The sequence below is a fragment of the Gymnogyps californianus genome, chromosome 2, assembly GCF_018139145.2.
Source record: "Gymnogyps californianus isolate 813 chromosome 2, ASM1813914v2, whole genome shotgun sequence".
NCBI lineage: Eukaryota > Metazoa > Chordata > Aves > Accipitriformes > Cathartidae > Gymnogyps > Gymnogyps californianus.
Window position 1 is genome coordinate 5,841,349 of NC_059472.1, and position 288,358 is coordinate 6,129,706.

The 288,358-nt window shown below is 40.8% G+C and overlaps 1 protein-coding gene across 1 annotated transcript; it reads left to right on the forward strand.

Moving 5' to 3' along the window:
* The first annotated feature begins 64,175 nt into the window (after window positions 1-64,175).
* On the forward strand, window positions 64,176-210,488 carry FAM135B (family with sequence similarity 135 member B). Its single transcript, XM_050891994.1, has 19 exons — window positions 64,176-64,252; window positions 94,877-94,956; window positions 131,007-131,146; window positions 138,144-138,214; window positions 140,085-140,258; window positions 150,832-150,958; window positions 183,769-183,922; window positions 186,412-186,461; window positions 189,915-190,070; window positions 192,195-192,268; window positions 195,672-195,826; window positions 196,889-198,962; window positions 200,712-200,878; window positions 202,166-202,257; window positions 204,878-204,975; window positions 205,264-205,415; window positions 206,246-206,356; window positions 208,834-208,947; window positions 210,283-210,488. Exons 1-19 carry the CDS (start codon window positions 64,176-64,178, stop codon window positions 210,486-210,488), a joined length of 4,272 nt encoding a protein of 1,423 aa, XP_050747951.1.
* The last annotated feature ends 77,870 nt before the right edge of the window (window positions 210,489-288,358 follow it).

Here is a 288,358-nt window from a genome sequence, read left to right on the forward strand (position 1 = left end):
AGTTAGCCTTACTGTCTTCCTAACAACAGGGGAGAGAAAAGGAGGCACAAGGGAAAATTTAACTGATTTGTTTTAGAGATCTGTGTTAGGCTAAGTTGATTTACCTCTCTCCAGTATTTAAAGCAAGAAAATAATCTAGACATGACTAAGGTGCATAAACCTAGGTGTCTAGTACCATCTGAGATGTCCTAAGGGATCTGTAATTCCTAAGCAGGGCTGGAAGATATGACATAGGTTCTACCCTTAAAAATGAAAGCTATGACTGAAAACGCAGCCTTTCCCCTAGGTTCTGTCAAATATGGCTGTGACGTGTCCTTTCTTTATAGAATCATATCTACCTATGAAATTCACATGCTTTACATATTGTAACATGACTTATTTCCCTAGTGAACTGGTGCAAGTCATTGATCCCACCATGCAGGACCTCCTCGCATGACTGAGGTCAAACGAAATTTTTTCACCTTTTCTTTTGTTTAGTTGGTTTTTTTGTTTTGTTAGAGCTTTATATCCACTTTGTACTCCCTTGGCACAGTTGAAGATGTGCACTCTGCAGGGTCCAGACAGTGAGGTATAAGAGCCATTGGTTTTAGTGGGCTCTGCATGTCCTTAGGCGTGGATTTTTCCTCAGTGTTGCAGACTAGTGCCGACAAGAGAACTAAGGCGGGCAGATCCTCAGTGGTGTAACACAGCCACGCTGAGCTGAAGCACCTGAAGCCAAAGGGGCCAACTATCTTCTGCTATTCTTATGTGTATTCTTGAAATCAGAGATGCAGCTCTCAAAAAATAGCCCTAATAAGCAAAGTTGGAAAATATAAGCTTGCAAGCTGATTACATGTACGTCAGCAGATACATTTTGCAGTATGCTCCCTGATTTAGCAGAAATAAGATCTGTTTGTGGTTTCAGTGATCTATTCAGAATAACCATGGGTTTTGCTGTTAGCTAGTTAGTTAGTTATGGAGTGGGTGATTTAGATTTGCTCACCAACATTGCTGCAATGAGATCTTCTCCCCCTGCACCCAAAATTACAGTAGGGAATCCCCTGGGCCATGCATGCACCAAATACTATTTTTTAGCTCTTGAGAAAGGGTTCAGAGTAGTGTCTAATTTTACATGCATGACATTTTTAAAGGTTAAAATAGATAACTTGTTTCTTATTTCTTTTTAGAGTGGTAGAAAGGCCCTTTGAGTCAACTATTCCATATAGTCTCTGAGTGGACATCAGAATTGTTGCCTAAAAGGATATTAATTAAAAAATCTATAGGGGGAATGGTTTATATGATGACTAGTTTTATAAGATACATGGAGGCTGGGAAATGGGAAGCTATTCCACGGAAGTCTGACAATGTATGCTGGCTGACACATTTTGCTCCTCAGTTGAGTGGTTCCAGGTTCTCCCATAGTAATGAGATATATAGAAAATACCTTTATATGAACCACATTATGACTCTGCAAATGAACATAGTGTGGAGACACTGTCTTCTAGAATATCTTGAGAAGAGGTGCCACCAGCACATCTCCTACAACTATTTCTCCAGGTCTGATACTTTAATAGGAAACACCACCCAGTGCATCTTCTTGGTGCCTCAAGCTCATAGATTCATATCGTCTGCAGCATCCAGGCTGCAAACAGAGCTCTGGCAGTAGGAAGCAAATCCCTTTAGAAGTTTCCACCAGTGATTTTTCTTTTTCAGTAGGTTTTAGACAGGGTTTCACAATGTCCTGCAAACAGTACCAGCTCTTGAAAGAACTGTCATGGCTTATGAGCATTATGCAGCTTTGCACTGACATTTTTGGATGGAAGTGACATTTGATTGTTGTGACCTTGCTGTGTCTTGTGATGTTCCAGTGCAAAATAAGAGCCTCATGACATGCGTATTTGATAGATGAATGGCAACTGAATGCCTTGATTTCACATGTCTCTCTCAGTTAGGACTCTGCATTTTGATCATGTGGCAGTCCATCCACCTGAGGTCTTTTTCCTTTCTTATTTTCAGATCCCTAGAGAAAGGCAAATTCCAGCTTGTTTGCTTCATGCAATTAGGCATGAAAGTATTGGTGTCCTGGGCTGTATAAGAAGGTTCCTTTCTGAAAGGTTTTTTATCACTGTTTTGTGGTAAGAGGCAGTTCTCTCTCTCACAAGGAACTCACTTATAAGGGGATTTCTCTATGCAAAAAACACCTTTACGCAAGACGACAGTAAAATCCCACTTTTAAGTCCTGTTTTAAAGAAAGAATGCTGACCTTCAGTTTAAAAGAGAAAAAGTTTAAAATTGCATCAAAACAGGAACTTTGAAAATGATTCCCCTCCTCAGCTTTGCTGTTTTGTTCACTTCCTTATAAAAATGCAAGGCACCCCTGAAAAACGAAACTCTGGCCTCCTAGAAGCTGGTGTTTGACCTTTGCAGGGCAGCGAGCTCTTTACCCACAAGTGTAGAATGCAAACATTTCGGATGCATCGCTCCTTCTGTTTTCCCGGAGCCCCACGCCATGCCAAGGAGTGACCTCCATCCTCCCCACCATCACTGTCCCTCTGGAAGGGCTCTGGGGTGAAATACCCGTGCCTGTACATCGAGGGCCATTTGGCCCTGATGGGTGCCGAGGAGATCTGGGTGCTGGGGCAGCTGTTGCGCTGAGCGGTGCCGCCGCCGCCACTGAGTTGGGTAACCATAGCAACAGCATCACCGCCAGCATCCTCCTCCTCCTCACTCGGCTCTCCTCCTCCTCGGCATCATCAGGAGCAGCAGCAGCAGCAGCAGCAGCCCTGGCAGGAGTCAGAGCCCGGCAGCTGAGGCTGCAGCCAGCTGCCTGCCGTCCCTTACCTGCACCGTCACCCAGCCACAGCACCGGCACCAGCCCTGCTGCTCCCCACCGCGGGGGAAAAAAAGGGGAGAGGGAGCTGAGGGAGGTGCACTGCAGAGGGATCCCAGACAACCCAGGTAAGAGCTGTGGGGCTGCTCGCAAACTCCCTGTGATGGATGTGGTGTGTGCCTGGTGTGTGTTTGCGTGCGAGTGTTTGTTGCTAGTTTTCCGGCTCGCTCCTTCCAACAGCAGTGTGATGACAATTCAAGGCAAGCATGTTTTCCGGCTCATGTTTCCCATCTCTGCCATACTGTCCCTCTCCCTCTCCTCCACCCAGATACATAAGGAATAATAAATAATATTCAAAAAGGTTGGTAGGAAATGGGGTGGTCGGGGAACCCAATGTGATCAGAGTGTTGAACGGCTGTGCTTCCAAAATAAAAGTGGACAGCAGCAGCAGAGCAAAGGTTGACATGGTAATTAATAACCCTTAAAAAAAAAAAAAAATCATGCGACAACGCACTTCTGTCTCTGCTCACTCCACAAATAAATCTCTCTCATCATATTCAGCAGAGAGCTGTAAACCAGAGAGGTGTATGAATAGCCAAGACTAGAAACCTCACTGTAGTCCACAACTGGCACATTTACCTTAAGTGCTTTAAAGCCAGACTAAATCGTTGCAGTAACACTACAATCATACCTGTGAATATACGTATACATACATATTTGTCAAAATACTGTTCTTAAACCTTTACACCTTCTAAGAAGAAAAAAAAAAAAATCTTCTTAAAGATTTGGGTGTGATGGCCAGGCAGTAAGAGATGTTCACTTCATCTGTGTGTGAGAAAGCATGTACTGGGTGCATTTAAAAAGGTAGGAAGAATAGGTCTAATCCAAAGGCATATGGGGACAGTCCTTGTCATTTTAAAAACAGAAAAGATCCAAAGCCATGGAGTGTCCTTGTGCAGGCAAATATCTGTGGATGAGTGTGTACATGTCTGAAGAGCATGAAGAGGGAGAGAATAAGAAGTAAGTTTAAGCCAAGCGGTAAGTGTTTGCTATGTAATGACTGCAGAGAGCTTTTTCCACTTCCACGTAACTATTTTTTAAAAATGATTTATTTATTTATTTATTTTGTCAGCAGTAAGGAGAAAGAGAGCTGCTGCTGCTGTCTCTATCTCCTTCTCCAAACCTCTATTCTCCCTGTCTGGTGTCCTGATCTTCCCCTGTCCTCCCCAAATCATCCCTGTCTGTGTGGCTGGAAATGCTGCTGGCTTTAATGATGATAAGCATTTTAAAAGAAGGCTTTTGAGCCTGTGCCATAATATGATGTAGTTATAATTCTGTTTCTTATTTATACTGTGGGGACAGTCTGGGTATGTCCCAATACCAAGTAATATAGTAAAGACTAAAAGGCACCTGTCTTTCATGTTAAACCTGATTTGAAAATCACAGGGCTTTTTGGTCTCAGTCCTGTGTTTTGCTACTTGTCTGCAGATCCTCCTAAAATCAGCAGGAGCTGGAAGGTAATTTGAGATTATAGGTATAGAACAGAAGGCAGAATTAGGCCCACCTTTTCTCTCTGATTATAAACATCCTGCTCCTGCAAGCTACAGGAAAACAAGGAATTTGGGTAGGCAGGACCTCATGCCCAGTTCTTATGCAGAAATGTTGTAAAAATTACTTGGGAATTATGTCCCATCCCAAGGGAACTTGATGGGATGAGAGATAGAAAAAGAAAACACAGGCAAGTATTTGGAATCAGTGCTTTGATTTGCAAAATAATTTCCTTAGGAACCTGACCTTATCATCACAACAGGTCTTCTCTACAAGGGGCTGTTCTATCCATGTTAATAACAGTGCTCACAGGCACTAAGTTTAACTGAAGAGGATGATTTTGGATACATATGTTAATTAAACTGAGGCACTGTAGGGCTACAGTCCTCAGGACACTAGACTAGCCTGGCCACATTACACAGTGTATTTCTGTGTAAGATTTGCTGACTACTTCAAATCTAGAGAATATTTAAATCTTGCAACTTCTCCTTTGTAATAATAGAGAGGGAATAAAACTGCCTGTAAAAATGCCTGTAAAAAGAGCACAAAGCTGATCATGCTTCTGACACTGAGATATCAGTAGTAGAATCAAAATCCTGTTTATACGTGTTGCAGAGATGTAAAGTGCATAGTCAAGGGGCACCTCAGTAAGGCATGGAGCAGTGATCCTCTCATCAGCGCAAGCAAACGACAGAAGGTCAAAGGGCTTCGGGGATTATACATTAACGCCTTGCAAATATTCTTATGTAGTCTTACTTTGCTGCTAGCTGTGGGCAGATGATTACAGGGAAGCCAGAACTCATACATGGACTTTTGATTACTACAGGGCTGCAAAACTTCTCTTAGAAATGGCTCTGAGAAAGGCAAGAAAGGTTGATGTTTTCATGAGCACTGCTTTGCCATAAAAACCCTCTGTGGAGGGCTGTCTGTTTAGGGAAAGTCAAGGCACTGAGCCTGGTATCAGTGTAAATAGCAAGGATGTTCCCCACCTCAGATAACCGATTTTTAATGCTCAGTGCCCCCACCCCCGCACCGCTTTCCTGTGCTCAAACTGGAAAGCTTAGGAGAGATTTTTTTTTTCATTTTGCCTTATGGCTTTTTCTGTTGTACTTTATTTGTTTAGTACTGGAAGAGAACACAGTCTTTCTTTTGCTTTGGGCACGGCTGTAAGAGCTGATCTCTTGATGCCCACTTAGTGTTGTTCACTAGCACTGTTCCAGGGAAAAAAGCTATTTTTGTGTCTAATGATATTGCTAAGCGTCTTTTAAAATCCCGATCCTTATTTTCATTAGTCACCCGCTGTGTCTTTTGGAGCTCAGAACAAAAGAAGATTTATACAATAGTTGCTGTTCAAAAGTCAGTGTTTGCCAACAGGTTGAAACAGGGATTTCTGAAATGCTGCAGCCAGGGCTTTTTTTTTTTTTTTTTTTTAAATAAGGAAGCTGCCGTTCTCCAGATCCTACTTTCTAGTAACCTGAGGCAAGAGATGATTTGATGATGAATGTTGTATCTTGCATTTAGTTTAACAATGCTATTCATTTTATTTTGAGGCTATGTTTAAACTGCTGTTTATTACTCCATTCAATAATCACACTCTGTGGTTTTCCCTGTTGCAATATTGTAATTTTTTTCCCCTTACACTGTATGGTGATTGGCTAGATTTGCTGCTTAATGAGACAGACATGCAACCATGGAAAATAAAAGTTTTCCCTGTAAGTAGGGGGAAGGTGAGATCTTTACATCGAAGCTTGGACACTTCGTATCTGTTTGGTCCCCTTAAGATCAGCAGGAGTTGTGGCCCACCCATACCGGATGAGGAAATAACCTTTTTTTGCCAATACTCATCTTCTTGAGGGGTCAGTCTGGTCTTGGCAGGTTCTCCTCAAGTCTGAATCATACCCAGGCTCATGTAATATGGACCCTTGTGTCCACCTGATGACTACCCTCACGAGCACTTGGAAAGGCTGTAACTGCTTTCTGGTCTATTGGCTTAGGTACCGGAAGTTCTTGGTCTCTTTGTTCAGCATCTCCTGGGGTCCATCAGCTTCCTTGCTCATGGGTTAAAACCTTCCCCCCTCAGCTTGAAGAGACAGACTGTGAGTCTGTGCTTCCCAGCAGCTCAGCATTGAGAAAAGTGTGTCTAAGAGCATGAATAGTGCAGGTGTCTCACTTTGTGTGTATTTCTTCTGATCTTCCCTGTACCCAGTTCCCTTCCTTGCACACTGGCAATGCCTGGCATGCTGCAAAGAAACCAGGGCCTGCAATGTAGCATGACCTTTGCTAACACTGCTCCAGGAGGTAATGGGCCGAAACTACCCGGAGCGGTTGTGGCTGCTGGGCTGATTGGAGTCCTTCTTCAGAAGGTCAACACCATGACATGCCTGATCTCAACTTGTCGGGCGAGTGAGTCAGAAGTTGATTTCTTCCAGTTCTTCCAAATCCAAGAAGATATGATTTTATTCTGTCTCTAATCCTATTATTAGTGCCTGCAACGTTAAGAGCTCTGTTATTCAGCAGTTTTACTTCTTCCCTGTTTCACTGCAGCAGACGGAACATCCTAACAAAGTGTAAAAGGGAGAATATTTTTCTTTTCTACACTCAGATTTTGCTGACACCCATACATTGTCCCAGATCAAAAGAGAATCCCTTGGAGGAGGTGGAGGGGTGCTCTCTCTGGTCCCCCTACAAACCTGCCAGAAATCTGATGCCATTTCTGCTTCTTTCTCAGGTTCAGATGTGCCTTGCTGTGGTTTCTCTGTGTCTGGAGCCCCCACACCTCAGATGTGGCTATGTTTCTGTACTGAAGTAACCCATTTTTATGGCTGTGTCAGGTGAAGAGTGATTCTGGTCCTGCTGGCGTCCACACAGAAATCTAAGTTCATCTTCAGTGGACACGGAGGGATCCACAAAGTTCACTTCTCTTACTGCATGTGAGGCACTGTAGGTAGATGCAATATCCTGACACGTCCTTGATACCTGTTGTGTTTTCTCATCCTTAGGATCGTAGGTGTAAGACAGCCTAAGCAGTAGTTTGACCTTCTGCTGGTATATATATTTACCAAATTCTTGCTTTTGTACTTTCTGATCTGTGTCTAGTAGATAAATTTATCTACATTTGTTCTTATTTGTTCTTAGCTATGTGGTGTTGTCATGGGTAGGTCAGATCTTATGCATCCTATTGGATTTTAAAGCAGGAATTGCAGATATTACTCTTTATACCACAGACCTGTATTGATAATCCATAGCAGTGGTGCTACAATAAGTTGGTGTCCATCTCTTGTATGGAAATTTCAAATTCTGACTTCCTGATAGCAGCGTGGCTTTTAAGGATTCACAGCATGCAGCACAATGACAAGTGGGACTTTCTTAATGTAACTTGGCTTGGTAGGGAGTACTTGTGCTATTAGGACCCCGATGCCACCATTTAGCAGCCTGGGGAGCGGCAGGCTCTTTCTTTGTCCAGCTAGTTGGGCAAACAAATCTCTCCTGTGTTATTACTATCCAGATCTGTGCTATGCTCTGCCAGCACCTTCTAATGTGTAATTTTAGTTCCTAACATGCTGCTAACATTGCATTTATTTCTGAGGCTAGAAAGCAGTGTTCCATTACTTTTTTATGGCCCAAAAAACCATGAGTATTACTTGGAGGATGTGGCTTGAGTGAAATGTTGCTTGTGCCTCTGTCAATTTGTCAGCCCATACTGCCAAAACCACTGTGGCAGTAGGGAAAGCAATTCTATTTTCTGAGAATGATTTCATAAAAAACAGAGCAAAAGGACCGGTATTTCCCTCCACTAAGTCCTCTACAATTGGGTGTTTCAGTATGGATATTTCCATCCCTATTATATAATCTCCTTCTTTCCACTCATAGCCTCTTGTTCTCAGCGGCTGTGACAACCTTATCGTGGGCAGATGATGCTTTTAGATGGTGTAACCTCATGGTCTAGCTAAATAGGCCCTTGGCTTGTGAGTGTCAGCTTTGAGGATGTCTGCACGAAACAACTACTGAAATGATTTTATTTGGAAGAGTCTCCCATTTGTTTTAGAGGTGAAGGGGAAGCATGGGGCAACACACAATTACGGAACATCATGTCCCTTTGTATACCACTTCTCTGGATTTGTGTGATCTAACAAAATTTGGGTTCTTACTCGTATTTTGGCTTCTGCAGAGGATTGAGACTCTGAGCTACAGGTTTTGAGCCTAGGATGTAGGCTTGGTAGCTGCTGATACCTGTAGCAACTGCTTACCCTCTGCGCAATTGAGTACCTGAGTTCAGCAGGTACTGGCTTACATCTGCACAGCTTTTCCGTGCTATTAGGACCCAACTATCCCATGTCTTAAGACATGAGGATCTCTGTGGGACAAGGCAGATGGATTTCATTAGAGCTGAGCAGTGTGTGCTGCTGCAAGTGACTCTTCTTACAGGCGCTTACAGAGTACACTACACTGCATAAATCTATTCTACACCATGCAGCAGCACAGCCCTATTTATTTTCTTTGCCTGCCTGTCTTGGTCTAAAATCTCAGCTGAAAACATCTCTTTTCTGTCCATGTTTCCTCATTGTTTTTTCTCTGTTTCCCTCTCCCTTTGCAGCTGTGTTTAAGCTGAGCTGTGTGAGGGTACAGTTTGCCAGGGTAGATGTTAGAGAAAATAAAGTTGCATTGTGTTATGTTCTAGAGTGCTTTGCTCTACAGCCACCCAGCCCTTTCACCGCTGGAGGCTATAGGATGCTTGCCACTGACCTCAGAAACAGCAGGATTCATCCCCATGCACAAAAGTCTTTTCAGAAGGAAAGATAATGCACAAGGCTCTGAAGAGATTGTTGTTTGAGAAAGGCGTGGAAGCCTGAACCCCATTGGTTGAAAAGCTTTTGTTGGCTGCCATGGATGGATCAAAGTCATGCTGCTCTTTTAGCCTCGGACGTCACGACCACCAGAATGCTCCTTGTCTTTGTGTAGGGAACCAAGCAGCAAAGTCATGGACATTGAGAGGCAGAAGAGGGACAAGGTAGAGAGACGTCATTTCAGCAAGGCTACTCTTTTTTGCAAGAAGTTAACATTTGCAGATTGGCCCAAAACAGAGAGGAACAATAATTCCAGCAGGTTATGCTAAAAGCCCTTAGATATGTTCTGTCTTTTATGGTGGGAAAGGCAGGAATAGATTTTGGATTGCGTCAATTCTTTTGTCTGCAGAGGGAAGAAAGATTGTTGGAGGAAAAAAACCCAACAAAAAAACTAGTGAGGAATGATCAGCAGACTCTTGCTAATTTTTAGCAGCACTGTAAATTAGGCCTTGTTTTCTTTAAGTGACTTGCGTTGGTAGTGGGTGACATTAATTCTTTAGAATCATAGAATCATAGAATCATTTAGGTTGGAAAAGACCTTTAAGATCATCAAGTCCAACCGTTAAACTTGCCGTGCTGAGAAGCTCATCGGTTTAGTGTAGCTAATAATAACACCCTAATCGAGAAACAGAAGGTGGGATAACTCAGCATCAGAAATTGGAATGCAGAAATAGTCGCTGCTAGTTGAACTAAAAATACACAACAGCATAACCCTCTTGCCTACAGCAGCACATGCTGAACACACATTGGGCTCTGGTGGCAGGGGGAATGGCTTTCCTTTGTTTTCAGCAGCTGCTAGATCAGCAGTGCTCTGTGGTGACCTGCATGTGTGACCGCCAAACTCTACCTCAGATGTGCAAGGCCCCTCGTAGCAAGTTAATTAGTATCCTTGGCAAGTTAGTAATTCTCCAGAGCCATAAACAGACTATATAGGTTGAAACAGGCTATGTAGGGTGACTTGGGAAGCCAGTTTGTCCTAGGGTAGGACTAAGTGATCATGGTAGCACGCGATGAGGTGGGAGTGACCCGCAGCAGGGACAGGGATGTAACCATGGCTACTCTGTTCCTCTGCTCCATGCTCCTGCTTGGGGATAAACAGCAGATGTCAACATCCCTGCTGAATTATGAGCCTTGGAGTTATCGCTGTGCAAGGGTTGTTTGTGCTCAAAGAGATTTATCCATTTTTCTCTACAGCCTCCCAGGGCATACCCAGCCTCTCAACTTGGGCTTTACAAGGGTGAAATTTGATTTAGCACGTACATGTTTTTTCTGCTCTGAACTTTGAAGTCTCCATGACAATAAGCTAAGAGTGGCCCAGGTGTAGTGGTGATGTGGGACCCTGAAACAGGTTAGTTAGATTATATTAGGACACATCTAATGCCAGAATCAGCAGTGCAACATGGAGTATCTGCTGCATTGTCAGATGGTAGATCAAAGATGAGGAACACTGTAGATGAAGAAAGGTGCTCAGTGAAAAGAGGGAGTTAACTGACTGTGTTGGGCACAAATGGACATTGTCTCCAGATAAAGGACACAAACACAATATAGTGCTGAAAGAGTGAAGACAAGAAGCAAGGGCTGAAAGTTCTAATCTGAAATTTCTGCATTATGTGTAATAAAACCCTGGCTGTGGTGGGAATCCTTCACTGGTTTGAATACAGAGACAACTGTGGCTGGGATAGGAGTGGGCAAGGATATGACTGTAGCTACTTTGGTCACCACATCTGCAGGCAGGAGGAATACAGGTGGCTGCATCAGCACTCCTGCCTTGCTTCCCCTTCCAAATTCAGGTGTCTGCTTACCATACAAGCCCAGGTGCTTCTCTCAGACCAGAAAGTGACAGTGTATTATATGAAGAAATGTAGCTAACAGAACTGTTTTTAAAAGATTCAACCTAGAGGTAAGCCCTTTCATCAATGCACCTGAGCTTTTCTTCTGCCTATTTTCCTTCTGTGCTATATTATGACCAGTAAATCCGAGGACGTCAATCTCCCTTGTGTCTCATCTGAGACTCTTTGGAGTCATGGGGATCAGCTGTAGACAGGCCAGGCAAAGAACAGAGGTTATTTCTCTTGCAATAGGTGCCTCTTGTGTGGACTTCTCTGGGCTGAGGTTACTCTAGATAAAGGGAGTATCAGGAACGACAAGCTTGCTTGTCTGTCCTTCTTAGCCAGTCTTAGCTTCTTTCTGGGACTGCTATTCTACTTACTATTTGATGAAGTGAACAGCAAAAAGCCATTTTTATTCATAGGTTAGGTTCATAGGATAATTCAGGTTGGAAGGGACCTTTGTTCCAATCACCTGCTCAAATCAGGGTCACCTGTGGGGTCAGACCAGCTTTCTTAGGATTTTAGCCAGTCCAGCTTTTTACCCATCTATAATGAAAAGTGGGTGGCCTGTAAAAGTTTTTGAATTGTCAGGACTAGGGCAGCAGGAGCTTTCAGAGAGAGATTGTTTTGAGAGAGAGAGGAGATCTGACAGCATGTGCAAAGAGCATTTCCATGAGGACTTCTGACCATGGAGATACCCCGAGGAAGCTGGCAGAGACTCTGAGAGGAGAGTGGCATGCAGCGCATGACAGAGGTGAAGATGAACTTATCAAAAGCATCCTTGGGTTGTCAAGGGCAGGTTTATTCCTAGGCATAAATGGCTTCCTCTGGGGACTTGCGGAATACACATTGCCAGGGGGAAAGTGCTGAAGTTTATAGTGAAATGGGTCTGGCTTGCCTTGCTTCTGTACATGGCAGATGACTGCTCTGGGAGATAATGTCTCAGGTCAGTGATTTAATTGTGTCTGATTTGGAGACCTTTTACCATACCTGAGATAACTCAAGGCTTAAAGGATGGCTTTTGGAAGAATCATCTGTTTAGCAGGAATAATCACCTATTACTAAGAAAAGATCACCTTACTTAGTCATTTCCCTCTTATCCCATCTTCCCACCAAAAACTCAGTTTATAAAAGCTTTGCTTTCAGAACTGGTGCCACTGATAATAAGAAGCCTCTCATTGTAAGAACATTTAAAAAAGAATTTGAGGACCAATTACATAAATGTTTCCTCTTTTGTAAAACAGCTTGGGACTTGTAAACATACTAGGTCCACATGTCTCTAAATAATTCATCATGATGAATTATTTAGTTGCGTAAGCTGTGTTTTACGTAAGGAAATGGTTTTCTTAATGTGAAGGAAATGCAGATATTTTAGATAATTTTGAAAGAAGTAGCTGCCGTTTCACTCTTTTCCTTCTGTCTACGTTGCAATTGATTTTTGTCATGAGCGTGTTCTTCAGGAGTGGCTGATACCAGGTCTGTAGCATGTCAAGGTGACTGCCTCAGGAGCAAAGATCACAAAACCTTTCAGCAGAATAAGGCTTATCAGGAGTCGAGGAGTCTACTTCCTATTGTAGATGTACAAAGGGCAGATTTTAGAATCATTGTTTATTTTCCACATGAAATTGGGGATGATGACTTCAACCCATGGGAGAGGAGTAAAGGTGAATGCTGTTACTGATGGAGTCTTTTGTACAATGCTTTCATTTTTGAGCCTCATTTGTGAGATTAACTTGAATTTTGTTCTCTTTTTATATTTGGATAATTCTCTTGCATTTTCTTTTCTCTCCCCTTCCTTTTCCTCCCTCAGCAACAGATGATTTTGAAGACAGCATGAATGAAACAAAATGTTGGCATGGTCTAGCTGGATTTCCTGACAAGATAAACATTAAGTTAAATGTGAGACATATGCCTTAGTGTGTGACTGTAATTTTATAGGTTCTTTTATATGTTATGGTTGGCAACAGAATCCTTGTAGCCTATTCTGGCTAGAAAGAACAGTATTTCTTAGTCTTAAGACAGACACACGATCTAAAATCGGAATATACCACTAGCTATACAGTGTGAGTGGTGGAGTGAATCTTGGATATGAGTAGTTTCCATTCCAATACATTTTATAAATGGAGATGGTTATTCAGCCATGGTGCATTTGTGATAGGGATGATGGTCTCATTATCAGCAGTCCTCTTTTCTGCCTTCATCCCACCTTTGGTGTTGAGCTGTCTGGAGGCAATGCAGCTCCATTTACTCCCACTGTGGAGTACAGACTTGCATTGGGTGAGAATATTTCCTCTGATGGTTTCACGCGTACAAAATTGGAGGGATATCGACTCCAGCTCATCCTGTGAGACATTAGTTTGTGCAGCCAGACTACTGGAGAGAGGATCGCCCCCCTCGATTTTGGGGACCACTCACACAATCTGGGAGCTCTTTGAACTGCAATTAAGTCTGCTCATCCCCCCTCACCTTTTTATGCAAGGATCTCCATGCAGAAATACTGTTGTTAGTTCATGTATGGGAAGATGCAGGCCCACGAGTGTTTGCGTTTTATGTGAGACCTTGGTCATGGGTGGAATGTAATTTACTTTACTTTAGTGATCTGCAGTGGAGTCGACTTCATCCAGAGTAGCCACCAGCTTTCTTTTTGTGGACAGGTCAGAGAAACAGATATTTCTAAGGCACTACACAGACAACTTTTTAAAAATGCCTACTTTAGGATAGAAAGATCATGCTCAAACTTTGTCTCCACTGCCTAAATGGGAACCTGGACAAATAGTTGAGGAACAGCCATTTACACTGTAGATGTCTGTCATTTTACCAAGTGTATCCAATCTTATTTACTGTCAAAATATGGAACAGAGCATGGACATCCTGAGCCTTATCCCTCTTCTCCAGAAGCCCTTGTCACTTGTCTTTAGGTTCCCTAAGACGTGTGGCATAATGATCTTTTTTGCAGGAGGGATCATATGCAGGCCTCCTGCCTTTGTCGTTCCAGTCTGTTCTGATATTTTGCATGGCAAGACCACCTCTCCTCTGATCTGCTATCACTTTCCTCTGTATGATGTCCCACTTTGGACTCCTGGCTGATGGCTGCACTACCACAGTGAAAGAATGGTCAAGCAGCCCCTAGCATTGCTTCACAGTACATATAGTGAAGGATTTTAGTGGTAAGATATAGTCAGGGAATAAAGGGCATGTTTGGCAAAAATGTAGCATGTTTGGGAAGTGCATTTGAGCTTCGAGGATGCAAACCCTATGAGCCAGCTTGGATAACAGAGGCACTATAACTGCCTTAGCCTGGTGCCCAGCTGCACCAGGAGATTACTGGGATCCACCCCTGCTCGGTAGGGTCCTTTAGCCCAAGCAGAGTCATCCTTTCCTTGCCCCTGAGAGAGCTTGTTCAGAGATATTAAGCACATCTCTGCAGTGGTTCAGATAAGCAGTACCCTTTGTTTGGAGGAGTAATTTAGTGCGTTGTGTGGGTGCATTTATGGGAACACACAGCTCCTCTTAAAGAAATATGCATGTTTCTGGTGTTTGCAGATGTTATGGCTGCACATTAAGAGAAAAAAGAAAAAAGACATTTTAGTGAAGGAAATTTCCATTATTCACCAGCAGTTCTTTGCAGACAACACTTTTAGTTGTGAATATCTTATTTGTACCTTAATAGCTTTTTCTGTCTGGGGAGAGAAGAAGGGTTGGAAGTTGATTCCCAAAAGGATGAAGTATGTCTGGTAGTAAGTAAATCAACAACATTGCAAAAAGAATTGCACCTTAAGGCCTTGTTCCTACAACTGCTATTAGAGCAACAATAAGCCATGCTGAGGCTTGGCCCTCATTGCCTTCATCAGGACTCTCACCTGGACTTTGTCTTTTGTTACTCTGGAGCCTAAACTTCTAATGTGGTTGTAGATTTTTCCTGGCTCATTCACAGCAAGTCTTTCTGACTCTGGTTGAAGTCAAGGAGAGCAGTAGTATGGTGTCAGATGAATACCTAAAGCCTGAGGTGTGTAGAATTGAGAAAAAACTGAAAAATTCAGACAGAATTAAGCCCCAGAACCATGCCTGTCTTCCTCCACCCCACGCACAGACCTGTCAACTTGGATGACGTACGTAAGATACAGTCAATGTGCCTCTGTCTCCAGCTCCCCTGGTGCCAAGTGCCACACTTTGCACACCAGCATCTCTCATGGCAGCCTCTCTCCAGCTGAGGGATGTGCCGTGCTAGTCCAGCCTGCGGTGCCCTCACCAGCTGTGTCCGGTGGTGCAGGAGGGAGGCTGAGATGCTTTGCTGCTGCAGATGCTGGCATGTGTGGCTATCGCTGCTGGTGAAAGTTGTGGCCCTTCTCCACCTTATGAGTAGACAGTCCTGCTGCACGACTGCGCTGATGCTGTTAGGGGATCTGATGGGACAAAGAGCACTGATCATCCAGATGTTCCTCTCTGTAGAGCATGCTGCATTTTTGAAACTTATTCCAGAAATTTTCACTCCTTTGTCCTCTTAGGCATTGCTGACAATATGTTGAGAAGACAACTTAAATGCTTGTTTTCTTCTCTCTCCGCCATTGTGCAATGTAGTACACAATCTTGCACAACTGCTGTTCACTTGACCTCTGTGGTTGCTCCAGTAGGATCTGCAGGTCAGGAGGGTGGGTTACCACCAGGAACCTAAACTATTAATTTAAAAATTTTGTCTCTTCCAGTCTGGAGCAATGGAACTGCTGAGACAGAATACAAACTCCTTCCCTCTAATTTTAAGAACAATATTTATCTTGTTTTGTTTATGAATATTTGTCAAGTCTCAGCAAATCTACTGTAAGCCCCAAATCAGTGTTGAATACATCCTTTTTTTCCAGATCATTGATTTAATGATCAACAAAGTAATAAAGATGGTAGAAAATGCAGAATGATTACGCTTAGGCAAGACTTGTGGAAACTTAACAGAGCTGTATGAAGGAAGGTGAAATTCTCTGTTGTTAAATACAAAGTAATGTACAACGGAAAGAAGTAACCTGAATGATTCCTAGCCCTTGCTGGGTTCTAAATAAGTTCTCACCACTTGAGGGGACATCCCTCAGAAAACCATTCTACATGTATGGTTATCTCAGGAAATAAACTCCTCTGTGAGTAAATAGAATATTTGGTGCATAAGAACTGGGATGAAGATTATTTCTGAATATAAGAATTAATCATGGGTTTTTTTCCCCACAGTGACATATTTGCCAATTAAAAAATGTTTTCACTTGAATTAACATCAACCTGTGGGAAGTATTGATCTTCTAAAATTTGTTTTGGGAAAAAGCTGGAAATTAAGTGTTCCGTAATCCTATTGGAAAGTTCAGGGATTGTTTTGTTTTAAAATGCCCTTTTTAATTTCAAATTGCGATTGTTTTAGAAAAAAAAGCTACACAGATTTTAAAAAAACCCAAAACCTCAAAATGAAATGTGCTGATTCACTGAACCACAGTGTTTCAGAGCCATCAAAATATTTTTATTTCTGTCAAAAATGCTATTCTGTGGGAAACATAGGGTTTTCATTTTGAGTCTGAACACAAATACCCACCCACTCACAGTCAGAAAATTACTTGCTATAGGTCCCATGGATGTACTTTCCAAAACATTACAATGTCTTACCAGAAGCATGGCATCTCCTAAAATGGTGCATTTTAATCTGGTCATTGTCTCCTATGGAGTCCACCTCATAAATAGGAGGCTTCAGAAGCAGATGACCAGAATTATAGCGATAGGAAGACTTTTCTATGCTTTGGATTTGAGTAGAATGAATATGTTATTTCAGCTGTGAATGTAGAAAATCTCTCAGCTGAAGGGCCAGGTACTGATGTTCTCAGCTCCTATGAAGTTAATGGAAGAACTTCCCCTTCCTGGATGGGGAAAGGTTTTCACTCCTGGTTTTAGTATCAGCAAGGTAGCTTGTGACACTTGTGACAGCCTGAGTAAAAACCATTGATCACCACCCTCTGAGTGCAGCCTGTTAGCCAATTTCCTACCCATCTCTCAGACCACCCATCCGGTCTGTATCTTGCCAGTTTGTCTCACAGGTACAGTTTGTCTAGTTTGTAGTTTCAGGATTATTTTTACTTGCCATTGAAACTTCTGTCATTGGTCTTGCTATTGCGTATCTGCGTGCCATATTTGTCTCCAGTATTCTGAAGTCAAAAGGTGAACTCTGACATCTGTTTCTTGAGTCATAAACCCCTATTCATATGTAGGGATGTCTGTAGGTTTGGGTTTTTTTCAGTGCTGAAATTGTTAGGTCATAGTGCACATAACACTAGACTTTAGTACATAGAAAGCTATCTGTATTTTGCTTTGCTTTTTAAATGTCGCAGTGCCTTCCTTGTTAAAAGCATTCAGAAAGCCTGGTTTTGGTGCTGCATACTGTGTTATGCAAGATTTAAAAAAAACAAAAACAAACCCAAACCTGTTAATTAACTTTCTCAGCACCTCAGCACTTTCCTTTTTTTTTTTTTTGTTGTTGTAAAAATGAAAATTCCATTTGTTCAAAGCGTAGAAAATAAGAATAGTGAACTCTGTAGCAATGGAGGGGAGGAAATACAACGGCACTGCAGAATGCCGGGCCTCAGTATATACACAGAGAAATAAGATGCTTGTGACAACAGAAAACAAAACTGAAAACAGTTTTTTTTCTCTTCCATCTGCGTGGTGAAGTTGTCCTGTAATAAATTGATTATTAGCAATCTCTTCTTCAGGGCTCAAAGGAGACCCATCTACTTTACCACAGTAGATTAAAACATTCAGTGCCTTTCTCAAGAAAAATCCCCATTGTGCCATAGCAGGATTTAATATTTGCTGTTATCGTGTAGCTGTGATTGTAAAAGGCAGTTGTTAAAAACCACAGTGTTCACGATGGCACGTTTGAAACAGGCAGGCTAAAGGTAGCAAAGCTCCAGTAGGCATTTTTCTTTCTTTTTTTTCTTCCAGCTTAGAAACACCCCTTCACAGCTTGTCCCCTCTCTTTTCCCTCTTTGCCAGCATCTTCTATGACCTCCCCTAGGTCACACGCAAGATGGAGGCAGAGTTATGTAAAATAACTCTCAATATAATGGACTTCTTGTAATGCTTTGGCCCATGTTTATCTTCTTGTCCCCATACCACAGATTGCTGCAGAAACAAGGGAAATCATCTCATAACCACTTCCCTTCAATTGTGTTGTGCCATTACCGGTTCATGCTTATCTGCCCAGGGATAATTCCCCGAGTGGAACAGGTCCTGACTTCAGTGGTGCTTCAGCATGTAACAGAGTTGGCCTGCTCATCTCCAGTTTCATGGACACGTGCTGACCATTGCCTCCTGCTGACTTGCCCTCAGCTCCTCCTCATCTCTGTTGTCCCTGCATGGGAACCCACCACATTTCTGTTTCATCTCAGTGTTAAGCCCAGCAAACCGCCATGCTGACTGCTAGGGCATGGCTCCCAGGTATTTGCTTTCCCTTTTGTTCTTCTCCCCATTAGCCAAGGTAGAGAGCTGTGCTGACCTGTCTCTGGTTTTGGAGGGTAGCTCCTCCCTTTCCTCCCTCCCTTACCCTCAAAATTAAATCTCTTCTCCACTTTTGACCAGTTTGGGAAGGATGATCTTGAGGTGGGTCTATCCTTGTGCTTCTTTGTCTCTTAAGAGATACTCAGCTCCTTCCCTGCTTTGGCTTGGTGTCTCTGCCTCTACGAAGGAGAATGTGAGTTCTGCATCCTGGAAGCTGGTTCACCTCTGAGGATGGAACAGGTCCCTGACAGCAACTGAAGTGATGCAGAAATAAATATCATATTTTTACTGATATCTGTAGCCCCTTCATCTTAGGTGGGCTTGAGATTGCTGTATTTTCTGGTAAAAGAAGCTAGATCATCCATGTTCTTCCTTTCATTCACTGGCTTCCCTCTCCATATCTTCATTCCCTTTCCTTCCAACCTATACCAATCTCTGTTTCTCCAAAATCTCAGCATCTTTCCATAGGAAGGGGTCTTTCTTTCCCATCTCTCTTTCTTCTCCTATAGAGTTCTAACCATCCAGACCCCCTGTACTGGGGAGGGGACCAGTTTTCCCAGGCAGGACCATGTTCTTATCTCTGCTGCCATCTGTCTTCTGGAAGGACCCCATCCTCTTCGAACCCAGGGAAAGAAAAGAAAGAAAATGGCAATCTTTAAAATTGTTCCTCTCTATAAATGGTCGCAACTAATTATGAAGGCTACAGCTACTGTGAGATCAGCTAATAAACTCGTTGAACGGGTCTCTGAAGTCTGTATTAGAAGTGGATGAGTCATAGTTGCACCAGCTGATTGCGAATAAGTGGGTGGGAGGGGAATAGGCCCTGTACTTTGTACTGGTAAGGTATGAATAAAGAGCTATCAGCAGGCCTAGGAAAAGAGCAGGGGTGAGTTTGGACTGACAGCTCTGCAGCAGGGAGATGGAGGCAACCAAGTGCTTGTCAAATAAGTAAAGCCTGAGCTTTTAAGTTAAATCACACCTTGACGGCAACCCGTCCGAACGATGGAAGTGGGAGATCAGCAGAAGATCGGTCAGACTGGGAGGCTATGTGTTTTAGTGCATAGAGTGTAGGATTTAGTTTCTGCGCCTTGGTCTGACTACTTGTATGTAGCTCCTTGAACACCAACATTTGGAATAGGAATGCACTGTGATTTGAGTCAAATCAGAAAACATGTTCAAGTTTCAGTGTCTAAGTTCAACGTGGTAAAACTATCTGCATCCATGGCCTGTTACAGACAGAGACTCCAGATGCAAGAGTCAGTTCTGAACCTGGGCCCGAGCCCAAGATTTGGTGAAATTATGTCAAAGGGTCCTTGCTTGCCCCCAAGATGTTGCAGAAGCTAGGGTGTATTGTGTTTGATTTGCAGCAAAACTCTGCAGCTTTTTTTGAGTGAGGGAAACCCAGAACGAAGTAAACTGGGAAAATTATTTTATACACCCCACTGCAGCAAAACCACCTGCCTTTCCACGTATCGCTGCTCAGTCTAACTGCTGTTTGTGTGTTATAGCACTAGATCAGAAGAGGTTTGTCAGCCATATGAAGCTAAGCCTTGGCCTGTAGTTGCTTTCCGAGACTCAGGGGGAAGTACCTTCTGTGTGGACTACATCGTCTGCAAGCACTGCCCTACTGATGGATGAAGCTTCTTATGGGTCATAAAAGCATGTGTCAGTTTGCCGTGTTCCACTGAAAATGGTTGTGTGATTTATATTTTTGAAAGATAAGTGCAGCCAAAAGGATTTACAAGATTAGTGTTTACAGATGATAATATTCAAGAGTGATGGGGAGCGTGGGGCACAGAGCTCAGAAGATACAGATCTTATGCTTTGTTATTGAATGTAGTCTTAAGCAAGTCAGTTCTGCTTATCTTGGAAAACTCACCCAGCCTAGACCAGGTATGGTGTTTTCTGCTCTCTCCGAGGACATAATGCAGGAGATGATAACCTTTTTGAGCACATCTTGCTTGGGTTTTTGAGATGTCATCTGACCTTTTGAGGTGTGCATATCGGCTTGCTGCTTTCAGCATGTCATAGGATAGACAAAGTGGGATACAGTCTTGTAGGTGGATAGACAGCGGTGGATGGTGAGTCATGAGTTAGGTTTAGCATGGGGCCAGCAATGCATTTCATATTGGGAAAATAAGAAACTATGGACAACTCATGCCTGGAGGATGAAGACAGTATGAGAACGTGGTCTCCTTGCAGTATGAAAAACCAATCCACACTGGCCGATCTAGTTAAAACCCCAACATTCTAGGGCAGGTTAAAACAATTCAGCCAGACACATCATCAATAACCGATTATTTGCAGCTAAAATTAGACCTGGAATTGGCATTTTGTATCTTAATTAAAACAAAGCTATCTTTATCAATAAGCTATGACAACTTTGAGCAGACATTTCCTAGTGAATGTTAATCCCTCAGTCTCTTTTGATTAGTAGATGGGATTACATTAAAATCGATCCTCCTCCTGAGGTCCATTTGTGCGCTCACTCTCAGTATTGAATTACGTAGCTGGCCTCGTGCCAGGCACAGGTCCCCCATTGGGACAGTGAAGTCACAGCCGCAGTGATGCTCATTTGTGTTTTACAGTATGCCATTTATTTATTACAAAAGGCTCAGGAGACTTAACGCCTTGGTGAGATATTATCTTAGGCTTCAGATCTTTGTCAAACCTTATTACTCTCTTTTCAGTTCGGTTTGCACATAACTGGCTTTTGAAGATAGGAGGGGAAAGGGTAAGGAAGAAAAACAATGTCATATTTAAAATCCAGCTCTAGTGAGATTTCCCCAGTTGTACAGGCTGATCTGAGGGAATTGTAGAGTTTCAGCTTGGGACAAAATGTCACTGGAGGAGCTCAGAGAAACAGGCATGAGTTTGGAAGCACATGGATCTTGTAAAAAGATGGGCTCCTCTGGCTCATAATTGAGCTTTGGACAGCAAAGCCCTGAAAGAAGCTCTCCCTAAATTGTGCTGACCTGTTGTAATTGTTCTCTGAGGGTCCCTGTGAAGCTGGTGGGAGTCAATGGCATGGTCCTTAGGGAATTCAGGAGCAGAGAACTCCAGTGTCTTTGTTTTCTGTTTCAATGTTGTCTCTTAGAAATTAAGAGTAATTAAAGCTATGAACAATTCTTCCTAAGGAAATCGAAAAAACTTCACAGAAAGTAACAGAGAAGAGCTGTTGACAGTCTGGAAAGTGTAAGAGCTGGACAGCTTTCCATTTAACTCCCTCCCACCTTTTCCATCTGTAGCTCCTGTCATCAGCCAGCGAGCCAGCCAGGAGATGGTGATAGCTAAATGGTGTGCATTCCCCTAAGGTTCGAGATTACATCTTTCCTTTCCTCTCTGATATCCTTTAATAGTCACCTTTTATAAAGTATGCTGTATTCCTTGACTTGTGCAGTTGTGATGTGGAAGCTATCTTCCAACACCTGACTGGTTCACTTGGAGTTATATGAGCATCTCGTGAGAGTGTGAACTGATCTCTTAACTGAGCTGCTAAGCATAATTCTGAGCCTGCCAAGGCTCAAATGTGAAGTGGAAACATATATATAATTTAGGCAGGAAATATAAAACATTATGGGATTCCTTACACTGTTGTAAACAATACTATCTTTCACTTTGCTTATGTGATTTGGCATTTCTAACAGAATTAATGCTCTGTGATAGCACTAAGAAGGACTCTGTGCCTGAGTGGAATGGAAGTGATGTGGGATGCAAATAACTGATGTTTCTTGAAATGAGGACTATAAGAGACTCCGGATAGCAGATTAATTATGTAGCTTGTTTATTTTTCAATGAAGGTCTCATTACTACGATTGGTGTTGAATGGAGAAGAGGAATCAGTTATTCACTGTCTTGGATCTGTTTATTCTTAGATCTGCAGGTTTGTCTTTGAACACCTAGAGATGTGGTGGTAAGAGTTTCAGAGTAAGAAAGATGGACACAATACCTTGTTATATTTTGTAGCAGTGAATCTCTGGTGAAGAGTCACCTTGAATCCATGTTCAATTTCATTTATTTATTTATTTGTTGTGGTAGCAATACCCAGGGTTCAGGTTAGATAGTTTATCATCTTTGATTGTTCTTCAGCTAATATTTCAGCTGCAACCCCCCCAAGTTGTTCAAATACATTAATTGCTACATAGCATTTTGTGTTTCTCAAAACTATACGAAAATTTGGGAGGTGAGGCGTAGGTGCTAAATATTTATTTTTTTACTGTGATCTTTCCACTCAGGAAAAAGCAACCTAATTAGACTGGTTAAGACACAGAAATGCTAACAACCTTTAGCAAGTGAAGTTGATGATGATAATTCTATCTTGGAACGACAACACGAACATGAACATATGTAGCTTTAAAACAGTCTACTGTCTTTGTAGTGCACTGAGGAAAGAAACTTCCAGTGCAAAACTGAAAAAGAAACATAGGATACCTTCAGTAGTATGAGACTGATTAAAAAAACCCCTGCTGATTGGTTTCTATACTTCAGATGTCTTCTTAAAGCTGTGGGGAACTTGCATAATCCAGTTTCTTCTGTTTTATTTGGGCATCTGCAACGTAAAAAATGGCTTCTTCATGCTGCTGTTTTCCTGCAGAATCAGGGCATTTGCACTCTGTGTCTCCAAAGACGCTGTGGTGTAGGTTTGAGTTGCGCTTTCTTGAGGTGCTGCCTCATCTGACTCTGTTCATAGTCCATTTTATTGCGATAGCTGACCAAAAAATGAGGAATGGTAAATTTTCCTATGTATTTCAGAGTGTTTCTTCAGTCTCATGTGGCCAAATCTCTTTATGCAAAGGATTGTTTTGTTTCATTTCATTTTCCTAGATGTTAGTGGCTTTCTCCCAACACAAAGAAAGCTTGTGCTAAGCAAACCAGTTCTATTTTTTGCCTACCTAACTGCATGCAAGCTGGAAGTTGCTTCTTACTGCAGCAAGCTCCCTACTGTTGTAATGAGCCTTGGAGAGTCTTGGGTTTCCATGTACCCAAGCTCTGTGGCTGCGCTCCACATGCTTGTATTACCATAAGTGAATGTTTAGCCATAATGCTTCAAATGCTGTTTTTCAGCTCAGTGATTTATTTTGGGGATTGGAGAGAGGCTGCAGATCTTTTTGACTCATATTCAGTTTTTCATCCACTATCCTCCTGGATCCTCCTGGAAACTATGCTAGGGTACATGGAAAATAAGGAGATGATTGGTGACAGCCAACATGGCTTCACTAAGGGCAAATCGTGCCTGACAAATTTAGTGGCCTTCTATGACGGGGTTACAGCGTTGGTGGATAAGGGAAGAGCAACTGAGGTCATCTACCTGGACTTGTCCAAAGCATTCAACACTGTCCCGCACAACATTCTTGTCTCTAAATTGGAGAGACCTGGATTTGACGGGTGGACCACTCGATGGATAAGGAATTGGCTGGATGGTTGCACTCAAAGAGTTGCGGTCAATGACTCAATGTCCGGGTGGAGACCAGTGACGAGTAGCGTTCCTCAGCGGTCGGTATTGGGACCGGCGCTGTTTAACATCTTTGTCGGCAACATGAACAGTGGGATTGAGTACACCCTCAGCAAGTTTGCTGATGACACCAAGCTGTGTGGTGTGGTCGACACGCTGGAGGGAAGGGATGCCATCCAGAGGGACCTTGACAGGCTTGAGAGGTGGGCCTGTGCAAACCTCATGAAGTTCAACAAGGCCAAGTGCAAGGTCTTGCACATGTGTCTGGGCAAGCCCAAGCACAAATACAGGCTGGGTGGAGAATGGATTGAGAGCAGCCCTGAGGAGAAGGACTTGGGGATATTACTGGATGAAAAACTGAATATGAGCCAGCAATGTGCGTTGGCAGCTCAGAAAGCCAATTGTATCCTGGGCCGCATCAAAAGAAGCATGGCCAGCAGGTCGAGGGAGGTGATTCTCCCACTCTACTCCGCTCTCGTGAGGCCCCACCTGTGTTCAGCTCTGGGGCCCCCAGCGTAAGAAAGACATGGTCCTGTTGGAGCGGGTCCAGAGGAGGGCCACGAAGATAATCAGAGGGCTGGAGCACCTCCTCTATAAGGATAGGCTGAGAGAGTTGGGGTTGTTCAGCCTGGAGAAGAGAAGGCTCTGGGGAGACCTTTCAGTACTTAAAGGGGGCCTACAGGAAAGATGGGGAGGGACTTTTTACAGGGGCGTGTAGTGATAGGACAAGGGGTAATGGTTTTAAACTGAAAGAGGGTAGATTTAGATTAGAAATTAGGAAGAAATTCTTTACTGTGAGGTTTGTGAAACACTGGAAGGGGTTGCCCAAGGAAATTGTGGATGCCCCATCCCTGGAAGCGTTCAAGGCCAGGTTGGAAGGGGCTTTGAGCAACCTGATCTAGTGGAAGGTATCACTGCCCATGGCAGGGGGTTTGGAACTAGATGATCTTTAATGTTCCTTCCAACCCAAACTATTCTATGACTGCCACAAAATCAAATAAACTAGTAGATCTGTGCATATTTTTGAAAGCAAACTGAGCTGTTGCTTAAATTTGTTTAATTTTAGTAGAAATGTGAAGAAACATGCTTTGGGAGCAATAAATCCAGTGGTGCCAACTCAGTATTTGACAGACAACATGAGGAAATATCAGAAAACAAAGCAGAGTGATTTGGAGCATATTCTGGGCAGAAAAGTCTAACCCCCTGAAGATCTGCTTGCTTGGGTTTAGGCACGGATTTGCACTATTAAACTGCGCTCTCTCTACCCTGGGTGTTATGCCTCCAAAATCAGACTAGACTGCAGGTGGACTTGAGTTGCCGTGCATCCAGGTTGACCTCAGTATCAAGTTATGTCTGGAAAAGCAGATTTTGTTTTCTTAGATGTTGCAAAGAAGCTCGCTGTACAAATCCTCTGTATGGAACCAGTGAGACCAGTTTTTGCACATTGTACTGGAAGAGAACATATAAGGCAAGTCATATTGCCTTTAATTCGGTATTTTTTCATTAGTGGAAGGATGATTTTACTTGATTTCTTGTCTAGAGAGACAACATTTTAGTTGAGCTCTCTGGTTTGACATAAAGAATAGATGAATTTATTTGGGATTTCTCAACCCAGTAGATCACAGTAGATAATTCCCTTATACCTTTTTTACAGTGTCTGAGCTACAGTAATGCTGTTTTTCCTCCATCAGTGATGCAAATCGTTAATGACTCTGTGGTGAGCCAGGCTGATCCCTGCCCAAGTCGCTCCTTGCTGCAGGTCACTGTCCTCTGTTGATCGATGCGGAACGAGGTGGCAGTACTTTGCGGCCAGATAATTGTCAAAGTGACTCTAATGATATTGGTGAATATGAGACAAGGTAAAGAGTTCAGGGCCTGCTTTGAAGCAAAAATGAAGTCTGATTTGCAATATGAGTATATTCACTGCCAGCTATGTGTACGATGAAAATTTAAAGAGTTTCCACTAGTTCTGGGTATTTTAAGCTATTGAAAGTGATCTCCAGACATGGAAGCAGAGAAGCTTTTTCTTCATACCTGCCTTCCCCCTGCAATAATGTTAAAGCACCTGAGATGGACACAGCCAATGATTCCAGTCAATCACTGCGTGCAGATAAGGTGGCTTCTTGAGAAATAAATCTGCTTACCTAGAATGACCTGCTGGTGCCTAAACTAGAAAAATACCACCATGAAAGTTAGTTTCTCAAGAAAGGGACCTTCTGAAGTCAGGACAAGGTGTTTATTGGCTTGAATAAGACCAGCATTTCACCTGCTAGTTTTTCAGAATGAAGCCTTCTCAAGCTTACTGCTGTGCAATCAATAGCTGCTGCAAGAACAGTATCCACAGATGGAGGGTGAACAGCTCTGTAGCAATTTCAGATATGAAATTTTGTTTTTCAGTCTATCTGCATCTAGCAATTTCTTAATTATAGTACCCAGCACTTACAGCTATTTACCTCTTCAAAGCACTGCACAATTATTAACAAATTAATTGGTGCTTCATTGCCCGGTGAAATATCCTGATAGTTATCTGATTATCTGGTCCTCCAGTAAATGAGAATAACCATACTGATTATAAGACTAGGTCATATATGGCAGAAAATGCAAAGAAATTTTTGCTAAGTGGGGACACTGAGACCACCCATTATGAATACTTGCACTGTAAAGTTTATTCAGTGCTGCAGTATAATTCCTGTATTGTGGCAGATGACTTGGGAAGAACAGGAAGAGCAAAGGGAAGTTTGTCCAGTCATGGGAGCAAAGAAGCTTCTTCTGTTCATATGGGAATCCACTGTGGTGGGAGTGTGGCTTAACAGGCAGAGAACTATCATCTTTGCAAGCTCCTCCTGAGAAATGGGAATGGAAATGCTATGGATGAAAGGAATAATGTCTGAAGTATTGCAATTAGAGGGACTATAAGTGGACAGAAAATCTGAGCTGTCTTTTTGGGAAAGGGCAGTTCCATTTCATTGATATTCTTTCTTTGCCTTCTACAAATTCAAGTATTTCCTTCTAAGAAAATATGGTCTAACGTGAGGATTAATTAGACTGTTAACCACATTTATCTCCTTTACACAAGAGATCATTCCCTGATGAGGAGGAAAAAGGGATGTTTTATAACAAGTAATGAAAATATGGCAATTTAGGGAATTAACATAGCATAGTGGCTGATGTAAATGTTTTTCTATTTATAAGACTAAATATGTTCGGCTGTCAGAGCCTTGAGAGTTAAATGCTGGGAATGATGGACCCCTAGTGCCAAGGCTGTACAAACAGGCAAGGGGAAGACTTGCTTGCTGAGGTCAAAGAAGAGATCTAAATGACATGGGAATTGTTCAGTGCCTAATAAAGCTCCAATTTCTGTGCCCCCCTTACAAAGTTTACATGTTTTAAAATGCAGAGGCACCTATTTAAATATATTTATCATATTTAGGCATCTTTAGGGCTTCCTTTGATAACTTTGCTTAGAGTTTTTTGGGATTGAGGTAAGTGTTTAGCCTTTGTGAGCGATAATGGGAGTATTTTAGACTGTTGGCATGAAAAGGCAGCTTCTCTGTCTAATAGCTTGCTTATGCTTCCTTCCTGTGTTGTGTAAAGGATCCATGCTGATTTGGGTTAATAAAATGGGGACATTAGAAATCACCAGTTGCCTTGTGAAGGATGCAACCATATATCTCTTCAAAGACATAGACTTCCTTTATGTCTGTTTGACCTCCGAGGCACTAGGAGAAAGCAATACATTCCTGTTTGAAAATTGCCCTCAATTTTGGACCATCGCTGATGTGTTGTGTGAATCACTGCTTTGAATTACAAAGGTTCCTAAGGCAAGTGGGTTTGGATGGTGCCCTGTCAATTTGATGCTGTGCACACAATTGCGTTCTTCCTGGTGATACAGTCCTGCAGCATGATACTTTTAGACTTCAGCTTCATTTGAATTTCCTCCATTGCTTATTTGTGCTCATCTCAGGATCACATTTCAACATTTTCGGAGCCTCAAAGAAACTGAAGATCCAAAGTTGGCAAAGGAACAAGGGATGAGCCCTCTTCCCTGACAGAAAAATACCTGGAAGTTATGGAAGGTGGAGACTAGCAATTACCTGCTTAGTTTTCATTGCTTTTGAGATTAGGGGTTCTCTGTGTGAGGCTGTGGGTCCTCCTGTTGAGGACTCTTTCTCTCCTTAACCCTTCTTCTTTTGTTCATTACTCTAATTTCTTGATGAGTTTTTTCCCCTTCCTTGGAACATTCATGTTGTTTTTATTTTTAAAACCAGGTTATGCATCTCTTTTTCCAATAGTGTGTCTCTGTTCTCCAGCTTTTAGCTGGAATTTTTTGCTAGAGAGACTGAGTCAATGATTTGGCCACTAGATGCTCTTGCCAGATTTGTTCCTTGCCGTTACAATAAGACTGACAGCATCTGTCTGGTTGGGTTTTTTTGGGTGGGTTTTTTTTTGGTGGTTTTTTTTTTTTTTTTTCCATTTAAAGGAATGAATCTTCCTAGTTGACAAAACCCTCTAGCAAAAAGGATGGTTAACCTGTGAACAATGTTTATGCATATGAAATTATCTCATTCTGAAGATGTAATTAAGATTCTGCTTCGTGGGGTTAGGAATAAAGTCCTCAAGTTTTTAGTTTATTCTAGCACTTTAAAATTTAGCATTTCGAACCTTCTTTTAAAAGATTAGTGCAAAGTTGTTGACTAAATGGTTCAGTACATCCTCTTTACATAACCCTTTTGCTGGGCTGGATTCCAGATTGTCTTGATTTCACATGTTTTATATCTCCTCAAGAGAGATTAGTTCTATGTTAATTATCATATTAGGGTCAGCTAAGTTAACAAATATGATTTGTGATTTATATAACTTTAAAAGCACTTGACCTGATAACTTTTTTGGTGTGATGTTTGAAAACATTCAGGAAAGAAGTTAATAATAATAATAAACCCCAAATATTTTCACATATTAATATAAAGATACAGACTTTAATAAGTGGCTTTGTATTCTGTTGGACCTTGTGTGAGGGGGACTACCAGTACCAATGGGAAGGATGTATTAAGTCTTTACCAAGGCTCAGTGACTACTACTGGAATACTTTATTCTGATTTCAAATAGGTTACTGTAAAAATAAAGGGTTTTAAAAAGAGTTTCAAAACTATTAAACTTCTTGGAAATAATGAGACTTAGAAACAGTCTATTCAGCTGACTGGCTGGAATTCTGATTTTCCTATTTTAGAGTGCACTGGAAACTCTCCAGGCTCCGCCAATTCTATTGGCTGCAATGGGGAGAGTACCTAGGTGCACATGGAGGCACCTAAATTCATATGTCCGAATATGGAGCTGAATCCCATATGAAGAAGTTCTTTAAATATTCTCCATCATTGCATGGTCGTATGTGCTTGATAGTCAGCTCTTTCTCTTTGTCTCCACATTGTTATTGAGTGTGTCTTCCACATTCACTTTCAACACCATTTTGTGTGTATTCCATGTAATCTTAATACCATGGTGTGACCAACAGTCATATGATGACTACTTTGTCCCACCTCTCCCTGTGTCCCATTGTGTTGCTGTTTTTCAGCAGTGTTGGCAATCTGTAGTACCTATGGTTTGCATCATTTTGTCCAAAGACCAGTAACACTTGTCCAAAGACCAGTAACATTCCTGTGACTTTCTGTCTACCAAAGCTTCCTTGATCTGTGACACTTCACTCGGATGTTATAAAGAAAGCAAGTTCCTGAAGTCCTCAGATGACTTGGATGTACCCCATTTGGAGAACCATAGCTTTCCTGGGATGGGGCATCTGTTTTAATATAGATCCTACTCTGTTACATGTAAAGCTCACTACAGATTCAGCATTGCATGTGCACGTTCAGATATTTTTTTGAGAGGCTGATGCATTTTTATAGCTGAAAGCACTTAATGGGAATGCAGATTGTGACCCTTCTTTGAAACTATTGCTGCTCAAACTCATTGTGTGTTGTTACCAGAGACACTGACCCTGGGGGAACCTGCCTTCTTCATAAGGCACTTGCAGTTCCTTGTCTTTTGAAAAATCAAGTTCTGCTCTTTGTCCCTTCGTACCAGAGCTGGTCAGGTTGTATGGATATAAACCAGTGCACAATTAATCCATTCTGTGCTGATCATTCTTGATTAAATTTTACCACATTTAACCTTTAAAATGATCTTCCACTGTTTTATTGAGAATCTGTTTTTGTAAAATTCCTTGCTGTTTGGCTGTGCTGTCAGACAGAAGCTATTTAAAAGCTACAATTGTAACAGAGAATAGCATGAAGATCCCAGTGTAGATCTGTCTCTGAAGTGATAAACTGAGCAGGTCCTAGTTGCTCCCATAAACAGTCATGCTGTGTGCAATGTTTTTTATATATTTCACCAAGGATTAAAGAAGGATACTTGACTGAAGCATTAAAAATTTTGAAAGATTCCCATTGTCTGCCTGTAATCAGTGCTATGCAGAAGAGTTTCAAAAGTATTCAAGGAGAGCTTTCAGGTCTAGAAAAAAAAATCACGAGACTGCAGTACAGATAAATGCAGGTTGGTAGTCATTGTCCAAGCCCTTCAGCCAGGTTTCCACTTTGCCAATTCCAAAGCTGTCCTGTTAAATATGAGCTAAAGAAAACACTTATGGCATGAAGTAGGAATGGTTGGTGGGCATTTGTGGAAAGCGGTTCAGTATCAGCAAGCTGCTGGAGCACAAATTGCCTGGTGTGCTGGAGGAAGAAGAAAATGTTTGGAATAGCATGAGAAAACCACTGTCATCTGAAGTACTTTCCTGGGATGTGTAGCTCTCATGCCTGAGGATTTCATTGTAGCCTTTGAGCCATGTGAGTGCTATTTATTCTGTGGGGTTGGGGGTTTTTTGTTTGTTTTGCTTTTGTTTTTTTCCTTAAGGAGAGTAGAAACATAAAGAAACTAAATGACTCATCCAAAGTCAGCTATAAAATGTGTCACAACACAGAAACAAATTCAGATTTCTTGTATCACAAGGTTGCACAGTGTTCATTGAATCATTCTTCCACCTCGAGGTGAGAGCAGGGTGCCAGGCTATTTTGTATTGAACAAATATCTATGCAAGAGTGGGACTGTGAAATGAAGTTTTGGAAAGGATACAGGGACCACAGCAAACACAGATTTGAAGAGCTGATCATGTTTGCGGTGGATCCAGCCAAGAAACAAACAGTGGAGAGATCCAAGAGCTAACTAGATCAGGTAATTTCATCAAAATGCTTAGTGAATAGAACATTCACTAATGTTTAGTGAATAAAAATGATGCTTATAGTGACTCTCTGTCTCTTGACCAGTTACACTGGCTGAAGCGACTATGAGGAAAACAGAGGCAAAACTCATAGACAGAGGAAAATTCTTTTAGAGTTCATAGGAGTTTTAAGCCTTTATGTAGTTTCCTTTGGTTGGAAATTTGGCTATTTAATTCCTTCTGAGATCTTACAACATCCAAGAGTGCCAGCAGTTACCCCTGGCTATATATGAAAATCCACTCTATACTGACAGGCGATGGGCAGATATTAATTTCATTTCTTCTCAGCTGAGTTATGAAAATGTGATATTTCTGTACATAAACCTTAGAAAGTCCAAATTATACAGAATAGTGAAACATGTATCTTCAGAGACATCAGGCAGCCAACCCCATGCATATACATTTTATTTTCTGTCTAAGAATAGCTGAAACATTTTAGTCTTCAATAGCATCAGGCAACTACACAACACCTTGGAGATCATCTAATGATGATGAAAAACGTAGTTTGTTAGACAGCTCTTCTGATCTGTTTGAACTTTATGGAATAAAAGCTCTTATGTGTGTAAGAGAGGAATTTTTCAGTGGAAAACCACAAAGTGACCTTCCAGAAGCGGCAAAGGGCTGACATAAGTCTCACTGTTCTGCCTGTAACAAATATTTTCTTTTAATGTTCTTTAATTCAGATAGTGACATGAATGCCTATTAACAGCGACTAAACTGAAAAATCAAAAAAAAATTCCAAAGTGAGAAAATTCCTTTGTGATTCTGGAACAGTAATCACAATTGTTGTGAGATTTCTGCTGGTTTTGAGCAGTTCTTGTAAGAGAAAGGCAGTGAATCCAGTTCTGAATAGGCTTGCTGCAGAAGCCCAGGCTTTAGTAGAGATGTACTTTGATTTCTCACTGGTTTTGCTTCTGTAACTTGTTTCAACATTGTTCATCTTTGTCAGGATCATTAAACTTGAGGGTGCCCTTTTTGATTTTGGATTTGAGCCAGCAATTTAAAAGGGTGCTCCCTCAGCGGCAAGTACTAAAGCTTGGTGAAGCGAGAGATGAGACAACAGCATAGTGACTGGCTTCAATTTGAAGCATTTTCAGTGCAAATGACAAAAAAACACTCTTAAAACTGCTGGGTCTGCTTTTCAGTGTTGACATGCACTTGGCATGTTTGTACAAATCTTCATTCACCGTCTCTCTATGCTTCGAATAAGCACTCGGGATATTTTCAGACACTGTGTCAGAGGATGTGCTCAGAAATGGAACAAAACCCTACTATTATCAGGCCTGATGCGGGGATTGCTAGCCATGCTCACAAACAAGGGGAATGTCGTCTTCTAGACATTTAGATTTTCCCATTAGATATCATCCAAGCACCAAGCATGGAAATGATATAAAGATTTGTCCTGCATTCACATTATATAGCTCAATGTGTGTGTATAATTTTGTGCATGTGTCTTTGTGCATGCATGCACATGTGTTGGTAGGCATATGTCTTCTTTCAGTTTGTAATAAACATATTTTGAATAAGCATCAGCCTCAGCCGTGGGGTTTCTTGTCTTCCAGTGTCTGTGGTCTGTTGACTAAGGAAATCCTTCAATGGTAATATATCTTCATATCTTACTCGCAATCTTTAAATACCCAGCTATTCCCTCTCCCTCCTGAGGACTGAAAAAGAAAATACTGTTTCTTATTAAAACGTTTAGTCACCTTTTTTAGTGACAAAACATTCTGGGCTGTTGACAGGCAAAGAGGAATGAAGACAGACTTCACAAAGTACAGCATGTAGATACCTCCCATGTGCCCTTCTTGCTGCAGTAAGTGTAATAATCCACTCACTCCACTCAGCTGGAATTTTATATGTTTCAAAATATAAGAACTTTATATATTTTAGTGTGAAAATCCCTGGGAAGGAGGGACAGGAGTTGCTTCATTCCTTTCAGCTGTTGACTGGGAATAGCAAGATTAAGAATTAAATTATGAATTTACCTAAAACTGAATTACATTGGGTACTTCAAATTCAAGACAGGTCCCTGGTATTTCAGCTCTCATCTTTGCCAGTTAAATGTCTAGACATATATCACCATATTTGTATGCCAGGTTGACACAGTACCTAGTGTCTGGGCTAAACCGGAGCTTTCTTTACTGAAGTCCTGATTGAAGCATCAATAGTGGATTATTGGGTTTGAGGTTGCTAGATCAGATACAGTCTATGGCTGAGTATTGATTTCTCACATCCAAAATAATGCATTGGACAGGAAGAATTCACTTTTTTTTTTTCTCTCCCTTGTTTTCTGACTCATCAAACCAAGAGGCAGCATTTCCTCAGGATGGAGGGAGGATTTTAGCATGGGGAAAGAGGGAAACAACAACTGGTTTCTCATCCTGTGAAGAATCCCGTTCACCCAGGTTGTGCCATATGTATGCAGGCCAACAAACACAGCTCCTAAGGTCAATTTTCATGTGTACCAGAGTTGAGGATGATATCTTTCATATCTTGTTCCTGCAGCTCAGGCTGGGCCATTATTCACATTTTCTGTAGTCTGCTGTCGTGGCTTGTTAGTCTTGGGATTTTGAAGTGGATGACTAGCAATTTTTCTGTCATTTGAAAAATCATGTTCGTATGTAAGGGAATGGTTGAAAGGACTTGAGTCAGTTCCTCTAAAAACTTCAGTTTTGGTGTGGTACCTTTATTGTGTGACACCAGTTTGTCTAGGCTGGATGTGCAGCCTTCTGTTTCTCTTGTCCTGGCATGAAGTCATACATCTTCCTGAGAATATTTCTACCATGGTGGTAAGAAAATTATAAAAGTACTCTGAGCTGAAAGTCAAGAAGGGAAGAAAAATCAGTTTCATAAAGTTTGATCACATCATGGGCTTTTTTTACATATCTTTTTAGTATTTTGGGTTTCTATTCAGTGAAGTGGTTGCTTATTTCAATCTTTCACACAGCAACAGGAAAAAATGGAATAGGACTTAAAAATTGGAATGCTTTTATTAAAAACCCTCCAAAATTAACAACATTTTTCCCAGGCATGGTGTTGACCATGGAAATATTTTCTTTTCTTTCCTTTTTTTGACCTTTTTTGTTGTTTCTCATTAAACCAAACATCTGGTTATTAAATTTTCAGGTGGCAGTTAAACAGTAAAGAAACAATAATAACAGCAGACCCAGCACCTCAGAACAAGGAAATAAAAAGATGCTCCTATATTCCTGTTTGTAGTAATTTTCTTATAAGATTTTTGAGACTTTGTCCATTCCCAGCTTCATATCCTATTCTGACATGCATTGCTCCCATTTGAGCTCAAGAGTAATACTATTGAATAGGTGGCTGCAGATTATAGATCTAAGGGGGGAATCATCCACGTCAGATGACACCCTGTGCATTTTCAGTTTTTGCTTTATCCTTCTCCACTTTTAATAAAAGAAAGAAATTTGTCTTTGTCCTTTTTCTTCTCTAAAAAAAAAATCCCTATTTTTAAATAAATGCTGCCCAACTAGGGTGCAATGTAAGTAATTTACTAAGCAGAAAGTTTTTATATCATAGCTCATGATTATATTAAAAGAGAAGCTTTCACATATCGGCAAGCCACATGATGTGCGCTTTGTGCAAGAAAAGGCAAGTTCAACACTTTGTTCTGCAGTCTACAGCTCTTAGCACTTTAAAGTCCAGTGGTTAGCATTGATAGGAAAGCACCAGTTTGCTTAAAAATCCTGGGGGAAGGTTATTGCTTCCTGACCACGCCACAGATGTTTTCCACTCAGGTAAATGAATAAACATTTTACGGTACAAATCTGAAGTTGCAGAGTGTTCTCCTTAAAGCAGTATCAAAATGCATTGCTGAATGACCTTGGCAGCTGGGGTTACATACAACAAGTAAATTTACATGATGAAATTTTGAAAATTTGTCATGTGCAGGTACACACTAGTTGGAATAGAAATTTATGCACCGTACTGTTCCTCTGCACACCTAGTAGTCTTGTGTATGTTAGAGTTTATGTGATCACACATTTGTTAGGCAGGTAGTTACATGCCTGTTACAATGAACATGAGTGGTTGTGTTTTGAAAATCATATTTTATTTCCTGAGAATAATGGTGATATATTGACTGCACTGAAACAGCTCATTGGTGGACGTGTTTAGAACAAATGCCAGTTCAACTGACCAAATGACTTCGAATTACCAATGGGAGATTTAACAATAAAAGAAAATAGCTTCTATTGTTCCCTCGATTTAGACTATGAAGCTAGACAAAAATCCATTGAAACGTTAATCTCTACCATGACTGCTGCTGGCCAACAGTTGTGTTGATGTCCTCTTAGCAACAGTGAATAGCTCCTAAAACAGCTATATTGGTATTTCAATCTCTTCCTCGCACAAAAATTATACAGAGGGATGGGAGTGAGTTCTGAATTGGTGGGCTGTTTCAAAAAAAGGATGTACCACAATAGAATTTGTTTAATAGCTATTTGAAAAAGCAGATGTGCAGATAGTGTATTGAGCTAAATGAAGTGTTGAAAGGGTTAGGCATTTGCTTGCTTGGCACATGCATACTTCAGTAATAGAAGACTTTCAGGTGGGCTGTATACAGGTGGTTTTCAGTAATTATTAGTTACTTAGATTATTAGTGACTTGCTGATGGTAAAGTACCACTGTGCTTCATTTTAATGTACTTTGTGATGTGGGCATAGGGACTGATTTCCTGACTAGCTGGGCTTCCACAAATTGCAGTTAATGTGAGCTGCAGGTGTTCAGAAGCTCTTTAAAGGAGAGGTGAGCAAAGAGACTTCAGAAAAACTCTGATTTGCCTGCAGTGCTGTTGCAGCTGCAGCCCCCGCGCCTCCCCTCACATTTAGAGTTAAGTAACATCAAAGCTCAAGTACCATCCATGAGATTTTAGGAATTTTAAATCCTCTTTTCAGGTGGTTTGATCACTAGAGACGACTACCCGAAGCAGAAATTAATCTCCCATTTCCCAGGAGAGAGGTTTGCCAGTGTTATAGAGGGTTTTCAGTTTTAGAACGGATCTTTCTTGATTTATTTATATTGTCCTATTTTGTATTTAAAAAAATAAACGTTAGTGACAGTGCAGTTGGAGCCAATGTCTCTTGCACCCTCTCCAAATTCTTTAGCCCCCACCTGAAGACAAATTTTCTCTGACTAATCAAGTTTTTAATTATTTGTACACGTTGGAACACATCCACTGGGCAAAAGCCAGGAGGAACCATCCTAGAATTTCCCCCTGATTACAGGACTGTGAGGACAGTGAGTACCAGGCTCCCTGTTCTGGTTTGGGAAGATGGAGGACATAGAGGTCACTCTGCCTCTTGGGAGTGACCTAGCCGCTGGGATGAAGAGTGACACTGATCTAATTTTCTTCTCTCCTCTTTTTTATGCAATAAGGCTCTTGCTTTTAATAAAACTGCCCTGGAGAAGAGAAAAAAAGTTATACCTAGTATTTTTAAAATATTAATATATGTTTTATATTTATTCCTATATGCATTTAGAGTGGGGAAGGATAGGATGATGAGAGGAACAACATTTTCATTTAGGTTGATCTTTATGTTACCCAGCCAGTAAACTTACATCCTCTTTCAGTCTTCTCATTCATCCTTCTTTAGAATCTTTCTCCTTGTTCATCTCTTTCACAACACAAACATTAGAGAGAACCCAGGAAAAAGGTGCTGATCTTTCTGTTGCAAAGGCCAGCCTATGGATGTTAGCAGTGGAGAAAACAGTAAATTTACAATAAACACATTTACTCTTTGTTTTGATTTCAGAGCTAATGCTCTCCTACAGTTTTAAAACAAATTTCTGCCAAGTAAGGAGATGACAGCTACTAGTCAGTATTTTCAGATTTCACCTTCTCTCAATATTCTTTAAATTAGGCTCAAAATGTAAATGCAGAAAATGATTTAATACTATGGAGAAACTTTTCAGATAGGGCTGACCCTGTCTGATTATTAGTTGCTCCACATATTGCTGCGGTGTATGAGAACAGGTATGCATTTAAGTTTGCAACCCTGACAGTCTTTTTCTCTAGTCTGCCTCATACCAATGTCATCAGGTCTTTCAGTCTCATTTCTTCCACTCCCACTCTTACACCTAACTTTGTAACATGGTTGACATGGGCAATATGAGGCAAGGAATGAGAAGGGTACCTCGGCTTGGGCATCCTCTAATCCATCTCCTTTACATCTTAACCCCCGGACCTCCCAGGCCAAAGACCCCTGTACTTGTTAAACCATCAGCCTACAGTGCTCATCTCCATCCTGGGCTCCCCTCCTCTCTTCCCTCTGCTCTCCGCATGTGTACTGCTTCATTTACCCTACTGCACCCAGGTCTGCAGGATTGAGAAGCACGGAGAGATTTGGGTGGGTCGGTACAAGCTGTGAGTCTCACAGTCGTGAGCAACTCTGTGTAGGTGTTTGCCAGGGGCCTGCTAGGAAAGCTCAGAGAGCTGCAGAACTTCCACCTACTTCCCTCTTGAGATGATAGTACCTACAGCCCGTCTTGTATGTCTGATTGTTCTCAGGTTGTAATCTCGATGTTGCAGAGTCCTGGGGTATAAGGAAAGGACATCAAGGAGGTGGACCTGATAGCCTTTGTGTAACACTTGAAGATTTTTTTCTTACAGTTGACTGCTGAGTTATGCATTGAATTTTTACTCTGAAATATTCTTGCTCCTGAAGAAAGGGCCACAATAGCTCTGTTGATGAGTTTTTCTGCAGTTGATGAGTTTCTCTACAGTTGATGACATTTCTCTACATATGCCAGCAAATATGGCACTTCATGGTACCCTTTCCCCCTTTATCCTTCCTGTTGTAACAACACAGATGTGTAGTCTTAAATGCCCTGATTTAGCTATGCCTCTTGGGAGGGGATCATCCTTATGCTGTAGATTTACAGTCAGCTTAAACAGGCATCATGATTAGATTAAGCAGTCTGTCAGCATGGCACGGCTGCAAAGGACTGCAAAACCTGGTCGTATAATTAAAGACTAATTTGGGTTGGAAGGGACTTCTGGAGATGATCAGGTCCAACCCCTGCCCAAAGCAGGGACACCTCTGAATGTATAGCAGGTTGCACAGGGCCATGTCCTGTTGAGTTTTAAATGTCTCCAGGGATAGATATTCCATCACCTCTCTGGGCAAGTTCCCAGTGTGCAACAACCCACAGAGTGAAAAATATTTCCCTTACTTCTGATCATAATTTCCTTTGCTGCAACATATGCCCATTGTCATCTAAGCTAAATATTTTGGCTGATGTAATCAGTTCTGTCTCGTATATAAGGTGATCCTTGGTTATTTATGCAGATTTCTCAGTGGACAGAGAATATTTTTGTAGAGAAGTTCCTTATTGCAGAAAAAGAGGACAGAACTTTGACGTCAAGGATTTAACCTGCCTTTTGTGTAAATCCTGGGTGCTCTGAGTGACACCTTTGTTAGGCTAAAATTATACCAGACCCATAGCTTCCAGCAGCAGGTGCAGGTCCTTGGCTTTGCCCGTATCAATCAGGATAAGACAGAGGTTAGCGCCATGAAGAATCACTTCGACTGTTGAATGCTCAGTCCTACCAGACCCACCTAATTCCTCATCTGTAAACCAAGAAAGCCCAATAAATTAGCTTGAGGATGTTGATGTTAAAATAGCATATGAACAGAAATACTTAGATAAGCAGAGAGGGAAATAAGTGAGGTATGTCTCTGCAGAGCTGAGTAAGAAGATGAGAAGTCTTTCCTGTGAACGGTCAAGATGGGAGTTCTTAATAGATAAAAGTGAGTGGTTCTGAGGTGTTGCTACAAATCTTGTACATTACGTTGTAGGTTTGGCCCTTCATATGTGTAATTGAGCGTAACTCTGTTGACTTCCCTCCATCTCCAATGCTTCAGACTAGATGAGTGTTTTGTCCTTAGTTTATTTTCATTTTTATTTAGTGCCCATGGCACAGTGATATCACAGTTACTGAGCAGGGAATAGAATATTGTATTGGGTTTGCGTGGTAAGGTTTTGGTAGCAGGGGGGCTACAGGGGTGGCTGCTGTGAGAAGCTGCTAGAAGCTTCCCTATGTCCAACAGAGCCAATGCCAGCCAGCTCCAAGACAGACCCGCCGCTGGCCAAGGCTGAGCCCATCAGCGATGGTGGTAGCGCCTCTGGGATAACGTATTTAAGAAGGGGGAAAAAGAAATTGCTGCCGGAGAGAGGAGTGAGAAGATACGAGAGAAACAACTCCGCAGACACCAAGGTCAGGGAAGAAGGAGGGGAGGAGGTGCTCCAGGCACCGGAGCAGAGATTCCCCTGCAGCCCGTGGTGAAGACCATGGTGAGGCAGGCTGTCCCCCTGCAGCCCATGGAGGTTAACGGTGGAGCAGATATCCACCTGCAGCCCCTGGAGGACCCCACACTGGAGGAGGTGGATGCACCCGAAGGAGGCTGTGACCCCATGGGAAGCCCACGCTGGAGCAGGCTCCTGGCAGGACCTGTGGCCCCGTGGAGAGAGGAGCCCACGCTGAAGCAGGTTTGCTGGCAGGACTTGTGACCCCGCGGGGGACCCATGCTGGAGCAGTCTGTTCCTGAAGGACTGCACCCCGTGGAAGGGACCCACGCTGGAGCAGTTCGTGAAGAACTGTAGCCTGTGGGAAGGACTCACGTTGGAGAAGTTCATGGAGGACTGTCTCCCGTGGGAGGGACCCCATGCTGGAGCAGGGGAAGAGTGTGAGGAGTCCTCCCCCTGAGGAGGAAGGAGCGGCAGAAACAACATGTGATGAACTGACTGCAACCCCCATTCCCTGTCCCCATGTGCCACTGAGGGGGAGGAGGTAGAGCAAATAAGGAGTAAAGTTAAGCCTGGGAAGAAGGGAGGGGTAGGGGGAAGGTGTTTTAAGATTTAGTTTTTATTTTCTCATTATCCTACTCTGATTTGATTGGTAATAAATTCAATAAATTTTCCCCAAGTCGAGTCTGTTTTGCCCATGATGGTAATTGGTGAATGATCTCTCCCTGTCCTTATCTCGACCCACAAGGCTTCCATCTCATTTTCTCCCCCGCTGTCCAGCTGAGGAGGGGGAATGATAGAGAGGCTTTGGTGGGCACCTGGTGTCCAGCCAAGGTCAACCCACCACAAATATGCTGAACAAATATCACAGATCAAGCTCGAGGAAAAAATTGTAATGAAATATTTTCCTGTCAGAAAATGCTGCTTTTATCAAAAAAAGGTAGTAATTTTACAGGAAGGTGTTGATTGTGATGAAATTTTGTTTTGAGGGGGAAAAATAAACAACAGAACTGAAACATCCTGAAACACATCAGCAATGCCAAAATCATCTGTTTAAAAAAAAAAGGATATTAGATATTTCTTATCACTCCAAAACAACAAGAACAACAAATATTCTGTACATCTCAAAAAAGAAAAAGGGGAAGAAGAAAAAAACACCCTCTCCCGAGGTTGTTCCACTGAAAATCTGCCATAAGAGACTTCAAAATTCAGTATTGGTTCTGATTCAAAATCCAACCTTTATCTCTAAAAAATGACCTAGTATTGCTTTGTTTGGATCCATTCTATGAACAATGTGCTCAGGGGGACTGCTCAGGGTCCCCATTCAGCCATGTGCTTGCATCTGTTGCTTTCTCTGCTTCCATCTCTGAATATACAGAGAAATTTGGGCCTGCAGGAAGGATTGAGCAAATGGGTCTCCATCCTGGAGGTTTACTCCATGCTTTGTAATTTCACTGAAGGTCCTCCAAAATAATTTATCATTTATGTATATAGAATCATAGACTGATTTCAGACAACTTCTGTGAGTCACCTGGACAAAACCCCTGCTTAAAGCAGAGTCACCTTCAAAGTTAGGTCAGGTTGCTCAGGGCCTTTTCCAGGTGAACTTTGAGTATCTCCATGAATGGAGATCCCACAGCCTCTCTGGGCACCTGTTCAAATGTTTGATTGAAGTGTATATATATATATAAAAACATATAAACATTTCTGTTATTTGTCAACCTGTTTTTGAACTTCAGAATTAAATAATTCTGTGACTTTCATAATTTTCCTTTAAAACTTTGAAAACTAATTTTTTTTTTTTTTTTTCTGTTTTGCCTTTGTGTAACAGAAGATGAACATTTCTGTATCCAGTTGCAACTGAGATCTGGAATTTCAAGTAGAGAGCCAAATATTTGGAAATAAATCACATCTTCACCATATCCTCTTTTTTGTCTTTGTCCTCTCCCTTCTCTTAATCCAGGATGTCAAATTTATCACTAAAAGAATTAAGTCTTTTGCAGAAAATATCTCCAGGTTAAATGTGTAAATAAAATAAATGGAAAAAAACACACCACAAATTCTTTCAGATTGGAGGGTTATTACAAAGTAAGACAGGTTAATATTTCCCTTTAAGTTTTGGAGTTTGACTGAATGATAAAACAAGCAGAACTTTGCTAAAAACAGTTGAATCCTTCCTATTGGTAAGAAAGGTCTTGGCATCTCTTGGCATCTCATCACAGGTTCTTAACAACTTCGGTAAATATTTAAGGCGTACTGTTTAAAAATTAATACAGAAGCCATCCCTGGTGAAATGAAATAATTGAGCCTCTAGGCACCACGATCATAATAGAGCTAATTAGAATAATATCAGAGAAATGTAGACCAAAGAATAAACTTCTTATACTGGCTCCATAGAACTTTATAATCCATTCGTCTATTTGGGGTCCTTTGATCTTTCCTCACCAAAAGAGACACTGAAAACAACAGGACTGACATTTTACACTGCAATCATCTTCCATGTATTTTTTTCCCTCTTTCGTGCGTATTATCTGCTTTCTGATGGAAATTTCAGGTTCTTTTTTATTGGCTTGGGAATTTGTTCCATTTCACTTCCTTATACAAAAGATAAAACCTCTCCAGAAGTGGAGGATGCAATAGCTGTGGGTGCTGCCTGGATGGGTGCCACAGGTGTCACTTAGTGTCACTGGGAGATGACTTGGGACAAGTTTGCCCCATAATCACCACCTGCACGCACAGACACTCTGCGAGGAGGGTAGGTTGTACCTCGCCATGGAGATGGCACATATACGTGGTGATCACAAATACCTGGCGACTGGAGGGAGTTGCAATGAGTGAGGTACCCAGCCTCACTGAAGCTGGATCTGTCCTCTGATGGCAATATTTTCCCCATCACTCTCAAGTGAGCAGCAGGATATCTTTCCATCTCTTCTCCAAAATGCCCTCGGAGTTGTAGTACGTATTTTGCAGTGCTGGCTGGGGACACGCTTGCCCCGGTGCCCCGCAGAGAGGAGGAGAACCCTGTCCTGCTCTGCCACGGCAGTGCTCCCCGTAGCCCTGTGCCTCCAAGCAATTAATTCATTTAGAGCAGAGAGAGCTCAAACTGGCGGCAGTGTCAGCCTGCATTAACCAAAGGGAGGACGCGTAGCGAGTTGCTACAAGAGTTCTGTTTATCCTTTTGGCCATAAAAATCCCACTGCTGTGAAGGCTTACAATCTACTCTGATACTGAGTTTCCCCCCCCGCCCCCAATTCTTTTTTGATTGCAAAGCCCTGCTGTCTAAGATCACCTTGCCTAAGCAAGAACTGGCTTGCAGTAAATAAAGCAATAAATACTTCATTTCAACAATCCAAGTGACTTGACCCATGATGATTTCTTCTGGCTGCCCTCTGGTATTTTGTGGAGATGTGGGTCTCTGCTCTTCCTGTAGCTGGGAGAGAGTGAAGAGAGTCCCCAGCAGCAGAAAGGACCCTCTGATTTCTGCTTAAATTAAGCAGCTTTTCTTGTGTAAGATGGGTGCAGTTCTCTGGAAAGCTTTTGTCTCTCCCACCACCTGAACTTCCAGTCTCATCTCTTGGCTTTTTTCTACCATGGCAACATTCCCACTGTACAGTCTGTTACATATAGGCTAGGTAGTTGGAAGATAACTGAACGTTTGTTATAGCAAATGAGGCAATAAACGTCTGAGGTTATGGCGGGCAGAAAAGTCAAGGTATTTATCAAATTGCCATGGGAAATAGCTTTGCCAAGCATTAAGTAATAAACTTTCAATTATTTTTATACTCCTACTGCAGAATGCTGCTCAGATCAGATTTGCTTTTGTTGGTTCAAATAAGGTGAGGGGTGAAGTCATTTTGCTCTGTGAGCAGAGATGCATGTCCCTGTGTGTGCTTACGTACTCATAGCTGTGCCTCTACAGTTCTCTGTTACTCTCTTTTTTTTCCCTTTTTTTGGGTTGTTGTTCTTTTTCTTTTGCCTGGGGACTTTCCCCAACGCTGGATTAACTGACCTACATGCTGATATTGAGGATTTTAGGATAATCCACTAAATGGCTCTTAGAAAGGTACTTACCTTTAGATTCAAAAAGATGGTTATAATTTGTTATTGTTGTTATCACTGTAGTATCATCCTCTGCCTGATACGAACTTCCCAGCTGTATACTGGCTTCTCTGTTATCTTCCTTGTGGTATAAAAGAGAAGGATTTTCCGTTCTGCTTACACCTGGTTTGACATGCTAACCATCAAAACACAAGCTGTGTTTAACATTCAACCTGTCCTTGATTTCAGTGAAAGTCAAGTCAAGCCCAGATGAACTTTTCTGTAGAAGCAGAATTTCGGTGTCAGTTGATGAGGAAAAATACCCAAGGAAGAAAATCCTCAAATCCTCAATAGCTAAATGAAACTAAGGCTCTAAAGTAGTTGCTTAAAGCACAAAGAAATATTGGAAAGACAGTGAAAAATTCTTGCAAGCAGCTCACTACTGAGCAAACAAAAAGGTAAAGCAGAGGTAGGAAGTAGTAGGAAATTAGTTGTGAGCAAGCTCAGAAATTCGTTATGCCATTGTATTGTATGCCATCAACAGTGAGTAAACACTTTAAATAGTTCATATTTCTGTCTCTTTAAATAGTTTATATTTCTGTCTTTGTTTCTGAAAATGTAGAGAGTGGGGCACAAGTCATCACAAACACAGAATAGTTTCTGTAATGAAAGAGGCAAATAGACCGGTGTATTCAGCTTGGGGAGGAACTGCCTGGGAGCCAGGGCGTTACTGCAGAGGGCTGGAAGGATCTGTAAGGAGGATGGCTCCTTTCTTTTTCTGACTCTCTTGGTCTCTAAAAATATGTTGCAGGCCTAGAGGGACCTTTAGTTTGGCCGTTTATGAATGTGCTTATGGCATTCTCTGTTCAGCACTTTTCTCCTCATCTGCTCTTAGCAAACATTTCACTGCCTACACGTAGTTGTGGAATAAGGATGATAATGTAAGTTTACTTCCCAGGGGAATATGGAGATGAAGCACTCTTGAAGTTCCCATATGATGGGTTTTGTAGAACTACTAAGTTTTGCCGCTGATGTATTTTCCCTACTATTAGAAATAGTAATGAAATACAGTGTTTTATATTAGAGTCTTTATGCATAAATGTTCATAAGTTTGCTCAGAAGAGGCCATACATGGTCAGTTGCTACTGATATATCCCAGAATCCTTTTAGCCAAGCCCCAAAATTTTCTGAAGCGTGGAAACAAATTTTTCTCCTCCTCAGAGTTTATACTCTCCCCATCTTATTTTTATACAGCGCTGTTGTAATTTTTAAGACCTGCTATATCTGGAATCAGCTCCAGCACCTGGCTGCTTAGCCAGCAGTTCACAAACTAGCCCTGTAAAAGCAGTCTCTTTGAAAACCTGCTTGTTAAAAAGCAGGCTTCCTCGCAAGCTTTCTAGCATACTGAATTCCCACTGAAATCCAATGCGTCCTTTTATACCTCTGAAATAGCTGATGATTTCAGAGGGAGTCTGTGATGTGCTGGTTCTGTAGAATTACAACCTTAACAGCTGTAACATCACTGAAAGCCTTATTCCGGAGAAAGACCATGTCGTAAATGAGGTGTTCAAAGACTGAAAGTTCCACCTGCAGCTTGCTAACTGTGTATGCTGCCAAGAATGACACTCCCCAGGAAAGTCCTACTCTCTCCACATTTATGGTTTTTCTTTTAGAATACTCAAATTTTAGAAAGCTTGAAAATAAATGGCACCGGTAAGGATTTTTGTTGGCTTCTAAAGTGATGAAGTTTCAGATGATGAGGTCCCTGACAGATGAATGACTGTAGTTAGATCTCTGAAGGTTAAGGACACTGTCATACTCATGTCTCCTTTGTCCCTCTATGGGAAGTTTTTGCCCCAACAGCCAAGGACAGTAAGGGTGGGAGGTATCTGAGGTTCACTTCAGAGTTCAGCTTATTAAATGAAATATCGATGAAAGTGGTCTCTTGCTAAAGAAGCATGACGGAAACTCACAGCACACATATCTTCTGCAGCCTGTGCTCCAGCAGACAAACTTCTGGTGGAAGGCTGAGAGTGACAGACAAGGACTGGTTAGAGCATCAGGACTAAAATTGACAAAGCCAAAGCCAGGAATTTAAATGTAGGAGTTGCCAGGCAAAGCATAAGGTGGGAACATATAGCGGTAAATGAGTGTTGACTATTTTTAAGCCTCGTATCTCCACTCTGATCCTTAGGGTGCTTCCTTCAGTCCCCAAACCCTCTCTCTTTACAGCCTTTGCAACCAGCATTTTGGGTTTTGGTGAAAGGACTCCTAGACACAGTATTTGGGGTGTAGTATGCTCTTTACCATATGCTTTAAGCATGTCCAGAAGATGCTTTCTGGACTGGGCCATTTAAGGGACCTCATCAAAAAGATGCATGTTTTGAAGGTGCCCTGTCCTGTTCAGCTGGGACACAGGAACGAAGCTGCTCAGCCCAGCTAAAATTATGTCGGTTGGGCCTTATACAGAATTGCAGGTACCAAGAGAGCTCTGCCAGTAAAAACTCAGATAAGGCACTGGATGGGGTGGAAGAAGGGCAGTGAGAAGACTGGTTCCTGACCTTAATTTTGGCATAGTACGGCTATAAATACCTGAGCCGTTTTGTACTTCTGGATTTTAAACATTTGAGAAATTTGGGCATTTTGTTATGCCTAAAAAACCCCATAAAAATCCAATTGGAGTTTAGTTTCTGTGCAGAAGATTCTGCAGGCACAGCAATCTGGATGGAAGAGAAGTTAAACTATGTTGATTTTTCTTCAAAAGGGGTTGTTTCAGATTTAAAGCAGTGTTTTGTCAAGTTCCAAGGGTTAATTACATATTGTTACTCTGTCTCTATAGGGCTTATTAAAATGGGTCTCCTGTCTCAGCCTGGTGCTCTCAGGACACAAATTACAATCATATCAGAGAAATACAAACCAAAAGGAAGATAATGCAGGTTTTACAAGTTCATATTCAAAACAGATTCCTGCCCTTCTTTTCATCTAAATGTCTAATGACGGATCCATAAAATACTTTAAAAAACAGTGGTTAATTTTTGAACTGTTTTGACCTTTTTCTTAATGCTGCTGTAAGAATTTGACTAAGGAAAGTGTATTGTTTGTTTCAGAGCACAATTTCAAATTTGCATTGAGCTGAAAGGATCAATAATAAATTCCAGCTCAAACTGTGAATCTTCTGATGCTTTTCTAAATGAAATCCAGCATTGTGTCAGGGATATTTTTATCCCTCTGACACTGAAATCATGTTTTTCAGAAGCCTCAGCTGCAGAAAAAATGGCTTATTATACAAGAACAGAAAAGGACAAAGTATTGTAAACTTATAGTGGGAAATATCCTCCCAAGGTATAAGTAGGCAAAAAATCCCCTTGATCTCAGTCAAACTGTACTGATATTCGCTGGCTGAGCACCTGACTATGATGAGAAATATTCCAGATATCATGTTGTTAAGATTCCCTGCTGTTCGATAATTAATGTTCTTTGTACAGTATCAGCCCATAAACCCATTCAGCTTGACAGATTCGAGAGAACACTTTTTGTAATTTTCAGAGTCGTTTGAATCTCCTGATCTTAATGGTGACATGTAGTCATATGCAAACATTTTGAAAATAGCCATTTTACTGCTTTGGATGGGAGTGGGACCTTTTCTGGAGAAAGTTTTAATGATGCCCAAATTTGGAATGTTTCATAAATGAGATGCAGAATTTAAGTTATTTTTTACTTCTACAGACACGGACATTTTTTTTTGGCTTAGCATGTGCATGAAATAAGATTATGTGCAATGAGTAGGTTTCAGTAGAATCACATCTTATGGCTTAGTATATCCTTACTTTGACCATGCAAGTAGAAACAAGCTTCTTTCACTATCCTGAAAAACAAAAAAAAAGCAATTCCCACACAAGTTATTGCAAGTTGTTCTATCTAAAGGAGAGACATCCGGAAAGAGGTGTAAATGTCAAAGTCTACACTGTGCCAGAGGGTGTACAATGTTAAATGTGTTATTTAGCCTGCAAAGATTTTACTTCTACACTACTGAAGCTGCTTTTGAATTTAACAGATATGGTATCAAAGTTCACTTGATGTTTCAGACGCTCAACACCAAATTTGTGTGAGAATCTAGATCACTAAAATAATAGTCTTTTGCGCTCTCTAGTGCACATAGTGTTGCTATTGATAAAGTCTAAGCAGCGACCTCAGATGCAACTTTGGAGTAAGAAGATGGATATAGTGGTTTCTAATTTCTCGTTTTTCTGGTATCCTCAAATAGGTGTTTAACACTCATAGACAGAATACAAAGTATTCTGTTGACGCCAGCATGACCAGAATTTTACCCAACATCATTACTCTTATTCCAATCAGTATATTCCAGGAATCACTGGGCTATTACTCAGTGTGTGATGTTGTCTTTGCTGCCAAGAATTTATCTCAGAAGACACACAGATGGCATGTTTCTGCATATAAACACCAAGTAAAAAGTGCTGGAGCAGCCTAAAACATACTCATCCTGTGAGAATTAGGTCCTGTAAACAGGACTCTGACCCAGCTAACACTGACTCTCCTTTGGAAGATCAGGGTGAGATTCTAGACCAGGTGAAATGTATATCCTGGCCCACATTTGATTTTATTACCTAGCAGCCTGTGTGTTGCTCAGCTGCTATAAAGCATGAAACGCACACTCAGGAAATGCTCTGCCATCTTCTGTCTCTGCTATCAGGACATTATGGAAACACGACTGCATTTTCCTTATGACAGAAGTTGTAAAAAGCTTGGGTCGCCTGTCTTCATCTGCCTCATAGTGATATTTATTCAAATGCAGAAGAACAGAACATTTCACAACTTGCTATTTATGGCCTGATGAAATCATGTGCCTGCCATAGTCGTTGTGTTCTGTCTGTTTTCCTAATTTTCATTGCTGTGTGAGAATTACATTTCATGGATGTCTGGCTGCTAATAGGAGGATGAAATCAGAAATCCCAGATGAATGTTTATTCAATACAACAAGTTCAAGATTGTGATTAAAACTCTGAAGACTTGTTGAGACTTTGCCCCTTGATATCACACTTTTTTTCATATTTTAAGCTTTTTTTTGAGACGGATCTTGTAAGGCACTGAAAAATGATGTTGATGATGGTAACATGAGCTGGAGAAAATAAGCCTTTATATTTTCTTGCCCAGAATGACAGGCCATCACTCCTTGGGAAGAAGTGGCTTGCTGCTTTGTTACTTTGTTCTAACAATAATTCAGATTTCTTTAACCCAGAGGAGCACCAAAGTAAGTGCTCTCCAGCATACATATATTTCATTTCTTTCTGTGAGCTGAAGCAGCTATTTTATAGCATTAAAACTGGAAATTGGTTTGAAACAGACAATATGGCAGTGGAAAATTTATTAGCCAGAAAACGTAATTCCCTATATTGGGAGTTAGGTGAAGGGCGATGGAACTTCTACCTGTGAGTGGACAGGACTTAGTTTCATAGTATAATTCCTGTTGCATCTAGGATCTTTTTTGCTATTATTTAATCTTACCTTTCCTTTCCATGGAGTCATTAGAAATTAGGAAAATATAAAGAAGATGATAAACAAAATTCCATTTAAAACTATTGAGTGTGGCTAGTCTGATATTCATACATGAAGTCCCTACATCAAAGTTTTGGATCCATTTTTAAATCTTGTGTTTTATTTTTCTTTTTCAGGTATACAGTCTGTAGGTCAAAGCTGCATTTAGATGCCTAGCAATAGTTTTTTGTCTGATAAGCATATCACTGAAAATTCTGTTTCCTTTAAGGGGATTGTTTTGAGTTGTTTTGGAGAGCAGTGAAATCTAGCAATTTAAAATTTAGCGTTTCAAATGCATCTTAGATGTCTAAAGATATGTGTGGATGTCTAGTGGTATTTCTGAGAGGCAGGTATCTAGTTCTCGATCAATACCCACTTTTCCAGAAGTGGGATTTCTCATCTGTCTTTAAGAAGTCTACATCAGAGATAAGCACCGAGATTCCCCTGCTAATCTGTGGAGAGAAAGGGTGTGACTCACTTCAGTGTAAAATGGATGTAGAAAAATGGGTCAGAGGAGTCAGTTCTAAAGGTGCCTCTTTGCTAGACAAGCAGTCCATATGTAGAGACAGACAATGTATGTCCCTAAAATAGGTGAGATGATGAATTTCAGTTTGAGAGTGGGATGCATTCCCACATTGAGACACCTACATTTAGTTGTTAATGCACACATTGTGTGCAGAGATCCAAGTGTTGAAGCTTCCATTACAGCCAAGAGAGACGCAGTCACGAGGGGCTGAATTAGTTCAGCTGGGTGACTGTTTCAGGTTAAGTTCAATCACTTTCTAGGCTTTGTTTGTTTGTAGACTGTAGAGGAAAGATTCAGTTGCCTAACCATAAGTGTGTGATGCCATTTCAGAGGCTTTAGGATGCTTCATCTGGTACTTAGCTGCTGCTTCAAAAGGAAACAGGACTCCCCTGCATCGTGGGTAAACTGCCAGCTGTGAATAGATGTCTTATTTTATACCTTAGGGGGTATAAAATGGCACTAGATCTCTATGTTTAGGCATTGGAATTTCTCCGTAGGTGTCTAATTGCTATTGAAAATAGAGCTTTAATAATTTCGTATCTAGTGTCATGGGTGAAAATAGTAGTGGTTTGACATTCTGGCTATGCATTTGAGTCTGCAAGATGTCCAAAATTACCCTTTTCCCAAAGTATCTTATATAGCCATAAACATTTGCAGGGGTCAAAATGAGAGGTAAAAATGCCATTGCTTCTAAGAAGGCAATAAAAAGACCTTGGAGGTCCTCTGTTCTTTGCGTCTTGTTGATTTTCAGATCAAATCTGAAATGTTTGTTCGCATAACAAGCTAGTGTCTAAAATTCAGAGTGAGATGCAAACATGAAGCTAGTTTCAGCCCTGCAGGCCCATCATCACTCGTACTGTAAGTTCTGGAAATAAAATCATGCTTCTGACAAAAGCCATACAGAATTTTTAAATCAGCTAGTCCCTCTATAACAGAGGTAAAATGAGGTCATAAGAAATCCAAGAAATTTGCTGGGTTTCGTTTATATTTTGTTAAGCTGCATATAGCACTGAGTGCACTGTAAGTTCTCCTGACGTTCTACATATTGATTGTATTTCTAACACAAAAATCAAAAACAATGGGGGTTAAGCATTTGTTTGTAGGACACCAGGAATGATTAATCTGTTACCAAGAATTAGGCTATGAAAAACGCGCAGGAACAGAGCAGACATTTGTGCTAAATATGCCTGTTCTGAACAGGGATGTTCACATGACAGGGACTTTTAATTAGATGTTGATGTACCTATTTTTGCTTATAGCTTTATGGTTAACTGCATTCTCTTGACTTCAATTTCATGTGCACCTCACTTTCTTGTTTGGAGGCTGGGAAAAGCCCTCTGCTTGTTTTAATATAGGTGCTTGATCTGTGCCTGACAGTCATGTCACATCTTGCTCTAGAAGCTGTTAGTACTTCTAAGCTAAGTCTCTCATCTTAAGAGATCTTGAATGTTCCCTGTGAGGTATGTAAATAGAAGGAGCTCAAAAATTTAGCAGGGTCAGGATTTGGAGGCTAGTCTTCTGTAGGGAATTCAGTTACTTAGGAAATACTATCAATAATTTTCGAGATGACACTTTATTTCAAACTAGTAAGAAGCAAATGATCTGATAAGTTCCAATGTGCCACTGGAAATCTGAATAGTATTGTCCTTCAGGTTGGCATAAAACTAAAAAATTGTGCTGCGTCTCATCCTTGTTTGCTAAAGATTCCTGCTTTGAATAAGAAGTGTTTAATCCAAAATGCTGTCCCAGTTTCTGCTTGGGCGATGAAATTTCCTCTGCTCGTAGATAACCTCTCTGCTTCTGATTAGGTGTTTTATTCTTACTGAATTCCTGGCCTGGAGTACCTGAAGTTGTTTTGGTTTTGTTTTCAGCTCGGCAGCTTGTTGTGTGATTGTGCAATTGCAGTGTTGTACAAGATATTTGTTGTGATATATATTTTCATAAAGATATTCTTGTTCTGGAATTGCACTGTATTAGTGAAATGGGAGCAAAATAATCAAAATGACACCTTTGCTGGCTGCAAATTGGTCACAGGCAGTACACAGTGTTGGGTGCATCACTTCATTTTGCTGAGATTATCCTACACAATATGAAAAGGTCTAGCAGGAAACACTTTCATTTCATTTTTTTCACCTTTCCATCTGTTTTTTCTGAAACTTTATGAAAATATCCAGCTGGACCAATGGATACCAAGTAGTATGTTCATACAGTGTATTTCTATTGGATGCATATCTAATGTTCTAAAGACATGAGAAAGAGTGGTAGTAAACTTTCTGTCCTTACTGAAATGACAAAGCAGGACTTTAGGGTGGGAAAGCCATGTAGCTGGGACAACTCCTCCATAATTTCCAAATTTGCAATACTTTGTCTTGGGAAGAGTTCCCATGCGATGGTTTCCTAGAATCTTTTCCCATGTTATGTCTATTTGAGGATAAATATTTATATGGGAAGTGTTGGAATTTCTACAAAATTACAATATTCGGTGCGTTCACAGTCTGGTTCTGGCAGCCGATTGAAATTGTGTGTCTGCATTACCTAAAACAACAAAAAATTACATAGAGCTCTGAGATAACCAGCTGTAAGCCATGGCAAACTAGTAAAAGCCGTCATCACTGCTATATTGTAGATAGTCCAGTACCCAAAACACACTTAGTACTGCTATATGGCAGTGATCAAGAACAACAATGAAATGTTCCTTAGTTTTTCTAAGTATTTCTACAATATGGCATACAGTGTCCCTGTGGACACAGAGTTTTGACAAAGGATTTTTAAAAAAAACCAACCAAACAAAAAAAACAGGCAAAAAAATTACCCCTTCTTTATTTTGCTTGTCAGGAACAATAGTCTGACAACAAAATTAGGAAGGACAGTCAAGTGGATCTAAGAGGGAGAACTTCACCGCAGTGTTTTGAAGATGTGATGTCTGTACAGCCTTATCCTCACAAAGTCTCCAGATTTCTGGACCTGATGGGGTTTCTCACATGAATGACCATATGAAATTTCTTCTACAAACTACTTTCTTTCCCTAACTTTCTTCTGTGACTTGCTAGAGATGGGATACTGAACGAAGAGGAACCAAGTATGGGTTTGCTATGTATGTTTCTGTATTGCCTTCATTCTCCAATGACTATACTGGAACTGCTGCCCATAATTTTTATATTTTGCAATGGTGTTGATGTTGTAATGAAAAGACTATAAAGCCTTTGATGTCATTCCTCTCTGACTCAGCTTTTGGAGTGATCATGAAGTTAAAACTCTGCTGCTTCCAGCTTCCAGCTTTGCTATTGGCGTCTTCTGACAGAATTGTCCTGTGCATACTCTTGTCTGTGAAAGAGGAGTTAGGAGAGAGCTTAGACACTTACCTAGACCAAGAAAATACGGAAGAAGCCTTCAACACTTTGCTTATAAGGCACTCAGTTATTGACGGAAGGAGGAAGTTTGTACATAACAGGCCTTTCCATTAGTTGTAAAGATGATCATTTCCCACAAAAGGCCCCAGTGACCATTTGGATCCAAAATCTAATTCCTTCCATTACTTCATTATTAACCCCACTGAAGACCATGAAGGAGGACACTGCTCATAAGATTTCAGGAGTTGGTCTGTGCTTACAACGGCAGAATAACAGCTCTGGTCTCCGGGAGGAGCCAGCCATGAGTGCAGTTAAACTGTTAGAAAGCAGCGTGCCCTCAGAAGCCCCATTTGAAAGGTGAAAGTTTCTCTGTTGCCCACGCCTCAGCAGGCGATTACGACCTGGGTGTAGAGCTGTTAGCCACACAGTTCTGTCTGATTTTGGCAAGAAGCATCTCCTGCTGCCATCTGCTTAGACCTTGGTGAGGGCTACGTCTAAATAGTGGTCTGGGTACCTGCTTTCCTTAAACCAGCCTGTTTGGGCCCTGGTGCCAGTGCAAATTGTGGCAGTATGTAGTTCATTACAGGCTGCAAAACGACTGCGGAAAGAGGGCATTTTCCTGCTGTGCATACCACGCTGCTAACACTAGACTGTTATCTGCATCAGAAATATGCAGTTTATTGCTGGTTTATGTACATCTGCAGCATGCCATGGACATCGAGTCTGCTCACACTTAATCACTGCTAGGAAAGCAGAACTTCAAGAGACAAGGAGGTGGCGTGGCAGGATGGTGGTACTGGTGCCTCAGCAGCTGCCTTTCTAGAAAGCTCCCTGCCTGTGTTGCCCAGGTTTGCTTGGCTGGAAGTATTTGGGCACATGCAAAGAGGATTTCAGGGAAATAGCCCCGAGTTAGATATCCTTATCTTGTTATCTCCTTCCTCTTCAGGCACTGTTTGCTTTGCAACTCAAGTAAGTGTGTTAAGGACAACAACTCCAGTAAGTGCGTTAAAGACAACAACTCAAGTAAGTGTGTTAAGGACAACGCCAAAGCCAACACTTAGATGTTTTGGAGACTCAGTAACTTGTGACATGTAATGGGTTGCCAGTCCCCCAGCTCTCCAGAGAGAAATCCAGCTCCCTGTCCAACTGAACCTCAAGAGTTCAACATCCATCCTGCAAGCCTTTACTCATTTGAGAAGGGTCATTAGCTCCATGAGATGACCGAGCAGCATGCTTGCAGCATGACAGGTTTGTCAGGTAAAGCATGAGGGACAGCTGTTCTGAGGCTGGAATAAAAGCCAAGGCCTCCAGGAAAAATTATAGCCCTTCTGCGAGGCAAACTTTCTAGCCGTGCAAAGCCATCCTTCTGGTGAAGTTTACCAAGATGCTGGCCTGAATTTGAGAAATAAATGTTTTTCCTGTTGTTTTGATAGACTCTGCTAGCCTCGTTTTATTCAGCAGCTGTACCTCAGGCTCTGTTGTGTTGGCTCCATGTCTAGCAGCGGCTCACTTGGCCCTTCCTTTTTTTGTCACAGATCAAGCAATGCCATGACAAGTAAGTCAGCCTTTTCCTCTGTTTGTAAACCACTTAATTTAGCTCTTGCTCTACAGCAAAACCTGGTGCAGTTATTTATATCAACATGGCCCCAAGCACTTAAAACAAGTCAACATTCTGATTATGGCTCTGCATATTTTATTGCCTATGTTTAAATCATGCTGCTCTAAACTGGCACCTGTTCCTCCATTACTGCATTCCAGTTTAATAGTCACTGCCTGTCCAAAGAGCCATCATGATGGAAAAAGGTCTACAGATTCTTTACTTTCTGTAGTAGTCAATGTCCCTTGGAATAAACATTTGTTTCAAAGTTTGTGTGCAATTTGTTAAATAATTTACAGCTGAGGATGGCTATAAAAAAAATATTTTTTTAATTTTTTTTTTTTGTGAGCCTGAAAGTAAAACATCATGCTGTATTAATTTCAGTATTGCAAATATTCCCTCTTCCAGTAGTACCAAGACCCTAGTTCTGCTGATGTTGCTCTGACCGTCTCTCTCTGTCAAGTTCTTTTTACAACATCCTTATCTTCTTCCCACACTGTCTCAGCCTGTGAGTATTTTTGGCGATAATAATCGAACCCACAACTGCTTGTCAGGCTTTCAGTGCTCTGAGCTCTTGTCTTGCCCAGTAGTGTGTGAGAGTGACACTGCTTGCTGTGCTGTTCTCTTGGCCCAGCACTGCAACCACACAATTCAACACCTCCTTACAAGCATCAATAGCTTCACTGATTCCACATGAAACCTTAACGCAGCTGCTGACTATGTTTACTTTGTTAGCAATTTCAGAGAATGTTATTAAATAAAAAGGGCTGTGTTAAGAGTCTTTAACTTGCTCAAAACTTGGATCAAGCGATCAAGACATCAGAGAACCTGACTTGTTAAATATGCAGATCATTTCTTGAACCAGCCGAGTCCTCTCTTTTTTCCTGGGATCCCTTTTCTCCCTTATAACACATCTTCTGAAATCTGAAAAAAGGAAGAGACTCTTCTAAACAGTCCAGATTCATTCCCAGAACTTGCCTGTCCTGAACACTGCAAGAGGCAGAAGTGGTTTTGTAGATCAGTGTCTGATCATAACATGATGCATGTGCATTAAGTAGGGAGAGAATGGAGACTCCATGGCCAACCTTATCTTTGGCATTTCCTATCTTCTAAGCGCTGAACACCTTTCAGCCCAGTGATACTCTGACTGTTGATTCCAGCTAGATGTCTGCATCTGAATCATAAAAGGCAAAATGTTTTAGGGCAAAAAAAGGCAAAATATCATTAAGTTTTGAGGATTTGCTTGTTTTTTTCCTTTATCCTTTTCAAACACATATAAGGCAGTAGTTTCTATAGACACACACACATTCTGCCTCTCTCACCCTTTTCATGTGTGACTCTGCAGACACATTCAAAATCCTGTTGATATCTACAACTTTGCTATGAATGACATTCATCTAACTAGATGTGGACTTGGCTCATATGTCTACACCCAAGCAAGTTACCTTCCGCTCCCTTGGTAGTCAGCACAGAAGTAGGTGTCAATGGTCACAGGAATCTTGTTGAGTGTTTGCTAGATCTCTGTTGACTATAGTGTGACTCTAAACACCTCATACGTATGAAGGCATTCCTAGTTAGTGAGATGAATCTCATGGGCAAATGTCTGTGCTTTAAATTTTTCACAAACAAGGATAATCAGTGCGATTAATGTAAACTATGTGCTTACTTAGAATGTCCTCAGAACATCTGAAGGAGACTATAACTTGTCCAAGTGAAACTCTGTAGTGAATTTGATGAGGCCAAATGCAATATAAGCATTTAAAATCTGACAAGGACAACTGAGTTTACAGCACAGTTAGACAGTGCCATGAAATTTTTCATGACCAGAAATGGAAATGCAGCCAGAACAGTGCCAAAACCCATATAATCCGTTAGCCTTTCACTGTCTTAGCTGTCACTAGTTCATTAGCTGTCACTAGTTAGTAGCATCATGGTGATGTTCAAGTCCCTCTGTTATCTACTTGGATTTTTTGGTGATGTCTCTATTGACATGACAGTTTGAGCTCAAAAGCAGATAGCTCCTTTACTTGTGCATCAGAGAGGATGCATCTCACGCATCTTCTTATATCTCTTTTCCAGCCCTACAGCCTGATGCTGAAATCTTTCCAAGGAGGATCGTGGTCAACTTGCTATCACGTCCAGATGTGGCCTATTCAGAAGACAGACAGAATTGACCTTTAGGTGTTGCTAAAGATTTGAATGAGGTGAAACATCCTGATATTCTCCCAAGGACTTAGTATAGACCTATGTCTATGCAGTTTGGAGATCAGTCAGGTGTGAACTTGAGTAGAACTTAAAAAAAAAAAAAAAATTATTCTGGGGCTCTTTTATGAGTACAGGAAAATGATATATGGTCCATGTCCTAAAGAGCTCTAATTTCCTGTATAAAATCAACAAAAAAGCCCAGACTGAGAATATAGCTCCTTTTATTGGTGAAGGGAGCACAGTCAAATGTGAGAACGATGGATAATTCTGTCTGAGTGTCCTAAATAGGCTTCAAATAACTTGCTGCTTTTTGATGCATTTTGTGTTTCTAAGAATGACAACGGGAATATCAGAAAAAAAGATACAGGTGAACAGTGGGAATAAGACACAAACTGCTGAAGATTGAAGATAATGATGTTCTTAGGAGTTTGGAGTTTTAGCTCTCAGTTGTGCATAAAATTTTAAAACCTCTTTTTCTTTTGAAGGTCACAAAGAAGAAATACAAGTTGGGGAAGGAAGAGGTAGGGAAGGTGTGAAGAAGAGAGTATTATGTAGCAGTGGGAAGCTAGCCCAGGTGAAAGTTTGTATTATCTCCTTTTTCCTTCTGTTTTGCTCTCCCTCCTCTTCTGTCTGAATTTTCCCTGCTGTTTCATTTTGTGCACAATACCAACAGCAGGTTATTATTAACTGGTGTAAGCAGACAGTGATTTGTGCTGAGCTGAACTGAGAACTGGTGTCCTGACAGGCACGTGCTAACAGAGGACAAATCGAGGTTGCTCTTCATTCTTTTTTTCAAGTGATCCGACCTAAATTTGCACAGCTGTGTTCACATTTAATCCTGCCTAATAGCTCAAAGGCTTTATATCTCATAAGAGCAGCCTACTGGCACCTGACATTTATTCTGGCCCTCGTTCAGTTCTGCCCTACAAATCCTCTGGCACAACCTGGTATTTTTTGTTTTTTTCCCTAGTAGATTTATTCCTCCATCTAAATACCCTTGAAACGACCAGTCTATGAAGGGTATAATCTAGACCATTGCTTCTCAGTCTTCTTGGATTTGGTGACCTGTGCAAATTCTCCAGTGTGGATTGGTCCCACAAACAGAATGTGAGAGGAATTGAAGCTGTTGATTTGTTTCCCTAAGTGACTTTCTTTGGATCCCTTAGATACACTCTATTTTCACCCATGACTATGTGGACCATATATTTGAAGCTATTGATCCAGAGTGAAGGTTCTCAACTGTGAGGTGCAAGTGGTTTTACTCATAACACTGATTTTATTGCTGGAGGTTGAATGGGTATCTACACCTTGTGAACTAGGTACCACTGCTACTTTGTGAATTCCAGTGGTGCTGGCAAAAGACAAAGCATGGTGGAATTTGTAATTGCAAAAAAAATTACTTAAAATAAACCAGCTCCTTTCTTATTTGCTCCACTCTGAATACTCTCTGTGTTATGAATAATTTTTTAGAGGATCATTTATTATTTGTCTTCTGTGTCTCTAACTCACAGCATTTTGGCGGTAGCAACCAAGGAATCTTGGGAAAAGTGATTCATGGTATTGCACTCTTTATGAACATATGTCTAATGCATCTGACAAAATTGTGGATATTGATTTTCCTGAGAATATTAAATAGGAACCTTTTTTTTTTAATATTGGAAGATTATTTTCAGGGCTTGTATCCAAACTGAGTTAGCTCTTTAGAGTATAAAAAACAAATTAGTCTTTAACATTTTGAACTAGGCTAAATGCTTATGCAGTGGAAAAAACCCATGTTTAATAGATATGATTGAATAAGACTATGTGCCTTGCATTTGTTTTTACCTGTATCACAAGTCTTTACTTTGGCTTGCATATTGAAGAAAAAATTCAAAAGTTTACAACAGACTGGCAACATAAAAACCTTAGCAAAATAGCTGCAAGGGATTATTGCTATCTTATGCTGTGATACTATCTCATTCTGTAAACTATACTGGGCAATGTTAGGTGGTTGTAAAGATTGGAGATATTACAAAGTAATCCCTGAAACTTCTGTGACTAAACAGAGCATTAGAAGGTTTCTCATGGCTAAGAATAACATGATTTCTGAAGAAGACTTGAGACTGAAGTCTTAAATGGTAATACATATTAAAACAAACAGAAAAATCGCAAACAAGCAGTGACCCAAAGTTGTGGATTTTGTAAGTGCATTTAGGAAAGAAACTAACAAGCCTCCTGGCTGAGTTCTAAATCATAGAATCATAGAATCATTTAGGCTGGAAAAGACCTTTAAGATCACTGAGTCCAACCGTAATTGTGTATGTGCATCATCTATGCAAATTTTATTACACATATTCCTTGTTTTCAACTTCATTACATACTGTTGAGTGAGGCCAAACATTGAGTGAGATGATTTCTGTTTTCCACTGAGTGTAGATATTTTGATTTATCAATCTGTTGAAGTTCTTGAAATTCAGTGTGAGAAACTGGATACTAGGCAGAGCTTTTTTGTTACCGTTAAAGCTGTGGCAAAAGGTGAGTCTTGAGGGATCACATACTTCATTGTCTTTCCGTGACTCAGGATAAATACTTTAGCTTGTTGACTGTGTTATAATAAGATGAAAGGTCTAATTCAGCAAGTTAAAGGGACATAAGCCCATGCTTGAATCACTTTGCTGAATTAAAACCATAATCTTTGGTGGTTTCCCCAGGGTTGACACACGTCTCAGGAAAAAGAAAGTTTTATAATAATTCAAGTAAAAGGTTTACACTCCAGTAATTCTTTAGCCTCAAAACAAACAAAACTGTTTTAGGAAAAAGAAGAGGTATTCTGAATAAAATTCAATGCCACCTCTACCCTAGAATAGTGTAAAAATACATTACTCATGGGAGATCCACGTTCTAGGCCCTGTTATGTCAGCAATTTGTACTGAGAAAGGATAAAATATAAAATATTGTAACTACTTATTTAATAGTTTTGCTAAACAAGCCTTGTCATTTCTTTGTATCTTTAGTATTGTATTTAGATTGAGTCCTTTTAAAAGTGTAAAGGAGGTATCTTGCTGTCACCCAAAGTCTTAGAAGAGAATTACTGGCTTGATTTATTTTAACAAAATGAGGTGTTAACTTTTGAAATCATTGTTTTGTTGAAGACCTCACGTCTCCCATTTTACTGATGCGCTGGCAGAAAAAAATGACAGGTTCTGTAAACTGGAGAACGGTTAATGACAGTGTTGTAGTGAAAGGATTTACTGACAATTGTGCCTGCTTTGACTCAAACAATTAAGGTACGCTCAGAAAAGGTATTGAGATGCAATCCCTGCCATAAGAACTGGGATCCAGTTCAGCTGCATGAAGGTGAACATTGGAGCAATTTAATTAATAAAGAAAAACAACAAAAAAAGAGAGATTTGGTCTAATGAGTGTGCTGCTTCTCCTAATTCTTTAGTCTCAGAGCATATTTGTGTGTTTATCGTCCTCCTTCTACTGTGTTTCTCTGTTCCTTACTTTTAGAATTTTACAGTGGGTGAAGGCATTTGTGGAGAGGAGAATAAGGTTATCTCACTGTGGGTTTATTCTACACACTCAATCAAGGAATTCTTAAGAAATAAATAAATAAACAAATAAAAATGCCCAGCTTGCAACAACCGCCAGCTTCTGAAGAAATTCACAATAAAATAAAAGATGCTTTAAAAGCAGTAAGGACAGTGGTGCTATACTGGAGGTAGTACGTGCTGTGTTTCCTGAGAGGCAGCTTTTTTCTCCTAAATGAATGTTTCTAGGTTTATGAATCATTGCCCTTTATCACAGGGTGCTTTGTTCTTTTGTCCTTGGTGGGTTTTTTTTGTTTTTTTTTTTTTTTGTTGTGGGTTTGGGTTTTTTTTTTTTTTCCCCCTGGCTTTTGTGATGCAGATAGACAAGAATGGTGAAAGCACTAAAAAATGTCTGGTTTATTTGTCACTCAGGTGTAATTGCACAAATGCTAGAAAGTTCATGGACTGTCAGAGTATGCAGTGTCCTGTCCTTATCTCCACCCTGCTCTGTCCTCCTCTCACCTTCCTCTACTCCCTTTGGCTGGGTTGGTGCCGATTGCTGCCTCAGCAGGGAATTGTCAGACTCATTTTTAGCTTCAAGGTGTTTAACATTTGTGTGTGTGTGGTACAGAACCAACTAATCACCTGCTGTCAGAGGGCTCGGTCAGTTGACTGTGTCTCTAAAATATCATTAGCAGAAATACTGTGAGTCAAAAAAGATTGCAGAGAGCAATGGAGGATAAAGATGAATAAAGCTATTGTAGTTTGGCCAGTATCATCTGTTGAACAACCCCTAATCCAGAAGGTATCTCCACTGACAACAATGGAGATGTGGCGAGTAAAATCAAGCCTTCCTTTAAAAATGCAAGACAGACTCTGATCTTCAAACATATACTTTTTCATAGGGCTTTATTTGTACAAAGGATTCTGACTTTCAGTTAGTGTCTCCTTGCTACAAGTCAAATGGCAATCGCAATTGACTGTCTCTTGCTAGGACACCAACTCTAGCTGAAAGGACAAACTGTCAAAGCGGTGACCTGGCTTGTAACATCGGTGCATGTGGGACAGCACAGGACAGCACAACCAGCGACAATGGCAGCACCTTATGAAGCAATTCAGTGCTTTGGAGTGATTAGAATGATCATGGAGACTGCTTTTACAGAAGCATATGACCAAAACACTTCCCAGTGCTTTAATAGCTTCACATTGATATTTACTAGTGTTGTCTTCTGTTCTCTTCTGGAAAATACAAAGAGTTTGACTTAAAACCAGAGATTTTAGAAAAAACAATGTACTAAAGCCTTCCCAAGAATCATGTCTATATTTTTCTTTAAACTGCTTATTAGATAAATTGATAATACTTCAGTACTGGCAACATTCCCTATTGTGTTTACAATGCTGATGTAATGGCATCCTTCACTTCAGTGTGATTTTTACCGACTATTCCTCTATTTATAACCCAAGGTTGTCCCACATAGTGAGCAGTGAGTAAGGGGTGGTCAGAGGTCCTTCACAAGCCCTGGATTTTGAAGGGCTATGGTCAGGTTCCTTTAAGCAGGCACCTGGTACAGCAGGGAAAACTTAGTGAAAAATTACCTTGTCAAGTAATAGCATTTGAGTTTACCTTCACTGCTCCTAAGTCATGGCCTGACACAAGCTAATGCAGAGTTCCTTACCTTGGAGGTTTTCCCGGTTTTGGCTGGGACAGAGTTAACTCTCTTCTTAGTAGCTGGTACAGTGCTGGGTTTTGGATTTAGTGTGAGAATGATGTTGATAACACTCTGATGTTTTAGTTGTTGCTAAGTAGCGCTTGTCTTCAGCCAAGGACTTTTCAGGTTCCCATGCTCTGCCAGCAAGCAGGTGTGCAAGGAGCTGGGAGGGAGCAGAGCCGGGGCAGCTGACCCGAACTAGCCAAAGGGGTATTCCATACCATGGAACGGCATGCCCAGTATATAAACAGGGGAGAGTTGGCCAGGAGGCGCAGATCGCGGCTCGGGAACTAACTGGGCATCGGTCAGCGGGTGGTGAGCAATTGCATTGTGCATCACTGGTTTTTTTTCTTCCCCCCCTTCCTTTTTGTTGTTATATTCCTTTTCATTGCTATTATTATTATTATTTCATTATTACTATTGTTAGTATTATATTTTACTTTAGTTATTAAACTGTTCTTATCTCAACCCATGAGTTTTACTTTTTTTTTTCCTTTCCTCCTCCCCACCCCACTGGGAGGGGGAAGGGGGAAGCGGCTGCGTGGTGCTTAGTTGCTGACTGGGGTTAAACCACGACAGAGGTATATCAGATGGGTAGCTTAGCAATTGTTCTTCTTTTCTTTCTCACAGTTATAGACATATATTACATATATTGCGTACATCTTATGTCCCATTCTTGTCATTCCAAAGTCAACATCTGCAATGTTAGTTTTTGAGGAGGATGAATGAAAAATCAACAACCTTTTAACTCTGGAATGAGCTCTTTTTGAAAAATGGTAGTGCTTGAGAGGATAGCCAGAAAGAAAACATAGTTTAAAATAATTGGTGTAATAAGCTAGTCAGTTGGAAAATTACTAACCAGAAGTGAGCACTGAGACTTATCAGAAAGCTACAGCCTAATGCTTATCTGAGGACTTCATGTATCAAACTCCTTTTCATTCCTGCTTCATTGGAGGAAATGGTCAAATCTTTGAGTGCCATGGAAATTACTGGTTAGCACATATGGAGAAATTCTTCACTTACTTACAATCTGAGCTAGATGTCCCCTTAAAGCCCCGTATGTCTCAGATAGGGGAATTATTAATAGCCCTGACACAGGTCTTCCTCAGAGATTGTACTTGGCTGCTGTCAAATAGCTACCAAAATGATGCTTATGAACATGTTAATTAAACAAATCTGATCTCTGTCTTCTCAATGATGCTAAGACAATTTCCAGACAGCCTGCAGATTGCCAGAAGTAGACTTGCAGGGAGAAAAGCAGGAAAGGGTAAACAGAAAATTCAAAATCTGTCCAAAAGCTGTAAAAGCCCTTGGCTTGCCTCTGCTACAATTAGGGAAATGTTAAGGGTTTACGCTGGTGTATTAAATAGGGCTGGTTTGGAAACTTACTTTCGCAAAGCTTCCTTGAGTAAGGTAAGACCTCCTGAGGTCCCTTCCAACCTGAATTATTCTATGATTCAATGAATGTATGAGAAATTATCTGTAAATGGCTGTAATGCTTCAAAATCTTGATCTGACTGTTGTGGCCTATTAGGTGCTTTGATTGTCAGCATTTTCCTTAGAAGAATCACTTCCATTCATTAATCTTTAAATTATTCATATTCCCTCAGAAGCTTCCCTTCCGGGACTTCAGTTAAGTCATAGGAGGGGTCAAAAGCAAGAGAATTCTGAATTTTGCTCTCATCTATCTAGGGTTTTTGTCTTTTTGGCCTGTGCTTTTACAGAAATGAGCCGTGCTGACCCTGGATATCTGCCATTTGGTAAAACGGGAAGAAAAAAATCAATTTCCCATACAAGAGTAGCAAGAGAGTTAATTAAAATTTGCTTTGAGATTCTTGCACATAATATGTTATTTACTTTTTGCTTCTTATACTTTCCATAATATTACCATTCTGTCCTCAGGCTTAATTAGACTTTTTACCTCTCTTAATTACTGCCTTGGTCTGGCTTTTAGCGAGTCTTCCTGAAGATGGAGCCCAATGATGTTATTGGAAAGATTCCAGTTTATTTCAGTCGATTTCAAGCTTTGCATGAACCCCAAGATGCCGAATAAAATGTAGTAATCCATTCATAGATTTGTTAAGCAAAATACTTCAAATGTTTATAATGCCTGTATATATGTGTTGTTTAGGTGATGACCTGAAAAAATCATGTCTGAGGTCCAGGGAACAGTCGAGTTTTCTGTGGAGCTACACAAATTCCATAATGTTGACCTCTTCCAGAGAGGGTGAGTTGATGTTTCCATTAATTTGCAGCTGATAGCAGAGGTGTAGTTTACAGAAAAGAGTTAAACTGCGAAACAGGTTCTTTTCTGCCAAATGTAGTTATATTTCATGCAATCTCCAGGGCAGGGAAGGATGTCATTGGGCTTTCACTGCTGTCAAAGAAGATCAATGTACATTACTTTCACTATAAAGTCAGACTGACTGACTTGTTTTTGTAATACAATGTTGTAATGCTCCAAATTATTTTAAGCATCTGTTCAGATATAAGTATAATAGCTGCTTTAAATGTTTTGGACTGGTTTTGAGACTCTGTGTTAAACGATAACTGCATTGAACTATAATGAAAACATGTTCATTTTAGGGACATAAACCTAATGACTATATTCTTTTAATGAAATTTACCTGAATCCCACCATTTCAGAAGGGAAAATAAATACTCGTGTTTGTCTAAAGCTCTGGTTCTGGTGGCCACATTGTTTTTTCACGTCCCTGTAAGTTAGAAGAACACGTACAACTTCTGGACTACTTAAACTTTTGTCCCTATTGTTTTGCACCACTCTTCCTAATAGTTTTTATAACAACCTGGTGGCTGTGAAGTGGAGAAGCCTGACCAAGTGTGAGTTATCACTCTGCTTGCGTATTGGACCCCACAGGTGTTTTTCAGTGAGGAAAAGGTAAGATAAAGAAACACTTTTTGAGGAGACCAGAAGACCTAGATGGATCAAAAGAATATACTTCACGGACAACAGTGGGTCTAGTGGAATATTATCTTCTTTCATCTATGAGGACTGATATATACAGAACATTAGATACTCTCTTTCAAGCCTTAGCTTGGCACAGGGGTGGTTCACAGCTGATTTGTCCATCTCGAGCACCATTTCCTGCAAGAACACCATGGAACTGTTTCAGGTATTGGGCTGGATTAGGTAGAGCTGTTTCCATCTGTATACAGGCTTTTTGTTATTTTCTTTTACTGTGATGAACTACGTGGAAAAGACGCTGTGAACTTGAATGAAGGAAACATGGCTCTGTTTTGTTTTAACAGCTGGCATCTGTCATTCTGTTTATGTCTCCAAGTGAATATCCACCAACTTTATGTTAGAAAGCATTCTGACTACACCAAGTACTTGTGTCATATAGAAAAAAAAATCCTCTGTGCTTGAGGTATTTGGTTTATCTGAGTTATAAAAGAAGTCTCCTGTGTATTCTGGTCCTTATGACCTTAGAAAACAGTCCTAGCTATAGATTTTTTTCCTTGGCTTCTGGTGATCAGCGTAATGTCTTTGATCTTCCTCACATTTGAAAATCCACACTCATCTGTGGGTTCAGTGATTTTTTTGGACTTAGACAGTAGGACATTCAGAGGTTAGCCAGGAATCTTCCCACTTCTCATGTTACTGCGTACAAGCTGCCTGTTTTTTGTCATATTGGTCTGCTTTTGCATTCAATAATTTCCGTAAAATGCTTTCTTTGGCTTTGACAGTCAGATCAAATCTCTGGTGTGAGGGTAAACCTAGCACTAACAGAGGTAATATATTCTACTGTCACACTAATGAGTTCCTAATTACCCTTGCTCTTTTCCCCACTGGTGCTTACCTTGCTTTACTGATTAATATTCCAAACACATGGTACTATAGGTTATACTGCATTAATTTGTTTACAGTAATTTTCCTTTCTATGTATCCTGCATAGTATTACATTTGCTTTGCTTCCATGGTTTTAACCTTTGCATTTCCAACAAAATCCTTTATTGTGTCTCATATTTGCTGATTACTATCCGCTGGCTGGCTTCATCTACTCAGCAGCCCCTATCACTGTAGCATGAAAGCGAGAAGAAAAGGAGTAGATGAGCTTGCCAAATTTCATTTTAACTTGGGCACACTTTTTATTTTTTCCCCTGTTGCCATTGTTGATATTCACTATAGACATCTGGGATATCTTGGATTGACATATGGTCTCCCCAGATGAGAGGGTGGTAGAAGTAATAATGATGGGAATTTTCTGTTTAACTAGCGTTTTTCTTCTCTGAGTGCCTTGTAAATTGAGCCAATATCATTCTGTCCTGCTGAAGGCCAGAAAGGTGATTTACGAAAGGTTGTCCCATCAGGATAGCAGCAGAGCTCAAATGAATCTTAATTTCTGTGGGAACACAATATGCTGTGTTTTTTAACAACAAAAGCAGGAAGAACAATGAAGAGTATTAATAGTAATTTGTCACCTACTTTTCCTCTTAATACTTTGGTACAAAAACAAAATAAAAAAACCTAATCAAAACCCTGATTGTGTATCTCCACAGATACATAACAGTCCTGCTACTGTATGCCTAACTGACATAAGATTGAAATTCCGGGGTTAGAGCTCTGTAACTGTGCAGAAATAAGGACAGTATTTTCCAAAACACTTAGTCTTGGCTAACTGTCCTTCTAAAGACAGTACCTTTAGGGAAGGTGCGGCTGGGCCAACAGTGAACCCTTTGGAGAAGAGCACTCCATGCAAATAAAGGAATGAATATATCAACAAGGTTTAGCAAGAGGATCCTGGGAGAATCAGCCCTTCTGGAACCGTTAGGTGATGGTTAATAAACAAACTTGATTAAGGGCGTGATCTGCTGGCCGTAAGCCACAGAGACAAAGTGCTTTAAAATGTTAGGCCTTCAGTAATGATCCTGTTCTGATTGCACTGGAAGCTATTTTGAATTCTCTACGCACAGACAGCCAGTTGCCACCTCTCCCTCCCCACAAGAAATGGAAGCTCCTTAATCTATCTGAATTACACCTTGTGATATTTGAATCATGTTTCTTAACCTGTATGAATGGTTAATATTGAAAAGAGACTCTGATACAAAAGTAATGAGGGCGGGTTTTTTTGTAAATATTTGTTATGGTTATACCTTTCTGTCATATATAACAGGAACAGTCATCAGTAAATTCTGTGTTGCAGGTGGTTGACTTTGGTCAGTTGGTGTTAAATTTATCTTCTTTGAAGCATAAACATAACAGTGTCAGTATTTATAGACATCAAAGGTTAAATGCTGTAGGTGCTGCTATAGGGGAAGAAAGAATGTTTTCTTGGTCAAACCAAAGGATTTGCAATGTTGTTTGATGCCAGAGTTCTAAAGGTTGAGTAATAAGTAATGCAATTTCTGGAAGAAAAAACATTTTTAACTTTTCTGTCCTTAATTCTCTCCATCATGTGCTGCTTAATAACTGGTGACAGATATTTTCTCTAGTGAAATTAGCTAACTGATTCAGATTTTCCTTAATAGAGTAGGAAATAAAATTATCCCTGACTGCCAGAGATCAATTAATTGATTTGTCTGGTTCTGTCAGAAGCAATCCTTCTGCACCTTTTTTTCTCAAAGCTTTTCAAAATCTATTTGACCGAGGAAAAAAACCAACCCCACAACTACTGCGTTCACAGGGTAAGTAACTTTTGGAGTCTGTGAGGGAATAGAGGGCACAAAGAAGGTGAAATAGTGACTTAATAAAGCTAGTATTCTGGCAATGATGTATTATAAAACTAGGATCAAGGTAAGTCATTAGTTACCAGTTACAGGACTGAATCAACTGCTTATCAGTCTTTTCACTCCTCAAATTCCAGGCTGCAATTTGTAAGTGTCTAACACTTACACTGGTAGTTTATGTGTGTAAAGGGTGGCGGTGATTAAAAACGAGTGGAAAAATGAAGGCCAGCTTCTCCTAAAATGAACGCAATGTTGCCCTGGGGTAAAGATCAGTGGTCTCAGAGTTTACAAAACCCTACAAGTATCAGACCAAGTACCAATAGCATTCAGAGCTGCTGAAAACAAGATCTTCTGTCTTAACAGACTAAGCCTTTATGTGGCAAAACATCCCTGTTGCCTACCAGATGGACAACAGTGTTTCGGTGTACTTAGTCATGAAATCATCCCTTCAGAGACAAATAGCAGCAGCTCCTTTCGTCAGCAAACTGGGGTTCGGCAATCAACCAATGCTGTTCTTGTCAGGATGGATATCTGGATAATACACATCGTATTCACAGGTTCAGACCTTATTTCCCAGAGGTCTTTGTCATGGCTTAACCCCAGTCAGCAGCTAAGCACCACGCAGCCGCTCCCTTACTCCCCCCCGGCTCCCAGTGGGATGGGGAGGAGAATCGGGAAAGAAGGTAAAACTCGTGGGTTGAGATAAGAATGGTTTAATAACTAAAGTAAAATATAATACTAACAATAATAACAATGAAGTATAATAATAATAATAGTAATGAAAAGGAATATAACAAAAAAAAAGAAGAGGGAAAAAAAAAGGAAAAAAACCCAAACCAGTGATGCACAATGCAGTTGCTCACCACCCGCTGACCAGTGCCCGAGCAGCGATCCACCCCTCCCAGCCAACTCCCCCCTGTTTATATACTGGGCATGATGTTCCATGGTATGGAATACCCCTTTGGCTAATTCAGGTCAGCTGCCCCGGCTCTGCTCCCTCCCAGCTTCTTGCACACCTGCTTGCTGGCAGAGCATGGGAACCTGAAAAGTCCTTGGCTTAAGATAAGCGCTACTTAGCAACAACTAAAACATCAGAGTGTTATCAACATCATTCTCACACTAAATCCAAAACACAGCACTGTACCAGCTACTAAGAAGAGAATTGACTCTATACCAGCCAAAACCGGGACACAGTGTCAGGATATGGAAAAAAAAAAATCATTTGAAAGTCTAGGACAGAGGCAAATCTTGTTACTTTGTTCATAACAATACGCATTTCTTCAGACTTCCCACCTGTAATGAAATACAAATCACTTTTGGACTGTAAATCTATGTCATTTTGAAAATACTTACCTAGTTCATTTATGATGCATGGATTCTATTTAATATAAATGAAGTAAAAAAAAAAAAGAAAAAAGAAAAAGAAGAGGGCTAATAGACATGCTGAAGTGATGCATTTCTGGAATAATGAATGCTGTCCCTTGGAACAGATGTGTTGACAGAACTGACTTTTTTCTTGGCATGAAGACATATTTCTGTGACTCTTGAATAGACCTTCAATTTAAGGCAGCACCAGATACCTTCCAAAAAAAAAAAAAAAGAAAAAAGAAAAAAAGCTCAAGAGTAAGAAGGCAATGACTGTCTACATGGTCATGCAGTGATAGTTGAGAACCTGCTGCACTGAACGGACAGGATTGAAAGTAGTGTAACGCAAACCTGTACTCATGAAGGTAGCTGAGGTGCTCGTGTTCAGTAAGCTAAACATCAACGTCCCAAAGTGTAGCAAATATCCAACTTCAGGAGAATCATGTAGGATGAGTTATTTTCATGACAGTTGGTGAAGATAATTCTCTCATTTGGTTAGTTAATGTAGCCATCTTTAATTTGCAGGCACCCTGTGTCTACCAAAGAAAGGTGGGATCTCCAGTGCCAGTGGTAGGGGGAAATGATTGAAACTAAATAAAGTGGAGCCTAAGATATGAGACTGTTCTGCAGGTGAAGAGCAGCATCCCAACAAACTCCATTGACCGACGATCAAAATAGTCAGTGGAAAGTAGGATACTCTTGTATCTGGAAATTATCCTCCTTCAAATAAGCAATACTCTGACTTACCTTACCCTAAACACATGAGGAAACTCTTCTGTGTCACTTTACTTATAGAGAACTGAGCTAAAGGCCAGCTCCAACTCATCTAATAGGTTGGCTAACCAAGGCAATATCACAGAATTAGTACAATCTACATTCAGAAATGAGGGGCCTGGATAGATAGTACTCAGGATCCTGAGATAATGTTTCACATGCTAGATGTGGCAGAGAACCTTAGCGTGCCCTCTCTGAAATGCAGTCAGTGTACAGTGACGAAAACCGTGCCTTGCCTGCTGGAGCTTCTTCTTCTGTGACCTACGGTGGTCAGTTCCCTTTGTGTCTTTTCTGCCATTTTTGTGTAATAATTGATGATTGTACAATTAACCAAATGGTGTAAAATCAAGTGACAACATTATGCAGAGAATATGCATATCCATCTGTTGCATATAAGTGTGTCGCACTACAATGGTTCAGTGAGTAGCAGAGAAAGAAAAGGTGAACCTAAGCAAGACACAAGTTAGCAGTTAGACGACAGCTTCTTGTAGAGTATGGCTCGCTATCCTTTGATGAAAGACACACATATATAAAGATACACATATAAAAAAATTATGTATACGCATAACTGGGCTGTCTAGCCCGCAGCTTGGGACTGTCCCTAGGCTGCTTGCTGATAATATCTGTAACAGATATGACTGATATTCCTACTATCTCTGTTTGCATAGGAGATAGATACCCTCTTGCTCTGATGTCCTAATGTCAATTGTTCTGCTCTGCAGAAATGTCATCATGAGGGAATTGCTACAAAACACTGCACATTATTTCCTCAGCTCCACAGGCTACTGTGAGCATGTTGGACACCAGATCACATAGGAAGCTGGTGTTGAAAGCAAAGGATAACTTACTTTCTGTCTTCAGAGTGCTTGGCAGCCTGTGACCAGATTCTAGACAAGGGGTCTTAAGCTCAGGACTGAACATGGTGATCAGCAATTTTTTTTTTTTTTTTTGGTAGCAAAGTAGAACTTTGTGTCAGAAATGGAAAATGCACCTTCATGAAGGATCATCCCTTCTCTGAGACCTGACTGGAGCAGTGCAGTGAACCCCTACAGCACAGGGGATCATCTCCAAGGGTCTTGAGATGCCGTCTTAGAACTGATCCAGCATTTCTGACGAGCACACAATAGTATGTTTGTGTGTGCAAAGAGTATACAGCTAAAATAGAAAACACTCTACTGCTCAAGTTTCTACCCAAGGGGAGAGAATAAAAGGAAAATTATATGACAGACATCAGTCTTTGTGAAAGCACTACTGAAGGTTACTCAGATATTAGTGATGAGTATCATATAAGAATCTCATACAGAATGGGATTTAAAAAAAAAAAATAAAAAGCTTGTCAGCTGCTGTGTTTATGTACATGTTTGTAACTAAAGAAGGCTATAAAATTTTGGATGTTTAGACAAAGCCAATACCATAGCAGAATGGACACTTTGTAGTGATCTTGTCAGCAATGGGTTGTGATAGCCGAATAAAATAATACAAACGTGCATCTCAGAAAATACAGAGGTTCACTGTTCTTCCAGCCTCAGTTTTCAAGACTGCTAAGCACTCAGGAAATCATTTAAAACCATGTGGCATTTTATCTTAATCAGGCTTCCATAGCCTTCTTCAAAACCACTGACATTAATGGGCGTTTCTCCATCGGCTTGTTGGATTGTGTCTTCTCTGATTTAGAGGCTGGCAAGCAATGCACCTCTGTAACTCATGCCTCCAAAGAAGCTTCTTTGTGATACCTAATGTTAAGCAATGACACTTCTAGTCAGATTTCTGTGCCAGAGTTTGTAGCTGAGCCTTTGGCAATATCTGTTTTCGATGCAGGTCCTACCTCTGTTTTTTAAAGCTGTGTTTCCTGGAGTCAGGCAATTAGACAAGAAACTCTTGTACTATTTAAAATTAACCTTTTAATGCTCATGGTTGCTATGAAAACCATGGAAGGTTGTATCCCCAAGCTTCAAAAAATAATTTAATATTTATTAGTTTTAAAAAATCTTTTTAAAATATTAACTCCAGGTTCCATTCACTTGTTAAACAATCCCTTGGTAATCAGTGCTGGAAGAGTGAAAAGGAAGTGTGCTCCTTGCAAGCATTTTTTTTTCCTAAAAGAAACCAGATAAAAAGACAAAGACCCCAAGCTTGGCTAACTTGTATTTGGTTGACCAAAAAAAAAAAACCTTTGTCCCTTAACATCTGGATACTCTCTCCTCTAAGGAAAGCAAATATCACCCCAATCCAAGTGACATTTACATTGCTGCTTTGATGACTTTCTGAGTGAATTATGTCAGAAAGTAGCTTCAATTTCACCTAACATGATTTACATTTATACAGAGCTACACTTCAAATGTTGACTGCAGTTCCTAATTCATAGAGTTACAGATGGACCCGTGCCTGCTGCTGGGAATCGCTCAGCAGTGTGCATGTGCGTGTGTGTAGGGGAAGGGAGTCTAAGCCCTCAGGCTTGTGAAAGGATATATGTGTATGTGCTGCAACATTTTATTACTTAACAAATGAAGTGATACATTTTTAAAACACTGAACTTAACTAGAACAAGCCAGAAACTTGACACCAGCATAGACTGTGTCAGTGCAATTATTCTAAACAAGAGAGGGTGCCAGAAATTACTGAATGAGCACCTCTGGTAATAAAATAATTATGAGATGCTTCAAAAAACCACTGTGTTCTTTGTGTGCAATTTTTAGGGAATGGGAAGTTATTCTCCAGGTTTTCATGTAAGGGTGATTGTGGTGCTTTGCAGCTCTTCTGGCACTTTTCCTCTCTAAAGCACTTTGCAAACAGCAATTAATTGAGGCAGATGAAGTTATCTATGTTCAGAATGTGTTATCACATTGTTACACACTGTGCATATCCCTAGAGGAAGCATGGCATAATCACCAGCAGCAAATCTTGTCTTTAAAAATAGGACAAGCTGTTGGGAGAACAGCTAGACCTGGTCCCTTCCTACAGTTCCTGGTTGCAAGGGAAAAAAAAACAAAATCCTATGAGGATAGTCAAGCTCTGGAATTTGCTGTCCAGATCCAGAGAGGCCGGGGAATCTCCATCTTTGGAAGTTTTCAAGGCTGACTGAACATGGTCCTGAGCAATTTGGTCCAAATCCAATAATTGGTCCTGCTTTGAGCAGGCATTGGGCTGGAGATCGCCCAAGTTCCCTTCCAGCTTGAGTGATTCCCTGACTTTAGGATGAGTGTGACCATAGCCTTCCTCGGCATTGAAACAACCCTGTGCAGCTTCCTTCTGCGTCACTCAGTTTCAGCCCGTGCAGCAGACACTATGTTTTAGTGATTTATCATCAGCACCATGGTCTCCAGTAATTCGTCTAGCTGTTTAGCTTACAGCACAAAATAGGTTTATTTGATTAACATTAAAAAGTGATTTTAGCTGAGAAATGCAGTTTACAAATAAAATTAAGTTCTACTTCTCATCTATATGCAATGCTCCACACCTTAAGTCTTGATGTTATTGCGTCCAGTTCCTCAGCAAATGTGTCACATCCTGAAGGAGCCCAATTTTCAATGCTGCACTTAATGCCACCCGATTCTAAGAATTTATGGGGTTTGTGTCATCAATTCTCCATGATATCATTAAGCACAAATACTCAGAGGGTAAAACAGTTAGACCTGAGTGCATCAATGAAGATCACAGCTGTCTCTACGAGACCCACGAATGAAAAGCAACCACTTATTGTATAAAGCCTATTGATTCAAGTAGAAGCTCACCTCAAAGACATGGTTTTAGCCCATTAAATGAAAACTTTTGCTTTGCTGAACTTAAAACTTAATTAACTTTCTTAAGGGTGATCAAAGCCACTCTGTGATACTCCAGAGGATAATACTTTAAATTCAAGATCTCTGCTTGTAAAAATTTTTTTATTTTATGAACTGGATTCACAAAAATGGGAAAAGTACTGCCCAATTACACACCAAGAGCTTTGAAGAAAATCTTATCATGGTCAATTTTTAATGTTATAGATGATAGAATGAGCTGTCTTCCAGGTTAATGACTAATGAGCATTAAAAGCTGGCTGAATCCCAAAAGTTCCATTTTAGTTTCTTCTTCTCTTTTTAACTGTATTTTTTACCCAAGATTTTAATCTAACATCACACCTTGCATTTTATTTCCTAAGAGAGTGGATCCCATCTGTTTGCTTGACATTCCTCTTGGCTAGCACTCTCTGTATGATATATTTTTATGTTTGCCTTCCAGGAGCGAGCAGAATGCCTTCTCTGTCTGTATCCTTACCTCTTGACTTCTGAATTTTCCTGGTGTGTACAAAGCTTTCCACCTGGGTAGCCAGAGTATCTATATCAAACTGTACTCTGCATAAGTATCATCACCTTTTATCTTTGGATCAGAAATCACTTTACAACCTTTACCGATCCTTCAAAATGTCTTTCTTAAGTCCTAGTTGTTTATATTCTACAGATGGGGAAAAGCTGAGACAACTTTAACAAGACTAGGATCAGAAAGAAAGCTAGGAAGTGAATATATAGAGTCATTGGATTATACTTACTTTTTTTTTCCTGATACCTATGACTAAACAGAGGCCAATTTGCTGAATGTTGTGTAACGTGTACTTTTAAATGAGTTGTTTTAATGACTAGTTATCATTCTAGTGTTCATGACCAAGAAAAATCAGCTGCCATCCCATGTGTGAAAGGTGACTGAAGTAAAGTGAGCACACTCTTTCTCAACACATGACTCAGCCAGTTCTTGTTGTCCTACATGGGCACCAAATGGGAGCAGAACAAGTGGTGAATCTGGCCCATATGGGTTGAGAAGTGATAAGACAACATTTGGAGTTCTCATAAGCTCTCAAATTAATATAACATTTCTGGGCTCTCTAACATGTGTTTGTTTTAAATATCTATGTTGTCCAGAATTTTCCCTCTGATATTGCACATGCCTGGTTTCAACTCTATAATAATGATTGCTGGGAACTGTATGTGAAAAATTTCACATTGCCGTGCAAACTAGGGTTGAAGAAAAAAACCGCATCAGTAATTTCTCTCACTGTTATGTCCCTAACTTAGTGCCCCATGCCCATCATTTTCAGAGAGGAAGCACTGCCTAGTGGCTAGGAGATGTGGTTCAGCGCTATTGCCCTGGCCTATATTTGAAGAAATCCTGTCTCTTGGCAATACTGTCCACGCACTTCAGCACAGTTCTGTAAGGTGCATTTTAATGTAACTGTTCCAAACCCAAATGATCTATGACTGTCATTATTTGTTGGAGTGAGTAATGAGTTCGGGAAATTTCTTGAGGTGGGCTTGAACAGCCTTATAGCTCATCAGTTATTATCTACAAACATGGGAGTAGTAATAATATCTCAGAAGATTGTTCTTAACAGGGTACAATCACAAATGCTTGGACACTGTGATAGTAGAAAACATCATTGTGCATGGGAAAAGTTTGTTCCAGAGTGTCTCTGACTTTTATGTTCCAAATATTTTTGTATTCAGCTTAAAACATCCCAAAATCTAATTTTCAGAATGGAAAACTGTACACCAACTCCGGATCAGATCCTTTTAAGATGGCTTGTGTTGGGAACCCAAAATCATTACTCTTTTTTGACACCTCATCCTTTAGAGTTGCCTTGAGATAATAACTGTTTGTGTAACTGGATAGTTTAATTCTATGGATGCAATCAAACTATATGGTGTGTATACTGCAGACAAGGTGCACTTGAGATGCAATGGAAAAAACAGTTGGCCTTTGTCCTCGCATTAATGGAGTTCAGTATATTGTGTGTCTGGATGGGAAGATCTTTTTTAGCACTTTAATTACTTACTGTGCTTGCTGCAGCAAAAGTACATTAGCAAATGCAGATCAATTTCTGCCATCAATCCATGTCCACTTTGTTACTTCAGAACATTCATTTGTTTGTGGGGATAAGATCTGCCAAGAAAAGGTATTACAAATAAAATGCAGCTGAAAAATGAACTGTTCTTTAGTAATCTCTTGTACCCGTTTGGCTATGCATGATAAATCTTTATAATGGTGTCCTGCAACAAATGAGAAGTCAGTTTATAATGTGACTGTTTGGAGTGATGTCTGCAACCAGCCAACACCAAAAATGCTGAGGAGGCTGTGGATTTTTAATTTATTTTGTGATTTTTTTGCTGACCCATTTAACTTATTCTCTTCGGTTTAGATATTGCCAGGACTCACATGTCCTCCTCACAAGATAAACTTTGTGAGGCAGTGGAGAGAAATAAGTTGATGTAATAGGCCTACTAGATCTTAGGGAAAGTGACTGGGTGTGAAGATTCTCAGATAAGAGCAGCCATGGCTTGTTCAACCACTGGATAAAGAAAGAAGGCTAAGTCCCTTAACAGAAAACATACTGGACTCAAGTTCTTACTTTTGGCAATGGGCACAATACTTAAGCATTCAGATTTTAGTAAATAGATAATTTCATTTAAGCCAGTACGTCAAATTACCAGTTTGGGATGAATAAATCTATTTAGGGCTATGTTCAGATAAAGAAAATACACCTGTGCTCCCCTACCTTATGGAGTTATTGAAAGGCTAAATACTTTGGGAGTTTTTAGAGAATAAAACAGTAGGAAATATTTCAGAGAATGAAGTGGATAGAAGGTCTGTAAGCACTGAAAACTAAGAAAATTTTTTTTTATCTAACCTGAGCTTCTGACAATTTTTGTTCCCTTACTTAAAGCTGTCATATCCATTTCTACACAGGGTTTCTCTGAAAATCCTTGGTCTCTGATACATGCTACAGCTCAAAATTGAATTAAAATTGCATTACGGCTCACAACAGGCAACAGGCTTTCCCATTAGTTTGTGACTTGGTGTTTGCGAAGAGGTATGGATATGTGTGATCTTCTAGCAGATCTCACCAATGATACTCTGCCTTCTGATAACACGAAAAAACTGTTTTTCATTGCCGTGGTAGCACTTGGGATCCAATATTTTGCTTTAAGAACCTTTTTCCAAGTAGAAAAAAGCTATTGGAAAAAGTTGAATGTTGGTGCTGTCTTCCTTCACTTGCCCTGTCTGTGATGATGTGGCATCCCAGTAAGATGGAAAACAATCACGAGTACTGGTAGTCTGTGATGCTAAATATATTGTATGCTATTTCAGATAACAAGCAAATGTTATCTGAAAGTTTCTGGAAATCCCTGCTCCATGGTTTACTTGAGTTCCTGTAGCAGTGCTGTCTCTTTTAACTTTTAACTTCCATGACTTTTCACAAATTCTATAGTCAATAAGATCATCTGGCCTTATGACACTGATTTAAATAATATCCGGTCTCTTTTGGCTCTAGGAACACTTGAATTCTCATCTTAAAGTTGCATTGTACTATTCTTGTAACTACCATTTGAGCTTTTTTTCTGAAAAGTCAGACTGAAGTGTTTTCTACCTCCGCTGTGCTCTGTGATGTAGAACTCAGTGTTTCCCTGTGAGCACCCACTGGGACAGTGACCAATTTTACTGTGTTACATGTCCTAACCGATGAAAATGGCACCTATCTAAACCCATATCAGTCTATTTGTTGAGTTGGTGAGATCTCTCTAAGGATCTAACATTCATGCCTTTTGGACATCTGTCTTTGTTCTTTGTCTTTCACAAGAGAATATTGTATTTCAGTGTGAATAGAGTTTCCTCTTGCAAGGTTTGTTGTCTACAGCCCTATATGCATCATCATATCAAAATTTCTATGTCCTACATGCTGACTCTGCTTTCCTGTGTTAACATTGCCATCATTTTTTATGAACTCTGAGAGAAATTCTGTTATCTCACTCAAACTTTTGTAGCACCTAGATTACTGTCATGGTCTTTCAGCTGATGGCTGAAATTTTACCTTTCTATTGTATCTTCTTGCCAGTAAGAAGTCATTAAAATTTGCTCCTGTTCTCAGCTCCTAATGCTTCCCTCCTTGAAAGCAATGCTGGTTTATTCTTGACCTGTTGCACTGCTTCTTGACTCTGCAGAACTTAGTTGATGGTCTATTTGCTACCTGCAGATAGACACTGTGCTTTTAGGATGGTCCAATCCAAAGATTAGATGGGTGTCAGACGGCATCCTATATTTCACAAGATTCTCTGCTAGCCAAATTAGCAAGGTACAAAATACACTGAATTCAGGCACTGAAAGTCCTGGCAAAGATTAATGATAGTAGGAAAACAGTTAAAGGGAGCCAGTGAGGCTTTAATTCTCTAAGGTAGATGGCCAATTTATTTGGTTGGAGAGAGAAAGAATAAACAGATGAGGATTACTTCATCAACGTCTATCTATACTCTCATGATGCTCCTGATGTGAAGAGAGTATTCTTAAGATTAGATGGTTGCCAGAATTATTATCTAGTTGGAATTAACATTTATTCTACCATAATGAAACACCAAATTTACAGATTGAGGCACCATATGAGATTCTTTTTAGACTTGCCTGTGATAGAGGTTTGAGGAGTCCTGGCTCTCTTTGGAGGATCTCATGTTTGATAGAAGAATTCACATATCTGTCATTGGTATCTTAAATGCTGGCGTGAAGATCCAGATCCACAGAAAGGCTTGAAGCTGATGTTGTTTAGTGTTATTAGACCAAATGTTTAGGTGCTTTGCTTTCCAGACTGGAATTCACAAGTCTAGTTTATCTGATATATAGTGAATGGATGGAACAAGTTAGGTGAGTCGTCGTATTCTGAAATAGGATAAAGGGTTAGAGAAATAAGAATGTATAGCTCCATCACAGCAAATTCACTTATATCAGTGGAGTCCTCAGTTTTTGTTCTTGCTTCTGCGAATGCCTAATATACAATGCTGATCTGAGATCCAATTGATATTTTTATTCAATGAAAACAGGAACAGCCTCAGCAGGAATGAAAACAATACCATATGGATAAGCACAAAAAAGATAAAAGATGCAGATGATCTCAGACATGGGAGGGAACTGGACCTAGCTATCGTTTCACTTAGGTTACAGAAAAACTGCAGAAAAGTGTAGCAGCACTCTCTCCTCTGAAAGGAGTCTGCACAGACCTTGACTGAGCAGATGTGATACTGAACTTCAGCGAAGTGTTCAACACTGTTTCCCACAGCCTCCGCCTAGACAAACTGGCAAGATACAGACCGGATGGGTGGTCTGCGAGATGGGTAGGAAATTGGCTAACAGGCTCCACTCAGAGGGTGGTGATCAATGGTTTTTACTCAGGCTGGCAGCCTGTCACAAGTGGGGTTCCCCAGGGATTCATACTGGACCCCACACTTTAACATCTCCATAAATGACCTGGATGATCGGATTGACAGCACCTTCACCAAGTTTGCTAATGACACCAAGCTGGGTGGTGAGGAGGACACATCAGAAGGGAGAGCCATCTTACAGGGAGACCTGCACAGGCTGGAAGAGTGGGCAAGCAACAACTGTATAAAGTTTAACAAAGACAAGTGCAAAGTCCTGCACCTGGGATGACCTAACCAAAGAGCCCAGTACAGGCTAGGACCTGTGTGGCTGGGGAGCAGCCTTGCTGAAAGGACCTGGGGGTCCTGGTGGACAACAAGCTGAACAGGAGTCAGCAGTGTGTGGCTGCAGTGACAAAGGCAAATCGGATCCTGGGCTGCATCCACAGGGGCATTACTAGCAGAGACCGAAACATGATCATCCCGCTCTACACAGCCCTTGTCAGGCCACACCTGGAGTACTGTGTCCAGTTCTGGTCCCCACAATTCAAGAAAGACATGGACAGACTGGAGAGGGTTCAAAGGAGTGCTGGAGGGCTTTGATCAAAGCAGGGCTGGAGAACCTGCCCTATGGTGGAAGACTGAAGGAGTTAGGTCTTTTCTCCCTGGAGAAGAGCAGGCGCAGGGGGGACCTCATCACAGTATTCTAGTACTTAAAGCGTGGCTACAAAGAGGACAGAGGCTCTCTCTTCATGAGGAGCCACATAGAGAAGACAAAGGGCAATGGGTACAATTTGCACCAGAAGAGGTTTCATCCCTGAATAAGAAAGAAAGTTTTTACAGTGAGAACAATTATTCACTGGAACAACCTCTGCACGGACATGGTAGAGTCCCCATTGCTGGAGGTTTTCAAGATGTGACTGGACAGGGTGCCAGATAATTTAATCTAGGGTGCCAGATAATTTCATCTAGGCTCCCTTTCCCATGCAAGGCTGAACCAGATGATCTTTTGAGGTCCCTTCTATCCTAGGCTATTCTATGACTCTATAAACAGTGTTTGATTTGTGGATCCTGATGGAAGATAAGTGTGGGTTTCACTTCTAGCTGTTTCAGAAATAAGTCCTCCTCATACCAAGAGCAGATTTGCAACCAACTTGGAGACTTCACTGGTGTAAGGCTAAGTGGCTACAAACTCTTGGCATTTCCAGGATTTGGTGGTAGCTCAGGTGGACATGTCATTTGTCTCTGCTGCTGTGTTGTTCAGTACTGCTCTGGTTCTATTTTGTCTTCTGTGAAAAATTTCTCTTGGGAGAAAATTTCTGAAACACAAGGTTTTGTGAATTCTTACATGATTAATATTAATATTTCTAGCATTAGCTCAAAAATGAGGTCAGAGCTTTAGCAGAGGGGACAGATTCATGACGCAGTTGGGAATGAAAACTCTTCACCTCTCTGTACAGATTTTCTGTAAAGGCGAGAGGACTCATATTGACAAAAACATTGTGAAAAGAGGTTGCGATGCAGTTGTTAGTGCTGAATCCATTCTGCAGAAAATGAGATTTCCATCTCTAGACCTGTCAGTCTTCTGCCAGGACCGAGTGTACTTTTAGAAGACAGTATTCATCCTTCTTGGAAGAGGGGGAACAATCTCTTCAGTGCTGCCAACAGTTCAGTGAGAAAAATAGGTAAATTTGGGTAAGATCCCACATTTAGCAATCAGTTTCATTGGTGCGGAGTGAGTGGGTGGAAATAGATGACCCATTTCCTGAGAAAAAGTAGGAAAGAAAATCCGATCCAGAAAGTAAAAATGAGGAAAATAAGGAGAAAGGGAGGAGGAGAAGGATGATTTCCTTGGGGTACAGTGATTTGGTCATCCCCAGTCCTGGTGTGGGAGAAATGCACCTGTGTCTGAAAGTCTGGAGTCTCTTCATCTACTGATTCAAACGGTCAGCTTCTTGATTTATATCTTGAAACCGTGTTTGTAGGAAAAGGAAAGCTGAAGAGTCACTGTTATCCAGTGTATCAGGTGTCTGTGCCCAGGCGCTGGCAGCAGGAGCTGCCGGGTGGCCTCTGTGAGGAGAGGCCAGGGCTGCCTGGTGCCAGACACAGCCGGTTCCAGCCGGTTCCAGCCAGTCCCAGCCAGCTCCAACGACCCCACCGCAGGACACAGCTGAGGGCGCCTGGGGGAAACCAGGTTTCAGCAAGGGCCAAAGGCGGCACAGGCAGAGGAGGAGGAAGGCAAGGAGGGAGCAGCAGCAGAGGGAGCCCGAGGGCGGAGGAGGAGGAGGAGGAGGAGGAGGGCAGGAGGTGCTGCAGGCCCGGAGCAGGGATCCCCTGCAGCCCTGGAGAGAGCCCGCTGGAGCAGAGACCCACCCTGCAGCCCGGGGAGGGCCCCACGCCGCAGCAGGGGGATCTTTCCTGCAGGAGCTGCGGCCGTGGAGAGCCCAGGCGGGAGCAGGTTGTCCCTGAAGGACTGCAGCCCGGGGCAGGGCCCGCGCTGGAGCAGGGAGACGTGTGAGGAGGGAGGAGCGGCCGAGAGGGGCTGGGATGGACGGAGCGCAACCCCCATCCCCATCCTCTGTGCGACTTGGCAGGGGCAAGGAGGTAGAGGAGCTGGGAATGAAGGAGTAAGGTTGAGATTGGGAAAAAGGCGGGGAGAGGAGTCAGGAGTGAAAGACTGTGGCTGGCTAAGCCTCGGAAAAAGGAGTTGGTGGGGGGGGGAAGTGTTTTAGTTTTTCTTTGTCAGCTTCCTACTCTACTTTTAGATATCAGTAAATTAATTTTCCCCAAATTGAGTCTGTTTTGCTTATGATGGTAACTGGTAACTGATCTCCCTGTCTTTATCTTGACCCAAGAGCTTTTTTGTCTTATTTTCTCCCCCTGTTCTGTTGAGGCAGGGGAGTGAGAGAGAGGCTGGGTGGGATCTGGCAGCTGGCCCAGGTCAACCCACAACACCCAGGTCCACCTTCAGGCGTGCATTCTCTGACTGAAGCTGAGTGATGCTGGAAGTCCTGTGGTTTTCCTGCATCTCTAACTGCAAGTTCAGCTGTGATATCTCCTAATTTTTACTGATCAAATTATTTTTATATTGTTCTATTTGGTCTAATAAGGCTGCAGTCTCTCTCTCTTGTCACAAGTGCTTCCTGTTCTGCCTCTAACTGTTCCTTTAGCACTTGATCAGAACTGCCTTCTATAGGTACGCCATGCCTTGTATCATCCAATTTAAACTGTAGAGCAGACATCTGAATCAGGTTACTGTTGCTGTTGTAATCTTTCTTCATTTTGTTTTAATTCTGTTTCCACTTCCTTAATTTTTTGTAGTTGTTCCAACTAGCTTACAGTCTTCGAGACTTCAGTACCTCTATTCTCCAGTTCTTGTATCTGTGCCACCAGTTTCTCTATTTCTTTGTCACAAGCTGTAAATTCTTGATGGTTTTGCTCCTTTTCTAATAAAAACTTATTGTATTCATCCATCTTCTATTTTATTTCTTCTTGCAAAAATTCTACCTCGTATTCTCTAAGCATTCCAAAAGTCTTTGAAGTTACTGTGAGTTCTAACTGTTCTTCCAGTTCCTTAATTTCTTGCATTCCATTAATTTTTCCTTTCTATAGCTTACTTATCCATCAATTGCCACTGGCTTTCAAGTTGTTTTTCAAGAACTGGAATTTGCTTGTTTAGATATACAGGCTCCAATAATTACTTAGCCAAGTCCTGATTACTATGCAGTTGTTCTTCATGTTCTACATCCTATTTTTTCTTTTGAGAGGGCAAGTTCGAATGGTCCTTTCCTGCCTGACATGGAAGCTCTAATTTCTCCTTTGCTAAAAATTCCACTTCCAGTCCTAGAAAGTGTTTATAACAGGAGCCAAGGGGTTGCATTATTTCTTTTACAGTTTTGTGGCATATCACTTTCTTTTTATTGTCTTATGGAGTTGTACAGGATATGTGAAACATCTACAAACTAATGCTCTGTTTGTACAAAAACTGTAAAGTTTTAGCTCCACGTTTGAATCATGAAACACTGAAAAGTGTCCACATTTCCTAGCTGTTGTTGAGTGTTTTTTTCTGATTCTGTACTGAGATCTTTAGCCTTTTAGAATAGGGAATGCTGCCTTTTTTTTGTTTTATTTCTTTATTTGTTACAGGTATGATACAGTCATGTCTTAATCTGTGTTTACATCGCATAGGAGTTGCCCTCATAAATAAGGCTGTCTCTCTGAATTAAGAACCTCATTTTGAGAAGAGCTGAACCATTGCAGCACCGTTCTCTTTAACAGGAGAAAATCGAGTTGTAATAAGTTCTAGAAATCAGGCTCCAAATGAAAACAGGATGAAATTTCTCTCTCAAACCCACCTGAGACATCTTATGAAATGGCTGTCAGAGTTCAAGGAGTGTCTGGACAACGCTCTTAGTCATGACTTCGTTTTAGGTAGTCCTATGAGGAGCAAGGAGTTGGACTCAATCCTTATGGGTTCCTTCCAACTTGAGAGATTCTATGATTCTATGATTCTGTGATTTGAATGCAAAAAATATACTCCCCCCAAAAATACCCAACAAGAACAAATAAAGATTTGTTTCAGCAGAAACCACTGAAACAGTGTCTTTCTACTTCTGAGATAAATTTCTGTTTTCAGACAGGTACCTTAAGAATTCAGCTGGACCCAGATAGAAATGCTGAATTCTCAGAATTTATGATGGGTGGCTGTTCTGAACTTCTCTTTGCTCTGGTACCGATCTGCCGTCACTGGGCTCAGTTTCATGCAGCTCTGCATTGCCCTTGGGAAGTGCACTGTGTGCCATTGTGAGATGCTTCGACCTTGCACCTGCTGATGCACCTAAGCAGAGTGGAGACCTGATGTGTTGGATCACTGATGTGAAGCAGGGACTGTAACACCAAATTGCTATGGGGAGAAGAGGTGGCAGTGAGCGTGAATTCCCTTTGGGCTCCTGTAAATGTCAGGCCTTGGTGGGAGGCACTTTCCAACTGCAGTATGGTAACGTGGCTCCTCTCCTTTCCTTGTTCTACCAGCCAGCCAGCAACGATTGAAATTGAGTCCAGTGCCGGCAGATCAGTACCAGAGCAATGGTTGGCTGGGATCATGGACCAGGAGATCATCCTGAAATTGCAAGAGATACAGGCATAGCCATGGGACAAATCAAGTCTTATGCTGAGACCATGAAACTTGACCTATCTGCATGACTTCCGTCCATCATAAGAAGTGTTCAACTTGTATGAGACTTCCAGATATTTGAACTGACCAATTTAGTGACAGCAGAATTTAGGGATCTGCTGGATGGACTAAGTGTCATAACTTGTCCTGGGATCGTGATTCACAGTGTGTCAGATCACACTGCATCTCCACTTTGCTCATGTCCCCAAACTTCCTTCTTTTGGAAACTAGTTCAGGGTCAATGGCTGGATAATACTCAGGTTCTGTATTCATTTGGGAATAGACAATTACTAGGCTGTGAATGAAGTGAAAATCTCTCCTTCATCTGCTGGGTTAGACATACCCATTATGTCCCCAATCAGTTTGCATCTCTGTTTCAAGGTCACTTTGGCTTTCAATCTTCTGGGAAGTTCAGAGATATGAAAAAATTTGTATAATTTTTAAAGCAGTGGCCTCTGAGGAGCCGTTTCCTGGCTATCATTTCCTATTTCCAGGAGTGGGATACAAAACTTAACAAACTTTAGTGTAAATAACCACATCTCCAAACCTGTTTATCCATTTCAGTCTACAAGCATTACAGAAACACTTTAGAACTCTCATGAGACATCATATTTGTCTTATTCTAGTGAAAAAGATGTAATATAAAAGTTGGAATTAAGAAAGAAAAAGAATGACCTTCAGCAATATTCAGCTCATTTAATATCTATTAAATGATTTAATATCTATTAAATGATTGCTATAGAGTGCCTCTTTTCACCTAGAACAGTTAAGGGTTACTTATCTCTCTGAGATTATCACAGTATAAGGTTTTCCAGGTGCTTCAGTTAGAAGAGCACAAAATCTCTCGATCTCTAGCTGTTCATATAATGTAAGAGCAGATTGAAAAAGGTTACTACTTGACTGTGAGACTAAATTAAGCTATGTTTTCAAAGTTTCTTATTGCCTTTGAGACATGGATATAAGTGCTCATATCCTTATTGGGGTCCTAATTTTTCTGCCTTTTCCTTCCCTCTCTTTTCCAACAATAAAGCATGTTTCTTTCATTTTACTCTGCTGTTCACCATGCTACTGCACACTCCTCTTCACCTCTACTTTACTATGCTGTCTGAAAGGGAAGTAAAAGGCAAATTGCTTTAAGAGTATGGATATGGGACCAAATAAAAGGCAGCATTGCTACCTTGATGAGCATAAAAGGGCAAGCGCCTCTGAGGTGAGCATAAAAGGAGATTTAAAGAGTACTGGTTGGTGTAATTGTCAGAGACCTGCAGGGATGCAAGGGCTGGAGCTTTTATGGCCTGTAGGGTTGCAAGTTTCTGCAGAGAAGAGATGATCTGGTGAAATCTACAAGAAGCTAGAAGTATAAAAATGATCAAGGTTGTGGCTTACCTGGATCCAAATGAATGCCTTGCTTCAAAAGCATCAAGTGCCAAGTGTAGGCTCTGATTGAGTAATGCACTGAAATATGGGAGCTCTCTCCTGTTAACACTAGTGCTCATTTGCCAAAAGTTGTTTATATCTTTTCCACGTTGTATCCAGAGCACTCAGCTCTTGAGAGCTTCCAGCCCTAAATCCTGGACTTAAGACATATCTATCTGCGTTTGATCCTGGGACATGCTGAGCACCTTCAGATGATGCTGAGAACCCTTGCATACTGTTTGCTTGGGTGAGAATGAATCACACCAAGTACCTCTCAGGCCTGCAGAACTGGACAGCATTTGTTGTTAAAATAGGATTTTCTGTCAGAATAAAAAATCCAAAAAGAGGGCTGCCATACATTTAGAATTGATTTCCTCTTATTGAATGCACTACTCCCTTCGTCATGCTTCCTTGTGTCTGCATGTTGCAGCCTCCTTGTAGGTGAGAAGTTTGCTTTCAGTAGACCCACTATGCCTTCTAGCTAGAGACAAGGGCTACTTTACTTACTGTACTGCAAGGAGGGTATGGATTGCCCTCCTCTTACACTATTAATTTTAGACCTACCATCATCAAAAGTTAAAGAGCCTGAGAATAAAACTGGGGTGAGAATAGTAGAAACTTGATGTGATAAACGGCTGTGGAGTCTGGAGCGCCGCAGTCGTGTTTGACTAACCTTCTGTCGTGCCCTGGCACAGCAGCTGTGGGCATCGCGGAAAAAGCTGCCAGAAAGACCTGTCGCCTTGTTCAACGTTTGTGTAAGACTGAGCATTGAGGGCTGAGGAAAGCCTTCCTCTTGCCACCTCCAATGGCTTCCAAAGTGAGGGGAAGGTTCCCTGGGCTGTCCGAGGTGTTCCTCCTGCTGCCAAAAAGGTGGAAAGGAAATGTTGATGGTGGGAATGGTGATGGCTGCTGTGAACAACCACCTACCGCCTACTGGCAGCTCCTGTGCCACATACTCTCACTCCTTTTTTCTGGGGCTCTTCTATACCCTGCCAGGAGCCTGTGGTAGAGCTAGGTCAGAAAGGCGTCTTGAAATAGCATTTAATTGAGAAAATGTCTGGATCGGTGTTTGTAGATGTGTGTAGGTTCTCAGGAAACATCACAGAAATTAAATGTTTTGAAATAAGCTTGTAATTTAGTTTCAAAGTTTACATTTGACTTTTATGGGGTTTTTGATCACTTCAGAATGAAACAGAATAGGAAGGATTTTCCATTTTTTAATTTAATATTACATTTAAAATAAAAAAGAGCTTTATGATAATCCAGCTTGTATTATTTTCTGAGTCAGTTCACTTCCAGCTCCTGTAACAATGGAGTTAGAGATCAAAATGTCCCTGATTGTATGTGATTCTTCGTGGCAGTGGCAAACTCTTTGGTTGCAAAATGAAATATTTTGCCCTTGTATGTAAAGAAAAATATTTTTGTAATTGCAAATGTTGTGTATCTGTGGTGTGTTAACCTTGGCTAAGGGCCAAACTCCCACCCAGCCATTCACTCACTCCTCCTCATCAATAGGACAGGGGGAGAAAATAGGAGGAAGAAGCTCATGGGTTGAGATAAGGACAGGGAGATCACTTACCAGTTACCATCACAGGCAAAATAGACTCAATTTGGGGAAAATTAATTTAATCTATTGCCAATTAAAATACTTTTCAGTAGTAAGAAACAAAGACAAACATTAAAACACCACCTCCTCACCACCCTTTTCCTAGGCCTTTGGCTTGAGCCTGAGGGAAAGGAGGAGCAAGAAAGAAGGTGTCTCCCTTCCTACACACTTTCCCCAGTCCTACCTTCACCCCTTCACTCCCGACTCCTCTCCCCGCGAGGGGCACAGGGGTGGGGATGGGGGTTGCGCTCCGTCCATCCCAGCCCCTCTCGGCCGCTCCTCCCTCCTCACACGTCTCCCTGCTCCAGCGCGGGCCCTGCCCCGGCCTGCAGTCCTTCAGGGACAACCTGCTCCCGCCTGGGCTCTCCACGGCCGCAGCTCCTGCAGGAAAGATCCCCCTGCTGCGGCGTGGGGCCCTCCCCGGGCTGCAGGGTGGGTCTCTGCTCCAGCGGGCTCTCTCCAGGGCTGCAGGGGATCCCTGCTCCGGGCCTGCAGCACCTCCTGCCCTCCTCCTCCTCCTCCTCCTCCTCCTCCTCCTCCGCCCTCGGGCTCCCTCTGCTGCTGCTCCCTCCTTGCCTTCCTCCTCCTCCTCCTCCTCCTCCTCCTCCGCCCTCGGGCTCCCTCTGCTGCTGCTCCCTCCTTGCCTTCCTCCTCCTCTGCCTGTGCCGCCTTTGGCCCTTGCTGAAACCTGGTTTCCCCCAGGCGCCCCCAGCTTGGCTGAGGGGCTGGGCTGTGTCCTGCGGTGGGGCTGTTGGAGCCTGCTGGGACCGGCTGGAACCGGCTGTGTCTGGCACAGGGCAGCCCCAGCCTCTCCTCACAGAGGCCACCTGACAGCTCCTGCTGACAGTGCCTGGGTATGGACACCCAATATAAAAGCTTATAAATAGACTGTATCAGTGATCAATATATGTTTTATAAGCATTGTTCTGTACCGATATGTGTTTTCCCCGTCAACACCATCTACAGCTGCTATGAGCAGTGTGCTGTTACGGTTTGGAGGGTCCCTATGAAGGGAAAATTTGCTGACAAACTGCTTCTGTGCAGATGTTTGTGAATCACTCAAACTGGCTGTTCTTTAGCATAAACGGATCAAACAGTTTGTCTGAAACATTTTGTGGTCATATTGTAGGGCTTCCTCATGCACATGGGTATTGCACAGTGTACTTGCTTATATAGCAATGTGAATCATTTTTCTGATATGCTCCATAGTCTAATTTATCTGCCTGTCTTCGATCTTAGGTGTAAAATGATCACCTTTTCCCATGCGCTCCTGTTTGAATAGCCAAAGAACCCACCAAAATATTTATATACAAAATAGGCAGTAAAGGAACAGGGGATGGATTCATACAGTGCACCGTTGTTTGACTCATGCACTTTACAGATCTGTGAAATATTATGGACTCTGTTAGATATGTAACCTAAAGCATTATCACTACATGCAAGGAAAATCCTCCATTGTTTGATGCAAAGTTACAAAATTTTTTATGGCTATGCCTCTGATTTGTTTCACTGAAGGGGAAGCAGAAATAAACAGTGGCCTGGTTGCCTCCTTTACCCAGGCTTTCTCCCTATACCCTCAAGACAGGTATTGCTTTTCACTTTTCACTTTTTCAGTATGAAGCTAACTGGATGTTTCCTCTGTCCTTCATAAACTTCTGGAATATGTAGCAGGCAGCTCTCAGATGATAACACACTTGAGAATCCTCTTCTGGGGAACATCAGTGCAGGACAGAAAGGTCTGCTAATGTTTCCAGAGAGGGAATGTGTTTTTTCTAGCTGAAAACCCTGAGTTCAAACTTTCCTTACGACCAATGAAGTTACGTCTTGCCTAGAGATCTGAGGTCTCTTCTCATGCTATTTTCATGCAGAAATCTGTCTTTTTCCTTGCCTGTAAGGCTTTTCCTCATTGACTTCCAAAACAGTGTGCTGCCTCGGCTCCCTGGCAACAGTAATTCAACAGAGAAGTTTTGCTGACAGGGGCTGCTGGAGGGCAACTCCAACACTGGTCTGAGGAGCAACAGAAACTCCAGGCTGACTGATCAGGCTCAGCATACAGCTAGTTTGTTTGCAGTGTGTATTAGCTTAAGGGTTGTTTATTAAAATGTAGCCTAACTTGGGATGAAATTTTAAGCCTTGGAGCTGTTCAGGTATAATTCACAGCAGGTGGAAGCTATGCAGTTTTGAACTTGTCTGGCTCCTACGACAGCGTTACTGAGCTAATCTTTTTGATTTCCATGCTGCAGGAATGATCAGGGAGGAGCAGTCTGGTCTGTCAGGGCTCCTGGTGGGAGTGATCTGGTTTGGTAGCGTGATGGATCAATATTATCCAACAAATTGCTTCTCTCAAACTAGTCATCCCTTCTTAACTTGGGCTTTTCAATGCCATTACTAGTCAATGGCAGGGGAAAACAAGTAGGCAGCAACTTGTAGGACTAGATGAGAGCTGAGATGCTCTGGCATTGATCTGAGAGGAGGAAGCAAGGGAAGGATGCAGTCCAAAGTGTCAGTAACAGGGCTGGTGCCAGCCTGCTCCCTTGATGTGTCTCTTGTTTTTGATGTAAATCCTTTAGGATTAGGTACTGCCCTGTGGTATGGTTAGATCACTAGAGATGGCACGATGAGTTATCTGAAGCTAAAACATTTTATTCTCCTAAAATTAAATATTTCTTCTGTGCATTTGAGTGCAATGTAATAATTAACAAAGACAGCAAAAAAAACCCAACCCTCTGCACCCTGCCTGATCATTAAGTGAGCACTTAACATCTGAGAGTGATCTTGGTGCTCCTGAGAGGAGGTCTGACCACTGCAGTGCCAAGAGACTGAAAGGTGTCGGTAGCTCTGCCTCTTGAAGGGGGAGGCAAGGGGAGGCACTGTCACCCAACACATCTGTTAGTGGAGTCAGGCTCCTGAGGGAGGCTTTAACATCAGCATGCTAAGTGAGTCAGTACAGGTCATCAGGGATTAATAAGTGTCCGGGCACAGGAAAACTAAGTGAATGTTCAAATTATCTATTTAATTTTAAAGATGAGCAATTCACGAACGGCCAGTGAAGGTGGTGATGGCAAATTCATTGCTACTAGGGTGATCCATGCAGTCTGTCTCACAAGAGAGAAGGGACTTGGAGTGGTATGCACTGCCTGCGTAAACAACATTGGTCCTGCAAATAAGAAGGATCCATGTCCTATAAATCATTTGGAAATTTACTGAGCTTCCCCTAAAAACAAATTGGCTTTTTCATTCCTGCTTCTGTTAGGGGGTTGTTTCACAGTCTTACTCCTTTGCCAGCTACAACTTCTTAAGTCTAAATTGCATTTATTCATGGGCAGTTTATATGTGGTTGTTCTTGTGCCAATGTTGTACTTTCTTGTACCTCACTCTTCTTCTTCCTTCCTGATGTTTTTCCTCCCAATGTATTTATAGATGGAGAGGGGATCTGATTGCTCTGTGTTTTGCTGAGTTAAGTGTGCCAAGTTCCTTTAGTTCTTTTCTTGATATCAGCTTGCTGTTTTCTGATCTTCCCTTCACAGCACCTGTTCCACATTAGCTGGTGATTTTCTGTGGTCTCCCTACTTTACTGAAGTCTAAATAAGCTTTTCTGCACTGCTCTTGTTTTAAAAAAAATCAAACCACAAACCAGCTGTTTACTCAAAGAGAGGTACTACCTAGCCTAACTCTAATGAGCCAGACTTAACCTAATTGTAGTAAACCAGGAATTGTATTGCAATTTCTCATTTATTTCCTAATTATTCTTTCCTTCAAAATCTACCGTAAAGCCTTATGTATTTCTGGGGCCACACTCAGGGACCCGTAGTGATGTCCATTTCAGCCCCTTTGCAAAATGACTCTTTACCTTCTGCTTATCACCAGCCCTTCTGTACCTTTATGGATTTCTTCGATTTGTTGTAAACCTGTATTACCAAGTGTCCAGTTCACGTGACACTTCTGCCAAGGTTCTCCAGCTTCATCTTCACTAAGCATGCTGACCTCTTTGATTTTGGCACCTTGGCTGTGACCTTTTTGAAAGCTTTTTACTCCTTCCCTTTAGCTTTCCTATCTGTGCTCTTCATAAAAAAAAAGTAAGCAGGGGGGCAAAAAAGCTTATTATTTTTGGAGGCAATATCTCATTTATCATTACTGTCAGCCCCATATCACTATCAGGCAGTCCTTTCCTGCACATATGTAGTGGAGGACCTCCTGTAACTATTTTGGTGGCTTTTGCAATGTTTACCTCAGCCTGATTTTCCAGTTTTAGGTATATATTTTGACCTCCAGGTCCTGTTCCTATTCTTTGTAGTTTTTCTGTTCATGCCTCATATCATTTTGGAGAAATTCACTCAGCTGGGCAGAGATAAAGCCCTTGTCTGTAGGATTTCTTCCCAAGCTTGAAATGCAGACAGCAGCTACTTACAGAAAGAGGGAGAAGCCATGTCTATGCAATTGCCTCCACCCAGACAGCAACTCACCCTCGAGGCTTTGCTGCTGCAGTGTCCACACAGCAAATGTTCCATTCAGGTAAGAACAGGTCATACAGACTCTAGGAGAGCTCAGACCACTAAACTGATCCCTCTTTTGCTGGGGTGGATTGGAAGAGACTGGTGGGGATGACCAGCCTATGAGGCCACTTCCTGATGAGAGTATCTAGAGCCAGCTGGAGATGGTTCGCTTCGTTCTGAGGAAAACCAGAAACACTGTATGGTCAGCTGTACCTGGTGCTTCTCAGCATGATTTATGCCATTTCTAGTTCAGATAGTACCTCACTGTAACAGAATGAGTGGTCTTAGCACGTCAAAACCATTTTCCATCTACCATCCTGTTAGCAGGAACTGAGCACAGTATTCAGTCATACAACAGTGTGGATTTTTGTAGAGGTACTGACAAAAAGAGTGTTTTATTTGTTATTTGCACTCACATTAACATGGTTCTGGTTTACATCTTGGTCTCACTATTACTTGTAGTGGCACAACCAAGAGGTATGTAGGGTGGGGAAACGGAGATATTTATCTATGTTTGCTGCTGAAGAAAACGTATGGGACTCTGCATCTTGCAGTGGCCTGTATTTTGATCAGGAAAACCCTCCTCACAACACACAAACTATTATGAAGTAACATCCAACTTCACAGTGTGGGAGCAGGAACCTTCATTTTTATGTTTTTGCTTAGGCATAAAGTCACTGTTTGGCAATTCCTCCCTGCCTGCAAAGACTCAGAGGAAGCTCTGAGGAGGAAAGGATAATATTTGCCTGTCTTATGATTTAAATATTGATATGTGGCTTAAAAATAGAAAAAAAAACAGGTAATGGGTTTTATTTAGTTTCCTGTATGGAGGTTGTTTATTTTAACTGGACAACAAGAGGTCTGGTGAAACTCAAATGGGGATGCCTTTAGCTTTTTCTGGCCACCCAAGGTGAAGCTGTTCTTTGCTCATATTCTGCTTGTGATATTTATAACCTCCTTTGGAACTGTTGTTAATATTTTGCCTGAAACTTTCATTGAAAAATGACTTGTTCTCAAATATTTTCAGGGAAACTATTCAATTTTAAAAGGAATAAACTGATAAATTGTGAGCATTTCTATTTCTATGTAATTTTTAATTTAATCTTTGGGTTTGAGCCTTTAACACTTTCACTGCCCTGTGTGTTAATTTCCATGAATGTCACTGGGGTGTTGGGAGATTTCGATCTGAGGTCCTCTACATCTCTGTCCTTCTCTGCCATTAATCTAATTGACCAACAGTGTCACTACCTTAAGGTGCAAGGCATTGCAATGCACACAGATGCACAATTGCACAAATCTTGAAACAACAGGATCTTCAGAAGCCTCTTGTGTCTTCTGGGCATAGGACCATTCTCTGAAGTCTTTCTTTAGGAATAATGTATCTAATTCCATGATGGTTTATACTGGAATTGCTTTATGCCGTTGCGTTACCAAGACCAGACCTTTTGGCATCAGGTGCCAAACAATTTGCAATAAATCATGTATTAGTAACTGATTAGTGTCATTCTTTTTATTAAGAATGAAAACATGTTTAGTTGCCTATAAAATATGAGTGGCATTTTTGGCTGCATTCCTTAGTATTGCAGACCTTACTGGTCTCCAGATTCTCTTTACATCTGGACCTTTAACCTTAGCATTTAACCTTAATCTGAGAGTTCCTTACGTTTCTATGACTTTTCTGTGCAGTTTTTGTTTTGAGCAGTTAAACCTGGTGAGTACACAGGAAGATGTCTATTTATGAATATCTCTGACATTCAAATAAATTTGCCAAAATTAAGGGGATGAACAGGGAAAGGTTAAAATAAGATGAAGACCTAGTTCCTTTATGTCATTACACCTAGTCCATTTTGCAAAGGGAATAATAAAGGGTGGAAATCACCTTGTTATGAAGTCACCAGTATTGAGGTATCTTCATGTGGTTTTGATATCCAAGGCTGTATTGTAGTCAGCAGTTCTAGTCTGAACAATGAGTGAAGCCAAGGTCTGCCTGGCATCCTTTCTTAGGAGCTGAATGACTCTAAGTCTACCGAGAGTTTTGACTACATGGTCATTGAAACTGGCACTTTAGGCACCTATGTATAGTCTCCCCAGCTTTAGGTGACTTAATCTGGAGCACCAGCCAAGCCACTGGAAATCAGTTTCCTAAAGAAAGTATTTGGGGCTGCTTGATATGCTTCTGAACATGAGACACATGATGAGGGAAGGCAGACATTATCATAGCGTGGTAGTAGGTAGGCAGTTGGATATTTCCGGAAGGAACTGCAGCCTGTGGAAGGGTCCACATTAGAACAGGGAATGTGTGAGGAGGATGGAGAGGCAGAGAGGGGCTGTTATGGACTGAAAATGCAGAGAAAAGAGGATTGACACCAACATGGTGTTACAGCAGGTCAGTGGGAGATCTGCAAACAGGTGGAGGTATCCTGAGCTACAGTGTAGTGGATTAGGTACTCTACTGTACACTGCCTCTTATTCCTCGTTCATAAAAGTGGTGATGAGGGAAGACTCGGATGAGTTCTCTTCTCTGTTTAGACTGGGCTCCTATTTGCAAACTTTCTAAAGTAACCTGCACCATGTGTAACTTAAGCCGATTAAATTGCTGATGTTTTCTTTTTCTATCTTCCTTCATCTAACATAGTGATCACCTGTGGGATAGCAAATAACTAGAATACAGCTCGTTTAGATATGATTAATGCTAACATTTTCATGATATGGTCACCTCAATTTGGAACAGCAGAATGATAATCACTGTGTATAAATTGAATTTTCCTAGATGTGAGATTAGCACATTTGTTATCTTTCCACAAAAGTTTCCTCTTTCTTTGTTTTGTATTAAATTTTTGTCACTCCTTGTCTGATCTCACTACCTTTTATCGTAGATATTTCTCTATGTCTCTTTTCCCTACAAGAAGCCAAGAGCTTTTCACAATCTTTCCTCATTAGTCACACGTCAGGCCATTGTGTCCACTCTGCCTGCTGTAAAATAGGAGGGCCCTGATTAAAATCAGTATAAACCCACTTTAGTTAAAACCAAAAAGCAGAAGAAAAGACTCAGTATTTCTGAGCGTGCCTGTTCTCTTGAGCACTTCTGTTTGAGTGCGGATGCCCAGGATGTGTTCTCACAGAATTTTAGGGTGGATCAAGTGGTCACCTATCTAATAGCATGTCATTTTTAATTCTTTCTCCCCAGATATTACCAGATAAGAGCTGGACTGAAGATCCCATCCAGGATTCCCCACAGGCTGTTTGTTACGATTGCAGGACAGACAGGTAAGCAGGTCCCAGAGGGATGTGACATGACTGGAGGTGGGGCAGCATGGAGGAGGAGAGTGTGTGCGGGGAACAGGTGAGCCTGGATTTGGATCCAAACCTGGATTTCCCTAAGGATCAGTGGCTGTTCAGCTCTCTGTTCTGGTATGGGTTTGGGCTGAGTTGGGCTTGAGTTTTGGTGCTTGTGTCTATCAGAAAAGCAGAGGAAATTCTCACCATCTTATCTGCAAACAGTCTCTCTTATATGTGGCTGACAATGGAAAGAGTTGGTTTACTATTCTAAGTAATTTCTGGATGAAAATTATTTCAGCGTGTAGTGGGTTGACCTTGGCTGGACACCAGGTGCCCACCAAGCTGATATATCACTCCCCCTCCTCAGCTGGACAGGGGAGAGAAAATACAACGAAAGGCTCATGGGTCAAGATAAGGACAGGGAGATCACTCAGCCATGACCATCATGGGCAAAACAGACTTGACTTGGGGAAATTAATTTAATTTATTACCAATCAAATCAGAGTAGGGTAATGAGAAGTAAAAAACAAATCTTAAAACACCTTCCCCCCACCTCTCCCTTCTTCCCGGGCTCAACTTCACTCCCAATTTCTCTGCCTCCTTCCCCCCTGAGTGGCGCAGGGGGACGGGGAATGGGGGTTGTGGTCAGTTCATCACACGTCATCTCTGCTACTCCTTCCTCACACTCTTCCCCTGCTCCAGTGTGTGGTCCATCCCATGGGAGACAGTCCTCCACAAACTTCTCCAATGTGAGTCCTTCCAACAGGCTGCAGTTCTACATTAACTACTCCAGCGTGGGTCCATTGCACGGGGTGCGGTCCTTTGGGAACAGACTGCTGCAATGTGGGTCCCCCACGGAGTGACAGGTCCTGCCAGGAGCCTGCTCCAGCGTGGGCTTCCCATGGGGTCACAGGCACCTTCAGGCGCATCCACCTGCTCCGGCGTGGGGTCCTCCACGGGCTGCAGGTGGATATCTGCTCCACCATGGACCTCCATGGGCTGCAGGGGGACAGCCTGCCTCACCATGGTCTTTACCATGGGCTGCAGGGGAATCTCTGCTCCGGTGCCTGGAGCACCTCCTCCCCCTCCTTCTTCCCTGACCTTGGTGTCTGCAGAGTTGTTCCTCTCACATATTCTCACTCCTCTCTCCAGCTGCAATTGCTGCTGTGCAGTAACTTTTCCCCCTTCTTAAATACGTTATCCCAGAGGCGCTACCGCTGTCGCTGATGGGCTCGGCCTTGGCCAGCAGTGGGTCCGTCTTGGAGCCGGCTGGCATTGGCTCTGTTGGACATAGGGAAGCTTCTAGCAGCTTCTCACTGCAGCGACCCCTGTAGCCCCCCTGCTACCAAAACCTTGCCACGCAAACCCAATACACAGTGTTAACAACAGCTTTTAGAGAATAACTTATAGAGTCTTTTTGACTCAATATCATGCATAGAGGAAGAAAAAATGTGAGTGAAAGATTAATGAGTTCCTGAGCTTGGATATCACATTTCTTTTTTTTTACTTTTTACACTTGAAAATTTTCCAGTTTAACATTCTTTTGTGGATTAAAGGTTCTTTTTTCTTCAAGTAAAAATGTATTTTTCAATTTGGAAGTCTGGTTCAATTAACTAGGATACATTACAATACAAAATTATTACACAAATTGTATATGTATAAAATGCAAGGAACTATAAAAAAATACGAAGAAATCACCTGAAAAAATATTCCCAAACTCAAAATCTGAATAAAGATATTTCTTTGGGAAATAGATAGATAAATAAATAAATAAATAAATGTAGTGCAGATCTGGAAAACCTCTTAATGTGAAAAATCCCCAAGGAAGAAAGAAAAATATTTTTCATCATGTTCCAGTGTGATTCACCTTTGGCATATACAGAATGCCCTGGAGTTCCTTTGCTCTCTGGAGATGTCCTCAAATTACAGTAGTTTCTGGCATAAGTAGGCTTGACCTAATGAAATAATCACAGTATGAAGATAGCTAGAATTTTACTTTGTAGGGGCAAAAATCCCTCAGCAACAAACAAGAAAAAACCCAAACTACTCCTGTTCTGCATTGAACCAGGGATGGCTATATTATTTAAGGAAGGAACTCAACTATTTTCTATATTTACTTTTTATTCAGATTAGTATTTTCTGCTACCTGATACATCTTCAGTGTCCCATCTTGTTTCACCTCTGCTAGAAACAATTCATGTGAAAGCATGAGCAGGAGAGAAGTGAGGCAGGCAGTGTGGTTACAGGATTAGCAGCTGACTTTCGTACTGTTAATGCAATCCAGACTGGAGTCTAATAGCTTTATAGGGCTAACATCAAGGGAGGGGGTATTTAAGCTGTTAAGGCTTTAAACAGTTTTTCCTTGGCTATCTTTGCAAGTACTTCCTAATTGATTTCATAGATCTGCAAGAGAGCATCGTTTAATGGAACTGAACTTAAAGGCAAACACGCCGTAATGTTCTTTTTGTTCTTATGCCACTGATCTCTCTCAGTATGGTGATAGCTGGGATAGGACTAATTAAATTGCTGTGCATGTTTCAATAAGACACCCCTATTAAAGCAGTATTACAACAAAACAAGGGTGTTGTTATAAAATAGTGAGTAAACTCCTACCACACCAACAAGAATGAATATAAAATAAGTGAGATTCATGAGTTTGGTTTAAAGGAAATATTTTTAATCTTTTCCTTATCAGGTTCATAGGATCTATGAGAACTGAGAATATATTTTGAAAACAATTATGTAAATTTATAAAGTAAAATCTGTGAATATATGCAGTAATAAAATATATAAAATATGTAAATATATAAAATAAATAAGAGGTAGTATTTATCTTCCAGTGCATGTGGCCTTTTATTTTTATTAAATTTTGCAGGATTTACAATAAAACCATGGGAACTGACAGCATTAGCGATGTTTGCTTCCCACTAGATGTTTTCAGCAACAGAGGTCAAAAAAAAAGTAGTTTTCAAGAATTCAGCAGAGGGGAAGCTGAAGCCTGTATCAGGCATTCCCTTGGTGGTTGCCAGCCAAATCTGAACAGCAAGGACTCCATCCGTGGCACAGGACCGACTGGTTGTACAGGAAGCCTTGACAACCTAGTACATGCTCCACTTGTTGGCCGCATCCTGTCTACATCGTGGGAAGAGAATGGGCTACGTGTCCCAGTCGAAGCAAAGGGGAGGAAAAGTCGAAGCAAAGGCTTTGCAAAGTCGAAGCAAAGGCTGCTGGAACCCAGCAGCCCCTGCGGTTTGGTCACGTAGGTCATCAAGGCTGCACATTAGCTTGTATTGAGTCAGGCTGTATGAACATAAATATGCCATGTAGCATATATACATATGCCCACATATATATCTGTTCATAAAAATACATACAATTGATTCATACTCCTAAGCATTTTTAGCAAGGTGGGTTTCCTTAAAGACAAGAGAAGACTGGTGGCTGGTGACTTTTTCAGCAATGAAAAGGAGAGAGGGAACAAGGCTTGTTGTGCAGTCTTCAGTTGCACTCATGCAGGTTTTCAGCCCCCAGGAAATTTAGCTTCCTGTCTTTGAATAGATATCATGACTGATGCAGCCTGCTTTTGGCTTATAAAGAACAAATTATGCTCTCTGCTTGTTCTTCTGCAGCTCATAAGAGCACATTCTTCACTGGTCTCAGCATCAGTTCTGCAGGGCTGAGCTAATGCAGACATATCTTAAAGCTAAACTCTAGAAATGCCTTTCTGAGTGGATTTATGGGCTTTTGCTTCTGGTGCTCTTCGGCAGCACGGCTTGTTAAAGTAGCCGTGTGAGGGTGTCCACCTGCAGCATACACTGGGCTGAATGTGCATGACTCAAGCACGAACAGCTAAAGAAACGGGGAAAGTGAATATGCCATCTCACAGTGAATATGCACATCTGTATAATTAGCTCCTTGGCTGAGTTGGTTTATGATCCACTAAGTGTCTTCTGTAAGTTTTCGGGCTTCCGAAAATTTTGTAAATTTTGGGACAAGGATTCATAGAAGTTATGAATACGCACTCATTCAGTGATTTCCAGGCTATAGATACAAAATGAAAGACTGCAGGAGCTTATCTTAAAAACATATCTTTAAAACATTTTTGTTTTAAAGTTTACCCATAAGCACATAAGATCATTGGTCAAAACACTGGGAGAAATAACACTGGTCGGAAAGAGTTGGGTTTAGCTGTTTTATCTTGATTTCCTGCACCACTTGAAAAAGTGGAGAATGGTGGAGACCAGGAGAACAGTATAGGTGAGGATTACTTAAGGAAGACGGTATGCATGAGGTAAATCTTAGCAGCATTATTGCCTGTGAAGAATATGAGAGAGAATTACATTGTTGAAGATGCCAGCTAAACCAAATCTCAGGAAAAATATAAATTTTAATTTCCTCTGCAGTGTTTTGCAGTAGTCTACACACCACCTGGAGGCATTACTGTTTTGAGAGAGAATTATTCTTGATCAGTGAAAGTTGCAGTCAGGTTTTTTTTATAAGTTCTGTTTTTAGACCCACTATGCTTCATTCTCATGTACTGCAACCATGGATAGCTGCTCGCCTATCAGCTTACCTAGTTGTTTACCTTACAGGCCACGGAAATATTTTTGGTGGGTGAACATTAAGAAAAAAATATTTTGCATGGCATATAGCTAAAGAAATTACTTAGGACTTTGATTTGTGTCCAGATTTCCTTTGTTTCTCCCATCCAGAAGTACTACATTACCAATTTTCAAAACTTTTCAAATAGACAAATATTTTTGAAAACTTGGCCTGAAAATCTAATTGCAAGTAATATAAAGTATTCAAGAAAAATTATTACCTGCCAGGCTAATCTTTATTAGATTGTAGCAGTGTTCCACCTAATTTTAGTCAGTTAAATTGGGTTATTGTGTAAGAGTGCAGAAAGCCAAAGACAGCCAAGGAATGCGGTTCTCTCTTCATCTGTCATCTCATATAAGGCAGGGGAGATAAGATGCAATATTTGTTCCAGGCAAGTCAAGAAAAAGTAGCTGTGACTGCTATTATACATTAACCCTTTTGACGGGTGATGTAGAGATGTTTCATGTACACACAGTTCGATGCTTTCTGATAAATGGAATATCTGACATTAGGTGACAAGAAAAAATTAGCGTGATTTAAATTGTGATGTGCAAAAGGGAAAGTAGGAGAGAGTATCAGAAAATTAAGAACATCATTGCTATAACCTGTGTCTGCATTGTGCTATACAAGTTCATGATCACTCACATTGAATGCCTTTTCCTATAAATTAAATGTTGATCTGTGACTACCTTGCACCTAAGACCTAATTCGAAGGGTTATTTATGTTTCTGATATGCTCCTTAACAAAGAGTTTGTGCCTGTTTTAATAAACAATTAGTGATCCTAATCTCTCTATTAGTATTTGGATATCTCAAAGAAGTTCCTGGTGAAGGAATTCAACTTTGATTATTAAAGAAGAACCTTTTCTTGTAAATGGCTTATTAATGCAGTCAAAACAAGCATTTGCAGTTAGTTGCTCATTAGAGCAAGAAGAAACAGCACCATGACTTGTGGAACAGTATGACATTGCAGTCATTAGTTTCAATAACTTTTTGAAAGATAATTTCTGCCTCCATTAAGTGAAGATAAGCTTACTGCTCTTGAAGCATGAGAAAAGGGGGAGAGATTCATGCTTTAGCAAACACATGGTTTTGTTTTCAAAGCTTATTAAAGTAATCTGAAAATATATATGTATTTTATGTATAAAATAAAGCATACCTGACAAATACAAATTATATTTAGAGGGGACCTTACTGTGAGAGAAGTTATTTTGGGGATGAGTTGTCTTAGAACACCTCATTAGCTGTAACATCATAAGAGATGGTCAGATATTTTAAGAATTGTTAATCTACAATCTAAACAGAACTAATTCCATGATATTCCAAGAGAAAAGAAAAAAAGAAACAGAGAAAAAAGATGAAAAGGAGTAAACCGAAGATATCTCTGACTGACGTGCTACTTCTGTGTGCATGTCTCAGTCCTCTTCCAGTCAAGGCCTTTTATAAATGGCTCAAAGGATGGAAGCTGAAAAGATGTATTTGTGGCTGGGAGATTGTCCATTGCAGACCCTGAACTATGCAGGACACCCTCCCTTCACCCCTCCAGAAGCTAGGGCAGATCACGCAGATGGCAGTGGGGTAGGCCACAATCTTGGAGATGCTGAACAGCATCCCAACCCAAAATTGAGACCTGGTCAGCGCAGAAAGCCATAACTAGGAAGGGCCTGTCAGCACCAGCACATGCCACAAGTCTCTTCCTCTAGGCAGTGAGTCCGAGACACAAAACTTCATCATCAGTGGCCACCTGAAGGTCTGGCAGAAACAGAATCCTGTTGTTCAGATGCAGAGAGTCAACACAGTATTTCTGCTGCTTGAGGCCAAGAATGAACTTCAGCTCTGTGGTTAAATAGGCCATACAGCTTTTTCAGACCTACCACTCCAGTGTGAACTGGGCCTTCACAGAACTCTCTTCTCTTCCAAGTTTACTTACATGTCTTTGATTTCCCCACACAGTGATCCTTGCTGCCTTCAGTCTAATGTAAGGTTCAATCTTGCAAGTCCTTTAAAATCCACCTCTGCTCTAAACATTGAATAGTCATTTACACAAATTCAGTAGGTAAATTGCATCCAGACAACTGTTTCCTCCTGCTCTGCACTGATGAAAAACTATGTGGTGTCCTATTGTGATGTCCCGTACTTTACTCAGGGAATTTTCTTGTCTGAATTAATATTTGGAATAAATATATGGAGTGTCAGCTACACAGTTAGGTGACACAACAAATGAATATTTGCTCACCTAGGTTTCCAAAGCACAGCATTATTTTCAGACGTGAATTCTCTAACTGAACAAGGCTCTTTCTTAGGGAACTGGCAATGAGTTTAGAAACAGAAATAAACATTACAAAAAGCATAGATTCTGTTTGTTTTAACAAAACATTAAGTATTTAAGAAAGCAAAGACAAAACTTTCTACTGATTCTAAGTAGGTCAGGTATTCTGTCATCTCACATTTCAACATGTCTGAGAAATGAACCTTGGTTTATATAGCAATACAGTGATAAGAGACTGCATTTATGTTAGGATCTTTCATACAAGGAAATTAATAAGACTTCTTGCTTTTTATCGTCACTGAATCAATGTATGGGTAGAGAGGTAGTTTTACGTAATTCTTCCCATGAGGCTAATTCAAAATGTCAAAAGGCAAGGTTAAGAAAAAGGATTCATCTCAGAAATGTACAGCTTTAATCAAAAGTCATGCTGAGGGAGAAAACATTCTAAACTTTTTGATCAAGCAATTTAAAAAAATGGTGTCTCCTTTAGAAATTTTTATCCTAAATATAACATCTTCATTTATTCCAAATATAAATATGCTAAACATAATATTTCAAAACCAAAACAAGTCTCTTCAAACATTTAAATAGGAAAATGATGATGCATTGAAAGAGTTTGTGCCTGAAAAATGTTGTCTTTGCACTTTCAAAGTAGGCTTATTTTGGCTCAATTGTAAAAATGGAGGGTCTGCACAAGTATTCCTCTGCTAAAGAATGCGTATTTTCAAGCTTCAGCAACTGAGTTTTCAAGCCTTCTAAAAAGCACATATGCAACTCAGTACATGCAGATAAATGTGGCAGGTTTAACCCTGATTTGTTGCCTTTAGAGCCTAAGTTTTCAGAATTCACTGGTCACTGGTTATTTGTATTGCTTCAGTCTTCTTTTTTGTCTTTTTTTTTTTTTTCCTTCAGCCTGAAACACTAAAGCTTCAGTAGAAAGGTACTTCTGAAACTGGGATGTCAAAATGGGCTAACTAAATAACCTATCACAGCTTAAAATCGGCAATAAGATCTAATATTTCCCATTCACTGAGTGCCAAAAAGGCGAAGTTGCATTAAAAAATGGATAGCTTATGACAAATTATGAAAATGTTGACAATCGACTGTTACAAATGGGCATATAATGATTTTATATAGATCACAGGAGAAAAAACCCACAAAAAGTACCCAGAATTCTATGCAGGAGACAACCATGTTTTGCCAGCAAAGCTCCTTCAAGTCTGTCATCAGAGCCAAAACCAGAATGGGTTTGCCTTAGAAGTTCATGGGAGCTATAAATTCCTGTGAGCTCCAAATACCTGAAAGGATGGTACAGCAGAGTTAGTATTAAGATTGAATAACAGGTATATTGTCTTTCTACAGATATAACAGATAAAACAGAAAGTTTGTCTCGTATGTCTTGAATTCAGTGTGAACTTGCGGCAGTATTGTGTAACTGACAGCTGTAATAACCTCGTATTCCCTCTAGGTAAGATATATCAGAGGGAATACAACATACTGAATAGACGTCTATAAAAATACTAGAAAATTGTGCAGAAGATGCTACTGTGCCTGATATATGTTAGCTAAGAAATAGGCAGACATCACAACTGAGTGTTTTCATAGAATCATAGAATCATAGAATCGTTTGGGTTGGAAAAGACCCTTAAGATCATTGAGTCCAACTGTAAACCTAACTCTGCCAAGTCCACCACTAAACTGTGTCCCTAAATGCCACATCTACCTGTCTTTTAAATACCTTCAGGGATGGTGACTCAACCACTTCCCTGGGCAGCCTGTTCCAGTGCTTGACAACCCTTTTGGTCAAGAAATTTTTCCTAATATCCAATCTAAACCTCCCCTGGTGCAACCCGAGGCCATTTCCTCATCCTATCACTTGCTACTTGGGAGAAGAGACCAACACCACCTCACTACAACCTCCTTTCAGGTAGTTGTAGAGAGCAATAAGGTCTCCCCTCAGCCTCCTTTCCTCCAGGCTAAACAACCCCAGTTCCCTCAGCCACTCCTCATAAGACTTGTTCTCTAGACCCTTCCCCAGCTTCATTGCCCTTCTTTGGACACGCTCCAGCACCTCCATGTCTTTCTTGTAGTGAGGGGCCCAAAACTGCACACAGTATTCAAGGTGCAGCCTCACCAGTGCCGAGTACAGGGGGACAATCACTTCCCTAGTCCTGCTGGCCACACTCTTTCTGATACAAGCCAGGATGCCATTGGCCTTCTTGGCCACCTGGGCACACTGCTGGCTCATCTTCAGCCAGCTGTCGACCAAGACCCCCAGGTCCTTTTCTGCTGGGCAGCTTTCCAGCCACTCTTCCCCAAGCCTGTAGCATTCCACGGGGTTGTTGTGACCCAAGTGCAGGACCCGGCACTTAGCCTTGTTGAATCTCATGCAATTGGCCTCAGCCCATCGATCCAGCCTGTCCAGATCCCTCTGTAGAGCCTTCCTCAAGCAGATCAACACTCCTGCCCAACTTGTTGTTTTCTGCTGTTTTCTGCTGTCATCTTTCTTTTTTTCTAAAAACTGTTTTCTACAGTTTTTAGATAGTTAAACTCCTAACAGAGAGGGCATAGACACCTTTGTTGAAGGCTATGAATCACCAACTAAGGGAGGATCTTCTATGTATCCAAAATGCAGAAGAGAGTGAGGGATTATATGAAGGAACGTGCATCATGGCTGCATGTCTGTAGCCATGTGTTAGAGGGGTTCACCAGTAAGGAGCTGGTTTAGCATGATTACATTCTTGGTCACCTCAGCCTCTTCAGATTTAGCAGGTAATTCTGGGTTGAAGATTTTGCTACCCAATCAAGGTGATAAATATGAAGTCTCATCAGTCATCTGAGCTGAAAGACTTTGGGTTCTAAATTAGTAGGAACTAAATGACTACAATTTCAGGAAGGTGCAACTGTATTTTTGTATGGGGGCCACAAGTATTTCTTTAAAAATACTTATGGATGGTGGATTATGTCCCAGTGTTCTGCTTGGCAAATCATTACAGACATGCCACAGGGAGTGATGGCTTCTTGAGATTATAGGTCGTCTGGATGTCCTAGTGACTGTGGGACGTAGAAGATCATAAAAAATTAGGATTTAAATATCCTGAGATCTATAGGTGAGAGTTGCTATGTAAGAAGTAGATATTCATTAGTTAAAACATATGTATATATTCTTAACAACTACAGGTAATAGTGGTTCTTCCCTGGGGAGGGTATCTTACATGAGTTATATATAAGCGTTCTAACAAACCTTATTTCGCCAAGTTTTCTATACTAGCAGGAAATAGTTGTCTTGTAATGATGTCTTAGGCTGTATTCTAAGGGCAGGCAATAAATCATCTGTAACCTGAGTTATGGCTGTGAGATGGAAGAAGCCCAGGGAACCTGTGACTAATCATCTTATCTAACTGCTGATATCTATGCTGTGAGTGTCTCCACCTAAGCTAATCAACCAGTCTCCCTTTATAGTCAGAGGAGAGAAACAGGTAATTTGAGGGAGTAATTTAACAAATCTATTTTAAGATGAGTTGAATCACACCTATTTCTGTCCGTTTACTATAAAAGAAGTTGCAGGAACTTCTGTACAGAGAGACATTTCCATTGTGTTTGTAGAAGACCTGGCACAAAAAGGCTGTGATTGCAGTTTGTGCCTTCATGTATGTATGCAAATTAGGCAAATAATAATGAAAAGTAGGAAAGGTGACACAGTCAACAGAGAGAGCAAATGGTACCCTTGTCTTTCCCAGCAAATAATCAAAGATGATAGCTTGATTCAGGATTTTGCATAATGCTTCCAAATGGTTTCTCAGGGTAAAAAACAAGAACAAGGAGAAGACACAGTGTGAGAACAACTTTCTTGTTTTTTTCTCTCTGCCACTAACAGAAAAAAAAGCTATGTGATGTAAAAAATGAATTCACATTTTCCTTCCAGAATGGCACGGTGATTTATTAATTGAAAATTAAATTGTGGAAGCGGTGTAGTTTGTTTATTTATATTTTGTAAGACTAAAACTATGATTATATTTTCACCATAAATTTCATAGATAGACCAAGAATATACTGGGAAATAGAAGCCAGGCTTGAATTTTGAGGAACCAGGAGTTGAATTTGAGGTTCAGCAAAGCGTTCTGTGCTATTAACAGTTCTCTAGGACATTACTCTGTGGTCAGTAGCTCTGAAGCTTAACATTATGTATTAGATGTGACCATAAATTAGAAAAATGAGAGAATTTTCTGTGCATTCAAGTGTACATGTGGGCCTTCCAGAAGTATTTGCTTAATTTACTATTCCAGCCAAAGAATGCTGGTTGGTTTAATTTCCCATCAATAACACTGACAGGGACTGCTCTTGTGGCCTACAGATTAAAACAGGGAACATAAACAGCAGGACAAACTGTATGTCCTTGTGTCTGTCTTATCTATAAAACGATGGTACTGCTTCAAAGATGCAAATATATATATAACTTAATAACTTTCCAAATATGTAAGATAAACAACAGGAATCCAAACAGCTAGAGAGATATACCCTCTAACAGGTGATTCAAAATCTTCCATCAGCAGAAAAGCTATGTCCCAGGTAGGATAATGATGTCACAATGAGAGGGAAAGGTTCTGAGGGATTTGTTCATGGATTCTTTCATGTTCAGAAAGGACCATTTTTATAGCTGGTCTGACACCTTCTGAACCTAAACCATAGAACTTTAGCCAGTGTTTTGTGCACAAAGCACAGCTCTGGTGTTTGAACTGTGGCATACCTTTGTAGAAGGAGGTTCAATGTTAATTTTTAAGAGAGAGGGGTGTTTTTTGGGATATTGTTTTTGGGTTTGGTTTGTTGTTTTGGTTTTTTTTTTTCTATTTCCACTTGAGAGAAAGGATTGGCCTGCTTTCTATGAATAATTTTTTATAGTAGAAACAAGTGGAACATCCATTGCCTTTCTAGCAGCTGTAATCAGAGAGATTTGATGTCTCCTTCTCTTGTAGTTTTACTTAGTCTTCATCTTCTTTGTGTTCTCCTTATTGCTGAAAGAAGCTAAAAAAATCAGATACAATCTGTTGGATAGGTCTTTGAGCAACGTAATCTAGTGAAAGATATCCTTGTCCATGGCAAGGGGCTTGGAACTAGGTGAACTTCAAAGGTTCCTTCCAACCCAAACCATCCTATGATTCTATGATTTTAAGTATGAATTGTCATGACCAGCATGAACAAAGAGTATGGGTTTGAATGCAGCAATTTAAATTTTCTTTTTACAGTTGCCTTATATACCCATTAAGTGTGAGAAGACATGAGTAAATAAATTGGTCCATTTAGGCATAAGCACTTTTGCTGGACTGAGATTGCCCTTTAAGTGCTTACATTTAATTTTGGTGTTGAAGTTGTACAGACAGGATGCGTGTGATGGTATAAAACCGTGCCTAGAGTCAAATGGCTTTCTCACTGAAGATGTGTGTACTGCCCTTAAAGAAAGGCCTCATTGTGTAGGTGTTGTCATATCTTTCAATCTCCCATCTGTAGTGGGACCTTTGAAACATGCTGTAGGCAGCCCATCCAGCAGTGCCTAGCAAGCTACTACAGCAACACTGATGATGCACTGATCAGTCCTGGCATTGCACCATATGTCCCAGCGGGAAAACCTCAGTTTTGCTTTAGACTTTGCTTGCCAGCATCAGTTTGCATGGAGAGTGAATCTGGTTTGAACAACATCCTTGAACCATTTGCTGCCTACAAGGCCTGATCTTGCTCTCTGAAAAAACACTTGAGAGGGAGTCATTAGGAAGTCAAGGGAACTAAAGCAAACTGGGGAAGAAGGTAGAGGCCTGAGGAGAATGAGACCTCAGGTTTATATAGCATACTGAAGAATAGGAGAACGATTCAAACCTCCTTCTTCCTTCTTTAGACTTGCATTCCCTGCTGGTGTGACACCACAGAGCCTGCAGATAATGCTGGAACTCAACGCTTCCTTTCCTACAGATTTCTGCATGCAGAAGTAATGTTGTGTGTATGTTTATACATTTACTTAAATACCCTTTTTTGTCTTGGATTTCATGCAAAACTTTCACATCTTTGCCAAAGATTAAAAGCAAAGTGTATCCTGAGCAGGGAACAATTTGCATTGTCTTTTCACCTGCGTGAATGATGAGGAAGCACTTGAAGCGGGATAACAAAACAAATGGCTCAAACAGATGCAAGCTATGTGGGCAAAAAAAATACACATTGTTTTGTGTTTTGTTCTTTTCTGTATTGTCCTGGTTTCAGCTGGGACAGAGTTAACTCTCTTCTTAGTAGCTGGTACAGTGCTGGGTTTTGGATTTAGTGTGAGAATGATGTTGATAACACTCTGATGTTTTAGTTGTTGCTAAGTAGCGCTTATCTTAAGCCAAGGACTTTTCAGTTTCCCATGCTCTGCCAGCAAACAGGTGTGCAAGAAGCTGGGAGGGAGCAGAGCCGGGGCAGCTGGCCTGAACTAGCCCAAGGGGTATTCCATACCATGGAATGTCATGCCCAGTATATAAACTGGGGGGAGCTGGCCAGGAGGCGTGGATTGTGGCTCTGGCATCGGTCAGTGGGTGGTGAGCAATTGCATCGTGCATCGCTTGTCTTTTCTTATTTCTTTTTTGGTGGTGTATTCTTTTTCATTACAATTATTTTTATTCTTAGTAGTGTATTTTTGTTTTTACTTTAGTTATTAAACTGTTCTTATCTCAACCCACGAGTTTTACTTTTTTTTTCCCTTTCCTCCTCCTCACCCCACTGGGAGGGGGAGGGGGAAGCGGCTGCGTGGTGCTGAGTTGCTGACTGGGGTTAAACCATGACATGTATCTAGGGTCATGGAAATTTGGGTCCTTTTTCATGTTCCATGAACAAACAACTTGCTCCACACTACATGAAGCCTCTGAATAAGGCCTGATCTGTCAGAAGCAGACACTTTCTCTGGTGGCTGCTGTAAAATTCTGTGTAGTAAAATGCTGGTTTGTGACTTGAAGCTTAGAAACATTCCTGTTGCCTTAAATAGATCCTGCTCATTTATTAGATAAGCACTTGCTTAAAGGTTTGATAGATTGGGGATGAATGTTAGGAAAACTCCTGATTTCACCTTGATTTTAAATTATATAGCTGGTGGCATAAAAATATATGGTGCAATAGCATGCATTCTATAAAAACTAAGAAAGTTCAAAATGACAGACTTGGCTTTTACAGACAGGTGGTAAAAGCTCACCTTCTACTGCAGATACCATGTAACTTAGTCTTCCCCTTGCATACGTGTGGGGGAAGTCATAATGCATATTAAAAATTTGCTACCACAACCTCCTCCACCGGTAAGGTCATAAACTCCCTGAAATTTCACTGTGTCCATATAAATGTGCCTCCGAGGACTGCATGTAAAGTGGGTAGATCAGTAGAGTAGTTGACTCACTACATCTTTCTGTGTCAGAGTAGAAAGTGATAAAGTCAGTCTCCAGCCACTATGGGCCATAATCTTTTACTCTAGTATTGCAGACTATAACTTTGAGAGATCTGTTTCACAAGAGTATTTTATAAATGCCGTGAATGGTGTTTGGGGAGCAAAAGAAAATGTATTGTGAAAAAAAGCTTAGAACTGAGGGATGGTACTCTGCCTTCTGTTTTTTCTTCTTAAAGAAATGATATTACCCATTACCTAATAGGCATCAGATGTTAGTATCAAAAGCTGATATTTAAACAAAGAAAAAAAAACCACAATAAAAGTAAATTAGAAAAAAAAATCTAGGAAATAAACACAATATCCCTTAAGAGTAAGAATAAAGCTTTCTCATTATGTTAGAAGAAACAGTCATGAAATTGTGTTACTCATATTTAGTTCAGAGAAACTTATTTCAGCATTTGTTGCTCTTACAAAAGAAACTCAGCTGAAAGTATAGTGTAGAGAAGATCCTTGTGTTACTGACATTTCATCTGGTTAAACAAATAAAGAACACAAAAATGAAACTATGGCACATATGGAGAGTAACAAATGTATATGTCCAATACCCCGTGTCCAATGTACTCACTCAAGCCAGTGAATACCAGAAGCAAAACCTCAGGACAGAGCTTAACAGAAACAAAAAACCCTGAGTGTTTGTAGCACTGAGCTATGTTGAAGTTATAAATGTGCCTGTGTGGCATATGATAGCTGGAGGATTTGAGGACCCAGGAGGATTTACTAGTCCTTAAATCCTATGATTGCTGGGCTCTTTTTCCCAGCCCTGATCTTGAGCAATCAGCCTCCCTCTGTTTTAGTTTCCCCATATGTATAATGGGGTTAATTGTATCTGTATCATAAGGGTATTGTGCAACTTAATTACTTAATACAAAGAGCTTTGATATTCTTGGATATGTGACAGTGTAGGAGAGCAGAGAATTACTTATGGTCTAGAAACTTTTTACGGTCGGTTCACATTTTAGAGAGTAATGCAGTGGATCCAAAGAGGGAAATGTTTGACCTACGATTTCTACCACGCACTGCGTAATGAGTTGCAATAATAACAGTAATCTGGGAGTCTGTTAATGTAATTAAAACCACTGACTTTTCTTCTAGGTGGGAGGTTTTTTAATATGGCTTACGTCCTAAATGGAAGTATGCTGCAACATCGTCATAGCTGCTGTACCACATCCAAAATTAGGAGAATAATTCTGCTCATGAAAATATTTATCCCCCACCTGTACACATTAACCTGCCAGAAATAACTAATATGCATTTGGAAAGTCTGCAGCAGTGGACCAGCTTCTGCTTTTCACAATCTGAATACAGCCAGTGGCTCTGTAGTGTCATCAGTCCCACAGTCCTTCACAATGAGAAACAAGGGTTAGTTTGGTGGAAGGTGTTGACCCTAAGCACTCCAGTGTAGGTGGCATAGTAAGGGAGTGGAGGAGTGTCTAGGACCTGTTCTTTTATTATGTGCAAAGGAAAATATAAAACTACTGCTTTTATATGCTCATCAAAACTATTGTCAATTCACCTGAACATTCTCCAACATGGGAGACTCCTCTCAGAGTGTCTGGTGCCTTGCTGTGTGGGATGGACACCTCTGGATCCAGGTCCAGGAGGTGAATCACATGCTGAGCACAGAGCTGAATGCAGAGCTTCCTTGGAGCTCGGGCTGCCACCCCATCACAGGAGACTGCACTAATTCACTTGCTCCATGACCCTCTGTGCCCATCAAAGCTTGGAGCTGAAGGGACACTGTGGATGCACAATTTGTTGTTAATATGAAACAGAGACCAGCTGAGATGGCTGTGCAGTTAAGGGCTATCCAGAGGGAAGAAGATTTAAGCCTCAAACAGCAAAAATCACTTCCCCCACCAGCTTAGCTACATCTCTTCTGCACAGTGCCTGGGTAGCATAATATATGCAGCCAGATACTACCTCAGCGGAAATTTTCTCTTTAACACCTTCTTCACCTTAGGGCTGCTCTTAGGCAGATGACTTCTTCCTGTTTGCTGGGCAATGTTCTTTCACTTTCTGGGAAACGTTCTTTCACTTTCTGGGAAACTTAAGCTTAATGCCTGTCGTGTATATGGAGGAAGATGCATATTTATGTCTTCAGAAGCAACAGAGCAAACCAATTAAAAATGTGGGGAAAAAGAACTACTTCATTTTAAACAGCTCAGATATATTGATTAATGATTTTTGGTATTTGCTCATTAACAGCTACTAGGTCTTGCCACTTCTGTGTACCACTTTCCATCTGCACATCTCAGCATGCCTTATTACTGTGAGTTAACTCAGCTTTAAGGTCAAGTTCTTGTGAGGTAAACAAGCTTATGTCTGTACTGTGAAGCACAAAAACATATTGAAGATCTTTAGCCTAGTTTTGACCTAGTACATTCGGTGACCTAATACAACACCTTCTCTAAACCAACTTACCTCCTGAGAACAGTGTACTTGTGCTGAATGTTTCTTCATCAGCGCATTGTACGTTATTCATTCTGCCTCTTGCTCTGATAGAAGTTTGCTGGCTGTTATCTTAGGTATATTTGCACCATGATCTGTTGTGCAGTTGTTGGTATCATGCCAAATTTTTTCCTGTAATTTCCACCCAAAAAACCCACCCAAAGCCCTGCACAGATGTAGGCCAAAAATTTTGTGTTTTGTCTGCAAGCCATCCCAGGAGCTGGAAAACAGTATAACTGGAGGTCAAGTTTTATCCATGGAAATAATGGAAAGCACTGAGTGAGGTTTTTTAATGCAACTCTTCCTGAACCTCTTCTCTTTCCACTGAATAGTATGCCGTTTTCCAACAGTAATGGTGCGTTGGTGAAGGTGAAGGCCTCATGCAAGTCCAGCCTACTCTTGTGCTGAGAGTACTTCCAGTCATGGTGACTAATATCGTCTCATAATTTCCTGGATTTGTCTGTTTATGTCTATCCATCTGTTATCTCTCATCTTACATTTCACCTAGAAACCTTTTACAAAAGTGAATATCACTTTGCTTTGGATTTAAGTTTTGCATATATGTCTACAGTTTCTACCGTACCCCTGATAGGGTTGAATCGTCTCTTCCATCTCTCTCTGCTGGCCTTGGCATTGGACTTCAACTCCACAATCTCAGGAGGAGGAAAGGGAATTTCTCATATGATCTTAGCAATAATTACAGACTTGAGTAGTCTTAGAGACAGATTGAGTAGCCTAAGATTATAGTGCAAATTTCCTTCATAAGTAACACTGGAAGGACTTCATTCCACACATCCAAAGGATGAATTTTAGGTTACAGTGATTTTCTCCTATTAGGTCTTGATTTCTCTCCACTGATCATAACAAAAATCAACTTAAATTAGTTGCCTACCTTTTCTGGGATTAAAATGAGACATGACAGATCCCATGCTAAAAATTGTATTCAAGCCTAGTGGGTGCAACTGAGTGGTAGTACTGGTACGATGTGGATCTGAGGAGTCTCATCAGTAGGCTCTGTTCTAAGAAGTATGTAGAAGTTAAGATTTGAGTTTTCACCATGTGACCTACTCAGAAATATTAAGGTTTAATTCCCTGCCTTTTCAGTAGTGGGAAGTAGTGTAATAACTCCATTCAACCACTAATAAAGTAGGTATTATATTTGTGGGAGATGAAAAATCTCTTGTACAAAGAACACAATACGGATCTCTGTGTTACTAAACTTAATAATATTTGATTGAAAATACACTCACCACAGCTCAGAGTCTCAAGGTTTAGATTAGAAGAGACTACAAAGGACCTCTGACAGAATCCAAGGAATTACTGTGTGCTTTTGTACTGGTGTTGCACACAGGAAGCAAAACCAGAGTTTTAGACTTCTGTAATGAATTTCTCTTGTTTGTGGATTATAATAGGAAGGCTGGTTTTTTTTTTTGTTGAATTGGGTTTTAGGTTTTAATGAAACCAAATTAAACTGCAAATTGTTGTGTCTTTTGATTTCCAGTAATAGAAGTTTCTACAATATCAGGAAGAGAGGAAGAGAACAGGGAGTCTAGACTGTCACTGAACTGTGACATCTGGCTTCAATTTCCTACTCTCCAACAGGCTTTCACCCAAAGTTAGGCAAGACACTTAGATTCAGATCTTCAAAGTCCCTCAAGGGGGGCTAATTTACATTGGCTTATATTGAATACTCCTGAGGAGACAGGCCCAAGTCATGCTCTGCCCCAGGTTCCCACCTGTAAAAGGGGCATGAACAATATCTACAGTCAGCATTGTGAGGGATAAAGAAGAAGGTGAAGAACTCGCACTGTGAGGATGTGGTGAAGGCCATAAAAATGTTCATGTGATGGATTGCCTCTAAGCCATTCAAACAATGTTGAAGGCTTTCATGTCATATCAAGTAGATTTAATCTAGAATGTCGCTCACTGTTTACATTGCGCAGTGCCTGGTTTTGGCAGCAGTTAGCTACAACAGGAAATTGAGTGACTACACACAATGAAGTAAACTCTTTGAACAACATCATCTGGAGGTAGGTTTTCATCCATTTATTGTTGTCCTTTTTGGGATAAAGAGGAAAACACATTTTAAAATGTCCTTTTTTAAAAAATTATTTTTATTTTTTAGTTTGGGTAGCCAGCTCTTTCCCCAGACTAAAATGAAAGTTATTTGATGTTTTTCATCTTTTTAATCATGAGCCGAGAGGAACCAATGGAAGTTATCAGGAACTTCACCTTCGTTTGCATAATTGCTATGTGGCATGGGAAATTGGCTTATGTGAGGCAGGAATCTGAGGCTCATTAGTGACAAGCATCTTCAGAAGAGAGAGTGCTCCCTGACATAGTGTTCAGTTGCAGAATGTGGGTGGTCTTAGGGGATATATTTCACATTAGCCAGCCAATTAATGAAAACACAAGTGAATTGAACTGAAATTGGTGCTTCCCTGTGTCTGTGAGGTTGCTTGCCTGGTCATCGCAAACAGAAGCCTGATGACTATACTCATACAGCAAAACAAGATCGTGACTACAAACTTGGGGAAGTACGGGAAGAGGTACTTCTATTTCATACAGTGTTATCACCATAGACTAAATACGTGCTTCATAGTCTGAGTTGTGATGTAGAATATAATCATGGATAAAAAGGATAAAAATCCCTCCTTGTTCTTTAAGCATTTAGGTCTATCAGCAGCCTGGGGAAAAGGGGGAATGCAGACACCTGAGGTAGCCAGCCTATTCTTGCACTGAAGTTTGATTACATTCACTTATACTTCTTGATTCAAGTGGCTGATCTTTCTCTAGGGGAAGGGTAAACCATTATGTTGTTGGTGCTTTTGTACAATCAAGAAATTATCAAATTCCATCCTATTTCCCTAAAAGAATTCAAGAAGGAGAAATGCCTCCATAGGGATTAGTCATAGGGCTCACATACTTTGTAATCCACTGAAAAGCTTATTCTCCTCTGACCCAAACCTCACATTGAAGGCACCTGATTTTGATATCACTCCCATCTCTGCAAATATGGTTGAACATAGGCCAAGGGGACCTCAGCAGTACAGAAGGTGGAGTTAAACAAGTGAAAAACTAAAGGATGAGTAACAGATGTGACTGGATGAGTTGATCAAAGTGTCTCTTCTTTTTCACCGCATGATCAGGGACTCCCTGTTGTTGCAAGTTTTGTGACAATCTGAGTACAAGGTAGACCTTAGTATACAACCGCTGCTGAAAGGGAACAGCATGAAGGGAAAAGCCGTCCTCAGCTTGGTAGAGTTCAACCTTACGAAACCCCTTAGTAGACTGTAGCAGAAAAGAAACAAAAACACTCCAGTAGGGATTACTCTTTAAAGCCTGTAGGCTTGAGTTGAAAACCATTTCTGTTTCATATATTTGGAGAGAGTTTCCAGAAATGACCCAATCGTAAATGATTTGACAATGTTCTCAAGCAGGAAAAGCACAGCTGCACCGAAGAAAGAGCTGCCGTTCCAACATGAGCTCTCTTCAGAGGTGCTGACCCAGCTTTAGATGAAATTTTGCTTGAAACTGGTGCACTTATATTTCTTTTCCTGACAGAGTATTTTCTCAAAAAGATGTCAAAGTCCATATTAAAAGTGTGAAGGAAAACTGGTTGAATTTGAGTAATTTCAGCCAGAGAAATGTAGAAATTAAGAAAATGACAACAAGATATTAAAGAAACATTTACCAGCTGTTGATGTTAGTATTCTTTAAATTATTCATTTGATTGTAGAAATTAAGATTCAGTCAGCTGGTCAGCCCTAATTCTGGCTGATTTAGACACAGTTTCTACAGGATTCAAACCTGCAAAGAACCTTCTTGCCTTTATCCTCTGCAGAACTTCAGCTGCAACTAAGAAAAAACAGAGAAAGAATGTTTTCCTTTTTCAAAGAAAAATAGAGCCTAATTGTTTTATTTTGGTGCTAGTTTACTGAACTGACCACTTTTCCAAAAGTCCTGAGCTTCTAACAACCATCTCTGGCTCCAGAAAGGTCTGCTGGATGCATAATGCTTCAGACAATCAGGATACTTTGCCTTTGCCCTTTGGGTATAGAAGAGTATTGGGTGAGGAGATGTGTATTAATGATCCAGCTTTAGGAATATGGAGCCAGGATTTTAATCCGGTCACATGTAATTTACTTAGTACCACAGACCAAATGTCTGATAAAGCTGGAACAGGAGTTTCTAGTTTCAAGTTCAGTGCTGAGGTCATTGGAGCAGGATTAGCATTTGTGCCATGGTTTTATTTTGTCCTTAACTCTCTGTTTTGTGTAATGAATAAGAGAGTAGCACAAACTCTTCACAAAACACTGTTTAAACATCTGTCCTTCTGTGCATGTCTTCTATTTCAAGCTTTTTTTGTTAAGAGGTTTGTCATGGTTTTAACCCCAGCCAGCAACTAAGTACCACACAGCTGCTCGCTCACTCCCCCCACCCAGTGGGATGGAGGAGAGAGTCGGAAAAAAACAACCTCGTGGGTTGAGATAAAGACAGTTTAATAGGACAGAAAGGAAGGAAAATAATGATAATGATGATGATGATGATAATAATAATAATAATAATAATAATAATAAATGACAATAATAATACTAAAAGAATTAGAATATACAAAACAAGTGATGCACAATGCAATTGCTCACCACTCGCCAACCGATGCCCAGTTAGTTCCTGAGCAGTGATCCGCCCCCCCCGTCCAACTCCCCCCAGTTTATATACTGAGCATGACATCATATGGTATGGAATATTCCTTTGGCCAGTTTGGATCAGCTGTCCTGGCTGTGTCCCCTCCCAACATCTTGTGCCCCTCCAGCCTTCTTGCTGGCTGGGCATGAGAAGCTGAAAAATCCTTGACTTTTAGTATAAACACTACTTAGCAACAACTAGAAACATCAGTGTGTTACCAACATTATTCTCACACTAAATCCAAAACACAACACTATACCAGCTACTAGGAAGAAAATTAACTCCACCCCAGCCGAAACCAGGACAAGGTTTCACAATAACTCCCACTGTCACCTTCCAAAGATAAGATTATTCCATCTCTGACCATCGTTACAAGGTTGGCTCACAAATAGGTAGAGAGGCAATGTGATGGAAATTCTTGAAGACCTATCTGTAAAAAGTTGCATCTACTGTTGGTGATTGACATGTTAAGCCTCTGCTGCTGTTTACTTACTCAAGGATAGCTGTCCAGATAGAACTGTGATTTAAAATATAAAGTAGACATGTGGTAGGCAGTGCAAGAAGAAAGTACCTGGCTTCAGTGCATGGAAGAAAGTAAGAGTAGTAACACAGGAAGAGCAATGTGATAGAAAACTACTGAATATCAGTTGTAGTTTCTACAATGTCTGTCCAGAAAGTCTATAATAGCTAAATATTAACTGCTGCATGGAAATGGTTGTCATGCTGTATGGATAAACTCTGCAGTTCTGAATGTCTCTAGCTGCTAAGCTCCTTCAACTCATGACTTGTTGTCTGCACCTCTCCTATAAACAACATAAATTCTAAAAGTCTGACGTCTGAATTCAACCTTTCAGACAGAAAGGGAGAAAAGGAGTATCCAGGATGCTGAAATACCACAAACTTAAACACCATCAAAGGAAATTTTTTTCAAGACAATGAGCCTCTGAAACTCGCTGACACCAAATACTGTTGAATTCGGTAACAGTGGACAAAGATGCATAAGAATAGCCAGATATCTCAATAGAGATGTAAAAAGTAAGGTGAACTGATGGGCTGCATATGGATCCCTCATGAAATTCATCTGCTTGTGGAACAGTAAGGAAGCAACTAGATGTCCAGTACAGTATTCCACATCTTTCCCCAGAAACCATGGAAGTTTGAACAGCTCATGCCCAAGGTGTTTGTTATACAGTAGTGATGATTTAGTCCTGAGAAAACCTATAATCTTCCTTCCTTCCTTTCATCTTTTTTTTTCTTTTTTATTCTCCTTATAATTTATGAAGGTTTTCTACCATTTCTGCTAAAAGGTTCTTGCCAAGCCTATTTTGGATGCTTTCCAATTTCCCCACAGTTTTTCATTCTTTTTGCCTGCGTGAAAAGTTCCCATCAAGTCTTTAAATTCCCTCTATTAATTTTAAATAAGAACAAGCTAACTCTTAGTCTTTTCCCCATGATTCATATCCACGGGCTCTTATATGATTTCCCATAGCTCTCATTTTCAAGGACAGCCATCCTTACAAGGACATGGGCATGTGGAAAAGCCTTATGCAAAATGCACTGTAATTTTTTTCTCCTTCTTAATATCTGGAGAACAATCGTAACCTAAATCACTGTTCCCTGGGTAATGGAAAACTACGTCTCCTTGGTTTCCAACATTTGTAAAAGTATTGAAAAGAGAAGGGACTTTGTTTCTACCAGTTTTGAGTCTTCTTACCCCACTTCATCGGTACTTTTCTGATTACTGCAATATTTGCTAGTTGGGATCTCCAATATTTGTTCTTCTCTCAGACTTTCCTACCACCAAAATCCAGGTGAACAATGCACTTATGTGTTCCTTCTTTTAATTCAAACGTAGCAGCAGAAACGATGGGTTGTTTCCAAAGTTATGTATGTCACTTGAATATCTATTCATTTTATTATTCTTTGCGAAAGAGGTTAAAAGATAAGAAGGGAGCTGTAAGCAGCTGCAGCACAGGCCTGATCTGTCATCTTCTGCGAACTTTGTAAGAAGTTATAATACCTCCAGGAAACGACCCCGTGGACTTCAGTTGAAATCTTGCAAATCATGTGTCCTGAATATTGTCAGCTTACGTCAGGGAGGTGTATTTGTCTCCATGGACTGCACTTGGGATCATTACTTCCAAAATTATTAGGAATGTTGACAGATAAGTTTAGAGGACAAAGAAAAAGATCCAAGGTCTTATTAAATCTTTAGAAAAACTTGTATCATTGTCACTAGTTAAAAAATATATAGGGAAATATCTGCACAATTTATCTATTGTGGAAGACATTAAAGACTTGCATCCCAGGTTCAGCAGTATTTCTCAGCCGAGTTAGATATAACAGCTGAAAGAAGTGTGGTAAGTATTGTAATAAAACTCAGAGCTCAAAATGGCGGCCACAGACTGGTTAAATGAGAGACAAAGCAAAGGAGAAGTTAATGTGTGGGAAACTGAGGCACAGAGATGCCTCATGATTTGCCTAATATCTCTCGAGAAGACAATGGTAGCACGGGAATCCAGATCTCTCGAGTGCTGTCTAAATAGTGTTGGTGTAACCACATACCCCTACAACATGATGTCTAATATAACGGCAATGCATATGTCTGTTTGGTAGTAAATACAGGATTTTCTTCACACTAGATGTGAGTTCGTTCCCAGCTTTGCCATTGATTTTCAGGATTATCTTGAGCAATCTATCATAACTTTGTGCAAGTTTACTCTCTATAGTGTGGTGGTAATAAGACTTTTTTGGCACCTTTATTTGTCTTGGAGAGGTAAAGGCATTTAAAATTTTTAGTATAGGGGAGTTCATATGAGATTTTTTGGATAGATGGGGTTTGGCCCATTTCAGTTTCAAAGTCTCAGACAGGTTTTGTTGAGGAAGGTAGGTAGGATTAGATTCAGAACCCTTTGTCTTATATTGCTTAGTCCATTTAAGAGCTTACTGCGGGACCATGATATGTATGCAAAGTTTATGTCAAATAAAAAGACAGACTGTTCAGAAAGAGATAACAGATCCTTTTCTTGAATGACCCTTAACTCAGACTGAAAGCGATGAATAGCCTTACCAGAAAACAGCCCAAAGAAAGAGAACAGCTAATGATACTCTTGGCACATCACAGACAGAGAGAACATTAATGCAGTTTAATGAAATCCCAGACAGAAAGCCAAATGGCTTGTGCCTGACATGCATTGACAAAGTATGATTGGTCTCTTGCTGATTTATGTGCATGTGTGATCCAGATGAAGCTACAGGATTTCAATTGAGATAATGTGCATAATGAAAAAGCAAAAAAAAGTTTACCGATGTGGTGGCAGAGGTTGATGGAATCTAATTGGAGAAGCAAATGAATAACAAAAAATAATTCTGTTGCGTTTTTGTGCTGAGCTGTATAGACAGTTCAGCAATTAAATCACTAATCAGACAAGCTGGCTGACCTAGGAAAGGAGCAATCTCACGTCTCACCTGGATTGGAAGTTTTAAAATATCTGCTCAAAGAAATGTTTAAAAGATACAAAACATACAGAAGAACATTTTGGGTTAAGCAATATAGTTTGCTTATTTGGAAGCTACTTTATAATGATATTGGTTTTATTTTTAAGAGAAACTCTTTTTCAGCTAATGGAACCGCAATTTTTTTGTGTGTGCATGTGTATTAGTATTTAGGTGATTTTTTTTTCCTTTAGCCTCTTTAATAAGCAGACAAAATTGTCTTTGTACAGTTTTGCTTGAGTATCTAAGTTCCACCTGTCTGCTTCAAGGGTTGTGATGACACTTGTGCTGAAGATATGAGGCCTTGACATAAGTTGCCTGTGGTCTGATTCTGCCAATCTCCATCATGTTGACTGCCTTTCTGGAGGCTGGTTTGTATTTCTTCGCCTTGAGAAACCAGTGCTGTACATCTGTACATGTGAAATGTCTCCAGAACAAAGATTGTGTAGTTATTTGTGGAAAGAATTGAGGTCAGAAGAGGAACATCTGATTTATACCTCATTATCTTGCCCTGGGAACTCAGCGAGTTCTTCCATCTGTTTTGTGGGCAGGTATAGGAGGTATATGTGTTTCTACCCTTTCTCCCACTGTGTACAAATACCAAATCTAGTGGTCAGAATTACAGACCACCTGAGCACTAGGATCGGGTCTCTCCTGAATGAGCAAGGGATCTGATCAGGTCCACTTGAACGTGGAGGAAGAACATAATGTGGAGGGATCACCCTGCGAATGTGGATGTGACAAACCCACCTTGAACGTCACACTAGAAATTGAACCTGCAGCGTGTAGAATGAAAGAGCCTCAGCTGCAGCTGCTGCAGCTGAGGAATCAGGTCTCTTGTATCTAACTTAACGCTGAAGATTGATCATAGAAAGGATATGAAAGACCTCCTGACTGGTACTATACACAAAGAGGAAAAAAAATGTAGGACCTTGAAGCCTTTTTTGTATGTTTACTTTTGTGATCCAGAGTGGGTGTCGTGGTTTAATCCCAGCTAGCAACTAAGCACCATGCAGCTGCTTCCTCCTCCCCGCTCCCAGTGGGATGGAGAGGAGGATCGGAAAAAAAAGGTAAAAACCGTGGGTTGAGATAAGAACAGTTTAATAACTAAAGTAAAATAAAATATAATACTAATTAAGAATAATAGGAATATAATAATAATAATAATTGTAATGAAAAGGAATATAACCAAAAAAAAAGAGAAATAACACCCAAGAAAAGACAAGTGATGCACAATGCAATTGCTCACCACCCGCTGACCGATGCCAGAGCTGCGATCTGCCCCTCCTGGCCAACTCCCCCCTGTTTATATACTGGGCATGACATTCCATGGTATGGAATACCCCTTTGGCTAGTTCAGGTCAGCTGCCCCGGCTCTGCTCCCTCCCAGCTCCTTGCACACCTGCTTGCTGGCAGAGCATGGGAAACTGAAAAGTCCTTGGCTTAAGATAAGCGCTACTTAGCAACAACTAAACCATCAGCGTGTTATCAACATCATTCTCACACTAAATCCAAAACACAGCACTGTACCAGCTACTAGGAAGAGAATTAACTCTATCCCAGCTGAAACCAGGACAGTGGGGTTGAGAAATCTGTGTTTAAATACCTAGATAACTTGCCTGGCTTTTCAGAAACACTAACCAGCAGTGGTGGCTTCTTCCAGTGGGAGTCTGAGGTCCTGCACTCTGAATCCTCAGGCTTTTTATTTTACAGTGGGATCTTAGGGACTATCTCTTACATCTGACAAATTAGATTTATTGTCAGATTTTTTTTTAGACTGTCACAAAACGTTTTACATATTTAATTCTCAGTAATTTACCCTCTGAGTAAAGTGCAACTGGCCATAATGCTGAAGATAAAAGTTTGGTAAATGTATGACCTCCATCCATCACCTTCTTGAACACAGCAGGCATTGCAATAGTACATTAGGAGAGCATTTAGTTCCCAATCCATACCATTGATCAGAGGACTTGAAAGTGTTACAGCCTCGTCTGGGAAATCTTCCATTTCCAGTTTGACTTAAAGTCTGTGACTTTAGCTCAGGACTTTTCTGATTCAGTTGCTGTTGTGTTGATGAGAAGATGCCAGATATGCGATGCAGCACTGAGGGAATAACAGGTGGGTCCTAATGTTATAGCCATGCTTGAAGTGTCTGTAAAGTACATATATTCACATTTTATATATGTATTTCAACTATTACATATCTGGATCTTTAAACATTTGTGGTGTTTCAGCTGTCAAAACATCATGTGAGCAGTGGTGATAAAAGTGGAAGGAAATCTTCCCATTGGTAGCCAGAGGAAAAGTCTAGCTGAAATGAAATCCTGGAAGCGTTCTCTTTCTTCTCTGTGCACCACTCATTTACACAGAGAGGTTGTGGCAGTTATAATGGAAAACAACTACCTGCCTGATGGCTGGAATCAATTAACTTAAAGTATACTATTTCCATTTTCCTTTTTTTTTTTTTTTTTTTAATCTTAGTTTGTGCCAGAACAGTTCTAAACTTCCTGGAAGGTCAGCATGACAGTCTGAAATTGCCACAGTCTTGTGATGCTGAAAAGGCTATTTAGTGTTTGGGGTTTTTTAAAGGCACTTCAACCCCTCATTTGCCATATTTAGGACTGGATTAATTTTTATCCTTCAGTCCTTTCACATTACACAGCAATGCAGAGTGACATTGACACCGGAGACAGTTATAAAACATTTGCCTGAATGGTGTAAATTGACATTTATACAAATGGACATTTATACAAATGCTCATTGGACACGACAGTGAAATCTTTTCTTTTTTGAGCTCATTAGGAGATATATTGTTCTCTAAATGGGCTGGAATCTCTCTTCCAAAATTTAATTTTAGTATCGGATCCTTCTTTGTTCCAGTTCTTCAGTGCTGAAAGCCAGATAATTTTGTGCTAGGGTTGTTTCTTTTCTCTCTTTCACTCGGTACAACAGCACGGGGCACTGAAGGAAAACTCAAAACACTAAGAGCTCTGCTACAGTACGTGTCAGTGGATATTTATTAGACACAGTCACTTTCTGTCCCAAAGTCATCCCTCCTAATGTAGTTGGTGGGAACTGTACTTTGGCTCTTATTATTTCTCCAGCTTGTTATGAATTTCTCCCATATGTTAACACAGACATGTATACATCAACTGTAAGTACTGTGTACCCAAGTCCAGAAAACCAGAGAAAGGCAACCATCTCAGTGTCTGGTTTGGGGGGAATTTTTATAAAGAAGAAATGAAATTTCCAGCTGAAGTTTGCAACAGTTACCACTATTTGATTAGTTGTGGTGGAGACCTATAATTAGCTCTTATTTAAGAAGGCATATGGTCCAACAGACGGTAAAGGAAAAAAAGCAAGTTAGATAAACAGGGCTATTTGCACAAGATTTTCTCGTCTCCTTTGGTTATATTTTGCAGTACGGTGCTTAGGTTCTAGCAAGATGGCATACTGTTCGTTCAAGGAATGCCCACATGTCTTCATTTTCTCTAAAAAATAGCAAAATTAGTATGGCCTGCAAGCATTTAAGAATTTTGGCAATATTAGAAGAAATTAGATGACAAGGAAACTTAGAAATTAGAAAATCCATACCTATTTTGTAGGGACTCTGAACAAGAACCACCTCTCCTTGTGAGGCTAGTGGGAGTTTCAGATGCTGAAGACCAAGAGACAGGACAGCCCAAAGTGTGTGTCTGGATGGGTGAGGGAGGTAGTCATCTACTAGATAGATTTGGGTTATGTTTATGACGGTACCAACCAGGACGATGTGTGCTGTAGAGATCATGCAGATTACAGGTAGGTGGGCTACAGCTAGTTCTGACTGAGATTTTAACAGCAATACTATCTATACCCATTTATTATTGCCTTCCCTGTTCACCTATGTTAATAGACTATGTGATTGCTTCCAGTTCTCTTCAGGGCAAGGACATCTAGCTCAGTTTAAATTGCCTTCTGCTGTGATTTACCAACAGTTGACTTTCCACTGAAGCAGATTAGGAAAGATCACATGAACCGCTGACACAACATGTCTGCGTGGGTAGTAACATAAGGTCTGTGGGTAGGAAGGTTTCAAAACGTTCGCAGCTCTTTCTCAAATGAGTGCGTTGCAATGCCCTTCATCCGTCTGTGCACGAGTGACCCGGGAGAATGAACCCATCTACGTTTAATGGTATCATATGTCTCTGAGGTTTTCTTGTGTGGGAAGCCAAGCATAGAGACTATGATATGCTTCTTGTGGCTCTGAATTAAACTGAAATACAAATGTTTAAGTGTGCACTGTTATTCATAAAGAAATATTTACAGTAAAGCTCTGTTTACAACTGCAGCATCTTGATTTCCCCGCGTTATTGAAGAGCATCTCTTTCATTAAAGCAAAACTTAGCAGAACCCTGCTTTTCCATTTATCTGAACAGCAGCATAATAATACTGCTTTTCTCAGACAGCAAGAGAGATTCAAGAAGTTGCCAGCAATTGAGTAATTATCTTGTTTCCAGTGCTATAGTCGTAAAGGCATTAAAGAGGCTGGATATGAAGTTAGATCTGTTTTCCATATGGATTTTTTCCTGACTGTATAATCACTCCCTGTTCATTTTAGACCTCTCACACAATGCTCAATAAACCGTAGAGAGATAATTCTGGAGAAAGGAGGATGTATACCTGAAGTCATCCTTCTAAAAGGCCATATTCCCTGGAGTGGTAATTTCATATTTAGAATAAAAAATTATGACTTTCTTTGTTCTCTCTCTTGCATGGGGGATAGGAAGTGATGTAGTCTCTCCAGCAACAGAGTGTCAGGACTGAGTTGTCACATTTCCTCCTTCCTTCTTTTGAAAGTAGTAATTAATCTGACTTCTCTGGGCTACTGAATAGAGGACAGAGTCAGGGTAAATCCTATCTCTGCTCTTTCTTTGTCAAACCCAGAAGTTGAAGTATACTAAAAGCAGAAGTAACGGAGGGGTGTAAGTATGATATTTTCCCCTGTAATTCTCAGTAAAGCTGTAGCCAAGTCCTACAAGTTTAACAGAAAAGTTGTATAGGAGAAAATTTGCTGTGAAGGAGGTTTTAATGTGTTTCCTCTGGAGAACACAGTTTTTCACGTTTCATTTTGGTCTCATACTCCTTGTTGTGTAGGGAAATCTAACATTATTTAAAGTTATTCTTAGCAAGGTACTCAATTTTAAAATAAACCAAGGTCCTAATTCCAAGGCTTTCTTCATGCTTCCAGTACCTGTTGGAAACAGAGTTAAAAAGTAATACAAAGTGATGTAATAACGATCACGCTCGCTGTGCATGGTCTCTATAGTACTACAACTGAGAACCTCTTCCTTTCTAACTCTTGTTTTTCCTTCAGAAACTCTCTAAAACACACTGCCTTTTACTCATGGCTTTGCAGGTACCCTCCTAGCATAGGAACATTACCTCATGCAAGAGTTCTGAGTTAGGGGCTATGCAATTAGGCATTTACATGTTTTAAAGCCCTGAAAAAATAAATATGAACAAAACTCCAGCATTTCTCAAAGGTCAGATGATACCAATACTCTTGGGCAAATCTGGGTCTCAGACCGGGATGCCTACCATCCTTGAAAAGGTTTGTTGGTTAACATTTATTCCAGTTTTCTTTGGCAGTTATAGACATCAGGAGGAAGCACAATCGAAGATGTAATTATGGAAAGAATCTAACTGTCGAGCTTGAAGCATGCTAATCACTTACACACCAACCAGATTGCAGAGGGCATAAAACCCAGCCAATCCTATTGCCTTGCAAACAGCAAGGGTTCATATGACTTAGGTGGCTCTGGGGAAATCATTCATCATCAAGTCTCAGCTACACCAAGACATTGCCATTTCAAAGTCTCTCCTTGACAGAAATCAGAGGTTGAGATATGCGCGCGTCATTGTCAGTTGATTCTGCCAAGGTGAGTTCATTGTTTGTTTGTTCCTTGGAAAAGTTATTGACATAGAACAACTGTGAAACTTCTCAAACCATTTTTATAGAGGTTTAAAAAAAAAGTGACTAAAGGATGATTCAAATAAAGGAGATTTAAAGGGAAGAAGGGAGATAATTTAGGCATGGTGAAAGCAGAGGAAGGATGCTGTAAAAGCTCAGTTGGAAAATAAAGAAGGTGGGATATCTGGGGAGGACAATTGGGATAATTGACCAGTGGTGTTTGGGAGAAGGAGTGCTAATCTATCTGGTGTGTGTATTAGGATCTTAGAAGGTCAGGGGAACAGTTCTGACCTGCAGAATGTTATCAACATCTTTGATTACTTTTCCCTAGAAATGTCTTCCTCTCCTCACATGAACAGAAGTCATGTGAGGGTGCTGCTGGGGGAAATAACACAAATGAGAACATCTGAAAATCAGGAAAACTTAGGTCCCTGTCACAGCTTTGCACCAGCTGAGGGATGCTGCCCAGTCTGGCCAGGCAATACTTCCAGTTGATGTACCAGTGGGTCCTTCAAGTAGAAGGACAAGCTATTCTGGCATATCACACCACTTTAAAACACCAAAAGAGTAGCACATTAGTCAACTAAAGTTGATTTAATTATCAACTTTATCAAATTATACCTACTACCAACAGCAAAGCTACGGTTAAGTGAGTTTGACCAGATGTCAGATATCTCTGTAGGGGACTACGGTTTCTGGTGGTGTCCTTCAGGTTCCAGTGCTTTTTCTTGAAGATGTTAAACCAGATTTTCTTATCCATTGCTTACCTCTTTCTACTTTCCTATCCCAACTCTCATTATATGCTCTGAGGCATTATGCAAAACTATTCTTCTATTCTATTCTATTCTGTTCTGTTCTGTTCTGTTCTATTCTATTCTATTCTGCTATATTTTTCTATTCTATGTTTTTCTATTCTATTTTATTCCATTCTTCAGGGGCTTTTGCACATCTGCCACAGACACCTACCACCACCCCACCAGCGCCTTCCTACTGGCAGTGGTCATTAGAACAATAGTTTCTATTCTCACTAAATTAAGCAGAAGATAAGTAACAGATTTGTTTACGGGTCACTTACCCATCAGTTCCTCCCTGGTAAGATTACCTGGACAGATGTTTTCAGGGGCCTCCAGGATCTAAATAGCAAAGCATCTCTCTGATTCTTTAAAGGGATGAATAATTTCTCTGTGATGTGCTACAATAACATTTAGAAATCTCCATCTATAGAAAGTTCCAGATGCAAAGATTAGGCAGACTAGAGTGTATTTGGGGGAGCTTGGTAAATTGGATATGGAGACATGGGAAAGCAGGACATAATATACTGACTGGTCTGTACAGGTAGCCTATGCTAAGTGTTTGAAAGCGTGCACAACTGCAAAGAGCCTTTTTTCCCTTCCTTTCTTTAAAATGCTGTTACTCAATAGTCTGTAAAGCGATTGCTGGGGGTGGTGGTAGGAGGGCAGTATATTTCCTGTGGAAAGAATAGAAAGAGAGAGATGCATCAACAGGCTTTTCTCATTCTCTTAAAAGAATGGTAGTGGAGCACAACTGTCCTGTTTATGCTTGTGATGGTTCTTACAGCCCTGAGAGCTCTTTCACTTTCCAGATAATTTGAAGACCTATTCAACCCAAAGAAGATAAGCAGCAAATGGAATAGCCACTTAGGAAAAGGAGACAGGAAAATAGGATTCCTTCTAGCTTAAGGAACACTGCAAGTGTCACAAATAAATCTCCTAACAAGGAAATTTACTGAGCTAAAGCTCATTACCACAAAATTAGACTTTCCTTGTTGAGTTCACCAAAGCTCAAGCCTTTGAAACTGTGGAATAAAGAGCTAAATGCAGGTCAATACAGTCTTAGCTCCAGCTCTCACCAGGCAGTGAGAGCTCCCAGCAGTTTCCACACACTATGTCTGTCTTCCTTGGACTGCATGTGACTGCTAAGCAGTGCAGGCATAGCTCAGAGCTGTTTGCATAACTGAGGTTATGCTAGAAAGAGATTTGGGAAAGCCTATAGTTTCAAGCTTCTCTCTCACACCATCCTGTGCTTTGTGCCAAAGGACAGAGCTGCTTGTGTGAACATGAGGGTACATCTGCTATGTCTCCTGCCGGCAACCCTCTCTGAACAATGATGTCAGCCGTGGCAAATGCCAACCTTATTGCCACTGGCTGTTAGCAGACAAGTCTGCGGGTTGAGAGAGACGTGAGTGTCAGAAGGCATCCCAGGAACAAGGGGAATTTTGTAGAAGTTCCCAGGATGATGATGTTTTCATGGAGTAGACTAAGGAAGAGTATGTTTGGTGCAGGTGCCACTTCTTGTTAGTGAAAGAAGCTCGAGTACAGTCACAGAGCCTGGTCCCTGTCCATACCTTAAAGCACAGAATACATCAGTGAGTGCTACTGCCTGAAGGGCAATATCTATGGAGATGCTGTCATTCCCCTTTGCTTTGAGAGGCAGGATGCCTGCATTGCTGTCAGCATTACTAAGACGTCTTCATGCTGCCAAGTGCTCCTCTGAGAAAACTCCTGCCACAGCCTTATGTCATACTTTAAGAGAGAAAGAAGCAGGCTGTGGCCATTGAAAGAGGCAGGGATATGCTGTGTTTAGGAGATGGTCAGGTACTCATCTGCTGTAGTTCTCTGCCAGATCTCTGCAAAGGTAGATCTCTCTCCTTAAAACTCAGCAATTTTTGGCCCTGTAGTACCATTTTCACTCACAATGATTTGAGACAACCCTAAGCATTGTAGCATGTCTTTGACTTTGACCTTTCGCACAAGAGAAATGACTCTTTATGCCACCTTGCAAATCTAGCTCCTAAAGCAATTACACACTAGGAGTGGTCTGCGCAGGAGTGTGTTTGAAAAGAAAATGACATTAAACTTTCCATCCTAGAAGAGTACCAGTATATCAATATCCAAATCAAATAACATAAAGCTTCCTTTGTCTGCCAGCTAGGAATAAGAATGCATTATACCTCTAATATGATTTTTGCAGTGTCTCTAATATGATGAGGTTTAAATTAAAATAAATATGACTGCATGCTTTTGAAGAGCTAATCAGGCTGAAACATTCTAGCCTAACTGGTGTAGCATAAGGAAATAAATGTGTATTTATTTAGGCTGCTTGGACTTATGCATAACTACTGTGCAGCATATGTGATGGGAAGACAATAGCAGGGTGAAATACTCAGGCTGTTCCGGGGTGTGCTTGGTAAAAGTCAGTAATAGGAAAATTATTTGAATGTAGTCTGGATGACAGCACTATGGTCCTGCTAATTAATTAGCTCAAGTCTTATTGATCTTATTGGTATTTAATCAACTCTTCTCCTTGCCCCATACGATTTTTTTTTTTTTTTTTTTTTTTTTTTTTTTGGAGAACGTACTTTGTCTGCACTATTCCAGTTCCAGCAGACCGGCGCCACAAAAACTAATCATTATAATGACAAAACTCCATTCACTTGTCTACCGGAGCCTTTAGTACTGTTTTTTTAAAGTCCTTTCTCTTCTTTTATTCCCCCCCACCACCCAAACTTCACCTTGGGAAATCTTTAGTTTTCTGTCAGTCTTCACTCACTGACTTCTGATTGCAAGCTATGTATGATTCTTGCACTGAAAAGCAAAGCAGTAGTTTTAGCACAGCAGAATAGACCTGTCCTGATTTGAAACTCTTGACAAACCAGCAGTCCCTAAGACTTTCTGACCTGGACTTCTATCTTATCACAGCTCATGGACTCAAAACAATTCTGCAAAGGCCCAAATTCCCAGAAGTACCTTCTGAAAAACTGTTCTTTGTAAAAAGCATGTGCCTGCTGGCTTCCTGATGATGATCACAGATCTGTCTCTCTTTGAAGGACTGATACTGGTACACCTTTTTTAAGCACACCTTGTCAGGAGAGTTCCAAAATACCATTTGCTAAAGGACTATGTTTCAAAAGCTCAGATTCCTACAGCACTGAATGCTGGAAAGGGACAAAACACTCTGAGTAAATTTTGCAAGAATTTGTTGCTCAGGGGTTATGGAATTAGAATTAACAGGGGATTCTGATTAACAGCCAAGACACAACTTGAAAGTACCTAACTCTGGTGCCCAGTTGTTTGTTCAATAGTCACACAGTCATCGCAGGCTCCTCTGGAAGGAATTCACCGTAATAATGTTGTTGCCTCCAATGTGGGTTTGTACAGCTAAGCAAGTCACACTGTTTTCTTGTTAGTGAAAGAAGAATTACTCAATAAGCAGTGGACTTCAAGCAAAAATTTGCCTCAATCTAAAGCATGCACTTTTTTTTTTGTCAGATGAATGATGTCTTAAATTCCATAGGCTCCAATGTAACTAAGACAAAATACATGCACTGGAGGCACCTAGAAGTTTGGAAGGACAAATCCCACCTGAGTTTATGTGAAGTTCATTTGTGACAATGTGCTACATCAGCACACAGATGAAGCTGTTGACTGTCTGAATTCAATGTGGAGAAGCTTAGGGTTTTGGTTCTTGGGTTCCTCAGATTAATCCCAATTGTATGGGCCAAATTGGCAGCTCTCACATGGGTCAAGGGCCTGAAAGATTACACAGGACTTTTGGCATCTTGAAAAAATAGCTACTTTTTTTTTTTTTTTTTTTTTTTTTTTAACTTAAGATGCCTCTGAACTTCCAGGCTCTACATTTGAGGTCTGCTATTGGCTATTGTCCCCCCTCCCAGGTAGTAACTTCTGGGAGCACCAGAGATGACAAGAAAACTCCCTCTTCTGAAAGATGCCTGTTGCAGATAAAAGATGAAATTTCACAGGTGAACACTTATGGTCCTCATAGTGCTGGGTAGCAAATCTCCCTAGAAGACATTTGATGCTTTAGCTTTCATTAGAAATAAAGTTAATAGGGTAAGTGCTGTCACAGGGTCAGCTATTCTCATTTTGAAATCCAGCCTACCTGAAGTTTAACATTTATTTTCTTTAAATACCATGTTTGGGAACCTGCAACCCACAATAACAATCTGCTCCATTACCATTAATTATTGAGAATGCAAGTGTTTAATTACAAGTACTAATACAACTGACCTAGATAATCCTGAAGTGAAAACATAGGAGAAAAAATAATCTCCCTGCAGAAATCACACCAGGATTCTGTCTGTGTTTTGTGCAGGTGATTCCAGCCTTTGCTCAGCCTGCGTTCATGAAAACAACGTTTACAGCAGAATATTTCAGATTTTGTACAGAAACGAAGAGATCATTCTTAATGAATCAATGAACTTCAGAGTGCACCTGCTTCTGGATGGCGAAAGGGTGAGTTGTCTTGGGATGCACATAAGAACCAGGAGGGCTGGGATTCCTCTTACCTAACTTTAGGTGTCCAATGAACAGATTATCTCCATTTGAGAAGCTGTCATGGGGTCCCTGTGCTGTCACGGGTCTCATCAATGTAGCTGGTGGAGGTAAAGGCATGATTTGTCTGACCAAATGCCAGCATCTGCATTAGAAGGAGATCAACTGTCCTGTACCCATCATTACGTATGCTGACAAGGGTGCCTGGGGTGATTTGTTTATTTGTAAATGCTGACACTATAAACATCTGCATTAGGTCAGATAGACCCTTTGCACTGTGCCTGTTGTGAAGAGTAGTCTACAGCTTGGCTTTTCAGCAGAATAAGATGTTGACATATACTGGTAAACCAGTATATCAGAAACTCAAGTGTATCAACCGTAATTTGTCATTTGTGCACTAGATCACTCATTCTATATATCCGTGTAGATCAGCCTCACCTGAGAAAACGGGGAATCTGCATCTTACTAGGACCAGTTTCTACTCCCACCATCCATTACTGCTATCTTCTTCTCCTCCTCTCTCCTTGTGACTGGTTTTTGCTACAGCAATGACAATACTGTGACCAAGCTACCCAGTCTCTTTCCACCGCTCAGAGGTCTCCTCGCCCTTCTCCTTAGTGCTCTTGATTGCAGGAGTGCATGGCAGAGTTGCTGGAACTTACCCTCCCTATAGTCCACGTAAACTCCTTTGCTTTCCATCATGTCTCAGCTATAATGGGTTCATGCTGAGATCCTTCTCCCTATTCGGCATCCACTCCTTCAGCCAACATGAGCACCCACACATGGGAAGTACATGATCTGAACCACCCATCTTGTAGGGCACCTTTGGCTTCCTCTTACTGATGTGCAACTAATGTCTGCCAGTGATAACTCCTGTTCCCAGGAGCTACAAGAGAGGAGCAGTCTTAGAGTATGGAGAGGACTGTTTTACTGGACTCTTAAATAGAAAGGGGAGAAATTGTCACAGTAGAATGGCACTCAGGCCTGGCCCAACATGGCATTGCTGTGCTTTGCCAGCACAAGGACTGGTACAAAATATATGGCATTGGTACTTGCTCTCGGTGATAATGAGAGACACATGACATCAACTGTTTTTGCAAAATCAACATGCCATCAAAAATAGGTTCTATAAGTTATGCAGCCAGTGTGAATCAAATGCTGTGTGTTGAGATGCTCATCTGTCCTTCCTTGTATAACTTTGTATTTGAGCATAAAGAGATTTAAAATTTCTGTTTCGTCCTATTTCAACTCATGTATACATGGGTTAAATATAGATCTAAACTAAAACAGCTAGAGAACCTAATTTAAGCTTATTTCACATGCTTCCCTTTCCCTCCCACTTTTTTCTTAGTGTTTTCGTTTGGTTTGGGTTTTTTTTTAACATAGTGTCATCAATTTATTCCTCCCTAGAATTGTTGATTTGTGCTGATATGAAAAATTACTGATTGCAAGTTTATCAATATTCGTTAGGAAAATGTTCCAACATGCTTAATTGAATATTAATTTTATCCTTCCTCAGTGGAACATCTCTGATTAAAAGTCCCTCCCCTCAAATTATAGCAGTTTCCGCTGTGTTGAGCAAGGATGATTTCTGATGATTTTTGCATTAATATTCAAGAAAGCTGTGCACCTCACAAAATGAAAAGAAAAAAGAAAAATCCCACAAGATTCCTCACAGCTAAAACTCATTCTGACTCTTGATGTGACCTGCACATCACACTTGTCTTTTCACAGGAGGTCCCTTGGGAAAAGGACAGCTGTCCAATTCTGTACTTACAGAATGGTTTTGCACAGAGGAAACTCCATTATCTCTGTATGATGAAGTGCTTTGGGTTTTCATGGGTGTAGAATAAGAGGATAAACAGGTCTGTTGGTCCCAGATGAGCTGCTGAAGACACTGTAAAGAATCAAACGCAAAAAATAAAGGTCTGTAAAACTTTTTGCGTGTTGAGCAGATTAGCACAATTCACTTCTGCTTAATGCTCTCAGGCCTCTTTTTTCTGCTTTGATGTCTTGTCCTCCACAACTTTACAAATTTGATATACATATGGGAGAGACCAAAGCGTGTCACTCCACTGGGCACCATGTTCAGAAGAAACCTACTGCATCCACAACTGTTGTTCAGAGACGGTTTTGCATCTCTGTCACATAATCTCGTACGTTGGATGCGATCCTTGCAATGTGGGGTTGGCAAAATACCTAGAGATTTGTTAAGTGTTTTAAATATTATCTCTGTTCATAACTTTTTAACTTATTTAACACACTACAGATGCAAGTCCTTTTTGTGCCAATTATGTGCCATGGTGAGTTTTTGGGGTTGAGGGTGAAGGATCTGTTCACTGCTTTTTCAGTAAATGGAAGTGATGATAAATAGACAAGGAAGTCAGACTGGGTAATGGAAGTATTGAGTTCATATGCTCCATCTAGTTTCTGCTGTCAGAGTTGGAATTATCAAATATTATAACAAGGGAGCAGTATGCTTTCTCCTCATGGTGCTAGGGTAGTTTTGTTGATGAGATAGGTTGCTGAGATAGGCTCAGTACAAAAAAAGCCTACACAAAACCCAACGTGCATGTCCAGATTAGATTATTTGCTACTAGGGTTTTTTTATTATTTTTTTCCCCTCCTCTTGCATAACCCTGGATAAGCTTAAATATGGAAATACATCTATTTTGCCTGGCATTAAATGGAAGAAACCTCAATTATCCACCTAGAAGTGGCACTGAACATACCTTTCACCATATAAATGGTGCTTGAAAACTCTCTGATTTATTAGATGCCTTTTTCTATATTATCCGAGAATGCAGCATTCTTTGAATTCATAGGAAACAATATTGCAGCGCTGAGGCAGCCTTTACTGTTACAAAGAAGTCTAATTTATTTTCATAAGCTTTTGCTTTCATTCTTATTAAAGAAGGAGCTCTGCCTCTTTCATAAAGCAATAAAAAAGGTAACTTGTCTGTCTCCTTGCTTGCTGGCTCCATTCAGGGACAATTTACTAGCAGGGAGAGGACAGAGTGAGGCAAGCTGGGATATCACAGTAGATTAGATTTTGTACTTTCCAGAGAAATTTAAGTGAGATGGGACATCCAGATTATTCAGTCTGACATTCTGGCAAAATGGTTAAATATTATGGAAGTACATCACAAGAACGCTGGAAACTCTTAAAAGCTAAACCAAAGATATAAATGTAAACCTGAAAAATTAGAACTCAAAACTGAAATGATGCACTTGATTCCGGGCTTGTTCCACAGAAATTGGAGTACTTTGCTTTGTATGTACTTTTTATCGTATAAAATACTTTTACTTTTCATATACAAATACATTCTATTGTACAGATTCTAAACAGTGTTTAATAAAATGCATTTTCCTATCAGTGCAGTCATTTGGCAAGAGAGGTAGAGGTTAGAGAACAGCCTGAACTCTGGACAGCACTTTCTGGAAAATGGTATGTGCTCGCAGATGAATACTGGGTCTTTTTGCACAAGCTATGAGGCCCAAGGTGGGAGCACTAGGGGAAATGTAGGCACACCCCAGCAACAGAGAACACGATACTGAATTTGCAGACTTACTTTCCACAAGACACAAGATGATGTTACAAGAAAATGCAGAGTAATATTAAGCTGATGCAAACAATGAAGAATTAATCAAATGAGAAATGACAAAATTAATTTCAGCCTTGTTTGATTTTAGGGAAAAAAAAAAGAAAGAATGAAATGCATGTACTATTTCAAAGAAAGCTTTCAAAATTTCTGTTCAGAACTGTCGTTATTTATTTTATTTTTGACTGGAAACAAGATCAGCATGTGAAATGCAATAATATTTCCCAGAGGGCAGACGTTCTGAATTTCTCTTACTTTTATTTGGGTGTATGGAATATTATAGAACAGAATAATATTCCTTGTTTAGTATGAACGTATTTCCACAAACACAGATCTTTATTTTCTCTTTCATGAGTTGTGATTTTAATCATTAACACAGCTGAGAGGTCAAAGAACTTTGTAAAAAAACACTGGAAGACCCTTCACAGAGTGTCTGGGAGGACACTGCTTGGCTTAGTCAGTCAAACACTAATTATATTCCAGAGAAATTTTTCAGGCTAATTTCTTAAGTAGGTTGGTGTGAAAATTTAAAACTTTTCTTCAGGAGAAAAAAAAAAATTAATAAAAAAAAAATTTATAGTCTATCAAACTTTTGGAAAATTATGCAGTCTGTAAATAATAACTATGGAAAACACTGTAATAGTCCCAGGAGTGCTAAAATAAACAATCAATATTTCATTTAAGGACAATATTATTTCATACAGGAGACTGAGGAATGATAGAAATTTCAGTGCCTCTTCTCCATGAGCTATGGAAAGGCCATTTCAGTTTTTTCCCATGTGAAGGATCTTACGCACCTGTGGTTCTAATAAGTGAAAAAAAGTAAAACACAGGAAAGTCCAGCAGGTATCAAAGCTATATAGTAACTTGTGTCATGTAATTACTGTATGTAATTCTGTTGTGTCTCAACCTGTGCATAAGTCTTTTAATGATATTTGCTCATGAAGGGTCCAGTGATTTTTGAACAACTGTCCAATTTTCACTTGTCTTAATGTGTACATCTCCAATCTACAAAGGAAAACATGTAATCTCTGTAGTGAGAACTGTGATTCGATTTTATGTGGGTTTTTGCACTATTCTGAACAGTCTGATTTCAATACAGCTTTGGGATTAAAAATATCCTATACTTGCACCTTAATGCATGACCTCATGCAGTGATGAATATCTCTAAGTCTCTCAGACATCCGTTCATTGCCTCAAGGTGTTTTGAGCTAGTGTCACTAGCTATTGAACTTGTTTTAAACACAGATTTCAGTGACAGTTGCGGGTGCTCAGCAGTATTAGGCACAGACCCAAAATTTCACTCCCTCTGTTGAGGGATAAGGTTTGCTTTGTCTGAAGCACTGTACTTGAGTTGAATTCAAAAATTCAGACTGTAGCTTCAATGATGATTATTTCCTTTGCAACTGACAGCAACTGTGATTTTTAATGACAACTCATTAAAAAGGAAAAAGTTTTTTTTTCTGAAAGACATACTTCCAGATGTTTTGAGACAAACACAAAAGAGAAAGCACATTTTCAATAAACAGAAGCTGGAATTTTCTCCTCACATCTTTGTGCCTGCAGTCATTCCAGAAGAAATATCATATTATTTCAGAAGGGTTTAAATTTTACATCTTTGATAATTTTGTCAATCAGTCTTTGACTCTCAATTTTCTTGCTTCAACAGAAAAAGGTACACTGTAGATGGAGTTTCACCTTTGGAAAACCTAGCTAAACATGGTTTATGTTATATATTTTATGAATCCTGTCAGAGCAGGCTAGATGCCTCTGACGTTGCCGTCAGTGTATTTTTGGTACAGTCTATTGTTGAGAAGGTGCTAAGCAGCTCAAGAAAGAATGCTTCTTGCTTATTTTAAGCCATCTAAAATTCAAGTGTATCTAGATCAAGATATTCCTCTAGGCTCAACCTATTGTCAATGGAAAGAGACAGGCACAAACAGAAATCAGTTGTCCTTTTCCGATGCGTACCTCAGGGTGGGTCAGCTCACTGTACACATCTGCTTGTTGCTTTCCACTTACAAAAGACACAACCTAGATGTCTCACCTCACTTTTTTGTGGCAAAAATTGGGAAAAAAGAAGTTGCATTTATAATACCCTATCCCCAGTGAACAACTCCACTTCTCCACCTGCATTCCTGTGCATCTCCTGTTGTACTCTGGTATACAATAGAGGATGCTTGCACTCACAGAAGACGACTGTTTTGGTAATAAAATGAGTCAATTTTTGTTCATATTTCCATTTAAGTTGATAGAAATAAAAACTTTTTTTATTCTACTAGACCTACATTGCTGGGGAAAAAAAGACATTTCAAAGGAGTGAAGGAGAAAGTGCTGGGCAGCTTAATCCTTCCATTCTAATTTATTTATTTCCATTGATTATAGTTGCTTTAACTGTGCCAAGCTGGGATGTGTTATCCAATGTAGTCCTTTCCAGGTGAAGGCAATGAACTGACAGCTCCCTTCACGTACTCTTTCAGAAAATGCAATTAAAGTATTTTATTGACCATAAAAGAAGGGTAATCTTGCAGGTGGGACCTATTGGATGAAAGTACCAGTGAGTCGGCTTATGGTTACACATGATACCTTCAGTGTTTTTGGTGAGCTGAATCCTACCATGTGTAAACATGCTCAGCACCCTGCAACAAAGTGAACAGTTAAACTTCTGTTAACTGAAGCTTTAAAAACAACGAAAGCCTTTGGATTTTGCAAAGAAAATGGTCTAGATGAGAATCTATTACAAACTTCCTCCATGAATCTGTTAAGGGTCAGAAAGAGTGACTGGGAGGCAGGAAAGTCTTAGTTTGCTGAGAAACACACTAAAAGAGGCTAATGATACAACATCAGAAATCGTCAGAATTATTTGAGCAATTCCGGATTGTTTTAAGCTGTAAACTTTGAATCTTGTGTTAGTTACAGGTAGGTAACCAGGAGGATTCATGGCTATTCCTCAACCAAGATAACCTAGTCCTTGTTCTCGTTCAGCTGACAAGATGACCCAAACAAATACTCGCTCAGCGAGGGAGCACAGCTTCAGACATACTCCACTGACTCTCAGTGTGCAAAGAGCAAGCATCCACAAATGCAGTGCTCTACGCACTCTGGTTATTCTTGTCTGCAGTGATTTTTTTGACATGACAGGACACCCAGGAGCAGATAACAGCTCTGGTTCCCTCTGACTCCTTCAGCAATTACCTTGACTTGCTGTCACATTTGCTCCTTTCTGCCGCTGTGGTGGGGTGCTGCTGTTGCTGCATATTTTTGCCTTTGCTCTTATCAGACAAACCCATCCGCCTTTGCCTTCAATGTTGTAGGTGCCAACTTATAAAGGTAACCTTGCCTTTCTCTTTTTGTAGGTGGAAGATGCATTGAGTGAGGCAGATTTTCAGCTCAAGTTGGACCTGCACTTTACTGATAGTGAACAACAGTAAGTGCTGTTTTAAAGCTCAATTGGTAATGCAGGGGTTTGTTCAATTGGGAAATTACTTTGATGAAGTGAGAGTCCTTTGGAAAAAGGGATAGCTTTGATAAGTCTTTCCTTTGCCTCAGTGTTGAAGTCTTTCTGTTTCCCCTCTCTGTATTTGAAGAGTGTATCTCATACTCCTCTTTAAAGGAGCATTTTTTCTCCTTTAAGTGAGAGGTTTTCAAAGGTGTTAGGTGTTGCTCTGTCTCTGCTGCTGTTAAAGGGAATATCGTCGCTGACCTCCATGTGAGCAGGGGCTGTGGTTCAGGAATTCATTTATCTCAGGAGACAACGAAGTATTTTCTGGCTGAAGACGGGCGTATGAACTTGCTAAGTGCTTTTCTTGTATTAAGAACCAAAGCTGTCTCTATATTTTAGGAGGAAACAGTCTTCCCATTGAGTTTGATTTCTTCCAACTGCATTTACTTCCATAATCTTAGGTGAAGTGGGAGTAGCATCGCTTTCTGAGACATAGCAGAAAGTGTGATCCCAGACAATAATGAGCCTCACTGAATTGCAGAAAAGGCTTCCAATGACTTCAACAGCATTTATGGGGGGTGGGAGGGGGGTGCAGAGAAATCATCTGAGCTGTGTTTCATGCTAAGACTGTCCCCATGGGATTTGATTCATATCCATAGGGCACCTAAACAAATTTCAAGAACACGTTTTCTTTATCTTCAAGATACAAAAAGTGAAAACTTGTTCTCTCAGGCAGGTGGGACTGGACCATCAGTCATCAGCTGTGATGCTGATGGGTCTAGAAGAGAGAAAAAACAAACATTAAGGGATCGCCAAGAATAAAAAGAACTGAAACATTCAAGTTATGAAATTGTGCTCTAACATATGCATTTAATTTCTGTTATCTGAATGATTAATCTGATTTACTATAAACAAAAGCAGTGATTTTTAGAAAAGGATATTCTGCAAATCTCATTGAAACACTTCTTGGGATTAACCATGCACCATATTCAACCATCTCATCATAGGGTTTCTTACCTCTGGGAAACAATTGGCTTCAGAAGGGTCTTTAATGCTGTAAAACAATTCTTCTTTAGAAGTGAGTTTCACTTGCATTGGGAGGATGTGATTAGGCATGCTCCAGGTTTACGTCTCCGACTCCTGCCCTATAGGTGACTCAGATGTCACGTGGTTGACTGCACACTAGGGAAGTTATTCTAGAATAGTTATAATCAAACTTTAAATTAAAGTCTTGGCTTTTATTTAGTGAAAAAAGGAGAAGCCAGTCCAACTTGTATTGTTTCTCTGCAGTTACTTTACCTACTCTTTTTTTTGTCCTCTTGCAAAAAGTTTTTTCAGAAGATCAGCTATCTGGAAAGGTACTGTGAATATTTTCAGCGCTCTCTGACACAGGACTGCTTCTAAGTCTCACAGATTGCCTGAGTTGATTGTTCTTACACTGAAAATCACAAGTACTGAGCTGTCCTGGCTATGAACACTCAACTAAGCTGAGCCGTTTGCTAAATGCAATTCCTGCTGCTCCTTAGTTCCTGATGTCCCCAGAACTAGTGCATAGGTGGACATCAAGGACAATCAGCAGGGGAAACCAGAATTGCATCACGTCTATTTTTCTTTTACACAGTATATTTATATATATCTCTACAGCTGATATTTATTATTTATTTTTGTATGTATATTTATATTTATGCTAGGCACAAGTACAACACAAGATACTTATCAGTTATGTAAACCCTTATGAAGCTGAGAAGTGATAAAAATTCACCTCAAGCCATCTCCCAGTCTGCTGCCTGTAGCATGTTACAGGCTGTGACAACTCAAGCTTTCACTCACCCTTGTAAACCTCTTTCTCTTCCAGGCTGAGAGATGTTCCAGCTATCCCCATGATCAGCAGCCGTACACTGTGTCTTCACTTCCACCCCCGGAGAGGTCTGCACCACCATGTTCCTGTCATGTTTGACTATTTCCACCTGTCAGTGATATCCGTCACGGTGCATGCGTCACTGGTAGCATTACACCAGCCTCTGATCAGGTAAAGGACACTGAAATGTCTGTTGAAAGGCAGAGGAGATTCCTCTTCTGAGTTCATTTGCTTGTTGTATAGGAGAAGCAGAGAGGATAATTTAATTTCAAGTTTTTTTTGTCCTGGGCTAGGATTCTGGAGATTGGGGTTTAGAGCCAGCCTCTGACACAGGCTGCTTCCCTTGATAAGACAGTACGGGTCTGATCAAAAACTAGCAAAATCTTTGGGTAGAGGTTCAGAAATTTTGATTAGTCTTGATCTCTCTATTCTCCATCTGCAACACGAGGAAAGTGAAAATTCTCTTCTCCTTGGCTGTTTTTCCTCTTTAGTCTGAAAGCAACTAAGAACATTTACATTTTTTTTCCCCTGTTGTTTTGTAAAGCGTTTAGGACAGTTGGACTCTAATCTCATCTGTGGCCTCTGTGCGCTAGCATAATTCATAATACGGCTAGAAGGAGGCATGCATGAGTCAGTACTGGATAAGGCTCCGCTGAATTTTTCCTTTGCAGCATCATCTGATTTAACCATGCAGCAGTATAATACTAGCTGCCATGGGGTCTAGGTGTGATTTATGTTATCTGATTCGTAATGACAAGAAAATAATTCAGAACTCCTTCAAATAAAACAGGGCTGGAGGTCAATATCCTCTAATATTTAGAGCAGGCGAGGGGAAGCAAAGGTCTTTCTAGCAATTTACTTTGTGTCCAATCTTGTCATCGCATGAGATAAAGAGTGCTGAGTGGGAGGGAACTCCTTTGGTCCTGAAGCAAAATGCAGTGTTGTCGTGGTTTAACCCAGCAGGCAGCTAAACACCACAGTGTTTTATCAACACCACGGTGTGTTATCAACATTATTCTCATCCTAAATCCAAAACACAGCACTATACCAGCTACTGGGAAGAAAATTAACTCTTTCCCAGCTGAAACCAGGACAAGTGTTCAGCGTTGTTCAGCTTCCCTTACTCCAGCAAGGCCTTGCTATTTACCAAATGACCAGGAGATTCTTAAGTTTGTCAAATATTGTATAGAGCACTGTGTCAGAAAGAAAAGATGTACCTGTAGACTCTTTTTCTCTCAGGTTTCATGTTTCGACTAAAGGCGTTGCTTTTACACAGTGCCATAGAATGAATTAAGATTGTAAGAGGTTGAGCTGTGACAGTGATGTGAATCAAATTAGTATCAGACTGACGTATCTGTCTTTGCTGCTGCTGCTGAGATACAGGTAACTGCTGTATCTCTCTTCTGCTATGTGTTGACTTTTTAAATAGTGAATTAGATTGTAACAGACTACTTCTAACCAGATAATTTTGCTCAGATAATTTGCCCATTGTTCTACTATATAAAAGGATGAAAGAACAATAGTTATCAGGCTTAATGACTGTTTTCAGTGCTTTGTTATCGTCTAATGAATGGGGCTGCAGAGACTTGTTACTGTTATTATGCATAAATAGCATGATGAGCAACTTGTTCCATAGTCAGATTATTATAGCTTTTAAAATATGATTTTGTGGATGTTTATGAAGTATACAATATTTTTACTTAATGCAGTGGAATGAAGATTTTTGACAACACAATATAGAGTCTCATTTGCTTAAGCTAGTAAAATTATTTTAAAGTGTGATACTGATGATTTATCTTCTTCTTGATAAATATTCAAAACCCAAAGAGTTTTTATGTCATGCGTTCTCTAAATATAAATCAGGGTGAAGACACTAGTGTAAAAGGAATGCCAGTTCCAAGCATTCTGAAACAAAACCAGCCAACTAAAACTTATTTGTTTTTCTCACAGCTCGGAGCTTTCCTGTTTATCGCTTATCATTGGAGTTTACTAGAAACATAGGAAAAAAGGTTTAATTGTAAAATCAGATCTTTATTTTTGTAATACAGTAGAACCCGAATGACTGGAAAGTCTTTTTTGTCACATTATAGAAAAAATAAACACCAGATAGTTACATTGTCTGGGAAACATATCTGTGCAGTATTTCACTGTGTTTTAGTTTGCTACCTTGAACTGTCCCATCATACATATATACATGTACTTTACATGTATATACATATTATTTCCACACATATGTATACACTTAAATGTAAAACAACAAGAGTTCTAGACCTACCTTGAAAATAAAGATCACACATTATGTAAAATTGAAATTCACTGCTGTCCTGAAGTTGTCCTGGAAAACAACTTTGCCTGAAGCACAGCTATCTGCTCACATATGCCCTGTGGACTCAGCTTTTCACATTTTGTTAGCTCTGTTGGCAAATTAGATACTCTTCCCTGTTGCCTGTATTTAAACAGTGAAAACAGTAGGAAAACCAGCAAGACCGATTCAGGCCTTTCCCTACAGGGTGATGTACACCCACAAATAGCTCCTGTTGGGCAAACCTTGCTAGGGTGCCTCCATTACCTCCTGTTTTTTGACAAGTGAACATTTTGATATTGATGTTTGTCCTGGTTAACAATTCTTATACAATAAATATTACATTAGGTTTGATACTTTGAAGCCCTCACCTCTTACCAAACTGAGAATGAGTGAAATTCATGTTTCTGGGATCCTTTGCAGGATTCTGGATGGAAATTTTGTGATTCAACTTTTCTAAAGAGTATAACCTTCAGATTTTTTAATGGGGTCCCAATTCATGGCAGCTGCTAATGGCTTTATGCATTTACCAAGGAGGTGAGAGGCTGGGTAGGAAGGTGATGAGGCAGATTTGCAGTCAACTTACCTCCAGGTCTGTTATCTCTGCAGCAATCATATTCAGTCTAGATGTGGCATGACCAGGAGCATGGTGGGATGCTTTGGGGCTTGAATCACCTCCTCTCTTGGCTCCTTGGGCAGCTGCATCCCTCTGAAACGCTGCTGCAGAGGGGACCCTGAGCAGCAGGGAAGGGGTTGGGTGGCTTTGACTTGTCCTTACAGAGCACTGAGCCAGAGATTGGTTAAAAATTCTCACTTTGACCTTTAGAGTTCTTTGACTTCTCTAAAAAGCACCCCAGAAGTGGCTGGGGAAGCTGGACTGCTTGAGGCTCAAGTCCAAAACTTTGATTTTCCAGGCAGGAGTGCAATAACAGGGGAGAACAGGGATGTAGGGTGCAGTGGTTTTGATAGCTATTGTCTCGACCCGAAACACTGCTTCCCTCACCTGCATCTTGCCCTCCACCCAAAGCCTTCCACTAGGCACGGCAGGACATTGTCACACCACTGTTTGCAAACCACAGGGCTCGAGCTGTGCTGCTGCAGACCCCAGGCCCCTGGCTCTCCCGCAGTGACAGCCGCTGCGCAGGGTGGTGGTGTCTGCACTGAATGTTTTTGGCAGCTGCAGATCACAGAGCAGTATTTTCAGACTTCTGGGATGTGGGAGAAATAGAGGAGAATCTCGAGCAGGAGTTGGCTGGCACGTCTCTCCTAACATCGCAGAAATTACAGTTCTCTTTTTGGAAAGTAAAAAGCTTGCCTCTGGCAACCTCATTTTACCCAGGATGACAGAAGATGATCCCAGCAAGTCTGTCAAAAGATAAAGAGAAAAAGTGAATGATGAATTCTCAAGCCTGAACTCTCTTCAGGCTTGAGAGTATTCCCGTGCTGAATGCATTGGCCTCCACAAACTGCTTAAATACCTTTTTTATTCTCTTACCTAAGCTCCAGAGGCTAAGTGTGAGTAGACAGTTGCAGGAGGAAGGGGAGGAGGAGTTAGGGCTTTTGGACTCCAGTTTTCTGTTTCGTACAGATCAGTTTGGTTTCTGGCCTGAGGCATTGACTTCTCCCTTAGCTCCCTGTCTCTGGCTTCACAACTGGTCCAGTCCATAAGTGGAACCAGCAGTTTTTAGCCCAGCATCAGCTGTTAGAAAAGGCACTTTGCTACAACATAGTTCAGACTTCAAGAAATATTTCTGCTTTTCCCAAAGGGATACATCCATGTCTATGGTGTACAGGTCTACTTGGTCTCAGGCATGCTGCAAGCTCAGTGCCTTTCTTATATTGGACTCATTTAGGAAGCAAACAGCAAGAAACATGGTTACCTGCTTCATTAATTCCATAGACCTCTGCACCACTCCGTCCCGAGAGGAGTTAGCATATGCTACTGTTTATAAGTAAAAATACAACTCATAAATAATCTTTGAAACAAGTACACGAATACATAGTTTCCGACAGACACATAGTTTCCCACACTGAAAACAATGCCCCGTATGTTGTATTTCTTGTTAAGCAGCATGGACAATAGGATCTGGTTGGCATGTCTTCTACTGAAAGTTTATCCAGTGACTTCAGATGATTTACACTTTCTTCCTCTGAAAGCTTTCTGGAAATGTAAGAGCTGTGTTTCAGCACCAGACTGCTGCTATCTGTACAGACTGGTCTCCCTAAAGCCGTGCTTTGTCTAAGGACTGTGCAGAATCCAGCTCACTCGATGGCCACAGCATCTGCAGTCTTACTTTGGCTCTTGGGCTTCAGCTGAAAACATTTTCAATCTGAAAAAAAACCCAAAACCAAACCACCACTGAGGGGAAAAAAAAAAAAAAAGCAATACTTGAAATTGCTGCAGATAAGCAAGATCCTTCATCACAGGCAGCTGGCAAACCTGTTTTCTCTTGTTTGCACAAGAAAGGGGTTTAATTTCCTCAGCTTTCTGGCTTCTCCTCAACATTCTATTCTCTTCCCCACTTTAATACATACATCTATGTGAAAAACAAAGTAGACTTTCAGGATTTTACTGGTTAACATTGTATTCTTCATTGCCCACATCCAAATCACTGTATGAGAAACAAGAAACCTTGGTGGCATCTGAGATGGGGAAATAATGTAATACAAATCTTGCAGGTGGAGAAACCAAGACACAGACACTGAATTTTTCAGTGCCTTGAGCTTGTTCTGCTCTGGGAAGAGGGAACAGAATCAAAGGGACACAGGGTATTTAAAGGTTTCAGCCCTGACCTAGTTCTGCTCTGCTCCACTGCACTGAGGAATCAGACCAATCCTTGCCATCCTTGAGCAATTTTCACTCGCCTAAATTCTTTTCTTCCCAGGCACCCTCCTGTTCCTCAAAAGCACCACTGATATATCTATATGTAATACACACACTGTACTACCCTGTGCACCTTGAATCTGGGTGCAGACTATGCAGGTCAATTTTTCTACAGTTAAGTGTAGGTGGCACCTACTTATGGGCAGCTTATATCTGAAACTGCCACAGATGTAATCCTGGGTAATAAAGTTCATGACTTATTTTCCCTCTCCATCTTATTTGCAAATAAATTAATCTGTAGAAAGAAAATGGAATATTTATGCAATAAAGAGTTATTGCTTCCATAATATGTTTATTAAAAGAATACTGTTTTATATTTTTTCCTCTAAGAACTCATGCATAATAACTGGATGATTTTTCCTTGGAATTTTCTTTTATTTGTTACTGTTTGTTACGTATCTGCAAAGATAAACCTCCACTTTGACATGTCATTCTCCTGAGCTACAGGCCGAGAAGTCACATAAGAAAAACCTGACTATTTCTGAGTCAAACTTTCAAAAAAAACCCCTAAAACCAAAAAGCAAGAAAACCCCACCCAAAACTAAACAAATATCACCACATGACTTCACCTGCTTTCAAGTTTTATAGCAACTAAGGTTAAGTTCAGGACAAATGAACTAGCATTTTCCAGCAATCAAAATCACTATAGATTTCCAACCAGATTCCCCCCCTGCCTGTGTTTGGGATCTAGGGAGAGATACGTGTTTCCATTACAGATTTTATTTTAATAAATCTTATCAGTTTTACCCAAGAAGCTCAGAACATTTTACAGTCACTGATTATAACCTCAGTGAAACTCCTTGTGTAAAAGAGAAACATGTCTAGAGGAGCACAGTCTGTAAATATCCACATATTATTCTCAAAAATAAATAACAAATCATCCATGTACCCTATGGCCACGTGCCAGTAGTAATTTGCCAAAAGCTATATTAAAGTTTTGAGTTAAAACACTGAGGGAGATTAGTGTTGTGCATTACATCTTTCCTCATCTGCGGGAGTTAGAAAGAAGTTCCTGGTGAAATGCAAACAGTGCTGTCAGTGGGTGATGTGAGGGTTTGATTCTGAGGTGTGTTATTTCTATGGGACTTACTTATATTTTTCATTTTTTAAATCAGTAATATTTTATGCATAAGAGACTGAGGGACAAAGAAGTGATTTCTCCATAGGATCTGGCCTAAATGGGATGCAAGCTCATTTCCTGAACTTCCACTCCTGGTTCACTCACAAGATTATAATTTCTTGTCATTAGGAATGTGACAATTTTGTGGTTTTTTGTTTTTTTTTTTTTTTTTTTTTTTTTTTTTTTACAGTTTAACCATTTCATATAGTGCAGGATAGTTTTTTCCCCAAGCAAGATTCAGATCCTAATCTGTTAAAGTGTTTTCCCCATTCTGCTGAAAACTACAATTCGCGAAGAAATTAAGTTTTGCTTACCAAAAAACCCAAAAGGTCTTCATTTTGAAAAAAGTGAATGAAAAATTAAAAAAGGTTATTTCATTTTAGGGCAGTTTAATCTTAAAGGGAATATTATGGTTTATTAAACTGGCCTAAAGCATTTATTCTAAATTACTTCAATAACACATCTGAATTAACATTTATCAAGGCCAATCCACTTCTTATGCTAGGGAACTGTCATCTCGTTTATATGTTAGAGAATTGTCCACAGAAGATAAAAAACAGGGAATGATTATTTAATATCTTGCGCCATACAAGAACTAAGAGATGCCACATTCAATTCTCCAACAGCAGATTCAAAACAAACAGAAAGTGCAGCATGTATTACAACGTGCAATTCATTCCAAAAGATGTTACAGAGGCCAAAAGTATAAATCAAAAAGGCATGGACACAAATTCATAGAAGATAACCATGACTGCTGGAAATAATTGCCTGAATATAACCTCTGAGTCAGAAAGTTCTTAAATTTTCATTGCTGGTATCTTGCAGGCTACACCACAGGTAAAAAATGGACTTTTCAAGGCAGCTTACTATAGTATGTGTCCATAGATGGCTGCTATAAGAACAATGAGACTTCTCTGAAGGATAAAGACATCTCATGGATAAGGTCATCAAAAGAACAGCTCAAAAAAAAAGCAAAAAAAAAATTGTTTCTTTCACTGAAAATAATTCTGCACACATGTTCATTCTCTCGGACACGCACACATTGCCTCTTTTGACCTTTTTTATCCTGACTTCAAATAAAAGCTAATGTTAACATACAGGATGAGGATCTAAATATTGATATTAAATCAATGCTATTAAATAGATAGTCCAAATGGACATGTAAATAACCAAGGCTGAAGATTCATACAAATGAGCATGGTTACAGGAATAATTGGAAAAAATAAATACAGAAAACAAAATTTAATGTAGCAAATTAACCTATTATTGCTAATAAAAATTGTCTTCAAGTATTATGTACTTCAGAAAGCATTAGGGGAACCTCAACAGTTTGTAAGCCTTCCAGTTAAACTTTCCCTCAACAGACAGATGACATTTTGGCAGGTTTCCCAAAAAAGGTTTTTGTTTTACAGTGTTATGTGAAATCAATTTCCATAAAACCAACAGATTAAAATCCCTTCTCTGCTGTAAAAGCAAAAGATAAATAAATAAAAAAGGCATTAAAAAGTGCTTTTCTCTCCCTTAAAACCTTTGAAAGCTTTGCTAATATTCAAATGAGGAGTTTTTTGTGTGCAGGCAACATTTAAGCTTCTCTCCCTGATACCACAGCAATCATCTTTTATTTCTGCTTTTTGAGCCTTTCCAGCAGACCAGGGCAGACAACATCATCCAATAACAGCTGAAATTATTCAGAGCAGTGTTTATCTCTTGGCTGTTCGAAATTGCTTTATTTTATTTATTTATTTTTATCTTAAATGTTGCATGTAGGGAATACACGGAAAGACTTAGAAGCAGCCAGCTGGAAATTTCTTGGATCATATAAATTAATACATACATAACCAAGGCCAGATCTATGCTAAGGTCTTCTACACCACCCTCCCCCTTATGGGATGTCCTTTTTGTCAGTATATGAATGCTAGGTGATATATAACAAGCAGCAGTTTTGACTTAGAGGCGAGGCAGGGATTTGTGATAAACCTTCTGAAACTGGTCCAATTTCTTATTTTGCTTGAGATTCTTTTTCTGATGTTGCACACATCACTGAGTTTCCCTGCACATCAGAACCTCTCCTGTTATTGGGGTGATAACAAGTATTGCTGCACCTCTCTTTTGTCTTGTATCCTTAGCATAAGCATCCTTTCTTTTGTTGTGTGTTTCTGTACAGCAGCCAGGACTCTTATCTGTCCTTAAAAACTGAATTAGGTGTAGATAGCCATGAATTATGGCTGATCTGAGCTGATGTGGCCACATGATACACATAGAGGAATAACCTCAGATTGGAAAGTTTTGGCAGAATGAATGGCACTGCCCTGTGGCTTTTAGTTCTGGCCCATTATGGTTTTAATATGTTTTTTGTGCTGCCTATCTTGGAAGCTTTTGTTCTTTCAAGGACACCAGGTCTCCTGGGTATGATGTGATTTGGGATGTCCGGATGGGCATCAGGTGCCTGTGGATGGTGATCCCAGTCTGAAAGCTGTAGCACAAACTCAGTGGCATTACCTCTGCACAGAGTATGAACAGCAAATGTGTTTTTCTTTTTTCTCTGCAGTTCATTATTTCAATTTCACCTTTGCCTACATGCTTTTTAAGAACATTTATGGTTCCTTGCATCACCATTTAGACTCAGTAATTTGGCTCGTTGTATTCTCCTGTCTTGGTTTCAGCTGGGATAGAGTTAATTTTCCTCTTAGTAGCTGGTACAGCGCTGTGTTTTGGATTTAGTGTGAGAATGATGTTGATAACACTCTGATGTTTTAGTTGTTGCTAAGTAGCGCTTATCTTAAGTTAAGGATTTTCAGTTTCCCATGCTCTGCCAGCAAGCAGGTGTGCAAGGAGCTGGGAGGGAGCAGAGCCGGGGCAGCTGACCTGAACTAGCCAAAGGGGTATTCCATACCATGGAACGGCATGCCCAGTATATAAACAGGGGGGAGTTGGCCGGGAGGGGCGGATCGCGGCTCGGGCATCGGTCAGCGGGTGGTGAGCAACTGCATTGTGCATCACTTGTCTTTTCTTGGGTTTATTTCTCTTTTTTTTGTTATATTCCTTTTCATTACAATTGTTATTATTATTATATTACTATTATTCTTAATTAGTATTATATTTTATTTTACTTTAGTTATTAAACTGTTCTTATCTCAACCCACGGGTTTTACCTTTTTTTTCCGATCCTCCTTTCCACCCCACTGGGAGCGGGGAGGAGTGAGCGAGCGGCTGCGTGGTGCTTAGTTGCTGGCTGGGGTTCAACTGCGACATTGCCACAAGTAGCCTGATTTCTCTCGAAATCTTGATATAGCTTATGTACAGCGCATGTTATCACAGGGACTAACAGTGGGGTTTCTCTCACCTAACTTCAGTTGTTTATGAGGCAGTCATCCTAGCCTCTCTTCATAGTCCAGAATAAGAAATAAGCACTTTGAGGGTGAAATTCATCTGACCTGTTTGATAGCACTACTTCAGACAGAGATGACTCATACCCTGGAAATGCTGGTTCCTCTCCAGCGAATATAAAGGCAGCCTACATCATTAACTGGGATGTAGACATTTGCTCACATTAATCCAGAGTAAGAGCCCTAGCTATGCATCAGGACTCTGGTGGACTTGATGCTGAGTAAACTCCAGACAAGATATTCCACTCTTAATGGGTTCATGCTATAAGATAGGAGACATACAGATACAGTCAGAAGGTAACACTGTGACCATAATAGTCAGCACTGAGAAGTAGTGACCTCAGCACTAAAACAACTTAAATTCTATAGATTTTTGAGGAAGAATTTGGATAACAGCAAATTCATGTTGCACATGGGTATGGGAGAACACATCCCAAATGAATGGACTGCACCCAGCAAAAAGAAATGCAGTTTTTGGGCTGAAGTCTTCTCATTTTGGTGCTGGAAACTTATGTCATGGGACAGTGAGAAGTGGGAACTAAACTTCCAGTCTGTAATAAAAGATTGGGTTGAGCTATAAAGGATATTGATAGTCAAGAGAGATTGTGCACAATTCAAAGAGGAAGGGTGATATGGTTAAAGCCAGAAAGATGTTGCATCAATCAAGATGCAAGCTGATGAGAAGTTGGATAAGAGTATTATCTGTGTGGATAGATGGAAAGGTTGTATTGTTGAGATGTTATGCTGGAAAAAGATCTGTAAGACAGCAGAGAAAGGACTGAGTGAAAGATAACACTCAAGCCACTGGACTGAATGCCAAGAAAGCAAACTCCATTCACTTCATTTGAGCTAGTGCATACTGGACAGTGTTCATTTTGAAAGGGAAACGTGGACTTACAGTGTCAACTTGAAATAAATAAAAGCAAAAACCGCCACTACCGAAACCAAAACTGCAAACATTTTCTAAGGAAGGAAATAGCACCAGGACAACAATGATGCCTCTCTAACAATACTGCTCTGATTATTTTTCTTCTCAATTTTTCTTCTTTTAGTTTTGCTCGTCCAGGGAAAGGTTCATGGCTTGGTAAAGGCAACCTGGAGGCAGGACCAGACCAGTCCAGTATGTCATTAGAAAATCTAGTGTTTGGAGCTGGCTACTGCAAACCCACTTCTTCAGAGGTAAGGAGGATGAACAATGGTGTCTTACTTCCATTTGGTCATACAGTGTCCACATTATCTGTGAAGAGTGTGCCCTGGTTTATATTGCTAGTAGAGGGATTTTGTCGGAAGAAGAACCCTTCAAACATTTCTGCATGAACCACCTGGCACTCGGATACACAGTTCCTCAGTGTTCAGCCCCCACCTATATGAACCATTTCAGAAAAGTTCAAGATGTATGGATATATCTCGATTGCCAATGACACTTTTAAGGCAGGATTCACCTGACCAGGTGTCTGCTGTAAGGTGAAATTAATTATTCAGTGAAAGATCCTTGCTTTCAGGTCTTATGTTTGACAGCCAGAGGACTTGAGTCATTATTAAGGATGTTGTGAAGGAAGGGTTTGTGTCTGGAGTATTGAGTATTGTGTGTGTTGGTAACGGGGTGTTACGCACATTGCCTTACTCCAGGCAGGTCTCACAGTTAGTGTATGCCTTCGATCTTATTACTTACCGTAGGTGAAGAGGAGAGCTTGTTGTGCAAGCTTTAGTACAATGCTGTTTGTTTGGAAAATAATGATTAATTGGGGGGAGTTGGGTTTGTTTGTTTGTTTTTTTTAAGTGCTAGCTTTGAAGTGTTTTTTGTCAGAAATGTTTCCTCAGATCTAGAAACTCAACCCAGAATATTGGAATCATTAACTTGTTAGGAAACCCTGATTCAAAGGTTCTGATTAACATGCTGGCCTCAGCTTCCCTCAACCTTTCCTGTCAAAGCTGTTCTGTTCTATATAAATATCAAAAATATGCTAGCCTAGAGCGGCTGGTGCAGAAGAACTACCAGGGAATTAACTCAGGCTGAGAGAATGTTTGGCCTGAGGCTGCTATCCGAACCATTGGGTCATTGTATGCTCTTGGCAAACAAACTGACCTCAACCTCTGCCTCTCTGGTAGACAGTCACATCATATAAATTTAAATAACTGATTCAAGTGTTTGTCTTTGCAGACTAATCTCTGTACATCTCTGTACATCACACAAGAGAGAGTCTTCTTTGGAGAGCGGTTCCTACTTTTCATTATCCTCTGGACAAATTTCTATTGTAAGAATATAAATGGAAAGGCTAACTCTCCACTCCCATTTTTCCTTTTACTCTCCATGGAAAAATCTTAGTCTGCTGTGATCAGGAAACCTTATTTCCTTCCCAAATGTTTTCCTTAGCTGCAAACGCTATTTTCTACCTATCTCTGTTGACTAATCTTCTTTGATTATAGGCTTTTCTTTTCTTCTTCTTTTTTTTTTTTTTAATGACAGTATAATTGTGGTGGGTTGACCTTGGCTGGATGCCAGGTGCCCACCAAGCCACTCTATCACTCCCCTCCTCAGCAGGATGAGGGGGGAGAAAGTAAGATGGAAAAAACTCGTGGGTCAAGATAAAGACAGTTTAATAAAGCAAAAGCAAAGGTCGCATGCGGAAGCAAAGGATGAAAAAAGATTTATTCTCTACTTCCCATCAGCAGGCAATGTCCAGCCAGTTCCTGAGAAGCAGGGCTTCAGTACACATAGAGGTTGCTCCGGAAGAAAAACGTCATAGTAATGAATGCCCCCCCTCCTTCTCCTTTCTCTTAGCTTTTATTGCTGAGTAGGCATCATATGGTACGGAATATCCCTTTGGTCAGTTGGGGTCAGCTGTCCTGGCTGTGTCCCCTCCCAAGATCTTGCCCACCCCCCAGCTTACTGATGAGGGGGGAATGTTGGAGAGACAGCCTTGATGCTGTGGGAGCACTGCTCAGCAGTAGCCAACACACTGGTGTGTTATCGACACCGTTCTAGCTACCGATACAGAGCACAGCACTATGAGGGCTGTTATGGGGAAAATTAACTCCATCTCAGCCAGACCCAATACAACAATTATTATCCTATCAGGTGACCTATTAAATACCAAAATGAAAGCACTCTGTCATGGACTGGCTCTAGCGCTCTGCTACCCTGCAGGTCATCAGAACATCACACACCGAACAATCATAAATATGATGCTGCACACTCCAGTTCCACATGGTCGGATGTGCATTTGCTTAGCTTCAGAAACCTCTGTAAGTCATGACATCTGTTCTTGATCTGAGCATTTTAATTTAATAGACTGTGATGGCCTTTTTGCATACGCTATCCATGATGTATGATAATGAGGAAAGACTATTTCTCTTGGTTTAACGTAAAAAATAAAAATTCAGAGCAAAAAAAGAAACTGCTGTGGGGGTAAACCTAACTCCAAGTGAGAGCCTTGTGACTGACTGCTGGTTTATGTGGGAGTTTATATCAAGCCATAAGGGTTTGAAGGAAGAGGAGTAATATTATTTCTTACAGTGCTGCAATGCTTTGCACGGGGTCAAGTTTACTTGCCTTTACAAATTTGTAGATTCCATTCCAAGTTGTTTGAATGTGTTTGTTAAATGTAACTTCAACTGGACTATGGACATGTCCACGTTTGGGGAATTTTGCAATCACCATCAGTGGGCATGAGAATAGATCCTACCCTTTTCATTTGATGAAAACTGCAGACCTCTCTACTCACTTTATTTATACTTTTTGGTTGGACCTTGCCTACTGCATGTCCAAATTAGTAACTGTTGAATACCTTAACTCAAGATAGATTACACTTTTTTTTGTTGTTTGTAAGCTATTCTGAGTGATGCAACTGGCTAAATCTAGGCTAGAACAACTAATATATCTTGTCTTCCAAGGCAGACAAAGCTTCACTGGGCAGCAGGACATGGGAAAATGAATTTTAAAGAGACTTTGCTTAGTTCCTTTTTATGTTGTAAAATGGTGTGAAACAGTTAATGTTGGTCTATCCTGGTTTTGTTTTGGTTTGGTTTGTTTTGGTTTGGTTTGGTTTGTTTTCATCTCTGCAAAGCTGAGTTTGGATCCTTCTACTTTTCATGTACATTTCTGTGTTTTCCTTCATCTGAGAAGTTTCCAAGCTTAAGCTCTTAAGATGCATCTCCTGGGCAAGTGTCTTCTGTCTGATGTCTTGTCTAGGGAACTGAATCTGATTATTCAGTTCTCTGTAAGACTGCAAACAATTGAGACTTTCCTTATTTGAGGTTTACCTATTGTGAGTAAACCAAAAAGAGCGTTTTTTCCCCACAGTTGCAGCCAGATTATTTTTCCAGAATACTTCCATTTAAGTGGAAGCTTGTAATGTGTAGGAACTCTAAATCATTCCTATTGCACCCTCTTCCTTAAGTGTAGGAGATGCATGGCTTAAAACCCCAGCAAATTAGTGGTTCACTGTGTCTGAGGCACTCACTAACTTCGCAATTTATTCAATTTCATAGGTTGGCATAAATTCTGCAAAGTCATGAAGCAGTCTGGCTCACAAAAGTAAACTTTGCCCTCACTAGTGTCGTCATACTCAGTAGTGGCATGGTCTATTGGGTTTATGTGGCAAGGTTTTGGTAGTGGAGTGAGATGGGAGCAGGGGTGGCTTCTATGAGAAGACACCAGAAGCTGCTCCCACGTTAGACAGAGCCAGTTCCAGCCAGCTTCAAGACGGACCCACTGCTGGTCAAAGCTGAGCCCATCAGAGATGTTGGTAGCACCTCTGTGATAAAATATTTAAGAAAGGGTAAAAAATGCTGTGCGGCAGCTGTGAGAAAGAAGAGTGAGAAAATGTGAGAGAAACAACTATGCAGGCCCAAAGGTCAGTGAAGAAGGAAGAGAGGAGGTGCTCCAGGTGCCAGAGCAGAGATTCCCCTGCAGCCCGTGGTGAAGACCATGGTGATGCAGGTTGTTCTACTGCAGCCTGTGGAGGACCTCACGCTGCAGCAGGTGGCTGTGCCCTGAAGGAAGGTGGTTTTAGATTTGTTCTTATTTCTTATTCTACTCTGTTTAATTGGTAATAAATTGAATTAATTTCCCTGAGTCTGTTTTGGCTGTGACAATAATTGGTAAGTGATCTCCCTGTCCTTATCCTGACCCATGAACTTTTTGTTGTATTTTTTCTCCCTCTGTCCTGTTGAGGAAGGGGAATGATAGAGCGGCTGGGTGGGCACCTGGCAGCCAGCCAAGGTCAACCCACCACACATGGTTCAGACAAGATTTGAACACATAGCTTCAGTAGAGTAGCAGCTGGATTTAAGCCCTCAGTAAAGCCATAATTGTGCTGAAATCTGATGTTAATACTACTAAGACATGTTTTCCAGACATCTCTTGAATACAAAGTAGAGGAATCTTATCTTAACGTACCATCTCTAGGTCATACATCCCATTTTACCTCTTTCTTCCTCATAAAACATGGGTGGATCAGAGAGCTAATTTTCTTTTTAGGCCCATAGATTGACTATGGAAGTTCTTATCTAGTTTATGAAGTTGATTTGCTTTTTCCTTACTGAAAATGCAAGTGACTGCCTTCATTTCTAAAGAAAGTCTGTATCAATCATCAGCTCCTCTCGCTACTTCCTGAGCTAATCTGCATTTGGGCTGCTGAGGTGCCACTGCTTAATGATCGATCCTGAAGGCCCCTCGTTCTGCACTTCTGACTTCTCAGTGCAGAGACTAATTAAATGCCAGCAGTTTTGGACTGTACATGTGCATTTTCCGTAGCTCTCCCCAAGCGACTTCTGAACACCACTGGCAGTTTCCTCATCTCCTGGCTTAGCAGAGTGGTTATAATAATTAATCCTATTTAAGCCTTGCTGATTTTTTTTAAAATCTTCCACTCTCTTCCCAGTCATATACCCAGCAAACAGGTATCTTCCCTTGCTCCATTCCTCCTTCCCTCCCCCTCTAATATTTTCTCTCTATCTATACTACACTTTTCCTTTGAAGCACAATTAAGACAACAAAGATATTTCTTAGTGAAATAAGAATTTTTTGTTGTCAGATAAATATGAAGGAAGATGCTTTTGTGGTCGAAAAACCAGTAGAGAACAATCTACAGAATAAGGAAATGTGCTAGCACTTTCTCAAGCTCTCTTCAGCCCATGACCTATACTCACAGGGAATATATATCACAGTAGATTAACAATATGTTTGAAATAGGATCGTATCTACTGCAGGCTTGGGAGATCTAGTGGGATGAAACAGACTCATGAGCTGTGTGCGACTGATTTCCCTCAGGGGCATCTGAATTCCCCTTTGGGTCTGCTAAATTGCTTTTCCCTGTGAGGAAGTTCAAGGGGTTGTTTCGGATGTTACAAGGTCTGTATCTGAACATCACGCTGACTCATGCTTTCAGGTGATCTCAGCAGCCATAAGAGCTGGACACTGAAAAATATCTACAGATCCTATGTCTACAATAAAATAAAAAGAAAAAGCTCCTTGCAGAACTGCAAATTACATGGTCCCTTATATTTCAGGAGTTTCATGCCTTACCCTGTACCATACACCTCTTCTGTATCCACTGTTGTCAGGCTGTTTTAATGTCTTTGTTATATTGTGCATCACATGCCTGCTGTGTTATAATCAAGTTGAGTCAATGACATACTGGGGGTTATTAATAAACTGTACTCACAGTAATCTTATTTTCATTTGGATAGCAGTTGCACTGCAGATAAATTGTCATCTAAGTAATCAGATTGGTTAATCATATGACTTTCCATTAATAAGGCACTGATGTTTGATAAGAAGTGTTCTTCTTCCATCTAACGTTGATGTAGCTATCCCAAAAGACATAAAGTTTATGCCTGGCATAATACAAGAACTAGGAGTGTCATTCGAATAAAATTACGTTGATGATAAGAGTTCTTTTCCACAGACAGTTTGCTAATATTTTCAGCTTTTCAGCAACATACGAAAAAACTAGGCTGTTTCAGCCTAATGCCAAAGCATTATTCAAACCCACATTTTTATGTCACATAGGAGTCATCTGTGGTTTATTCTTCTTTTCTTCTGTATAGTTATGGCTCTTTGGCCACAATACTTCACTTTTTCAGCTCTTGAAAAAGGCAGGTTGTGCATCAGAAAATAGCCCATGTAGTATCCATTGTGGGAATTGTAGTATGCCCTGAAATCCCAGTTTAGCTGGGAGGAGAGGAATACATAGCTGCAAACTTCATTCCTCTTCAGACAGAGGAACCTTAATGTAGAGATTCCTGTTATCCTTTTTAATATTTATTGGCACAGCAGCCATCTTTCTAACTTAATTCCGTTATTCCTTTTTTTTTTTTTCCCCAGGGCATCTGCTATGTCCTGCCCCCAAAACAAAACTGTATGAGAAAGACACAGAGAGAGAGAGAAGGGGAGTGAGGGGGAAGGGGAAGGCTGAGGGAGAGGGGTACAGGTGAGGGAAGGCAAGGCAAGGCAAGGGAAAAAAAGGTGTTAGCTTTGCAAAAGAACTAAAACTTTGCAAAAAACTAAAACTCCGCTGTTTCCTTTTAAAGGAAGGTCAATGTGTATTTTTCTCTTTTTTTCCCTTTGAAACTAGCAGAGGTTCTCTGTCTCCTGCTAGGAAAAAAGGGACCTGATGTGTCTAGAGGGCTGTGAAGTTGCCAAGCCTTTTTTAAATTTCTTTTTTTTTCTTTTTCTTAACTGTGTACCAAGGGAGATGTTTTACAAACAATGCCTGATTATTTACAAACTTAAGGCATAGTTAAGATTCTGATTTTACCAATTTAGAACTTGAGTATGTAAGATAGCTGGTATATATTATCTAACATTAAAAAAAAAAAAAAATAAAAAAAAATCCAGTATTTAAAATAGCTTTTACTTATAATTACTCCATATAACTAATCCAGACTGCAGAAGTGTACTTTACATCAGAATTTCATCAGGAATTGTTAATTTTACATGGAAACGGCTTTATTTTTGGTCTCAGACGCCTCTGCTTTGGTGTGAGTGCGGTATGGAAAGCACATCTTTCATGTGTTAGCATGTGTCTGTAATGGGTGGTTCTAAAGGAACAGGATTCTTTCAGTGTCTTGCTTATGCAAATGGTGATTAGTTGTGATTGGGACTCCAGCAGATGTCCAATGCATAATTATTCTGAAATAGTAAGAGAGCTGATATACTGTTCTTTATAAGGTATAATGACAAGTATCTTTAATCAGTGTGTTCAGGGCACCATTTGTGATAATTACTGATGAAGTCTTTAATCTTCAGTTGCCTGAAGATAAATGGCTGATCTTTAGAAAGAACTAAATGATTTCCTAGCTGCAGCAGAAAACGCGGTAACTAATAATGCGACAATAACTGGTTTCCTTAATCATTGGCATATTTCTTTTCTGTGGCTCTTACTTTTTGATCTGACATATACAGGGTACAGCAAGGCAATGATCTGCATTATGATAGAGTTCAAAACTGAGATTAATTTGGGATTAGGCCTAAAACATGATGTTGAAAAAGCTTTGCAATCTTTTCACTGTGAGCGTTCAATGAAAATATCATGAAATCATCTGGAGGTTCTTGTGAGATGGTGATGGAGTCTCCTTCTGGAGAAAATCCTCAGGAATTGTTCATACTGGACTGATAATTGGTTCCTTTTGGAAATCAATAGAATTTGCATAGGAAGTTCCACTTTTCATATCTATTTTCTTGCTAATTTTCTTCAATGCTTATGTATTGGAAAGAATCAGACTTTTGCATTCTCTTTACAAATCTCTAGGTGTGATTGAAAAAGTCAATCACACCTAGACCTGTATAACTGAAAAGAAGTTTTTTATGGCTAATTTAGAGTAGTTGTGAGTAGAGTGGTAAAAGGCAGACTGAGCGTGGAGAATTTATTTCTCTTTCACAGCTACTATTACAGTTATATACTGAAGAATTTATTCGGCTCCCATCACCATAATTTCTCACTTTGAGGCTGAAATCCACTGCTGTGGTTTGTACAGTCATTCACTTGACCAACATTCTTTCAATTAAAGTTTTCCCTTTCTACAGATTTCAGCACTGATTTTTGAGGAAGTTTATAGGAGCGGGCTTGGGACAGATGTTTCTTTCTTTCATCCCTGAAATAGAGTGCACGAGCAGCAGGAACAGCCTTTCTACTCTTCACTTTAGGAAGTGGACTTGGCTGCCTTCTACCTTTTGACAGAGTGCTCTATGATTCAGTTTTTCTTTCTTCTCAGTATTTTTTTCCCAGTGGTACATTGTTGAAAAATTATCTTCGTATGTCCTAAAGAACACTACAATAATTTCCACTGACTGATGATGAGAGAGTTCTTGAAAGGAGTCCTAATCAACTCTCATAGCTTCCGAGCTGACGGCCTTTCCAACAGGAGCACAGATGCCAACACCACCACAGTCGAGATCCATCATCTGGAAGCTAACCCTTTGCTATTGGCAAGTGTCCCAGACAGCAGCTTGGGGACTAGGGAATGAGAAAAGAGATTCCCTCTTTTTCCAACCACTTTGTCTTGTTTTGTGGAAACAAATCTTCAAGTGACAGCAAGAGCCTGTACCTCTATTCAAAGCCATCATGCCAGTCATGATGACCCAAGAATCAGTTTCACAGCTAATATGAATTATAAGTTTTGGCGCAGTGCTTGGGACACTTAGAAGCACAGTCCCCGCGACATCAGCTTGTGCACAAACGACTGCCCCTGCTCCAATGTTCTCACGAGTTCTCCGAGGATCAGACAAGTTTCAGCAGTCTGACAAACAGAAAAAAATGGGCTAAGAGAACAGAGATGGGTCAGTGTGTTACCATTCTCAAAAGTATTGCCAGACAGAGGTGAATAACATTAGACAAAAGTTTAGCCAATATAGATAAAGCATTTTTTGAAGCTTCATGGCAAGATAAGAATAATTTTAGAAACTCTCAGTACAAGAATAACTTCTCCTGAAGCTGATTTGACTTAATCATGTGTTCAGAGTCTGTACTGGAGTGTTTTGATGAGTGGCAAAAAAAAAAAAAAAAATTGGGGGCAGAACTGGGTAATGCTTCAAGGAAGCTCTTGGCATAACCAAGAAAGGTGTGTGAGTATTCAAGCAGTTACACATACGAGTATTCAGGTGAGAATCTGGGTCTAAAGTTTTATTTAGGGTAAGCTAGACACAGTCAGATGCATATGAGCTTACACTACTTCTTTGACTGGCATAAACCTTGAGACATGGAGCTTCCAGTCAGTCTGGTTTTACAACAGTATTTACCTCCGCTGTTCCCAGCTTCATAGTATGGTATTTGAATAGGGTCTGGTGCGTTGATGCTGTCTGTGCACTCAGTCACTATATTATCCCAGGATAGCTGGGTGTGTCATGAAGCGTGAAGGAGCTGCAGTATCATTCATCTGTAGCCTCTGGTTTCTAGTAAGCCAGATAAGGCCAACAGCCTATTCCCATCACTTTTCCTCCTTGTCATGTTCACAGAATCATAGAATGGTTTGGGTTGGAAGGGATCTTTAAAGGTCATCTAGTCCAACCCCCCTGCAATGAACAGGGACATCTTCAAGTAGATCAGGTTGCTCAGAGCCCCATCCAACCTGACCTTGAATGTTTCCAGGGATGGGGCATCTACCACCTCTCTGGGCAACCTGTTCCAGTGTTTCACCACCCTCATCATAAAAAATTTCTTGCTTATATCTAGTCTGAATCTACCCTCTTTTAGTTTAAAACCATTACCCCTTGTCCTATCACTACAGACCCTACTAAAAAGTCTGTCCCCATCTTTCTTGTAAGCCTCCTTTAAGTATTGAAAGACTGCAATAAGGTCTCCCAAGATGTTCCAGAGAAAGCCATAAAGTCAGTTGAAGGCACTATATGTCTGCTCTTTGACGACCCAAACCAAAAGTCATTGTCGTCTCACAGGTTTTTGTTAGGTCTTGAAGCAACCTGCAATGACTCTGTCGGAATTAGGTTTACCTGGCATTGGTAGACAGAGTTGGTTGATGAGAAGCAAGGGTGAAAGCCTGAACAGGACAGAGGGGTACCTCCAAAGCAGTGTTAAGCCATGTTCCTCGGGGTGGTAAAGCACTGTTTCTGCTCTATGTATCGTGTGTCTTTTGTAAACAAATACAGTTTGACTCTCCAGAGCTGTCAGTCAAACCTTCTTTCTCCTCTACTGAACTCACTAGAAGCATTTTATTTAAAACCATAAAATGATGGCCTGCAGAATAAATGGTAACCTACTCATGGCTCATGAAATTTGATTGTCTTTGAGTGCAAATTACTTGAGGGCTGGTATATGTACTATGCATAATACAGGAGGTATCTACTGCGCTAGGAAAATGAACCTGTGAAAATGTAATACTTATGCAAATTTATACAGCTCCAGCTATTCAAAAGTTCCCCATTTTGTTGCAGTAAATTATAGCAAATTAATATAATTGCCTTAAAGTAACATACCCAGGAAAGTTTCTGATTAGCCATTACTTCTGTTTCAGTGTTAAAACAGAAGTTGTGGATTTCTGAAGGGATAAAAAGGTCTGTATATTGTTTTATAATTGGCTTTGCAATTTGATGTATGTTTGCATGCGTGTCGAAGAGCTATAAATGATTCATTGCCTGAGAGTGTCATAAGTGAAGACTTCAGGAATGCAGCATAATGACAGCATTAGACATTGAGCTGTTTCCTGGCAGCAAAAGGCACAGAAACTGCATCCCCCCACATCAAAGAAAACAGACCAGCATGATAGCACCTAGGCCAAAGCAGAGCATTTCTTGTGCAGACTGATAGTTTGCAAGAAGGAAGGTGCCTGTAACCAGGGCTGTAAATTATTACTTTGGGGTGTGATTGGTTGAAATAAAGTAGCACTCCAGAAAAAACACGTTTTGAAACATTGCTAAGAGAAAAATCCAATGGATCTCATTTGGTCACTTTGAAAACTTGAATTATCTGAGTGATGGAGCTCTCTGAGCCACAGAATTATCTTCAGCAAAATAACTGGGAAAGGAAGGGAAATTGATTTGTCTTACTTGGTTTTACAACAAACCTTGGAGCAGGATCTTGCAAGAGATCTTCTGTTGATTATTTTTCACAGTACAACGATGGACAAAATTCAGATCACCTGAAAAACAGCATATTTACAACCAATAAAAGGATTCTTTTTTTACTCCGTTTTTATAGACCGTAAGATAGCTGGTATAACACACTGCCAGAAGGTGCTTCTGTGAACTTTGTAAGATTTGCCACAATTGTGCAAAATGAGAACACTGACAATTCCCACAGTCCTTGTTCAGAAAGGATGGGAACTGTGAGGGCTGTGGCATAAACCAATATTGGGGCAATTTGAGGAAGACTTTGCCTGAAGGCAAGCAATTTCTGAAGTTGTCAGGGCTTAGGTTTGGATTTTATTTTCTTTGTTTACCTATGTCTCCTCAGAGAGTATTTGATACTTAACTATGATCGGTTGCAAAACACAAGACTTGTTGGACTTCTGTTCTGATCCAGTTTGACAGAGCCTGTACAAATCAGCGTATTTTGCTCACTTCTTTGGGGAAAAATGAGAAGTCAATCGTGAACCATGTAGAAAGAGGGGGGTATGCAAGAATATTTGCAAATAATAATAAAAAACAATAGTGCTATCAATAGAGACATGATTTCTTCCCACCTGCATATGACTCATAGGAACCTACTTGGTAACACTGTGGCTGTGTAACAGACTGAAAGAAACAATAAAATAAAAAATCAGCCTTAGTAACAAAATGTCAAACTGCTTAAAAAAATGAACCCATAAAGGTTGAAGTAATTTGTCACTGCCAAAAGACAACTAAATATTTCCTCTTTAGCCATTGTTTGACAGTGTTACTAATGTTTAAATTTACCAAGCTGAGGAAGAGATCAGAAATAATGTTATGATTGTTTTAATTTTTATCTCCATTTGTGAAGACAGAGCTAATTAACCAGCATGCAGCAACTGCTCTGATTATAGAGATCTCCACACTGAATTCTGGGCAAAGCTCTCAACTAAATAGGTTTGGGTGAGCATGGTTGGCACCATATCCCTTCTCTCCTACGACTCTGTGTGATCAAGAACTAAAATGACCCACTGGGGAGCTATTTTCAGATAATACCTATTGTAAAAGTCATTTCAGAAGCCAAGCCAGTGGGAGTAGAATGACAGGATTCAAAGGGATCTTGGCCACCTGCAGAAGTAGTCTGAAAAGCAAACGGTGCAATTCATGGACACCCTGTTCATAGGCAGGAATGACGACATATCACAAATCCCAAGAGGCTCATGTCCCTATACCCTTTCTGTTAAAATAATTCACAAACCTTCTTGGTTTCTTGATGTCACCATGCCATGTTGCAAGACAGTAGACGTGTTCCCCACAGCTAATACCAGTGGGTCTTGATTTGAGCAAAGGCTCAGGCTGTTAGATTGATAGGAAATACAGACAAATGGCATAATGCACAGAGATCCTGCTTTGTCTTTTTTTTTTTTTTTTTTTTTTTTTTTTTGTCTGGCCTCTTTCAGTTCTAGGTTCCCCAAGAAAAGGAAATATCTCTTATTTTATAGTGCATGATGCTTGAATAATGGTCCTCAGATTTTGCTTGTGGCAGCATCAAACTCATAAAGGTCTTTTCTGCAAAATGTGAACTAGAAATGAGGACATTCATCACCTCATTTAAGTGGGACTTGCTTTTTGATAGTCTCTTTAGTATCCGTTCTGCACTTTTGTCCTGCATGGTTCTTTATATATTACTTTCTTTGGACAGGAGGATCTCTCTCTTTGCCTTTGAATCTTTTATTCTGCACAAACGTCAAACACACTCATCTCAATGATACCTGAAAAGCAAATTCTATTTCTACTTGTAAGTCTTACACCAGTCATGAAAGAAGAGATACAGAAACAGAATACTTGGAGTAACCAGCAATCCATCTCCTTCCGTTTCTTATTACACATCTTCCAAAGTAAGACTCCAGTCTTATGTCTCCATCTAATTTCTCCTTCTCCTTCCCCATAGATCAGGATCCATGTCTACCCTGTCACCAAATTCCCCACTTGCTAGCTGTGGGCTTTTTTTGCCTCTGCTTGGCTTATAGGTAATGCTGATACATAGTCAATAGGCTGCACCAATGAGCAAACCCTTCAATTCAAATACATTTCTCTAACTCAGGTTACTGCTGTGTATAACTTGGGCATGATTTGTGTACCACCAGGGTCATAAGTACCAGAACTTCCTGGCTGATAGCTTTTACTCAACCTCCAGATTTGGAACATAGTCTTCAAAATAAACAATTTTTTCAGGCTGCAGTAACACTAGAAATCCATCCTTTATCTTATGACAAATTGGTGCTCCAGTGTTTGAAATAATTAACTCTTCCTCCATATATGGACATATTTGTAGCTGAGTATAGTTTTATTTTAAGAGAGTAGCAGGATGCAAAGTTGTTGGGCTTTTTAAGCTTAAAATGGCAGCTTTGTGTGCTGCTGTCTCAAGGTCTTCACACAACTCAAGCACAGTTTGTTGGGAAATTTCACTAGGCCCAAGCTAAGTTTTCATTGTCGTGATCTGCTGCATAAACAGAGCGAGCTTGGTTGCTATAGGTAGATTTCTTTAATGAGACTGCTGAGTTGACCCTGTGCTTAGTGGCAGAATATCAGTCAGAACCCTCTTTCTCTGATTCCAGTGATAACACTCCACCTTAAAAATAGGACTCATCAAATGTTTGATCACTGTGATATTGAATTTTGAGGCAATTTCTGTGAACATTTTGGAAGGGCAAAAAAGGAACCAGATTTTAGAAAGCCCAAACAGAGTAGCAGTGGGACAAGTGCAGTGTGACTTGGGTTATTTCTCAAAACTGAATGACGCGCAGAGAATGCAGTGTCAGCCTAGTTCTCCTCTTATATGTCGTAGCTCATTGGTATGCCATTTTCCTAACAAGCGGGAGAGCCCAAATACTGTGGCCAGAGATAAGAAGGGGTGATGCGATCACTGAGTTCAGTCCACCACCTTTGTGGGAAACTGTGAAAGGCATGTATTGTAGTAGGTTGGAATATATTTTCCATATGAACATCCTCTCTGCATCCTACTGTTTACTGTTCCCCAGCTTAAAAAATTGCTATGGCATCCTGTGCGATGTTACATGATTCAGCACATGGCAATTTATCTAGCTTCACAATGTACAGATGAGTTTAAGGTATGTTTTAATTTGTATCTGTAGCGCATTAAGAGGGTGTGCAAGGTCTCTTATGGTGCTTAACTGACAAGTTTTGAAATGTGAAGCCACAATACTTAGATAACTTGCAATCACTATTAAAAATGTCTTTAAAAAAAAAAAAAAGGTGTTTCATTTCACTCTGAACAAGGAAATCCGTTCTTTCTAAGTTGACCTAACACGTTCTTTTCTTCCCAGTTTCGGCATCGAACTGTAAAATCAATTATTCCTGTAGCTCTAGTCATACGTGAACAGAGATCCAAGCCTGAAGTCATTTTCTCTCTGGCAGTGACTGGCAGTATTTAACAGAGCCTGGCATTTCTAAATAGGAAGCTGTGCTCCTTGCTGTTGCTTTTATTAAATAAAGAGCATTTCAGAGTGACCATTTGCTCTGGGTCTGTGCATCAGAAAGCAACACTGAGCCAAGTATTTCAGTGCATGCAGTATGATAGAAGTTCACTGTGTTTAATAGCATATTGTGCCAAAAACTATGAGAGAAATGGCATCTGCAAGAGAACTGGTTTTAACTAATTTGTTTGTCAGGTCCAAACTAGCCCACGTGCTCTGGCAAAGTTTCTTCAGTTGGCTCTTCTATCAGCCATGCCCGTACCCTCCTGCAGGCAACACTGTGAGGACAACACAAGATGGGACCTTCACTTCCCTAGACACCTCTTCCATCTCAGGTCCCTCCAGTTCCTGCTTTTTCTCTAAGTTAGAGGATTTCCAAGCTCACACTGGACCCAGACAAACACATGCTCTGGGACTGGTTGTCAGCTCCTTGGAGCCAGCAGTTACTGCTGGGTGAAGAATCCAAATCACTACGTCTGAAACATTCGTACTCTTTGAGGGAAGAAAATATCTATTTGAATTCAGGATGCCCCGCAGTTGTCTCCCTCTGCCTGCACCTGACCAGAGTTGCTCAGATGATCTTTCTGAGCATTAGTTTTCTCAAATGTAAAACACAGAAGATGGTACTGACTTATTTATGATGCACTTCAGATTTTATAAATGACAATCACTATATAAAACCAGAGCCTATTAATCTTTGTGTGTTGTTTTTATTGCCATTGATATTTCAGTATTTCCAGGCCGACATAAATATAACCCCCCCAATTAAATCCTGATTCTTGCTCCAAAAGCTGGAGAATTAAAAAAGTAGACTAACTTAGAAGTTCTGTTACCTCTAAGCCCTAAAATGTCTCAGTTCACTAGGAAAGTACAGTTCAAAACTGTATGAATTACTTTCATTTTTTTTTTAGTAAGCACTGAGGTGGAAATTCTCTGCCCATCTCTGAATTGTCTGCATCTAAGCTTCTAGTTTAATTTTCCTTCATATACAGTCTGTGGAAAGTAAGGAGCATTTCTAGGGAATAATGCATTATAACATCAACATTTGCAGTAGAGGGGGTGAACTGTGCTCCAAAAATGCCTGTTTCCCTCTATGTGCTATGAAGGGAGTCCAGGGTGATAAGCTGAGGTGGACACGTTTACAGTCCAAATATAAAAGTTTTGCTAGATACTAATCTCACCATTTCTACGTGAGCAAACTGGGACATTTGTTAGAGCTTTGATCATTGCCGCCTATGTAATTAATCACAAACTTTTTGAAACAAAACTATTAATTAGGATGCTATAAAATGCTGGGAAGCCCATATTTATTTATTTATGTATGTATTTAGTATCAGACAGTACATAGCATTGATGCAAAGAGAAAAATTTCTCCGCCAGCTGCTAACCTGCATGATTACACAGCATAAAGCCATCTACACCCCAGCCAGAGCAACAGCTGAACATATCCTTCCCTGTTGCTACGTATAAAAGTTGAATCAAAACATTTTAAGTATTTTCTGTTGTCCTGAATGCCAATTCTAATGGCAAAATTGCATTACGCCACTGAACAGGATCTCCTTCTGTACGTGTGATTGTGTACATACAGGCGGGAGAGACAAAAAAATGTTAACAAGTGTCCTTTTAAAACTTGACTGGTTTTATGCCTGCTGCCTGCAGCGATGTGTAATAACAAGGCAGTTCTGCAGCTCAGGGGTCCTTGTTTGATCACAGCAACAGGAGTGGATTTTTTTTCCTTATCTGTGAGTAAGCAGCATGGACTCTCTTTAATCAGAAAGGACAATGTACTAAGGCCCTTTTTGATATCTCCACTGTGTTATTTTGTTTAGGAGGTCAGAATTTACACCATATGTGTGCGTGTGTGTGTATTTATAAATATTAAATTTAAAATTACATATAAAGACCAGCTTTTTATATATATATATATATATATGTCTGTCTCTCTATCTATGCATCTAAGCTGGCCCCTTTTTTGCATAAACAATTATTTTCAAACAGTTTGAAAATCAACCACTGTTTTTTCCCATAAAACAATTATTCAGTATTGCTGTATCATCTCTTCGCCAAAGGATACTTCAGCGTGCTTTGTGAATGTGCCCTACACAGACTCTTAATAATAACAAGATGAAGATACGGACTAATATATGTCATTTTCATACATATATCCAACAGAGGGAAAGGAAAGCATATGACTTTTCTTGTACCAGACAATTCAGTGCTCATCTTGGAAGAAGTATGCCTCCTGTCAGACACCTGCTCTAACTTTCATGAGATGTCTTGCCCAGTGCTTAATTTACTGCTAAAGAAATGTTTTTATGGCTTTAATTTTCTCTGTGGTGATGTATAACCCCAGAGATCAGGTGGAGGAAATGGATTTTTTTCCCTTCTTATTCATCATCATCAGAATTGTTTAAAGACTTCTATAGAATACCCTATGTGTGCTTTCACATGAAGAGCCATCATGATTGTAGACACTTCTGATGATATATAGGATGTAACTTGACCTCCAGACACTAGGTTCAGTTTTCAAAGTGATGTGGGAAATAGACTTCACAGAAGCTGAGGAGATTTCAGAATTTGGCTTCATTTCTATTGAACAGAAATTTAAAAATTGTGAAATGTCCCCTAAAAGAAAAATCTGGAAAAAAACCACAACAAACCAAAACACCTATGCATGAAAGAAAGCTTTTTGTTTTGTTTTGGATCTTTAAACTGTACAATATACTGATATCTGAACATGATCTTGATCAAAAAGAAAATGAAAAAAAAAGCCAGAAGTTTTATTTGAAGTGAAAAATCAAAATGTTTTGTTCTAAGAGTGTCAATCCAAGACATTTGGAACTTTGTCAGTGTTTTACCAGATTTTTCTCCTAGAAGAACTTTAAGGCAAATCAATGTGACCTGTGAAGCATTTTCGTTTTACTAGAATGGTATTTTTAGATGGAAATTTTCCTATCAGATACTTTCTTGGCCACTTCTTCTTTCTCAGCCACTTGTAATTAAGAAACCTACAGCTTGTGTTTTGAACAGTAACTTATAGTATTGAAACCCTGAGACACAATCATTAGAGCTGACCAGGATAATTCTCTTCTATCTGTTCAGAGGATGGCTCTTTTTCAAGCCTGATGGTTCCTGTTTTTCAAGGGTCTCAAGTCAAATACTTTCTTCCTGCTAATTTTGTACAAAGTGTAAATTATCACTAAATCTGACTCCAATCTCAAATATTTTTTCTACTGCATTATCATCCCAGTCATTTTGACAAAGTAACTAACTTTAAGAGTTAATATAAATGTCAAATTGGATCTTGTATTTATGAAATACCAGCCTACGTTTTCTTACATAACAGATTCAGTGAGAGGCAAAGCATAAATAGTTCCATATATTGTCAATGTCTTTCTAACTGTTGTCCTTTATTGACACTTTTGGTTAGTGTTACTAGTGTCATATAAATCAAACGTTAAAATAATATAGTGATTTTATTTTTCTTTTATTTTAGAGCTTTGGGTAATGAACCATCATATCACATAGCAGACTAGTAAATCAATACAAGCAAGGCAATTTATTAAGTTGATAGAATATGCACATTCAAGTGCATCCTAGTCCGATATATCTGTTTATCTTACATGTTTGGTTCTAGGTTTCACTTTGTTTGATGGAAGGTACTTAATTATCCCAATTTTCCATAACTGTTTCTCCCATAACCATGTTGTCTTCCTGTTAGTGGATATTAGAGGAATGAAGTTTATAGGAGCTGGCTTATGTGGTTGTCACCCATCCCTCAAGAAAGTTCTGTGTTCACGGATCTGCTGCTGACAGATGGAGAACAGAGAGATGTATTGTTTTTCCGCCAGATAGGATCAAGGTTTGTGTACCATGCCTGTTATATGTAGTCTACAGTCTTTCTGTTTAGACAAATATTTAAAGTCCCTTTTCTTTCTTGGCTGCCCATTTTCACCACATCTTTAGGCATTTAATGTCTTGGGGACTTCTTCCTATGTCTCAAAGAAGGCTAAATTCAGCCACCATTTAGAGAAATTGCTGGGAGCACTGGTAGAGTGACACATACACAGACAGCATGATTGAACATGCAGTGTTTGCTGAGGAAACCACGCTAAGAAGAAACAGTGTGTCACCACAGAATGGCATCCATAAGTTGGCCACTGTGGACTTTCATGTCTTTGAACTATGGTATGGTTTCAGATTTGCCAATAATTTTTCACTGTCTGGCACAGGGATCTAGAAGTTACTTTCTATTGATGAGTGAATTAATAAGGGGGAGTTGTTTTGATTTGGGTTTTTTTCCATAGCTGAATGGAAATGTAAATTTACATATATACACATGTGTGTGTATACATATAGAGTTTTTTATATGTATACCATGTATATTTATAAAAATATTCTTAGTCAACACAAGTGCACGATTTTTCTGTTTTTTTCTCATGAAACATTCCCAATGAAAGTACTTCATTTTAAATCATCAAGCTTCTTTTTTTCCCTTTGGGTTTCATGTCATTTCTGCCATAGCAACTGTTTTGGGGCTCAGAAGAAGACATTCTTTGCCTCTTTGGTCTTCTCTCAGAGTTCAATTTAGCATGTTTACATGATAATCTCTTTAAGACAAAAATAATTTCTGACATGCAACCAGTTTCAGTCAATGGGGTAAGAACTTGCCCTTCTCCCACCACAGGTGCCCTCTGCTCAAGCTGTAGATTTTACATTCACACCACTGATTTGATTAACAGGGATATATCATATCTCCCTCAACACACATAGTTATATGCGTCCCTTCACGTGAAAAGGGACCATCTGTGGGTCTACTATTGGTTTCTCAGCAAGAAATAAAAAACAGGGTTAAAGGAGGGAGAGAAACGAAGGTCAGGAGAAAGAAAAAACTAAAATAATTTTAGCCATTTAGTAAACCTGTTTGCTTTCTGTCTCTGTGGAGGGCTTGATATAGCAGACCTTTTGTTTTCATTGAGGTCTCTGTCTTAACTGCAATATAAGTAATACGAATCTTTTGGAAATTATGCTTCTGTGAAAATATTTGTCACCTTCTGTAAAATAAAGCATTTTTTCATCAGTGGCAAGAGCTATGAATTTAAGTGATAAGTGTGTTATATGAAGTTCAAGTTCATCCTATAGTTATAATTATGGAATAGTAGGGTGTCAGGGTTGTGACTGTATGGACACTCAGTGCACTTAGGCGTTAATTCACTGGTGGTCCAGGAACCCCTCAGGGGATGAGATAATGGATCAACCTGAGAGAAGGTGGCAACAATTAGAAGCAGCATTAACTCATTGCTGTAGAATCTTTCTGGGTGAGAATTTTGATCAGACCCAGAGATTCCTCCAAGCAGGTCCTAGAAAAGCTGACCAGTACAACTTGTGTGCTTTGGTATAGTGACAAACATCCTGGGTGGTCAATCGGGCGGTCCCAGAGATTCTGATGGGAGGTTCCTGATGCAGAATTGACCAAACTGAACACAGATAAGACTTTTGTGGATGGCAATAGGAAGTGTTCCTGCAGAGGTCTTTCTAGAACAGTCTTTCATAAACAGTTGAGATGATAGGTAGATATTAATGAGATGTTTCATATGTAGTTTAGGATACTCAATAACAATGGATGATTCATGTGCTGGAGTGGTCACACAGGACCACAGCCCGGCTGGTATAGGAATTCAGCAGAACAACCGTTGGGGGAGTCTCACTTGATCCAGCTGAAGATGACTGTGAGGACCCTTGCAATGGAGACTTGCATCATCCTCTGGACACAGCCAACTGTTCTGTTCAGGAGATGGGATTCCCATAAAAGTGTTACCTGCTGCAAAGATCCCAATAAATTAGGGTTTTGTTGGTTGATTGGTTGGTTGGTTGGGGTTTTTTAACAAACACTTCGAAGATATAAATGTTGGTGAAATAATTAACAAGCATAAGATGACTGGCATAATATAAGGTGCATGATATAACTCCTGGTTCCCTTCCTGTTTTGCCTTTTTTTTTTTTTTAAATTATAAAATACAAATTTCTCTCTGTCATTTGTGAGAAAGTATTCTTCTGCTTGTATGCTTCAGTCATATCCCTAATTACCAGAAATTCTAATCTTTTAATCCTCTTTCTTTTTTCAAAAAATGATGAGGTGTAAACACTAAAGTATTAGCTCAAGCCATAACTATAATTTCATTTCCAACCACCAAATAACAGGAAATCTCCTATCTTAGAAAACAGTCTCCAAAGTAGAGATCAGGAATCTCCTTGGTCAGTGGGTCTGAAGCTAGACTAAAACTTATATATTAGGTGACCAATATGGGCATGCAGATGAATGGGCAGACACTGTGCTCTCAGAAACTGCATTCATCTTGGCATGCTGAGGTTTATTCCTCCGTTTCAAGCAGTTCTCTAGATCTTTGCCAGAAGTAGGTACGGTAAGCTAGTTCTGCCTGCTAATAAAATACTGCTGGAGACTGCAAAACTTGTCTATTTAGTCTGGAATGGCTTTTTAGTATCTTAAAATTCTTGACAAGCAATTTGAATTTGAATCTGAATTGTGAAATGCTGTTTCGAATTAGATTAAACATAAAGGGTCTAATTTACCAACTGTTAGTGCTATTGTTGAACATTGCACATAGTTAACATAGCTTGTGAAATGACTTTAATAAAAACCAAATACAAGCAACTTACTGTATATTACAAAGCATAAAATCCAATTGGTGCCTTTTGCTATTAGATGGATTGAGTACACTGGAAGTGGATATTCACAAATTGTTCTCTGCATCTGAATAATGAATTGGCATGAACCTTATTTAATTACAGTGTTTGTTTTTCTCAGGTAATTTCCCTTTCTCTTGTTATAAAGGAAAAGTACATTTATAAAGTAATACACTCTAATTATAGGAGAAATCTGTTGACTGAAAAAAGCATTACACAGGAAACCTATTCATTTAAAAGGCTGATTTATTTAAATGTATTCAGCAGGGATATGTCAAGAATGTTTAATTTGTTTGGGGTCGTTGATTTTGTAGGCTATTTTACTTGGCTGGGTAAATCTAGAAGAAGAACATCTTAGAGGACAGATGGACACGGGACAGTGATGGTCCAGTGTCGGGATCTAGCTTTGCAGAACATGATCAAACTGAACTGAAGCCTTTACATTGCCAAAACACTAGGCTGTTGTTTTGATCTGGCATTTGACTAGGTTTTTCTTTATGTCATCACTCCTCAGTAAACTGAGAAATGGAGAAATTAAGGCTGTGTGTACATGATTCTTCATGACAACCTGTAAACATACCTTAACTGATATATCCTTTTTCATATAATGTGTACACTTAGGTGCTCACCTGACACTTAGGAAAATTAGTTTCTCTCTTTCACCACTGAGAAGCAAGGAGCTGTGAAGTATTTTACATTTACTCAGTCACTGAGGTGAGCAGCTCCGGTGCCGGCACAATCTGCAGTGGAGTGCTCTAGTGCTGTGCACAGGGGGGCTTCCTGAACCGGGGAAACCTCAGGGGAGCCAAGAGACCTGCTGGGAGCCTGCAGCTTGCGCGACAGTGGCTGAGGAGACCTGTCTCCAAGGCAAGCAGCTCCAGTTCACCTGGAAGGGTGTGCAGGAGGGGCGTTGTAACTCTGCTGGCTCGACCAGGGAGCAATGGTATCTGCTCAACAGAAGGCCATGTTCTCTCTAAGCTCTGCACCCGCTGCGACTGACGCAGCTTCCCAGACAGAGCTCCGGTGGGAACACGGTGCCACCCAGGTGTCAGGCTGCAGGGTGTGCCCTGCTCTTATGCCAGTACGGGACGGCAGCAGTGAGCACCCCTGTGGGAGGTGCGCCCAGGGAGAGGAACTCCTCCGCTTAGTGGCAGAGTTCCAGGAGGAGGTGAGTAGCTTGAGGAGTACAGGGAGTCTGAGAGGGAGATAGACTACTGGAACCACACCCTACCATCCCTGGGACAGGCCTGTCAGGCAGACAGGACACATGATACAGAGGATTCCCTATCCTCCCCCCACACGGCAGAACGCAGTGACTTATGGCATAGGGGCCAACGGCGACAAGTTCCTGCCCAGCGCAGCAGGCGCATCTCCTCCGTGACTCCCCCACCTTCCCAGGTGCCCCTGCATAATAGGTACGAGGCGCTGCAAGTGGAACCAAACAATGACGAGGACGATGGTTCATCTAGGTTGGAGGTGTCGCCAAGGTTAAATCAGTCTATGCCCTGTGTCAAAACCACTTCTATAAACTAAAAAAGACGGGTCATTGTCATAGGAGACTCTCTTCTGAGGGGAACAGAAGGTCCAATATGCCAACCAGACCCACGTCTTAGGGAAGTCTGCTGCCTCCCTGGGGCCTGGGTTAAAGACATGATGAGAGAACTTCCTACCCTGGTACAGCCCTTGGATTACTATCCATTATTGCTTCTTCATGCAGGCAGTGATGAAGTTGCAATAAGAAGTCCAAGGGCAATCAAGAGAGACTTCAGGGCCTTGGGATGACTGGTTAAGGGATCAGGAGCACAAGTAGTGTTTTCATCTATCCTTCCAGTTGCGGGGAATGATGAGGAAAGAAACAGGAAGACCCAGCAGATCTATACCTGGCTCCATGACTGGTGTCACCAGCAGAATTTTAGGTTTTTTGATCATGGGTCAGCCTACACAACACCAGGTCTGCTAGTGACAGAGGGGTACACCTGTCTCAAAGGGGGAAAAGTATCTTTGTGCAGGAGTTAGCAGGGCTGATCGAAAGAGCTTTAACCTAGATTTGAAGGGGGAAAGGGATAAAACCAGGCTCGCTAGAGATAAGCCTGGGGATGGCACATCAATATTTGAGGACCAGTGTGCTAGCGAGGTCCTTCAGTCTGCTCCATGATGTGCTGAGTACACTGGAGCACGTTTGAAATGTCCCTGTACTAATGCGTGCAGCACCTTAGCCATCTCAGTGGAGGCAGGGGATGGAGACCCATGCAACAGCAAAGATGTAAGGGTTGTCGATATGTTAGAAACCACGGAAGCACCTGAGAACAGTCACACAGGAATTAGGGCTTGTCCCTCAAAAAAGGTGGCAGGATCAATAGCTCAACTGAAGTGCATCTACACCAATGCATGCAGCATGGGCAGCAAACAGGAGGAGCTGGAAGCCATTGTGCAGCTGGAAAACTATGATATAGTTGCAATCACAGAAACATGGTGGGATTACTCACACAGCTGGAATGCTGCAATGGATGGCAATAACCTCTTCAGAAGGGATAGATAGGCAAGGAAAGAGAGGCGGTGGGGTAGCCCTGTATGTTAGGGAGTGTTTTGACTGTCTAGAGCTTGATGATGATGATGAAAGGGTTGAGCGTTTATGGGTAAGAATCAGGGGGAAGGCCAACAAGGCAGATATCATGGTGGGAGTCTCTTACAGACCACCCCACCAGCATGAAGAGACAGATGAAATATTCTACAAGCATCTGGGAGAAATCTCACGATTGGTAGCCCTTGTTCTCATGGGGGACTTCAACTTACCAGAAGTCTGCTGGAAATACAAGACAGCGGAGAGGAAACAGTCTAAGAAGTTCCTGGAGTGTGTGGAAGATAACTTCCTGACACAGCTGGTGAGTGAGCCAACTGGGGAAGGCACCCTGCTGGACCTGTTGTTTGGGAACAGAGAAGGACTTGTGGGTGATGTGATGGTTGGAGGCCATCTTGGGCACAGCTATCATGAAATGATAGAGTTTTCGATTCTTGTAGAAGTAAGGAGGGGGGTCAGCAGAACTGCTACCTTGGACTTCCAGATGCAGACTTTGACCTGTGTAGGAGCCTGGTTGACAGAGTCCCTTGGGAGGCAGTCCTGAAGGGCAGAGGAATCCAGGAAGGCTGGACATTCTTCAAGAAAAAAATCTTAAAGGTGCAGGAGCAGGCTGCCCCTATGTGCCGAAAGATGAGCTAGCGGGGAAGAAGACTGGCCTGGCTGAACAGAGAGCTTTGGCTGGAACTCAGGAAAAAAAAAGAGAGTTTATGATCTTTGGAAGAAGGGGCAGGCAATTCAGGAGGACTACAAGGATGTCATGAGGCTATGCAGGGAGAAAATTAGAAGGGCCAAGGCCCAACTAGAACTTAATTTGGCTACTGCAGTAAAAGACAATAAAAAATGTTTCTATAAATACATTCACAACAAAAGAACAGCTAAGGAGAATCTCCACACTTTATTGGATGTGGAAGGAAACATAGTGACAAAGCATAAGGAAAAGGCTGAGGTACTTAATGCCTTCTTTGCCTCAGTCTTTAATAGTAAGACCAGTTGTTCTCAGGATACCGAGCCCCCTGAGCTGGAAGACAGAGATGAGGAGCAGAATGAAGCCCCCATAATCCAAGGGGAAATGGTTAGCGACCTGCTACACCGCTTAGACACACACAAGTCTATGGGGCCGGATGGGATCCACCCAAGGGTACAGAGGCAGCTGGTGGAAGTGCTCACCAAGCCACTTTCCATCATTTACCAGCAGTCCTGGCTAACCAGAGAGGTCCAAGTTGATTGGAGGTTAGCAAATGTGACATCCATCTACAAGAAGGGCTGGAAGGAGGATCTGGGGAACTGCAGGCCTGTCAGCCTGGCCTCGGTGCCGGCGAAAGTTATGGAGCAGATCACCTTGAGTGCATCACACGGCACCTACAGGACAACCAGGTGATCAGGTCCAGTCAGCATGGGTTTATGAAAGGCAGGACCTGCTTGACTAACCTGATCTCCTTCTGTGACAAGGTGACCCACTTAGTGGATGAGGCAAAGGCTGTGGATGTTGTTTACCTGGACTTTAGTAAAGCCTTTGACACCATTTCCCACAGCATTCTCCTGGAGAAACTGGCTGCTCATGGCTTCGACAGGTGTACTCTTCGCTGGGTAAAAAAATGGCTGGATGGCCAGACCCAAAGAGTTGTGGTGGAAGGAGTTAAATCCAGTTGGTGGCTGGTCACAAGTGGTGTTCCCCAGGGCTCAGTATTGGGGCCAGTTCTGTTTAATAGCTTTATCAATGATCTGGATGAGGGGATTGAGTGCACCCTCAGTAAGTTTGCAGATGACACCAAGTTGGGCGGGAGTGTTGATCTGCTTGAGGGTAGGAAGGCTCTACAGAGGGATCTGGACAGGCTGGATCGATGGGCTGAGGCCAATGGTATGAGATTCAACAAGGCTAAGTGCCGGGTCCTGCACTTGGGTCACAACAACCTCATGCAACGCTACAGGCTTGGGGAAGAGTGGCTGGAAAGCTGCCTGGCAGAAAAGGACCTGGGGGTCTTGGTCGACAGCTGGCTGAAGATGAGCTGGCAGCGTGCCCAGGTGGCCCAGAAGGCCAATGGCATCCTGGCTTGTATCAGAAAGAGTGTGGCCAGCAGGACTAGGGGAGTGACTGTCCCCCTGTACTCGGCACTGGTGAGGCCGCAGCTCGAATACTGTGTGCAGTTTTGGGCCCCTCACTACAAGAAAGACATGGAGGTGCTGGAGTGTGTCCAAAGAAGGGCAATGAAGCTGGTGAAGGGTCTAGAGAACAAGTCTTATGAGGAGTGGCTGAGGGAACTGGGGTTGTTTAACCTGGAGAAAAGGAGGCTGAGGGGAGACCTTATTGCTCTCTACAACTACCTGAAAGGAGGTTGTAGTGAGGTGGTGTTGGTCTCTTCTGCCAAGTAGCAAGTGATAGGATGAGGAAATGGCCTCAGGTTGCACCAGGGGAGGTTTAGATTGGATATTAGGAAAAATCTCTTTACCGAAAGGGTTGTCAAGCACCGGAACAGGCTGCCCAGGGAAGTGGTTGAGTCACCGTCCCTGAAGGTATTTAAAAGACAGGTAGACATGGGACATGGTTTAGTAGTGGACTTGGCAGAGTTAGGTTTACGGTAGGACTCGATGATCTTAAAAGTCTTTTCCAACCTAAATGATTCTATAATTCTATGATTCTGCTTTCAGTATAATATATTCAGTTTGATGCCTCACTTCTAGTTTGGGGAGCAAACAAAAGAACATTTTCTACAGATTAGACAAGGTACAACCTTATCAACCTCCCTCTCTCCAGCTTTTCAGTTCTAGCATTCTCAGGACTAGTTCAGTCTCCAAAGTTGGTAAAACTTTTCCTTCTCTTGAGGTCACTGCTTGTAGGTTTTGGTAATATGCCTACCTCACTATTGGTAACTTGCTCAGCGTAAAAAGGAATGTCATCGCTGAGTTCATCAGATAGGTGCTGGAAAATAATCTCATTTGGCAGCTGATGGGACAATTTTTTTTTTTTTTCATCTGTGATCAATACAGCTGATGTTCTTTCAAATATCACAGGAAAAAAACAGTTCTTAAAGCAAGACATTGCAGACTCTGCAATAATCAGCATTATTTGCAGTTGTTTGTGTTGTTTTCCTGACTGCCTCTTTTTCCATCATGTCTTGGCTTTCTTGGTCTATTTTGCCTCTGATGATGTCAGCACAATGAAAGTCATACTTTTCTCTGGTGTCAGTACTATTAGCTTCTGTGTTGTCATCCATCTTTGCTGTCAGAGTACCCTTAGGTGGTAAGTCTTGAAATGAAGATTTGTCAGGCATTCATTTGCTCCCAAAATTTTCAGAAGTAGAAACAGGCAAAAGCCAGAGATACAGTCTACTGTTACAGACAGAGAGGGTCTCGGAAATCAGTGCAGATGCATTTTACAACTAGCATAGAAAAATCTGTCCACCTACAAACTAATGAGATTAAAATAACAGTAGACCAAAGGAATTAACTCAAAAGGTCATGCGAATCTTTACAGAAGAAACTAACATGCACTTTTACAATGGATATTACAAGCCCAGGGCAGCCATCATGCTTTGTACAAGCTGGGATTGTCAGCTTCAGTATGAACTTTTGTTTTAATAGGAGTTTTGTCTTAAGCAGGAGTAAACCGGTATCTGTCCTCCTGATTCAAGAAACCCAGAGACCTGAGCACTTTGTAGCTGTTTAATGGGTCATAGCCACTGGTCTTCCTGACTGCTAGTTTTATGGCAGTGTTTTTCCTTAAAATAGCATGTACCATGTTTGTTACTCAACTTGATTTGTTAGTATTATAGTCTGAATCCCTGTTTCAGGCCATAACCTAGGAAATAGGGGATCACCTAAGTAAATGCACAAAAGAAGATGCAATTAAAATAGCGAATGTGGAAGGTTTGCAATCTTCAAGTCATTCCAAAGGAAGACATTTCTTGACATTTCTCAGCTTACTGAACAGTGACAGATAAGCTGATGTAGCTGCAGCAGTTTATAATGGCATCATCTGATAGATGCCTGCCCTGCTGGGGTCCCTGCAGACAACTATGCACAGACCTTAGTTCACATTAGCTTAAACTGTCCCTGAGGTGGGTTTAATAATCGCTGTTATGTCCTGCTCTGCATCCTGTATGTGTGTGACAACTTTCAGAAGAAACAGTCCTGTGAGAGCAGTGATGTCTTTAAGTCACTGAACAACCAGAGATTTGGAGCTTGGCGTTTTTTTCTATCACGCTCACTTTCCACCTTGACAAGATGATTTTTCAAATTAGGATGGATGTTCCCATTAAACAACAGGGTTTCAAAGTCAGTTGCCATTTAATAGAGTTTTATCAAAATGCTTCAGCTTAATGGTATGGCCTCTTAATCATGCACGGCATGGCCTGGACTGTGCCTGTTTGGCATTGCCTCGCATTGCAACTGTGCAGTGCTGTTCCACCCATGCAATGGTATTCTCAAAGCACAGCACATTTCTTTGGCACATATATTCCTCCTAGAGAGCTGGGACAGGAAGAGAAAGGAGATCTGGGAGCAATCTTCTCAGCCCTCTATGCACACATGTATATCATCCATATCTTACAGTAATTTGAAGAAAGTTTACATTTTGATCGACAGCAATACTAGAGGAAATTTCACTTGTCTGTTGTGGTTGTACTCAGTGTTCCTGATTCTATGTGTCTACAGTGTAGAACATGTGGTCAGTTGTCCTATGCTTCCTTCATAATTAATGGGAAGAAGTGGCCACAGTTCAGTTCCTTGATTTTAGATGCCAGCTTTGTGATGAAAACAATAATTCCCCAGCAATGTGTTTTTCTTTATCAGTTCTCCATCTCTCAACAGAGGTGGTAGCTCAGAAATAGGTATTTAAATTTGCATGTGTGAGTCCCTCTCTCAGAGCCCAGAATTTTCTTGTCTGCTTTTAATGAATATATTTGACAATCTTTCTCCTTATATGTTTTCTCTTAAAGTGGAAGGTATAAAACTGGAACCTTTTTCTGTGAGAAATACACCAAGTTAGTCTTTATTCACTTAGTGCTTAATATTAGAAGATGGCAATCTTTTAAGGAGGGAGCAGAAGGAACAGCTTGTGTGGACTCAGTATGATCCTACTTATGCGGAAAACCAACATTACTTCGGAGCACTGCATCATTTGCTAGCTGTACTTCTTCCATACTAAAGCATCTCCTTTTCTAAAAGGAGGATCCAGACTGAATTATGTAGAGAATGGCTAAAATGGTGGCAAAGGCTCTGCTCTTTCTCTTGATTCCAGAGGGCCCTAGAGCTCTGAAACAATTGATCAGGAGGTGACTTGTCTCTGTTGGTAAAGAAAAAACCTAGTCCCCCATACATACACTCTTGGTATTCATGCATTAAAAAAAAAAAAACCCACAGTGACATCAATCCTAGAGTTGTCTTTAGAGTAAATAAACAAATTTAGGTTGGCGTTTAAAATCTTCAGGTGACAGATTAGTAGGGCAATGACTCCAAGTGCCTGTTGCTTTTGCATGGCAGTGTCTCTGAAACTGATTGGTTTAGGAGTTAATGTTAAAGGATCTTCAGAAATATTTTTTGGATTTTTGGATTCATACTAATCTAATTTATTTCCTGAAATTCTGAGTAAATCTGTAGGGTTAATCGACAGAAATGTTTCAAAGAGGACATAAAGCAGGTAAATTCTTCTCATTCCTGTGTCTACAAAAGAGAGAGTAAAATTGAGATCCTTCTCAACAAAAGCAGATACATTTCAAGCTCTCTGGTGTAGGTAACAGTGCTGCCAAAACAGAGAAGACCTGGCAGCATCACTGACAGCATTGCCAGCAGTTTGACGGAGGCGATCCTTCTCCTCTCCTCAGCGTTGGTGAGACACATCTGGAGTACTGTGTGCAGTTCTGTGCTCCCCACTACAAGAGACTCATGGACTTACTGGAGCCAATACAGCAAAAGGCACCAACATATTCAGGGGCTAGAGCACATGATGTACAAGGAGAGGCCAAGAAAACTGGTCTTGTTCAGTCCAGAGAAGAGAAGATTGAGGGGGAATGTTACTGCCATTTACAACTATCTGATTAAAGAACAAAGAGAAGATGAAGCCATATGCTTCTTGATGGTGCATGGCAATAGGATGATAGGCAACACACATAAGTTGAAACCTGGGAAATTCTGACTTGATACAAGGAAAAAAAAATTCTGAGAAGGTGGTAAAACACGAACACGTTGCCCAGAGAGGTGGTGGAATCTACCTCTTCAGAGATGTTCAAGACTCAGCAGGACACAACACTGAGAAACTTGATCTGACTAGGCCTGTTTTCAGCAGGCGGTTGGACTAGATGATCTCCAGAGGTCCCTTCCAGCCTAAATTATTCTAAATTTTTACAATAATGACCAAGTTATGCTGCTAACACACAATGCTCAACGAACTGGTTTTATTTTTTTTAATAATGGTTCTTTCCCCATTCTATGTTTTGTCACTGTGTAAATCTTTGCAAAGTATACTCTCCTAAACCCAGTAAGTTGAACTATCTGGTCTCTAAGAATTTTTAATAATTCAGCTGAGGTCAAATTTGAAAAAGCACCATAAGAGAAGTGGGCAAACATTAAAGAATTTAAAACAGAGCTAATTGATTGTCGTGGTTTAACCCCAGTCAGCAACTCAGCACCACGCAGCCGCTTCCCCCTTCCCCCTCCCAGTGGGGTGGGGAGGAGGAAAGGCAAAAAAGTAAAACTCATGGGTTGAGATAAGAACAGTTTAATAACTAAAGTAAAATATAATACTAACAATAGTAATAATGAAATAGAATAATAATAATAGTAGTAATGAAAAGGAATGTAACAAAAAAAGGAAGGGGGGGAGGAAAAAAACCAGTGATGCACAATGCAATTGCTCACCACCCGCTGACCGATGCCCAGTTAGTTCCCGAGCCGTGATCCGTGCCTCCCAGCCAACTCCCCCCTGTTTATATACTGAGCATGACGTTCCATGGTATGGAATACCCCTTTGGCTAGTTCAGGTCAGCTGCCCCGGCTCTGCTCCCTCCCAGCTCCTTGCACACCTGCTTGCTGGCAGAGCATGGGAACCTGAAAAGTCCTTGGCTTAAGATAAGCGCTACTTAGCAACAACTAAAACATCAGAGTGTTATCAACATCATTCTCACACTAAATCCAAAACCCAGCACTGTACCAGCTACTAAGAAAAGAGTTAACTCTATCCCAGCCGAAACCAGGACATCGATAAAGATTTTCCACATCTTTAATTCACACATTTTTTAAGCCCACCTGCAGTTACGTTTTCCTATTACTTTTTATTTTTAGTTTTAAATAATAATCTATGCTAAGGAAGGCTGAAAATAGACCTATTAAAGTGTAGTCTTGCACAACAATACTATGTTATAGTATTGATACGAACTATGAAATTATCTCACATTTTTCCTTCTACTCATCAGTGTAGCATTTAAATGCCAGAGTAATTTTTGCCTAAAAAAATCAGCAGTAGATTATAAAAGAGGACATTTTTTCATGCCATTGTATATCAATCCAGTTCCAATTTTCTGTCGTTTCCAGCAGCATTTCTTTATGCTCCCTTTTTCTGTATTCCATGGTGAGAGTAAAATAGATTCATGCTGAAACTGGAGGGTTTGAAACCTTCCAAGAGCAACCAACTCCGTCAATTATTGTCGGCCATTTCTCTGTGGGTTGAGATGAGCAATCCCCTTTGTGTCTACTACAGAATGCTAGTTAACATTCTGAAGATTTGCATGAGAAAGCTGAGGGAAACATCCCAGCTCAAGCTAAGAGGTATGAAATACAGGCTTTAGGGAAGGCAAAGGGAGAAAAACACAGGAGATGATGCACTGGTGTGTGGTTGGTGAGTCTTCACTGTTGCTCATGGAGATGCATAGCTATTGGGACGGTCAGTGTCCGAAAAGGCAATCAGTACCTAGTTGGCATGTAGGAATTGTATTCTTACCCCACCAATGATAAGCAGTGGACTACGTTGCAAATTGTTCATGTTTCTCCATAGCCATGCAACAGTGAGAGTCCTATCCTGGTGCCTTTGTGCAGCCCATATGCTGTAAAAAGCAGATTCTAGATGTATTCTCAATTTACCTGATGTTTCAGAGAGTTCAAGGACAGAGCACATAGGTGGCTTTCTCACTCCTCTGTTTTCATAACCCTTTCTTCTCCTGCAATACAGATAACTTACTCCTGTTTGGGGGAACAACCACCAGATATAATCATTGATTGCAAGTGCTCACACACCTTTGTACTGCATCATTGGATAAAAATTTTAAAATGCATACAGAGACCTCAGGAATTTGAGCTGTTACTGATAGTTGTCATAATACTCCTTGCAACTCATCATGAAATCCTGGGCACAAAACCACATTTTAATAAATAGTTTTATTTTAAATCTGAGCAGTGCTAATTTCAAATATGAGTAATTGATACAAGCGGTGTGTTTTGACAGAAGTGAAAACTTTTGATTTATGGCACCCTAATGCAAACTCAGCTTATGTTGTAAGTGTAAATGTGTTGTTTGGGAAATTTTTGTATTAAACATGCTGTGATCTGTCCAATTACTCCTGTCCAAATCTCCTCCCACAAGAGATATATTAATCCAGACATTGATCCTGGAGCACAGAGTGGCTCATATTTGTTGATAGGATAGCAATGCCATCTGCATTTTTTTCACTAATATGCATAACAAAGCATATCACGATACCATCAAGCTACAACCTTCGCAGAAGGGGATAAGAGGATATGAGGAAAACCGAAAGTGAATGTAGCCATCTTTATAGTCCTTTCCACCCCTCCTCCTACAGCAGAGAGGGTATGTTTTGCACAGCACTATCTACGTTGTGGGGAGACATTGGCTCCACAGTGGGAGATGTGTGAAGGACAGAGACGCACTTCTCTGTTGGACTGAGGGTCTCTGTACATGTGACAGCATTGCTGGGACCTGATGGTTTTGGTATGGTTTGGGCACAATGTACACGTAGAATGAGATACTATTATAATTGCATATCTACTAGTTAGGTGGCTAGGAGGTAGGGATGGTTAAAATCTCTGTTCGGTACCAACTGCTTGATTAGAAATGAAAGGCTTCCCACAACTGGATTTTTGTGGAAACCTCTAGGACAAATGGAGACCATGAATTTTAATCTCTGGTTTTTATTTTCTTGATACTTTTGGTACACAGGGCAGCTTTTATGTCCCATCTGAAAACTGCATGCAGCATGCATACAAATGGCATAAGGACCTCTGTCTTCTGCTCCTGAATGCTCAAAGAGGACTTCACATGTACTACACCCTCATAATGAAGGAGATTCCTGATTTACCACAGCTGAAGTTGGGTAAGTGAACAGACACTTAAAATCACTGCTGCATTTTCAATACACATTTTAGTACCAAAATTCTTGGGCTGTTCAGAGATTTTAGAGGATTTTTGTCCCTGTTTTCAGATTAGAGTTTACTTTGGCACACTGTTAAAGATGACTGCCTTCTCAGCTTATGCAAATCCTTTATAGGATGTGGCCTGATGCGTAGAGAGGTAAAACGTTTTGATAAATTTCTCAAAATACTTGCCTTTCAGTGATTTTTGGCCTCAGTTGCTTTTTGAAGACGAACTTCCAGTTCTGAATTGCCATGAAATCTGGGGAAGACTCTAGCGTATGTTTTTCTCTTGAGCAAACATTTTTTTAGAACTGAAAAGAAAAATCTGAAAGGTGATATGAGTGTTGTTGAAACATACTCCCTCATTTACAATTTGCAATGTATTTCTTCCCTGCTAATTACATAATTACCACTTGCTCTTTAAAATGATTCTGCTTTTCTTCCTAATTCAATTGTTTAATAGATTTTCTGGTTTTGGCAGAAGCTTTTTTGGCAAGTCAGGCCTGTTAGGTCCAATGTGCAAGTGCTGACTGGCTGGATTTGCAGGATGTAGCTCTGTAATTTGTGTTTAGTCATGTTTGTAATGACAGCATGAGCTCCTGTGAAAATGAGGTGCATTCCTGACTAATTCCTACTCTCCCACCTGTTTCTTTGAATTCAAGGAATGTGGCTCATGATTTCACATCTATATTTTTGTGTCCTTGTATTTCCGTATACAGGTTTTGAAGTTATCAGTTTGTTATGTTGCAGAGATAATTATATTAGGAGAGTCGATTGCATTGGCCAGCAGATTTAAAAAGGGAGCAAAAAACATTTTCAAATTTCACTGTATAGTGCTTGTATACAAGAACTATAAAAAATAAGACATTATGCTTTACAGACTTATGGGCTTGATAGCTCCTATTTTCCACTTCATGTCTTGTTCCCCAACATATATTTCCCTTCAAGGTAGCCTAAAACTCATAGGGTGGGAAGAGCACGTACTGTGTTATTCAATCCAGCTACAAGAAAAAAAAAATTACAGCATTTTTATTTGCAACTTATGAGCTCTCAGACAGAATCTAACATGCAACAAAACTCATGCTTCAGGCATCTTGGTTATCAGGCACATATAATAGGTGATTTGTGTCTCACCTGGACAGGCTTATAGGTTGGGAGATGGCAGAGTTATGTATGGTTGGTTGACCACAACTTGAGAACTACCCCAGAGCACATACTGGTTTTCTAAATACAATTATCTTGGTTTTTAAATGACTACTGGTATTGAAGCAGGCACTTAATTTGCAAATGTACTTGTTGTAACGCATGTAAATTTGCTAAATGCAAATACCCTTTTTAGCCTCTTGAGCAGAGTGTTATTTGCATCATTTTATTCACCGTCTGAAGATCTACTGAAGATTTGGTTTTAAGGCTAATCTTCTGACACCTGTGGCAAAACTCAGCAAAATCATGGGGTGTAAGATTCACCCAGTATGATGAATACGAAGCAAGTTTTTATATCTGTCTCCTTACCATTATTGGGGAGAAACAGGCCCATTTAGGACAATAAAATATGTTATCTGACAAGTAGTGCTTTCTACTTTGGCATGGCGTGAACTGCACCTTGTTCTTGCTCATTTTTCTCCACTGACCAGGGGGAGAATGTAAATGACTCATTCAGTTGTAAACATCTATATTGGTCAGATCAATCTCATCATAGGTTTCTAAAGATAGTTAAGATAAATCCAAGACTATAAATCTCTGCAGACTTTCTTAATTCTTTTTTTCTAGCTCCCTGAGTAGTATATTAAAAAAAAAAAATAGCCTAGTTTAGACATTAAAAGTGGGAATGATTGTTTCCCAAATTTTACTGGCTGAGGATGGATGTTTTCAAGGCGCTACTCATCTCAGTCCGTCCTTTCCTGTTCCTTAGTGCTATTTAAGAAGAGTCATTTGGGATTGGGGAGGGGATTGGCCTGTTGGTTGTTCTGCTTTGTTTCTTTATGGATACTATTAGAAAGTTCCGCATTGCAAAATCAAGCTGCCAAAGTTGGAGAGTTGATTTATGTCCTGCTTTACCTTATAGTCTGTGGCGCATTTAAAGCAGAGTGTCCCTGTGCTCGATTCTCTCAGGACTACATCAGAGCACTGCTGCTTGCTGTAGGAGTGGAGAGGTACTTCAGACTCCACAAGGCAGTACAGAGATGCCCAATCTTTTACTAGTCAGACATCTGTTATCGCTTACACGGTCCTGTGTAGCACAATAGGGAGGACCATTTCTTGCGCATCATTTGCTCAGACTTTGCAATGGTGAGACCTTCCATTCAGTTCTGTTCACATCCAAACACAAACTTGTCTGTCGGGGAAGAATATCAAATGACCCATTTCTCACATGAATAATCAGCAGAGCATTAACATTTCACATCTACTGTTCTCAAACCTGATCTCTTTCTTTGTGTTTTTTCCCTAGAGGAGCTGCCTGTGGAAGAGACGTTATCTCAGCTTTGTACGGAGCTGCAGGTATTTTCTTCAACGGAATCTGCCCATACGTTTTTCAAGTCCGTTTTTCAAGTGCACTGAGACAGCCCAGTCACATATCAGAGTGGGGAGAAAAGGAATTTGGTGCCATCAGGAAGCTTGTTGAATGTTTCTCTTCCACCAACAATTTCACATAATTTTGAATAGTCACTTACAAGATGTTTCTGTCACTTTTAACAAGTCACCACCTGGATTGCTTTAACATCCTTCAGTGAGCCTAGCCCCGAGTATCAGAGTATGCAGAAAAAAATCGTTTGGGGGTAGGTTGCAATTAGGGCTTTTATGCTGACAGGAGAAAAGATACTTTGGCAGGTTGTACAGCCGTATCTTTTCAAATAAAAATGCCTAAATGTGTAGGGAGGCTCATGGGAGGAAAAAAGTGATTTTGGCACAGGAGTGACTGAACTGCTCTCTTGAACTTGCTTCTGCCATGTTTATTTCAAGTGAGACACAGACAAGTCGTCAAGGGTGCCAGGAAGAAATGCAAGCGTCAGGGGATCACTCAGGGAAAATGCTTTATAATCAGAGATTTAATAGATTTGATTTGCTCAATTTATTAGCAGGAGGGACAGCATAGGCGAGAATGACAAAATAACAATTAACAGAGGGAAGCTGAAGCCAAACCAAACTGGAAGTACATTCACACTCCAGTTACGAATGGTGGGCTAATGTTTGTCAGCCATGGGTGAAAAATGTTTGAAATGGCAAATTTCTTAATTTTAAGTCATGACTTGGATACTTTGGAGAAATCTGATTTCATATAAATTTGATTTAGAGAAACATAAGTTATTGGGCTCAGCTCTACTAGATTTAGAAGCTGTAAGGGGACAAGAGGTCAGACAACACAGTCTAGAGTCTCCTTTGAAGTTATTTTCTATGAGTCTGGGAAAGTCCAAATTGGCTTGGCATACATCAGAAAATGCCAGCATTAATTTCTCTGTATTTTCTAATTCCTGTCCAACTCTTGCTCTTCCCAAAAGCTTATTGACTTGTTTTGCATGGCAATATTGATAAAGCCAGACTCCTTTGACTGTTGTTTGAAAGCTGCTGGGAACAGTGTAGCAACAGATAGGTGAGCACAACAGCTAAAACAGCTGGTTCTCTGGGGTGTTATAAAAGCTTCGATTTTCCTATACATTGTGAAAATGTTTTGCCTTAACATCCTGGGATGATAGCTTTCTATCCACCTCTGCATAATTTGATGATAAAGACAGTGAATTTGCAGAGACTCTCAAGACATAAATGTTGAGATCTTGCACAACATTGGTGGGACATAGGTGAAGCATTGACCATCACTGCAGTGTAAGCGCTGAAGTCGCAGGTACCTCTGTATGGTGTACAGATTAGTACTGGTAATGCTCTCCCAGTATTTTGCCTCTAGGAGTATGTGAACTGAAACCATTTTCTTTCAGCAGAAAATACGAAAACCAGTCATTTATAAAGGAAGAAAATGCTATAAAAAACCGTACAGAGAGAAGCTTGTGGGGTTAGTCTCCCATTACCACTGTGTTACCAGAGCCAGGTCCATTTTTAAAATTAAATACAAACAAAAGAAGAAAAAAAGTGAGTTTAACCTTCCATAGCTTTGTATTCAGCCCAAGAACACAGCAGATACTCAATGCAGGAGAAAGTGGAAGGGAAATATTTTTTTAATTGTGATTGATTTGTAAACAAACAAGAAAAAAATAACTCCTCAAAAAAACCTCTCAATTTGTTTTGCGTGACAGTATTGTTAAAGCCAGACTACCCTGAGTGGGGCTTGAAAGGTGCAGTCACAGGGAACAGCCCAGCAGCAGGTATGTGAATGGAGTACCCAGAATCACATGTGGTGATCATTTTAATTGCTGGATTTTGCTCTGAGGAACTGAGTCTCTGGGATTTGACCTGCGTCGCTAGCGTTGCTAAGCTCCTGTCCTGTGTGTGGTAGTGCAGTAAGACTCACAATTAGAAGTAGGCATTGTCTTTTCCTTCCTTCCTTCCTTCCTTCCTTCCTTCCTTCCTTCTTTCCTTCCTTCCTTCCTTCCTTCCTTCCTTCCTTCCTTCCTTCCTTCCTTCCTTCTAAGGTTCAGAAGGTTAAGAACCAAAAAACTAGAAAAATAGCCATCATACACCTATTCCTAGTATGGCTTGCATTAATAATGCATGTTCTTTGAAGAATGTGCTTTCAGTTTATGGTGTAAGAGGCAGCTTACTGACTAAATAAAAAAAAAAAAAATTAAAATTGACATACAGCATATAAAATTGAGTGCAGTAAATGAAGTAGTGCCCTGACTCTGCAAAGAGAAATGTTTGGGCAGGATCTTTTGTCTACCAATATCCTCCTGATTTTTCCAGTACCAAAATGCGTACTGGAGCTTTTGCCATTTTGGACAAGTCATTAAAACAGAATAGCACCCAAACAATGTAAACTGACAATATCTGTGTTATCCACACACACACTTTCCCTGTTTCTCTGTTTCTCTCACACAGACAATTTGCTTTTAATCACGGCTTAGTTTGCAGTGCCACCAATGTGGAAACTACCTGCATAACAAAATGTGAAAAATAAGCAGGCTTTCAGCTAGACTGCAGTCCTAACCAAAAAAAGACCTGGCCAAGAACTGATAAGCAATTCCTCTGGTATTATTTCTGGAGTATTTCTGGTAGTATTACCGGTTTCATGGAAGCAGGTAGAGACCCTAGGAATAAATGAAGGCTCAGTTCTGTACTCTTTGTGCCAAAACATGGAGGTAAAATGCAATGTCTCTCTCATGTTAAAGAAATTGTGAAACCAGGGAGATTGATATGCAGAGACTTTGCTGCTGAAATGCACTTCCTGGGCTGCAGAGCTTTAGCACAGAATTGCAGCCTCAAGCTGGAGGGCGTGGAGGGCCCCAGCACGTCCTAGTATGGGAGAGAAGCAAGAGCAGACTCCGAGATGTCTGTTTTCATCATGTGTTGAGGACACAGTGTTTTGGTTTGGGGTTTGTTGTTCATTCGCCACCCAGCCCCCAATCACCCATCTGGTATCCTAGTGTGACATGGCTGAGAAGGCTTCTTTCGCTATCAGAAAAGAGATGAGGGGCCATGGTTTATTATTTCAGAGCATCCAGCACCATCTGGTGGATAATTTGGAACCCACTTTCTTTGATTTTTTTTCCCGATTACTACATCTGCAGTAAAGTGTCTGCAAAAATGGATGCTGTTCCCACTTCTTGCTCTCCAATTGTGTAGCTGAGACCCTTTGTGCTAAAATATGTGGCTTTTAAAGAGTAAAAGCAGAAGTCTCACCAGCTTTATTTGGGGTAAGATAACTGAAAATAGTAGCTTTAATAATAATTCTAAATCAAGAGGAATTTTTGTTGTTGTTGTTCCTAAAAGGACTTAATCTAACATACAAACTGCTTTTCCTTCATGACACTGTTTTGATCTCAAAATGTCCTTTCTCTCCCTCAGCTGCTGAGCAATCCAGAGAAGATAGCAGAACAGATAAGCAAGGACCTTGCCTGGCTTTGCTCCCACCTCCTGGCCCTGTGGACCCAGTTCCTGGAGGTGGCAACACTCCATCCAGAAGTCACAGCTTATCTGACTCAGGAACATCACATGCTAAGGGTAATGTTAAGTTAAAAGCAAGTTCAGTAATGGTAGCCTCCTGATAGACATTAATGATTTATCTGGATATATATTTCCAATACTATTCTGCCCATATGAGTATTTACTTGAAATGGGGTGAGCAGGACAAGAGGTGAAGAAAAGGTGAAGCCCGGGATTTGAAATTACAGATTTCAATTTCTGGAATGAAGGCTGTTGTTTTTATGGGACCCAGGATGCTGTGTAAAATGAGTGCACTTTGAACACCAGAATCAGACATGGAACAGGAGGTGGGTGGGAAGACATGGATATTGCCTGTACTTGCTAGATATCCATAAACCATAAACATTTGTTTTAAAAAGCACAAGCATCACAATGACAAATAACCAAAAAGATGATTTTATCTCAACTTCTTTCACAAAACTACCATGAGGAATATAGATTTGTTCTCTTCACGATATCACATATATATACATAGCTAGTTCTTGTCTTTCTCCTAGTGAGGTGCACACAACAAAATATTAATATCATTCATGTGGAAATTGCTTCTTGTACTTGACAATAAAGAAGGCATAAAAACACTTGTCTTTTGAGCTAACTTTGTCAGATCTGCTTATCTGATTAGTTCAGCAAGTGCTGTGTCTTCCATTAGGACGTTTTTGGTTATTGACCAGACATCAGTTCAGCACATCACCTGAGCTGAACTCATAGTCTGATCTAATCATTAGAGTAGGGACATAAAGAAAAGGGTAGGATTCACCTTGTTTAGCTTTAGGAGTCTACAGTGTAGGTATTGATATCTCAGCTTATGTTCTGGTTCCTGTCAAAGTCAGTGGAGGTCTGGTTACTCTCCAGAGTGACCAGAACAACTCTCCGATTGCTTTCCCAAAGAGCATAGTTGAGCTTGCAAAAAGGAGGCATAAAATTCAGGAAGTGGTGACTGAGTGACTGATGCTGAGACTCCCCTGGTTAGTTTGACTAGGTATCTCTTGACTCTGAGAGGACCTGGGTGGCTTTCAGCCAAAGGACCCAACTCTGTATGCTCCCAGCTCCAGCAAGGTGAATCCCAGCCTGTGGTTTGTTCCAGCCTCGACTGATGCCCACTGCCTGTTTGACCTTTGGCAAATTACATACCTTTGTGTACTTCAGTTCCTCCCCATATAAACTGTCTGTAACGGTACTTTCCCAGCTTTGGAAAACAGTTTGAGAGCCCCAGATGAAAAGTCATACTATTAAGAGACAGTCTTTTTGAAGGGATGCTAGTCCTTTTTTAGAAAGGCCGTTTGTTAAAGCACAGCTGGGATTTAGGAAGAAGCCGAGATGCTATGATATATGCTTTTCGCTGCCGTTTTCTGACACTGTAACAGAGGTCACTTTTACAAATATTATTAGTAATGTATGGGCTGCAGTTTAACAGCTTAGTACATTTGATTGTGTATTATGTTTGATTCATTTAAACTCAAAGCTTATTCCAGGGCAGATAGCAGCACTGAATTTTTTATAGTTTATTTCACACTCTGTGCTCTGCCAGCTACTTCAGATCTGTGGCTCTTTTGTAATTGATTAGCCAACACTGCACAGATCTAATGTCCATGAAGAGATTTGAAGAGCTCTCATTTGTAAGTATCATGACATAGGCGGATGTGTTTCTACCATGGTAGGCCTTATTCTCCTCTGGGCTGATATATAAGACTTCCTTTACTCTCTTGGGAGTCACTGTGGATGTTCCCATAGAAGAGATGATCAATTATGAATTGTTCTAATTGAGTAACTCACTCTACTGCTGCTATACGGTTCACATGGTGGGAAAGGAAGAAATCTTCCCGACTTTAAAAATACAGGGGAAAATGGTAAATTTGACAGCTTTAGAAAAGTAGTAAGAAGATGCGCAAAGGCAAATCTTGATTTACTGTCAAGGGACACTTCTTACCTCTCAGCAAAATACGCACCACCACCAGCTGCTTTGTCCTGGACTGGGAAAGTGAAGCAGAACTGAGCTTTGTTTTTTTCTGTCACCAGAGTGGTGCAACGCAGACGGAGCATACTAAGGAATCTGGTCCTGACAGTCACTGCTCTGTTATTAGCCTGATTGTACTTGGCACCTTTCAGCAGATCTTAGGTTTCACTTGTGTGTTTCTCCATCAGGTGAGGAGATTCTCAGAAGCCTTCTTCTACACCGAGCACCAGAAACTCGCTGTGCTCACATTCCAGGAAGGCCTGTAAGTAACCCATTAACCCTCCCCTGTCACTGGTATGACTGAAAATGTAGTTTAAAACATTTTGCAATCAAGACTGGGGTCTTTTTCTGCTGGATATGGAGGAGTTTGGTTTGAGAGAAGTCACTGGCTCTGTTCTAGCTCCATATTGTAAAACCATTGAAATCAGTGTCAAAAGTAAGTAACTCCGATCTGGCCCCAGAAATTATTAATTTCAAGATTCCTATATTCTAGGGATATGATGCAGGAAATCCTCTTTCCCCACCTCTCTTCTCAGTCACGGTTGGGTGCATTTCTCTTCAGAGCATATCTCCACCGACGCCACCAGCCTCAGGGCCGGCAGAAATATTTTTTTGTATCTTTCTTCAATTAACTTCCTAAACCCACTACACCAGATCCAGTACTGGTACTTTTAATGGGAAATAACTGCTGACAAGCAACAAAAGCTTAACATTTAAAAATTTGCTTTTTCCCATCCGTAATATACTTTTTTGGGGGTAGGCAGTCATGGATTTCTTTTGGTGTTTAGTCCAGCCCTCCTTTCTATAGCAGAAAGGATCTTTACATGCAGACAAGAGCATTAAACAGCCAATGCAAAGCTGTGGATGTTCACTAGATGCAGCAGTGGAGGACAGGAATGGGGAATACCACCACATTAGCTGAAGGAACCGTGGGAACGATGTGAGCTCAGGGCTGATAATTAATTGACGGAGAATCAACAGTGCAAAACAGTCAGGAAAACAAATGTTGCACTGGGCTGCATCCATAAAAATATGCTATAAAACATTGGCAAGGTAAGTATTTCCTTCTGCTTGACACTTCTTGCTTGGAACCAAACTGGGCAGCCAGTTTTAAAGCTACACCGGGGCAAATCCTGCCTTCAGTTTTAGCCAATGATCCCAAACGGAGCACATGGATAACAGTCAGGACCTGACCCCTGAAGTTCAAAGAAAGATGCTTAGATTTGAATTTCTGAGTAATGAGGGATGTCCGGACTATTTGTCCACTGAAACAGCCTGTCACCATGGGGGGACCGCAGCATTACTAGTGTGGAAGCCCATCTTTCAGAAGGGGCTTAAAGGCCATGACATCAGGTCCTGTCATGATGATGAGGCTTAAGTGAGACATCTGCTTCTGACCTAGTGCAAAGAAGAAAATTACTTTCTCAGAGCTGTCACTAGGGACATTAGGGCTGATTCAGTGTTGATGGAAAGGTCCTTGACTTCATTAGTGGATGGGTTGTACAAGGCTACCTTGTTCTGCCAAATTAGAGCAGCACCATGGCTGCAGGGGCCCAGCTGTGCTCACGGAGTCCTCCCCGTGTCAGGTTTTAAGTGAACTATGTACAAGGAAAACCCCATGTCAAGATCCTGGGGTGAGGGCACAGACACTCATGGCCCCATTTGAGCAAACATAACCCCTCACATGGGGAAGCCTAATTGCATGAAGTGCTTTTATTTCTCCAGGCAGCCACAAAACTAGCCCATTTCCTACAGATAAACATAGTTTTTCCTCAATGATTATTAAAGAGACCGAGTAAAAAAAAAAGTAAAATAGTTTACAAACTTTAAAAGTTCGTCTGTGTAGACTATACAGCCCTCATGGCAGAGTCATGTTTTCTTTTTGATTTTGCTAGATGATGTAGTTGGAAAAACAGAGTCTTGGCTGCCAGAGTATTATTAACGTTGGGGGTGGCAGTACGCAATATTAATTGGGTTCACAGAGTCTCCAGGTGAGATCAGTGCTCAGCGTGCCAGGTGCTGCACAACCACCTCAAACAGTAAGTTTTTTCCCCCAGTTCTTTCTTCCTTCTTACCAGACAAGAGCCTTTTTTTGCCTCCCGTACTGTCATTATGAGTTCTGTGTGAGACCACCCACCTACATGCCTGGCAGCGTTTGACTGCTTAGACAGAAGAGGACACATCATTTTCAATAGGTTGGGTATCACACAGGGTGGGAGCCTCTAGCAGGTGACATATCCTCCCAATATTTTACAGAAAAAATATATTTTCTCACACATTTTAATATCAGTGATTCATCTTTTGTGCCAGAGATTGGTCTCGAAGCAAGTTTAGTTTATTATTTTTACATGTGGTCTTCAGTAAAATGCTGATGCTATTGATTAATATGTCAGTGAGAACTTTATTATGGTGCTAAGAGTTACCTCTAAACAGCCAGGTGTTGCTGCAGGCGAGAATGAGCAGTTAGTTGTTTGTGACTCCTGTCTGAGTCATGTTTGAGCAACCAATGACTTGTTTATCTTTGAGGAAAGAATAACTGGCCTACAGGTAAGAGCAAATGATAGACAGCAACAATTATGTTCTGAAGTTGAAGTTGATATGCTGGTCTGAACAAATTATTTGTGTCTGGACATAGGAATCTTCCATGCTGGCATGAATTACAAGCCTGCTGTTTGAGTTTTGCTTCCTGATGTGTAAAGTGTGTTTTTTCCAGTTAACTGCTGCAGGATGATTACCTGCCTTTTGCCAATGACAATCTGAAATATTGCCATTGTGCTGTCCTAAGAGATCTGTGCAGAATTGCTTTCAGCTGACCATCTATGAAAAGCTTGTTGCCTTCCTCTTTATTCCTCAGGATAAACAGACTAATTCATCAAAGAGTCAACACATTTTAACAAAGTTTGTATTTGATGTTTTCCCTGTGTTTTGAGGAAGATGCTTACATAGGAAAGCTCATCAGAACTAAAAATTATTGTATTTATTATAGCTGAACCCACATTTGTGTGCCAGTTTAATGTCACATTCACTGATGAAAGCCAGGTAGCATTTTACACGGCCCAAAAGATGGAAACAGTTATTCTAGTTCTGCCAACGGGCAGTGGCTGAATTGATGTGTCTTAGCTCTTCCAGATGCATACGTATGTGAGATATCGCAGTGCTCTGAGGACTGGTATAAGAGAGAGAGAGGGCCTGGCCTTGTTCCTCTCTGTACTGCTCAGCCAAATTTTTGATTATTGCTTCCTACGTCTAAGTTTTGAAACCCTTGCCATAGCCAGAGTGACAGACCTCTTTTCCTGACCCGAAAGCCAGCTGAGGGATCCAGTCTGAGCCAGCTGCAGTGTCCCCTGGGAGGACAGCAACGAGTTAGGGTAGCTAACAGAAGCCTGTGGCAGCGGCAGCTGGAACAATTTCAAAAAGACAGAGGTTTTGCAGTGAGGGAGTGGGCAAGTTGTAGGTATCTCCAACTGAGAGGTAGAAATCAACTCATGGGAAACCTAGGAGTGCTGAGTACCCCCTCATCCTGCAGCACTGCCTCCTCTCCTTTTAAGCGCACTGCCTCTGTCCTCTGCCTACACATCCAGCTTTGTTGCTGGGCTTGCAGGAGTGATGGAGAAACAGCATGGTAACTACTCAAACACTCAATTTCTTTTGTACTTTACTGCCAGGATCCAACGTCATGGACAGATTTCTACAGAAATTCGTAATTCAGAGTACTTCACCAGCATGCCGCCGCTTCCGGCAGAATGCCTTGACATAGATGGGGACTGGAACACGCTCCCAGTTATCTTTGAAGACAGGTACATGGATATGCCTTGCAAAGGTGAGTGAAACACCACAAGGTACAGCTTCATGAGACAGCTTGAGCTGAGGGAGATTCACTTCCCCAGCCCAAGGTAAGCGATCTCACATCCCTTGGGCTGACTCTGGCTTGGATCAGAGTGTGACCCACTATGTAATATAGTTGAATTCTTCTGTTTTCCCTAGTAGCAAACTAGAGTATTTCCTGTAGCTTCATATTTTTCATCTTCAAAATAAGCTGTTTAGTTACAAAAGCTGGAGGCAAAATCTAGAAAGAAAACAGAATCTTTTGGATTTTTGTTACAGTACAAATTTAAAGGAAAAACAGCACTATGAATTCCATCCCCGGTGTGACATCTAGTGGTAAGAAAACTCAGAACAAAAAACACAATTTCAGCATAAAGCCCAATGCTGTCCCTGAAAGGCAGCATTGCTTTCCAAAAAAATATTTTCCCCCTGAGCACCCAAATTAAATTTTTAATTAAGAAATTATTTAGTTCCTCAGATTTGTAGTAAAACCTTATAGGCCTTGGTTCCCTTTTCTTTTTACTCAACTATTAAGATTAGCAAGGAAGCAATATGTATCAATATTATAGGTGACCATAGTCTAGTAAATATGGCCTGTGGTCCAAAATTTCCACTCTTCCAGAGTTATCCAACTGCCTGAATTTTGAAAATGCTCATTACAGATATTTAAACTGTTAAACTGAGTATTAAACTGACTCACAAGCAAGAGCTATACTATGAACAATATTGTATGACAGCAGGAATACAAAGAAGAGTCAGCTTTGTTTTGCTTACCTAAGCTGTAAAAACTAGCAGTTTAGATACAATTATACTGAGGAAAGTATATTTTATTGATATTGTCTTCTTTGGCCTAACTATAACCATTTAGTGAGTATAATTCTACTTAAATGCACTCTGGCATTTGGATTTGTAATACGGCTCTAATGTATGTATAATTTATATAATATAAATATACATAGGTTTTTAGGGCTTACAATCACTTTTCAAAGTCCCACATCACCTTGGGGTAATTTGTTGTGTTCTTGCAGGTGCTACTTTCTTTCTTTCTTTCTTTCAGATCAGAATTTGGAAGTTTTCCCAGATTTTGAGATTCCTGCAAATGCTCAAATGGATGTAATAGATGACAATGAAGATTTTGCATCAAATGATGCCACTGCAGTAACGAAAGGAGACTTTGGGAAAGGTACTCTGCTAATACACACAGACAGGATAAACGGGAATCCCTCCTGCATATACAGCAGTACTGGAGGTGCTGCTTATACAGCTAAGGGTTTAAACCAGCACTCCACATCTCAGGTATGTACAGCAAACAAAGAAGGCCAAAGGAAACCTGAAAATATTTTTGTTTCAAGCAAGGAAACTACTTCTGACTCAGAACCAGGCAATACAGAATGCACATCAGAAGACTTTAAAACACCCGAGGAAGTTTTATTAAAAGACAATAGACTTGCAGCGGATGTTACCTATGGAGATATGAAACCTAGCAATAAGGATTCCCACAAAAGTGAGCCCGTGTTAATTGTCAGTGATCAGTATGAGTCTGGAGCATGTGGAACTGATGGCTTGGAAGACAGGACTGAAATACATAAAATAGATGAATCTAGTCATCCCGAGAATAATCTCGCTTCGTCTGAGCTTGCGCTGAATGAATTAACCAGTCTTGAAAAAACAGGAGATCCAGACACCAAGGCTCTGCTCCCTGTTTCGAAAGCTTTGCCCACACACAGCTTTGAAATGAAATTGTTCACAAAGGAGCAACGAGGTGAGGAATGTGAAGAATTCACTCTGATGTCAGGGGTTATAAAAAGATCTTCCTCTATAATATCCGATTCAGGCATTGAAAGCGAACCAAGTTCGGTGGCATGGTCTGATGCTCGTAGCCGGGCATTGGAGCTGCCCAGCGATCGAGAGATCCTGCACCACTTGGTACGAAGGCATGCCATCCACCGAAATTCCCTGGAGGGTGGCCACACAGAAAGCAATACCAGCTTGCCCAGTGGGATCCAAGCGTCTCTCACATCCATCAGCTCTTTGCCCTTTGAGGAAGAGGAGAGGGAAGTGGAGCTTACCAAACTGACGAAATCCGTCTCAGCTCCTCAGATCAGTAGCCCAGAAGAGCCAGCGCAGGAGGTGGATATATCCAAACACAGTGAAGCAACCTCAGGAGATTCAGGAGGAAACTTAAAAAGTTGCATGGAAACAGAGGGTGGAGATGGAAAATTAATCGTGGACTTTTCTGAGTGTCAAATCACCACTGAAAGCCAACAACTAGAACCAAGAGGACATCCGAAACCCTCCATCAAACACAGTAGCAGTAACACTGAGTTACAAGGAGAGGAGGAGAAGGAGGGTTTTCCAGAGACTTACTCTAGTTTGGAAAATGCAAGACCACCCATTTGTCCAAAGCAGCTCCAAGATAATGTCTCTGAGTGCCAGTCACTGGAGAGCAATGGTGAGTGCAGCTTAGAAACACCAAGGGCTTGTAATTACTTGGACAAAAATACAGATAAGTTTGATACATGCATTGAGGATCCAAAGAATAAACTTAAGCCGGACGGTTTAAAAATACAACAAGGCTTTTCCTCCAATAGCAGAATTTCAGGAGAGGAGAGTTTCTCACAAAGCATAAAGCTGGTACCAGAATTTTGCTATCCTGTTCCAGCTCCTTCAGAGACATCAACTGAATTTGGCTCAATGCAAGGAGAGTGTGGTAGCTCTCTTGCTGATGAGAGCCCAGCAGCGTATGCAGAAATGCAGGGGTTACAAGAAATTGAGCTCAACGACTCACCTGCCTCAGCAGACCCTGCTGCAGGATCCTACCAGGCTGAATATCCTCAGGAACCCAACAGCCAAGAGCATAAACTTGTAGCTAATGGCACCGGGTTTCATTTGGCGGCGACGGAGGGAGTAGCCCTGGAAAGCAGAAAGGCTGTTGATGTGGTTAACCTGTCCGTCTCTTGCACAGCCACGTGTCTTCCCTTTTCTTCTGTGCTCAAAGAGACCCCTGCTATGGTCGGCTTCTCTGCAAAGCAGGCTGCATTCCCCATCACACGCCAGCCTCTGGGCTCTTTTGGAGTTGTCTCTTCTAATTCCAATGAGATGGATGAAGAGACCAATGAAAGGATGCTGAAGTAAGAATGTCTAATTACTTTCTTCATTAATGTTACTGTAATGTCAAGAGACCCTGACAAAGTTCAGGGCCCTAATACAGTAAGCATACTGTAAGCTTGCATTCAGAGACAGATGCTGCCTGAGGAATTACAGTATAAATAATTCAAATAGACAAATGGTTTATATAGAATAAATAATCTAAATAGACAGGAAGGATGAAAACACAGAGAGACCGAGATTGTCAAAGACATTAGGTCCTTAATCCTCATGAAAAACAATGGGATTTAGGTGTCTAAATAATCTTTAAGATCTGGCCCTCCTTCGTGAAGTCAAGGTTACCCAGACTTAAGTATTGATCCCAGACAGCCAGTTCACCATGGCAGTGCCATGGCTTGTTTTTCTTTTCTGCTTAAATAATTGCACTTATTAGCTAAACTACGAAACAGGAGCACAGATTGGCTGGTACGGTCTCAACTTCAGCTTCTCAAACTGAAAAAATGGGAGAATTGGCATCCTGGGTAGCTGGAGAAGAGGCATTTTTTCTTTTCCTTGCTTCATTGCCGATGGCAAAAGTGCCACATTGTGGCCTTGATGTCACAGTGGCCCATTTCACAGATTGACGCACTAGCACATGTATACTTCCATTATATTTTGGTGTCTCTGCTGTGCTGAGGGAAAACAGTAGCATGGGAATTTCTTAACCCATTCAGCTGCCCAAAGTGTTGGCTCTCTGTATGTGCATTCATTTGTGACTCAAGGCTTTATTTTTATTTTTTTGAAAGCATCTTGAGGTTTTTTTTATAGACCCTGCTGTAAGTCCTGCTTAATCTAAGCGCAAAATTTGTTCCTTCTTTGTGAAGCAAAATATTTAAGCATATATTCACACGCATGAATCCAGGGCCTCCAGGTCCATGGCCCGAACACTAGATTTTTCGTTCTTGTGTCCCTTTAAAGTCAGTTGGGCTGATGTACGTAATTGCTCACTATTATATCAAGTGGCCTTAAGCTATCCCCAAGCTTTAAAGGTTTATATTTCCTAACCTGGTCCATCCCAGTTTTCCACCTAATTCTACACTTATGCTGTGATTTTTAATTCCTAAAAGCTCTGGATAAGTTTTGCTAAGTCAAAAAGCCACTGAAGAGTTTGGCATCTTCAGCCAGCAGAATACTTCAGGGTGAATTCGTGTGTCAAATTTTAGGCCTTGAGTAGGAAAGGCGCTAGCTTAATTCTTTCAGCACTGAGCTGCTCTTCCTCTTAGCTACTAAATTTTTTCAAAAGAACCCGAAACCAAATCAAACCGAAAATATCTACCATATGAGGTGCATCCTTTAACTCCACAGTCTGAGGAATGGGGAGAACACCTTCTACCTGCCTATAAATGCATCTGATGCTAGCAAAATGATCCATTTTGCATTTCAGTATCTATAAGGCTGATGACATTGTTAAGATGCAAAATTACTAATTCTGTATCTTAGTCTCATTTTTATGGGCCACCAGAAAATTATTTTTTGTAAATCCTTCATTCCTCTGGCAGGTGTGAGGTGCTAATGGGCTGTAGCTATTCCCTATATGTACCCAAATCACTCAGAAACAGATTTTCTTCCCTGCATTCTGATTTCTCTCAATCAGAATAGATAAGGAATAGTATCCAGGTCTCTACTTGAAGTTGCAAACATAACTTCTTGCAAATACCAGCCTCCTCATTTCTAGCTTGAAGGTTTGTTGTTGAACACCCGGTTCTATTGTGCTTAATTAATGTATTTTCCAGTTTTTATCAGGCCAAAGAAAAATTTAAAAAAGAAATGAAGATTGAAGGATTTCTGTACAGTGACTTATCTGTACTAGCTTCTGATATCCCATATTTTCCACCAGAGGAAGAGGAAGAAAATTTAGAAGATGGAATTCACCTGGTTGTCTGTGTCCATGGATTGGATGGTAAGGCCAGGTCGAATTGCTGTTTGCAAGTCATTTTGGTGTAAACAAAAAAAAAGGCAGATGTTCAGCAAGTATGAAAGAATGGAGAATCTAAGGAAAGTATTTATCTTAGCTAAGTTTTTAGTCCTTATTATGTTATTCAGTCCCTTGTAATAAAGGATCTAGGAGAATATTAAATATTTGCTCTAAGAAATGGGTGCTGCAACTTTTTTTGTTGTTGTTTAAACAGGATTCTACACCAAAGTACATCAGTCCTTCTGTGTACAGGAGGAGTGCATTACAGTAACTCTTCTTGTCCTTCCACAGATGCTTGGTTGTTTTGCAGTATGTTACCAGGATGAAAACATTATTTAACCACCCCCCCAGCACTGTTAAAGGGTAGATAGTGGCTGGCTTTAGAAAGTGAGAGAATAAAATCATTATTCACTGCAGAGGAAGCATGGCCTGGAATTTTTTACATATATGCTTTCTAAGCAGAAAACAGATATGTTAAATTTGAAACTTCTCTTGACAAATTATTGGTATCAATGGGAAAGGTGTAGAAGTTAATTTTGAAATTACAGAGAAGGAGGGGTAGAGACTGAAATCTCAGGCACTCTCAGAAAGGTGGAAAACAAACACTTACTGGCTTGAGCAAGGACTGTTTGCCATTCAGTATCTCAGTGGCAGTAATGTCCTTCTCACAAGGTGGAGGTACCTCCTTTTCCAACAAAACATTTCAGAAGACTTTGGAATTTCCTAGTATGGAAGGGGGCATCTCCCAAAATATTCGGAGCCTGACAGTATTTCAGCACCATCTCTAATTGTGAATACACAGAGACAGGGTGCTGTACATCTGAAGGTACTGCCCTATACATAGCCCAGTACAGCCCTATACCCCAGCACACGTGCCGAGGTCCCTGGCAGGGCTGCGGTGTCCCTCGGGAGCCTCATCAGCTGCGAAGGTGCAAGGACAGACCTCAGCTTTTTGTCTTTTTGTCTTACCTCTGCTGTTCAGCAAATAGGGGACAGGGTTATTCTGGGCCTGATCTTTGCTCTTTCTTCCCCACGATTTATGCAGTCCCCAGCAGCAGGAGGTGAGGCCCAGCCCCACCTTGTGCAGGCTGCGGGTATTCTTGCTCTCCCACTGTTTCAATGCCTGATCCTATGGTGTGGTGAGCTGTCTTAGCAGCACTTAGCAAGAGCTCCCTGGCGTCAAGGTTTATAGGAAGACGAAGGTATTAAATTGACTCTATATTAGTTATTTTTCTGTTGAATTACATCTTATAAAGTACCATTTATTTCTAGGTAATAGTGCAGATCTGCGGCTGGTAAAGACTTTTATAGAACTGGGACTCCCTGGTGGAAAACTGGACTTCCTAATGTCTGAAAGGAATCAGGTAGTACAGAGCTAATTTCTGTCTTCCTTTAGATCTGCTACAAACTGTTGACCTTGCTGAAACAGGGCCTTCAGCAAAGCCTTTTCACCAGCTGAATGAAGCAAAAGCACTGGGGAATTCAGGGAATTTTCTGTAGTATTTAGTGCAAAGGCCTGGTCCTGTTCCTGTCTAATTTGATAGGGTGTTCAAACCCACTAGAAAGTATTCCTAGCATTAAAGTCAAAGGCAATGACATTAGCACTTACAGGACTAGACTTTAGAAGAAGAAAATTGATTTATCCTCTCAGTTTGCAAGCTTCGGAGCCTGGTGCCTCTGCCTGTTGGATGCCAGGCAACACAGCACCGACAGAAAGCAGCAAGTTTAGTGATGCTAAATTCTCCAGAGGATGTGGAATATCCAGCAGGTGTTGTCAGCTTCCTCTGCTGCATCAGCCATTGTTTCTCCTGTTGCAATGTTTGTGAGATTTATTTCCTTGAATGATAAAGAAATGTCTTCCAGAAAAATTCATTGCTAGTCTAGACAGAGAAACAGAAATTAATTCTGTGCTTTGCTCTGCAATGAACCCATATTTACGACACAGAGGCCTAACTTTATGCACAAGATAAGGATTTTCAGTGCCCACTCAGAAACATTATTCTGATTTATGAGCAGCTGAGAAACTTGAGTCAAAACTTTCCAACCTTCTTTGTTCAACAGCTTTTATATTTTGAAGTGGCCAGTTGGTGTTAGCCTGTGAACTTGCCACCTTCCATTGCACACCTCTGTCAGCAGCAGACCTGCACAGTGAGTGTAAGCAAGATGAAAATAATGAGAAGACCACTTCAGACTTGCATCAAGGCCTCTTCTTATGTTTTCAGAGAATGAAACATCTTACAACATCTCTATTTAACATTATCCAGAGCCCATAATGGGAATTTTTAGTGCTCTTACAGTCTGGGAAGGTGGGGAAGTTCTCATAGCACTGAAAATAGAACTCATGCGATTTGATGACTGTTTGGATGCTGTAAAGCATCCTGTCACCCTTTTTTCCCTGCTCTGAGAACCACACTGAAAATGACCCAATAAATCAGTTGTTTAGCTGAAGTTTGCCTTATAGAGGAAAATGCAAATTAGGCATTCATTTGTGATACATTTGACAAGCTCAGTCAGGCTGAGATGATACTAAAGGATGGAGATATAACCAGGTGAAATATGACGCTTGATGGGTTTTGTTTACGATTAATGTTCAGGCTGATATTCCTCCACTTTTAAACAACCCGAAAGATTTGGGATAATGAGCTTAGGAGGAAATAATTAATTATCAATGCAGACAAAACAAACAGACAGAAGGTTAGCGGACTGTTTGTAGTTTATGAGAACATTTATTTTAAGGCCGTATTGCAAAGTGAATATGCTCGTGTTTTCCTTTGCAAGAGCTGCAATTAGCAAGATGAGTTGTGTCACAAAAGCATTAATTACTGATATGTTTGCTCTGAATAGCTGTTCCAACATTTGATGATTGTTTTTGTGGCATCTCATTAGTTATGAATTTGATTTGGAGTCCTGTTGGATTGCCAAGTGACACAGTTCTGAATAAGATCTGCCTGCAATCGCATAGACTGGACAATATATTATTTGTTTTATTGTGTCACAACTGGCAGTACTGTTGCAAGCAACAAATTGCCTCTCTCTAGCACTCTTTCTTTTAGTGATAACAGCTGAATAACAAACACCCAGCATTTCATTAAGATGGCCAAACAATTTTGTGATTACATCCTTAGCATCAGCATAACCCACGTGTCAGTGCGTAATGCTGTAAACTATTTTATCATAGTAATCTGTTAAATTCTAAATGCCAAAAGCTTTTCTTCCATGTACAGAGCGTGGTATCTAGAGCAGCTGAGCATTAGCAGTTCTCACCAGTGTCAAGTCAGGCTGCTTTAACATCATACTTACAAGTCTGGAATCACTCAGCCTAATATTGTTAATCTTACTATTAATAAATTGTAGGTCCGGGTTTATCCTATCATGACACATGCCAAAGTTAGAGGCACAGTCGGTAGAGAAAGAGAAGCAACCACAGGAGGTAATTCAATTCCCTTAAAATATGAATTGTCTTCTAGAGGGCCCTATTTCCATGCCGTACAAAGTGTAGGGATGCTCTAGTCCTAACTTGATTCTCAGGTTGTGTTCTTGAAGCTAAAAGGTACAATATAGAATCAAAGAGACTCTATGACAGAAAATTTTGCCTTACTTTACCTACAAGCTGACTGAGGACAGTGAATTTCAACATGGGCTTTAATGATAGCTGTGTGACCCACACTGACCCATGGTACTGTTGTTACTGTTGATGCTATGTGAGAAAGAAAATACTTGTCTTCAGTAAGTTTGCAATATTAGTTGGAAGCTATTTGCTAATAAACTGAAAGTGAAACTTCATGACTCTGTTTTCGAAGGAGAACTTCAATTTTTAGAGGACTTGGAGACTGACAAAAATCCCCCCCCCCCCGCCCCTGAGCATGTATAAAGAAAATTTGGACTGGTTATTACATTTCTGCTCGCTTTTTACTTTGAAAATAACATTAGTCTGCAATAAGTGCAATGTATTTTAATTCACTGACTCATTCCATTTTTCACCAGACTGATACTTTTGCTGATTTTGATACAATGACTGACAGATTATTGGATGAAATTATTCAGCATATCCAGTTGTACAACCTCTCCATATCCCGAATAAGGTAAGAGTTCTGATAGTTAATAGTCTGTAACTGTTTGAGTTACATGAGCAACATGCAGTGAAATTAGCTTTTCCAAAAGCGCCGTGTGTCAAAAGCCATTGAATCTGTGAGACAAATTTTTACATTGTTATAGGTGGAAGAATATCTATTAGGCTGAAAAAAATGTGAAATGGTAACTAAAGGATGTTACTGAAAACCCTGATAGAGTCCCCTCAAGAGCAATTTATGCCACCCTTATGTTTAATTTAAATAAAATACAGATGGTTTTTGTGTTTTCTTTCCCAACAGTTTTATTGGACATTCCCTTGGTAACGTCATCATTCGATCTGTACTAACTCGTCCCAGGTTTCGCTATTACCTCAACAAGTTACACACCTTCTTGTCCCTCTCTGGGCCTCACCTGGGAACCCTTTACAACAACAGTACTTTGGTTAGTACAGGTAAGAGTTGATGGGAAAGCTATGACTGGCTGCAGTCCATGGCAAAGTCCATGAGAGAGCAACACATGGAGGTAGCAATAAGTCATAACAACATGACTTGTACGCTGAAGTTGTGGAAAATATTTGCTGAAGACTTCAAATCCACACAGAAAAAATTGCAATGAGAGGGGCTTTCAGTATCTACTACAAGGTCTATCACAGTGCTCCCTGGAAAACGCAAGGGTGTTCAGCAGGGAGAGATGACCTTGCTTCCACTGTGTTATTCCACTTCTCTGTATACTGCCAATAAAGAGAGGCATCTCCAAGGCTGAAGAAGACACAGTGCTATGGGAATGGAATGTCCCCCAGTTCAGCCTTCTTGAGTGTTTATGCTACCGTGACATGCATAATCATAGAATCATAGAATCATAGAATGGTTTGGGTTGGAATGGGCCTTTAAAGGCCATCTAGTCCAACCCCCCTGCAATGAGCAGGGACAACTTCAACTAGATCAGGTTGCTCAGAGCCCCGTCTAGCCTGAGTTTCCAGAGATGTTTCCAGGGATGGGGCATCTACCACCTCTCTGGGCAACCTGTTCCAGTGTTTCACCGCTCTCATCATAAAAAATTTCTTCCTTATATCTAGTCTAAAAATCTACTCTCTTTTAGTTTAAAACCATTACCCCTATCTTGTGAGACCCTTACACTTTTCTCCCTGTTAATTAGCAATACAAGAGGAAACAAAGACTTATATTGAGTTACAGTGCTACCCTTACTGTAGGCACATGTCTTTAATCCCCTTGGTTGATAATTAGCAAACAGGATAAAAATATGCACCGATTTTCATTCCAGGTCTATGGCTCATGCAGAAGTTGAAAAAGTCAGGGTCACTTTTGCAACTGACCTTCAGGGACAATGCAGATCTGCGCAAGTGTTTCCTCTATCAGCTCAGCCAAAAAACGGGTGAGTAGGGCTTGGTATGGCTGTGTAAATACCAAGGACTATTCCAAAGGATTGTGCTGGATTGCCATGTTCTCCAGGGAGCAAAGGAAATCTTCATTTTGTTAATGATTTTTATTTAAACCCTCTTGCTTTCGAGAAGGGCTGCTCTGTCTAAAATCTAATATCTATTTTATCTGTGCATTTTTTCTGTGCCAGTTATCAGTGAATATATTTGCTAAACTGTTAGCACCAAATAAGACCTCCTTGCTGTAGTAAACATGCACCTAAGTTTATATTCTGCAAGCAAGAAATATCATTCTTGACAGGCCACCATTGCTTAATTTATGCTACTAGATGAAAACCATTTTTCCTTTTTTATTTTTTTTTTAAGTTTAACATCTCTTGTCTCTAGGAAATATGACTCTGTGAGATGAAGAGCAAATTTTATTCATGTCTATTTGACACCTTTGTACTACAGAGAGAGATGTATGGCCTCGCACTGGAAAAATGATGTCTAAATAGAGATCCTTTTACTCCTTCCTTGGTCTGTCATGAATAAATGATATAAATCACGCTTTTCTTACGAAAAGAAAGCAAGCATGATCCTTCTGTTCAAGCAAATGTTTCCTTTTAAGAGTTATTTTTAATATTGTGTGAGAGCAAACTGATGTTAAGTATGCAGTCACAAGGTCACTATTGGATATTTAATTTTTTTCTCATACTTTGATACATTGCTAATAGGAAACAAAGACTGTTAAGATGAATATAACTTCTTAATTCTTAGTCTGACAGACATGGAGCTGTTTCATAATTTTATGAACACACTACATGACATAATTGATGACAGGAGGCTGCTGTATCTTGGCATTATTTGAATTTCCTCATTTGAATTTTCCCTTTGATTCCCTGGCTCTCATTTCTGCGGAGTACAGTTGATGTCTGCTTTAGTACTGTCATGTTCAAATAAAATTGGGTCTACACAGGAAGCTAACATTGTAACTTCCCAAGCGAAGAATTCCCAAGCATGTGTTGTGAGTCAAAGAGATTCATTGTTTGTTATCTTGGTAGACTGGAGATCTAACAGGCTATAAATGAAGGTGGTGTCGCTGCAAAAGCAGAAAGCAGAAATTTAAATGTGAAGAGGGTGGTCTGTAAAGTCAGAATCATCCAGATGCTCAGGCAAAAAATCTGAAGAAGTAGGTAGGTCCAGATGTAAACATATGAGCTGGCATACTGAGTCAAAATAGAGGTGCCCCTACTCTAGCACCCTGCTCCCAAAAGTAGTTGAGAGAACCTACAGAGGGAGAAATATCAGAAGCAGTATTGTGCCTACTTTCCCAGATAACTCTTTAAGCCTCAAGCAATTTCTGACTTTCTTCTTAGAGTAGAAGTCCCTGTTACTTTTCAATCTCTTTAAATGTTCCTTGTGCTTGTCTTGAAAGAAAAAATAAACATTATTCCCTATTGAACCTCTTCACATAAGGTTTTAGATATGGTAACACTCACTGTTGCTTCTCCTACCTTTTACCTCAGACTGAAGTCACAAACTCAGTTGGTTTGATTGCACAAGAAGAAAATGATAAACAGTTTCAGCCAGGCTTAGTAAAGACAGCCATTAGGACTCTTCTTTGTGGTGGTGATGGTCAAATTTTCTATGAAAATCTAGAAATCAACAGACTTGGTTCTGGGCCCCTTTTCCATAAAGGGGAGGGAAAGATGAAGGTCAAGCCCACAGCTCTTCTGTGTTCAGGATACTCTGTGGACTAGTAGACTAGATCATCTGTGTCCATTTTCCTACTTTTCTGCTGAATGTGTGTAATGGAGGGCTCAAGAGACCACAGACAGGGCAAACAGCGGGAGCCTGTTTCCACAGTCCATCAGTGGCCCTATTGCCTCCAGGGAAGAGGGAGGATCCCTGGTTTCCAGTCCGTGTACCAGCAGTGTGCATTTATCAAGGGACTGCTGAATGCAGGGACTGGATCCCAAGGCTCCCTCAACACTGATGTAATAGTATGACATCATAGCAGTGAAGTTGGTTCCTCTTCTCCTCCCTGTCTCTATTTTGTTTGAAAACTGTACTAATTTGTTGTGTTATTTCTGAATGTGTTCCCCTTTCCTGTGAACACTTATTTATCCAAACCCACTCATTGACCCTAGTGGGGCTGTACATGTGTTTCCATTGTTTAGAGGCATAACTATTTGCAAGACTAAGGTTTTAATCAAACACTTTTTTCGAACAGAGACAGTTCTTACTTTTTTTGCTGACATATAATTAACCTGTATAAGAGTTGGTAAGTAACAAATAGTTCGCAGAAGCAGCAGAAATGCGTTTAAGCTATTATGAATCTTTCTAAGCTTGTGTTGCATGTTTTAATTATTATCTATTTTGCACTGTAGATTTTCAAATGTGTTTGAACATGAAGTAGTCATGCTGACACTGTATGTATTTTCATCATTGTACATCATTGTGATAAATGTATTCAATGCATTTGCCACAGGTCTTCAGTACTTTAAAAATGTCGTGTTAGTGGCCTCACCCCAAGACAGATATGTACCCTTTCATTCAGCAAGAATAGAAATGTGCAAAAATGCACTTAAGGACAGACACACAGGTACGTTTAAGATCCTTTCTATATTTACAAAGTTATTGAGGAATTGTGGTTTTGTGTAACTGAGGTCATTGCATTAGAAGGGTTTTTCATCAGCATGATGAAAACTCAAATGTTTATTTGATAAGGAAGAAAGTGTTCTCTTCCCACAGGAAATTACTGAAATCAATAAAAGAAGCTTTTTAAGAAGCTCTTTGTCTGATGAAAACAAATTTCAGTCAGATCATAATCAAAGATTTCTTACTGCTTCTTCCCCTTCCCTCTAATTTATGTTTTTAAAAGTGATGATAATAGAACTAGCTCTTGACAATGTTTGTCTGTAGCCTACTGATTTACTAGTATTGTCTCACCTTTGTTTCACGTAATGAAATCTCTCTCAGCACATCCAAAGTCAGGTTTTTTTCCCTTTGTTTTCAATAGAGTTTGGATGATTGCCAGGTAATTTAAGGGACAGGTCTAAAATCATACTGGTTTGTAATAAAATCTGTAAAGCACATCAGGACTCATGCCACTGAGGCCTAGCCCTCCTGTGAGCTCACGCTATGTATTGTCCCAGGTATTGCCTTTGTTATTAGCAGTCTCCCTCATTTATAAAATGTTTCATGGCTTCAGTTTGGTACCACTTCCAGAAATAATGTTCAGTGTAATTTCATACCCGTTTCACGTATGTGATTACTTAGAAATGGAGGTACTCTTTAGAAGTAGAAAGAGACACCGAGGCACAATAATCAACACAGTTACCTTCACACATCTTATCTAAATTACAGCTCTTTCTATCCTACTTCAGATATGAATTAAAAGGTAATTTTCTAACTCTCTTTTCCAGTGGTTGTTTCTCAGGGAGATGTTTGACGTAGCAGGAGCTGGATCTACATTCAGTGTAGATCATTTATGAGTATAAGTTTCCTGAGCCATTGTTTTTGCCCTATAAACTCGTCAACTATCTGCATGATGTCATTGCTGCATTACATTCCCCAGAGAAACCCGAATGGACCTCTATGTCTAGCATTTGAATTCACAGGCAGTGTGAGTCCAACCCTCTTCCCCTGAAGGAAACAAGAGCATTGCCTTCCACCACAGAGGAAATGAGACTAAATGCTGAGGAGTGTCCCACTCTTCATGCTAGCAGCTTCAGCAGACCTCTTCAGATGTCCAGTGCCTCCATTAGATTAACAGCATCCTGGCACTTGGCAAACCTTTGAAATGGACTGCTATCTCTTGCATTTTGGCCTTGCTTCCATTTTCCTTCTCATTGTGACTGTAATTAAATTATACTGGAAGGAAAGAGGGGATCTGGCAGCTCTGGCCTGTCAGTGTGACATCTAAACTCTTTTGCAGGTCCTGTTTATGCAGAAATGATTAACAACCTGCTCCAGCCTTTGATTGGGGCGAAGGACTGCACTTTGATCAGACACAACGTGTTCCATGCTCTGCCAAACACCGCCAACACATTGATAGGCCGGGCTGCCCACATTGCCGTGCTGGACTCTGAACTTTTCCTGGAGAAGTTTTTCCTCGTGGCAGGACTCAACTACTTCAAATAGTGCCTGAAGTACGGCGTAACAGAAGCAAAACTTTTCATTGAGCGGAGGAGAATCTCTTAGCCAAAAGAGTGCAGTGTTAGAAATGTGATCAGGTGGGACTTTCAAACTCTCCATTTCCATTTCTGTTTCAGAGAATAAAGTGCTATGGCTTTAAGGCATTCAAGCTTCCAAATATTGGTGCTTTTGGAAGAAATAAATATTCCTCTTCAGTTTCTATGTTCTTTGTCCACATAAAGACATGAGCCACTTCTGAAGTACAGAAACAGAATAAGAAGGCTAATTCTTTATATGTGATTGGACCAATATGATTCCCATTTCTCCTGAATATTAACCCAGGAACTTGGCTGTCCTTGATTTAATGCTTATTGACGTATTAAAAAAGCTATACATTTGTAGCACTTTCGGGGTAGTTAACACAAGAGGAAACAAGCATATATGAACTCAGGTTAAAACCTCCTTTGTGATGAACTGAGAAGTCTGAAAAACATTTATGAAAGTTTCAGTGTTTCCATTTGTTGAAAGAAAATATTTGGATGGTTCCATTACTGGTAATAATTTGTAACATACGTACATTTAAATAATGGAAAGGAGTGAAATATTTAACATAGAATGAAGATATCTTGATATATGTCTTCTAAAAAAACCAAACTTCAAGTTGGGAAGAATTTTGTTGAAGTTAGAAGCTGCCAAACCAAGAGGAGTCTATTGGATTACTTATAAAATATCAGTGGCATCTGTTAACGTTTCTTCTGTTTACATTTATAGAGGATCATTATTGTGCTTGTTATAACCTTAGAGGTACAATTTTTACTTTTACATTGGTATGTAAGTACATTTACCCCAACAAATTTTTATTTTTTTAAAATTTATTACTCTGATATGAAATTCAAAACCTAGCCAGTAATACCCCTAAAAAAAATGATCAGATGAAAATAGGTTGGAGACATAGAGTGGTAAGGATTGTGGAAAGCTTAAAAAATATAAGGATGTCTTCTTAGGCTCCTCTGCAATGCTCTATTAATGCTTTACTAATACTCATTTGCAGTGCTATATACAGTCTTAATTATTATATGGTTACAGCTGGTTGAAACATTTAAAACTTTGTTCATACAAAGATATCCAAGCTATTTTTAAGGGTTTGGAAAAGAACCCATTTTTCACTTTTTTAGGTTTTTTTTCAATTTTTCATTAAAATTTTTATCAAAAAGTTATCAGATTTAAAGTGACAAATTTCAATAACTTTCTATACATTTTCATAACATTTTGATAAATTTTCAATGTCACAGCAGTTTTTTCAAGAAAGAGAAAGTGAATAACTCTTCACAATTATTTTTGTTTGGAAGGCAGGCAATTTTTTAATGTAAATATAATTTATTTAAAAACGTAAGTGACCAGCCCTCTATATCTCGTGACAAAAACCATAAAAAAATGACAAAGGTGGTTTCAGGTGTCAAGACTCTCATCACTAAATTAAGATCAAGGTAGTGGAAATTTCTGAAATAAGAGAGTTAAAAAATGAAAACAAAAAAAACCTCGTAACCACAGGGAAGTATTTGTACATGAAAAAGTAAAACTAGGGTTTTTTTCAAAAGAAGAAAAGGGGAAAACTTACACAGAATTAGTTCAAGAAAAGAATTGCTAGCAGACTGGTAAAGGCTGCTAAAGAACAAGGCTGGTGTCCTGGTTTTGGCTAGGATAGAGTTATCTCTAGCATCTGTCTATCTGACGTCTACTGAGCATGCCGTTCCATGGTATGGAATACCCCTTGGGCTAGTTCAGGTCAGCTGCCCTGGCTCTGCTCCCTCCCAGCTCCTTGCACACCTGCTTGCTGGCAGAGCATGGGAAACTGAAAAGTCCTTGGCTTAAGATAAGCGCTACTTAGCAACAACTAAAACATCAGAGTGTTATCAACAGTATTCTCACACTAAATCCAAAACCCAGCACTGTACCAGCTACTAAGAAGAAAATTAACTCTATCCCAGCCGAAACCAGGACAGCTGGTTTGATAATGTAGGCATGTTTTTAAAATAGGAAGGAGAAAGAAGGAATATACAAAAGGGTGAGATTAAGATCACCTGAAAATAGGAAGGTATATTGCACCTAAAAATCATCAGCCCCTCAAAGGGGCAGAAATTATATAGAAACAGTTACATGGTGTGTTTCAGTATCGACAAGGTTTTTAAACATTAAATATTACCTCAGTACTTGAATTAAATAGGTAGATACTATTTTCTTTTTTTTTCCCTTTTATAAATTGACAGTTTAAAGCTAAAAGCCGAATTTACCCAGTTAACAAATAAATTCTGTCAGGAATAAAGAACTTCTGGTTCCCGCTTCTTGTTTGGGAAGTCTTTATCACTTTCTGCCTCAACGTTTCAGTGCCAGCCACACTTACATACCACAGCTTACTTCTTCCTTGGTAAATTGTTTACAGAATTTTAAATATAGTGGGACATGTAGGTTAAGCTGTTATACATTGCAGTGGTTTTGAGCCACAGACATGGACTTCTAAGGAGTATGTGAAAAAACAAGAAAGAAAAGCAATCTGCAATCATCAGCAAGCTTCAGTGTGCTGTATGAGGGTCTGCCCCTCTTTTAGAAAATGTTCAGGAGTCTGCCAACAGAAAATTTTGAAAAACGTTAAGAGAGAGGTTAGTTTACACGCATATACATGCCTAATGTATGTGTGTGTATATGTACGAATAGGGTCTGCACAAAGAAGTGTGCTTATTTCAAGGTCTCACACACCAACTTTTTCAATCCTGAGTATACTGAGTCTGACAACATACCAGTATAGCTGTTCTTACATTCAGATTGGTGGTTTCTTGCCTTGCCTTGTACATTAGACAGCATTCCCAGCCTTCTGTTTGCATGATTGTGAGAGAAGGGAAATGTGAAAAGGTCTCTTTTGTATTGCTGCAGAAGTTGGTGGGCCTTTCAGTATGTTCACGTTCACATTCTGTACTGCTAGCAGTGCTCTGACTGGTGGATAAACATACCTAAAGGTTTCCATGTTCCTATACATATAATATTCTTCCATGGCTCTCAGAGTCTGATCTCAGAATTGGAATTGGATTGTACATGGAGTTGGATTAGGTCCATACAACTTGCTCCTTGTGGGTATGGCAGAGAGCTTCTACAGAGCCTCAGAAAAATCTGGGAGATGTCATTCCTGTGAAATGATGAGACAGATTTTATCTTCCTTATGCTGGCAGAACATTGTGGGAAATACTGGCAGTAATGGTCTAGCTGAGCATTCATTTTAAGGTTCTCAGAATAGCCTCCCCCTCTTTTTCTTCTTTTATTATCTTTAATGGGATGTTGCCTTGATAATGACTCTCAATATTGTAAATCCACTCTAATTGTGTAGACTATATTGCAAAGAAATCATCATCATTATAATATAGATAATATCTAAGTGGTTGGACTTCATCAGACTATACCAATCAACATGGACTTATTTTCAGATTTTTTTGATTTATATATAGAGAAATATATATTAAGAATTACCTTCATAACAAATAGCAAAATAACTGCACAGTTAGCATCTTTGTTTCTGTCTTGACCTTTGGAATTTTAATGTATTGTCCTTTCACATAAAGCCTTTTTAAATATATTTAAGTACATTAGCAGTATTGCTACAAGGATTTCCCTTCAAACTGCACAAGCTCCTCTTGGCTTGATATATCTATGGGGGCAGTGCTTAAATTCTTAAGTGAAGCTCTCACATTCACGAAGGATAAGACAGTTTTTCAAGAACTTAGAGGAGGGACAACCATGAAATTTTTGTAGCTTGTCAATGCCCAGAGCCAGCTCTGGGCTTCATGTTAGCTGTGTTTGAAGTGAAACTCCCTTCATTTCTATGGGATTCTTTAGTTAAGAAAAAAACAAAGCCAGCAATGCAGGGTTGTTTCTTTAGCATCTAGAAGTCTTACAACCAGCATGGAGGATCTCCTGGCTCCAACAGGTAAAATGCATTTGGCTATTGAGGTTTTCCAGTGTTAAAGATGAAGCATGGGCTGTAGCCCAGATGAGTAAATTCTCTGAAGGAAAGGTGATAGCCCACATATAGGAAAAGAGCAGCAAAGACAGAGGATCTCAGGGCTTTGAAAGAGAGGGGCAAAGACTGGGGGAAGGAAGGAAGACAGGAAGGTGCACCAGCGAGGGTGAATTTCATAGAATTTCATAGAATTTCATAGAATGGTTTGGGTTGGAAGGGACCTTTAAGGATCATCTAGTCCAAACCCCCTGCCATGATCAACCATCAGGTTGATCAAAGCCCCATCCAACCTGACCTTGAGCACTTCCAGTGATGGGGCATCCACAACTTTTTTGGGCAATCTGTTTCAGTGTCTCGCCATCCTCATCGTAAAAAAAATTCCTTATTAAGAATTGAAAAACTCAACACAGAGTAGTATCATCTCACTTAACTGCAGGCAATTGTGATGTACATGTCTGTTTGTGGCCTAATAGGGGGAGTTTAACCCCTTTTATGATCAGCGGAAGGAAAGATGCACTTTTAGGGTGTGATTTATCAGATATATTTTACTTTTCTGGTCTAATTTTCTCTAGGCCTGTTCTTTTCCACTGACTATGCAGGATATCAGATTTAGGTATCTACTTACTTGACACCGACGCTTGATCAGATGAATCCCACACAGTGCTGGAACTCTTATGGGACTCTATCCCCACCCCAAAGGCCCAAAGAAGGGATATTGTGCTTTGAAATAGCACCTGGCCCTTGAAGGCATTTCCTTTTCAGTGACAGTTATCTAGCTTGGCACGGCACAGTAATTCTGGAAGAAAGAAGAACAAAAACTTACCCAGTTTTATTGACAAGTTCATAGAAGGACATGGTGAAAAGACACAAAGATGTCTTGACTTGTTTTCAATCTCTATTTCATCTTTAAATAAAAATTTTATATAATCAGTCTATAGCACTTAAAAGGATTGGTATTAACTATTTTAAAAAATTTGAAGCACTTGAAAACAGTGTGGTTATAACAATTCAGTGGATATCATGCCTTTATTAATAGCCGAATGAAATTCTTCCACTATTTTGGGGCTTCTAGAGCCCATTGAGCTCCACTTTTGAAAGAATTTAATATCTTGTGAAATGGAAGATTTATTTCTTGAATATGGATGGAAAGAAATTGCAGTAGTGACTAAGTGTGAGTAGAAGAGGAACAGAAAAGCTAGTTCTTTCTGCAGCTGGGCTGAGGATTTTCAAGGGGGTGGTTTTCAATCTCCTGATAATAGTTGCATGCTGACCTGCGTAAAACCTGGAGAAACCTCTGGAGATGTTTCTAATTCAAGGATAGGATTTAGCCTGTCTAATTTCATCACCTAATTTGTGTTTAAAAATCAGTTGCAAAATGAATTTGTTCTATTAAAATAAAAGTCTTAATTTCTCTATGGAGTCAATGAAGAGAGGTAGGTACTACTGAAAGTCTGCAGGAGTGATCCTGGTTTTTGCTTTGGTGGCATTCAAAGTTACTTACCTCTCTTCCCTGACCAGGGAACTTATTATAGGACTGAATTTTTGGGTGTCTAAGACGTAGACAAAAAGTAGAGGCCCAGCATTTGTGGACTGGATGACATCCCTAATTATTAGCTCTTCAGTTTTTTCATACTTAGGTGTAAGTTTTGATGCCTTGATCAAAAGCAAACACTGAAGAGACGAATCAGGCTCCTTTAAAATTTGGCAGGCAATGTGTCTTTTCCCAGCTTCCAATGGATGCCCATTTTCTCTTTAATGAAATTGTTAATTTGTTTTCAAAATCAGGTCTGTCCACTGACAATAAAGGAAGTTGAAATTGCTTAACTTTGAAGGATGATATTCTACAGGCTTGAAACCTTAGCACAGAGCTTTGGAAATTACTAACAGGAATACTGAGCACTATTTTACTTCAAAGCACTTTATAAATATCCTCTGACCGATCCTCTTCACTGTTCCCTTGCCAGAGAAGGACCGTGCTTGAGAGAGAAAGCTATCACAAGACGATGTGAAAACTGGGTATTCAAGCCAAAGTTTTCATTAGAATTTGTAGGTTCCTCTGGTGCTTTCTGCACGTTAAAAAAAGATCTCTTCCTTTCTGCCTCTGCATTTGAAATAGCTAAGTGGTGCTGCAGGAGAAAGGTGAGAACTTCTGATAACAGGGTTAGACCCTTGTGAAGGTTTATGCAAATATCCCATGAAACTTTATATATAATGAATAGTCATGGGGCACTTCTGCAGCAGTCTCAGCATGCCAATATGTGTCAGCCTAGCTCAATGATTATATTCTTTGCGGACTTAAATTTCCATTTAAAAATTATTATCAGAACAGCCTAATATATTTCACCCCAGCTGGTCATTTAGATGTTAAAGGTCATGTCCACGGAGAACTCTTATGGAGCGTTTTGTTTTATTTCAATACATATGTTCAGCAATTTTGATGTTGAATGTTGCTAAGTAATTGACAATTTCTAGCTCAATGTTTAATATTTATTTATCCCCTCCCTGAAATTTCCAGTGTGTATTTAATCATTGAATTGTTTTCAGGTATAAATCCGTACAAATCCAGGTCGGTTGAAGTCAGAGTTCAGCCTACCCATTCTCACTCTTTAATGAAGTTGCTTTATAGCAAGCTATAGTACCAGTCTCAGGAACTTCATGAAATATAGCACAACTGTGTGCACAGATAATCACTGAAGTAAAAATTAGTCCATTAAAGTTTGGAGTCATAAAATACATAGTCTGGGACTACTTTAGCTACAGCTCACTCTTCTCTGGTTTGGTTTTGCCTTTTGGATCAAATGTGACCACAGCAAGTTTGTGCCTCTTGCTCTGTTTGTTCATGGTTCCCCTGATTTGCTATCGTCTTAGTAACCTAAATTGCCCTAAGCTACTGTTCTCCTTTGCCCATACATTCCCAAGTTTGCATGGGCACCTTTTCATGATCTGACTACATCTCTTGCTTTTCTTCTGCCTGTGTCTTCCATGAGTTCCTCTTCTCTTTATCCCTCTGTCCTTGCCATCATGCAAAGCTACACAACTGTCTAACTATCCAAACAAGGCAGTTAGTTACTTTCTACCACCCTCTGAAGTACTGTCAGTAGTTTTAGATTTTGTACTGATTTTGACTGGGATACAGTTAAATTTCTTCATAGTACCTAGTATGGGGCTATGTTTTGGATTTGTGCTGGAAATAGCATTGATAACACAGGGATATTTTCGTTATTGCTCAGCAGTGCTTACACAGAGTCAAGGCCTCTTCTGCTTCTCACCCCACCCCACCAGCGAGGAGGCTGGGGGTGCACAAGAAGCTGGGAGAGGACACAGCTGGGACAGCTGACCCCAGCTGACCAAAGGGGTATCCCATACCATATGATGTCATACTCAGCAATAAAACTGGGTGGAGGTGGGTGTGGAGGTTGGCCAAGGCTGCCGTTACTCAGGGACTGGCTGGGCATCAGTCGGTTGGTGATGAGCAACTGGGGTTTTTTGCATCACTTGTTTTTCTTTTTTTTTTTCCCCCTCTCTTTGTTGTTTTTTCCCCCTCCTTTTTATAATTCTCAAACTGTCTTTATCTCAATACAAGAGTTTTTGCACTTTTACCTTTCCTATTCTCTCCCCTATCCCACTGAGAGGGGGTGTGAGCAAGCAGCTGTGTGGTGTTTAGCTGCCTACCGGGGTTAAACCATGACAGATTTGCACAAATCCAGTCCTTCAAGCTACATTTTATGTGTGCGATGTGAGATTTTGATTAAGTGACCCAACAGAACTTTTCCCAGAATTCAAGCTTATCCTTCATGAATCCTTAGTGGGAAGCTGAAATACAGATCCCCTAGTTAATTTGGGCTTTGTGATGGACAGAAGATATTTTGCTGATTCTAGATACATGTTGTACTCAGTTCACACTGGTTTACTCCACTCTGCTTTGCACAGTCTTTCAGCATGCTTTCTCCGCATCATCGTCATATGCTGCCAGTTGTGACTTCCTTGCTTGCTTGCTTGCTTGCTTGCTTCCTTCCTTCCTTCTGTGACATTGATGGTTGCTCAGAACAGAACTCTAGAAATTAAAGAAAAAAGTGTCATGCAGGTGATCAGCATCTCTTTAAAATGACAGAACTAAGTGAAGGATATGCCCTTTTAAAGAAAAAAGAAAAAGATGATTATTTGTACTTAAAATATTCTATAGGCCTGCTCCAGCTCATTCTGAAATAAATTAAAAGCTCTCAATACCTTTAAGAGTGCCACATATAGCCACACACAGAGCTTCTTGCCACAGTGAATATTCAGTTGCTCCAGAGACTGTGCAGGCAGTGTGGACGTGCGTTCACAAAGACATTCAGCACTGCCACGCCATTTATGCAGGAGCGGTACGTAGCGTTCACAGATTCATTCCAGTCAATTTTCTCAGCCCTTTATACGAGAACTGTTATCCACCTATCCAAACATGTTACAGAATACAGAATATTTTGTTTCAGAAGGAACAGCTGGAAGTGTCCCAGTCTAATTCCTGTTCAAAGCAGGATTATCACGAGCATCATGGTAAGGTCATCCATGTCTTTGTCTTGCTGACTCTTGAAAACATCTGGTGATGGACATACTACAGCCACTCTGGATTACTTTTACAGCTGCTGTACCTCACTCCTAAGGAAAAAATAAAATAAAATAAAGAAGAAAAACCAACTTGAACTTTCCATGCTGCAACTTCTTGCTATTACCTTTTATTATACAGCCTTTTTATTCCATGGGGAAGATCTTGTTTCTGATGTAACTCCCTTTTCAATACCTGCAGACAGCTTTTAGGTTGTCACTTGGTCTCCTCTTTGCCAGACTAAACAAACCTAACTCTCAGCCTCTCCTCAGAAGCCATGTCCTTAGACCCCTCACCATCTTGGTAGCCCTTTGCTGGGCCCTTTCCAGTTTCTCAACCTTGAACTGGGTTTAGGAGGCTCCAGGTACTGGCAAACTTCCTCGGATGATAGCTCTGGTGCAGACTGGTGCCTTTTTCCTGCGCAGGAGGGGCTCACTGGCTGTTGGCTGTCATCACATCCTCTTCCTAACTCAGGTTCTAATCTGAAGAGCTGGAGCTGTTCTCCAGTTGCCACAATTTGCAAGCTTCCAGCTTGCATTCCCCTATGAGTTCATCTTTACTTCTTGTTCCTGTGTTGTCTTGGTTAAGGTAATAGCACTAGCAAGGGCAAAGTGTTGTGACCCATGGCATATCACCACCATTTATGGGCCTCTTTTTTGGCATACAATACATCTGCCCCCCCATTGCACCCTTGGCATGCTCACTGCCTTGCTGATTGTTTCCCTCCTGGTTTTGCACATCTTATTTTCAGGTGATCTTAGTCATTGGTAAGCTTTAGGCACAGACAGTGAGGAAACCTGATGTGAGTCTGCTCCACCCTTGCATGACAGACGGGGATGAGAGAAATCCACGCACTGAATAGAAATGCTTATGAAAACAGTTTAATCAGTGTAGAGCTGCTTGAAATGCAGATGACTCAGGCCTTCCCTGAATAGGATAAAAGCATAAAGAATAAATATGTATAAACTCTTCTTATGCAAAAGGTCAGACTAAATTAACTTCTATTACAACCTTAAAACTCGATTTCTCTGCTTTTGAAAATTCAACTCTCTACTTTCACCCAAAGTGCTGCAAGATCCTATTATCTGTGTAGCAAACTAACCACATCTGTCTGAAACTGATTTGCACACATACATATATGTGCCAGAAGTCCATTGGCTATATGCATGGAGCTGCACATCTTCAGGCAGCTTCTGCCTCTGAAAATATGAAATTGTGACATGGTGACTAGAACTACTCTTATTGCAATCCAGCATGCCTTTCAGTCTTTGAAAGCTATCAGCTACAAACACAAACAGCTTATCCAAAGGAACAAAAAAACCTCCTCCACATAAAATTCCAGTCTCAAACGACTCTTTTTTTTGGAGTGGGTGGTTTGAGTACAGCAACAGCCTCGCTTATTCTATACTTCCCATAAATGGGGTTACGCTAATAAGTATAACAGCTTCTGGTGCTGAAAGCCCCAATTTTTCAATTTTCATGGCAGTTTCTAGCAACTAATTTAAGAAGTTTTTCATTCCTTCCTGAAAGCATAAGTGCTAGTAGCAATCTACCTGTCCCAATCCAGGAGAAATGCTCTTACTCTTTGCTGTTTTTATATGGATAAGACTGCCTGCATCATTCCCAACTGCGGAAAGATGTCAAGGCATTTCTGATATACTGTCATATATGCAGCTACATGCACGGGAAAGGTTGAAGAAGAGACTATGGGAACTTTTTTGATCTCAGGTGCGTCATCACTTTCAGTAAAAATGATAATACAAAATGTAGTCCTTGTATGCCATATATACCATGTGTGGTATACCCTACACACATATGTATACAGAAAATGTCTTTTCCCTCATGTCATGTATGTTATGTTCCCATATGTAATGAATGTATGTTCCCATACGCAGTGTATGTATGCCATACCATACTTAGAAGCTGCAGGTGATTGTTGAGTCTGACAGGTTTCTGTTACTTTTGGGGGGAGTTTACTTTGGTTATCCTCCAGAGCTCCTGTGAAGGAGGAGTTTACTGGCTTCATTCATCTCAGTGGAGGAGAGAGATCGTTTTGTACAGTGATTTGTCAAACTCTTGGCACATCATTAGTCGACTAATCTTATCTAAGCAGTCTTGAATTTAATGTGTGTTATCTACCATCTCCATGGTTTCCATGGTCAATGCAACATGTCAAACCCAGCTGCCCTATCTCCTGAGACAGGAAGGTTGTCACCGTTTTTCAATTTTCCTTGACATCCATCCTCTTCAACCAAGCGGTCATTTTTAAGCTGATAGGCCAATGATTTATCAGCTTTGCCACTCTTACTAATTTTAGTCTTGTATATATTTGACTATGCATCTAGTTTGGGAAATTAGCTATTGCCTTTTTCTGCCATTAAATCTTCGTATGAAGTATGAGGGAGATCAGTCTAGACGAGCCATGGTACTCTGTGACTGCATGTCTGGGAAAAAAAAAAAAACCACAGAAAACCCACTAGTAATCTGTAGTGTTTTCTAGGTTTATTTTCCACTGTGTTTGTTTTGCCAAGAAAGAAGATCATACACTGGTGTTTTGTCCCATGCCTTTTAGGATCTCCAGGTGAGTAAGAGTCCAGATATAGCTCTGATATAAACTAAGGATGGGAGAAGGCAAAGATGCAGGATAAACCCTCCTTCTGTCTATGATGTGACAGGAATATACCCCCACCAAGATGGCAGTAATGATGGAGAAAGCAAAACGAACAGTTTCCCAAACCCTATCCACTTCACCAAAATAAATAATTCCAGAATGTTATTGTATGTTTGGGAAAAGTATCAGGTCAAAATCAAAACACAGATCAGTATATTCCAAAACACAAAGTTCAGAAATAAATTGAAATTTATGTCTACGTTTTGTTACTTGGATTTGTCTCTAATAGTAAGCTTTCTTAAATGCTGAACAGTTTAACCCAAGACTGGATTTCTTGGACTTGAACAATGAATCCCTTTATTATTGAGGGTTTTTTTAACCACAGTCTTAGACTAAGGCCTCAATCATCTTCATAAATCCCTTAATACACACTCAAGTCCTTTTAAAAGAAAAAAAAATCTGACCTTAAATCTCCATCTTCCCACTTATGCTTAGACAATTAGCCACAGCATCTGAGATATCAGAAAATTAAACTTTACATACAGAATTACTTTCAATGAACAGTACAAGCCTTAACTGGGAAGACTTGCCTGCTGGGGGACCTTCCTTCTTGTTTAGAAGGAGGTTATGGTAATGAGTCTCAAATTTAGGCAAATCAAGAAAACAGGTGAATCCTGTCCTCTCTCTTATCCCTCTGTTCCACGCTGCAAATTCACAGTCAGGCACTTAAAACTAGAAAATTCTGGTTTATATTCCAAACAAAACACATCTGTAAGGCAGGTCTTGATTGATGTCATATCTTTCCCTGTATGCAATGTACAAACACAATTACTCTGTTTTTGACGCTGGAACCATTATCTTGGTTTGAGAGTCTTGGAAACCTTGATGAAACTCTCTTTAAAGTGTATTAAAATTGTAACCCTCAAAATCAGGCTCTAACTTTTTAATAGTTAAAGGTAGCAATGTCATCAGAAATAAAGTCTCAGTTGTACAGTATCTATTAAAACGCAACACCTTACACTGCCGGATTAATTCTCAGCTCAATAGTAACACCTAAAATTGGACCTTCACTGTTCCTCGACTGACATGTGGAATAGAATTCAGTGGACAGGAACATAGTTCTGTGAAGATCCTTATCCTATGTTTCAAAGAGTTATGTTTTATTCATTTTATTAAATTATAAGAAAATACCCCTTGGAATTAAAACCTACTATTTCCTGTAAGTAATTAGCTCTGAAAGTGGTTTTCTTTAAGCACACTTTTACAGTTTTTAGTTAACAAGGGCAAAGCTAGAAAATTTTTAAAAAGAAATAATATGTTTTTTCAGATAAGCAACTGACAAATACTATGGGGCTGAGTTTCAAGTGATTAATTTCAACTTTAAGCTGTTCAATTTTTTTTTCATTAAAAACTATAAAAAATCGAGAGGCTGACCCCTGGACTTACTAACCGTTTGTACCCATGCGTAGTGGATGTAAATTACTAGCATTGGCATACCTGCCCATGTTTGTGCACCCAGGCTGCAAAGCAATGCATCCGAGATGTATCGTTCTCCAAGTACTTCCTTTAAGGCTGATTGTTCAGGGCAAGCAATATGCATGATATAACTGGTGCATGTAACAGTAACTACAATCTTCTGCAAATTTAGATTTAAAGACAGTAACTTGATACTGAGGCTGAACTTTGCAGATGAGTAGTCTATGGTATTTTTAATTATAACCATTTCTGTGGTCTGAATATGAGTACAACTCACTCTGTCATGTGACACTAGAGATTGTACTTTTAAATGAGACTATTACATTTGATTGAGGCAGTTCTGTTTCTCGCAAATTATATTTCAAATCAGACAGAAGAGGCAATAATTAGAGGCTTTGAGCTTGGAAAATCTGTACTATTTATTTATTTCTTTTTAAGACATCAAGATTTACAACATATGCTCTGTCTGCCTCTCTTTAATTTACTTCCCTTTCCCTAATGAACATTCGTCAACTGCCATACACTTCAATTTTCTTTAACTATATCTGTCAAGATTTCAGTGAGACTTATATCGAAAAAACAAAACTGGTCTCACAAAGTGGAAAAAAAATGAAGTTGAGTCAATTCCATGACATTTTAGGGAAAACGGAGATGCAAATCAATTTTCTTGAAATGTAGGTTCTGACTCAACAGCATTCACAAGGTCTTGACTAAAGGTCTGATCCTGAGAAATGCTGCTCAAATGCACTCTTGATATAATGGGCCAGATCCCCAAGGGGATTAACCTGATAAAGCAGTTTATACAGCCTAAGGATCTTGCCGAATGGCAGCCAGTAGCATTCACGGCATCTCACAGTTGGACCACCAGAAGATAGCAAATGTCCTGGGTTCTTTTTAAGGCCAATTTTCCAGTTGGTCAATTGTGTTTTAAAAGTAATGTCTTTTTAGACAAACGCAGACCTCTCCAAGGGATCAAGTCAATGGATTAATGTGGACAGATCCTTATAGGTTAAGGGAAAGGGCTTTTAATTTTTAAATCTAAATACTTTGAATCATGATCATACAAAAAAGCTGAAGAAATCTGACATGGTCCCTTGTATAAACAAGATCATGAATGTAAAGCTTATAATGCCACTGTGAAATTTTAATGCTTATTTATTATGGTTATGATGAAACCTGTATAATAATAATATGATAATAATAATAATAATAATGAATAGTCATCAGTGCCAATATGATTCTACTATTTTTCTACATATGCTTTATCGTGACATTTTGTGTAGCTCGTGTTCTGTGTAAAGAAATGTCAATAAAATCTTTGCTTCCTTTTGTCTGTACTTTGTGTGGTTCTTGATACTTAGAGAGGAAGTTCCCCAACTCCTTTTGTCCATGTAGCATGGGGCAAACATGATGACAGTGATAAAGAGAAGTAGAATAAAATATTTTCAAGTATGAAGCAAGAGAATAGATGAGCTATATGAAGGACTGTGGCTGATTCAGACTGTCCTGTTTGAAGAATGCAAAACAGCTCTAACTTATCGAATCAGTAATTATTAAATAAACTAATCATGGCCTAAAAGCCCTTTAACATGGAGCTCTTTTTGACCGATTAAATGAATGAGACCTTGAAGCAGCAAAAACTTGAAGGTAGCAAATTAGTAAATGCTTGAATACATTTTTGTAGGTCTTTCTGTGTTGAATGTTTAAGAACTCATTTCAGGAATGTAATTCACAAGTAGACTTGAGTTCCTCTGGCCCCGTTTATTGAGACTGTGAACCTCCTTATACCCAGCTGCACACTGTCATCAAGAGGTTACAGAAATGGGCAGGATGGGGTTGAAGGGGTTTGCTGTTTCTTCATGCTTCTATGGCAATGTCTATAGCAGTTAACAGAACAAGGAAAGGACACTTCTGCTTTTTGTCCAGTCAAATGAACAGGGACTACAGCCGTAAGTTCTGGTCTTACCCCACAAATTTCCATAAAAATACATCTGTACTTAAAATTAGTCACGGCTGTACGTCAGCAACACAAGCATCTGTTTATCCTTACCTACTAGCAACGATATATCCCTCTCTGTCTCCTTTATAATTTTACCCTAGAGATATTTACAGAGTGCTGATGGCATCAGTGGTATAGAGTGGTGTGATGCGATCCATCGCTGGGTATCTCTTTTGGGAAATGGAAAGGATGGAAGTGAAGTAGAGCGGAGTACAGTCCCAGAAGAAATTTCCTGGCCATAACTAGTGTATCTTCATGCTATTTCAGACAATTCTTGTGGAAAAAGAGGTGTTCAAAGGTGTCCTCCACAGAGACTCTAAAAGACGGCAAATACACAGAGAAGCTGATGGAAGCCCAGACACAAGCAGGGAGGGAGTGCAAAATTTAGGGGATTGTTGCCTAATACTGTTGATTAGTAGCCAACAAAGGGCTGTGGTGTTGTGCCTGTGTCTGTAGAGATAGGTTTTTTCCTGTCTCACTTCTCAATCATATCAAATGGCAAAGGGACCAGCAGCAGGGAGGGGATAATTAGTGCATTGGTTAAATGCATTTCCCTTTTACTTTTGATTATAATTACATTCCACTCTCACAGGCAGAAAATGAATTGGCCTCGCCTTCATCCCAACAAGTCATTTGTCCATCCTCAAAATGTCACAGGAGTTGGCATATTTTCTGGGATTTGGCAGAATGCACCTCAAAGCAATCAGGATAAGCAGATACTCTGGTCAATGTCAGGAGAGACTCGTTGGCACAACTATGCTGGAAAGCCAAACCAAAGCCAGTTCTATGATGTCTGATCCAAATTCGTATTTTCAGTCCATTATTTAAAAAAATGTTAAATACACCTTATTATTCTTGTAAGTCAAATTGTGGTACCATATAGTAAACTATATCCTCATCAGATTCTAGTGTTGTGCTGGGGACTCCTAGTGAAGAAACACCGTGATTTGTTGTCGTGACTGTCCAAGATGAAGTAGGTATTTTCCAAAAAGATCTGTGGTACAGTCCACACCCTGGTTAGCTTTTAGTCTACGTTTCAGAGACACACAGGTTTCCTAGACCAATAAAGTACAATGAGAGCAATACTTTGAAAGACAGGTCTCCATTTTCTACAAGGCAATAGGCAGATGCCTATAAGGGAGCAAAGGCTCCGTTTGGCCCTTTGGATACCTTCTTAGGGGAGTATAACAGCAAGGGGCATGTATGCCCTTGAGACATAGGGTGAATCACAAATAACTCCATGGCAGGCACGAGTGGTGTGAAGCAGAGAACAGGTGACATGAGCTTTTCTTGTCTTTTCAAGACTAGGGCCAGTCAGTGGTTTTTTTTTCTTTATGGTTGGAGAGCTAAAAGCAAGTAGGCAGGCTGGTAAAATGTTACTCTGTATAGCCCAAAGTAAATCTGGTCTAAAGCCTCTTAAACACCTGGAAGCACAGTGCATTCTGCATGGCACTAGCCTGCATATGGCTGGGCTTTGGTCCTGTTCTCCCAGATGTAACTTATACGTGTAGTTGCAACCTGTGTCCCTTCCCATAATCTTTATATCCCAATTTCTCTCTCCTTTTCCTCTAACCTGTGCCCCCAACACAAACACATCCTTCTTCCCTGCCCATTACCAAAGATAGTGCATAGCATCATGGACAATTGACTGTAAAAGTCAGGAGGCAAATTTAAAACTAAAGAGACGGAATTAGTGCAGACCCAAGCACCTATTGACACAATTAAGACTGTAGTTAGCAAACAAATAAGCCAAAACTGGTCTGCTGGACTTTGAGTTCATTACTGTGCTGGAATTGAGGCTTAATTACTCAAGAAAAGAATAAGAGTGTGGGCTTTCTGCATTTCATCCTTCTAGGTGTCATTGATCAGACACTGATTTGTACAGAGTGGTGACATTAGCAACCTGTTCTTCAGCTTGGATGGTTCCTGAGAGCTCACACTGGCCTGATCCGGTTTTCATTATCAGGCCCCAAAGAGGTTTCCTCTCTAATTTGAGTCAGAGGAGGAGTGAGACATATATCCACATACATGCTCTCACACGCACACACACATGCACACAGAGATAACATTAGCATCTACTTTACTTACAGTTAATTCTGCTGTAGGCTTTTGTCCAAATAGGCAACTAAAAGCTTCATATTCATACAAAATTGCACACATTTGGGGAGACAGATGAAACTTGGGCTGTGCTTTTCTTCCTTGAGCCATGAAATTCTAAATAAGAATCGACACTCAAATTGGAAATGCTATCTTTCATCATTGCTTGCCTTTTCTCCCTCTCATTGCATGTCTACTGCATTTTGTATTCAAACTCAGCCATTAATTACTCATTAAGAGCAATTGTTGCTCCTGTATCTAGAATAAATTCATCCCATAAGCAGCATGAGTTGAGGTTTCAAAACAACGTTCATTGCAGGGACTGCAGAGAGTGATGGTGTAACTCTATAGAAATATGGGAAGTCTGCTTTGCGCTGTGCAGTAGGGGTAGATTAGCTCAGGAAACACTGACTATGCTCCATCAATTTGTTAGACAGACCCGGTAATTTCTCTACCAAATTTCAAAATATTTTGGTGGACTTGGACATCAAAATCACAGAATCGTCTCGCTTTAAGTTGTACAACCTCTTGCCACCAGCATGCATCTTGCCTGCTTGTATAATCCAAAGCTGCCACAAGCTTTTTAGCTGCAGAGTTATTTATGGATTACCCTGTCTGATCTTTAATGTGGAACATATACAGCAATATCTCTCTAGTGCTGCACACTACTGTGCTAACTGTAAAGAAGCAGCAGGCAGCTGAGAAAGAACATCCTTAAGAAGCTTTGATAAATCATAAAAGCAATCTCTACATGGCAGGGAGACACAGCTAGTCAAAATGAAAGCTATTTTAAATCTCCAGTAATAGTAACTGGAGACTCTCCGTGTCTGGTTCAGTCTGGGTTAGATGTGAACTTTCCCAAGAGCATTTTGTGCTACATGGAGTTGTGATTGTGAAACTGGCATGCTGCCTTGTCTCCTTGTGAATGTCTTTGACAAGCAATGCCTTTGGCAGGGCTAAACAGGCAGCAGATCTTTGCTTCTATTCTCAACAGTAAACTCTGAATCCAACGTAGCACCTGCATGGCCATGTCATTTCCTCCATAGCTGAAATGCCACTGGCTACACGGATGAATCGGTGGGGTGTCATTACCAGCCACGAATAACCCGCACAATCATTTTGTACTTAACACGAAGGATGGCCCTTGCCATTAGAAATTTTCAGAATGAAAACAGGAGGGAAGGCTCAGATTTTGTTACTTTTGTGTTGACTTCCCAAGCTGCAAATCACTAACTTCTGCTTTTAAAAATCACAGGGATTGTTAGTCCTACAGTCAGTGGACAGTCACAAGAGAAGCCAGAGGAAGAGGTCCCCTCCCCTTGCCAGGCAGCCACACGATGTCACTATTGGTTCACACAAACACAATGAGTCACGCACTCCCTTGGCTGTCATTGTGCACCCTGGCAGGACTATGACAGGCCAAGGATATGATGTTAGAAGCAACCCCAGGTAGGTGGCACACCATGCCCAAGCACAGAACCGGGCACACAACGGGACGGTCATAAAGGCAAAGCTGCGTGTACTTCTGATGTGCAATTTTGCCTCTGGTAAACCATTCCTTTTTTCCAGACTATCATCATGTATCCCTAGGGTATATGAATCACTGTTTCCTTATGTTTTTCCAATTGCAGATGACATAAATTGGAGATTCAGACCTAGCACATGGCTTAGTGCCCATAGGCTTGCTTTGTTTTTTACCTCACGACCTTCTTAGAAGTTGCCCACTGAGTTCTTACAAATGTGGTTTCTTTTACAGGCTGTCCAGGGCTCGCCGCTTCTTATTAACAAAACTGTGAGCTCAGATTAGGCTACTGTACTATCAAAAAGCATGAGGCCACAGAGCCTGCTAGAATTTAACAGGAAGATCTCACTGGAACAAGCTCTTAACACAGGAATCGCCATGAGGCATTAGTCAAATACCGCCTTTGTGCTTCTTACAGGCTTTCATTAAAATGGCCAGTGAATATTTGATATGGACATGTTGTGAGGGACTGAAAGAGTTAATGTCTGTCAATGTCTCAAACATTGTAGCAACCAAGGTACAAGCTGCATAACAAAGAGGGCCATTAGCAAGAAGTTGGCTGGCATGGACACAGGGGGGGTGCCGGAGGGTGTGCAGTCCCCTGTTCTGGCAGACCCAGCCTGGGAACCCACCCCATATGGCCAGAGGCCACACAAAGCTTATCTGAGGAGGGGGCTGTAGCTCCTTGGAAAGTCCCTAAGACCACCACCCCAATAAGCCGCACATGCTCAGTAGGTGAAGAACCCTCTGGAACACTACTATGTATGTTGAGAACTGTCTAGAATGAACCCATATAAGTCTTCAAGAGGCGTGACTGTGGACAGAGATTTAGACTATAGCAGACACAACTGCAAAGAGCCACGTTGCGCGTGCCCATCACCGGAGGATTGCCGCGCTCGTCGCCGACATCGCGGGATCCAAGGGTGGTGACTCTCTCTCTTTTCTTTTCCCCCCTCTTTCTTTTTTTTCCTTATTCCTTTCTTCTCTCTCTTCTTGTGAACGTTTTGCTGCAACCCACGCTGCCCACCGTTATGCCTTCCACGGTTTGGATTGTTCGAATAAAGCGTTCAAAGTGATCGTTTGGTGTCGTTTCACCTTAATTTAGCCCGGGGGGATCCCAGAACCTCTACGACCCTCTGGTTGGTCCGGTCCAGGTCGTAACACATGTCCTCCAGCAGAAGGAAATACTTGTCTGACATGAAGTTTATATGAAAGCTTGGATGTATTTTTCCATTGGAGAACATGCAAATACTGAACTGGAAATGGAACAGATCTGTTACTTGGCTACTCCATTCCCGGATTTCTCCTGCAGTGTTGAACATCCTTAACCTTTTAAAGGAATTATGCTGGAGAGCTTGTATTGAAAAGCTTAATCCATTCTACTGTTAACATGTTAAAACTCAGCTGAAAGAGCTGATATGCTAGCTGATACACTATATGCTAGATACATTCTGTAAACCTTCTTAGGTTTCTGGATTTTTGGTGTTCTACACTTCCTTTTCTGCAGGATGATTCATACACAGAGAAAGATTAGCACTGCATTAGAACAACTTTGTTGTTAATGTTATACAAATTCAGGTTTTCTCTGTTGCCATATCTTTGATGGTATAAACGCAAACAACAATGAAATGCCAAATCAGAGTTAAATACTGAAATCCTCTTAAACTCCTTTAGTAGGCAGCCAGTTGTTGGAGTTGTTATAGTTAAGCGACAAGTTTCTATTTTAGATTAATATTAGATTTTTTTGCATGATATTTGTTTAAAAGTCTTCCAGTGTGGTCTTCTCTGGAAAAACAGATGCAGCAATTGGGCCAGCCTTTCACTGTTCCTCTGCTGCCATCAGCCACCGCCTTGGCTATTCTCTAAGGGTATCATAATGGCTATCTATGTGTCTCCTTCTCTTTTTGTTAAAATGGATGGAAATTAATGGCCGTTAGAAACACTGAGGTCTTTCCAAGCTAAAATTCTCTTGAAGCATTCTGGAAAAGCCTTGATATTACTGACTCCTTTGCTTGAGATGGAACAAGTCCATTTGCCTAATTTCCTTAGCTCAGGTCAGATTCAAGTGTCACAGTATACAGCTCTGCTCCAGAAATGAAATCCGAGGTGAAAACGTGTCAGAGCTGAAGTGGAAGTACTTCAGCCCTTCTGGCTTCCGCAGTAAATGACAAGATCACACTATAGCACCGTTCTTCCTCTTCCATTCCCTTTTACTCCAAAGGAAAGGAGGGCGGATTCAGGGCACAGACACTACTTTCTGCGTTACCCTGTGATCTAACAGCTAGAGTGGAATTACTTCTATGAGGGACAAGTGAAAGGATTCCTTTCAGCTGATCAACCAACCTGAAACAGTGAATGTCACAGCCTCTCTATGAAAGGCTTTCATATGGGCTTTTTTTCATAAACAAATAAAAGGAAAAAGGAAGTTTGAGCCATGAAAAATACTCCCAAACACACAATTCTTCTATCTTCCTTTGAGCCATACTGCAATGCCCTTCAGTTTGTCTTGGAAGAAAGTTTCCACCACATAATAAAGGTCCCATTATGCAGACCCGAACACCAAAGTATACCTCTAACTCTCTCTCTCTCTCTTTAGGACTACACTTAGCAGCAGTATGTGCTGAGTGCCCTCCTGTCCAGTGCACTTCCCATAAGAGTGCAAATTACTCATTAATATTAATCCTCCAGAGGGGAACTGAGTATGTAGAGTAGAATAGTTTTTTACTATCAAGGGATTTATCAGTTTTATGCCCGTCCTCTACCACAGGTTTCTTGGAAGAAGCAGATCCCAGGAGTACAAAGTCTGCATGGTGGTCCTTGGCTCTTAGAAGAGTTTGTGGTACAACTTTAGATCTGCACTGAGAAAGCTCTGCTTCCCTTTTAACTTCTATTTGATAGGATATTCTTGTAGGTCCGACCAATTGCAATGTCCTCAAGGGCTGGGTGCACCATCCTCCTTGTTCCAATTGAGATGGCAAATGGCTGAAATAAGATATCAGAGGCCAGACCAAGTACAGTCCTAATGTGGAATGAAATACATGGAGTAGGGGAAATCAATAAGGAATATTCATGTTAAAAAAAAAAAAAAAAGTTTGTTTAGAGACCACTCGGTCAAGACTCTGTCAGAGGTTTTTAAAGCTTCAGATACATTAATCAAAACTATTTCAGATATCTCTGCAGTGCTCACCCTTCACAGAGGAAAGAAACACATTGTTAGGCTGAAGTGCTAAAAGAAACAAGTAAAGTAGGAACAAAAAAACCAGTTGAGAGACCCTGAAAACACTCATATCAGTCACAATGTTTTAACCATCTGATTAATCTTCACTGGGGCAATTTTGAAGCAATATTCCTATTAGACAGGAGCGCTTATAGGTTTTGTAGTTTAAAGGTTTTTAACATAAATTCTTCGATGGTTCCCCAATCAGTGCAAATATTGACCCTTCCTTTGAAAAAGACAAAATGGAAAAGTGGAATCAACTAAACACATCCTCTGATTGCCAATGTACGCAGGAGAGGTTTGCAATCAATCCTAAAGGAGTAGTGTGGTGGTGAAGAAGTATCAGTGCTCCACTTGTTCTCTCAGGGTAAAAGTGTTTCAATATTCCCTCAGCTATTTTGTCGACTGTTTTCTTGAGGAAATGAGGCTCATACAGTCCTGCTAAGCATTTCAGCTGGAGTCCAATTTCATCTAAATTTGATGGGGGGATAGAATTCACTAAGGTATTAAGTTCTCACTCCTTCTGTAAGCAGGAGAAACCATCAGGAAAAAAAAAAAATACTAAAGTGCAAGCTTGGTCTTTATTAGATATGTTAATCTGCTCATTTTCTTTTTAGCAGCAGAGTAACTCAGCATTAGTATAGACTTAAGTTTATAATGATTATTATTGCTTTTGAAATTAATGCCTAACATTAAGGTATCTAAACTTATGGAGTAGTTCCTGGGGTTCTTAAGTGATGAAATGAAGTGTGATCTCTCCTTTTTCTCTCATTTTTCCCCTTAAATTTTAAAAACACATCTACCTTGTTTTGTTAGTAACCAGGCAATATTTTTTTTTCCTCTGAAAGGAGTTAGCATTAATAACTGAGTTGCCATTGTTTTCATTTGAACAGTAAACCAACCTTAACCTACACTATAAATATTGAGGGGATTAAAATCTCGTGATGCTAAAAAGTTAAAATTTATGTGTCATGAGGAAAGATAGAAGAGGTAAAAGGTGTAGGCAAAAGAAGAGCTCCAAAATTTCTCTCAGATTGATGTCCTGTATTGCTGCATTCAGTCTGGGCTCACAGGTGGCTGGTTCTCACTCTGCGGTAAAGAAAAAGTCTACAAAATTCACTAAAGATCTTGTTCATCCACTCCATCTTCACCAGTGGCAGAGGTGGATAATGTCCTCACTGATCAGTGTGTCACATGCATTTTGTGGGGTTATAAACAACCACACTAAATGCAAATAGGAGAAAAAGTATTCCCAAGGTACCTGTCCCTTCAGGGTACCCACTCTCTTCACTGCAGTAGCTGTGTGTTTTTGAATGAAATTGTTTACTTTGGGTTGGAGAGGCTGATGGAAACCAAAACCTCATCTCACATCTCCTGCTGTCACCACAGGTAGGTCAGTACCATCAGCCATATATTTATGTTTCTTAGCCTGACCTACTGTCCCTACCCACCAGGCTGAGAAGGTTTTGTCCTGGAGACAAACCAGAGCTAAGTGACAAAACCCACTCTTGCTTTCTTATTTCGTTGCCGTCAAACTGTAACTGATGGCTTTTGACAAAGTGCCTGTGTCTGTTAAAGCTCTCAGATGCAGAAGACTCCCGACAAGCTCGTAGCATGGGCACCATGGCATTTGTATAATGGGCAGTGAGTTCAGCTTTCCTGGCCGTTACTTTCTACAATGCTGTGGCATGATGAATAGCAAATTGTCCATGTTACCTTTTCTCTTCTTGTCGTGGTTTAACCCCAGCCAGCAACTCAGCACCACGCAGCCGCTTCCCCCTCCCCCCTCCCAGTGGGGTGAGGAGGAGGAAAGGGAAAAAAAAATAAAACTCGTGGGTTTAGATAAGAAGAGTTTAATAACTAAAGTAAAAATAAAACACACTACTAACTAAGAATAATACTAATTGTAATGAAAAGGAATACAACAAAAAAAAATAACACCCAAAAAAAGACAAATGATGCACAATGCAATTGCTCACCACCTGCTGACCGATGCCAGAGCCGTGATCCGTCCCTCCCGGCCAACTCCCCCCTGTTTATATACTGGGCATGACGTTCCATGGTATGGAATACCCCTTTGGCTAGTTCAGGTCAGCTGCCCCGGCTCTGCTCCCTCCCAGCTCCTTGCACACCTGCTTGCTGGCAGAGCATGGGAAACTGAAAATCCTTAACTTAAGCGCTACTTAGCAACAACTAAAACATCAGAGTGTTATCAACAGTATTCTCACACTAAATCCAAAACCCAGCACTGTACCAGCTACTAAGAAGAGAGTTAACTCTGTCCCAGCCAAAACCAGGACACTTCTGAAGCTTTTTTATGCTTAGCAATAACTGCTTTCTGACAGAGCTAGCTGGGACTCCTCTCAAATGAAATGTTATTTGGGGGAGGATTGTAAGTTTTTCAGTGCTAGATGTGAATTATATAGCATGCTTGCTTCAGCAGAGCAGAAAACGATTCTACCTGGTCTATGCCTGTTCCTCCAGCCAGGAAGCAGAGTTATGTTGTCCCGTCCCTGCTGTTACAAGTGCCATGTAATAATTATAGTATCTAGTCTGTTCAACAGTCCCAGCTGGCCCTGGTCCTCATGCTGTCGGGCTTCCTGCAGACTTACCTTTGAATACAATGGGAAGTTCATAAGTCAGTCAGTGTCTGAGGACACGTAAGACGTGACTGGGAAGCCAACCAGACCCCACACGCCTGGCTGATTCTGCAGTTCCTCTCATTGTGAGGATTCATATATTACAGGCAGTTGATCAAAACCTCATGGTTTCTCATGGTTCATGCATGTTTAAAAGAACCATCGTGATGATTCTGGCAGGAGAAAAAGGGATCACAGAGGGAAGGAAGGAAGAAAGGGAGGGAGAGGAAGAGAGGAAGGCAAGGAGGAAAAGTGAGCAGATAAAGGATGATATCAGAAAACCAAGGAAGGTAGCTTCTACTATGTGGAGATTACTGTATAAAAAAGTCCAGAAGGATGGATGTATAAAATATTCTCTTTTGAATACTCAGGCTGGAGGAAGAAGAGCAGGGTTTTTAGCAGCACTATGTTCTCCTTTTCCTGTGGGAACAAAAAGGCAGTGAGTGGGAAGCACCTGGCCCTTCTCCCTTGTAGCATTTTCTGGGGTGCTCCAGAGAAGCAGATATGAGCTGCTCACAGAGTGCTATACTGTATGTCCTCAACGCATGTCTTCACAGGACAGAAGTGAGTCTGGAGGCAAAGAAGTAACTCTGAATAGATACAGATCCATTTGCTGCATCTGATTAGCATGCAATGTTTGAAGGATTAAGAATAAAGATAGGGGAGGTTGCAAATCCAAGATAAAATTCAACAGAAGTCAACAAAAAGCCAAGACAAAATAACACAACAGTTAATTTAAAAGACAGAGAAGAAGTCATAGATCTTATCTGTCATACTAGGTACTAGTGAAATCTCATCTGAAACTGAATGTACAGCTGTACATTCACTTCTGTCCAATCAATGTTCAAAACTGAAATAAGGAGGTGAACGAATGTATGAATAGATTAATGTGAAAACAGAGAAGGAAAATCTTTTGAGACCTAAAGAGCTTGGCTTTAGTCTAAAAAAAAAAAAATTATAGTAAAAGGGGCAGGAATGCTGCCTGTAAACATTAAGGAGGTAACACCTAGGGAGAAGAAGAGCTATTTTTGTTGAAGGAAAAATGACAGAACACAAAAAAGAAACTCTGATAAACTAATTATGAATGTAATTTGGCTGAATACAAGAGGCTTCCAGCTACCAAGCACTATGGTCTGAAACAGCCTTCCAGTGAGAGTAAAGGGAAGTGGAAGCTGAGCTTGCCTCAAGGTGTTCGTCCGTGATTTTATAACTGAGGTTCCAGGATGCTATTTTCTGTAATAACAGTGAGCTGAGCTCTGCAAGCTAAGAAATCCCTTTCAATCAAATATCATACTCCTAAATAGACCTGTGTCTCCAAATCATAATTTGATTCTCATCATGTCTCAGAGCAGTGAACTTTTCTCCATTCAGCAAATCTTTTTCAGATGTTAAAAGAAAGGTCAAGAATAGGGAAAAAGAGTGAGAGTGGAAGCTAATATTGACTATTTACAAAAATGGTCATGGTCAGCTCTGAGTGAAGAAGAAAGAATAGAAACATTCACAGTTGGCAAACATAACAAATTTCACAAGTAAGTTGAAATGTGAGGTTTGCTTCAAGAGAAAAGTAGGATTTTTTCTGGAAAGATATTAATGTTTGCAAAATATATGAATGATCTAGCTTAAGTCCTGTCTTCAAGTAATTATTTGAAAATCAAAGTTCCATTTGCCTTCAAAAAGCTCCAGAAATCTACACCATTCAAATACTTTAAAAAGAAATAATTTCTCATTTATGCTGCTGTCTTTCAGAGCACCTTGTAGCAGGGCAGAAAAGCTGTGAATATGAGATGGTGACTTGAAATATTCCTAATCCTTTGCCACTAAGAAAAATTTCTGTTTACATTCAATTCAACCCATACTAGTATAGTACAGTATACAAAGAAGAAAATTACTCTGCTTGCTAAAAGCACGTACATACCTGTATGGTACCGTGATTACGGATCTGTCACTTAACGTGGACACCCCGGACGTTCAAGTTTCAATCTTTATCTCATGATCTGGCAGTCTAACTTCCCTTTTGAATCAATCATCGAGAAGGATATGTAATTTACTCCCTAATCATACCTGCCATACCATTAAAATCAGTCTCAAAGAGCTGAGTTTTGGACTCATTGACAAATATTATGCCCAGAAGGAACCACTGAGACTCTACAGTGAGTATTCTACCAACAGTAGAATTTCACCTGCTGCTGAAATGCATTATTTCCTAATTTCATCCACCCTTGGACCACATTGTGTTAAACACTGCAACTTAACAAAGTTACAAAGAATAACTGGCAGTTTCTGCCCTCGAGTCCCTGCAATTTCAAAGTATGACCAAAAAGTAACTGGGAACTTTCAGAAATGGAACAATCTACGCAGGAGAAAACTGTCAGCTTTCATGTGCTGGACACGCAACTGAATTACCTTCTTGAGTTTGATTTCACTTCACTGGGACCAAAACAGGATGCAATCTGTAGTCGTTGAGAGAAAAGCCTCATCAGCACAACGAAATGGGAAAATAACCCTGAAAATAGTGCTGAGGTAAAAGCCCTTCCACTCCTGCTTATCCTTCCAAATGGCTGGGGGTGAGAAAGAACGTGTTGCTAACTGTGTAATGAGGCACAGATTGAAAATTGCTTAAAAGCCTGTGCACAGTAACAGGGAGGATTTTACCCAGTGGCGCTCAGAGAAAATTATTGTAATTGCACTTTTTAGTTATTATCAACTTGGTCTCCAGGACCTCGGTAAGTGCCATTAGACATCTGCTGTGGGACTACTCTCAGCAAGCAAAGAAGCCGCCAAGTCCTTTAAAAAATATAAATAAGTCGGAAGCACACATCGTGTTTTTTTCCTGTAAATGTGCCTTGCAAATAACATTATGGAGATCTTTTTTTTTCTGTAAACTTAAATATTATTATTGGGGTAGGTTGGCATATGCTATTTGCTGTAATGAGTGCTTTCCAGGTGAGTTGGATAGTATTTATTCTACTCATTTTGATACTTATAATATCTGAACATCTGATTAAGATGATTTTTCAAAATAATCCAAGGAATGTATAAGTTGATAGAAGTTGAGTATCTAGACTCCTCCTTTTCAGAATTTCATAACTCATATTTGCTTTACTTCTGCCACAGTTCTGCAGGGTTACTCTTGTAAAAAGAAGGGGAAATAGAGAGAAAAGGGATTGAATCCAGAAAAGAAAGCATGGATTTAAAGAAAAAGTCATTGTCTGTTCCAACAGTTAGGAATTAGGTGCCTAGCTCCAGGTGTGGCGTTCACAGTACTGAGCCTGCAGTGGGGTTTCAGGTGCTGATTTCACCTGTGTTTTGTAAAATTTTGTGTGGGTTATCCCGAGTGGGCAGCTAAGCACCACACAGCTGCTCACTCACTTCCCCCCTCCAACCCGCAATGGGACAAGGGAAGAGAAAAGGAAGAGTAAAAGCATGAAAACCTGTGGGTTGAGATAAAAATTGTTTAATAAGCGAAGGAGAAGTGGAAGAAGAGAAAAAGGAAACAAAATGAAACAAGCGATGCAAAGGCAATCACTCACCACCTCCCGTGGGTAGACTGATGCTCAAGTGGTTCCCAAGCAAGAGATGGCTAACCCCCCTGAACCTCCCTTTTTATTGCTGAGCATGATGTTATATATGGCATGGAATATCTTTTTTGGTCAGTTTGGGTCATCTGCTTGGTTGTATCCCTTCCAACATTTTGCGCACCCCCGATATATTTACTGTGAGGGCAGAGGGAGAAACAGGGAAGGCCTTGATGCTGTGCAAAAACTGTTCAGCAACAGATAAAACATGAGTGTGTTATCAGCATTGTTTTGGTCACAAATGTAAAACACAGCACCATAAGAGCTGCTGTGAAGAAAATAAACTTCGACCCAACCAGACCCTGTACAAAAATATTCAGAAGAGAGAGCTCAGAGGGGCAAAACCTGAATCCTAGGCCCTCTTTCGCGGAAGATCTCCCATAAACCAAGGGAGAATCTCAAAGCTATCCCAGAGTCTGGGCAGAGCCTGGGCAGAGCCTGGGTAGAGATGCTACCATCCTTCCTGTGGAGGAATCTGGGCTACTGCAGACATGGGAATGCAAAGTGTATGGCTGCAGGAGGAAAACAGTCATGAAAGAGCACAAACTCATAGTGAGGATAATCAGCTGGGATGGGAGCATCCAGTTTTTATCCCTGCTCTTGGATTATTTCAGATTGGTGGCCAATGCTTGTTTAGCAGAAATAAGTGAAGGCCACATGTACACTGTTAAATTAAAAGCACTGGGACTTTCCTCTGGCACTGATACTACTGGCATGGAGTGGTCACTATCTATACTATTAAACTGTCTTGCCTTCCAAAACAGGATGGCTGCATCTAATACGCTTCTTGGAAATGGTTCGTGGCCCGCATTGACTGGTTAAGTGCCTGGGAATTGTCTGGAGAGTGCTAGTTGGTCCTGACCAAAACTGTGTGTCCTGGTTTCGGCTAGGACAGAGTTAATTTTCTTCCTAGTAGCTGGGATAGTGCTGTGTTTTGGATTTAGTAGGAAAAGAATGTTGATAACACACTGATGTTTTTAGTTGTTGCTAAGTAGTGTTTATACTAAGTCAAGGATTTCTCAGCTTCTTGTGCCCAGCCAGCAAGAAGGCTGGAGGGGCACAAGAAGCTGGGAGGGGACACAGCCAGGACAGCTGACCCAAACTGGCCAAAGGGATATTCCATACCATATGACATCATGCCCAGTATATAAACTGGGGGGAGTTAACTGGGAGGGCAGATCGTGGCTCGGGAACTAACTGGGCATTGGTCAGCGGGTGGTGAGCAATTGCATTGTGCATTGTGCATCACTGGTGGGTTTTTTTTTTGTGTGTTGTTTGTTTGTTTTTTTCCCTTCCTCCCCCTCCTTTTTGTTATATTCCTTTTCATTACTATTATTATTATTGTATTTCATTATTACTATTGTTAGTATTATATTGTACTTTAGTTATTAAACTGTTCTTATCTCAACCCACGAGTTTTACTTTTTTTTCCCTCTTTCCTCCTCCTCACCCCACTGGGAGGGGGAAGGGGAAAGCGGTTGCGTGGTGCTGAGTTGCTGACTGGGGTTAAACCACGACACTGTGCCAGACACTATTTTAACGACTCAACAGTGTAAGACAGAAAGTTGCTGTCACTGCCTAAGTAGAATATAGACATAGTCAAATGGCCCAACAAGCAGACATATATTTGCCCACCGGTGGCCCGATTATCTGCTGCAGCTCTTTAGGATTGCCAAGTCTCTGGGGCAACCAGAAGTTATCCTGCCCTAAATGGACCCACATCAGTGGAGGTGGCTCTTAAATGGACCCAACTTCAACAGTCCTTAGATTTCAAATCAGACCAGCGTTGAGCAAAAGACAAGAATCCTCCTTTGCAGATGGAGTCTTCCCCTCACAATAGTCACACTGTAGAAAATGCAGAGCTGGAATGGCAGGGGGACAGGGAGGGATTAATCCTTCCAAAGAGTCCTGTTCCCTCCCCGTGTGTGCTCCGCTGTTTGCCCAGGCAAGGCAACAAGGTAGGGCAACAACAAATAATGGCACAATGATTCTTGCAGGAAACTTTGTTTTCCTCCCCTCTGCTCTATATTGTGTCTGTTTTCACGTGCTGTTAAAACTAGGACACTACATATAAGCAAAGAAGCTAAATCAAACCCTCTCACAGAAGCAGGCCCTCAGCCTCCTGCTTATTCCTTGCCTTTTTTTTTTTCCCAGGAGGTCTTACCTGGGAATCAAACACAAAGCTGCTGCTCTCCATCCTTTGAAACTTGGTAAGACAAAAGGGAGAGCCTTGAAAGCAAAGGTAACTGCAGAAGAGCAGGCAGCTATTCGCTTGCAAAGCAACCCTCTTGGGCTGTTTCCTGTGCTTTTTCTTCTCAGTTTGCCCCTGATCAAAGAGCAGTCTCCACAGTCTGCATAATACATGAATCCGAGATAGCTAACAGCACGCTCGGGCTGGGAGAGCTCGGGAGTGTGTAGGGAGACTTTGATGTCTGCATGCTCTGAATGGCCCTAATGGCTGCTCTTCTCCTGTTTGCCCCTGCATCCCTCAAACCCCTGCTCAGGAACAGAACTGAAGAATTACAGTTTCTTTACTTCTTTCACTAGGATGGTCTCTTTTTTCCCCCTGAAAGAAACCACCCTGAAAGAAACCACCCCGACTGGGGCTATCTGATGCTTAATGAAGCAAGCAGAGGACAAGCTTCCTATCAACGCGGTGAGGGATGAGACGAGGAAGAAAACTTGTTTAGTGACACCGGCGGAGATGGGTAAATACAGGGTAGTATCTCAGAGTGGAGTAAAAAAACATCCCCTACCACTGCACGAAGGAAAGGGATTAGCTCTCAGCACTGAAGCTATGCTTTATGGTAGGCTTCTACATGCTTTGAAGCACAAGCCTGAGAAATTGAAAAGGAAACAATCCTTAATCCTGCTTTTTTACGATTTAGTGATAAAGTCAAATCCACTTTGGTGTAAGTAGCTCAGCTGATTTTTAGAAGCCAGGCTCTTTCCTGAGATACAAGGCTTTGCTTATATAAAGAGATCGACATTGTTTATTGGGGCGAGGGGAGGGGAGGAGTAGGCAGTGGTGTGTGGGAGAAGTTTGGATGATCTTTGTAGAGGGCTGCCTTTTTTTATTTCGTTATTGGTATTGTTACTATTTATTTGCTGTATGATTCAGGGAGTGGGGGATAGAAAAAGAAGAAGAAATATGAGGAAAGAAAAGTGTTTTGTCCATTTTTACCAAGACATCCTGAAAGTCCATTCAACAGGTGCATTTTTTTACTTCCCATTACGTGAACATTTCTTTCAGAAAAAAAATAAATCTGCTGTTCTCATCCTGTCCAATATGAATGATGTATTCTTAATTACCTATGTCCCATCCTGCTAAAAAGCCCATCTATTTATTCTCTGCATGGCTGCTGAGCACACATAAGATCTTAAAAGCATCATGCCAGTGCATTTCAAGGTCTAGCCCAATGAAAAAAGCTAACTGCAAAAGAATAGATAGCTATAAAACAATTAAAATTGTGTATAAACACCATTAACAATAATTGATCTTTTAAATCAGGAAGCTTTTACTGATCCACCTTGACACTGGAGGTTTAGATACAGGAAAAAATAGCTTGCAACAAACGTGAAAGGAAAAGCCACTAGATTAGATGCATCCCATGGTCAGTCCACTCATAAATCTGCAGTCCTACTGCTGGCACTAGGCTTATATTATTCATTCTAGAGAGAGGGATATTCAAGATGACTAATTAAAAAATAAGTTTGTATTGGTTAAATAATACCACCTTTGTTACTAATATCTATCAAATTTTTTAAATACAAATTGAAAAGGGGAGGATTAAATACATAGCATTTTACCTGCCTGAGAGCAGTCTACATTCAGAAATAAAATAAAAGGTTGAGATATAAACCATAAATATGAACATCCTTCATTTTCACATTTTGGCAAATGATCTTTATTTAAAAACAAAGAACACAATTCTTTGCTTGTTTTCATTTTATAATTTGCAAGAACCTTGGATCAAGATTTCTTTCATAAGGAGGAAGCAAAGCATTTCAAATTTTCCAAAGTACTGAGTATCCAATAACCCATCTCAATGTCATATGCAATTTCTGGAGTCACCAAACAGCCCAAAATGAAGTGAAGCAGTAACTTTTTACACAGCTTCACATGTTCATGTTTATTGCTATGAGAAAACTGTAGGCCAGTCTCTTTACAGGTTTATGATACTGCAAATATCAATTCAATAGCCTTCTCCAAGGCCCCTACCAGTTTCCATCCTTGATGTCACCCTATCAATACACTCCTACTTTCTCCCTTCCCCCGCCCCTGCTCTTGTACCTAGTCTCTAGCTGTATGTGAATAACAGGGAACCCAAAAGGTCAAGTGGAGCATCTCATACTCTAGAGAGCTATAGCTCAGATTAAACCCTTTCACTGCTGTTTGCATCCCTTATGCCCAAGACAACCATTTTGCTTTGCAAAGTAGAGGTAACAGGTCACTGCTTATCTGTGTCCCCTATGGCAGGCAGCTGGACAACACACTCTTCTCTCTCTCATTACTTTCTCGGTCCTGTATGCCCTTCTCCCAACATTGTTCCTGTCCTGGAAGTCTCTCTAAGATGGTGTCTTACTTTTCTGAGTACTGCTTTGAGGCAACCTGCTTATCTTTTATGGAAGCAGTTCCTTACCATTTGCTAAGTCACAGCTAAAGAGAAATAATCAATTGCAACTCTGTAAGAAGCATATGTACCATCATAAGTAACTTCAGAAAATCAACAGTAGGACTTTCAGAGAGAGTGTAAATACAGCAATGGACATTCATTGTTATTTTCCTGAAAATTCCCCCTACAGGGATGATGAAACCAACAGTGATGTATCACCATTAAATTTGATTTGTCATTTGTCAAGACCAGAAAGAGGTATCCTGGACTTCTGTTTTGTCTTAGGAATGGGAGTCACCCTGAGAATGATCTGTCATTACTATTTTTATTACTTTGATGGATTTACTAAATAGCCTGCTTTTGGATGAGAGCTCAGTTGTACTGAATGAAGAGTGCACTGTGTCTGAAAGTCTGTCATCTGGGCATATGAGAAATAAGTATGTGAGGTGTACCTGAAAGTTGAGATACGCATACCAGAACATACATTAAGAAAAAAAACAAAACAAAAGAAAGCGAAACAAAAGACTACTAGATCGTAATTTCTTCCTTTTGACAGAGAATAGTAGTAAATGAATACAGAACAAAAGAGGGGGGGTGGGGGAGAGGGTGCTTCTGTTGGAGACTCAGCTTGCAGATAAACTGCTTTTTTAGCGAGTTAGCTAAAGAGTTGAAATGAAGAACTGAAACATGTCGATACAGTCGGTGGGCTGGTGCTGTGGATATTGTATTTCCCGAGGGACTGGGGGAAATCTGTTAAAAAACAAATAGTTGCAAGAAAGATGTGGACCAGATTGTTGGGGTTTTTTTTTGCTTGTTTGCTTGTTTGTTTGTTGTGGTGGGCTACAGAATTCTCACTAATTAAAATAAATGAGTGAAAATTGCAGAGAGAATCTTGCTAAGGAAAGACTTAAAGGAAGCAGCTCTGGAAATCAGATTTCATAGACTCATAGAATGGTTTGGTTTGGAAGGGACCTTCAAAGATCATCTAGTCCAACTCCCTTGCCATGAGCAGGGACATCTTTCTCTAGATCAGGTTGCTCAAAGCCCCATTCAACCTGACCTTGTACACATCCAATGATGGAGCATCCACAGCTTCTCTGGGCAACCTGTTCCAGTGTCTCACCACTCTCATAGTAAAAAATTTCTTCCTTATGTCCAGTCTAAATCTACCTTCTTTCAATTTAAAACTATTTCCCCTTGTCCTGTCACTACAGGCCCTGGTAAAAAGTCTCTGTCTTTCTTATAAGACCCCTTCAAATGCTGAAACACTGCAATAAGGCCTCCCCGGAGCCTTCTCTTCTCCAGGCTGAACAACCCCAACTCTCTCAGCCTGTCTTTACAGGAGAGGTGTTACATCCCTCTGATCATTTTTGTGGCCCTCCTCTGGACCCGCTCTAACAGGTCCATGTCGTTCTTGTGCAGTAGACCCCAGAGCTGGACACAGTACTCCAGGTGGGGTCTCACAAGAGTGGAGTAGCAGGGGAGAATCACCTCCCTTGACCTGCTGGACATGCTTCTTTTTATGCAGCCCAGGAAGCTCTCTCTGTCCTTAATTCTTACCTTCAAGTGAAGATCTGTCAAGAGAAATCTTGATGGGTGAAGGAGAAGGACAGAATGAAATAACAATGGTAAATTAAATTAATTAGGGAAACTCAAGCTGGACCTTCAAACACAGGTCAGAGCCATCCTGTTGAGATGCACATATTCAAAGAAAAGGAGGAGTTATCTTCTTTGACTTCCTTTTCTCCTCTTTTGCTTTCTGTCTTTCATCCTTCTTTGCCCCTCTGTGCCCAACCATTCAAAGTGTGTTGTCAATCACCATTTTCATCTAAAAGAGGAGATAAGACTTAACTTCAGATTAGGCCACACTGAATATCCCCACCCACCAAGAGCAGTTTGTTCAGGGGCTGTACTAGTCTTTATGTTAAACTATTAGTGTCATTATTTTCTCACTGTAATTGCCTTTCTCCTACCCAAATCCTCCCATTATACCTTTCCAACTTAATCAGGACACACAATACAGAGTGGCCACAACAGAGGACAGAGCTCCACCTCAGTAGATGTTCTGCCTCCCTATAATGACTTAGAGGCTATTCCAGGGCAATATTGGTCTCATAATCAAAAACAGTCTCCTACATTAATTCAGAATTAACTATATATTAATTTCTTCAGTTATTAATCATGTCTTTTCTCATCCTGTGTTTTGCAGGGACAAACAAAATCTCCTTCAATCTTCTCTGATAAAACAGAAGCTACCAAATCTTGGTGTATGCTTCAGGATGGTCTGAACTGAAACCTAGGTGACATTGAGTAGCACTATGCTGACAAGAAAGAAAACAAATGCAGAATGATTATTCTGAAATATCACTACAACCAGATAGTTGTAATAAATATATATGTAGAAATGTTTTATAACTGGAATGTGTTAATTTCTGCGCCAAAGCTAACTTCAGGGGAAAACTTCAGTCACTGCCTATAGGAAAAACATAGAATCATAGAATATCTCAAGTTGGAAGGGATCCATAGGGATCATCAAGTCCAATTCCCTGCTCCTTGCAGGACTATCTAAAACTGAACCAGATGACTAAGAGCATTGTCCAGACGCTCCTTGAACTCTGACAGGCTTGGCACCATGACCACTTCCCTGGGGAGCCTGTTCCAGTGACCGACCACCCTCTCCTTGAAGAACTTTTTCCTAATGTCCAATCTGAACTTTCCCTGACACAGCTTCATTCCATTTCGTCGTGTCCTATCACTGGTCACCAGAGAGAGGAGATCAGCACCTCCCCCTCCGCTGCCCTCCTTGAGGAAGCTGTAGACTGCGATGAGGTCACCCCTCAGCCTTCTCTTCTCCAAGCTGAACAAACCAAGTGACCTCAGCCACGCCTCGTAAGTCTTGCCCACGAGGCCTTTCACCATCTTGGTCGCCCTCCTCTGGACACACTCTAGTAGTCTGGTGTCCTTATATTGAGGCACCCAAAACTGCACACAGTACTTGAGGTGGGGCCGTACCAGTGCAGTGTGAAGTAGGACAATCACCTCCCTCAACCGGCTAGCTATGCTGTGCTTGATGCACCCCAGGACATGGTTGGCCCTTTTGGCTGCCAGGGCACACTGTTGACTCATATTCAACTTGTCACCAACCCAACCCCCCAGATGGCTTTCCACGGGGCTGCTCTCCAGCCTTTCGTCCAAAAATTATTATCTTTTCTGTAATATGTATCATTAGATTACATCATCAGGTCAATGTCTTCTCCATTTTATACATGGAAAGTATGCGGAAAAAGGCAATAAAGAAGTTTTCTCATAGTTATACAAGAAAATAGAACCATGCATTTGACAAACAGTATGCACTAAGCCTATGACCTAATCCCTGGTCTGTTCAACTAGGTCCTGGCATCTTCTTTTCAAAGGACAAAAAAATCTGCAATTTAACTGAGAACTGTATACTGCATAAAAATGCATTTTCACTGCATATTTCACTAAAATATAAAATATTATTTTTTCAGGTAGGTGTCAGTGCTGTGAAATGTCAAAGACTTTTTTTTTCTTTTACAAGGCTTTTAAATATTATCACAGCAAACCTGCTGTTTAATTGACATTCCCTTTACTGTCACTCAGACAAACAGAAGGATTAAAACATCAATTAAACGGTGATTATGACACTGTGCTACTTCACAGAATCTGAAATTAAATGCTTAAGAATAAACTTCTGTGGAAGAAGCTGTTGAGGAACTATTTGACGAAGGAGTCCTGAGTTTAATATCTGAAAATCTTATTTTTGAAATAATGTTTTATATATACTGTATGAAGAAAATGAATGCTTTTGCTTCTATTTTTGAGAGTACATGTGTACCAACAAAATATGGTATATTAATAAAACAAGGACAAGACTCAGGAACCTAGTTTTTCCTCTAAACCATCTATGCAAATTCAGGCTCTAGCCCATCAACATCTGCCTCCAGAACAGAGATGAAAGTAGCTGCTCATCTTTGCAGCTCAGGCAATCACCTGAGAGGTTAAGTGTAGCTACTGGGGACAGTGAAGATGCTGAATGTTCATTACAGTTTAAAGTATGAATCTTTTGCTCAGTATACATGAATGTACGCTTTCATAGTCAATATCAATCCAAAATAGATGTGGTCACTGCAGTACTGCGATGCAGAAGTCCCAGCTGATATAAAATGAACTTAGTCTCTTCCTGAGTTGTGTGTGGGTACATTTGTGACTATATAGGCACAACTTCAAAATAGAAGACTTTCCTAAGAGGTGGCTAACTCAATGCTTGAAACGTAGCTGCTCAGTTTGCTAGGCTGAAGAGCACCTGCAAGGCAGGCTCTTCAGAAAACCAGGAAACTCAGAATCACCAGCCATTTCCAAAATTTGGCATGGATAATCTTAAGAACTAAAAATAGGAAGATGGAGGGAAGGTTTCATATTTGAGTGAGCTCCAAGCCATGTATCAAAAATTTTCAATATTGACTGCCTGCTGTGGAGAATGATCCAACCATATATTAAACTTCATGTCATTACAGTCGCCTGGTACCATTTGATGAAGCCAATTAGAAATATTGGAAATAACAGGTTTTCAGCACTTTTATCAGGAAACCTCGGATAAAGCAGCATTTCCCCAAAGTGATAACCCCTTTAGGCAAAAACCCCTTTAGTCTGCACAGCTTTCTGGGGAGGGACTGTCTTTGGCTGGCTCCTCATGATAGGTTCCACACCAGGACAATGGTCTAGTCCTTTTCCTTTGATGGTCTGAGGAGCAGTTTGTTCAGTGCTCTGGCTTTCACTAATTAGGTTTTCACTGATTAAGTTACTAGTGTTCCTTCACCTATCATTGTTCCTTTGATCCTTGTCAGGTCCTTATGTTTAATTTGCTTAGCCTTTAGTCAGATAACTTAACAATATCAGTGCAAACGCTTTGAAGAAAGCACATCTTATGTTTCTACGCAGCTGCTAGCCCAGGCTTGGGTCTCTGGTAGCATAATATTGTTACCAAATTGCACTCCTGGCTATGCCACTGGTTTCCTGCATATTCTTAAACTTCTTAAACAAGTTATTTCAGTGTCTGCTCTCAACTGATAAAACACGATGAACACAAATGCATACAGTTGTCATAACGAAGAATGAAGTAGTTCAGTTTCTAATCCATTACTAATGTGTAAACATAATTATTAAGGTAAATTTTTAATGTTTTGAAGACTTCAGCACAGTCCTTTCATTGCCATTGCCTCTACGTTAATGTCTCAGCAGCTTTCTGGATTCCAGGCTTGCATTGCGCTGCCTGTACTATTTCTGTGCTACACTAAAAGAAGTCAGTTGCTGTTTCTCCAGAATTTTACATCAACTTCTGTATACGAACATGTATTTTGTGTACTGCATGGGTGACTGGAGGTATAGTAATTTTTTTCTTGCTGGAACAAAACAGGGGTGTGTTCTGAGACGGGGATATGATAATGAAGGTGTGGTGCCTGCAAGTTCTTCCATGTTTCCACTCCATCCACACTGTGTCTGATAACTGTGAGAAAACAAATCATTTGGAAGTCTCTGCCTCAATTTTCTTTGAAAGGAAACATTGCCACGGACTTGTTAAGTTTATAAAAAGAAATATGCCTTAGGGTAGAGTGGCTATAGTCAATGACTTGAATGTCCTAAAAGTGTAGCAAGAAGATCCAATTCTCAGAACCAACTGTGAGTCTAAAACAGGGTCAGGATAAACAGTCAGTGGGGGGGAAGACAGGCTCAGGAGGAGCGCATCCAGTCCTGTGATTCCTGTAGGGATTTCAATGACATAAATTAAATGAATCGGAGATGTTGCTACAGCAGATCCTCCCTAAGAGAATGGTCAACCCTCAGGAACTTTAAAGGAATGCATGGTTTGTTTTTTTTTTCCTTGCCAACACAATTCATATGCCAGGTATTGTGTTTCCATAGCAACACAAATTTACTTAATGAGACAGTTTGCACAAAAGGAGGCTAAGGGCTCCAACTCTGAGTATGCTGATGTGATAACTGCGTGAGCCATCCAGCATCTACTACACAAGGATCAGCACATTGGGTAAATATGGATGAAAACGCTGTAGTTCTTGCTCTTGTTGCTTCAGGTAAGTTAAGCTCTGATTTCCCCAAGTGTTTAGTGTTCAGGATTTAGACCATATCAGGACCCTAAGATGCCAATACTGCTGGCATGAGGTTACACACTATGCAAAGTAATGAAGGGGGAATAAACCCTCCTGAAGGGCTTTGAGGAGCTGTACGTGGAAGTACTACCACCACTCTGTGGTCTATTGTTGGAGCCCAAATTTAGCCAAACCATTCTTACAGGCACACAAACACCCACTCATATGCACACGCACATACACACTCATGTGAGCAACACGGAGCACAAAGCACATGCAAGAAAGGAAGAGGTTAAGAGAAAAGTGGTCTGCTTAGTGCTGAGACCTGTCATGCTGCATGGAGCCTCTGGTCATTTTTAAAAGGGGCCATGACCATAGTCACAGACAACCAGGCTCCCACAGAGTTTGGGTTCAGTCTCTTTTTCTGGAACATTTTCAGTTATTTTTCAGATGACAGCAGTTGCTCTCTAGCAAAACAGGATCCCACAGCACACAAAAGTCTGAAAGTAAGCAAAGACTTCGGTTGCTATCTGAAAACACGTAGGCTGGAGAATTTAAGGAAAATAATTTACTCACCTAAATTAGCATTTACCTGTGAAAAAAGAAATAATTATCATGCTCAGCTGAGCATAGATGATTGAAATATGTTAAATTCTAATACTTTCTGATGATTGTATCACAAATAATGTCCCATAATGCCTTACAAAGAATTCATGTCAACAAGAGTTCTGCCTGCTTTCTGCTCATGGAAGTCAAGCCTTTTGATCAATACAGAACAGAAGTGTCCATGCCTGAAATCATCCATAAATCCATCTACATGGGTTCCTTATTTCTCTTACCTGTTTTTCTCTTTTTTCCTTAAAAAAAAAAAAAAAGAGAAAAAAATCACTATTTTTCCTGTTTTCAAAGGCTGTGAGTGACTGTGAGGAAGCAGAGACTCACAAACATTATCAATAGAGTGGAATTTCCCTACAGTAGTAGGGACCTGTTATTCCATACACTAGGCGAGACATGACCAGTTTTATCCAGTTCCCGCTGAACCAATGCTCTTGACTTTAAAACCATCATTATGCTTGTCATGAAGAGGAGCATTTGAGTGTATCCTTGCATGACTCTGGTGAAACAGGTGGAGGCAGCCGTTTTAATGCTGATAAAGTATTTGCTTATCATGGATATTTTCAGTTCTTTTCCTTTGAACTGACAGAGATTATCTCTCCCACTGGCAACCCATTTTTTACCCAAAGGTGTTTTCCAGGGTACAAGATGGGAACATGGGTACTAATCGGAGGAGGTGTTTCTTCCTGGGGATCTGGGTCTGAAGACATGGAAGGAAAGAAGCGAGACATGAAGCCCTGGCTGGGTCTTTGATAATCTTTCCTTTCCTATTTTTCATTGGGTCCCAATTCCTTTCCACTGGCTTGCTGAGTTTTCAGCAGCTTGATTTTCCTTTCTAAATGAATTGTAATGAATGCTGGGTCTTCTGGTAACAACTGGCCCAATTCTGTCTACAACGTGAGTCTAAATCTGTAATTGCATTAATGGTGTCCTTTTCTTTGTTCACAATATGCTCTTTCCTTAGTTTCAAATAAAAAATGCTCTCTGGAATTCCTTTCTTCTTAAACTTTATATATTCATTACTCTCTTGCTCTCTCTTTCACACTTGGCTAAATAATTACAATTCCTCCCTTCTCTGTCATTGGTTTGCTAATTCTGAGAAGCTTCCAGTCCATCTACAGAATTTTAGCTCAGCAAGGGATGTGTTGAAGGGTATTACCATCACCTCAGTACTGCTCACACCTTTTTGTAGATGCAGGTCTCTACTTTTGCTGTCTCTGTTTTAGCTGTCCATCATGGTCACCTTATACCTCTTCCTTCTAAAAGGAGCTTGCAAGTCCATCCTTGTAGAGTGCTCTAATATGGTCCTAGTTAACCCATGATGCCTTACCTTGTTTAATTATATTCCCATTTGCTATGAAATTTCTTGGTGATTTCAGTGGCAGCAGACTATGCTCTGAAACACCATTTCCGCTCAAATAAATGGAAAATAAATTCTGCCTGGGACTTAATATAGGCAGCATGTCATGCTTGTGATTTTTTTTTTTTTTTCTGTTACATGCGCTTTGGTTTCAATTTCCCTCTATCAACAGCTTTGTTTAGGGAAGTCATTTGTTCTTGGTGGTCTCTTTTTCTCATATTTTCCTTCTCTTCTTCTCCGTCTTTCATTTTGTATTACCTCAGGACTCAAGGAATAGAGTGTCTTTCACCATCCCAGCACAGTGTTCTAGGAGAGATGTGTAGATTTGAATTATACGGTGTCACTGTAAATGCATGTATGTGTATACACTGTACTGTACAGACCGTACTGTTCTTGAAGGGAAGATCGAAAAAAAATATAAAGATAGGAAAATGACAAACATAAACGGCTGATTTGGGTTTACATGCATATTTTGAAGATATTTTGGTCTAAAAACATCACTAGTCTGTAACAGGGTAAAAAAGCACTGAGACTAAAGACTAAGGTCTTTTGCTGCGTTCTTGATCCATATCAGTTCATGCCGCTGCCTTCCATTAAGTTCTGTATAACTGCTTCCAAGCTGCTGGGAAACAGTTTGAATTAAGGAGAGTTGTACCCCTGCTCAGCTGCAATTCAGTGTGGCATCATAGCTGAAAATAAGAGTCGTATGAAAAGCACGACTTATGCTAGTAAATGCTCTCTTTCATGACCTATCAAAGTGTAAAGAAATTGTAATATTCGTAGTATTTGTTAGTTCTGGGTTGAAGCTGTTTCCTATAAATGTAGGTAGGAGTAGAACAAATGAGACAAGACATTGATGGTGTGAATATATAAAAGAACTTATTTATGCAGTCTGAATGTGTCAGAGATTATTCCAAGTAGATCTCTCTTTTTTTTTTGCGAAGAATAAGCAAAAGTATAAGTTTTGTAACTGTAATGGCACATAAAATCTTAATGAGCTCAAACAAAGGCAGCAACCTTTTAGAATGTATACTCCTGTGAATAAGCTGGGAATGTGATAAACCCGTTGCTAATTAGACTAACAACATTCATCTGAAATAGCTCTAAAGAGGGTTTCTTTTCAAAAAACGGATTTGATGATCCAAAGATATTGCATTATTGAAGGGACCATTATTGTTCCAGTCATAGAAACAGATTCTGTGTTTACTCAGGTTTTTACTTATTTACAGATTCAGTTTCTTTTTTTCTTTTCTTTTTTTTTTTTGTAATTCATGCTCCCACTGAAGTCAATGGGAAAGGATAAGTCATAGCACTCTGACATCTTTGTACGTGTGTTATATACACCTCACCCTCTCCATAAAGCATATGAGCTGCACAGACTAGTAGAAATGTGAACTAAAGACTATTGTCCTGCCTAGAGCCTTCTGCTTTAAATATTTAGGCTCTTAGATATGGTTGCTGGATGACCACGAACAGTGGGATTCTTCTCACCTAACATTATCCATTTAAAGATGCGAGGTTTAGTATAAACTAGTGCAGGGTTCATCTCATCCAGTGCTGCATGTTTACAGTGCAGGCATCTCCATCTGCACGAGGGATCTGCGTTGTTACTATAGTTAAGAAAGATAATTTAATACAATCAGTGAAGTTTAGGAGGTCCCTAAACTCTACTGACTCTTTTGACCATACAGGGAGCATAGTGTGACTTGATCATATGGAGATACCAGCACGGTAGACACACACCTCCGTTCAGCAGATGCCAGCTAGACGTCTAGGATTCCTCAGCAGTCTGTGAGAGACAGAGAGATGCTCCTCCAGAGGGTGAATCATCTCATCCTAAGACTGATACTGAAAACAGGTCAGGTGAATCACCCTCTTAAATTACTGTCTTAGATGGATATCTAACTCTTGAAACCATGCTGGTGGAGGCAGTAGGTAAAATGCCACCCCTCCGAACCCCACAGACCTTCTGTGAAAAAGACATTTTTCTTTCTCATCAGGGCACGGTAACATGACTTGCAAGCTACAATGGCCACTAGTCAACTGTGAGGATGAGAAAGAGTCCTTGCCCAGACCTGTGAATGCTAATTAATGTGACTCTCTCGAAAGAGAATAAGGTAACCTGTGACGTGGCACTGCCTGCCTTACACCCAGAGAGACCTGCAGGGTGCAGAGCAGCGGTGGCAAATCCCAGGCTAAGATAGGAGTGGGAATGTCTGCGTCTGAGTTTTGGCCTTCACGCTGCTCCACCGCTGGCTTGCTCTGATTGCGCAGTTTTAGTCCCCTCCTCGCCTAGAGCCTATGGGGGATTGCTGTATGTACAAGAGTGTGCAGAGAGACCACATTCAGTCCCTTATCTTTTGATTAATACAGAAAGCAACAAGCCAAAGCACAGGCATAGAGGAATCAAGTGCTCTGTATTTTAGAGAAGTGACTTCATCTCTGTAGACATGTTTCACACCCACTGCTTCAAACACAAGTGTTATCTCACTCAGTTCCATGACAGCACATTCCTCTTTTGAAACCCGACACGAGTACTTTGAGAAAGGCAGGGAACAACAGTTACTGAGCACACACGTTACACTCAGGGATAAGAACAATACGTGTCACAGTCACAGAGCTGACATGCTTACAGGCATTTGCCTACCAACTTATTAGTCTGACGTTCTTTCTGAAGAGCAAACAGAAGATGGCATCCCATCAAAAAACCCTAGATAACCCCAAGTCCCAAGACCTTATAATCTAGATAACTCCCCCCCTCAAATCCTCACATAATGGATTTGCCACCGATCTTGACAAAATAGGTGGGAATATGGGCATGGAGGTTGCGTGGGGCAGGGGGCAGGGTCTACTTCTCAATTTAGACTTCAGATAGAAAATCAACTGTAAAAATCTGCAGCAAATACAGCCAGACATTTATCTTTATATGTCTATTCACCGGGGACAGATGCAATGCCGATCCATATGGGGAAGGGAAAGAGAAGACAATCGGTGTGTTGCTGCACGGCCTTGGCAACAACACAAAGCACTACAATACCTCATGCAGATATGATCCTCTCCAAGATCCCACACCAGTAAGTTTTCACCTGGCCCAAATAAGGACCCTGTAAAGACAAAGTCAGGCAACCTATATCCAAAGGCTGTAGAAAATCCAGGTATGCAAATCCCAGATACCTGAACACCAGTGTGGGTTCTACCTTCTCTGTTCTGCAAAGGCGAACTAAATCCTGCCTGACGTCTCTGTGTCACGGCAGGTCAGTCAGTTCATAATTGGCTCTAATTGGTACAGTGACGTACTTTACCTGCAGGCAAATGGCACTCAGAATGGTGTGAAATTCTCTCCCACTTCTGAAAAAACATCAGAGCTTTCAAACTGATCTTTACATCCAACAGACCCACTGATCAGGATAATTGAGAGGCTTTTTTTTTAGATACACATAGCCATTAAAACCCAAGCCCACTGTGTAATAAATTATACACATCGGTGTGCATGAAGGTTCTTCCGCAGGATCTTTAGAGGCTGCAGGACTGTGGTTAGCCTTTGTGTGTCACATATATACATAATTTCCCTGCCTGAATCATGCAAAGAACATTTAGACCCTGCAGCTCCTCGCTGTAGCCGTGTGCTATTCCTTAGATGAGCCTTTCAGACAGAGTCTTCCAGGAGTGCATTTACTTTCTGCAGTCTTGGGCAACAAATGGTGAGGGGAGAGACAGAAAGCAAGTCCCTGGATATATATCTCCAGGCTTTCTTTGATCGTATCCTAGTTTTTCAACTTGATTTCAAGCTAGATGCTGTAGCTATTTTAAGATTTAAAGAAAACAATGCTGCAAAAAATAATAGGAAAGGAAAACGATATTAGGAGTACAAGGTGACTTTTGGGGTCATGAAGTCCAGTCCTCAAACTCACAGGAAACAATGCAATTAATGCTTGGTCCACAGAACATACACTTCAAACCCTGGGGCAGAAAATACACTCAAACAGTCTACATGAAACTTAAATTTTATAGTGAAAGACCAAAATCTCCAAATATGATGTGTCAACGAAAAAAAATGCGAGAGATATTGGGCCTTACCAGTATACTCACCTCCTGCAAAAGCCAGCGATGATTTAGGAAAAATTCGTGTGTGATTCTAGAAGCAAACCATACTTTGCAGGTCTGCAGAGCTTTGTCTCACAAATTCCCTTCTGCTTGCAGCCTGAAAATCGTTTCAGCCCTGAGTGTGTGTTGAAGAAATGCCATCCAGATTCTGGAGGAATTTCCATGTCACTCCTGTCATCAGCACATCCCACCCTGCACCCCTGGGTAAACTCTGAAGTGTCAGAGGGAAACAAACAAACAAACCCCATCAGTAATTAAAAACAGAAAGAAATGATGAGCAGGGAAAGGAAAAGAGGCAGACTTTTTTGCCCCAACTGTTGGAAGTCATTAAGGGAAACTGCAAAACATGAGGTGCAGAATAAATACAAGACAAGCAACAAGCAGCCAGGTCTCCTTTCAGACCTTTGACACAAGCATACTGATATAAATCCCTGCAGACCTTCTTTCAAGACCCACTTTTCCTATCTTTTATTGAGGAAAATGGCAACACCTTTGTATCCCATTTAATTCCCTCAGCTATAAGAAGGCACAGAAACGTGTCATCCAGCATACTCCTTCAGCAGCTGGAATGAACGATTTGCTTGGAGTCTGGCTTCTTAATAGTGCTCCACCTTCTCATTAAAATAAATCACAGAAAGTGTTGTCATTACATGCTCTGGGCTTAAAAAGAAGTCCTCAGGTAGTTATTCATATCTGAAGGGACAGGCACAAAGGCAAACTCTGAACGGCACATGCAGAGTATAGAGAAAAAGCTTCACAATGGGAGTAAGAATAAACTTTAATTGTACCTACTCTTGAAAATGCAAATTCTGGGGTGTATTAAAGAGTCCCTTGGATTTTACATACATTTGGTTATGTTGCCATAGTGAAATCCTTCAAATGATCATGCATATAGATATGCCTGTTATTTGGGATTGGTTACTCTGTGTGTGTGCGTCCACGTCCTTTTTTCCCCTCTTTGGAAATAGATTAATGAAATACAGCCTCTGGGAATCAGGTTGCTAAATTTTTAGGATTCAACAGATATTTATGTATGCTGCTGGGGAGACCTAGATGCATATATTCAAAAATATCCGTATGCGGAATATAGGTGTATATATGTACCAGGAATATTCAAGGGCATCACAGGACCGGCTTCGTTAATTTCTCCCACTCCTGTAGGTGCTAAGCAGAGTATCCTAAAACCTCTCACACAGATCTCAATGGGTTTCCTTTTTCCCAAGTACTGGATACTGTCTCCTCACCTTTGCTCCCACCTCCAGGGCAGCTGTCAGGAGTGTGTGCGGACTCTGCCTGCTTCTGGGACAGGTCACCCTGATGCCACAGAGACAATTATTAAATATTATACAAGATGGTTAATTCCTGGGGAAGACCCTGAGCGTTGCAGCTCTGCCTGGTGACTCAGAGGCACATGTGTCCCTTACATCACTAGATGGCACTATTAACTTAAAATCATGGCACACTTTCCCAAAAGCCTCCCTCCAGGCCCCAGACACAGAAAAGAAATAGCAGAGGGTCTCTCTGGGGAGAAGAAAGGGGGGCAGAATGGAGGCCATTGGCAAAATAATCTACATTTTTAATTTTGCCAGGTTCTTAAACAGTTACACGTCTGAAAAAGGTCCAGGACTGTTAAAACCACATAAGAAAAAAGCCCCAGGCTAATTTGGCTCCGATTTGGACGCTGCTCACAGAAAAGGTCTGAGTTGCATCTTGAGTCCTAGGTGGGCTGGCTCCATTCTCAGCTCGTGCCCGCGAGCCCGTGGAGTGTTTGTGCCTGCGGCAGGAGGATAAACACAACATAAGTTGTCTCATTAAATTGTTATTGTCCTTAAAGCCTGGAAGCCTGTGGGATCAGCCCTTGGTCCTTTTCTTTGTAGTAATGAAAAAGAAAAAAAAAAAGTGCTTGTTAGGAAAATCACAGTTAATTAAATTATGATCTGAAAGAAGCAGCAGCTTCCTGTCTTTAGTGAGCTGATATTATCTGCCTCTTATGGTCGGTTAGTGGGACAAATTACATGCTGGTTGTTGCAGGATCCCTGCCAGTTTGGGTCAAAAAGCAAGGGGATGCATCAATTTGTTCATGTGTGCTGCTGCTCTCCCTCCGGTTGACTGTGCTCTCCCGCTGCCTTCGTAAGCCAAATCTATGTGCACATTCAGTCTCTCCATGCTTGCTCTGTAGTGTTGGACTGGTGCTGGGGTCAGTGTAGCTGTGAAATGGGTGTGAGAGTCCTCTCCTAGCCCCTGGGGTGGCAGTTTCTCAGTACTGAGGAGTGCAGGGCCAAGACCACCTGCTCCAGGCACATACAAAGTCAGCAGCAGACTGCTGGGAGCAGCAGAAAGCATTGCTTTCCTCTGAGAGCCCAGAAAAGGCAGGCTGGATGGCGGTACCTCTTCATAATGGTGATGGTGGTGATAATATAGGTTTGACCTATATTTCTGAGAAGTTTTGGGTTGAGTCCAATGCTCACTGCCCTCTTCTAGACAGACACCAGTATTAGACATGTCTTCTCTTTTCCTGTCACTGCCACAAACGAGTAAAATTCTGTCAGAAATTATGGATGAGCTAATATATTGTACTGCTCTAAATACTTGTGGTACCCTCTGAAGTCTTAGAGGGGATTAAATTGGTGTGTATTCCTGGTGAGGGCAGAGCAAAGGTGAAATCACTCCTCCAGGATTCAGCACAAGGAAGTGAACACTGGGCATCTAAGAAATTCAGGTTCCCCAGCTCCTAAATTAATTCACGACCCTGAATGAGATGCTTAGACTCCCTGCACAGTGAAGATGAAGAAGTAGGAACATAGAAATGGGACCTGCAAAAGACATTATCCTGAACAGAGAGTAGCAAAAGCCAAATGCTGAGAAGGCAGCTGAAAATACAATTCTTTCAAAGATTTGGGAGTTTAGCTCTGGGCTTCCCAGACACTTCCATCTGTTCTCGGGATTCACCTATTTTGGCAATTCAATGTCCAAAACCCTCTAACAAACTGCAAGGAAGGCTCAATTCCCCTCTTTTCCATGTCTTGCAGATACAGGATACCAGTAATGCCAGAGTCCTGCTATGCCTTCTCATAGAGAGAAAGACCTTTATGATGTGGTTAAGACTCACCCTGTGAAAGAGGGAATGGAAATTCAATTACTATGTAAATATTTTAATACAAAATGCAAGAGTTTCAATGAAACAACTGAGTTGCCCGTGTCCTCCTCCCCTCTCCCCCTCCCTTCCCTTCAGGATACTTCGTTGCCTGATGATTAAGGCTTAATCTTAGGAGATTAAAGATGGGATATTGAAGTATACTTGGTCCTTCTCCCTCCAAACTACAATAATGTCGGAGTGAAGAACACTGTGTGACAGTGAATTTCTTATGGGGGGAATATAAAAGGTATTATATGAAGGGCTTTATTTGCTGGTTGTTTGGTTTTTTTTTTTCCCCTCAAAGAAAGCTCTTTGATTCTGATGTGCTGGAGGTTTTGTGTTATTTCTGTTGAATGCTACAGACCACAACCAGAGCAAGCTGTGAGGAAGTGAGTGTGTGAGGGAATGAATAATAAAAAATCAAGAGGATTTAATAAAATGTGAAAATATTGGCATGGTAAAGGCACTAGCTCAATACAGAATGGACAATGCACGATTGATGATGAGTGCTGTGTTGGTCAGCACTAATTCTGAGATCTCACTGTGAGGGAAAAACACTTTTCTTACAAGATACCAGGTGTGGGGGGCAGTAGGTTTTCAAGAGGCATGTTTAAGAAAAGCTTTGAGCAGAAGAAAGCATCTTTTTTTTTTCTTTCTTTTTTTTTTTTCCCCCTTGAACACACACAGAGACACATACACAAAGCTGTGGTGAAAACAAAAAGTATCTATTATCCTCCCATTTCTAATTCCTTGACAGGTTTTCCCCACTTCTTTTTTTGTTGTTGCAGCCAGAGTCTTCTGACACTTTTGTATTGCCGTGACACCTGCCAGGAGAGGGGAGACAGGGAACAAATCCTGCTTGTCCCTTCCACACTTGTAATGTCAGTTGTTGCTTCAGGAGTGTGCAGCTGCTGCTCATGTGGCAGGATGAATCAGTCTGTTTTACCTTCCTCCCCGAGAAGTCGTCACCCTCATCAGAGCCACGATGCCTGCTTTCAAGATTAGGCTGACTTTTGGGTATGTATTTCTTCAAATTGGGTCAGGTAAGGGGCGGCAACTTTCAAGAAGAAAGAGCGCACTGCAGAAGGTGGAATGCATTATCGCCCCGAGTCGGTCGTCAGCCCTGACCATTTTCTTGAACTTCAACTTGAATTTCAATTCTATCTTCGGAGGGTGAATTACATTTCACTTTTGTGGTTGATTGAAGATTGATTTAATAAAGCAGCTACATCTGTGAACGGACCAGTTTATTTTCTCACAGTCTTCACAGAAAGACTTTGGGGGGAAAAAAAGAAAAAGAGGAAAAAAACCAGTTGCATGCCCAGATTCCCATCCCAGTCCTGCAGCATCTTTTAGCAGAACTCTATTTAGGAATCTCTCTGTTTAGGGTTGTGTGTAATTACTTTGCCACAGATATCACTAAACATACAACAACTATGTGGCTGTTTCTTTCTATAGAAGCTTGGCTGATAGCTTACAGCAGGTTTTGCAGGTAGAACAGGCAATGTAGTTCATCCTTGTACATCGAGGATGGAGGAAGTGAAGCGAGGAAGGGACAGAAGGAGGGAAGGAAGAAGGGAGGGAGGGAGGAAGGGAAGTTTGGGGGGAGAGAGAGGAAGAAAGAAAGACTGATTTATTTAGTAGAGTATAATTTTCTGTACACTAATTTAAATACAAGAGTAGTGATCTTGTTTCTGGGAAATGATGATTTAAGTCAGATCTGGTACTTGTGCAAGGGTGACAGCCTGATTTTCCTCAGGCACGAGAACAAGATAGAAAGCAGCCGTGTGACAGCTGTTAATCCTCTACTGGAAGGCATCCAGATGCTATGGTGATGGGGCTGGCATAGAACCTGTGGAAAAGAGAAGGGAATAGCCCTAGAGAAAGTGTGCCCAGAGGATACAGTGCAGCAACAGTGGAGGTTTCTCACCATGCTTAAGCTAGTAGCAAAGCTTTTATTTCCACCCACAACACTAAAATCTGCTGGAGCAATAAGTAAGAGTTTAATGTGCTCTGTTTTTTATGTTAAAAGAAGGCATCAGAGCCACCTTTTCAGAGTCAGTAAGCTTAATGTTCTAGGAGTGAGGTTCACTGAGCCATGTAAATGCTTAACTTTTATGTTTCTTGCCGTGTAGGGGAATGCATGAACTAGGCATCAGAGGCCTAAAATTGCTCTACAGTGAGGGAAGAACTAAGTCAGCTAATAGGAAGTACTGACGAGAGCATGCATGAAAGCCATCCATTGTGTATATAAGGTATCTTTGACTTAAAATGAACTGGAAATTCCTTGGGGGGGAATCTGGTCAGGGATGCCTAGTTTACTAATCTGAGTTCCAGAGCTGGGAACAGCCCAGGGATGCTCAGCTCAGCCAAGATGGTGGCAGTTCTGGGACAAGTGTGACAAAGCAGGGCCAGGCACAAAGCAGTTGGGATGGGATCAGTCTTGAACTGCAGCCTGGACTTCCACTCCAGGTGGACATCTGGTATCTAACACTCCTTTGGAGCAGGCATACTACAGGGGCGATGATGTGAAGTCTTCTGGGGATGTTATGGCTGTTTGCTAGACCAGTCTATTAATGCAAAGTACTGATGTGTGACGTTCAAGTCATAGACACACATAAAACTTTGCCACCACAAGGCACCATCGCTCCCGCATTTCCTCAGAGGGAACCGTATTACAGACTGTACTTCAGACCACGTTTTGGAAACCTCCTGGTTAAACCCTGGTCTGCATGAAAGAGAGAAGACCCAAAGCCAAGCTAACCTGCCTTTAGTCATATTTTCACATTATTTTATGGTATTATTGATTAACAGGAAAAGAAGGCCCAGCATTGTGCTCCCGTTCCAGTGGCTCTTCTGACAAGATAAATCAGAGCCCACTTCTATAGCATGGTGGGGAAAGGATGAGGAGGGGGAAAGGGAAGGATGGGGAGAGGGGAGGAAGGTGAAAAGAAGCCACATTGCAAAGTGTAGTTTTTACCTTCAGGATAGGGAATATCCAGAATTACCTTGAAAAACCTTTGCATGTAAATGATTTAAATTGTATCAGATGGGTTTTGTTCAGTTGGCTGGGTGGTATTTAAGAACAGAAATGATTGAATAGATTTCTTTCTAAATGAAATGACTGCTTATACTTTGAGAGTTTTGTGGGGGTTTGGTTTTGGGGTTTTTTTATAGCATAAAAATCTAATGCGAGATTAGGGGATTATTATTGCAGGGAACAGATGTACTGGTTTTACTCACCAACCAGGAGTGTCCCAGATTGTCTTGTCAATGCCCTCAATCCTGCATTGCCGTGATTCATCTGGGAAAGGAGCGCGATTCCATCTCTGCGCTTGCCAGAAATGTCCTGAATTCCACCAGTCCACTGGGACCAATCCAAAATCCTACTTGCAGCACTTGGTCTATTGGACAACCCATACATCCCAGATTTTCCTAACTGAAATTTCAAATTTCATTATGTTGTCCCCACTTCTCTAACATACTCGTAGAGTGGGCTGTGCTACTGGCAGACCTAGACAAGGACAGTTTTCTCACATACTACAATACACTCACTCCCCCTTCTGTCGCTGTAACAGAGATGTTATCTATGTCTAAACTTCAGGGTCTCATTGAGACTTCAAGGTCACAAGGGACAATCAGCTGTAGCTGAGCGTTAGGACTCATCCACCATAACTACAGATCTGTTTCAGAGATCAATTCCTCCCCCTCAAAGTCCAGGAGTTAAGGGTATAACTTAGGCATTTTTACAACATGATGATGTTCCTATTGAATGGTTTCTTGATGAGTGCTCTGCTCAGTATGTCACTTGGGCTTTCCAGGACCATTAGAGTTCTTTCATCCTTTCCAATGAATAGAAATAGTTTTAGGTGGGATCAAGACCATCACCAAAGATCTGAAATGTCTCTCTGGCTTTATAATTCTGGCCCAAACATTCCCTGTTGGATTCATGAATGAATTGATAGCAAGCAGCTCCTTGGTAAATACAAAATCAACAGGTATTGCGGGAGGACTGGGAGAACTGCAGGGTCGTTCTTCAGGAGGTAGAAACCAGCATATGTGTCAGTAACCTGCGTGACTCCCTCATGTTGCCCTTATAGTCTCCCCAGGATGGGAAGCTCTTTGCTTAGAGCTTTGTGAATGAGAACATTTCTCAAAAGGATTTTTAAAGATTTTCCAAAGTAGAAGCTTGATTTTATCTTGTCACTGAGTTTTTGGTGTTTGTTAAGGAAAACTTCATGCTTGTGTGCAGTGATAGATTCTGCTATAGACACCTACTCCAACCGATATTCAAAAACATGAGTTCCTTTTAACACTTGTTAGCTATGTCAGGGCGAGATGCCATGCAGGTATGGATGGAAAAGAGGTGATTCAACAAAACACATGTTCCTCTCACGTTGCAAAAAGCTCTCCCACCACACCAGGAGTGCTAATGGAAGAAGCTGCATTCACTAAGGCCACCTGGGAAATCCTTTTAACCACGCATCAGTTTATATAAAATCCTGAAATAAGCTATTATTTACACAGAACAGATTTGTTCTTGTAGAGGGTAAATTGCTACTTGTGATTTTTTTTCTCCAGCAAAATCCATCTGATACTATTTAAATCACTAAAATATCACTTCAGTATCAATTTCCCCTGTGAAGGAAGCTGAATCTGGGAGAAAGACTGAGGACAGTAGAGTGTAAATCACATCACCCTCTCCAAGGGGTGTTAGTATAATTTCCTGCCTTGAAATCCAGGAAAGATGAAAGTTAAATTGATTACAGCAAATGACAGTAACTTCCATGGAAACAGCAAAACAAAAATGAAACAGAAAAACAAACATGATGCTACATGAATGATCACCTCCTCTATGACTCTGGTACTCCACCCTGCTCTCAATTTGGAAGTCAGTACTGTCTTAGGATATGATCGACTGAGCCCAGGGTCCCATTTCAAGAGTCCTATAGCTGGCGTCCAGTGTCCTCTACGCTTGCCCCAAGCTCTGGCCTGTACAGGTGGGAGACTCTTCAGAAGGGTCATGAGATAGCCCTGAAGAGGATAAGTTTATAATGTTGCAACCATCCATACTGTGGAGGGCTGCATTCCCCAAGCAGGTGTGCAATGGCAAAGTGTAACCTCCCTAAATTACAATATAATTTGTTGTAATTGAGACAGCTATCTGGTTTTGAATTAGGAAAGAGGAAGGCAACCTGATTGTTCTTTAACTCATAAGCTCTTTGGAACAGAAACAAGGCAGGGTTAGGGGTTCTTCCAGAGAACCTGCTAAAGGAAGTCAGGGTGAGACATGTTTTGGTACTAATGTAAGGACTTAACAGTAGATTGTTTTCATTTTAGAGGTAAGAAGAGCTAAATGAGCTGGTATAAAATATATTTTTCCAGAAGCCTGAACAAGAACAAACTGATCTGTGTCCTCATTCACTTTGTCAGAAAAGTAATGCTTCTCTATATGTTCAGAAGATGCCTCATGTCCTCCAGAGGAAGCTCTTGTCTGCCCATGGAGCATCATAGCTTCCTCAGATCTCATTTTTCTGCTCTGGTGTTTTGCCTCTAGCCAAAGGCAGATGTGATTTTAATTTGGATTGTGCAATTTCATATTATGCACACTACAGTTTTTTGCTGTTTTCTGCAGCTACACTACTATATCTCAAGTATCATAATACCGTTAACATTTAGAAATGGCTTATAAAATAAATTTGGTTTCATCTCATTGTGGTAGGGGTGCAATTGTAGCAAATTGCTGGCATAGTGAGTTTGGTGGGTGTGATGGGAAGAATCATGCCTTTCAGTGAAATGGTTTGAGATGGCAGAAGTCAGTCTGCATTTCCAGGTCTGCATCTCAGATGGCACCAACAGGGAACAAAATGCTCAGTGACTTATTTTGATGATGACAGGCTTTTACCACACAAATAGACTGCTGCAAAAAAAGCCTAGTGGAGCAACAACTTTTACATGTATGAATCTGCACTGAGAAAAATATTCTGACATCTGCAAAGCCCCTTGTAAGGAGGTTCATAAAACTGCATTTTTGAGACAGTCAACTGACTAGTAATGAGTATTTAAAAATCATCAACACTCCTTCTCCACTGCTTCAATTTATGCCTACCCATGGTCTTCCAGCTAAGAGATACTTATCATCTAAGACTGAAAAATGCAGACAAAAAGCCTCTCTTGAAAAGAGATGTCCGTGCTTCCCTTTCGAGAAGCCTCCCAAGCTCATGTTGCAAACCCAGGTAAGAGGAGCATGGAGTCCAGTGCTTCCAAGAGTTTCTTCATTGTAAATAGCTTTTGTTTTTTCACAGCTTCCTCATCTTTCTAATGGAACTAGATCAAGACCATATGATAGAGACAACTTCTGATTGGCTTTGCTTGGTGTTAGTTTGTTCATTTTTGAAGAAACCTGGATTTGAAAGCAAAGCTTTGAACGAACCTGACCCAGCTGTTCATTCTGCATTTTCAAGAGTCATTTTGGTCTGTATTACTAGCCCCAACAAGAATAATTGTCCAAAATGCAGCAATGCTGAGCAGTCCAGGCTGTTCTCAGAGAAATAACAGAGATAAATTAGTTTCCTTTTGTATTTCAGATTCCCTCAAAAAAAATCCCAGCCTATGGGAAAAAGTCTTTGGACATCCTATACCCCTGAGGATCCGTTGCTCTTGTTTGTTTTCTCTATTCATTAATGCTCAAAATTAGCTCTATTAGGCAATAATGTCATATACTCAGTAGATGGTGCTGTTAGTTTCAGCTTTTCCCTCCATCACACCTGCTGAGTTTTTAGAAAGAAGCGGGTCAAAAAAAACGGAGAGCTAAACTGCAACAGATTTGGGCTGTGTGCAAGTCCTTTGGAGTCAGGGACAAAGGGACCAGTCTGTACAGAGCCGATTTGCACAGATGCTTTGGGTTCCCCTGGCTGGAGCTGGGACCACTCTATGCATCTAATAATAACCCCCTGCGATTGTCACTTCTGTCTCTGAGCTGTTTAGCTGGACAAACACGTAATTTCGATGGTAATTTCTGCACTCCTGAATGTATAGACATCTGGCATTTCCCAGGTACACAACTCACTACACAGCCGGCTCTTGGCCGAAATCCAGTGGGATTAATTCTGCACTTTCTATCACTTCCCCCTATGTGTGGCTGCCTTATATGAAAAGGACAGTCATTACAGAGATTGTGCTTAAGAAGAAATGAGCAATTCCCTGCTCTGCCCCTGAAACCCCCCCTAAACAAATAAACAACAAAAATCCAGTCTCAAATGCCCCTCTTTTCCTCAGGAGTTTTTGCAGAATACTGCCAATGCATAGCTCTGTGAAGGAAAATTGGTGGGTTAGAGCAAACATCCAAAATACGCAAAAGCAGATCGAACAGGAATATTTTTGGCAGCTGCGTGGAGGTAGAGTGGGCTCTATGACAGCTAATTTAAAAAGCACTATATTTAACAACAAACAACAAAACGGTCAGAAATAAATGGCCGTCAGTTCTCAGCTTTTCTCACAGGAGAAGAGAAATTCCTTTCCCTTATACTTTTAAACTTCTTTTTTCTTTCCTTTTCCTTTTTTTTTTTTACCACGTTCACCAGAAAAAAGACAAGAGCAAAATGAAGAAACATCATGCTCTAGTAATGCTGCTTTAAAAAAAAAAAAATCAAGCAAACTGAACTCCAGTAGTTTGTGAGACACAGAGTTAATGAAGCCTGGTTTCTATGGACTTATGTTTCTCAGCTGATCAACCATTTAACTATAAAGAGTTTCTTTTCATATATCTCAGTCTCTTAATGTAGAGTTTGGTGGTGAAATGCAGGCTGCCATGTTTGATTACAGAAGTTAGCACATGAATGTTTTTAGAAACAAAGTTATGAACATTTGAACTGCCTTCTCTACTCAGATCGCTGTTTTTGTGAAACTTGTAGGAAGTAACTGTCTTTGTGGTCTCTGCTTCTCTGTTAGATTTGCCTGACTGCAGACAAGAAAAGTTTTGTTCTTGATCTGCAGAACAGAGTGAGGTGAGGATGCCTGAGAATGAGCCAACCTACCTCCAGAGAAGGGACTTCCCAAATCTGGTGAGAGACCAAAGAGTAGGAGTGAGATACTCTTATGCTATTGAAGAGGAAAAAAGCTCTGAAGATCAGAGTAGGGTCATGGGCTACTCAAGTGACTGAGCCCTGGCATCATTTACTAATCTAAGCAAATCCTTGTCAGTGTTATTCCTGGGGTAACATTGCTTTTTGGCATTTCTAGACTTCTCGTAGGGCTTAGAAAACCCCTTTCTAGTACGTTTTGTAAATGTTGATGAGGTAAATGATAGGAAAGGTCACATTCTTCCCCTGTTTGTTTCTTCAGCCTTTTCACTCAACAGCCTTGTCATGCAAAAGTAATGCTGCCTCATAAAACGTAATCTAAAATATTGCTTCTCCTACACACTTCACTTGCATTTTCTGGTGACTAAGGAGGTATGAACTCTGACTAAACTTTTTTCTTTCCATAGGGGCATTTAGAAATTTTTGTATTTTATACCCAGCTGCCTATAAGATCTGTAGGACTACAGTCATATATGATGTAGGACTACAGTCATATATGAATTCTCTACCCTTTCAGCCATTACTTTTAATGTTATTGCTGAGATGAGATTGGAGAATACCCTTTACACGGACCCTTTACATTGGGGCCATATGAGCCTGGGTGCTTTGGTAGTACACCTAAAAACGTCAGTTTAAACCACACATAGATTTGAAATGAAATGTTCAAGAAAGTTGAGGAAATTTTCACTACCTTCATGCTCATTTAGCCCTTGTAAGTGAAATCTTTCCTTTCCTAATGCTACATCTTACTCTCTGGTCCTCCTGATGAGAGTCAGAATTTAAGCACTTAAGCATTCTCCCTCCATGCAGTTTCAATCAAGCTGCTTTAGAAGATCCTAGCTGCTTTTTAGAATCCTTAGAGGATTCTTAAATTTAACTCAATCTGCATCCACTGTGTAAAACCTCTTCCTTCATCAGCTGCTGCAGTAATGGACCCTCTTCAGGGACACCTTGAGACAACAGCATCCTCAGAACCGTGAGGTTGGTTTAAATGTTATGTTTTGATCTCCTGAGTAGCTCTGTGGTGGCCAGGATGGAAATGTCAGTATTCCCAGCCTAATTCCATGGAGAGCAGTCATTGCAGCCCCAGAGATGGGACTAGACGTCTTTGCAACTGCTTTCCCAATTGCTGTCAGTGGCAATCATTCTGGTAGTCAAATCTGGCCCTGTCTGAGGAATTTTCACACACAAAACCACATACTCACAGGCACACAAACATATATACAAGAAAACATATGAGAAAAAAATATATATTAACTAATATAACTTCATCAAATTAATATAGGTACATTTAGAGGCACTGGGAATAGGGAAATATTCACTATAATTGCTTTTCACTACAGATTCATTTCAGGAAGATGAGGAGATTGAAATAAAGTACTCTTGTAAAGAGGCTATTCACTGGGAGTGAAAGAGCTAATTTTGTAGTACAAGTAGCTGTCTCATCAATACACTTTCTGTCTTTCGTGTATTTATTTGTTTATTTTGTGGATATGGCAAATACAATGAAAACTCCCAGAACAATCCCATAGTTCATTTTTCATTTTCTGTAGAATAAGCGTGTAGGCTCTATGTTTAATAGATATATGACACTGCTCCAGGAGAAATTAAAAACTATACTCTGTGTAAAGACAAAGCAAATAGCCATTATCTGTACTGCTTGGAATCAGGAAGAAACAGGATGCTTCAGTGTTTCTTACCCTGGTGAAGAAAATGCAGGTTTGGAGTAAGTTGTGTGGCTGCTGATTCAAACTTTATTTCATGCAGGCAGACGTGTATATGGCATGCAAAGACATATACACAAAATGTGTGGCCATCTCAGAAATTCTCACACTTCTTCAATTACAATAAGTACTCTAAATTGATCTGGTGGTAAAGCTTTCAAATACCCATGGCCACTTTTAATGTCACCTTGATAACAGACAGAGTGAATCTTAATTCAGGAAACTGCATGTTTAAAGCTAAACTTTTGCTGCTTTCCTTAATGTGGTGGACTTAAAACAACTAGCTCATTTTCTCCTTTCATGGTATATGTGAATATTTCACAGGGACTAAATTCACTCCATAGACTCTTCATTGTTGTGCAGATTTAGTTATTTATGGCTATTGCTGAAGTACAGACATTCATGAACTGGTAGAGATACTTGAGAGGAACACAATAAAATGAACTAATGGTATAAAGTTGTACAAAGGAAATGAGCAGCATTAGGCTCAAGGTTTTGTTACTGTGTGGTGCCATTGTACGCAACGTGCGGAGCCGGGGCAATGCCGTGTCCCACGCCCTCTGCACTCCCTGGGAAGATCAGACAGTTGCAGCTCAATGACTGGGGAGCTTCCCCCTTAGATTTGTACCTTCTCCTCTTCCCAACGGGAAAAACCGATTCCCAAGATAATTCCCATAAGTCTTTTGAATCATGGCATGGGCATCCCCAGCCCGGGTGTACAACTCCTCAGACATATGTATGATCTTTAGGTGCTTTTCTCCCACTTCCATGAAGACTGAGCTGGATTTTTAAAGTTTAAATCCTGTGCATCAACTGAATTTGATCCTATAATCACTTGATATCTCCCTTCTTTCCCAAATGGGTAAATGTGCATTCCTGAAGGAACCAAACCAGTGGCTAGAGCACTCCTCACTGGCCCTGTGCTCCTGTGTAGGAGGTCATTTACACAAGGCTCCATCCAAGCCTAAATGGTATTTCAGTGGCATGAACTGATGCAGGTTTTAATCTAGTAAGGCAGTTGCTAGTTGAATCTAGAGATGTGCTGAGCTCTAAGCTGGACCCAGCAGTTAAAACGTTTTAACTGGAGGCTGTACAGTTCCTTTCACTGCAACAGCACCTTACTAACATTAGCTGTGTGTTTTAATTGTTTGCCTGACTGAGGCAGATCCAGCCCTGAATACATCATCATCCTTTGGGTGCTTACTAGTATTTCAAGGAAGTCCAGCTTTTGGAATTGTACTTATATCTTATCAGTCATGTGAAAAATTATTGGATAACCATGATCAGAATAGGTAGGTATCCATGCTTTGGAAGAGGTCAGGTAAATCCTTATTTACAAGAGTAACTTTTTGTAATTGCTTGGCTGATGTAAGGAGGTTTAGAACTTGGGAGGAAGATGAGGGTTGGGATATTCACTCTGCTTAGCTTCAGGGACTTGACAAAGTTGTCTGAGCCTCAAAAGCCCTGAATGTATGTGTGGCTTTTCCTAAATTGGGTGCTCTGAGTCATACAGTGGAGGTGTCCAACTATTTCCATCAATTATACAAGGAGTCTAAGCCCCAACATTTCTAAGGCATTAATTTAATCTACAACAGATTGAACTTGTATTTCTGCATTTCTTTGAAATCCTCTATTTCCTTGAAAATTCAGCAGCCACTTCAGACAGAGGAATGACACCACCCTTGTGCCTTCAAACTAAAAACAACCATGCACTCCTTCCAAATGACCAGAGATACAGTACCCTCAGAGCTCTACCTTCATTTTCCCTCTCTAGACATGAAGAACAGATGCCTTATTATTAGCCACTGTGATTTCTGTAGTATTCAGGTATGCAACTCTCAGTGAGGAGGAATGGAGAGCTGAAACATCTAGAGACAGAATATGACCCTACAGGACTGGGGACAACTTGGTGTCAATTTTCATTTACTGTCAAGACTGACAAGCTGATAATAGAGAAAATTGTGTGCTCAGTTTTCACAGTGAGACTACAATTTGCTGACGCTTTCTGGAGAGAGTTCTTACTGTTTGGAGATATTTAAACAATTACTCGGTGTGAGGCACAGCACAGCTCTGTTACCATACTGCATCAGTAATTAGTTATTCTGATTGTGCTTGAGTGGAGATGGAGGGACTGATACACTATACACTAACAGGCAATATTTACTCCCCTATTGGTGCTGAAAAATTGCATGAAAGGAAGCTGAGAAAGCAAATTACCACCTCTTGTGCTTGCCATTTGAGGATGGGGTTACAGTTAGAGATGGATGAGCAGATAGGCTCTTTCAAGAAAAACCCTTTTTTTGATTTGGTTAGGAAACATAGTTTCATTCTGGTTTCATCTTTGCACAAATCTAAAAAACACAAAGCAAAACTCAACAAAAGCCAGCACATGTTGCTGCTTATTGTTTTTTAATTGTATCCCTTGCCAACGTTTCTAGAAATAACATGGCACTGGAGTGAGTTCCTACAGGTTATAAGTTTAACCATGGAAGTGGTGCATGTCTTCAGATTTTTGCTCAAATCTGCATCCTCTTGAGTTGAATGATGGTGTGCCGGGATAATACAAGGTTATCCTGCTCAAGAAATCAGTAGATCTTTGGACTGCTAAATTCAGACCTCCTGTATGCTGGAATTTGGTTGTATCTTGAGAATCTCACAGAATCATATGTATGGGAGATATTACTTACTGTCGTGGTTTAAGCCCAGCCGGCCACAAAGCACCACGCAGCCGCTTGCTCACTCCTCCCCCCCGGCAGCATGGGGAGGAGAAAATACAACAAAAAGCTCGTGGGTCGAGACAAGGAGAGGGAGGGATCGCTCACCACTCATGGTCACAGGCAAAACAGACTTGATTTTTGGGGAAAAATAAACCAATTCAATTTGTTAACAACCAAATCAGAGTAGGATGATGAGCAATAGAACCATATCTTAGAAACACACCTTCCCCCCACCCTTCCCTTCTTCCCGGGCTCAGCTTTGCTGCTGAATTCTCTACCTCCTCCCACCACAGCAGCGCAGGGGGACGGGGAATGGGGGTTGTGGTCAGTTCATCTGTAGCGGGTTGACCCTGGCTAGATGCCAGGTGCCCACCAAAGCCGCTCTATCACTCCCCCTCCTCAACTGGACAGGGGGAGAGAAAATAAAATGAAAGGCTCGTGGGTCGAGATAAGGACAGGGAGATCACTCACCAATTACCATCATGGGCAAAACAGACTCGACTTGGGGAAAAATTAGTTTAATTTATTGCTAGTCAAATTAGAGCAGGATAATGAGAAATAAAACCAAATCTTAAAACACCTTCCCCCCACCCCTCCCTTCTTCCCAGGCTTAACTTTACTCCTGATTTTCTCTACCTCCTCCCCCCAAGCGGCGCAGGGGGACAGGGAATGGGGGTTTGGGTCAGTTCATCACACGTTGTCTCTGCTGCTCCTTCCTCCTCAGGGGGAAGAGGACTCACACTCTTCCCCTGCTCCAGCGTGGGGTCCCTCCCACGGGAGACAGTCCTCCATGAACTTCTCCAGCGTGAGTCCTTCCCATGGGCTGCAGTTCTTCACGAACCGCTCCAGCATGGGTCCCATCCACAGGGTGCAGTCCTTCAGGAGCAGACTGCTCCAGCGTGGGTCCCCCGCGGGGTCACAAGTCCTGCCAGCAAACCTGCTTCAGTGTGGGCTCCTCTCTCCATGGGGCCACAGGTCCTGCCAGGAGCCTGCTCCAGCGCAGGCTTCCCACAGGGTCACAGCCTCCTTTGGGCATCTGCCTGCTCCGGCATGGGGTCCTCCACGGGCTGCAGGTGGATATCTGCTCCACCATGGACCTCCATGGGCTGCAGGGGGACAGCCTGCCTCACCATGGTCTTCCCCACAGGCTGCAGGGGAATCTCTCTCTGCTCCGGCGCCTGGAGCACCTCCTCCCCCTCCTTCTTCCCTGACCTTGGTGTCTGCGGAGTTGTTTCTCTCACATCTTCTCACTCTGCTCTCTCTGGCTACAACTGCTACTCCCCTGTAACTTCTTTTCCCTTTCTTAAATCTGTTATCCCAGAGGCGCTACCACTGTTGCTGATGGGCTGGGCCTTGGCCAGCGGCGGGTCCGTCTTGGAACCGGCTGGCATTAACTTTATTGGACATAGGGGAAGCTTCTAGCAGCTTCTCACAGAAGCCACCCCTGTAGCCCCCGCCGCCGCCAAAACCTTGCCACGCAAACCCAATACATCATCACGCGCTGTCTCTGCCGCTCCTTCCTCCTCAGGGGGAGGACTCCTCACACTCTTCCTGTGGCAGGTGCCCTGATAAAGGCCGAAACTTCTCAACGGCGGGAAGGAAAGAGTTAAACTAGAAGCCGCGGTTTGGGGTCGAGCCGGCCAGCCGCCAGCAGCTGGAGTCACGTACACACAGTGCCCTAAGCCACGCGCCCCAGCTACCCGAGCCCGCCAAAAACACCTCAGCCAGTGAAACCCCTCAGTTGAGAGAAGTTTCCAGACCACTGGCCATACATGACCATGAGCCCCGATCCGAACTAGGGTATAAACGGAGCCCCGCCGGAGGGCACACGGAGCCAGTCCTCCTCGGAGCAGCGGGTCTGCAGTCGGGGACTCTCCCCGTGGGTTGGGACGCCGTCCACAGAAACTCCTGCAGGTTGAGAGCCTCGCCTTATCGGTGAGTGAGTGTGCATTTTGAGCCATCATTCTAAGCTTAGATTTGGTTACAGTTCGTGTAGTACTAGTTCCCAACTGACATCCTGAACCTGTAACAAGTTGTGTTCGTCGCAGTGTTATGACCTAATATTCCTGTTTCATCCGGCCATTATACCTCAATACAACATAACATTCCTGTTGAATTTGACCGTTACATATTGATAGCATTAAAGAAAACTGACTTTCAAAATACGTTGCTATCCGTCTAGTGCTTCTGCAACATTCCCCTGCTCCAGCGTGGGGTCCCCCTCACGGAGGTCAGCCCTCCGTGAGTTTCTCCAATGCGAGTCCTTTCCACAGGCTGCAGTCCTCTGCAAACTGCTCCAGCGTGGCCTTTCCCACGGAGTCACGGCCTTCTCCGGGCCCAGCCACCTGCTCTGGTGTGGGGTCCTCCACGGGCTGCAGGGGAATCTCTGCTCCGGCACCTGGAGCACCTCCTCCCTCTCCTTCTTCACTGACCTCGGTGTCTGCAGGGTTGTTTCTCTCACATCCCACTCCTCTCCTCACTGGAGCTCCTCTTCTTCTGCCATCTTCTTCTTCCTCTCTTGCTCTCTTTACTGTAGCTCTTCTTCTCCTCCTCCGTCTTCCTCTTCCTCCTCCATCTTGCCCTCACCCCCAGGAGTCTTTTTTCCCCTTCTTAAATATGCTATCACAGAGGCGCTACCACCATTGCTGATGGGCTCGGCCTTGGCCAGAGGCAGGTCTGAGTTGGAGCCGGGGAAGCTTCTAGCAGCTTCTCACAGGAGCCACCCTGTAGCCCCTCCCCCGCTACACAAACCCCACACACTTATGAAGTGAAAGGCGCATTGCAAAAAGGAGGGAGGCCAAGGACATGACCCAGTCCTTACTGATAGCCCTTGGATCACCAAATAGAGGAACACAGTTGTGGTCACAAAGACCAAGCAATGCTGATGTGTCTACAATTTCATATACAGCCTATTCCTTTGCTTAGTACTGATGCACAATCTGAAGACAGTTGTGTACAGGGCCCTCTTTCACCCAAGCCGTAGGTGCAAAGGGGTTACTTTTGGGGAGCATTTTGATACTTCCAAATACAGGTTTGTAACTTCTCTTTTCGTTGTCACCTAGCGTTTAGACTATTTTCTTGTATATAAAATGTTAGCCATGTAGCTGCAACAAAATCAATTTGTAAACTCTATTTTCTGTTAAGATAAATAAGTCCATAGGAATTACTGAAAAAGCCAGGGGCTTGGCATATTTCTAAACTCTTAGGCCCAAGAGCAGAATTATGCTCTTAGTTACACCACCACAGTCCAGAGTAACCAAATCAGGATTCAGTCTGCTGTCACCTAAACCCTACCAACAAGAGTGCAATTATGGGCTATTATTATCTGCTTGGTTAGAGTGATTATGTATAGGACTGATTCCAGTTTAACAGCCAAGGCTAGATTTTGTTTATTTTCTTGTAAAGCTTCTAGCACATTTCAGCCATGGTATAAAGAAGAACAGCTACCAAGTGTTACAGTAAAAGAACCCTGTGCAAACTGAAAGTGATATGATTGCTACAGCATTAGGTTGTTCCAAAGTCCACAAATATGTCTACATTCAAAAATAAAGGGGGGGGAAAAAAAGGAAAAAAAAAAGAGAAAGTCAACAGTGAAATGGACTTTGAGCCTTTAGAGTACTTGTTTATAAAGCCATGGTATCCACATGACTATTAAATCAAAGGAGGATGCCAAAACCACAAAATTATGATGTGTCAGTTTATCTGCCTGGCAAACAGCTGCATGCTCTGTTCAGACTCCTTGCTACACACGGATTTCTGTGACTGAATCAAGGGCAAACAAAAACCTTCAGGAACACAAGTATTTGAATCTATTAATGAGTGAAGGGATGTGTTTGGAGCAACAACAAGAGAACATTTGTGTATTCAAACTGGTGAACACAAGTTCTTGGGGAAAAAAAAAGAAGAAGGAAAAAAAGCAAGTCAGCAAGTGATCTGAAATGCTGGGAGATATATAGATTAAAGGAAAGAAATATGCAAGCAATCTCATATTAATCTTCACAGATTCAGTTTGATATATATTTCTAGCCTCTCAGGAGAATGGTTTGAATTTCAAAGGTGCTTCAGTGATAGTTCTGGCTGAGCCACAGTCTGGAATATTAAACTACAGAGTTATTATTTACACAATTGTACGTATTGTAAATGGTGGTCATATATGTAAAAAACAAAAACCCCAACAAAACCCAAACCCCAAAACTATGATTGTACTATAGCACTTAATTATCAGTCCCTGACTCCACCTCTGAATTGTTTCTCAGAACCTGCTATGCATTTTCAGTTGACTCTGCTTCTCAAGTCCACCTACTTCTTTGCCTATGTTGGATATTTCTATAAGTGAGCGCTCTTTCTGTGTTGTTGCTTTCTCTATTGAAGAAATCTCTATATTTCTGGAATGTTGTGGTTCCTGTCTCTCTGTCTTTCCTGAGGAATAGTTGGACTTGGACTAGTCCTAACTCTTTGGTTTTGAGTGGGAAGTTGCTAGTAATTGGTATGCTCTGTGAACCACAGTTCATCCATTCTTCCATTTTGTTTAGATCCAGCTGGGAAACAGGTTATTACATTACTCAAAATTGCACGTATTGCTTCCATTACTGAATACACAGATAACGTTGGAGAGTAAGTAAGTCCTACACTCTCCCCACACTCTTCATACAAAAAAAATACACTGAGGAAGAATTCTAGTATGAAATCTGTGCAAATTTTTGTATAAGGTGTTAGTAGAGCCTATTCTTTCTTGGGGATAGACTTTCCTAATCTTATTCCCCGTGGTCCTCAGAAAAATCTGTATCAGAGGTGATGGGATATGACTTCACTGCAAAGGTAAGTAGTGCTCCAACTCATACAAAAAACTCAGACACAAGCCTGACAACAGTGAGATTTTTCAGTTAAATTGGGAAGTGTTTGGGGGATCTGCTGACTGAAACCTGAATGCTATTCTGCTGTGCACAGTAAGGATGGCAATCTATCTAATTCACAGAGCAGAAAGACAGTAATCAGCTAAAACAGATGAAATTTCTCCAAAAGCTTTCTGTTGTTCCCCTAGAGCCAAATTTTCTTAGCATATCCTCAGAAATCACCTATCATTCTATATATACCAATTCAACATTTAAATCCCTTTTCATGTCATCCTTGCTGTAATTCTGCTGCGCTTTCAGATGATATGTCTGAGATCACACTTGTACAGTGCTACCAGAGGCAAATATAAAGCATGCTACAGGTGGGCTCTTATTGCCACTCGAGATGCCCTCAAGTAAACAGGCTGTTCCCCAGTTGCTATTTCAGAAGATCACAGGTCTCCTGAAGATATAACAAAGAAACTTACAGGAAACATGGGACCTTCTGGAATGGCAACTTGGGGGCACCTCAAATGGTGTTAACACCTACATTTGGGAAACTGAAACAAACCTCAAAGCTCTGTTTCTGTAGGAAAAATTGTATAAAATTCAGTTGAGTGTTGTCAAATGGTAATTTGAGATTGTGGCAGGTATCTCAGACATCTGCATGGGACTAGCAGTTATGTCATAAGACCTAGAGGAGAACTGTTCCCTTTTGAAATAGCAACAGAAGGGCAGCTGAGATTCCTAGGTGGTATTACACATTCATGTTTAGTCAAAGGTGTATCTTAAATGCCTGTTAAATATCCAGTTCCCCTGTAGACACCTGCAAGCAGTAACCTAAACCCAGATTTCTTTCTCTTGATCAGATTTTTATACAATTTCCATTGAAAACTACATGTCTATGAAGCCACTGCCAAAGAGCCCAAGTAAAGGGAAAATCATATCCTTCAGGCCCCTCCCAGCTGAAATTTTCCTCCAGTCCAACCCTGCCTCATAGATATATGCCAAGAATTAAATTAGGTAATTAACAGAAGTGGGTTTTATTAATGCAACCAGTCATCTACTGTACCTTAAGTTTTAACTTCCATGGGTTCTTTGATTTAACCAATTTCACCGAATGTAGATGTCTCCAAATGTAAAGGTGTCTCTCCTTTTTCTACCTATATTAAACATGTCTATATATGTACGGGCATATATATATATATCATTGCCTTTCTTTGCAGATTCATTAGTATTTCTGGAGGCAACCCAGATCTTAAGAACATGAGATGAATACAGGGTTTTTTTGCGGAAAAATAGCCTTTAGCTGGGATACCCAGATAAGGATTGCAATGACAGACAATGCTGGTGCATATATATATCACCCTTAGCCTTTCTGTGTTGGCTTGAGTGTTGTTCAAGAAGAACTCTAAGCAAACTGTCACATTTTCAGGCAGATCATGTTCCCCACATGCTCCTTCTAACATGTCTCTCAGTGGTTCTTCTGCAATCATTACTCTACTTATCAATCACCCTCATGGTCAAGATGGATGGGCTTCTCAGTGGCCTAGGAGTACTCTTATCTTTGTCACCGAGAGATGGCAAGAGCCTCCTACCTTTTTGTGACAGCACAGTGTGAAGCAAAGTTATATACAACAACTGTGAGAGCAATTCTAGAATTACTTTCTCCCTTCTTCCCTCCCAAAACATAAAGCACTTAATGCTTTCTTGGTCAGGTGGGCTTGTGGTTGAGAAGCCACAAAGCAGAACTGGAGAATGTACAGCAAGGAAAAAAAAAAAAACAAACAAGCAACAAAAGCTCAGCAATCTTCTTTCCTGTGACATACAATATTACAGACAACCCCACCTCCACCTCCTTTCTTTGATTTCCTGACCTGGTTAGAAGAAAGAAGTTGTCCAGGGTGGCACTGAAAGTCAATGAGAGGAGACAGAGTTTCCAAGGAAAAAAGGATGCAAGGATTGTTTTGTTCTGTTTTGTTTTTTTTCCCCAAGAGGAAGAGGAAAACTTTGTCAATAAGGCAGAAGGAAAGCCAGGAATCTGCAGCAGGATTTCCAGAGGCAGATAGGACTGGACTAATGTAGGGACATGACTACACTGAACACAGCGAGATAATAAAAATGCAAGACTCCAGCTGCAACATGAAATATGGCATCTAAAAAGAGAGTTTTGGAGATGTATGACAGCTATTAACTGCTGTTGGCACTCCTGCCTTCAGCTCCTTTTGTAGTTTAGCTCTTTTCTTGGCTTCTTTGTCAAGCAACCTTGTCCTCATACTAACAGTAGGGAATGTACAACCAGCGGAGTTAGCTGAGGAAGAGGTACATGTCCAGGACCACATACGGTACTCCAGAAGTGACAAGGGAAAAGAAGTGGCACATGAACAACTTGCAGTTACATCAGCAGAGGGGTTGAGCTCTCTGGGTTTCTCTGTCCTCTGGATTTAGAGTCAGAGAATTTTTCAGGCTGGAAGGGACCTCAGGGGATCTCCAGTCCAACCACCTGCTGGGAACTCTTGGGAACTGGGGAGAGATGAGAAGTTTAGCTGTTAATAAAATCTCACATATCTATACTTAGTTCAGATCAACCTTTAGCTTTTTAATGCTTTCAGAGAACATTGTCTCTTGTAGCCCAGATGCAAGTCTGTCCTTGCCACAAGGACTCCCCTGCAGTTAGCACTACACTAGAAAGAAACAATTCTGAAGAATATGATTTGCATTATAAGTAATCATGTCTAGGCAGATCTAGAGCAGTATGGTCAGTCCTATGGAAGTGGAAGGTGCTTGCCAAGAACAGACAGGTTCTTTCTAATGCTTCTTGGATAGTAAACCCATGAAGATGAAACCTATAGATAACGGAGATAGGATTCAGTCAGAGATTCAGACAAATTTAGTTGGCTACAGTACAGATGTCTACACTGGAAAGATTTGCGAACATTTCTGTTAGTGACTGAGAATACAAATCCTGCTGCTAATCCTGTAGATGCTATGAAGATTGACATCATGGTAATGAGAATGAAGTTGGGGCATTTATGAAGCACTTGACTGCCTGGCAAGCAGGATTTCTTCAAACAAAATGTGTTTCAATGCACCAGACTGAAAGGTTTGTGTTGAGGAACGAGAAATGTGTGCAGTTCTTAAAAAATGGAAGAGCAGTGAGTCTCCAAAGGAGCAGAGGCAACAGCAATGCACAGTGCGTAGTGAGCTCCCAGTGCAGCGCTGCAGGGGAAGGAGGCTAATACAGCTCTTGGAGGTACACTCCAGAGCAGCGTGAGTAGCAGTAAGGAGGTGAGTTTTATGTCTGTGTGCTGGGTTGGTCAGACTGAGAGTCAGACTGCAGTCCTGAAGGCAGTGCTATTATTTCCTCCTCCTCTGCAGCCAGGAGCTTAAGTTAGAAATGCCTCCTCCCTCCTAAACCAAAAAAGAAGAGGTATTTCCTAAGTTTGTATGAGCATGCATAAATACCAAGTTAGAACAAGGCAATGCTTCATCCTGAGACTAAATAAAAGAGTATGAAAATTATCTTCCTTTATCAAGTGTACCCACCAAGTGGTTTTCTCCTTCTTCATTCTTTCCAATCAGTAGTCTTCAGTGATGCACAAATTCAACATCACTCACAAGGGATTCTTCCTCCTTGTCAAGCCCTTTGCTGTGGGGTCTTTTCCTAGCACAGTTCATTCTCCTCCTGCATTTGTGTTGCAGATCTCTCCAAGGTCTCTTTCATTCTCCCTCTGCTCAGCTCTTTTGCAGCTGCTCCAAGGGAAAACCATCTCCCTCCTTCCAGCAGTTTCTGCAGCAGGCAGAACAGAGACCCAGCAGCATTCTGCCCTCCTTCCAAGCACTCCCTTTTTAATAAAATATACTGTGATGTGTAGTATTCACTCTACCAAATCATTTGAGAACAAATTAAATAGACCACTTACAACCAGTGTCTAGAAGTTCTGTTGTGTTCTGGGTTCTTCCTAGACGAACAAGGTATTGGACTGCAAATGGGTTGGAAGATGAAATTGCTTGTCTATAGATAAGGTGTTCCTTCTGGTCTTGGACTCAGTGAGTGCTTTTTCAAGATACCTTGCCTACATGGATATAAAGTCAATTAAATCAAGATAGGGACAAGTCTTCTGCAGTGTGAGTTTACAGGCATAACATTTTTTTTTTTTAAGTTTCTTTTCAATTCTGTACACTTCACTTCTCCCTGTTTACTGAAATATGAACATTCATATTTTTATTCTTGTTTGTCTGGCACCCGTACTGCAAAAATCAATGTTCTACTTAGGGAAATTATTCAGCAGGTATTAATGCTTCTTCATACAACTCCATATCCATTTTCTGTGGGTTTTTTTTCAATTGCAAATTGAAAACCAGTGTGAAAGTGTTACCGCTGCAATCACAGTTAAGTCTACTAAATTCATAAAAGGAGAGAGAGAAAAAAGAAATAATTGAATTACAATAATACAAATATGAATGCATGAAGTACCGAACGCAAAATTGGGTAGGGTGTTGTGTGTCTGTGTGGGGAAATCGAACTAGCGTTGTATTAAGGCAGTTTGCCTCTGTCACATAAATGGCACAAGGTGACAGACAGAGAAACAAGAGAAAAGCATAAGCTGTAGTTCTTCCAACACAAATAAACTTCTTTCAGAGCTCACTGAAGCCACTGTGGGTCTTTGAACTGCTTCCATGAGACACTCTTTCTTCAAGCATAACATGCTTCCACTTCAGCATAACGAGCAAGAAACAATATAACTAGAACATGTGGCTTAAAACAAAGAACACCCACAGAGCAGGGATCCAGTATGCTTTCTGTGAGAGCGGACAATATCACACACCAAGTGAAGAAAAGAAGCCTTCCTTTGCTATCAAGATGCCAAATTTGAATGCCAAGACTTGAGCTTTATTGTTTTAAAATTTCTCTCAACTGAAAGGTGCTAACTACCACTCCTTATTAAGAGGAGGAGTAGGAGTAATACTGCAACTCTTTGTCCTCTGACTTTATTTCTTAGGGCAAAAAATATTTCTGGTATGCCTTCCCAGAAAACAGAGGTGATGTTTGAATCATTCAGACCTAAAGACGATGTCTTAAATCTCTATATCTAGGATTTCCTGAACTGCTCTTCTCTTCCCAAGAAGGCATTCTGCTTTATAATCATCTTTTCAGGGAGACATGGCATTTGTCGTAAAGAGACAAAAAGTTTGATGTAAGTTCTTTATACAAACTTAAAGAAGATACACTGTACTCTAGGTAGCATAAGGAGTAAGAAAATCCATGCAAAATAAGAGTTATGCATATACATTTTTTCTCAGCATTTTCACTGAGATTTGGTTAGAAGGAAGTTCAAGATAATTCTTTTCTCCTTGTTTCCACTCCACAATTCATTTCTGGTTCTTGTCTCTTCTCTCAAATGGCCAGAACCATTCTTTCTATAGGTTTCTAGTACATACTATACAGCCTCCCTACCCAGCCTCAATTCATGTCCTGCAGTTCATTTATATAATCCAGATTTAAAATACCTTGCCTAGATCAATGCCAGCACTTAATTCAAGATGTACTTGCATCTGAAAGGATGCATATCAATGTGTAATATAACATCTATTTGTTTTAAACCTTCTATTAGGTGTGATAATGTCTCTGACTACTGGGATGGTTTTTTAGGCTCAATATGGAGGTTACAGAACTAAAAGAAAAGGACATGTCGTGGTTTAACCCCAGTCAGCAGCCAAGCACCACCCAGCCGCTCCCAGTGGGATGGGGAGGAGAATCGGGAAAGAAGGCTGAACTCGTGGGTTGAGATAAGAACAGTTTAATAACTAAAGTAAAATATAATACTAACAATAGTAATAATGAAATATAATAATAATAATAATAGTAAAGAAAAAGAATAGAATAAAAAAAGGAGGGGGGGGGGAGGAAAAAAACCCAGTGATGCACAATGCAATTGCTCACCACCCACTGACTGATGCCAGAGCTGCGATCCGCGCCTCCCGGCCAACTCCCCCCAGTTTATATACTGGGCATGACGTTCCATGGTATGGAATACCCCTTTGGCTAGTTCAGGTCAGCTGCCCCGGCTCTGCTCCCTCCCAGCTTCTTGCACACCTGCTTGCTGGCAGAGCATGGGAAACGGAAAAGTCCTTGGCTTAAGATAAGCGCTACTTAGCAACAACTAAAACATCAGAGTGTTATCAACAGTATTCTCAAACTAAATCCAAAACCCAGCACTGTACCAGCTACTAAGAAGAGAGTTAACTCTGTCCTAGCCAAAACCAGGACAGGACATAAATCCATTAAAAAACCCACCACTCCCTCTCCTCCTAAAAAAACCCCAAACATATTGAAATTATGAATGAATCCTGACTACCACTGAATCGATACTTTTTTCCTTAGGCTTCCCAACTCAGCGAACTTGGTAAGTATCTATACCTGTACAATAACAAAAGTCATATTGATGTAAGTCTAGTTGTCTTAGGTCCTAGTAAGGTGTTGATCTGATAGATAATTAAATCACATGGAACATGTACATAAAATACTTACTTTTTCAAATCAGCCTTAGACAGCAGTCCTTTGTTTCTAATGAGTAATAGAAATCTCTGAGCATGTAAAAACCTATGGATTTTGCAGATTTTTACAGATTTAGTGTTGGGGTTTTCTTCCCCCCAACAGAACTTCCATTAAGAATCAAAACACAGCTTCCAGCTACTCATTAGCCTGTTTAATTTTCTTAGTGGAAGTCAGACTAAAGAAAAAAAGAATTAGCACTAGTCAAAGAGAAAATTCCTGGTCATTCATCTAAATGTTTCTAATTTTAAAGCCTAACTTGACCATTTAAATGCTAGCAGACTGGAGTCAATTTGTTTGTATAAAAGGCACCTTTGGCTTTTGTGACTGAAAATGAATGATGAAACAATTACTCTCCTCAACTACAAAACACTTATTTATAAACAAAACACAAAGTATAGTACATTAACACTAATGACTAAGTAATTAATTGCTACCAGCACAAAGTGTTGGGAGAGGTCTACATTGAGAGACATTATTATCAAATATTTCAGCTTTTTTCCTAATTTTAGAATTATTGTATGACCCGCTGTCTTCTGTATTTCACATAAGTTGAAATAACTTAGTATAGCTACAAGTTAGTGAAATGCGTTGTTTGGCATTGGTGATGGAGAACTTCATTACAACAGTGCTCCACAGGTCTGTAATATGTACATCTAATGGAGGGGTAATTACATAGCAAGCTAGAGAGAGTAAGCCTGTTCTTCTCTAGCACACCTGTGCAACAAGTTTTTCCAGTCACAGTTCCATCCCCCTACCTTCCCTTCTCCTTGGCTCCCCTCAGGTCATAAGCCTTAGGAGCATCTATTTGCTAATCAGATTTTGGAATTGCAGCCTGGTCTCTTTTCTAACTGAGGTGGCATTTGGCGGCTACCACCCTCTTCAGGTACCTAGGCTACTACCTACAACCTTTACAAAGACAAACAAAATAAGCCCATCCTCCTTGGTGGCACAGTCTACTGAGAGGAAGCAGACATTGCTGACCAAGCCAGTCTTCAGTGTAGGAGAAATGAAATACAGAAACTTCCTGATTGTTATGTTCCTTTGAATGTTAACAACCCCATTGGCAATAGTGTGTTCCAGAAGGCAGCAAAACCCCAGTCTGGGAATGCCCAGGTGCTAAGACCTATGTCATCTTTGGGATGTGGATAAATGTAGATAAGTATGTAGGCAAAAGGACATTGGTGTGTGGAGCCTGGGACTGATGGAGAAATGTTTGAATAAGTACTGTGGTAAAAGCGGGAAGCCCTGAAGACTACTACAATTTGGTTAATCAGACTAAATTGACAGAAGAGGAGGAAGATCAGAGCAACTACAACTTTGTTGGCACATCCATACGCAGGATAGACCTCTGGTAACAGCTGGTTTTATTTCACTAAGTACCAGCAATGTGTTTGCAGTTTACCCGTTATTTCATAGAAAAGCTAATTCTGGGGTATGCTGAAGAAAGCAAATTAAGGTCTTCTTTGTCACTGTCTGCCTCAAGAAGCCATTGGCTATGACCAATATGGTATTCTGGGAACAGCAAAGGAACATCCTCCACTGTGCTGAACAGAATCTTGTTTATTAATAAAAACAAGAAGTGACTTTGCCGAACTCTGCTCTGCTTTTTATTAATTACTATTATTTACTGTTTGGCACAATACATAATAGGGAGAAAAGCACTTACTTTGCTTAAATGAGTTCAGAATTGTATTATCTTGTGTGGTAAGAAAGAAAGCAGCACATTGAAAGTATGTAATTAACTTGTACCGTGAATGATGTGGTGGAATACAAAGGCCAGTGTAGAGCTAATGTGGTGGATGCAAAATAATGTGTTCTCATGCACAGCATTCTGGAGGTGTACATTATTCCCACTATTTATTGTGCTTCTTGAGTCATGGTGTTATTTGGAAAATAATTTGAACCAAAACAAAAACAGAGCTTAAATCATATGCTTTTGTGCGGGAAAGAAATCTCAGTAGAAAGGCAAATAGTGTTAACCCCGCCCCCCTTCTTTGTCTAGCAATGCAAAGAACACTATATGTCAAGGAGCACGGCATAGCAAATAGCCCATTTGCAGCTTAACTGCTTGACAGTCCCAGGAGCAACTTTGGAGCCATAAACACAACCGTGCCAGCTGCATCCCATTGGTTCGCTTTAGTCCAGTCACTTTGTATTAGCAATGTCATTCGCTGTATTGCAGCAGGACAGACAAAGCATGATGTTTTGTGTCATGCGAAGGAGCTGAAAGAAAATGTTCCCTGAAAACAGTGGTGATTTTTTCTTTTCTTTAAATATCTCAAACCAAAATAGCATCCCCATATATAGCAATTTCTCTTCTGAGGATTCCCGTGGCACTTGTCAATTCTGCCTGTGAAGGAATCACTTCACTCATCCATTCAATGCAGCCACCTCTGGGATGGGGAGTGACAGACAACAGGCGGCAGCAGCACGGGAGTTGGAGAGGGAACTCTGGGACAAGGACACCAGGGCAGCTCTCTGAAAAGCGCTTCCTACAGAGCACTTCAAAATACCCTGGGATAAATAGGGCTTCTTCCTTTTCTAACCCCTAGCCAAAGGGACTAACTCACTTTCTACAGCATCTTGGAATGGCAAGAGCCAATCAGTTATAGATACAGCCAAAATATTTTAAACCTTAAGCTTGTAACATCTAGGCCTCAACATAATATCTTTTGAATAATTAAAAATAATGATAAAAAAACCCCAAACACATTCAGGTGGGAGCACTTGTGGAGAACATTTCTAAACCTTAAGCATTTAAATGCTGACACTTAAAATAAAAGTGAATTTAGTTGTCTAAACATATTAATACCACTGGAGATACCCTGGGGTATCAAAGACATCTGCATGTGACTCGCAAATATGACACTCCAAAATATCTTACAAAACACTGAATTTAAGTTATTGAATTGAGCCACTATATATGCCACCAGAGGTCCAGAAGGAAATCAGCCTTTTCTGAATTTCAGGTAACGTATTTAGTTGTCTAAGTGTGGTTTTCATTGTGTAACTTCAGACATTACAGGTTTAGTCACTTCTTGTCACAGAAAGTAGAGTCATGGAGAAATTTAGCTGGGTATTGCATCTATCAGGCAATCCATCACAAAATAACAATGATGTAGTTCTTTTTTCAGAAGCTCATTCCTGTCCTAGATGTACATATGCCCTCTTAAGCTCATTGTAGAATAACTCAAACTGTTTTTGTGAGCACCATCACATCTTAAATGCCATCTTAGTTGCCTTTATTGATAGCAGGAAGAAAGGAGGCCCTTATTTAGAGATTCATATAGGAGTTGGTGTTAATTCTGTTTTACCCTCTGTTTTTGTTAACTGACCTTTGAGGAAACCGAAGCAATCAACTCAGATGTAGAAACCTGCATTGCAGAGATCTTCATTTGGTCAGACGAGTCCTGCCCTCTGCATGAAGATGAGTAGTGAGGCAGAAGCAAGTCTTTTATCTGGTAATTTCTTAAACAGAAAGCAAATTCCTTCTGTGTGTACACATCACATTACACAGAGGATATTTAGTTAGTTAGTTAGTTATCTATTTATTTATTTATTTAGGTATTGAGTAGGAAATCTTTTACTATTCAAAAATAAAGTAGAACCAGCAAACATTTTATAGAATAGAATAGAATAGAATAGAGTATTTCAGTTGGAAAGGACCTACAATGATCATCTAGTCCAACTGCCTGACCAATTCGGGGCTGACTAAGTTAAAGCATGTTATTGAGGGCATTGTCCAAATGCCTCTTAAACACCAACAGGCTTGGGGCATCAACCACCTCTCGAGGAAGCCTGTTCCAGTGTTTGACCACCCTCTCAGTACAGAAATGCTTCCTAACATCCAGTCTGAACCTCCCCTGGCGCAGCTTTGAACCATTCCCACGCATCCTATCACTGGATACCAGGGAGAAGAGACCAGCACTTCCCTCTACACTTCCCCTTCTCAGGAAGCTGTAGAGAGCAATGAGGTCGCCCCTCAGCCTCCTTCTCTCCAAACTAGACAAGCCCAAAGTCCTTAGCTGCTCCTCATCGGACATGCCTTCCAGCCCTTTCACCAGCTTTGTTGCCCTCCTCTGGACGCATTCAAGGACCTTCACATCCTTCTTAAATTGTGGGGCCCAGAACTGCACACAGTGTTGAAAGTGAGGCTGCACCAATGCTGAATACCGCGGGATAATCACCTCTTTTGACCGGCTGATTATACTGTGTTTGAGTACACCTTCATTAATGATATGGATGATGGGTCAGAGTGTACCCTCAGCAGGTTTGCAGATGACACCAAACTGCGAGGAGTGGCTGATATGCCAGAAGGTTGTGCTGCTATCCAGAGGAAGCTCGACAGGCTTGAGAAATGGTCTCACAGGAACCTTATACAGTTCAACAAGAAGTGCAAAGTCCTGCACCTGGGGAAGAGCCGCTCCATGCACCACTATGTGCTGGGGTCCACCTAGCTGGAAAGCAGCTTGGCAGAGAAGGACCTGGGGGTCATGGTGGACACCAGGTTGAACATGAGTCAGCAATGTGCCCTTGCTGCAAAGAAGATGAATGGTATCCAGGGCTGCATTAAGAGGAGTGTGGCCAGCAGGTCAAGGGAGGTGATCCTTCTCCTTTATTCAGCGCTGGTGAGGAGTACTGTGTCCATTTCTGGGTTCCTTAGTACAGGAGAGGTATGAACATAGTGGAGAGAGTCCAGCAAAGGACCATCAAGTGATGATTCAGGGACTGGAGCACCTGACATATGAGGACAGGCTAAGAGAGCTGGGACTGTTCAGCCTGGAGAAGAGAAGGCTCAGGAGAGATCTTGTAAATGTGCATAAATACCTGAAGAGAGGGTGCAAAGAGGACAGAGCCAGGCTCTTTTCAGTGGTACCCAGTGACAGGACCAGTTTGCAATGGGTGCAAACTGAAACACAGGAGGTTCCCTCTGAACATCAGGAAACACTTTTTTTACTGTGAGGGTGACTGAGCACTGGCACAGGTTGCTCAGAGAGGTTGTAGAGTCTTCTTTGGAAATATTCAAAAGTCGTCCGGAAACAGTCCTGGGCATTTGGCTCTAGGTGGTCCTGCTTGAGCAGGGGGGTTGGACCAGGGGACCTCCAAATGTTCCTTCCAACCTCAACCATTCTGTGGTTCTGTGATTCTGTGAAAATTAACTTTGCAGATCAAGGAAGATTTTAAGTCTGATAAACTCCTTCCCTCCTCACACCCCTTATCTGCATATGCCCATTTCCTCGTCCTATTAGATGAAGTGTCTGCTTTGCATGTGAATGGTGACTACATATAGAGTAATGTTACCAATTTCATAGTGTTTCTTATTAAAAACAGTGTTGTTCTAAAAACATTAAATAGCATTCAGAAAATATTCTTCAGACACTGACAGGACTCTCCCGAGCGTGTGTGACCCAAAAGACCCACACCAAAAAGAAAGTGAAAAGCTACAACATGCCTATCTAATTACTGAAATACTCCCTGGAGCTATCAACATACTAACTATAAACAACAGTGAGAATTGGAGCCATTCAAAATGAGAAGCAGCTAATTTATGAGGATACAAGACCTATAGAAGAAAACAGAGGGATAATTCTCCTTCTCTCCTTTCTTTCCTCTTTTATAAAAATGACAATAAGGTTGTAGCTGCCTCATCTGCTGTGAAGACAATTGAGGTGGAGCAGAGATAACCCTGCACTGGTTTCTTCTCTCCAATTCTTACTCAACAACACCTTTTTATTTCTGAGACCAGAGGTTCTTGGTATAACACTGCTGTTACCCTGCTATTATAAATAAAATCCAAGCCCCAAAATGGAAAGGGTGCGTCCTTCCTGTCATATTAGATTTGTGCCATGGAAGACACTACTTTGATAAATAGAGGCAGTTCTGTGCTAGACTTCAACAAACATTACAACTTTCACACTGAACCCTTATCAAAATACCCCCTCAGGAGGAAAAAAACCCAAAACCAAACAAAAAAACCAAACCAAACCTAAACAAAATAAACTCCTCCCAAAATAAACAGGAGATTTCCCCCCCGCTCCAGATTTTGTTTACATTTTTTGTTTGCAACAGAAAGTAGAAGAAAAGCAAAAGAACGAAATTCTGACAAGGCCAGTGCTGGTCATCCGCATTAACAGTATGTGTCCATTTTCTGGGTGTAAAAGCTGCGTGTTTGGGACCAGGTTTTCCCAGTCTTTCCTTCTGAAATAGTCAAGGTCTGACAGTCTTTGCAGGCAACAGCCAACAGGTAGTCAGCAGCAGGGTCATGTTAAAAAAGGTCTCT

Excerpts from the sequence above, each read along its gene's own strand:
- FAM135B (XM_050891994.1), top strand. The coding sequence starts at position 64,176 with ATGTCTGAGGTCCAGGGAACAGTCGAGTTTTCTGTGGAGCTACACAAA. Across the intron at positions 64,253-94,876 it reads GTTGACCTCTTCCAGAGAGG|ATATTACCAGATAAGAGCTG; the intron begins GTGAGTTGATGT and ends CTTTCTCCCCAG. Across the intron at positions 138,215-140,084 it reads TTTACTGATAGTGAACAACA|GCTGAGAGATGTTCCAGCTA; the intron begins GTAAGTGCTGTT and ends TTTCTCTTCCAG.